This window comes from Gorilla gorilla, chromosome 4, assembly GCF_029281585.2.
Source record: "Gorilla gorilla gorilla isolate KB3781 chromosome 4, NHGRI_mGorGor1-v2.1_pri, whole genome shotgun sequence".
Taxonomy (NCBI): Eukaryota; Metazoa; Chordata; class Mammalia; order Primates; family Hominidae; genus Gorilla; species Gorilla gorilla.
In genome coordinates this window covers 15464738-15708530 of record NC_073228.2, presented here as the reverse complement: position 1 = coordinate 15708530, position 243793 = coordinate 15464738, and the positions used below count along the sequence as shown (strand labels likewise).

The window sequence follows — 243793 nt, the reverse complement described above, 5'->3', positions numbered from 1 at the left end:
AGGGCCCTCGGCCAATCAGCAGGCACTCCGGGTTTTCAAGTTGAGTTCAAACAGGACCACCGGAGGCCAATCAGAGTGCGCGGCCCCGCCCCGAACGCCCGGCCGTGACCAACCACGAGGCCGGATGAGCCAAAACACAGCGGCCGGCCAATGCTGGGGAGCCCCACGGCGCCGAGCTCCGCCAATGGGCGCGGCCGGGCGAAAAGAGAAACAGTGAGGGCCCCACAGGCCGCAGGATTCGAATCGAACGTCCTTACGGGAGCCGGGCGCTGGCGGAGCGGCGCCCCGGCCAATCAGCGGCGGTCCCCGAACGTTGGGCCGGCCCAGCCCCGCCCCGCGCTGTTGTTTGTGGTGTCGGCCGGGCCGCGGGAGTCGAACCACAACATTCGCCGGGCGGGCGGCGGCGGAGCGGACGGCGGAGCGGCGGCAGCAGCGGTGAGCGCGAGCCCCGGAGCCCCGGGCGGCCGGCCTCCCGCGCCCGCGCAGCCCCGCGTCTGCGTCCGGCCGGAGACGCCGGGCCCCGCGCCGCGCCATGTCGGTGAACATGGACGAGCTGCGGCACCAGGTCATGATCAACCAGTTCGTGCTGGCCGCGGGCTGCGCGGCCGACCAGGCGAAGCAGCTGCTGCAGGCGGCCCACTGGCAGTTCGAGGTGCGAACCTGGCCGCCGCGGGGCCGGGCCGCGGGGGTCGGGGACGCCGGGCGGCGGCGGGGGCGGGGAGCGCTCCTGTTGTCGGCCCGGAAGGCGATCGGCGCCCGCGAGCGGGTCTTATGCGGGACCGGGGCCGGGACCGGCTCCCCCCTGCACGTGGGGCAGCCGAGGGTCGGGGGCCGCGGGCCGGGCGCGGAGGCGGGGAGAGCCGGTGGGGGGCCCGGCCGCTGCGTTTCCTCACTCCGCCTGGCCCGCCGTGTCACTGCCCTGTTTGTCCGCAGACCGCGCTGAGCACGTTCTTCCAAGAAACCAACATTCCCAACAGCCACCACCACCACCAGATGGTAAGCGGCGGCGGGCAGGGGCGCGGGCCGGGGCCGCTGTCAGCGCGGCGGTGACAGCCATGTTGCCGGGGAGCGCCGCGCCGCGAATGTAAACAAAGAGCCAAAATGTCTTCCAGGAAAGAGCGGCTCCCGGGCCGGCGCTGGCGCCTCCAACTTTGAGGCCCGCCTCCCGGGCTGCTGCTGCTTGGCCTCGGGACTGGTGCCCGGCACTGGTCCCTGGGGGGAAGCGGCGCCAAAGTTGGGGGGAGGGGGAGAGGGCCGGGGGCCTGGCGCGGGGCTCAGGAGCTGGGGGACCCCAGAGCCAGGGGATGGGGAGGGGGCTCGGGTGATGCCCGGACGTCTGGGACACTGGGAAGCCCGCGCGAAGGGCCCAGGGAGGGCGCTGGGGGTGCTTGTGTTTATGGGGACCCCCTCGTGCTGTTGAGTGGTTCCCCCCTCCCCCTCCACACACACACACACCCAGCGCTACAGGGAACAGGAAAGGCATGAATCCACCCTGGCTCAGGAAGCCGGGCTCTACCCACAAAGATCTGTTCAACCTTCCGAAACCCAAGGGGACTGGGAAGTTGGAAGGACATACATCCCCCAAGCCAGGAGGACACACAGATTTTGACCCAAGATAAGGCCAGGAATGTGTCTTTAATCTCTGTGTTGAGCTCCACCAGCCCAGCACACAGAGAAGTGGTCCGGGGTCTGGATTTGCTTTCTTTTTCATTCTGGCCCAGGCCCAAGCTTTTGCCCTCCTGGCCATGGGGTACTCTGCTTTCTTGAGGCCCAGGACATCCCTCCTGTACCCTACCCCCCTAGTTACCTATTAGCCCTGCTGGGGGAGGAGGGGCAGGGCTCAGCGATAGGGATCTTAAAACATTGTTCCCCAGGAGAGCTGTTGTGGACTCTAGGTGCATTTTTGGGATTTTTAACACTTGGTGCCCTTGCCTTTGGCTCTCTGTTTTCATCTAGTCACAGAGGACAGGTAGAGGGTCTGTCTTGACCTTTTTAGCTAGTTTTCCTCAGAATGGCTGATGCTGTATATAAATCAAGCCAAAATGGCATTTGAGTATGATGGGAGCATGGTGCTGGCCACAGGGCTCTTAGAAACCCAAGAGGGTTTCATCTCCAGGAGACACCGTCCCCTGCACTTGACCAGGAGAAATGGCCAGCGCCCGCCTATGCTTGAGTCTCGAAGCTTCCTGCCATCTCCTGTCAGAGGATCCTTGAGATTTCCTCCCACCAGCTGTGGCCATCCCAAAAAGCTCAGAACTTCCAGATACTACAGCCATTCTGAGGGGCTGAGAACAGGGAGGCTCCCCAGGAAGAGCTGGTCTGGCATCCTGTTTAGTTCCTATTGCCCCTCCTCTGCAAATCCCAAAGAGATGCTAAATCTCTTTTGAAGCTTCCCTCAAGGAAGGCAGCAGTTTTGTAACACACGTAACCAGTGTGTCCATCAGTGCCCAAGTCTGAGTGCCTTAGCAGCACAGTGGAGGACACCATCCCTGCTCTCAAAAAGTTCGTGGTTTGTTTTTTTTTTTTTTCTAATTTTATTTTTGAGAAAGGCTGGGGCAGGGGGAGTCTCTGTGTGGCCCAGGCTGGTCTTGAACTCCTGGCCTCAAGCTGTCCTCCCGCCTCAGCCTCCCGAAGTGCTGGGATTATAGGTGTGAGCCACTGCACCCAGCTGGCAATTTCTTTTCTTTTCTTTTTTTTTTTTTTGAGACAGAGTTTCACTCATTGCCTAGGCGGAGTGCAATGGTGTGATCTTGGCTCACCGCAACCTTCACCTCCTGGGTTCAAATGATTCTCCTGCCTCATGGGATTACAGGCACGTGCCACCTGTAATCCCACACCTGGCTAATTTTGTATTTTTAGTAGAGACGGGGTTTCTCCATGTTGATCAGGCTGGTCTCGAACTCCCAACCTCAGGTGGTCCGCCTGCCTCGGCCTCCCAAAGTTCAGGGATTACAGGTGTGAGCCACTACACCCGGCCTGGCAATTTATTTTAGACAAAGTAAGTCAAAGGAAAAAGATCAAAAAACAAAACACTAGAGACCAGTAACAGCAAAATGGCAAAACCAGAAGTCATGAGTAACTGATAAATGGTTGTCCCGTACATTACTGTAGATTCCCATAGTTGGAAGCTTCCCAGTTGATAAGGAGGGCTTCCCAGTTGGAAGTGGAGAAAGGCACTACAGACTTGAAGTGGGAGGACAAGGGTACAGGGGACAATGGGTTTTCTTGAGAACTGGCCGAGGGGGCATATCTGGTTCAAAACCCTCATTTTACAAAAGCAGAGAGAAGCTCCAGAGAGGTTCAGGAACTTGCCCAAGCTCACACAGGCAGGCCACCATAGGCCTGCCAGCCATCCTCCCTGCTGTTCTCTGGCGGCTGTTTGAGGAGACAGGCCTCGCTGGCTGGCGGGGAACTGGGGAAGTCGGTCACGATGCTGTGATGCAATTGGCCTCCACCCCCACCCTTCATTCATTGTTTCCTGCTGCCGAGAAGTCATCCCCAGAGGGGGGGGAGGGCAGGGAGTAGTGGCAGGAGGAGGGGAAAGGTCTGGGTGGGGCCAGGCCTCTGCATTGAGTCCTTTGGCCTCCCACTGAGGACCCCTAGAAAGGCAAGGGTCACAGCTCCCTTGGTGCCCTGGGTGCTGACATGGTGTGGGGCTCAATGGACAGGGTGTGCTAGTGTCCCCCTTCCATGTATGTTTCACACCCCCTACACAACCTCCAGTTTCTAGCTGTGAAAGCTCCCTCTGTTTTTTTTTTTTTGAGACGGAGTTTTGCTCTGCCACCCAGGCTGGAGTGCAGTGACACGATCTCAGCTCACTACAACCTCCACCTCCCGGGTTCAAGTGATTCTCCGGCCTCAACCTCCCAAGTAGCTGGGATTATAGATGCCCATCACCACACCCAGCTAATTTTTGTATTTTTTAATAGAGACAGGGTTTCACCATGTTGGTCAGGCTGGTCTCGAACTCCTAACCTCAGGTGATCCACCCGCCTCGGCCTCCCAAAGTGCTGGGATTACAGACGTGAGCCACTGCGCCCTGCCAAAGCTCCCTCTTTCAAGGTGAAGAGCCCTCAAGTCTTGTTCCCCCAACTCCTGCGCCTGGGGGAGGGGCCAGTGTTGCTAAAATTAGGAGAAATTCAAAGAAGGACTCCTGTGGCTTCCTGGGAAAGGGAGAAAGCAGCTTTGAGGTCCCAGCCAGTTTTGTGTGGTCTTGTTCTCTGTGTTGCCTCTTGCCCATGCTGCTGACGAGGTGCTCCTGGATGGCACTCCAGCCCCTGCCCCCAGGGTAGTGACAGAAGACAGCAGATGGGGGACTGTAGCTACCCCCAGGAAGAGGACTGAGGGGCTGGACAGACTGAGAAACTGCCAGCCTGCAGCCAAGGGCAGGCCAGCTGTGTGTGCGGCCTGACGCTACAGACACAGGACATTGAAATCCCTGGTTTGTGTCCTCAAGGGGCCCAGATATAAAGGGGCTCTTGACTCTGTCTGTGCAGCGTGGCCCAGTAGATGTTAAGAGCTTGGGCCTGCAGACTTGGGAGCTGGGGAGGTCCGTCTTCTCAACTTGCCCTCTGCTGTGGGTGCATTTTCGGGCAAGTGACTTGACTTCTGGGCCTCAGTTTCCTCATTTGTCATAAAGAGAGGATAATTGAAGCCACTAAGTGTCATTGTTAAGGGAGGCAAAGCCTTCAAGGCCTGGTGGCTGTCACCCTTAGTGTGGTGTGAACCCATCCACCAAGGTGGCTTAACTTTTCCAGGGTTGGCACAGGAGGCAGAGCCTCCCCGCTGGCCGCTCTCCCTTGCCTAGCAGCCTGGGAGCATCTGAGGGTGGCTGGTGGGGCAGTCAGCTGGTCTCCCTGCCCAGGGAAGGCGCGGAACAGTGGTGTCCTGGGCTGCCCCCTTGCCCTTTCACTTTAATCTGACACCTTAGCTCCTGGGTGCAATTAACCATTTACTTTGAATGCTCCTCGGGGTGTCATTTCCAGGCCTCATGAAACCCCGTTGGTTTTGATAAGGTTCTTGGGTTTTGTCCTTGTTTTCTGTTTGTATTAGCTTGGGGGAGAGGGCGCTTTTGTCCTGTGGAAGCTGCTTGTGTGAAAATGAATGAAGCTGAAAAATGGGAGTAAAGGAGCGGCTGACCTGGGTAAGCCCCATCCAGTGGCTCGGGGACCCCCGAGGCAGCCTCCCCACACCCGTGTTCTCTCCTGCAGATGTGCACTCCCAGCAACACCCCTGCCACGCCGCCCAACTTCCCCGACGCGCTGGCCATGTTCTCCAAGCTCCGCGCCTCCGAGGGCCTGCAGAGCAGCAACAGCCCCATGACAGCCGCAGCCTGCTCCCCACCTGCAAACTTCAGCCCCTTCTGGGCCTCGTCCCCGCCCAGCCACCAGACACCCTGGATCCCGCCCTCCTCCCCCACCACCTTCCACCACCTCCACCGCCCACAGCCCACGTGGCCCCCAGGAGCACAGCAGGGGGGCGCCCAGCAGAAAGCCATGGCGGCCATGGACGGCCAGAGATGAGACTGGACGCCGCCGGGCGCTGGGCTGGAGCTGGGGGCAGCCCAGGGTTGTGGGGACACAGGAGGGCCAGGGAGGGGGGAGCCGGGGAGGGCAGGGGGTTTCCCGAAGATCGCACTGGAAGATTTTATAAAAGAATTTTTGTGGGTGGGGGGGACAGTAAACTTCCTGGGCCACTTGGGTCCTTCAGGAGTTTTTCAGGCAAGTTTTCCTCTGTTTTTAATATATAACTATAATATATATGAATAGATAAATATAACTAATGTGCGTGAGAATGGGCCTGGCACACCTGGGGTGCTCGGGGGTCGGGCTGCCATGCTGCAGAGCCGATGGAGTGATGTTGCAGGCACAAGGCATCTGTCAGCTGCCTCCTTTAACAGCCATGCCTTCTGGAATCTGGAAGAGGACACCACTCCTGCAGTCACCGGGCAGCCACAGAGCAGCTGCAGGTCCCAGGAGGGCCTGAGGCCAAGGTTGTGGAAGGCCCTCTTGGTATCAGGGCTCTCTCCCCATGGCCTCTTCCCCACCTCTGATTGCTGGTTGTGGCCCCATAGCTCGTCACCCCTGTCTCCTGCTGAATGTGCAGGGCTGATGTGGCACTGAGGAGCTGACTTGGGTCAAAGGCCAGGCTCTGCCCAGCAGGGGACTTGACTGCCCTGGGCGCCCTGCCCCTCCCGCTGCGTGTCCAGGTCCAAAGTGGAGAGCCTGCCTTTGGGTTTAGTTCCCGAATCAGAATCCCATCTCACCAGGGTGAAATTTTAATTTAAAAACTTAAAAAGAGACTTTTCTAACTTCCTTGGTTTGCGGTGCTTTTATTTCCGTTGGTGGGAAAAGCGGTCACCCCAGAAGAGGGGTGGTGGGGGTCCCTTGCCACTGGGCTGGTCTGGATGTTTTTGCTGTGGGATGGTCACACCAGGGGCTCTGACAGCAAGGTCCAGGTTGGTGTGGGGAGGAGAGAGGGGCCGGGGTCCGTCCTGAGTTTCTGTGACCTTCCCTTCTTGGCCCCATCGGTGTAGCCCCCACCCACAGAGCCCTAGTGAGAAGAGCTGGAAGCCATTTTCATCTGCAGTGGGGAGAGCTTCCTTCTAGCTGGGGGCCTCCTGATGGCCCCCCCAGGCCCTCCCAGGAAGCATCTTCCAGCTGGGCTCATCTCTGATACTCCTCCCCTCAGCTTCCCAGGGCAGTATGTCCCTTTGGGTCATGGCCTGTGGAGTGGCCATGACCCAAAGTTCAGTTAAGGCTGGCGGGTCCCCAGAGGGGCCTGCTTCCCTTCCCCCTTCCCCGCAGCCCTGCAGGCGTCAGCATGGGGCGAGGTTACCAGTTCCTGACCCAGCAGCTCGTCCTCAGGTGGTCCTGCTGCGCGGGAGGTCAGCTGCGTGGGGAGCCTGTCCACCTGGCTGATGGGGGTGATGGCCGCGTGGCTGGGATTCCTCCTTCAGTCCTGCCCTTCACCGCCATACAGTCTGGACAGCCCCTTCCTGTCCCGTCCTCCTGCCTCGCCCTCTGCTGGGGTCTACGGGGCCCAAGTCCTGCTGGAACACAGGCAGGACAAGGGTTCTGGAGGTTCAGGCCGGAAGTGAAGTGAAAGTCGAGAGGGGCCGGGCCCGGCACCCACCGCATCCTGCCTCTGAGCCTCCTCAGGCCCCTCACACGGTGGGGCAGCCCCACCTCCAGTGGAGCGGAACGGTGGGCCCCGCTGCCCCTCCACCCCTGCGTGTGACACGGACGTGCTTGGAAGCTGGGTTCGTCCTTTCAGTTTTGTTTCCTGGTTGGAAACCCCTGAGACTCCTCCCCCTCCCCCCGCCCCTGCCCACCTGTGCTTTCCCAGGCTGGAAGGGGCAGCCCCTCTCAGCACGTGGGTGGTTAGGCTGTGACGTCCCCAGGCCTCCTGGGCCTGCACCGGGGTCCACCCAGGTGTGGGCCATGCCCAGGTGCGGGAATGGTGGGGGGTTGCCCTGGCCGGCTTAGGGAATGTCGCTCTGGGACCTTCTGTGGGTGTGGGGAAGGCCTGGGTGAGGAGGGCTGGGCTGCACCTCCCTGCCAAGCTGGTGAATTTGGCTTCTAGACCCGGGAAACTGAGCCACCTTCTGACATTTCACAGCCAGGGTGGGGCCGAGAGCAACAGGAGCCCAGCTGGAGCGGGGGAGGGGCGGCCCTGCCTCTGCCTCCTGCCCGGGGAGAAAGGGGCTGGGGCACAGGGGTGCCCGCCCGGGGCTCCGCTGTCTGAGCAGCTCCTCTCTTCTGTCCAGCTCTGAGCATGACATCATCACATGAAGACTCCCAGGGTCTCCGAAGAGCAGGCCAGGAGGGAGCGGCCACCCGACCCAGCCAAGCCTGCCCCGCTTTGCCCACACCAGGGTCAGGGGCCAGAAACCTGTTTCTGGGCTGTTTCTCGCCACATTTTCCTTTCCTGTGTGATTTTGTCTCCTCACACCCCAAAGCGGGCCTCTTACCCTAGACATCCCTTTCCCATGCTGGGGAGATGGGAACTGGGGGTGGGGGGAGCCCCTTTGTCAACTCTGAGCACTTCCTTTTCTCTGAGGAGGGAGCATCTGAGGCAGAAAGGCTTTGGTGACCTCAGGGCCTTATAAACCTCAGGGTGGGGGGGCCACTCTCATCTACTGGGGGACCCCTAGAATCTGGCTGGAGCCCAAGCTCAGGAGGTCAGGGGACTCCTTGGTCCCAGGAGCTTCAAGTGGGTTGCAGCAGTGATAGGGGCTCGTCTCTAGCAGTTGCTGCACTGGCCTAAGCTCAGTCTCACCTGCACTCCTCTGTCCCCTCACCTGCCAAGACCTTTAGTGAGTCCCTTGCCTGCAGGTGTTGGGGCTAGGGCAGAGGGAAGCAAATCACAAGCGACAAGCGCCAGGCTCGCACCACCTCTCCACCCACCGCCTGGATGTCTTTTTCTAGGAGGGAAATGGGGAAACTGGGTCACAGCCACAGCAGCCCCTGCTCTGTGCCTTCAGGCCCCGGCTGTCTCTGCAGCAGCCCACTCAAGGGAGAGAAGCGGAGGGCGGCAAACAGATACCTGCCCAGCCGGCTGCAGGGGTTCGCCTCCAGCCACTGGCACTGCTTCCCCGGAATCCCACGCCAGGGGTCACGAACCACCCTGAGCCAGCAGCAAGAGTGCAGCAGGCAGCTGCCACCCTCACCCCCAGAGTGCTGGACACTGATAGCACGGGCCCCAGCCCCCCAGGCTAGAAGGCAGGTCTAGAGCCAGAAGGCAGGGCACCCCCAATCTAGCTGAGGCCAGGAGAGAGCTGGTGGGGTGAGCGCCGGCCCAGCTGGTGCCGGGGCCAGGAGTCTCCCTGTCCCCAGTGCAGTGTCCAGCCCTCCGAAGCCCCGGCGCCCTTGAAGAATGGAAGCTGAGGACTCACTTTCAGGCTACAAACCAGACCCACTGTCCAAGAGAAGGTCTACCGAGTGGGCGGGCCTGGGGGTGGTCTGGAGGCACGTGGAGGGCTGCCTGGCCAGCAGCGGGTACTTCCCTCTCCCTCCATCTTCCTGAGCCAGGACTGTCAGAGAAGATTCGCCACACCTAAGCTTCCTCCTGAATGTTTATTTACACCTCCGCTCACTGAGCGGTGCTGGACCGCGGCCCCCGCGTGGGATCCTCGAGCCCCTCCCCAGGAAGCATGTCCACGTGCCTCTCCAGCCCCCTGTTTGCCACCGCGGTGGAGCTGGACGGGTGGGCTGTGTTCGGCTGGGAGAGACGGCCCTCGGAGGAAGGTCTATCTTTCTGTTGACGAGAAGAAACTGCAAGACAGGGGTGCTGAGGTTGCTCAACACACTCCCCAAGCCCACCAGGGGTCACCCCAGCCTGCCCAATGCCCAGGGAGGTTGAGAGCCGTTCTGTTCGCCATGCTGGGCTGACACAGGCTGGAGGGGAGCTGCCGGGGCCGGGGGGCACGGCACAGGCCCATCTGGGCTCCTAAGCAGTCATGAAGCACCCTTCATGATCTTGTGAATGAAAAATAAGCAAACACGTCCTTCTGCAGGAGCCAAGAGCTGCCTCTTTGGTACTGTTTCCTGTTAATACAGACACGAGGCGACATCCACACCGATAGGCACAGGAATTTTCCTGAGACTACCAGTCCCTCTCTCCTGCTTCCAGGGCATTTTCAGTGCCCTTAGAGTAGACACTGGGAGAAGGGAGCTAAGTATTCCCAAGAAAACAGAGTTCTGGGAGCCAGGGTGACAGTCATGTGCTCACTGTCCACCACTGAGACCTGCTGTTCCCAGCACAGCCTCTGGGCCAGAGGGCTTGGCTTTGAACTCCAGCTCTGCCGCTTCCTGGCTGTGTGACCTAGAGCAAGGACCTTCACCTCTCTGTGCCTCAGTTTTCTCAGCTGTAAGTGGTGCTAACGGCCCCTACCTCTGAGTGCTGGTACGTGGATTAAAAGTGGTTCGTCCGTGTAAAGCTCCTAAACTGCCTGGTCTGTGGGGGGCCCTGGATGATGGTGAGGAGCCATGAGCACCACAGCCACTTTTCTGTTGTGATTTCCTCCTCCCTCAGCGCCGGGTCCTCACTGAGGGCTGGAGTGATGCTGGAGAGCATCTAGCCGAGGGGCAGGGGAGGGTGGAGGCTCTGGTGGGGGAGGGTCCCTGAACCTCCCACAGGCATTCACAAGGAATGTGGGTGCATAATTGTTTTACAGGAGGAAGGTCGGCAGCTTTTATTAGATTCTTGGGGGGGCCTGACTCCAAGCAGCACTAACCCAGCACCCCCTTGATGACAGACGAGGAAACTGAGGTCTGGAGAGGGGAGAGCCCTTGTCAAGAGTGACCTTGCCCAGGGTCACTTGGCAGTGATCCAGCCTCCTGGCTGCAGGGCCTTGTTACCAAACCCTCCTGACCTTCAGGCCCAACTTAGCTCCTGCGGAGATCAAGGACCCAAGGGATCTTCCGGGCTGGGAGGCAGAGAGAGGTTCCTCCATGACAGGGTCGCGGCCTCTTGGGGACCCGGGCATGGCCTGTGCCCAGCAGCCACCATGCAGAGCCCAGGCGCACGAGCTCCATGACAGTGAGTGCACGTGAGCAGGGCAAGGGCATGGACCTGGAGCCAGAGATGCGTGGTGGTGACCCTGTCCCTATTTCATCTTCTGTGGAATGGGACAGTAACAGCACCTACCCACCTCCCAGAAGGGGCACAAATCACTCAGTCACTCGGGGTTCCTCTTTTCCACACCCATCCCCTCCTTCGGCTCCCAGGCCCTCCCCTCTCCAGGGAGATAAAGGCCCTACATGAGCAGGAAAGGGGGCCGGCAGGGCCAGCAGGGAGGCCTGGCAGGACGCCCCACCCAGAGGGAAGCTACCTGAGGTGTTGCCAGCCGACATCTGGGCGCTCTGTGGCCGAGAGGGCAGCTGGCCATTGCTGCCGAGGGATGGTGGCCTGTGCACGTGGGGCCTGGGCTGCTGGGACTTGCGCTTTGAGGTCCCTGAGCCTGATGGGGGGCAGGAGGGAAGGGTCAGTGCTGAGGCAGCGGTGAGAGCTCTGTGGGAACCCCTGGGGGTGGGGAGAGGGCCGCAGGGCTGCTGGTCATGGCCGGCCTCAGCTGAGTGGGGTCCTCGTCATTCTGAATTTGTGGCTATGCCCCAGAGAAGCGGTCTTCATTCATTCTCGTGGCCACCCACTCGCACAGAGTCCCTGAGGACCTGCACATGTCAGCCCTGTGCCAGGTGTGGGGTGAGTTCTGACCTGGGGTTTCCAGGGCAGGAAGGGAGGCATCTAGAAAGGCGCATACACAGCTAAATGCATGATGGGAAGTGACAAAGCGCAGGCTTCGGGCATTCGGGGGCTGAAGCGGTGGGGCTCAGCAGAGGGCACTGTGCTGAGTTTTGAAGGAGGAGGAGGCCCTGATGATGCCATGGACAGAGGCCAAGACAGGAGAACCCAGCAGTGCAGCCGGGATGGAGGCTGGCAAGAAAACACGGGGCCACCCCATCCCAGCTGATGGCTGAGGCTGGACAGCTGTCCTCCACCTGTGAACATTTACCTGGTGGCTTTTCGAGAGACCTGCACATTTGGAGTGAGGGGAATGGAGAAGGAAGACACCCAGGGTCTAGTGGCCCATAAAAGTGCCAGGCCCCACAATGGATGCACGCCCTGTGGGACCCACGTGAGGTGCCTGGGGGCCTCTGGACTCCACTCACTGTCTTTTCGGAGGATGCCTGGCAGCCTTGTGTCCATCCGTCCCTTGTAAATGTGGCCATCCAGGCCCAAGATGTCCACCTCATCATGCTGTAGAAGTGAACAGATACCGTCGCCACTGTAGCAGCCACAGCCCTCCCCTGGCCCCTTCACACGGGACTGAGGCACAGAGCACTGTGGTCTCAGAACCCTCCTGGGGGGCTCTGGGAGGCACTAGGGTGGAGCGAGAAGGTGGAGGGAGGTGAAATGGTATCTGGGCCACGGTGGGAGGCCTGGGAGGCCGGAATGCTGCTGGGCAGGCAGGTGGCCGGGATGAATCTTTCTTCCCAGAAAAGGGTAAGAATCTGAGGCTTTGACTGGGTCTGATTAAGGAATTGCCTCAAGGCAGAGGGCTGGCTGATTTCTGGTGGCTTTAGAGAATGACTCAGGAATCTGGAGCCATGTCAGGGCCTCCCTCCCTGGTGGCTCCAGGCAGGGCCCTGACCTTCATGGCAATCTGGATCTCTTCAGTGGGATACAGGCCCCGGGGAAGGTGCTGCGGGCGGCTGCGGTGGTAGGGGTAGGTGAGGGTGTGGCTGCCCCCGCAGCGCCGGGGCACAGTTGAGTAGGTGTAATCAGCCATATCTGTCACCCTGTGATGAAGACAGGATGGAGTCATTGGGAGCAGACCTCCAGGGATGTCACCTGGGACTCACCCACCCATGGGGCTGACCAGAGGGAAGGGGGGCAGCTTCTCTTCGGGGGCTGCCGGGAGGCTGAGCAGCAGGGGCCCAGGAACAGGCGGGCGGGGGCAGAGCAGCCGTGAGGCCGGGCCACCCCAGTGACTGTGCACATGGGCAGGCGTGCACACACACACCCACACACTCACACACGTACTCATACACAGTCACACACACACATACATGCACACACACGTACTTATGCACATACACACGAATATACACATACGCACATACTCATGCACATGCACACACACACACGTACTCATACACACATGTACTCATACATGCACACACATACTCAAACACCCACACACACACACGCACTCACTCCCACACTCATACACACATGCACTCATACACACACACCCTTACACACACTCATACATTGACACACCCATAGACACATGGCTTACACACATTACACACACACTAACACCCCTCACCCACACTTTCACACACACACACTCCCTTTTCTCCCCCAGCAGTGGGGCAAGGCATTTGCACGGCCGTGCACGAGCAGAAGCCAAGCCTGGTCGCTGGGTGCCTGCTCCCATGGCCTCACCCGCCTCTCCTGTACCTTTTGTAGCAGGGGGAGCCCAGGCACTGGGCGTGCAGCAGCTCGCGGATTATCTGGCTGCTGGCCTTGGTGGAGCCCCCTAAGTGGATCTGCACCTTCTCAATGTTCATCAGCATCTTGGAGTGCATGGAGCGCAGGCGCCCCACGCTCTGCTCCATCTGCGCCAGGTCACCCCGAGGGAAGGCGCTGCCCAGCTTGAGGCTGCAGGGTATGAGCAGAACAGAGGGAGGGTTGGCCCATGGCGGGGGCCTTGACCTTGTGTAAGCCAAATCCTTCAGTTCCGGGTCCCTTTTGTGCAGGACCCAGCTAGGCTGGGGGTTGCTGGGCAGCTTGACCCCTCAGCAGTAGCCCTTTCCACAGCATCTGAGGGCCAGACTTGCCGGGAAGGCTTTCCTCAGATGGGGAAGTGCAGGCCAGCCAAATGGAAGAAAGCCCTGCTGCCTGTCTGCAGCTGCGGGTGGAGGAGCTGAGGGCAGCCCCGGGCCTTCCCATCTCGGCGCACCTGGCCCCGCATACCTGGAACCCATAGGGCTCCAAGAGCAGCCTGAAGTCCTCTGAACTATGGACTCCCATCCTTAGGAGAAGGGGAGCAGCAGAGAGGTGGGCAGGAGCCGGAGGGAGCATGAGATGCCCACCGCCAGCCTCCTTCGTTGGCTGAGCCCACCCTCCGGCTGAGCTATACCGGACCCTCCCCCCACCGCTCTAATCCCGGGGTTGCTGAGACAGCCGAAGGCTGAGGAAGAGGTCGAGAAGTAGAGGAGCTCTCAGAGGCAGCTGGTGCCCTTGACGAAGTCCCACCGTAACTCCCAAAAGCAGGTGTGACTAGGTCTGCCTCCTACGCTCATGCCTCGGGAACTGCCGGGGAGCTAGTTCAGAAATCGGCCTGCGGCCCCCACTGTCCCACTCCAAGGAGGAGGCTCTCCACACTATCCCACAGCACTGCCTTCTGTCACGTTCCGCCAGGCCCTCCGGAGTCATCCCCGTCCGCTGCCTTCCCCATCCAGAGCCCTGGCCCCGGACCCATATGTCCCATATGCTGTCCCATAGCATACTTGCGGCTATGCTGCCGGACCTGCTCCAGTTCAAACACCGTGTAGGGGCGGATGGAATGGTGCCCAGGTAGGCCTGGACCCGCGGGGGTCACGGGGATGGCACTGGGCAGGGACAGAGGGAGAAGGGGCGGGTCAGAGTGGGACAAGTCCGGTCCCCCAAATCCACCTGCCTAAAGAACCTTCCCACCCGCCCCCGGCCTGGAAGGGAGCGAGGGCTGGAAGCAGACGCATGAAAGAAAGGGAGAGGACAGGTGGACACAGGTGAAGGGAGGAGACGCAGCCCTGCCGTGCGAGGCCACGTGCCGGCGGTGTGGGCACTCACTGTCCAGTCACAGGTGTCTCCAAGGGCCGGTCACATGAGAGGCAGTGGAAATGTGCCAGGAGCTGCCTGTTAGGAATGGGACGCACACGCAGGGTGAGTGCTCTGCCCGGAAGACCCAGAAGGGCTTGGGGCTCTGCAGGCCCCTGGAAGCTCAGCCCACCAGGGTGCAGATCATGTCCCTGCTCCCGGGGAATCCATCTGCTCCCACCTCTGGGCTCACATCCCAGACCTCCCTGTCCTAACCCGAAGCCAGCAGGCTTCCCATGGGCCCCTGAGGGTGCCCTGTGCAAGTCTCGGGCGCCCCCTGGTGGCCACGAATGGGAATCCTGGAATTCAAGCCTACCACGGGCCAGGTACTATGGGCCAGGCCCCCAGGAGCTGTCTCAGCTCTGGGTACTGAGGACCTCTCCCTGTCCCAAAGGCCCAGCTTAGCTCAGCCAAACCCTGAGAGCCTTAAGCCTCCCCTCCTCCCTTTCTCTGCTGTAATACGGAGGGGCTTGAGCTAGAAGAGCGTTTCAAGCTCTAAAATTCTGTCCCTCCAACCATGGGACAGTCCTGGGCAGGATCCGCTGTGTGCTGGCAGGAGCTGTTTGTCTGGAGACCCCCAGCCCCCTCTGCCCTCACCCCCTGAAGAGCGTGCCAGCCTCCTCCCCTGCCTCCCAGGCCTCACCTCCGCATGGCAGCTGCCTCGTCTGCCTGGTAGAGTGGGGGGCGCTCCCTGAGCTGCTGTCGCAGCGATTTCCACCGATCCTCCAGCAACTGCTTCACTGGGTCCAGCTCCAGGCGGTCCAGCTGTGGCGGGGAAAGAGGGGCCAGGGGCCCTCTAAGGAAGCAGGTAGGGGGCTGACCCAGGAGAAGGTGGTGCTGTCCCGATCCTGGAGGCAGGGCTGTGGGATGGAGAGCCCCGCCATGCCCCTGCCTCACCTTGTTGTCCATCTCTGCGAGCAGCTTGTCCAGCATCTTCTGCCAGTCCTGCTCCTGCCCGCTCATCTTGGCCACCAGCTCCTGCATCATGTGGTTCAGCTGCTCCGTGGTGGCATCAAACTGGACACGGCTCACTTTGGTGGCCAGAGCACTCTTGTCGGCTTTCTGCCCAGAGACAGACAGAGGTCCCCGCATCTGGGATTTGGCCATGGAGGGGCCCCATTCCCTGGGGGTGTCGACCCCTATCACCAGGCAGGTTTCTGAGAGCCCACACTCGTCTCGCCAGCTCCCCTCCACTCAGTCTCTCAAAGAACAGCCGGCGAGACCGCCCTGGGACACAGCGTGGCTCCTGGGGCCTGGCACCCACCACATCGATCTCCATCTCCAGGTGCTCCCTGTTGGCCTTTTCCTTTTCGAGCTTCTCCAGACCCTGGTACAGCATCTGGGGAGGCCAAGTGAACAGAGAAAAAAAAGAGCCAGCAGCTGCGGGGCTAGGGCACCACATTGAGCCCCGGCCCCATCCCAGCCACCCTGCAGCCGCTCACAGCAATGTCCTTCTGTTTCTGCCGATGGTCCTCGATGAGGTTGCTGGTGGTGATGTTGAGCTTCTCGCAGTCACCCTGCACCTGCAGGATGGCACTCTGCACACGGCCCAGCAGCTCCTCATCCTGCGGCAGGAGGGTTGGGAAGGCTCTCGGAGGCTGCTGGCGCGATCCCACCCCCTGCTGCCATAATATTGCTGCCCCAGGTAAGTTGGCCCTTAAAACATCTGCAAGGCTGGGAGCAGTGGTTCATGCCTGTAATTCTGGCACTTTGGGAAGCTGAGGCGAGGCGAGAGGATCACTTGAGCCCAGGAGTTCAAGAACAGCCTGGGCAACATAGGGAGACCCTGTCTCAAAAACAACAGAAAACAATTTTCCACTAACAGCGCGGGAGGCCCTCTGTCTGCCCTTTCTGGGTGTCCACCCCCACAGGACACAAGCGTCAGTCACCTACATCCCCATGGACTAGCCTTGTGACCCTGGCCTGCCGGTCAGGGGTCAGCAGAGGTGACGGAGGCTCAGGAGTGATGTGCTATCCCGGGGCGCTTGAGAGCTGGGCTGTGGGCTTTATTCTCCCCTCCTCTCCTGGCCCAAATCTGAGTTCCTCAGCCCAAGAGGCAGGACCCAGGACTTGTGGCTGTGCCCGCCCCCACCAGCAAGCCTGCCCTTTCGAGGGAAATTGAGAAGGGGTTGGAAGACTTGCGTGCCAGGGAGTCAACATCTCCTACAGTTGGGCCTGTGTCTCCAGGGCACGCGAAGGGCACTGATCTGTACTCAGCGGCCTGTGCTGTCCCACCCCATCAAGCCAGCTCTTCCCCATGGTCTCCTGTCCCCAAAGCTAGTTCTGCTGCTACCCTCGCTGTGGACCTGCAGAAAGACCAGGGACTCTTGTGGGATCTGGCTAAAGGGCTCCACCACGGAGAGCTGACCTTGAGGCCCAAACACCCGCCCCACTTCCGTGGGTCTGCAGCAGGGTGGCCCTCCCCTGTGGGGCCACGTCCAGTTGCAGCAGGAGGGAGGCGAGCAGAGCCCCACCTGTCTCTGGAGCTTGGCCTTCTTGGAGGGTCGGGAGACGGCCAGGCTGTTGACCATGTCTTGGAGTTGCTCATAGCGCCGCACCAGCGTGCTGACCTGATGGCTCACATCCAGGCTGCAGGCTGGACAGGTGGCCTCAGGGTCGATCTGGCCAGGAGCCAAGCTGTGGGCCTTGTGCGGGGCCATGCTCATGGACAGGAGCGTGGAGGAGGAGGTCAGCATGCTCTCAATGATCATCCTGAGCTTGTCCAGCTGCGTGCAGGAGAGACGGCAGCAGCAGGGCAGTGAGGCCAGTCACAGCCACGCTCTGCCCATGCTGGCACTGCCCCTAGCCTGTGTGCCTCTCCCCTGTCGTGCCCTGGGCAGTTGCTGCATCCTCAGTGCCTCCCAGAGCATGTGCCATCGTGGGCATCTATCCAGTAAACGGTGAGTAGAGAGAGTTCTCCGGGAACACAGTGTCAACACTGAACCAAGCCCTTGCCAGAAGAAGGCCTCTGGAGCTTTCTCCAGCCAGCCCACGGGCTCAGCATGAGAACATCTCTTCTTTAGCTAAATCATAAAGTGCTGCTGCCAGTTAGCCGGGCCATAAACACACAGAGGACCCTAATGATACACAGGCCCCGCCCCAGGCTCTGGGGCTGTGAGGGGTGGGCTTGCACACGCTCCTACTCACATGCCAGGGGGAACGGACATGCTCCATCCACCTAGCATGTAAATAACTCACAATACAGGAACGTGGCAGGTGCTGACACTGCTCCAGGGGCCTCTCCTAGGCTGGGCGGTGCAAACCCCTTCCAGGGCAAGTGCCTTGAAGGCTGCCCCAGTGTTCTCCTCTGCATCCCGCGGGCCCCATTCGTCACCCCAAATGAGAGTTCCCAGGTAGACAGCTGATCCAAGGGCAGCCGGTCCCTCAACTGGCCAAAGACCTGCGACATGTTGCTTGGCTCAAAAAGAGAGGCTGGGCCAACCTGGGCTCCTCTCTGGGGAGTGGGTGATGGAACAGAAAGGACTCTGCAGGGCTGGGGCAGCCACTGTGGAGCGCGAGGGAGAGCAAGGTGGATTGAGAGTGGAATAGGAGAGTGACGTGGGGGCTGAGAGGATGGGTAAGGAGAGGGACACAGGTACCCACAAAAGCAGATGCAGAGGGACAGGTGGGGTGGCCCACCTTGGCCTGCCTCCATGGCCTGGAAGTTCCCTTTTCCTCCATGCCCTACAGCTGCACATCCCCAGGGCAGCACTCTCTTGCCTGGGCTCACAGATATGCTGCCACTTACAACCAGAAGAGCCTGCCCGGAGGCAGGTACCTCTGAGGGCCCCGGATGCAGAGGGACTGGCCAGTTCTCTCTCGAAAAGAGGAAGAGGCCTCCCAGAAAAATGGGCATTTCAGTGGAGTCTTAAGACTAAGCCGCAGCTATCTGTGTAAAGAACAGCAGGAAAGAATAGGAGTGCATTCAGAGAAAGGCAGGAGGCCAAGGTGGCTAAAGATGGGACATGTGGAAGCGGGGGCCTCCAAAAAAAGCCTGCAAAAGGAGGCTAGGCCAGCCCAACAGGAAGTGGATTCTCTCTTGAGTGTGGTCCTGGGACAGCCAGACATTAGCTTGGACTGACAGGTGACTCTTAAACGCTCCCAGCTGCTCCTCAGGCAGGACTCCTGGCCCGGGGTCAGGACATGGTGCACACCACAGTTCCAGCAACTTGGGAGCCTGGAACGTGGCTCAAAGCACAAAGGGGGCCAGGCACGTGGCTCACGCCTGTAATCCCAGCACTTTGGGAGGCCAAGGTGGGTGGCTCACCTGAGGTCAGGAGTTTGAGACCAGCCTTGCCAACATGGTGAAACCCCATCTCTACTAAAAATACAAAAATTATCCAGGTGTGCTGGTGGGCGCCTGTAATCTCAGCTACTTGGGAGGCTGAGGCAGGAGAATTGCTTGAACCTGGGAGACGGAGGTTGCAGTGAGCTGAAATCATGCCATTGGACTCCAGCCTGGGCAACAAGAGCGAAACTCTGTCTCAAAAAAAAAAAAAAAAAAAAAGCGGGGTGCAGTGGCTCATGCCTATAATCCCAGCACTTTGGGAGGCAGAGGCAGGTGAATGACCTGAGGTCAGGAGTTCAAGACCGGCCTGACCAATGTGGTGAAACCCTGTATCTATTAAAAATACAAAAAAATTACCCAGGCATGGTGGTGTGCACCTGTAGTCCCAGCTACCCAGGAGTCTGAGATAGGAGAATCACTTGATCCCGGGAGGTGGAGATTGCAGTGAGCCAAGATCGTGCCATTTCCCTCCAGCCTGGATAACAAGAGCGAAACTCCATCTCCAAAAACAAAACAAAATAACAACAACAAAAAAACAACTTATTATGGCCAGGTGCAGTGGCTCACGCCTATAATCCCAGCACTTTGGGAGGCCGAGGCGGGCAGATCACAAGGTCAGGAGATTGAGACCATCCTGGCTAACACAGTGAAACCCCGTCTCTGCTAAAAATATTTTGAAAAATTAGCCGGGCGTGGTGGCAGGTGCCTGTAGTCCCAGCTACTCGGGAGGCTGAGGCAGGAGAATGGCAGGAACCCAGGAGGCAGAGCTTGCAGTGAGCTGAGATCGTGCCACCGCACTCCAGCCTGGGCGACAGAGCGAGACTCTGTCTCAAAAAAAAAAAAAAAATGTATACATGAATGTGCACAGCAGCATTATTCATAATAGACAAAGGATGGAAACAACCCAGATGTCTTTCAGCTGATGACTAGATAAACAAATTGTGGCATAGACACAGAATGGAATGCTATGAAGCCATAAAAAAGAATGGAGTATTGACACATGCTACAACATGGATGAGCCTTGAAAACATCATGCTAAGTGAAAGAAGCCAGATACAAAAGTGTATGTTGTATGATTCCATTTATATGAAATGTCCAGAATAGACAAATCCATAGTGGCAGAAAGCAGGTTTGTGGTTATCAGGGGCTGAGGGACAGAAGGGAACGGGGAGAGACTGCTAAGAGTCACAGGGTTCTTTCTGGGTGATTAAATGTTTTGGAATTAGATTGTGGTGATAGTTGCACAACTTTGTACTAAAAACTACCTTATTCAATTTAAAAGGGTGAATTTATTGATATATGAATTATATCATAAAAAAGATAGGGAAAGATCGTGATCAGCCTGGCCAACATGGTGAAACCCCGTCTCTACTAAAAATACAAAAATTAGCTGGGCGTGGTGGCACATGCCTGTAGTCCTGGCTACTCAGGAGGCTGAGGCAGGAGAATCGCTTGAACCTGGGAGGCGGAGGTTGCAGTGAGCCAAGATGGCGACACTGCACTACAGCCTGGATGACAAGAGCGAAATTCCATGTCAAAAAAAAAAAAGATAGGGAAAGATCGAATGGGAGGTAAACAGGTGTTGTAGGGGTTCCTTTCCCTTGCCACTTGTGGACTCAGAGCTGGCTTTGGATAAGGAGGGATCCGGATCCTGGACACATTCGCCACCGCCCCCCCCACACACACGATGGGAGGGACCTGGTTTTTGATGAGAGGTGGGAGGGCAGGGATCTGGATCCTGGACACATTCACCACCGCCCCCCCACTCCCTGCCCACACACCACACACACACACACACACACACACACACACACACACACACGATGGGAGGGACCTAGTTTTTGATGAGAGGTGGGAGGGCAGGGCCAAGCCAGCTCTGAGAAGGGCCCTTGGTCCCTGAAGAGTGGGGAATCCTCACCTGGTCCTGCAGGTAAAGGGAGGCTTCAGAGACAGAATTTTCCATGGCAGCCTTGCCCCTGTCTTGGCTCTCCCTCAACTCGGCCAGCTCCTTCTCTATGTCAGCCACGGTGCCTCTGGTGCACGATGAGAGACTGCCAGACTCCACACTCAGGCCAGACCCATGCAGAGCCTGGGCCATCAGGGACGCAGGGGGATGCAGACACAGCTGGAGGTCTCTCACCCTCCACCCCCCTCCACTGGATTTTGTCCAGGGAGTCCCGGGCTATGCCTCTGTCCTGGGAGGCTTCTGGGTGGTAGGACTGGGCACTGCAAAGAGAGAGCTCAGAGGGGCCGTCAGAAGTGGTCTCCTTCAGCCTCCGACTGGGGACACAGTCTAAGAAGCTTATTTTTGCTTTTCCAAGACCTGGTCCTGAGTTGTTCTGGGAACCTGGGGAACTTCTACCAGTTCCTTGAACTAGACATGGACAATGTGAAGAGCAGACACAATCCAGGCCAAAGACAGTGGTCCATTCAGGGGCATAAGGGAGCCACTGGCCGCCATCACCTCCTTGGCTGAGAATTCGTGATTCCAGGGGACCAGCTGCTCTTAGCTGGGGCATTTTACCTGAGGACACCCAGCTGCAATCTCAGCTCTCCAGCTTTCAGTTCCTTCCCTGCTTCTTGATTCCCTTCCCCTTCCAGGATCCTCTGCAGCCTTTCCACCTACAAACCCAGTGAATGAGGAGGGTCAGGCAGGCCTGAGCTCCCGCTTCCCAAGTGTGCCCCTGCATGCAGCTCATGCCAGCCCTCCCCGTTCCCTCTACTAACCCAACCCCCTCCGACAAAAGCCAGGAGCCCTTGTGGACATCCATCCGCCCATTCATCCATCCCACGGATGTAGAAAGCTGGCATTAACAGAATGACTGGGCAAGGCACGATGGCTCACGCCTGTAATCCCAGCACTTTTGAGAGGCCGAGGCGGGTGGATCACCTGAGGTCAGGAGTTCAAGACAGCCTTGCCAACAAGGGGAAACCCATCTCTACTAAAAAATACAAAAATCAGCTGGGCGTGGTGGCTGGCGCCTGTAATCCCAGCTACTCAGGAGGCTGAGACACGAGAATCATTTGAACCTAGGAGGCAGAGGTTGCAGTGAGGCGAGATTGTGCCACTGCACTCCAGCCTGGGCAACAGAGCAAGAATCAGTCTTAAAAAAAAAAAAAAAAAAAAAAGGAATGACTGGGCCGGGCGTGGTGGATCACACCTGTAATCCCAGCACTTTGGGAGGCTGAGGTGGGAGGATCACCTGAGGTCAGGAGTTCCAGACAAGCCTGACCAACATGGTGAAACCCTGTCTCTACTAAAAATACTAAAATTAGCTGGGCATGAACATGCATGCCTGTAATCCCAGCTACTTGGGAGGCTGAGGCATGAGAATAGCTTGAACCCAGGGGGCAGAGGTTGCAGTGAGCCGAGATCGCATCATTGCACTCTAGCCTGGGCAACAGAGCGAGACTCCGTCTCAATTTAAAAAAAAAAGGAGAATGTCTGAAGGGATCTGGCCGTCCCTTGCAATGACCTCTGGCCCCAGAAAATCCACAAACTGGACTCCAAGGCTGCCACAGATAATGAAAAGAGCAAGGCCGGGTGCGGTGGCTCACGCCTGTAATCCCAGCACTTTGGGAGGCCGAGGCGGGCGGATCACAAGGTCAGGAAATCGAGACCATCCTGGCTAACACGGTGAAACCCCATCTCTACTAAAAATACAAAAAATTAGCCGGGCATGGTGGCGAGCACCTGTAGTCCCAGCTACTTGGGAGGCTGAGGCAGGAAAATGGCGTGAACCCGGGAGGCGGAGCTTGCAGTGAGCCGAGATTGCGCCACTGTACTCCAGCCTTGGTGACAGAGCGAGACTCTGTCTCAAAAAAAAAAAAAAGAAAAAAAGAAAAGAGCAAAGCCCTCATTATTTGGCTCAGCTGAATCATAATAGCTTTGAGCATCAGTTTAAAACAAATTTTTTTTAGAGACAGGGTCTTGCCCTGTCACTCAGGCTAGAGTGCCGTGGCGTGATCATAGCTTACTGCAGCCTCAAACTCAGGCTCAAGTGATCCTCCTGCCTCAACCTCCCAAGTAGCTGAGACTACAGGCATGCACCACCATGTCCGGCTAATTTTTAAATTTTTTGTAGAGATAAGGCCTTGCTATGTTGCCCAGGCTGGTCTCGAGCTCCCGGGCTCAAGTGATCCTCCTGCCTTGGCCTCCCAAAGTGCTGAGATTATAGGCATGAGCCACCGTGCCCAGCCTGAGCATCAGGTTTTAGATCCGGGAAATGAACACGATGATACCCAAGGTGCAGTTCCTATCTGATAAGATTGCAAAGATCCAATTAGGTAATAATGTAAAAGAAAGGGCTATTTAATCCATAAAATACAAATGGAAAGTGCTATTATTAGCATTAAAAGACAAAGTGGGGGCTGGGCGCAGTGGCTCACGCCTGTAATCCCAGCACTTTGGGAGGCCAAGGTGGGCAGATCATCTGAGGTCGAGAGTTCAAGACCAGGCTGACCAACATGGAGAAACCCCATCTCTACTAATAATACAAATAATAATACAAAATTAGCCAGGCACGGTGGCACATGCCTGTAATCCCAGCTACTCGGGAGGCTGAGGCATGAGAATCGCTTGAACCTGGGAGGTGGAGGTTGGAGTGAGCTGAGATGGTGCCACTGCACTCCAGCCAGGGCGACAAGAGCGAAACTCCATCTCAAAAAAAAAGACAAAGTGGGTTGACTCTTCCTTACTTTTGCTTTTTCCTGCCAAACTTCTTTGGCTAGCGTCTTTACGGTCTTCAGCTGCTCCTGCAGTTCAGGAGGTATGGTCCTTTTGACTATGGAAAGCAGAGGCCTTATGATCAGAGGGGTCAGATCTCTAGTGGGCTCCCAATCTCCATTTCCAGCCCCTGCAACACTGAAGCTACCCTAGAGGACAGCAGGACCTATTACTTTATCCTGTGTCTCCTGGTGACTGGGAAAGGGAGGTGGGAAGAAGGGAGAGAGAGCTGTCCTTAGCCCATGAAATATCCACCTAATGCCTGACATCCTAAAGGGCTTTGGGACAACTGACTCCCGAATTCCAACCACTGCAAAAAATCTTAATTACTCTCTGGGCTTGGAGTTGGGAACAGGCAAATGTTAAGTTTTGTTTTGTTTGAGACAGGGTCTTGCTCTGTCACCCAGGCTGGAGTGCAGTGATCCATCACAGCTCACTGCAACCTCTGCCTCCCTGGCTCCAACAATCTTCCCATCTCAGCTTCCCAAGTAGCTGGGACTACAGGTGTGTGCCACCATGCCTGGCTAATTTTTTTTTTTTTTGGTAGAGATAGAGTTTTGCCACGTTGCCCAGGCTGGTCTCGAACTCGGCCTCAAGCTATCCACCCAGCTCTGCTTCCCAAGGTGCTGGGATTACAGGTGTGAGCCATTGCTCCCAGTCAAAATGTTAAGTTTAATTCTTCAACATTCTCTCCCGCCCACCTCCCAATGCTACTGCTCTCTATAACCAGACACTTTCCCCAGCTGCTGTGCAGAAAGCCTGACAAAGCCACAAGAACCCGCTCCACTCCTCTCCTGGGGCTTAGTTCTCTCCTTTGCCCACCCATTTTTTTGGACTCTGAAGGCTGTGGGACATGCTCTGAATGACATGCTGTTTTCAGGGACTCAGGGAGATGTGTAGCAGCCAGGAGTTGAGGCCAGGGGAAGAAAAGGATGAAACCAACTGAAAACAGAGACAGTGGTTTCTCCTCTATCGGCAAGCGGCACCCACCCATCTGTGCCAGCAGGAACTGGATCTTCTCCAAGTCGGTTTGGCCGGCCTGCTCCTCATCCAGATCCTTCATACTCTCCTTTAGCCCCACATAGAGGCTACTGAGCTCTCCCATCAGACCAAATGTCTCCACTGCCGTGGGGAAACTGGAACTCATTCTACACAGAGAATCGCGTCGCTCACTCAGGACTTCACTTGAGACTTTGCTCCCTTCTGATGAGACTCGGTCGACGGAGTCTGGACTCCTGAAAAGAGTGACATCTTGGCCTGAGGCCTTCTGGGCAGGAATTCCACGTCGGTCCGAGGCTCGTGTTCTATTTGGATCCAAACCTTCCTGGCCATGCTGATCAGCACTTAGATACCCTGGGCCACGATAACCAGGATACACTGAATCACGACTGTCAAAGAGAGAGAAAGTATGGCCATGCTGAGCTGCATCTGGGTATACCTGGTCATGCTCACCCGGGCCAGGTGATGCCAAATGCTGTTGATCTGGGTGTGTAGATCCCAAACCTGTACTCAGTGGTATTGGGCCATGCTGGTCTGTGCCAGGATGCATCAAACCTTGCTGATAAGTTTCCGGTGGTACCAAACTCCTTTGGTCTATACCAGGTGATGCCAAACCTTGACTGGCCAGGAGTGGTGACACCTGGCCGTATTGTTCTCTGCCAGGAGGTACCATACCATGTTGATATGGACGTACTGATATAAAACCTGTAGAATCTGCCTGGAATGTTGAAGAGCCACGAAGCTTTGTGCCTGGTGCTATCAAGCCTGGCTGATCCACTCCAGGTTGGACCAAACCACGCTGAACTGCACCAGGTTGCACCAAACCACGCTGAACTGCACCAGGTTGCACCAAACCAAGAGGATAGGCACCAGGTTGTACCAGGCCATGTGGATCTGCCTGAGGTTGCACCATACCTTGCTGACCTATTCCAGGCTGCACCATACCCAGTTGACCTGCACCAGGCTGGACCAAACCAGGCTGATCCGCACCAGGTTGGACCAAACCACGCTGATCCACTCCAGGTTGCACCAAACCACGCTGATCCACTCCAGGTTGCACCAAACCATGCTGATCCACTCCAGGTTGGACCAAACCACGCTGATCTGCACCAGGTTGGACCAAACCACGCTGAACTGCACCAGGTTGCACCACATCAATCTGATCTGCACCAGGTTGGACCATGCCAGGCTGATCTACACCAGGCTGTACCAAGCCACCCTGACCTGTGCCAGATTGGACCAAATCATGCTGACCTGTGCCAGGCTGTACCAAACTATGCTGATCTCTACCAGGTTGGGCCAAACCAGACTGATCCATTCCAGGCCGGATCAAACCACGCTGATCTGCACCAGGTTGGACCAAGCCAGGCTGATATGCACCAGGCTGCACCAAAGCACGCTGAAATCTGCCAGGTTGGACCATGCCAGGCTGATCTACACCAGGCTGTACCAAGACACCCTGACCTGTGCCAGGCTGGATCAAACCATGCTGATCTCTACCAGGTTGGGCCAAACCAGACTGATCCATTCCAGGCCGGACCAAACCACGCTGATCTGCACCAGGTTGGACCAAGGCAGGCTGATATGCACCACGCTGCACCAAAGCACGCTGAAATCTGCCAGACTGGATCAAATCATGCTGCTCTGTGCCAGGTTGTATGAAGCCAGTTGCTTCCAAACTGGGCTGCACAAAACCTTGCTGATCTGCACTAATTGGCATCAAACCAGGTGATACCAAACCATGCTGGTCTGTAAAAGGTAGAACCAGGCCATGTTGATCGACGACAGGCAATGTCAATCCTTGCTGGTCCATACCAGGGGGTACTAGTCCTTGCTGACCCATGCCTGATACTACAAATCCACGCTGATCCATGCCAAGTGGTTCCATACTGCATTGGTCTGTGCCGGGAAATGTCATACCATGCTGATATGCACTGACTGAAACCAGACCATGTTGGTCTGTGCTAGGTAGTTCCAATCCTTGCTGGTCTCTGCCAGGTACTGATGGTGGCAACATACGTTGCTCATCCATGACAAATGGTATCAATTCCCGATCATCCATTTCAGGTGGTGGCACACCAAGCTGACCCATGCTGAGGGGTACCACACCATATGGGTAAGTGCTAGCAGGCACTAATCCAGGCTGATTCATGCCAGTTGGTTCTAACCCACGACGATCTGGCCTTAGATGGACCTGACTCTGGCTAGCGGGCACCCTACTGGGCTGGTCTCTGGCTGAGGGTAAGTCCTGTTGAACTGGACCAGGACGTGCATCTCGTACATCTCTTCTTGGTTGTGTCGAGGCAAGCTTCTCTCTACTCCTGTGACGATCTGAGTCTGATTTGAATTGGAATGTAGAAGACTGATGGAGTCGTGGCATGCCAGCTTCATCACGGGCCCTCGGCTGCTGCTGTCTCCCAGTACCAGAGGGGACCTTGCTTTGTTCCCTACTGGAAACCCCATCAGAGGGGTGTGCTGCGCCACCAGATCCTGATGCAGTCCGATCCAGGCCAAGACCACTGGCAGAATCCAGAGCCTGCTCAATACTTGGTTGCTTGGTAGAGGCTCCGCTTAGAGTCCCTTCAGGTGATGTTAAGGAAGTGAACCCTCCGTGCTTAGAAAATCCCATAAGCGTTTCTGAGCCCTGGTTGGAGAGGAAGAAGGAAATCAATAACAGTCAAAATATTCACTATCAGAGTGGGAAGAAAGGATATCTGGAAGTTCTAACTAGGATGATTTAGGGCCCCTGGAGAAAAAAGCCCTCTGGTCCTAAAAGCTAAGCTTGACATAAAGAGACACACTGATGGGAGGCCAAGGCAGGTGGATTACTTGAGATCAGGAGTTCGAGACCAGCCTGACCAATATGGTGAAACCCCATTTCTACCAAAAATACAAAATTAGCCAGGCGTGGTGGCATGTGTCTGTAATCTCAGCTACTCAGGAAGCTGAGGCAGGAGAATTGCCTGAACCTGGGAGGCAAATTAGCTGGCTTTGGATAAGGAGGGAACTGGGTGTGGTGGCACGTGCCTGTCGTCCCAGCTACTTGGGAGGCCAAGTCACGAGAATCGCCTGAACCCAGGAGGCAGAGGTTACAGTGAGCTGAGATCGCGCCACTGCACTTCAGCCTGGGTGACAGAGCAAGACTCCGTCTCAAAAAATAAATAAATAAAATAAAATAAAATATAAAGTTTGCTCCATTGTTGACCCATTGCTGCTGATAAAAGTGTGTACTGGAAGGCATGTAAACCATATATTTAAAATGTATAGGCTGGGCACAGTGGCTCACGCCTGTCATCCCAGCATTTTGGGAGACCAAGGCAGGCGGATCATTTGAGGTCAGGAGTTCAAGACCAGCTTGGCCAACATGGTGAAACCTGGTCTCTACTAAAAATATAAAATATTAGCCAGGCGTGGTACTGCACATCTGTAATCCCAGCTACTCAGGAGAATCACTTGAACCCAAAAGGCAGAGGATGCAGTGAGCCGAGATCACGCCACTGCACTCCAGCCTGTGCAACAGAGCGAGACACCATCTCAAAAACAAATAAATAAATAAAATGTAAACATGCAAACCCATGGACCCAGAAACTCCATAGACAGGAATTTTCTCTATGAATCCTCACCAAAGGATGCCAAGCTATACATACAATGATGGGGTCTGCAACATCTTGACAAGATAGATCATCAATAAGGGACTGAGATATTTCTGGTCACCAATACAGTAGATGCTATGAATCCATGAAAAAGAAGAATGAACCACTGCCATTTCCAGCCAAGATGAAGTTAACAGGGGCTGGATTTACCCTCCTGTCTGTGACAAGAAAAAACAAAACTGAGGCTGGGCGCAGTGGCTCACGCCTGTAATCCCAGCACTTTGGGAGTCCGATGTGGGTGGATCACGAGGTCAGGAGTTCAAGACCAGCCTGACCAACATGGTGAAACCCCGTCTCTACTAAAAATACAAAAACTAGCTGGGTGTGGTGGCACATGCCTGTAATCTCAGCTACTTAGGAGGCTGAGGCAGGAGAATTGCTTGAACCCAGAAGGCGGAGGTTGCAGTGAGCCGAGATACCACCACTGCACTCCAGCCTGGGAGACAGAGTGAGACTCTGTCTCAAAAAAAAAAAAAAACAAACAAACCCAACAACAGCTATGAAACGGTGGTTTCCTACATACTGGATATCAAGTTATGAAGGACAATAATCCCCAAGCGGTGGAGAAAGGAAAACTGGGAACACTGTATCACCCTGGCTTGCTGCCTTGCTGGAGTTTCCAGACTGCAGTGCAGGGAGGGGGAATTGAGGTGGAGCCTGGCAGACTCTCTGAGTTGAGGAGACAGAAGTGAGCATTCAGGGAGATTCAGGCAACTGAAGGTCACAGGATAGAGTATCAGAAAGAAGGGAGTTATCCAGGCGTGGTGGCTCATGCCTGTAATCCCAGAACTTTCAGTGGGTGGATTACCCGAGGTTAGCAGTTTGAGACCAGCCTGGCCAACAAGGCAAAACCCCATCTCTACTAAAAATACAAAAGTTAGCCAGGCACAGTGGCACATGCTTGTAGTCGCAGCTACTTGGGAGGCTGAGGCAGGAGAATCACTTGAACCCAGGAGGCGGAGGTTGCAGTGAGCTGAGATCGCACCACTGCACTCCGGCCTGGGCAACAGAGCATGGCTCTGTCTCAAAAAAAAAAAAATTAACCAGAAAGAAGGGAGATGACAGAAAGCCCACTCCCACTCCAGAGGTCTGTGGAGGATCCCCTCCAAGTGATGAGCACGCATTTGATGAGTACATGCATGTGGGGAGACGTCCCAAGATTGGGGAAAGAACCACCTGCAGGGCTTGAAGAAGCAGTGCCCTGCCTGCCATGGGGCTGGAAATGGTGCCTGTTCTTATCAACCAGTTTGGAAAAACTCATCATTCAAGTAGCACAGAGCAGAGTGTACTCAGAAAAGTGTTGCCTCAGAAATGGAGAATAATCAGCCCTAGACTGAACACACCTATGGACCCACCTAACAAATCATAAAATCATAAAAGCAAGGCCTGAAGCAATCAAACTGTTTTTAAGTAGCTGTGTCCTGGGGGAAACAGGCTCAATAAAATGTATAAGAATACAAAAATATGGCCGGGTGTGGTGTCCCACACGTGTAATCCCAACACTTTGGGAGGCCAACGCGGGCGGATCACCTGAGTGCAGGAGTTCGGGACCAGCCTGGCCAACATGGTGAAACCCCGTCTCTACTAAAAATACAAAAATTAGCCAGGCATGGTGGCAGACACCTGTAATCCCAGCTACTCAGGAGGCTGAGGCAGGAGAATCGCTTGAACCCAGGAGGCGGAGGTTGCAGTGAGCAGAGATTGTGCCACTGCACTCCAGCCTGGGCGACACAGCAAGACTCCATCTCAAAAGAAAAAAAAAATACAAAAATATGTACCATCCAATGCAGGAAAAGTCACAATGGCTGGCACCTGATCAAAGATTGCCAGGCATACAAAGAGGCAGGAAGACATGACCCATAATGAGGAGATAACTCAACCAACTGAGACCAACTCAACACTGGCATATGTGTTAGAATTAGCAGAGATGGATATTAAAACAATTATGGCTACACACACACAAGCACACACTTTAGAGACAGGGTCTCGCTCTGTCACTCAGTCTGGAGTGCAGTGGCATGATCACAGCTCACTGCAACCTTTAACTCCTGGGCTCAAGCAATCCTCCCCCTTCAGCCTCCCAAGTAGCTAGGACTACTTAGGAATCTCACTGTTTTTTTTTTTTTTTTTTTTTTTTTGAGACAGAGTCTTGCTCTGTCACCCAGGCTGGAGTGCAGTGGCACAATCTCAGTTCACTGAAACCTCCGCCTCCAAGTTTCCAGTGCCTCAGCCTCCTGAGTAGATGGGATCACAGGCACGCACCACCATGCCCGGCTAATTTTTTGAATTTTTCAGTAAAGATGGGGTTTCACCACGTAGGCCAGGCTGGTCTTGAACTCCTGACTTCAGGTGATCCATCCACCTCAGCCTCCCAAAGTGCTGGGATTACAGGCATGAGCCACGCTGCCTGGCTTTCTGGCTAATTTTTTTTTTTTTTTTTTTGAGACGGAGTCTCACTCTGTCACCCAGGCTGGAGTGCAGTGGTGCAATCTCGGCTCACTGCAAGCTCCACCTCCCGGCGCCATTCTCCTGCCTCAGCCTCCCGAGTAGCTGGGACTACAGGCGCCCACCACCACGCCCGGCTAATTTTTTTGTATTTTTAGTAGAGACGGGGTTTCACCGTGTTAGCCAGGATGGTCTTGATCTCCTGACCTCGTGATCCGCCCGCCTCAGCCTCCCAAAGTGCTGGGATTACAGGCATGAGCCACTGCCCCCGGCCACGTGACCTTTTAAAAACTTTTTGTAGAGATGGGGTCTCAATATGTTGCCCAGGCTGGTCTCAAACTCCTGGCCTCAAGCACTTCTCCCGCCTTGACTTTAAGTACTGGAATTAAAGGCGTGAGCAACCATGTCTGACCTCTTTGTCTTTTTTTTAAGACAGAGTCTCGCTCTGTCGCCCAGGCTGGAGTTCAGTGTCGCGATCTCGGCTCACTGCAACCTCTGCCTCCCAGGTTCAAGCGATTCTCCTGCCTCAGCCTCCCGAGTAGCTGGGATTACAGGCGCGTGCCACCACGCCCGGCTAATTTTTATATTTTTAGTAGAGATGGGGCTTCACCATATTGGTCAGGCTGGTCTCAAATTCCCGACCTCAAGTGATCCGTCTGCCTTGGCTTCCCAAAGTGCTGGAATAATAGGTGTGAGCCACAGCGCCCGGCCCTGAGTGTAGTTTTTATTTGCTTTTGTAGCTTTTCAAACTTTCTTTACAGTCTGTCCTGAAATGCAGGGATCTTTCCTTATTAGTGGGCCATGGTGACAGACCCTGGAATTAAAACCTCTGTAGGGGGCACTCTGCTGGTGGCGACTTTTGCACACAGGCATGCATCTGTCTGTCTTGAGACAGTGTACAGATGACCAAATTGTTTTCCGATCCCCGACCTACTTTCATCTGATTAAAATCAAGCTGGATATATTCAAATGGCCCTCAAAGATGAGGCTTAACTTCCCTTTTGGTCTTGACATCCCTCCCGCTGGCTTTGGGCAAGTGGGTTATCAAAACAAGCAAGCCAACTTTGAGGGCCATTTGAAAATGTAGACGGAAGCAGGGTGAAGAGTAAAGCTTTTGGCGCCACCAAGTGGCCATCTTGGGGAGCGCCAAATATCTGGGTACAAAAGACAACCTGGGATCTCCAGGACCATTTTCTGATTTCAGGGCTCATTCTCAGAGGAAAGTGGCATCAGAAAGATGTTGCAAGAGGGGCCGGGCGCGGTGGCTCCAGCCTGTAATCCCAGCACTTTGGGAAGCCGAGGCGGGTGGATCACCTGAGGTCAGGAGTTCGAGCCCAGCCTGGACAACATGGTGAAACCCTGTCCCTACTAAAAATACAAAAATTAGCTGGGCGTGATGGTGGGCGCCTGTAATCTCAGCTACTCGGGAGACTGAGGCAGGAGAATCATTTGAACCCAGGAGGTGAACGTTGCAGTGAGCCAAGATTGCGCCACTGCACTCCAGCATGGGCGACGAAGCAAGACTCTGTCTCAAAAAACAAAACTAAACGATATTGCAAGAGGACCCTGAACACAAAAGGAATGGACTAGAAAAAAGTGGCCTCCACTTTCACTTTTTTAAAGCCAAACCTTTTTTTTTTTTGAGACGGAGTTTCGCTCTTGTTGCCCAGGCTGGAGTGCAGTGATGTGATCTCGGCTCACTGCAACCCCCGCCTTCCGGTGGTTTCAAGCAAGTCTCCTGCCTCAGCCTCCCGAGTAGTTGGGACTACAGGCACACACCACCACGCCCAGCTAATTTTTTGTATTTTTAGTAGAGACAGGGTTTCACCATGTTGGTCAGGATGGTCTCGATCTCTTGACCTTGTGATCTGCCTGCCTCGGCCTCCCAAAGTGCTGGAATTACAGGCATGAGCCACCGCACCTGGCCAAGCCAAATCTTTTTTGCACATGCCACTATCGTACTGTTTTTACTGAGCAGTACATCTTCTCAGGGTGATGGCGGCAGATACCGTGAGACTTACACATAAGCATAGACACCTTTAAACATTTTTACTTCTCCAGAGGTAAGAAAGCATCTGCGTTTGATTATTGCTCATAATTATGAACAACTCCAAAAGCAAATAAAGATAAATATAAATATTAAAAGATTGTTGAGAAGCAAGAGAACAAGCTCTGGTAATGGCCAGTTCAGCCCTCGCACAGACCAGGATGAAAGCAGTGGGGGAGTGCCACTAGCCCCAGGTAAGCACATACAACACACCTGAGACAAATTTGACCTGAGACCAATTTGACCTGCCTGCATGGTTGGTAGAGTCCTTTAGCATAAACGTAAAATAAAGATTTTGAAACTGGGTGTTAACGTCCATTATGGGTTTTGGCAGACAGTGGTGACTTTATGGAAATTGTGCAGTATGCCTGCATCATGAGTAGAGGGCCAGGATTGAGACTGGGTGCAGTGGCTCAATCCCAGCACTATGGGAGGCCAAGGCTGGCAGACTGCTCGAGGCCAGGAGTTTGAGACCAGCCTGGGCAACATGGCGAAAACCTTTCTACAAAATACAAAATATGACCGGGCATGGTGGCTCACGCCTGTAATCCCAGCACTTTGGGAGGCCAAGGCAGGCAAATCACCCGAGGTCAGGAGTTTAAGACCAGCCTGGCCAACACAGTGAAACCCCATCTTTACTAAAAATAGAAAAAAATTAGCCAGGCGTGGTGGTGGGCACCTGTAATCCCAGCTACTCGGGAGGCTGAGGCAGGAGAATCACTTGAGCTCGGGAGGTGGAGGTTGCAGTGAGCCAAGATCATGCCACTGCACTCCAGCCTGGGCAACAGAGCAAGACTCTGTCTCAAAAATGCAAAATGTTAGTCAGATGTGGTGGCATGCACCTGTAGTCCCAGGTACTCAGGAGGCTGAGGTGAGAGGATCACTTGAGTCCAGGAGGTCGAGGTTGCAGTAAGCCCTTATGGTACCACTGCACTCCAGCCTGGGCAGCAGAGCAAGACTGTCTCAGAAATATTTTTTCTTTAACATGCCCTAACATTACAACAAATGAGCCAAAATCTTGAACAAAATATATGATAGGCCAGGGCGGTAGCTCATGCCTGTAATCCCAGCCCTTTGGGAGGCCGAGGCGGGTGGATCACTTGAGCTCTGGAGTTTGAGACCAGCCTGGGCAACATGACAACACCTTGTCTCTACTAAAAATACAAAAATTAGCTAGGCATGGTGGTACGCACGTGTGGTCCCAACTACCGGGGAGGCTGAGGCAGGAGGATTGCTTGAGCCCCAGAGGGGAAGGGTGCAGTGAGCCGAGATCACACCACTGCACTCCAGCCTGGGTGACGACAGAGTGAGACTCTGTCTCAAAAAAAATGAAGAAGTCCATTTGGGACTCAAAATACATTCACTGATTCTAAGATGGACATCCTGCCCCGACACCCACACATACATTTTAACATCTCTGAAATCAGGATGTATCTTAGAGTTGGTGGTGTTTTATAATTTTTTTTTTTTTTTTGAGACAGGGTCTCACTCTGTCACCCAGGTTGGACTGCAGTGGTGCAATCTCGGCTCACTGCAACCTCTGCCTCCCAGGTTCTATAGATACTCCTGCCTCAGCCTCCCAAGTAGCTGGGATGACAGGCTCCTGCCACCACACCTGGCTAATTTGTGTGTGTGTGTGTGTGTGAGACAGAGTCTCACTCTGTCAGCTAGGCTGGAGTGCAGTGGCACGATCTTAGCTCACTGCAACTTCGTCTCCCGGGTTCAAATGATTTTCCTGCCTCAGCCTCCCAAGTACTTGGGATTACAGGCGTGCGCCACCACACCCGGCTAATTTTTGTATTTTTAGTAGAGATGGCATTTCACCATGTTGGCCAGGCTGGTCTCCAACTCCTGACCTCAGGTGATCCCCCACCTCAGCCTCCCAAAGTGCTGGGATTCCAGCTGTGAGCCACTGCGCCGGCCAGCACTCATTATTTCTAATTCCTGTCATCCTCAGAAATGACAGGAGTCTCATCTGATGCCCTTAATGAAAACTGTACCGACCTTTCTAGGACCCCGTTTCCCCCCTACCCCACCCCCACCTCTGTAGCTGTCATGTCCATTTGTCTAGGACTTCAAGGTGTTTGTTCTGAAAAACCATTATTTTGGTTTTAGTCGCTATGGTGTGCTGAATATAAACTCCCAAAGATATCCATGTCCCCATCCCCTGAACCTGGGAGCATTACCTTACGTGGTAAAAGGGACTTTGCAGTTACAATTAAGGATCTTGAGACAGAGGGAGTATCCCGGATTATCCGGGTGGATGCAGTGATGAAGTCACAAAGGTCCTTACAAGAAGGAGGCTGAAGCTGATATGGCCAGAACCAGGGGCTGCCAGCCACACTTAGAGGCTGAAAATGACCAGGAAATGGATTCTCCCCCCAGAGCTGCCAGAGGAAACCAGCCCTGCCAACACCTTGACTTCTGCCCAGTGAAACTGGTACTGGCCTTGTGTCCTCCCGAACTGTAAGATAACAGATCTGTGTGGTTTTAAGCCACACAGATCGGTCTCTGGTCATTTGTTGGAACAGCCACAAGAAGCGCATACTGTCCCCTTTTTCCTCCCGAGGCACTGCATGACTGACTGGTTAGTCTTTCCAGTTCACCTACTTTTGGTTTTTTTTGAGATGGAGTTCTTGCTCTTGTGGCCCAGGCTAGAGTGCAGTGGTGAGATCTCAGCTCACTGCAACCTCCGCCTCCCGAATTCAAGCGATTCTCCTGTCTCAGTCTCCTGAGTAACTGCGATTACAGGTGTGCACCACCACACCCACCTAATTTTTGTATTTTTGGTAGGGACAGGGTTTCATCATGTTGTCCAGGCTGGGCTCGAACTCCTGAACGCAAGTGATCCGCCCGCCTCGGCTTCCCAAAGTGCTGGGATTACAGGCTGGAGCCACCGCGCCCGGCCCCTCTTGCAACATCTTTCTGATGCCGCTTTCCTCTGAGAATGAGCCCTGAAATCAGAAAATGGTCCTGGAGATCCCAGGTTGTCTTTTGTACCCAGATATTTGGCGCTCCCCAAGATGGCCACTTGGTGGCGCCAAAAGCTTTACTCTTCACCCTGCTTCCGTCTACATTTTCAAATGGCCCTCAAAGTTGGCTTGCTTGTTTTGATAACCCACTTGCCCAAAGCCAGCGGGAGGGATGTCAAGACCAAAAGGGAAGTTAAGCCTCATCTTTGAGGGCCATTTGAATATATCCAGCTTGATTTTAATCAGATGAAAGTAGGTCGGGGATCGGAAAACAATTTGGTCATCTGTACACTGTCTCAAGACAGACAGATGCATGCCTGTGTGCAAAAGTCGCCACCAGCGGCCGGGCGCGGTGGCTCACGCCTGTAATCCCAGCACTTTGGGAGGCCGAGGCGGGCGGATCACGAGGTGAGGAGGTCGAGACTTTCCTGGGCAACACCGTGAAACCCCGTCTCTACTAAAAATACAAAAAGAAATTAGCCGGGCGTGGTGGTGGGCGCCTGTACTCCCAGCTACTCAGGAGGCTGAGGCAGGAGAATGGCGTGAACCCGGGAGGCGGAGCTCACAGTGAGCCGAGATCGCGCCACTGCACTCCAGCCTGGGTATTAGAGCAAAACTCTGTCTCAAAAAAAAAAAAAAAAAAAAAATTTGCCACCAGCAAAGGGCCACATACAGAGGTTTTATTTCCAGGGTCTGTCACCATGGTCCACTAATAAGGAAAGATCCCTGAATTTCAGGACAGACTGTAAAGAAAGTTTGAGAAGGTATAAAAGCAAATAAAAACTACACTCAGGTACGATTTTTCTATTGATCCAGTGGGTTGGCAAAGCTCAAAAAATTGGGTACCAACATACAGCGCTGGGGGGATGTCAGGGAACAAGCTCTCTCTCCCATTGATGGTGGGGGTCTACACTGGAACAGCAGCCATGGAAGGCAATTTATCAATGGCTAGCCAAATCACTAACACACATCCCTTTCTAGGGATGCATGTTATTCACACGTGAATGACACCTTGTTCTTAAGATTGGAAAAAGCATTTAAAACACCCATATCAATGAAACTTGCGAACTATGAATACCCATAGAACAGAATCCCGTGCAGCTGTACAAAGCGAGAAGTCCTGGGGAGCCCCACCCAAGACCACGGCCCAGGCCCCCACTGGTTCACCGCTTGTGAGGCTCTCCAGCCGTCCGTAATCGCCTGCTCCAGCTCTTCCCAGGTGACCATGGTGACTTCTTCTGCACCAGGAACCAAACTCAGCTTCCGCCTGACTAGTTCCTGATAGTGACAGAAAAGACACACACATACACGCCCTGATTAATCCCAAGCAGCTTTAGGAACAGACTTGGTCTAACAGGATCTGGGTGGGTCCTTCACAGCCCCAGCCCCAGGGAGAATTCATCACCCTTCAAGTGACCAGTGAAGGTTGGGCAGCCAGTTATCTGTCCCATGTGAGCACCCAGTAGAGCGCTGGGCAGGGCTGGGGCAGATTTCCCTCCAACCCTGGGGCAGAGACTTGAGAGGCAGAGGGCACACACTGCCTGCCCTGGATGGACAAGCCCTGGAGAGAGGGCCACACTGAGAGAGGGCCAGCCCCCTGGAGAGCCCTTTCCCATGGAACTGGCTGGTATTACCAGGAATTGCTCCCGATCTTTGAATAGCTTCTCTAGTTCATCAACCCGCTGTAAAAGTACCTGGAAGAAGAGTTCAGGAAAGGAGAATGACAGTGGCCCCTACACATGCACACTCACATGCACACACACACAGATGTGCACACACACTCTCACAGACACACACATGCATACTCGCACATTCACACACTGACTCAGTGCCAGGAGACAAGGAAAGGGGGAATTTGTGTGGCTCTTATGGAAAGGGAGGGTTTCTTCTTCTACTTGGGTTTTTTTGGTTTCCTTTTTTTATTTTTTTTGAGACAGGGTCTTGCTCTGTCACCCAAGCTGCAGTGCAGTGATGCCACCACAGCTCACTGCAGCCTCAACCTCTCAGGCTCAAGCGATCCTCCCACCTCAGCCTCCCGAGTAGCTGGGACTTCAGGCATGCACCACCACATCCAGCTAATTTTAAACATTTTTTTGTAGAGATAAGGTCTTGCAATGTTGCCCAGGCTGGTTTCGAACTCCTGGGTCCGAGCAATCCTCCAGCCTCGGCCTCTCACAGTGCTGAGATTACAGGCAGGAGCCCCTGCCTTCTACCTGGTTTTTACCTGGCCGGTCAGCCCAGGCTCCTGGGTCTTTTCCCAGCCAAGTGCAGGAAGGGAAGTGAGATGCAGTGGGGGACCTGGCTGGTAGCATGGCAGGAGTAAGTGCTGCTGCAGGGATGGGACCCTCTGGTCCTGGGATTCAGTTTGCTCCAACCCACTTGTGAAAGCCTGTAGGATGAGGCCCACCTTGCCTTACAAGGAAGGAAGGGTGCCAGGTACCTCAACAGTAGCTGAACATCTGTGCTATCTAAAGAGAAAAGCACCTCAAAAGAACCAAAGCAAATCGCTACAACATAAGGTGCTATCATATTTGGGATTAAGAAAAAATATATTAATAAACAAAAATAAAACAAGTTACTTTTTATAACTTTTGCAAACTTCTAGAATCTAAGATTACATAGAAATTAAAACAAAAGGCCAGGCGCAGTGGCTCTTGCCTGTAATCCCAACACTTTGGGAAGCCGAGGCAGGAGGATCACTTTAGGTCAGGAGTTCGAGACCAGCCTGGCCAACATGGCAAAACCCCATCTCTACTAAAAGTACAAAAGTTAGCTGGGCATGGTGGTGTGCACCTATAATCCTAGCTACTCGGGAAGCCGAGGCAGGAGAATTCCTTGAACCCAGGAGATGGAGTTGCAGTGAGCCGACAATGCACCACTGCACTCCAGCCTGGGTGACAGAGTGAGACTGTGTCTCAAAAAAAAAAAAAAAAACCCCAAAAAATTAAAACAAAAAAAAAAAAACCCCACCACACTTTAAAGTTTGAAAAGGAAAGCAGACATGCTTCCCAGAGCAAAAGTGAGTTGGTGCTGGGGTCTCGAGACCTGGGGTGATATGGCAGGAGGGCATGAGCGGCCAGGGCTCCCCTGCTGGGGCTTGGCCTCTTCTTCCTGCCTCTTCCCGGCCTCTTTTTCCCCTCCTGTCTCTCCTCTTGGCCTCCCCGTCCAGCTGCCTTCCTAGTTGCTTCTGCTTTTTCTTTCAGAACCAACCTAAGGTGGCTCTGAGACATGCACGTGTCTATTACCTCCCGGCGCTGACCTGCGTTGCTTCCTGCTATTCACTGGGCAATACTTATGCGCAATGATTATATGCATTTGTCCCTCCAAGAAAACAAAAGTCCAGTTGAAGGCAGGGCTCAGTGGCTCACGCCTGTAATGCCCAGCACTTTGGGAGGCCGAGGCGGGCAGATACTTGAGGTCAGGAGTTTGAGACCAGCCCCGCCAACATGGTGAAACTCCTTCTCTACTAAAAACACAAAAATTAGCCAGGCGGGGTGGCGCGCACCTATAATCCCAGCTACTCGGGAGGCTGAGGCAGGAGAATCGCTTGAGTCTGGGAGGCGGAAGTTGCAGTGAGCCGGAAGTTGCAGTGAGCCGAGATTGCACCACTGCACTTCAGCCTGGGTGACAGAGTGAGACTCCGTCTCAAAAAAAAAAAAGTCCAAGTGAAACTGTCCCCTGCCTGCTGTGGCTTGTGTCATGGCCATAGGAAGCTGAGGTCCAACTCTCCATCCTGACTCCCCTTCTCTGGGAGCCTTTGTCCTCAACACGTATCTCTTCATGTCTTTATTCTTTTTAAAAAGGGAATTCACTCTAAGAATCTTCTGAGAAGTTGCCGGCCCCACTCTGAGCCAGCTCTGGGTCCTTGGATGTCTGATAAGTGGTGGGCGAACCTCTCCTGTAAACAGGTGCTAGGAAGGAGGCGGGTGGGATGGGGCCACTACGCTTAGGAGGTGGGGTCCCCAGGCCCCTCCAGCTCGGGGAGGCCCTAGGCCTTTTGGTGGCGTTCTTTTAGGATTTTCACGTCTTGCAGCCCCGTGGACTGCAAGATAGAGCATGGGCCACTCTATTTAGCCAGTCGCACTGAGGTCTGGCACCTCCTCGGTCCCCATCCCCTCCGTCCCCACCACCGCTCGCCCCTCCAGGGTGGTGGGGACTCGGCTAGGCCTGGAGGGCGACCTGGAGGAGGCAGACGGCCTGCGCGTGCCTCCGTGTGCGTGCTCACCCTGGCAAAGCTGGGCTCCTCGGCGGCGTCCTTCATGATACTCCCAGTCCGCACCCTATCGAGTGCCCGCACGCCCACCTCCTGCTCCTCCGGCCACTCTAGTGCGGCCAGGTCAAGCCCGCTGGCCTGGGAGAAGTGCTGCACGTACGTGGCGATGCCCTGCACCTGGCCGTCCACGCGCTTGAGCTGTTTGCTCAGGTCCTCCACCTGGCCGCCCAGGTCCTTCACTTGGCTCTCCAGCGCTGACGAAGGCGCCTGGCCCACGCCCCTGCGCTTCTCCCGGGGCGCCCCCTTGGGCACCTCCTTGGGCGCGGGCAGGTGTGGGATGCTGAACGAGCTCCGGACGGACTGCAGCGAGCGGCTGGGCTCGGGCGACGAGGGCTGGAAGTCGATCCGGGTATTTTGGAGGTCGAGGTTCTTGAGCATGGCCACGATGAGCGTGTGCAGGGCCGTGAAGTTGACAGCGCCCACCTCTGGGGTGCCGATGGAGAGGTCCGCCAGCTCCCGGAGGGAGACCGTGGTCGCGGGCGGCATCGTGGCTGTCAGGAGCTGGGCGCCGCCGCGGGGCGCCGGCCAACCACTTCCCGCTTGCTGCACGCCGCGCCTTGGGGCCTTTCGGGGGCCCTGCGAGGTCCTCGGGGCGCCCCTGCCCCGGGTCCGGCCGCGCCGGGCGAGTCACTGGACAGAGCTCCTGCCTCCAGGGAATCTGCGCCTCCGCTCCCCGGCGGGGTCCGCGATGGCCACCCCTCCGCTGTCTGTCGCTGGCCTCGGGTCCCCGAGCTGGAGCCCTGGACTCCCAGTCCCCGCGCCGGCGGACGTTTGAAACGTGGGGGCCCCCGCGTGCCCTGAAGATTCCACGTAACAACACGCCTCGCTGCGAGCCACGGAGAGGGGGAAGCAAAGGCCACCACAAGGATCACCAGGGGAGCCTTGGCAACAGGGGCTGAGGAGGCCTCCTAAGATCCAGCTAGACTCCATCCATCCCCTTAACCTAGAAAGGCCAGGATTCACTCACTCTTCGCGGGGCCACATAAGGAAAGACTTGAGGGTTTCCTGGCAACCATGCTTTGTGTCATCAGCTGCGTCCATTCTACAGAGTGGTGGCCCCATGTTTATGGCCCCATGTCTAAGGGATGCAGTCCTGGGGCCCTGGTCCCCTCAGACAGTCCACATATTTTGTTCAATCAAAGGTGAAGCGACTTGGAAAAGACAACCCACTCACTACTCAGGCAGTTCCAATTAGCCACTAGATGACTAACTCGTGGTTAATTGTCCCTTTTCTGCACTGCCATAATTTTTTTTTTTACTTTTGAGAGGGAGTCTTGCTCTGTCGCCCAGGCTGTAGTGCAATGGCACGATCTCGGCTCACTGCAACCTCTGCCTCCCGGGTTGACGCGATTCTCCTGCCTCAGCCTCCCCAGTAGCTGGGATTACAGATGCGCGGTACCATGCCCGGCTAATTTTTTGTATTTTTAGCAGAGATGGGGTTTCACTATGTTGGCCAGGCTGGTCTTGAACTCCTGACCTCAAGTGATCGACCTGCCTCGGCCTCCCAAAGTGCTGGGATTACAGGTGTAAGCCACCGCGCCCAGCCTGCCATAAATTAATTGATCTCAAAAAAAAACGGCCAGGCTTGGTGGCTCACACCTGTAATCCCAGCACTTTGGGAGGCCGAGGTGGGTGGATCACCTGAGGTCAGGGGTTCAAGGCCAGCCTACCCAACACAGTGAAACCCCTCTGCTAAAAATACAAAAAATTAGCCGGGCATGGTACCGCGCATCTGTAATCCCAGCTACTCGGGAGGCTGAGGCAACAGAATCGCGTCAACCCGGGAGGTAGAGGTTGCAGTGAGCCGAGATCGCACCACTGCACCCCAGCCTGGGCGACAGTGCAAGACTCTGTCTCAAAAAAAAAAAAAAAAAAAAAAAAAGAAACCACTCACCTGGTCAAGCACCCGTGCTTGAGCTCATTACAAAGCAGGATTAAACAGCACGAGACAAATCTGGTGTTAACAATTGAGACATGACTTCCCCATACAAGATTCTTCCCAAAAACGTATAAATAAAACTTCCTAACAGAAGCACAGCAAGGCTACTTAAAAAGAACCTATGAATGTGTGCCATGCATGGCCAGCCTCCTCCGTGAGCTCTGCATCTGCAGATTTAACCAACCAGGACTGAACAGGTACAGATTCCTGTCATGATTCTCTAAACAATACAGCATGACCACCATCTACACAGGATATTGCAGTAGGTATTACAAGTCATCCAGGATGTGCATAGCTTATATGCAGATACTACACCATTTTCTATCAGGGACTTGCACATCCATGGGCAGGAGGTTGAGTCCTGGAACCAATCACCCATGGATTGTAAGGAATAACTGTACTATTTTAACTACTGTTCAAGTTCAGATTTTTCACTTCAGCCTGAGTGGTACTGTTTATTTAATTGAAGGATTTTCGATCATCATTATATTCCAATAACTTGGGACACAGTAGGCCTTTAAGGGGTTATCAAAATAACTAGTTCTTTGCAGTCTTTTTTTTTTTTTTTTTGAGATGGAATCTTGCTCTGTCACTTGGGCTGGAGTGCAGTGGCACAATCTCAGCTCACTGCAATCTCTGCCTCTCGGGTTCAACCAATTAATTCTCCTGCCTCAGCCTCCCGAGTAGCTGGGATTACAGGCGTGCACCCCCTCCCCCAACACCCGGCTAATTTTTGTATTTTTAGTAGGGACAGGGTTTCACCATATTGGCCAGGCTGGTCTCAAACTCCTGACCTCAAGTGATCTGCCCACCTCGGCCTCCCAAAGTGCTGGGATTACAGGCGTGAGCCATGATGCCCGGCCTCTTTGTAGTCTTTTTATGCTTTTAACTTAGCTAGGCTAATTTTTGTATTTTTAGTAGAGACGGGGTTTTGCCATGTTGGCCAGGCTGGTCTCAAACTCCTGACCTCAGGTGATCTACCTGCCGCCTCGGCCTCCCAAAGTGCAGGGATTACAGGCATAAGACACGATCCCTGGCCTGTTTTTTTTGAGACAGGGTGTTGCTCTGTCACCCAGGATGGATGGCAGTGGTACAATCATAGTTCACTGCAGCTTCAACCTCCTTGGCTCAGGCAATCCTCCCACCTCAGCCTCCCAAGGTAGCTGGAACTACAGGCACATGCTACCAATGCCTGGCTAATTTTTGTATTTTTTGTAGAGATGGGGGTTTCGCCATGTTTCCCAGGCTGGTCTCAAACTCCTGGGCTCAAGCAATCCTCCTTGCCTCAGCCTCCCAAAGTACTCAGATTATAGGCGTGAGCCACCATACCCAGACTTTTTTTTTTTTTTTTTTAAGATTTAAAATATAGTATTCAACAAGGATTTAGCTTCAACACTTAGGAAGAGGGTGGAACCTGGGAAAGTGTTTGTGTCCAGCCACAGACCTGACTGCTGTTCTGTATCCATGGTCTTCTGTCTAATGAAAAGACTAGCAAGACAACAAATTATTTTATTTGCAACTTCAGAGCCACTCAGATACCCAGAGGTGGGATGCTATTTTCTAATCTGACATCCTTGGAAGATGTAACAACATGAATGCTTCATTTTTCAATGGCTGTAGGCATAACAATTTCTGAAAGAAAAATACGATTCTCTATAAAAGACTTGAAGTTGATTTGGGAGAGGCCAACTGGATAGTAATAGGGCCACAGGCGCTCAGCTTCCCTAACCAGGTTCAACATCAATACCTCCATTTCCCTGGAGCTGAAACAACTAGATGAACATTATAGAGTTAAGACTTTATGTGCCTTTAACTCCTCTTTAGTATCAATAAGCTTTTCAGATTATTTTCAAGAAAGCAGCTAGAACTTTTGTTTAAGGAACAGGGCTGATGACAGCAGACATGTAAGGCCATGTTATGATATTTATCCATTAGCTCTGTCTTCTTCCTGACTCTTTTAATCCCTCCTCCCCATCAATCCGGGCAAAAGAGAATATCTAACTCCAGGCTGTTTCAAGTCCTCCCTTGCAAGGAAACACTGTATCATTCATGGCACTGCTTTTCCCATGTTTCCCTCAGGAGGTCCAGGGTCGAGACCCTCGTGAAAGCTAGTCATCCACAGTGATGTTTCGGAAAAGGTAGGCCATGGACTCTCCATTGTGGATTCTCCGAATGGCTTCAGAAAGAATCAAACTGATATCCACAGTCTTTATCTTGGGACACTGCAGCTTCTGAACCTCATGAGGGACAGTATTCGTCACCACCACCTAGTCACACAGTGATGGAAAACAAACGCTGTTACTGAAGTCTGTTCTCCAAACTGGTTACACAGAAAAGCTTATCTAACATTGAGTCCCCACAGCCTAAGTTCCAAACTACAAAACCTTGTTCCACCGAGTATAGTTTTTATAAACCAAAATTAACTAACTTTATGCAAAGGAAAAGTTACATGGCCTCAGAAGACAAGATGAAAATCTTAGGAATGGCATGGTCTCCACAGAGAAACACAGTGAGCCCCAGTGCTATGCAAAACTCTCAGATCATAAGGGAAGAATTCCAGCCTCAAGAGAAATGCTCCTAGGCTGTCAAATTAAAGTACCCAAGCAAACTGTTATGCAAACAGACATATACAGACCCTCAACATAACTCTCAACTTATGATAGGGTTATGTCTGGATAAACGCATCATTATAAGTTGAAAATATTTTAAGTAGAAAATGCATTTAGGCCGGGCACAGTGGCTCATGCTTGTAATCCTAGCACTTTGGGAGGCCAAGGCGGGTGGATCACCTGAGGTCAGGAGTTCGAGACGAGCCTGGCCAACATGGTGAAACCCCGTTTCTACGAAAAACACAAAAATTAGGCCTGGTGGCTGGCGCATGTAATCCCAGTTACTTGGGAGACTGAGACAGGAGAATTGCTTGAACCCGGGAGGCAGAGGTTGCAGTGAGCCAAGATTGCCACACTGCACTCCCAGCCTAGGCAACAGAGCAAGATTCCATCTCAAAAAAAAAATGCATTTAATACACCTAACCTACTAAACATCATTAACTTGGCTTAGCCCTACCTTAAACATGCCCAGAACAGTTACATTAGACTGCAGGTGGCAAAATCATCTAGGGCAAAGGATTTCATTTTATAATAAAAGCGATTATTTTAAAATAAAGTGTTGAATATCTCAAGTAATTTATCGAATACTATACATTACATCGTAATTGCAATGGTTTTGCATCATCATAAAGTCAAAAAATTCTAAGTTGAACCATGATAAGTCGTGGACTATCTGTATTCCTAAATATGTATCTGTCCCAACGAACTGCTAGCCAGCAAAAGCTAGAAAAGCTATAGACAGATTAAGCAATTTAGTATTGACTGAATCATTTTATTATTCCCAGAAAACACAGCAGTAAATCTTGGCTCAAGATTTAGAAGCAGCCTGACCTCGTCTACGGAGGACTCCTCAATCAGGCGGGGGGCCTCTGCAGACAAGATGCCGTGGGTGGCCATAACATAGATCTTATAGGCGCCTCTCTCTTTCAGGATCTCCGCGGCAGCAACAAAACTCTCCACATCGTCAATAATGTCATCCTGGGAGGAGAACAGAGTGAGTTGGTAGGAAAGAAACACCCCCTAGCCCATACTGTCAATGCACACACCACTCTACTCTCTTCTGCACTCAGTTTCAGAGGATTTCTGATGGAAAATCAGAGCTGTGTGCCTGGGTCAAAGACCGAGCATCCAGAAATGGCAACAGAAGCACCTGACGGTACCTTGTGTGTCTGTCAGAGGAGGGCGCAGTCAAGCACCTGTGACATTACGGCTGGAGCTGAGGATTGCCAACACTCATTTTCCTGTCTCACGTTTCTGGTGAATCCCACATAGCCAGCGTTCCATTTATTTTTTTTCAAATAGACCGTGACATGAGAAGAAATAAAGTGTGCTACTGCAAAGGACTTGTGACCCACTAGCCAGCAGATATTTAGAGCTGGGAAAAAAAGTATGTCAACATGCAGAACGAGTCTGCATGGGGACACCCATTCTTAGTTGTGAAAACGGAACAGCTCATCTTCAGTTCATCTTTCGGCCCTAACGCTCAAGCATGATTAGGTGAGCTGGTTTAAAGAAGCTAGAATCCACATGATGAAGGTGAAGGTGCTGAATTTTCTCACGGGAGTACTGTGCTCATTTCCTATCTGTAGGTTATACTTTAATGTGTGTTCACCTGGATACAGGTTTCTGCCACTTGGCACAAGGGAGTTTGGGTGAGAAAGGATACATGGATCCATTCGGATCATCGTTCCTAGAAATAAAGTCCCAGAGTGGACAACCTACTGACCAAGAGCCAGGAGTGCCACCTCTGCACATGGATGACACATAACCATACCACGATGATTGCGATGCGGCCTCCAACATCTCCAACTACAGTTATCGGTGGCTTCTCTTTGGCCATCATCACTAGCAAAACAAAACAAATTACAAGATCTCAGTCATTCATGTATCACTAGAGAAATGTAATCACAACCTAATTCCCTGGAAATGGTGGCAAAACCACTACACAGACAAAAAACAAACAAACCATGCAAATTCCCCCTCAATGAACCTGCAATCTCTCAGAAACAGCAGCATTGGCCAAAAGAAATAGAAGGCATGCCATATACGTTACTTTGAATTTTCTAGTAGCCACATTAAAAACAGATGAAATTAATACATTTTACTTTACGCAATTCCCAAAATATTATAATTTCAACATGTAACTGATATAAAAATGTATGTATTTATGTATGTATGTATGTATGTATGTATGTATTTTTTGAGACGGAGTTTTGCTCTTGTTGCCCAGGCTGGAGTGCAATGACGCGATCTTGGCTCACTGCAACCTCTGCCTCCCAGGTTCAAGCAATTCTGCCTCAGCCTCCCGAGTAGCTGGGATTATAGGCATGCGCCACCACACCCAGCTGAGTTTTGTATTTTTAGTAGAGATGGGGTTTCTCCACGTTGGTCAGGCTGGTCTCAAACTCCTGACCTCAGGTGATCCACCCGCCTCAGCCTCCCAAAGTGCTGGGATTACAAGCTTGAGCCACCACGCCCAGCCTGATATAAAAATTAATGAGATGTTTTTCAGAAGGGATCTTGCTATGTTGCCCAGGCTGGTCTCAAACTGGAAGCAAGCAATCCTCCTACCTCAGCCTCCCAAAGTGCTAGGATTATAGGCATGAGCCACCACACCCAGCCTTACACTTTTTTCCTATCAAGTCTTCTCTACTTGGTGTGTGTTTTATACACACAGCACTTCTCAGTTGAGACGGGCCGTGTCTCATGAGCTCAGCAGCCAGCACAGTGCACTGCACAGCACAGCTGGAAAGACAACGAACCAGCAGAGCATGGAAGATTCTGCCAACACAGAGAAGCTGCACCGCAATGCTGTGTGGATAGAAACCCCACTCTCACAGAGACCGACAGAGACATGCAGAAGGAATGCCGCTCTGCAGAAAGCGAAACAGCGAAAGGCTGCCAGATCATGAGATGGCTTTATGTTATTTTCTTCCAAAGTCACCTTATTTGGACAGTGTAACCTTACTATCAGATAACTGCACTACTGACATAATCAGAGTTTCCTCAAAATCAGGAACTTGAAGACAATAACTCCAGGCCCATCATCTTTTCCTGATTTAATTGGTGCTTAAAGTAGAGACTTTTATCTGACTGCAAAATCTGCATCTGAAGAAAGGCTATGAGTGTACAAAGGAAACTACAGGATAAAGAAAGGAAATAAGATTTTATCCTCAAAAGGAGGTTAGTAAACAGAGAAGAAAAACAAAGACTATTTCAGAAGAACAGGCTAAGTATTCTTTCTTTAAACTTTGTTATTATTCTGAAATATTTATTAGGCTAGTAGTGGGGGAAGCGAAAGAGAATAAAATTCAGGGTAACAAGAGTTTAGTGACTACCAACAAACAATTTTTGCAGATTCCCAACAGGCACTGTGTATCTCAAAGAACAGGTGTTTTTCTCTGTATACTGGCAAATCAGTTGAGCTGAAATTCAGCACTACTTTATACATTTCAACAGACATATATTTCCTGATTTCACGTCCTAGAAACAAAGACAACTTCTTGAATTTGGGCAAGACAAGAAGGCTTTGTATATAAAATCACTTACAATGGGGGGAGGGGGGTTTCAAACCACCAACATTAGGAGCAGCTTCCTGCGATTCTGTTTTTAAATTAAACCATGTAAATACGCAGTTATGTTGACCTATCCGATTTTTTTTTTTTTTTTTTTTTGAGACAGAGTCTCACTCTGTCTCCCAGGCTGGAGTGCAGTGGCACGATCTCGGCTCACTGCAACCTCTGCCTCCTGGGCTCAAGCGATTCTCCTGCTTCAGCCTCCTGAGTAGCTGGGATTACAGGCACGTGCCACCACATCTGGCTAATTTTTTGTATTTTTAGCAGAGACGGGGTTTCACCACGTTGGCCAGGCCACCTTTGAGAGGCCAAGGCAGGCGGATCACCTGAGGTCAGGAGTTCAAGACCAGCCTGGCCAACATGGTGAAACTCTGTCTCTACTAAAAATATAAAAATTAGCCAGGCATGGTGGCACACGCCTGTAATCCTAGCTACTCAGGAGACTGAAACAAGACTTGCTTGAACCCAGGAGGCAAAGGTTGCAGTGAACTGAGATCGCACCACTGCACACCAGCCTGGGCAACAGAGTGAGACTCCGTCTAAAAAAAAAAAAAAAAAAAAGATTGCAGCCAATACCTCTCATCAAATATCAATGGAAATTCAGCTCTAGTTTGATGCGGAAAACATCACAGTATATTTGTTTACTTTTTTGCAACCCGACCTCCCACAAAGAACTGCTGTTAGTTTCGCATGAAAAACCTAGGCTCTGCTAGGAGGGAGGCTAAAAAAGGCTAAAATGAAAGCCTTTCTGCCCAATATACTCATTCCCTGCTGATACTGCCTTTAGGTTCTGAATAAAAGTGAACACATAATCTGGTGGCTGCCACAAAACAGAGACAGACTTTATTATTACAGGGTAGAAAAAAATGACTAGTACCTCACAGGCCAACAGTTTTTGAATAGCTTACCCAAAAAATAAAACACTAAAAATTCCAGTTTTCATACAAGGTCAAGAATAGAGTGCTAAAACTACCCTAAATTTAGATTCTGCTCTCTCTTTCCATTTTATCAAACAAAATCTAATCCATGAATAAAATGAATTGTGCAACATTACTCGCGGCCAGAAATCACTGTGAAAACTACATCAGCTGCAGTGAAAATGTTTCCAATTCATCAAACGATTTCCAATGTTCTTATGAAGGATGTACGAAGTTGTCTTTTGCTTTTAAAGGTAGCCTTTTCCAAGTAAAATAAAGCTGCACTGACAACCCTCCTTACCTTACGCACGCTTCCATCACAAGTACAAGCACCTGCACACATGTGCACTCATTTACTCTTTCCTGGGAGCCAATTAACCAAACCTTCCTCTGCTAAAGTAAACAGCAAAAAAGAACTATGAGCAAATTCATTCCTTACCCATTTTGACCTTCGTCTATTTCTAGTTCAATGAAATGTCAAACCATATCAACAAACTGACATTAAAAAGAGATGAGTGGCTGGGCATGATGGCTCACGCCTGTGATCCCAGCACTTTGGCAGATCACCTGAGGTCAGGAGTTGAAGACCAGCCTGGCCAACATGGCAAAACCTCTTCTCTACTAAAAATACAAAAATTAGCCAGGCGTGGTGGTGCACGCCTGTAATCCCAGCTACTTGGGAGGCTGAGGCAGGAGAACTGCTTGGGCCCGGGAGGTAGAGGTTGCAGTGAACCGACATCATGCCACTGCACTCCAGCCTGGCCGACAGAGCAAGACTATCTCAAAGAAAAGAGAGAAAAAAAAAAATCAACAGTCAGGCGTGGTGGCTCACACCTGTAATCCCAGCACTATGGGAGGCTGAGCCAGGCGGATCACCCTGAGGTCAGGAGTTTGAGACTAGCCTGACTGACCAACACAGAGAAACCCCATCTCTACTAAAAATACAAAATTAGCCAGGCGTGGTGGCGAATGCCTGTAATCCCAGCTACTTGGGAGGCTGAGGTAGGAGAATCGCTTGAACCCCAAAGGCAGAAGGTTGCAGTGAGCCAAGTTTGCACCACTGCACTCCAGCCTGGACAACAGGAGCAAAACTCCATCTCAAAAAAAGAACAAAACAAAACAAATACAAAAATTAGCTAAGCGTGGTGGCTCATGCCCATAATCCCAGCTACTTGGGAGGCTGAGGCAGGAGAATTGCTTGAACCCGGGAGGTGGAGGCTGCAGTGGGCTGAGATCGCCCACTGCACTCTAGCCTGGGTGACAGAACGAGGCTCCATCTCAGAAAAATAAATAAATTAGATGAGTAAATAAAATGAGGTCTTCTGTAGAACAGAAATGAACTGATTTCAAGCTCATAACCCCTATCTGCATGCAAACAAATCAAAATTTACATTTAACATGCTCAAGAGGTGCCAATGTCTGTTTTCACTTCAGTGGTGAAAACCACATCTTCACTCGTGAAATTAAGAAGCCAGGAAAAGCGAGCCAGAAAAAGTGACCTCCTCTCACTTTTGTGATCCAAACTCTTACTTTTCACCCCCGTGGCAAATGTAGTCTTCTTCAGCAGAACCCCCAACATATAATCTTTTCAAGTTTGTTAGATGCCCTTGCCCATCATCTGTATCAAGTCTACCTATAAGATGGAAAAGATTTAAGGTTTCACTCCTTCATTCATACAACTTCTCTTTTAACAAATTACTCTAAAATGAGCTTCTCAGCCTTAGCACTACTGACATTTTGGACTGGGTGATTATCGCACTGCAGGATGCTAAGCAGCATCCTGGCCTTTACCTACAAGATGCCAGCAGCGCCCCAGCTCCCATGGTTGTGACAACCACAAACATCTCCAGACATTGCCAAATATTCACTGTGAGGCAAAACTCACCCGTGGGCAAGAAGTAGTGCTCTAAAGAATGGGTTTGGCCAGGTGCGGTGGCTCACGCCTGCAATTCCAGCACTTTGAGAGGCCAAGGCAGGTGGATCACGAGGTCAGGAGTTAGAGACCAGCCTGGCCAAGATGGTGAAACCCCGTCTCTACTAAAAATACAAAAAAATTAGCTGGGGGCGGTCTCAAGCACCTGTAATCCCAGCTACTCGGGAGGCTGAGGCAGGAGAATCGCTTGAACCTGGGAGGCAGAGGTGGCAGTGAGCTGGGATCACACCACTGCACTCTAGTCTGGGTGACAGAGCAAGACTCTATCTCAAAAAACAAGAATAGATTTGAGGAAAATAAAATAGTTCATCTTCCTAAAAAATGCAAAGATTCCAAGGTTGAATATTTATTCTGTCATAACCATTCTAAGATCTTAATCTTCTTTACCAACCAATGAACCACCGGCACACACTGGATAACGGACACACAGATGTGAAGCATATTTAATTGGGGAGGGGCAATTTATTACATATACAAGAAATAATTTTTTCAGAATTTTCTTGGCTAAGCCTATTAAAGAGAGTCACAGAAAGCAATGTGATGATAACTGTGAAAGTTGCAATGTAAACACACCAGTATGTCTAGAAGTAATGCACTCTTTTCCTATGACACACAAAGATGACTGCCGGGGAAACCATGGTTATGACCGTTAAGCAACAAAGCAACATCCTCAGAATAAATAATCTCACCACATAAAATACTCTGATAATACAACATCTATCAAAATAACCTCTGACCCAGTAATTTTATTTCTCGGTCTTTTTTTATTTTTATTTTTTTTGAGATGGAGTCTCACTCTGTCACCCAGGCTGGAGTGCAGTGGTGCGATTTCAGCTCACTGCAAGCTCCACCTCCATTCTCCTGCCTCCATGCCATTCTCCTTCCTCAGCCTCCCGGTAGCTGGGACTACAGGCGCCCACCACCACGCCCGGCTAATTTTTTGCATTTTTTTAGTAGAGACGCAGTTTCACAGTGTTAGTCAGGACGGTCTCGATCTCCTGACCTCGTGATCTGCCCGCCTCAGCCTCCCAAAGTGCTGGGATTACAGGCGTGAGCCACTGCGCCTGGCCAACTGCTAGTATTTTTTAGCAGTAAAGTATTTTTAAATTAAGGTATGTACATTGTTTCTTAGACACAATGCTATTGAGCATTTAACAGACTACAGTATAAACATAACTTTTACATGTGCTGGGACACCAAAAAATTCATGAGACTCACTTTATTATAATATTCACCTACTGCAATGGTGCAGAACTGAACCTGCAATATTTAAGGTATTCCTGTGACGACAATGAATTATAACCCACTGAATGAAATAGGCCTATGAATCCATACTGATATAAATGAAGAAATGAATAGGGAAGAAGAGAAAGCTTTCTTGCATTAGAAGGTCAACTAATAAATGTAGAAGGAATGATAGAGTTAGAAAAATGAACACTGACAACAATCACAGTCAATAATTGATTCAGGCAAGAATCATCAGTAGATGTTCATTTTGATGAGAAGCAGAATATTTACAGTTAAAACATAGTCTTAACATGAGGTAATATTAATTACAAAGAGGAAAAAAAAAAGAATAACTTTACAGTGGAGAAACCTGCCAGAGAAACCTTAACCAACTTATCAGAATGCACATCACCAGTAATGGGACACATCATGTGTTTCCTGTGATTTTCTGCCAAAAATGCATAACCTGAATCTAATCCTGAGGACACAAACAAGCCCCAATTAAGGGACAGTCTACAAAATCACTTGATCGCACTGTTCAAAAGTATCAAGGTCATAAGAAACAAAGAATAAAGCAGCCATTCCAGATTAAATGAGACTAAAAAGAAATGACAACTAAATGCAATGTGTGACCCTGGGTTAGGTCTTGAACAAGAAAACAAGTTTATTCTTTTGCTCTAAAGGACACTGCTGGGACCACTGGTGAAACCTGAGTAAGGTCTGTAGATTACAGTGTTACAGCAATGTTAGCTTCCTGAGTCTGATAATGATACTCTGGTTATATAAGAGTCTTTTGTCTTTACAAATATACACGAAGGTATTTAGGAATGAAGGGACATCACGTCTGCAACTCACCCTCAAATGGTGGGGAAAAAAAAACCCCATGTATATAAATGTTAAATTTGGGGACTCCGAGTGAAGAGCATATGCTGGAAATCTGTACTATTCTTTCAACTTTAAGTCTAAAGTCAGTTTAAAATAAAAAGCTAAAAATGTAGATTACGGGTTGGCACGGTGGCTCACACCTGTAATCCCAGCACACTGGGAGGTCGAGGCAGGCGGATGACCTAAGGTTAGCAGCTCGAGACCAGCCTGACCAACATGGTAAAACCCTGTCTTTACTAAAAATACAAAAATTAGCTGGGTGTGGTGGTGTGTGCCTGAAGTCGCAGCTACTCGGGAGGCTGAGACAGGAGAACTGCTTGAACCCAAGAGGTGGAGGCTGCAGTGAGCCAAGATCATGCCACTGCACTCCAGCCTGGGCGACAGAACGAGTTCAGTCTCAAACAAAATAAAAATAAATAAAAATAGGCCGGGCATGGTGGCTCACACCTGTAATCCCAGCACTTTGGGAGGCCAAGGCAGGCGGATCACAATGTCAAGAGATCGAGACCATCCTGGCCAACATGGTGAAACCTCATCTCTACTAAAAATACAAAAATTAGCTCAGCGTGTTGGTGCGCACCTATAGCCCCAGCCACTGGGGAGGCTGAGGCAGCAGAATTGCTTGAACCCAGGAGGAGGAGGTTGCAGTGAGCCAAGATTGCACCACTGCACTCCAGCCTGGCGACAGAGTGAGACTCCATCTCAAAATAAATAAATAAGTAAAAATAAAAGTTACCTGATCCCCAAAGCCTGGTATTTGATCAACAGCTGTCACCCAGCTTATGATAATGTAAAAGCTTAAGATTTCACACCATCACACATACTTTTTTACTGAAGCTAAAATTATCGAACACTGTCTGAATGCTGAGTGCTATGCAGAACCGTCCATACACAGTCTACAAACGTGTATAACACAACTTCCTTTTACAAAAGAGGAAATCGGGCCTGGCATGGTGGCTCATGTCTGTAATCTTATGTAATCTTGGCATTTTGGGAGACCACGACAGGAGGATTGTTTGAGCAAAGAAGTTCAAAACCAGCCTGGGCAATGCAAGGAGCCCCGTTTCTATACAAAAAGAAAAAAAAAAGGAACAGAAAACTATCCAGGCATGGTAGTGTACCCCTACAGTCCCAGCTACCCAGGAGGCGGAGGTGGGAGAATCACTTGCGCCCAGGTCAAGGCTGCAGTGAGCCATGACTGTGCCACTGTACAGAGCAACAGGGGGAGATCCTTTCTCAAAAAAAAAAAAAAAGGCGGAGGATAGCAAATACCATTCCATTATTTAAAAACAACAAGACAGCATATATCTACATAGTCGATAACTCCTAGCCATTCATACTACTTAAAACTTTCTTCAGGGCCAGGTGCAGTGGCTCATGCCTGTAATCCCAGCACTCTGGGAGGCTGAGGCGAGCAGATCACCAGGTCTGGAGCAGATCACGAGGTCTGGAGTTTGAGACCAGCCTGGCCAACATGGTGAAACCCTGTCTCTACTAAAAATACAAAAATTAGCTGGGCGTGGTGGCACAAACCTGTAATCTTAGCCACTCACGAGGCTGAGGTAGGAGAATTGCTTGAACCCAGGAGGCAGAGGTTGCAGTCAGCCAAGATCATGCCACTGCACTCTAGCCTGGGTGACAGAGTGAGACTCCATCTCAAAAACAAAACAAAACAAAACAACAACAACAACAAAACCAACAAAAAAAAACTTTCTTCAATTTACAAATAAAATAAAAACACAGAGCTCATCTTACATGGCAACTCCAGGCCTGGGTGCACGGTAGCGTTTTTGACCATAGGCGGGGAGTGACGACCATCGTCCATGTCCAGTTCTGTGCACTGAGCTTCCCCGTGGATGACGGCCAAACCCAGACGCAGTCTCTCCGCATAGGACTGGGCCCTAGAAGGACAAAGGGAAATGGTGAAACTGACAGGAAGAAATCCCACGCATCACTACTGCATCACTTTTTAACCATAAAATGAAAATATTTAACGTTTCAGGGACATACAAAGGCATTATTTATATAAATGAGAATGTGAGGCCCAGGCCAGCATTTAAATGCCTCAAAGGGCACGTGAGTTAGGGTTTGGGATTGTATCTGATTCTAGACATTTTTTTTTTTTTTTTTGAGACAAGGTCTCACTGTCACCCAGGCTGGAGTGCAGTGGCGTCAACATGGCTCACTGCAGCCTCAACCTCCTGAGGCTCAGGTGATCCTCCCACCCCAACCTCCCGACTAGCGGGGACCACAGGCATGTGTTGCCACAACTGGCTATTTTTTGTATTTTGTAGAGACGGGGTCTATGTTGCCCAGGCCGGTCTTGAACCCCTGGGCTCAAGCGATCTCCCGCTTTGGCCTCCCAAAGTGCTGGAATTACAGGCGTGAGCCACCCCGCCCGGCCCTGATTCTAGATAATTTTGATTCTATCCTTTGTCCAATATTCTGATAGTCATCTTCAGAAGAAAGAACAACGTTAAAAACCATTGCCTGGGCCGGGCACAGTGGCTCACGCCTGTAATCCCAGCACTTTGGGAGACCAAGGCAGACAGATCACTTGAGGTCAGGAGTTCAAGACTAGTCTGGTGAACATGGTGAAACCCCGTCTCTACTAAAAATACAAAAAACTAGCCAGGAGTGGTGACAGGCGCCTGTAATCCCAGCTACTGGGGAGGCTGAGGCAGGAGAGCTGCTTGAACCCAGGAGGCAGAGGTTGCAGTGAGCCGAGATCGCGCCATTGCACTCCAGCCTAGGTGACAGAATGAAACTCCATTTCAAAAAAAAAAAAAAAAAAACCATTGCCTGAAAAATGCTCATAGCCTTATTGCTTTCCTTTCTCTGAGAACTTGAAGGAACTTTGTTTTCCCAGAGGAAAGCTGAGCAACTCAGCGATCATGTGTGCTGTCTGGAGGCTGGAGATAAAGCTGTGTGTGGCATGGGACATGACAACGATGGAGGGGTTAACATGAGAGCCAGTGGGCTTTCAAGGGCCACGAATGACAGCCTCTGGATTCCAAAGCAGCTCATTCTGACTTCGGGAGCACTCAGGAGGGATCAGGACCCATGTCTAGCTTACTTACCTCTTTGCAGCATCAGGAGACTTAGCTACAATGACTGCATTTCTGTAATTTGGAATCTAGATTTGAAGGAAAAATAGAAAATACTGAAAAGTTATCAGAAAATAACACCTGGATGCTGGTATTCAAGTTTTCCCTCTTATAATGATCCAAACTAGTCATCAAATATGCTAGAATTTTAGTCCCAAGTTTTAGATTTTTCAATATTTATCAATTAACGTCACTGGAAAAAGCACTCCTACGTCAAGAATTTTTTAAAAATAATTCTTAAAACATTCATTTTAGAAAACATAAGCAAATTGCTAAAGATATGTAGGAAAAAAATCTGTTTTTAGTGTCTTTTAAAGCTATGATCCTCCACGACTAAAGCTGACCCTGTCTGCTGCCTCAGGCATTGTGACTTAAGGGAGAGCTCATTTGATGTGCCTTCCAATATCGAAATCTGATACCAGAGAAAAACTAAATAAGATCTCTTTTGAGGACAATGGGGTGTTTGCTGGTGGTTCCTCACTTCTTCCTGGATATACTGAAGCAGGAAAGGTGAGGCTCTAAGGTTGTCCACAGGAAAGCTGAAAAAGCCTTGTATTTCCTTTTGATGAAGATCCATAGTGATAATGTGAGTTAAACCTGAAATTTTAAAACAAAAAATTACAAAGTTCACCCCTACAGGTAAATGGCTACAGTGGACCTAAACTAGATGCTCAACTCCTGCTTCCTACCAGCAGACTGAAGACGGTGGTACTGTGATTAAGCACTGCAGTCACAGGCTTGATTGTTAACCTTAATAAAGCCTTAATGTAGAGAAGGCTACAACCTTCCACATGGACAAAGAACTAAAGCTGAGAAAGTGGGGATTATTGACCTTTGGCTTGGTCCGGAAAATTGAGAAAAGAATAATGTGGCAGAAGCAAAAATATGAATATGGAATTAATACCGAAGAGATGTAAAAAACAGTAAGGCCTTGATTACAGAATCTTGAAAGAAAGGATAAAGAACTGTAGCGAAGGCAAAAAGCAGGAAGAACACAAACGCAAAGTAATATACATATTAGAAGAAAAGAAACTCATATAACACAAAGATATTGAAGTTTAGAATAATTTCTGTATGTAATAAAGAATGTTTCAAGTATTCTTATAGAAAAACAATGAAGAGATACTCTTATAATCAAGAGTACTGAAGAGGAAAAGGTACATATATATAAACACATTGCAAATGGTCAAAGGTCACAGCAAAACTTCCAGGGCATAGAACCAGTATTGCTTGTTCTTTCCAGAAACATTATAGTTTTTTGGAGAGGATGAAATTCACATACAGTAGACCATCTGGATCTATGGGTTCCACGTGTGGATTCAACGAAACACAGACTGAAAAGGTAGTTAGGCCTACAATGGTTGTGTCTGTACTGAGCAGGTATGAAACTTTTTTCTCATCATTATTCCCTAAACAAGACACATAACAACAATTTATATAGTGTTTATATGGTATTAGGTATTTATAAATAATCTACAGATGACTGTGTTGGTTTTATGCAAATACTATGGCATTTTATATGGAAGACTTGAGTATCTTTGGGTTTTGGTATCTGCTGAGGAGCCGGGGAAGGGGGAGATGGGTTCCTGGAACCAATCCTATAAGGACATTGAGGGAGGACCATACATTTCTTTCCGAGGACCCAAATATACGTTAAAATTTTAGAACAGACATCAGATGAATAGAAACCCAATTGTAAAATATTACATTGATTTACAGGCCAGAAAGCGTGCCCCCGCCACACAAGGAGAATAAAGCAATGAAAATGAGCCACTATGTAGAAAAGCAAGGGTGGGGGAGAGGCAGTAAAAGAAAATCCAGCTTGAATACTATGAACAAAAATGGAATTTAGCTAACAAAGCAGATATAGAAATCTAGACCTGAAGATCAAAAGATCACATAAGAATGCCAAGACTGCCAGCTATGAATTTAGCGATGACAAGATGAAATAGAAAATATGTGACAAATGACAGAAAAGAGAAGACACTAAAGCAATGGTATTCTAAAGTAGGACAAAGCGAATAAGGGAAAAAAAAGAATTTCTAACCAAGCTCACATATCCTTAGCCAAAACTGTTCAAAAGGAAACAAACACTCAGATCCCAGATTGGATATCTGAGGTATGAGCTAAGCCCAACTAGGAAAGAGCCCTAAAGGATCATGCTGGAACCCCAGGGCCCCCGTGCACACTCACCTGCTTTCGCCAGCATGGATGCTAGCAGCTTGCACACAATGGAACCCCTCTTCCTCATCTTGCTTTGCTTGCTGTAGGGGAAGTAGGGGATGACCCCAATAATGTTCCTGGCACAGGCAGTCTTCAGTGCGTAAGCCATGATGAGCAACTCCATCACAGCTGTATTCACATCTCTGAAACAGTCAAAGTTTGTATTTGGGGATTAATTCCATGTATCAACCCTAGAAAAGATCTTGACTTTATCAACTTAACATGGGCTGCCCAGATGGGTGTTGTGGGAATTTTACCATCACGCTAGCTTACAATGGCACCTCATGAAGGCAGGGGAAGCTTTCTGACTTTTTGTAGCTGAGTAAGCCCCAGCTTTCATCTGAGGTTACTCCTATTCACAGCACAGTTAAGCCACCCTCACATTTGCCTGGGTCTCCTGTGTCATACCCCGTTACTGCAGTGGCATCTGAAGCAACTGCTGGTGACCAGAGTTACCCAATACCTGCTGGCAGCCTCCCAGGGATTTGGGCTTAGGCCAGCACGAATGCCAAGGGAAACCCAACTGCCCTTCCATTTAGCTGCCATTAACAGAAAGATTTGGTCTCTTTCCATTGAGTGTGGGGAGGTCTTGGAATATAATTTTTTTTTTTTTTTTGAGACGGAGTCTCGCTGTCGCCCAGGTTGGAGTGCAGTGGCACGATCTCAGCTCACTGCAGGCTCCGCCCCCCGAGGTTCACGCCATTCTCCTGCCTCAGCCTCCCGAGTAGCTGGGACTACAGGCGCCCGCCACCTCACCCGGCTAATATTTTGTATTTTTAGTAGAGACGGGGTTTCACCATGTTAGCCAGGATGGTCTTGATCTCCTGACCTTTTGAGATGAAGTCTCACTCTGTCGCCCAGGCTGGACTGCAGTGGTGTGATCTCAATTCACTGCAACCTCTGCCTCCCAGGTTCAGGCAATTCTCCTGTCTCATCCTCCCGAGTAACTGGGATTATAGGCGTGCACCACCACACGTGGCTAATTTTGTATTTTTAGTAGAAACGGGGTTTCTCCATGTTGGTCAGGCTGGTCTCGAACTCCCGACCTCAGGTGATCCGCCCACCTCGGCCTCCCAAAGTGCTGGGATTACAGGCATGAGCCACTATGCCCAGCTGGAACTTAATTTTCGAAAACCTCCCTGGAGGCTGGATGCAGCCCAGCCAATATGGTGAAACCTTGTCTCTACTAAAAATACAAAAATTAGCCAGGTGTGGTGGCACGTGCCTGTAGTCCCAGCTACTGGGGAGGCTGAGGCAGGAGAATCTCTTGAACCTGGGAGGCAGAGGTTGCAGTGAGCCGAGATCATGCCACTGCACTCCAGCCTGGGCAACAGAGTGAGATTCTGTCTCAAAAAACAAAACAAAACAAAACAAACAAACAAAAAAAACCTCCCTGGACCTTTCTTTCCCTGACATATAAATTCCTGACAAAGATTACCCAGAGAGACAAAAAACGAAATATGAATCTGAAAGATATTAGAAGGAAAGGCGATTTCCAATGATTATAAATTTGGATTGCTAGCTTTTGCCAAGGATAATCAAACCTAATGTAGACTCTGCATTCATTCATTCATTCTTTCACTTACTCACTCACTTATTAAGAAATGGTCTCACCCTGTCACCCAGGCTAGAGTGCAGTGGTACAATCTTAGCTCACTGCAGCCTCAAACTCCCGGGCTCAAGCGATGCTCCCGCCTCAGCCTATCAAAGCACTGGGATTACAGGCATGCACCACCATTCCCAGACAGGCTCTTCCTTTAAAAAGGGGTGAGAGCCTTGAAATCCTTCCAGGACCTCTCTCAGTATTCACTTCTCACATTAGCTTCCTCCTGCTCTTCCTGGACTATCCACGCATCCTCAAACATCCCCGTCTTGGGGTGGGGGTGGGGGTCAGGACCGTATCTCCCTTCCCTTCCCCATGTCATCAGTTCCTACCCATGGCAGCAGGTTCTTCAGGTACCAGTTCTTGAACAATTATCAGCTCTACACTGACACGTAGGTGATGCTGCCCTCATTACGGCAAAGCAGAAAGCCTGCCATACACACAGCAGAGTTAGCGTTTGCTGAATAGGTGGCTGAATGAAATACTCAGCAAGAGATGCTTTCTAGCTTGAAGGGTAATCGAGCCATTTCCTCCCAGTCTCTTCCAATTTATGTTTACACTTCTCTCTAAGGCAGAGTGCATTTGGGAGTGAGCGATTTCAAGGACATCCTTTTATTCTGACAATGTTTTCCACTTCCAGGTTCAACTCCTGGAACTTCCAATTTCACCCTTGTAATTTGGATTTTTCTTAACTATTGCAAGCATTCTATGATTAAAAAAAACAAAAACAAAAACAAAAAATTTCTCCCTGAGGAGACTGATGCAGGGCTCAACTTCAAGACAACCAAGACATTCCTTTTAGACTGCTAATCCATTCCATTATTTTCCAGTTACCTTTTATTTTTCCTGTCAATAAATTGGAGCATTTTTCTCCTTCAGACTTCCAAATTAATAATGCCAAGTCTGCCATCAAAAGGTCAGATAATCTTTGGTAGAATCAAAGCAATTATCAAACACTTTCAAGAAAGTTGGGAATTCATAATAGTCAATTTTAGTTCATCATCCATGCAACACATATTTAGGAGGCAACTTGAGTCAAGCACTGTGGTAGGTAAACAAGGCAAACCACCTCTAGAGAAAGCCAAAGGCCATCTGGGACCACTCTCGAGGTACTCATTCTTCCCAAGAAGGAGCACATCTGACTCATGGAAGAATGTGTGGTCCCCTTCCCAGAGACTTTTTTGTTTAAAAGATTTTTTTTCTTTTCTTTTCTGTTTTGTAAGAGGCAGGGTCTCACTATGTTGCCACGGCTGGTCTTGAACTCCTGGGTTCATGCAATCTTCCCATCTCAGCCTCCCAAAGTGCTGGGATTACAGGCATGAGCCACCACACCCAGGCTGGCTGTGGCTGCATAAACCAGATCCCAATATCCACAATATGTTCGGAGTCAGTTAATTTAGTAGCTTCTGTAAGCGTTATCTGTTCAAGTAGTGAGGTTTTTTTTGTTTTTTGTTTTGTTTTGGAGATGGAAATTCGTTTTTGTCACCCAGGCTGGAGTGTAATGGTGCGATCTCGGCTCACTGCAACCTCTGCCTCCTGGGTTCAAGCAATTCTCCTGCCTCAGCCTCTCAAGTAGCGGGGATTACAGGCACCCACCACCATGCCCAGCTAATTTTTCTATTTTTAGTAGAGATGGGGTTTCACCATGTTGGCCAAGCTGGTCTTAACTCCTGACCTCAGGTGATCCACCCGCCTTGGCCTCCCAAAGTGTTGGGATTACAGGCGTGAGCCACCACACCCAGGCTCAAGTAGTGGGTTTTTAGCTGGCTTTGTCATAAACAATACACAAGTGGACCAAGTGCAGTAGCTTATGCTTGTAATCCCAGCACTTTGAGAGGCCAAGGCAGGAGTATTGCTTGAAGTCAGGAGTTTGATACCAGCCTGGGCAACATAGCAAGACCTGGTCTCTAAAAATAAAATAAAATTTAAAAATCAGCCAGGCACGGTGGTGCTCACCTGTAGTCCTAGCTATTCGGGAGGCTGAGGTGGGAGGATCCCTCAAACCCATATAATGAGCTGTGACTACACCACTGCACTCCAACCTGGGCAACAGAGTGAGACCCCATCTCTCAAAAAACACACAAAAAAATAAAAACAAAATCAAGTAAAATACACAAGTGTATGACACGATGAGTTTTGGAGAACACAGCACAAGGGAGGCCCAGATAGTAAAACTTAATGAACAAGATAAACAATTTTTGAGAAGTCTTGATTTCAGGGTAACATTCCTTTCATTAATAAGCAATTTCTGGGCCGGACGCGGTGGCTCACACCTGTAAACCGAGAGGCCAAGACAGGTGGATCACCTGAGGTCAGGAGTTAGAGACCAGCCTAACCAACATGGTGAAAGCCCGTCTCTACTAAAAATTCAAAAATTAGCCGGGCATGGTTGCAGGCGCCTGTAATCCCAGCTACTTGGGAGGCTGAGGCAGAAGAATTGCTTGAACCTGGGAGGTGGAGGTTGTGGTGAGCCGAAATCATGCCATTGCACTCCAGCCTGGGCAACAACAGTGAAACTCCATCTCAAAAAAAAAAAAAAAAAAAAGAGCAATTTCCCATGAGGTTTTTATTTTCCATTTTTCCAAGGGATTCAACATCCTCCAGCCCAAGGCTAAAGAAAGCCCCATACCTCACCCCTTATTGGTCAGAAAGGTGACAAAAGGGGCTTTGTCACATTGGCTTTACCCATTCAATGAGAGATACCGGACATATTGGACACCAGGCAGTTACTCTGTGAACTAGCAGGGCGAAGAGAAATTGGCTGGCAGTCTCTGCTTTATCTGTTCCCTAAGAATGTTGCAAGTACACCCTGGCTAGCTCTTGTAGTCTTTATCTCTAAGTAGGACATTCTTAATTGTTTTACCAACTACTTTTCTTTCTTTTTTTTAGAGAAAGGTCTCACCATGTTGCCCAGCTGGTCTTGTGCTCCTGGGCTCAGGCAATCCTCCCGCCTTGGCCTCCCAAAGTGCTGGGAGTACAGCTTGAGCCATCATGCCCAGCCAACCAACTACTTTTCTTTCCCCTAAGAAAACCACATCCTATATTAAGTCCAGCCCTTACTGCTCTAGCATTTTGGACAGGCAAAAATTAACCTGAGGTGTGCTCTCTTCGGCAGCACATATACTAAAATTGGAACGATACAGAGAAGATTAGCATGGCCCCTGTGCAAGGATGACACACAAATTCGTGAAGTGTTCCATATTGGAAAACAACAACAACAACAACAACAAAAAACTAACCTGAGATGAGGAAACAGGCATGGTATACGCATTCATTAAACTAGCCAGGCTTGCAAAAGAGAAACCAACACCATAGCTGGAAGTAATGGGGGAGAATTTACCCTGCTCCCAACTGTAACAATTAATCATCTGCAGCAGCTGTAAATTTTTTGTTGTTGTTTTGAGACTGAGTCACTCTGTCACCCAGGCTGGAAGGCAAGAGTGCAGTAGCACCATCTTGGCTCACTGCAACCTCTGCCTTCCGGGTTCAATCGATTCTCCCACCTCAGCCTTCCGAATATCTGGGATTACAGGCACCTGCCACCATGCCTGGTTAATTTTTTGTATTTTTAGTAGAGATGGGGTTTCACCATGTTGGCTAGTCTGGTCTCAAACTCCTGACCAACTGATCCACCTGCCTCGGCCTCCCAAAGTGCTGGGATTACAGGTGTGAGCCACCGTGCCCAGCTGTAAATGTTATTTTAATGAGTCTTCTTACTTTACATCAACACACTAGAACTTGTACATAAACATAAAAATTATCCTTTAAAATATACTTTATAAGCTTCATATTTTACTTAGTTCCATTGCTTGGTATATCTGGAAAATCTCTGAGTATCACACAGTTCAATTACCCAAAATAATCATTTTGTTCTGAATGGCTTTTTGCCATTTCCAAAAATTAAACCTATCCTCAATGACCAAAAGGTTGCTATTATTAGAACTGTCAAAAGAAATATGCTGCAAGTTTGGAAGCAGTAGTTCCAAAGCTATTCCAAGCAAAAACAGCACCAAAAAAAGGTATCTATGTGATTTTAGAACAACAGCTCTGAAGGCAACTAAGCTTATTTTAATGTCTAAGCTTTGGTCTGTTTGCCTAAAATTAGCCTTATTACTTTAGGCAATGCCCCCTTCCTCCCAACAACAGAAAAACCTGTAAAAGATATTCCTTCATCTATGTAACTGCAGGTAATATTAAAAAATCAGGTCGGGCACAGTGGCTCATGCCTGTAATCCTAACATTCTGGGAGGCTGAGGCAGGTGAATCACCTAAGGCCAGGAGTTCGAGACCAGCCTAGGCAACATGGAGAAACCCCATCTCTACTAAAAATACAAAAATTAGCTGGGTGTGGTGGTGCGCACCTATAATCCCAGCTGCTCGGGAAGCTGAGACAGGAGAATTGCTTGAACCCAGGAGGCTGAAGTTGCAGTAAGCCAAGATTGTGCCACTGCACTCCAACCTGGGCAACACAGCAAGACTCCGTCTCAAAAAATAAATAAAATATAAAATATAAAATAAAAAATTAGGCCAGGCGTGGTGGCTCATGCCTGTAATCCCAGGACTTTGGGAGGCTGAGGTGGATGGATCACCTGAGGTCAGGGGTTCAAAACCAGCCTGGCCAACATGGTAAAACCCCATCTCTACTAAAAATACAAAATTAGCTGGGCATGGTGGTACATGCCAGTAATCCCAGCTACTCGGGAGGCTCAGGCAGGAGAATCACTTGAACCTGGAAGGTGGAGGTCGCAGTGAGCTGAGGTCGCACCACTGCACTCCAGCCTGGGCAACAAGAAAGAAACTCGTCTCAAAAAAAAAATTAAATTAAATTAAATTAGCTGTGTTCTTTAGTTGGTACTAAAGTATCCAGTACTCAAGCACTAAAAAAACTAGTTTATTGACCGGGCACGGTGGCTCACGTCTATAATCTCAGCACTTTGGGAGGCCAAGGCGGGTGGATCACCTGAGGTCAGGAGTTTGAGACCATTCTGGTCAACACTGTGAAACCCCGTCTCTACTAAAAATACAAAAATCAGCTGGCTGTGGTGGCGCATGCCTATAATCCCAGCTACTCAGGAGGCTGAGGCAGGAGAATTGCTTGAACCTGGGAGGCAGAGGTTGCAGTGAGCCGAGATCACGCCACTGCACTCCAGCCTGGGCAACACAGCAAGCCTCCGTCTCAAAAAAACAACAAAAAGAACCAGTTTATTGTGACAAACCTAATAACCTTCTTTATGGGCTGCACACCCACACAAAACAACACAACCAACCTCTGTCTTTTTTCCAAATTTTTCCTTTCTTCTTCCATCCCTATCAGCTTAAGAGACAGAGAAAATGCCAGGTGATGATATTTTTGCTTTGATGCTCTTAAACTGAACCACTGGGAAGAGACTTGCGGCTTGTATCTCAACACCAAATACACATAAAGAAACTTCACCATCTTCAAGAGACGGTTCTGGTTTTAAGAAGTACCCATTTATACCTATATGCCTTTTTCAACAGGGAAGGTGCCTTTCCATGTTGATGTATGTAAAATTGTCATTGTTATTGTACAAGACTCTGTCTTTGCCACAACTCTATGAAGTGCTTCCTACTTCTTCCTTTGGCCAAAATTTCTTTTTTCTTTTAAATAAAAGCTGGGCACAGTGCCCCATGCATGTAATCCAAGCACCTCGGGAGGCCGGGGCAAGCGGATCAGCTGAGCTCAGGAGTTCAAGACCAGCCTGGGCAACATGGCAAAACCCTGTCTCTACTAAAAATACAAAATTAGCCATGCATGGTGGCATATGCCTGTAGCCCCAGCTACTCGGGAGGGTAAGACGGTGGGTGCTGAGACAGGAGAATCACTTGAGCCTGGGAGGTGGAGGCTGCAGTGAGCCGAGATCATGCCACTGCATTCCAGCCTGTGTGACAGAGCAAGGCCTTGTCTCAAAAAAAAAAAAGAATAGAGACAGGGTCTTAGTATATTGCCCAGGCTGGTCTTGAACTCCTGGCCTCAAGTGATCCTCTCACCTTGGTCTCCCCAAGTACTAGGATTAAAGGCATGAGCCACCACACCTGACCATGGTCCAATTTCCTAATACTCAAGATACAAGTGAGAAAAACGGTAAGTGTTTCCCAATTTGCTATTAACTAAGTCATTTTTTCATGCTTCTTTTGTCCCTTCCCTGGAAGACACTTGCACACTGATGATCCTTTGTTTGTCAAGTTCAGTCTTTACTACCCCCAGCATCACTCTAGATTGCACGTGTTAAATACTTATATTGAGCACTCTTGGTTACCACGTGATATCAAAGCCAAGAATTTTATAAAATTCAACTTCTTATCACAAAGGACACTAACAATATGCTGTTTCTATGCTCGACTAGTTTGAGATAACCATGAACGGCCTGACACGGTGGCTCACGCCTGTAATGCCAGCACTTTGGGAGGCCGGGGCGGGCAGATCACTTGACGTTGGGAGTTCGAGACCAGCCTGACCAACATGGAGAAACCCCGTCACTACTAAAAATACAAAATTGGCCAGGCGTAGTGGCACATGCCTGTAATCCCAGCTACTCGGGAGGCTGAGGCAGGAGAATTGCTTGAACCTGGGAGGCGGGGGTTGTGGTGGGGTTTGCAGTGAACCAAGATCGCGCCATTGCACTCCAGCCTGGGCAACAAGAACGAAACTCCATCTCAAAAAAAAAAAGGGGTGGGGCGGGACTGCCTTTCACAAAACTGGTCCCTGGTGCCAAAAAGGTTGGAGACTGCTGGACTATCTAACAAAATGGGGTCTCTGCCGTGAGAAGGTTATAACGTCTTAGCTCCTCCCGACTCATAGATGATCCCTAAATACATGTAACAAAACAAAGATGCCAAGAGCACAGCTGCTCATGTGCCAGAGGAGAACTACTCTGATCATGCACCAACTCAGTTCAGTCTTTTCCTGGAGAAGTCCAACTCAAATTCCAGATTACAATGCAGACCAACGAATTAGTGTTAACAATTTGACTTTTTTTTGGTTTTTTTTTTTGAGATAAGATCTGGCTCTGTTGCCCAGGTTAGAGTACAGTGGTGCAATCACAGCTCACTGTAGCCTCGACCGCCCAGGCTCAAGCAATCCTCCCAACTCAACCACCCGAGTAGCTGAGACTACAGGTGCACACCACCACACCTGGCTAATTTTCAAATTTTATTTGTAGAGATGGGAGTCTCACTATGTTGCCCAGGCTGTTCTCAAGCCATCTTGGACTCAAGTGATCCTCCCGCCTCGGTGTCTCAAAGTCCTGGGATTACAGGTGTGAGTCACTGTACCTGGCCAACAAGATTTCTTAAAGATAACTCTTTACATGACAAATTCTTTTGTTATCACAAATTCAATTAGGGTAGTAAAGAGACTTCACCAATCAATCATGCTTTTAGAATTAGACCCCAATGGCTGGGCACCGTGGCTCACGCCTATAATCCCAGCACTTTGGGAGGCCAAGGCGGGCGGATCACGAAGTTAGGAGATCGAGACCATCCTGGCTAACATGGTGAAACCCCGTCTCTACTAAAAATACAAAAAATTAGCCGGGTGTGGTGGTGGACACCTGTAGTCCCAGCTACTTGGGAGGCTGAGGCAGGAGAATGGCGTGAACTCGGGAGGCGGAGCTTGCAGTGAGCCAAGATTGCGCCATTGCACTCCAGCCTGGGTGACAGAGCGAGACGCCGTCTCAAAAAAAAAAAAAAAAAAAGGCCGGGCGCAGCGGCTTATGCCTGTAATCCCAGCACTTTGGGAGGCCAAGGCAGGCGGATCACAAGGTGAGGAGATGGAGACCATCCTGGCTAACACGGTGAAACACCGTCTCTACTAAAAATACAAAAAATTAGCCAGGCGTGGTGATGGGTGCCTGTAGTCCCAGCTACTCAGGAACTGAGGCAGGAGAATGGCATGAACCCAGGAGGCGGAGCTTGCAGTGAGCCGAGATGGCGCCACTGCACTCCAGCCCGGGCGACAGTGCAAGACCCCGTCTCAAAAAAAAAAAAAAAAGAATTAGACCCCAATATTTCTCGGAGGATTAGTGACAAAGCTGGCCAACCCATGGCTACAAAGGCCATGGTCTGTTATTCCGCACCCTTCCATCAACTAGTAGAGAGCTGAGTAGTCTAAGGTGGCCAAACCATGGACCTAGGGTCACATGTGGCCCTTTCCTATGCCCTAAGGAACTCAAGAATGCAGAAAAAATAGAGATGACAAAGTAACCTTACTATTCACTACCAACAAAAACCAGGATAAGCACAGATGGCCAGGGAACAGCTATGTGGTGTGTCAAGGTGTGCCAAAAGTTCCCTTCCTACGGGCACTGTACACCTAGGCAAGCCCCTCAGGTCTTCCCCTTATTTATAAGATGGATAGTCAGGCCAGGCGCGGTGGCTCACGCCTGTAATCCCAGCACTTTGGGAGGCCAAGGCAGGTGGATCACGAGGTCAGGAGATCGAGACCATCCAGGCTAACATGGTGAAACCCTGTCTCTACTAAAAATACAAAAAATTAGCCAGATGTGGTGGCGGGCACCTGTAGTCCCAGCTACTTGGGAGGCTGAGGCAGGAGAATGGCGTGAACCCGGGAGGCGGAGCTTGCAGTGAGCCGAGATTGTGCCACTGCACTCCAGCCTGGGCGACAGAGCGAGACTCCATCTAAAAATAAAAGATGGAGAGTCAAACAAAACCACCAGGCAAAAAAGACTACAGTCACCAGGAGGCAAACAATACAAAACCAAAACTGCTGGAGAAAATGTGAATTAGTATATCCTCAATGAGGGCAACGCAGCCCCTTCCCTCAATACCACAGGGCATGGACCCTCACAACCAGAAATTTCTTAGGATCTTCCTACAGATACACCTGAAACACCGACAATATGATGTACATACGATGAGGCTCACAGCAGCCTCTATTGTATCAGCGTAAGACTAGAAACAAACTGACACACAAGAGACTGAATAAACCGATGCATCCACACAAGATGTCATGAAGCAGCAGGAAGACAACAGGAACACAGCTTCCTTCCGAGGTACCTGAATCTCATCATAGTGAAAGAGCCATCATGGTGAAACCCAAATTGAGGGACATTCGACAAAGTAATCGGTAAAATGTCAGTCTTCAAATGTGTCAAAGTTTTGAAAGTCAAGGCCGGGTGTGGTGGTTCATGTCTGTAATCCCAGCACTTTGGGAGGCTGAGGCGGGTGGATCACTTCTTAGTCCAGGAGTTCAAGACCAGCCTGGGCAACATGGCAAAACCTCATCTCTACTAAAAATACAAAAAATTAGCCCAGGATGGGGCACACACCTATGGTCCCAGCTACTAAGGAGGCTGAGGTGGGAGGATCACTTGAGTTCAGGAGCTTAAGGCTGCATTGAGCCATGATCGTGTCACTGCATTCCTGCATGAGTGACAGAGCAAGACCCTGTCTCAAATTAAAAAAAAAAAAAAAAAAAAAGAAAGTCAAATAAAGGCCGTGAGGAACTGTTCCAAACTAAAGAAGACTGAATAGAGCCAGGCGCAGGGCTCACGCCTATAATCCCAGCGCTTTGGGAGGCTGAGGCAGGCGGATCACTTGAGGCTAGGAGTTCGAGACCAGCCTGGTCAACATGGTAAAACCCCATCACTATTAAAAATACAAAAAAATTACCCGGGCATGGTGGCAGGCGCCTGTAATCCCAGATACTTGGGAGGCTGAGGTAGAATCACTTGAACCCGGGAGGTGGAGGCTGCAGTGAGCCAAGATCACACTACTGCACTCCAGCCTGGGCAACAGAGTGAGACTCCGTCTCAAAAAAACAAAACAAACAAAAATGAAACATATAAAGCATCCGGCACACTGGTGGCACTCAGTGCCATTCTTATTACTAATATGGTCTGGGGAATGTACACTGATCAGGACATGAAGGTCTGGATTTTTCAGAGACACAGATGGTGTAATGGCCCACTCCCTGTCAGGCGATGAGAAAGGAGATAGTCCCGCATAGAAGCATGGACGTTCTCACTCAAGCAGGCCAGGATTCCCCAGGTGTCAGCCCCCTGCCCTGAGGGAAGCAAGGGCGACAATCTCTGAAACAGAGATAGGCTAGAAACAGGCCACGGTGCAAGATAAAATGCAGTGCAAAAACCTCTCTTAATGGGTATGAACCAGGAGCAGTTCATGCACCACACGTAACAACTAGAAGCTTTTCAGCAGAGCTGAGCTGATGGACACTGGCCTGGGGTCAGTGCAAACCATGGGAAAACCCTTTGTCCTTGAGGAGTTTAAAGCTTGGGGAGTGGTGGCTCACGCCTGAAATCCCAAAACTTTGGGAGGCTGAGGTGGATGGATCACTTGAGGTCAGGAGGTCAAGACCAGCCTGGCCAACAGAGTGAAACCCTGTCTCTACTAAAAATACAAAAATCAACTGGGCATGGTGGTGGGCACCTGTAATCCCACCTACTAGGGAGGCTGAGGCAGGAGAATCACTTGAACCCAGGAGGTAGAGGCTGCAGTGAGCCAAGACTGTGCCACTGCACTCCAGCCAGGGTGACAGAGTGAGACTGTTCCAAAAAAAAGCCTGGAGAGAAGTAAACATGTAACAGTACAGTGTGACAAATGGTAGGAACTCCAGAAGACAGTAATTGCATTTGGGGAAGCATTTAGTTTAACATGCAAACGAATGTATAACTTTTTTTTTTTCTTTGGTGAGACAGTCTCACTCTGTCGCCCAGGCTAGAGTGCAGTGGCGCGATCTCAGCTCACCTCTGCCTCCTGGGTTCAAGCACTTCTCCTGCCTTAGCCTCTCAAACAGCTGGACTACAGGCGCATGCCACCATGCCCAGCTAATTTTTGTTTTTTATTTGTTTATTTTGTTTTTTTTTGAGATGGAGTCTTGCTCTGTAGCCCAGGCTGGAGTGCAGTGGCGCGATCTCGGCTCACTGCAAGCTCTGCCTCCCGGGTTCACGCCATTCTCCTGTCTCAGCCTCCTAAGTAGCTGGGACTCCAGGTGCCCGCCACCACGCCCGGCTAATTTTTTTGTATTTTTTAGTGGAGACGGGGTTTCACCATGTTAGCCAGGATGGTCTCGATCTCCTGACCTCATGATCCACCCGCCTCGGCCTCCCAAAGTGCTGGGATTACAGGCGCGAGCCATCGTGCCCAGCCAGCAATTTCTGTATTTTTAACAGAGACGGGGTTTCAACATATTGGTCAGGCTGGTCTTGAACTCCTGATCTCGTGATCCGCCCACTCGGCCTCCCAAAGTGCTGGCATAACAGGCGTGAGCCACACGCCCGGCCTGAATATATAACTTTTAAAAACACTAAGTTGTTGTTCATATGAAAAGATAATCAATTATATTGTTAAGGTTTTTACAGAAAAGAGATAAAGTAGTCAGTCCTCTTACCTGGGTATTGTCTGTATAATGAAAATATCTTGGCCACGAACAGATTCTTTTATTTCAACTCTTGTTTCTGAAAAATAAAAATGTTGTAAAGTTTTAAGAAAAGCTCCTATGTTAAAAAGGAGAAAAAACAAAAACAAAAGCACTTCATGCCGGGCACCGTTGGCACATGCCTGTAATACTAGCACTTTAGGAGGGCTGAGGAAAGCAGATCACTTGAGCACCAGAGTTCAAGAACAGCCTAGGCAACATGACAAAATCCTGTCTCTACAAAAAATACAAGAATTAGCTGGGCGCAGTGGCTCACGCCTGTAATCCCAGCACTTTGGGAGGCCGAGGTGGGCAGATCACGAGGTCAGGAGATCGAGACCATCCTGGCTAACACAGTGAAACCCCGTCTCTACTAAAAACACAAAAAATTAGCCGGGCGTGGTGGCGGGCGCCTGTAGTCCCAGCTACTCGGGAGACTGAGGCAGGAGAATGGCGTGAACCCGGGAGGCAGAGCTTGCAGTGAGCCAAGATCGCGCCACTGCACTCCAGTCTGGGTGACACAGCGAGATTCTATCTCAAAAAAATAATTAGCTGGACATGGTGACACGTGCCTATAGTCCCAGTGGGAGGATCACCTGAGCCAGAGAAGGTCGTGGCTGCAGTGTGAGCTGAAACTGTGCCACTGCACTTCAGCCTGGGCAACAGAGACCTTGTCTGGAGAAAAAAAAAAAAAGGCAGAAAAGCAAAGCACTCATGATGCAACAGCTAGAAACATTTGGAGGGAGTAAAGATTAATCTAAACCAACATTTTATCTGGGGCAAAAGAACAAGTCTTGGAGCAGTATGAAGAAGAGGAAGCGAGAACGACCCCCGACTGACCGCAGTCCGTGCACCGCCACTGCATCCCGCTCCCAGTGCCTACGTCCGGCTGCTTTCATTGCCACCATGCCCAAGAGAAAGGCTGAAGTGGATGCTAAGGGAGATGAGGCCAAGGTGAAAGACGAACCACAGAGAAGATCTGTGAGGCTGTCTGCTAAACCTGCTCCTCCCTCCAAAGCCAGAGCCCAGGCCTAAAAACGCCACTGCAAAGAAGGGAGAGAAGGTACCCAAGGGAAAAAGGAAAAAGCTGACACTGGCGAGGAGGGGAATGACTCTATGGGAAGTGGAGATGCCTGAACACACCAGGCACCTGCTGGAGATGCTGAGGGAAGTGTGTGCATTTTGGATAACTGTGTACTTCTGGTGACTGTACAGTTTGAAATACTATTTTTTATCAAGTTTTATAAAAACGCAGAATTTTTTTTTCTAAGCTATGTTGTTAGCACACAGAACGCTTCATTGTTGTTCTGGGGGAAGGAGCATGTCATGAATAAAATGTCTCCGAAGCTGGATTGATGTGGGGAAAGCACCTTTCCCTTCTAGTTTTGAGAGACTTCCTCTCGGCTCCCAGGAAGAGGAGCTCCCTGACTTTGACACACATGGCCACCTCATAACACAAAAGCCTTGTGCTCTGAAAAGACAAATTTGTTTCTCTGTCCTCTTCTCCCTTTCCATCTTTCAGCATGGACTTAAATCCCTTAAAGCCAGACATCTGTTGGCACCTGACCCCCCATAATTGATTACCAGTGTGGCAGGCAATCTGGACCTTCCAGTGATGCCACTGAGATGGCGCCCCTCAAAAGAGCAGTAGTTCCGTTTCTAGACTGTGGCTCTTCAGATAAACTCTGCCATTTTCATTTCACTTCCTGAAAGTCAGGGTCAGCTTGTGAAAAGTTGTTAAACAACATGCTAAATGTTCACTGGGTTTTACAGTGGCTTTCTGATTTTTGGTAGTGCACTGAAAAAGGGAGTTTGGCCGGGCGCAGTGGCTCCGCCTGTAATCCCAGAACTTTGGGAGGCCAAGGCAGGAGAATTGCTCGAACCTGGGAGGCGGAGGCTGCAGTAAGCTGAGATCGCACCACTGCACTCCAGCCCGGGCGACATCCTTATTATTTTTTCAACAAATGCTGAAGCCTCCTCCATGTCAGGAACTGTACTGGGAACCCCAAAATGCAGGACTTGGACGAAGGGACAAAGACTGACCCAGGAGAGGTGATACAACAACAAGGCCAGCAAACCCTCCAGGCCCAACATGCCAGAGATGCTAGCCATGACGAAGGAGAAAGAACAATGGGGCTGGAAAAAAGGGCCTCACTGCAATCCAGAACGAGCAGCGCAGAAGAGGGTTTGGGAACATGGGAAGATGTGGGATCCGAGTGTGCCAAGCAGAGGGGCAGGCAGTTAGTCCACTTAGAAAGCAGACAGAGTGGGCCGGGCGCGGTGGCTCATACCTGTAATCCCAACACTTTGGGAGGCCAAGACGGGTAGATCACCTGAGGTCAGGAGTTCAAGACCAGCCTGACCAATATGGCAAAACCCCCATCTCTGCTGAAAATACAAAATTAGCCAGGTTTGGTGGTGTATGCCTGTAATCCCAGCTACTTGGGAGGCTGAGGCAAGAGAATTGCTTGAACCTGGGAGGTGGAGGTTGCAGTGAGCCAAGATCATGCCACTGCACTCCAGCCTGGGTGACAGAGCAAGACTCCGTCAAAAAAAAAAAAGAAAGCAGACAGAGTGAGGGGAAAGAGAGAGACAGGAGGTCAGGGAGCCAAGGGGCTCCAGGACTTGCAGGACTCTGGATTTCATTTCTTACTCGCTAAAGAGTCTGCAATTTATTCTAGCAGTGACAGGAAAGTCACTGGAAGATTTGAGGTTGGGAAGGGTTTCATCTACTTGTTTTAAAAAGACTGCTGGCTACTGTGTGAAGAAAACCGTGGCAGGGCAGGAGTGGCCACGGGGAGGCCATGGCAGCTGTTTTGGAAGGTGTCTAGCAAGCAGCAAACGGCAGGCTGGACTGAAGTGGGAGCAGCAGAGGTTGAGAGAAGGGGTCAGATTTAAGATGTATTCCAAAGTCAGAGCACACAAGATGTGGTAATGGGTGGATCAAAGATGAGGCAGGTAAAGGGGTAGACTCTGGATTCCCAAAGGGCCCCATGTGATTGCTAAAAAGACTGGACCCCAGCCTAGAGGGTAGGAGTAAGGAAGCAGTAGTAAGAAAAAATATTTGCATTTTAGAAATAACGTGGTGGAAGCCGAGCGCGGTGGCTCACGCCTGTAATCCCAGCACTTTGGGAAGCTGAGGTGGGAAGACTGCTTGAGCTCAGAAGTTCAAGACCAGCCTGGCCAACATAGTGAGACCCCATCTTAATAAAAATAAATAAATAAATAAATAAAGGCTGGGCACAGTGGTCATGCCTGTAATCCCAGCACTTTAAGATGCCGAGGTGGGGAGATCACCTGAGGTGAGGAGTTCAAGACCAGCCTGGCCAATGTGGTGAAACCCCATCTCTACTAAAAATACAAAAATTAGCCGGGTGTGGTGGCGGGCGTCTGTAATCCCAGCTACTCAGCAGGCTGAGGCAGGAGAATTGCTTGAACCTGGGAGGCAGAGGTTGCAGTGAGCCAAGATCGTGCCACTGCACTCCAGCCTGGGCGACAGAGTAAGGCTCTGTCTCAAAAAAACTAAATAAATAAAAAATAATTAAAAAAAAAAGAAATAATTTTAACTTACCTCCATTGGTCTCTTGATATACAACAGACTTCCCCAATTCAGCACCAAGGCGCCTATAGATCAAAAAGAACAAAAAAGGGAAATTAAGATTTCTCTTTTTAAAAAAATTCCAGTTCATATGCATATGGCTGATAAAAAGACTCAAATAATTAAGCTGCCATTCTTTCCAAAAAATAATTCAGAAAATCTAATTCATTAAACTAAAATTCTGCTGTCACTCCATAAGCAGCTAGCTCACCACGTTGTAACATACTGCTTTACCAGACAGAGCTCACAACCCATGTTAATGTCTGGTGCGTTGTTCTTTGAATAGTAATTTTCTTGGAAAATCACTTCCAAATACTTGGTTACAAGCAATGATTTCAATAACACACACCAGAGATAAATGCCTCAATTATCAAAAGCATAGAGAAGGAAACAGGCTTCAGCACTCTGACCAAATGTGGTGTGGATCTTGTTTGGATCCTAATTAGAACAAGCCAAGTGTAAAAAGCCATTTTTGGCCGGGCGCGGTGGCTCATGCCTGTAATCCCAGCACTTTGGGAGGCCAAGGCGGGTGGATCACCTGAGGTCGGGAGTTTGAGACCAGCCTGACCAACATGGAGAAACCCCATCTAAAATACAAAATCAGCTGGGCGTGGTGGGGCATGCCTGTAATCTCAGCTACTAGAGAGGCTGAGGCAGGAGAATTGCTTGAACCTGGGAGGCGGAGGTTGTGGTGAGCCGAGATCGCGCCATTGCACTCCCGCCTGGGTAACAAGAGCAAAACTCCGTCTCAAAAAAAAAAAAAGCCATTTAAAAAAAAATCAGAGAAATATGGACAAAGACTAGATACTACATAATATTAAGGAATTAATAGTAGTGTGAGGTTTTAAGTCCTGATTAGTAAGCATTACTCTTTTTACAAGTGAAATGATATGATGTAAGGGAATCTATTTAAAAATATTCCAGGCCGGGTGCGGTGGCTCACGTCTGCAATCCCAGCACTTTGGGAAGCTGAGGTGGGCGGATCACCTGAGGTCAGGAGTTCGAGACTAGCCTAACTAATATAATAAAACCCTGTCTCTACTAAAAATACAAAAATTAGCTGGGTATGGTGGCGAGCGTCTATAATCCCAGCTACTCAGGAGGCTGAGACAGGAGAATTGCCAGAATCCAGGAGGCAGAGGTTGCCGTGAGCCGAGATCACACCATCGCACTCCAGCCTGGGCAACAGGAGCGAAACTCCATCTCAAAAAATAATAATAAAAAAATAAAATTAAAATCTCCAGCCAGGCTAGGTGCAGTGGTTCATGCTTGTAATCTCAGCATTTTGGGAGGCCAAGGTGGGCGGAACACTTGAGGCCAGGAGTTCGAGACCCGCCTGGGCAACATGGAAAAACCCCGTCTCTACTAAAAACACAAAAATTAGCTGGGTGTGGTGGTGGGCACCTGTAATCCCAGTTACTTGGGAGCTGAGGCACGAGAATCGCTTGAACCTGGGAGGCGGGGGCTGCAGTGAGCCAAGATTGTGCCACTGCACTCCAGCCTGGGTGACTTTATCTCAAAAAAAAAAAAAAAAAAACAACAAAACTCCAGCCAGGTATACACATACAATGGAATATTATTTGGCCTTAAAAAAAGAATAAATTCTGCGGCCAGGCGCAGTGGCTCATGCATGTAATCCCAGCACTTTGGGAGGCCGAGGCGGGCGGATCACGAGGTCAGGAGATCGAGCCCATCGTGGCTAACACGGTGAAACCCCATATCTACTAAAAATACAAAAAATTTGCCGGGCGTGGTGGAGGGCGCCTGTAGTCCCAGCTACTCGGGAGGCTGAGGCAGGGGAATGGCGTGAACCCAGTGGGCGGAGCTTGCAGTGAGCAGAGATCGCGCCACTGCACTCCAGCCTGGGCGACAGAGCGAGATTCCGTCTCAAAAAAAAAAAAAAAAGAATAAATTCTGGTATGTGCTATGACATGAGGGAGCCTTGGACAAGGTATGCTGAGGAAAATAAGCCAGACACAGACAAATGCTATGATTCTATTTGTATGAAGTCCCAAGAATAGGCAATTCATAGAGACAAAGTAGAATGGAGGCTACCAGGGAATGGGGACTTAGTATTTAATGGGTACAGAGTTTCTGTTTGGGATGATGAAAAGTTCTGGAAATGAATAGTGGTGATGGTTGTGCAACACTGTGAATGTAGTTAAAGCCACTGAAGTGTACACTTAAAAATGGTTAAAAAGGTAGGCCAGGCACAGTGGCTCATGCCTGTAAAGGCGGCACTTCGGGAGGCCAAGGTAGGTGGATCACCTGAAGTTGGGAGTTTGAGACCAGCCTGACCAACATGGAGAAACCCCATCTCTACTAAAAATACAAAATTAGCGGGGTGTGGTGGTGCAAGCCTGTAATCCCAGCTACTTGGGAGGCTGAGGCAGGAGAATCACTTGAACTCGGGAGGCGGAGGTTGTGGGTGAGCCAAGATGGCTCTATTGCACTCCAGCCTGGGCAACAAGAGCAAAACTTCGTCTCAAAAACAAACAAACAAACAAACAAAAAACAGTTAAAAAGGTAAACTTTATGTTATGTATATAACAATTTTTAAAAATACTCCAGGTGGGCCGGGCGCAGTAGCTCACGCCTATAATCCCAGATCGCCTGAGGTCAGGAGTTTGAGACCAGCCTGGCCAACATGGTGAAACCCATCTCTACTAAAAATACAAAAACTAGCCAGGTGTGGCCGGGCGCGGTGGCTCACGCCTGTAATCCCAGCACTTTGGGAGGCCGAGGCGAGTGGATCACGAGGTCAGGAGATTGAGGCCAACCTGGCTAACACAGTGAAACCCGTCTCTACTAAAAATACAAAAAATTAGCTGGGCTAGGTGGCGGGGGCCTGTAGTCCCAGCTACTCGGAAGGCTGAGGCAGGAGAATGGCGTGAACCCTGAGGGCGTAGCCTGCAGTGAGCCGGCAGTGAGCGGAGATCGCGCCACTGCACTCCAGCCTGGGCGACAGCGAGACTCCGTCTCAAAAAAAAAAACAAAAAACAAAAAACAAAAAACTAGCCAGGTGTGGTGTCGGGCATCTGTGATCCCAGCTACTTCCGAGGCTGAGGCAGGAGAATCGCTTGAACTTGGGACGTGGAGGTTGCAGTAAGCCGAGATGGCACCACTGCACTCCAGCCTGGGTGACACAAGACTGTCTCAAAATAAATAAAACAGATAAGATAAAACAAAATCTTACTGAGCGACAAGTAAAACAGGTAAGGGAAGTATTTATGAATATGTATCATTTATAGTAACTCAAAATCTTTCTGGAATTTGCCAGGAAAGAATCTAAAACAAACAAACAAAAAAAACCCTCACTGACTTTTAAAAATGTGCCCTGCTCCCCTCTGCTCTCCCTCAAGGTCAGGTAGGGTAAATCTGAACCACTAGATACACACAGAAGCTTCGTTTAAAGTCAGTGTTTTCGTTGGCCTCAGAAAGAAAGACAAACAATCAGGGGTTAGAAATAGAAACTAGGTAGTAGACTGCAAAAGGATTGATTTTGTTTTTTTAACATTCTTCCAATCTCCAAAACTCCAACTATTAAAAAAAAAAAACAGGCAGAGCTGAAAAAAAAATGACTAAAGTTTTCCCTTTCTTCTACATTTCCCCCCAGAAGTTTAAGATATATCCCTGCAATCATTTGTCAACCCTAAAAAAGTAACGAAGTAACTCTATGAAAACTGTTTAAAATGTGAAAATGGCTTTAAATATTAAAAGACGAGCTATTCATTTTATGTCTTAGATTTCTAACAAGTGTATGCGGAAAGGGCATATAAGGCTCCTCCTTTATATCAGAGCTCTGGGATTCTCCAAAAGAGCCAACTAGAAAAGAGGCCATTTCACCGGGCGTGGTGGCTGAAGCCTGTAATCCCAGCACTTTGGGAGGCCGAGGCGGGCGGATCACGAGGTCAGAAGATCGAAACCATCCTGGCTAACACGGTGAAACCCAGTCTCTACTAAAAATACAAAAAATGAGCCGGGTGTGGTGGCGGGTGCCTGTAGTCCCAGCTACTTGGGAGGCTGGGGCAGGACAATGGCGTGAACCCGGGAGGCGGAGCTTGCAGTGAGCCAAGATCGCGCCACTGCACTCCAGCCTGGGTGACAGAGCAAGACTCCGTCTCAAAAAAAAAAAAAAAAAGAAAAAGAAAAGAGGCCACTTAGTAAACAACTATTCAGAGGGCCACTATGAGCCCCTACTCTGCTAGAACCAGATACTACTTCTACATTATCCCGGTCATACAATATTCTCAATCATGCCCATTTCACAGATGAGGTTCAGGGAAATCAAGTCTCTTGCCCACTGACACAGAGCTAGTAAGTGGCAAGGCTGGGAGGGCATCTCAGAGCTGTCAGACCCCAAAGGCGACTTGAGACCAGGGGCTTGGTTGGGTTAAAGACACAAATGACTGATCTTATCCCAAGCTGATTTACAAAGCAGAGTCAGGCCTGTCATTTCTACCACCAGCTCCGGCCCATCTGCCTCCCTGGAATTGCCTTCTTCGCACTGCCAGTCCCCACACCTTTGCTCTGCGACCGCACCTGCCGCGTCGGGTCCCCCAACTCACAACCACGCCCGCGGGTCTCACTGCAGGGAGACTTGAGAGTGGCGGCGGTCAGATTCCCAGGTCAACTCCAGCCGTGGGAAAGGAAGCCAAGCCCTGAGCCCCTTTCCCCAAGACACGCACTCCGGGGGCTCCAGAAAGCTCGGCCCGCCTCGGGGTGTGGGACTGCGGAGACGAAAGGCAGGCAGGCCGCGGACCCAGTCACGGGGCGGGGGGCTGAGGTCACCGAGAGTCCGCCCCAAGCCTCCCAGCTGCAAAACCGGGGAGCGGGGGGTGGTATCCGTCACCTCCAAGCTTTGTCCGGCTGGGAAGGCCCGCGCCTCCCGCTCCAGGTGCAAGAGGTGGGGCGGGTGGAGGGGAGCGGGTCCCTCCGGGCGCGAAGGAGAGCTAGGCGCCGCCGCCCCTGGCCCGGCCCTCCCACCGCCCCCTTACTCTGTGATGCGCTTGGCCAGCTCCGTGCAGGCGGCCGTGGAGTTGGCCGAGAAGACTCGGTAGCCGGTGCGAGCGGCGTTCATGGTCGGCGGGGGAACGGGGCGGGCGCGCGGGACACGGAAAGCCGAGGACGCGGAGAGCGGGGGCAACAGCAGCAGCTTCTTTGGCATCGTCCGGCCCGCGGCGCGGTTACGACAGGCCCCGCGCGGGGCTGCACTCTGAGTGCTTCCGACTGCGAGACCCCGGTTCGGGTGGGGAAGGCGCTGAGAAACTCGGCGCAAGCGGGGAGAGCTCCGAGGTCCGTGCCCTTACGCACCCCACACCACTGACTGCAGCGGCCGAGCCCTCGCAGCGCCCCGCGCCGCCGCCTCAGAGCCAGAGGCAAGGCCACCGCCCCCTCCGGGCATCCGAAGAGCGTCGGCTAGAGCGCCCTCAGGCCGCCATCTCGGATGAGGGCAGGGAGCCTGGCGACTCTCTAAAAGCCTGTTCTTCCGAGGGTCATGTCACAGGTTCGCCCCGCCCCTGCTTTGACCGCTTCCACGGGAGCTCTTTCGGTCTCACTTTCTTGGGAGGAGCAGCCTACCTCGGTAGTGGCCCCAGGTGTTTCCAACTTTTTGGCCAGGACCCAACATGTCCGCCTCCGAGGAGGTATACGATCTAGCTCTGCATGTCTATGGTAGCACAGCGCCCGCCCCACGAGGCGCGTGCGCCGGCCGGAGATTAATTTGAAAAGTAGAGGGCGGGGGTTCTTTCCAGCTGGTTGACCGCAGTACTGAAGCGGCCAAAAGGTGGTCTTCTCCTGAGCCTGATCTTTCAGGCGTTTCCGAACAGATCCCCAACCCTGTGTCTGCGTGTAAGGCAAGGTTCCCTGAACGTGCCAAAGGCCCTCTTGCCGGTATTCGCTTTCAATCAAAAAAGCCCTCCTTCCCCTCTTTCCATATGCGCCACCCCTCCGAGACCCACTCGCGATGCGTCTGTATGCGTCTGTTCCACAATCTTTCTGGTGACCTCAACCACAGTAAGCCGCCCGGCCCGCGGGACTGTGCCACATGTAGATGCTTGCGTTTTTTAAATTTTTATTGTTGTTGTTATTGTTTTGATGTTTGCATATTTATGTACCTTTGCAAACATCTATTTTCCTAACTAGGATGTAACCCATTTTACGGCCACATCGTGAGTTCCTTTTTTTTTTTTTAATTTTATTATTATTTATTTATTTTTTGAAATAGGGTCTCGCTCTGCCGCCCAGGCTGGAGTGCAGTGGCGCGATCACGGCTCACTGCAGCCTCTACCTCCCGAGCTCAAGCCATCCTCCTACCTCAGTCATTCAAAATGCTCATTACAGGCCTCAGCCATCACGCCCCGCCAAGATCGTGTATTCCTGAGTGCTCCGTGTTACCCAGTGTATAGGGCAGTGTGTGGGCTCCAGAGGCCCGCAATCAGTACTTGTTGAAGTAGAAAGTAAAGCCCAGGGAAGCATTTGAGATCTCTAGTTATCAGCCGCACCAGAAATCGAGGGGAGGAGAGGTGCCTCTCACAGTGACAGTACCATCTTCTGAGAATGTCCTTTAGAGACTCTGCTTGTGGTGACATTGGGCTTGAGGGAGCAGTAGATTGTGACTCAGCATGTCGTGAAGGACCACAAGTCTGAAGCTACAGGATTTGGAAGTTGAGCTGCCCTGAGCCTGCAGCAGCCTGGCCCCTATTCCAATAGCTCTCTAGGAAAAAAAAAAAAAAAAAAAGGACAGTGGGTACACAGCCTAGGCCAAATTATTTAACCACTGCACACATGTCCAGCTCACGGACCCTGACAAAAACCTTGTTACCTTCTTAAAAAAAGGGGGGAATGGGATAGGTGCAGTAGCTCATGCCTGTAATCCCAGCACTTTGGGAGGCCGAGGCGGATGATAATTTGAGGTGAGGAGTTCAAGACCAGCCTGGGCAACATGGCGAAACCCAATCTCTACTAAAAATACAAAAATTAGCCAGGTGTTGGCTGAGCGTGGTGGCTCACTCCTTTAATCCCAGCACTTTGGGAGGCTGAGGTGGGTGGATCACCTGAGGTCAGGAGTTTGAGACAAGCCTGGCCAAGGTGGCAAAACACTGTCTCTACTAAAAATACAAAAAGTAGGCTGGGCACGGTGGCTCATGCCTGTAATCCCAGCACTTTGGGAGGCTATGGTGGGTGGATCACGAGGTCAGGAATTCGAGACCAGCCTGGCCAACATGGTGAAACCCCGTCTCTACTAATAATACAAAAAATTAGCCAGATGTGGCCGGGCGCAGTGGCTCACGCCTGTAATCCCAGCACTTTGAGAGGCTGAGGCGGGCGGATCACAAGGTCAGGAGATCGAGACCATCCTGGCTAACACGGTGAAACCCCGTCTCTACTAAAAATACAAAAAATTAGCCGGGCGCAGTGGCGGGCACTTGTAGTCCCAGCTACTCGGGAGGCTGAGGCAGGAGAATGGCGTGAACCTGGGAGGCGGAGCTTGCAGTGAGCTGAGATTGTGCCACTGCACTCCAGCCTGGACGACCGGGTGAGGGCGCGACTCTGTCTCAAAAAAAAAAAAAAAAATTAAAAAAAAATATTAGCCAGATGTGGTGGCGCGGTGGCACACACCTGTAATCCCACCTACTCAAGAGGCTGAGGCAGGAGAATCGCTTGAGCTCGGGAGGCGGAGGTTGCAGTGAGCTGAGATCAGGCCACTGCACTCCATCCTGGGCAACAGAGCAAGACTCCATCTCTCTCTCTCTCTCTCTCTCTCTCTCACACACACACACACACACACACATATACACACACACATACAATTAGCCAGGTGTGGTGGCAGGCAACTGTAATCCCAGTTACTTGGGAGGCTAAGGCAGGAGAATCGCTTGAACCCAGGAGGTGGAGATTTCAGTGAGCCAAGATCAAGCCACTGCACTCCAGCCTGGCAACAGAGCGAGACTCCATCTCAAAAAAAAAAAAAAAAAAAAAAAAAAATTAGCCAGATGTGGTGGCACATGCCTGTAGTCCCTTCTACTCCGGAGGCTGAGGCAGAAGAATCACTTGAACCCAGGAGGCAGAGGTTGCAGTGAGCCGAGATCGTGCCACTGCACTCTAGCCTGGGCAACAGAGTGAGTCTCTGTCTCAATAACAACAATAAAAAGTTAATCAGCCTATAGCCCCAGCTACTTGGGAGGATGAGGCAGGAGGATCCCTTGAGCCCAGAAGTCCAAGGCTGCAGTGAGCTACGATTGAGCCACTCCACTCCAGCATGGGCAACAGAGAAAGACTCTGACTCAAAAAAATTAAAAATAAATGCTTGCTGAAAAGGGGAGCGCGAAACACTTCTGAGGCAGGAGAATAGGGTCTGGAGGCAGGGTACATAAGGCCAATTCACGCTGACTTCTTAGAATGAAATAAAATGGAAATACTTCAGCTATGACAAGAAATATCCTCTCCATTTACATAGGGCATACAGGAAATAATCCTATTTACACAGGGCATACACTGAGTGAATGACTTTGTAACTTGACTTCATTCCCTTCATTTACATAGGGCATGCACCAGGTAACCAAAGGAAACCTCTAGAGGGTACTGAAACCCCAGAAAATTCTGTAACGGGGCTCTTGAGCCCCTATGCTCGGCATACTCCCACCCTGTGGGGTGTACTTTCATTTTCAATAAATCTCTGCTTTTGTTGCTTCATTCTTTCCTTGCTTTGTTTGTGCATTTTGTCTAATTCTTTGTTCAAGATGCCAAGAACGTGGACACCCTCCACCGGTAACACTTCCAGGATCCCACTCCTCAGCACAAGCATGGGCTTTGCAACAATGTGGGGACGCCCAGGGTGGCCAATGGTCATTGTTGTGGACTGAAAGTTTGTGTCCTCCCAAAATTAATATGTTGAAGTTCTTACCCCCAGTGTGATGGGACTAGGAGGTGGAATGTTTGGAGGTGAGCTGGAGTTAGATGAGCGTGGGGACCCCATGATGGGATTAGTGCCCCTAAAGGAGGAAGAGACATCAGGGCTTCTCCTCTCTCTGCCATGTAAGAACATAGGGAGAAGGTGGCCGTCTGCAGCCTAGGAGAGAGCCCTCACCAGAACCCGACCATGTGGCTCCCTGAGCTGGGACTTCCAGCCTCTAGGGCTGTGAGAAGTAAGTGTCTGCTTTTTAAGCCGCCCAGTCTATTTTGTAGCAGCCCAGACAGACTAAAGCAGGCATGCTGAGCCTGCCTAGGGTGTCACGCATCCCGTCTGACACGTAGGCCTGCCATGGTCTGGCTTGCTCTCTCCCGTGTCCTCCTCAGAAGAGGTTGATGCTCAAAGCCCTCTGCAATGCTTGTGACCCACGTTTCCCCTGCAGTCCCCCCTCCCACAGGAGCATTGCAGGGGTCTGTGTAGCTGAGGAGGGAAGTGAAGGGACAGAAACAGCTCATTGCTCAATGCCCAAAGATAGCACGTTGGGCCTCAGGAGCACCTACTCAATTTAGCCACTAAAAAATTAGAAACAACGGAAATGCCCCCAAATAACAGAATAGCTATACAAATGATGATGCCTCTGAACGATGGAATATTTGGCAACCATCAGAAAGTTTGCTTTTTTGGAGCTGGGTGTGGTGGCCCACACCTGTGGTCCCAGCTACTCAGAAGGCTAAGGCAGGAGGATCCCTTGAGCCCAGGAGTTCAAGGCTCACAAATGTGAACAGCCACTGCACTCCAGCCTGGACAGCATCATAAAACTCTATCACTTAAAAAAAAAAAAAAAAAAAAAGGCTGGAGCTGGGCACGGTGGCTCACGCCTCTAATCCCAGCACCTTGAGAGGCCAGAGTGGGCAGATCACACGGTCAGGAGTTCGAGACCAGCCTGGCCAACATAGTGAAACCCTGTCTCTACTAAAAATACAAAAAAGTAGCTGGGCGTGGTGGCGGGCGCCTGTAATCCCAGCTACTCGGGAGGCTGAGGCAGGAGAATGGCTTGAACCCAGAGGTGGAGGTTGCAGCAAGCCAAGATCACGCCATTGCACTCCAGCCTGCCCGACAGAGCGAGACTCCATCTCAAAATCAATCAATCAATCAATCAGTCAATCAAACAAGGCTGGGCACGGTGGCTCATGCCTGTAATCTCAGCATTTTGGGCGGCCGAAGCTAGTGGATTACCTGAGGTCAGGAGTTTGAGACCAGCCTGGCCAACATGGCAAAACCCATCTCTACTAAAAATAACAAAAATTAGCCAGGTGTGGTAGCAGGCACCTGTAATCCCAGTTACTCAGGAGGCTGAGGTAGGAGAATCGCTTTAACCTGGGAGGTGGAGGTTGCAGTGAGCCGAGATTGCACCACTGCACTCTAGCTTGGGCCACAGAGCGAGACCCTGTCTCTAAATAAATAAATAATAAATTAAAAAATTAAAAAAAAAGAACGTTTGCTTTGTCTGGCACAATGGCTCACGCCTACAATCCCAGCACTTCGGGAGGCCAAGGCAGGTGGATCACCTGAGATCAGGAGTTCAAGGCCAGCCTGGCCAACGTGGTGAAACCACATCTCTACTAAAAATACAAAAATTAACCAGATGTGGTGATGAGCACCTCGGATCCCAGCTACTCGGGAGCCTGAGGCATGAGAATCACTTAAACCTGGGAGGTGGAGGTTGCAGTGAGCCAAGACCACACCATTGCACTCCAGCCTGGGTGACAGAGCAAGACTGTCTCAAACGAAAAAAAAAGGTTTGCTTTTAAAAGAATCATTGATGATGGGGAAATGCTCATAAACAAAGTGGCAAAATAACCTGACTTAGACATTATCTGAGTCATATTTTCCTGCATGTCTTAAGAGAAAGAAGGCGCACAGGGACATGTTTGAGGACCTGAGACTCCCTTAAGAGGCTTTTATTATTTTTATTTATTTATTTTTTAAGAGACAGGGTCTCACTATGTTACCCAGGCTGGACTCAAACTCCTGGGTTCAAATGACGCTCCCGAGCAGCTGGAATTGAGGCTTTTATTATTGAAAGCCTAAATTCCCAAAGGCAAGAACTGAAGTGTCCCCGAGTGCCCCAGCTTTGGAGAGAGGGAGTCCTCACAAATTGAAGGGACAGTTGGACGAGGAGGTGGGGACTCCAGCAAGTACCCTGGGGACTCTCATAAAGATGAGGAAAGAATGAAGACCAGAGGCTCTCCTTGAAGCTCAGGAACTGCGGAAGGCCCTGGGGCTCTTTTATGTACCAGTCCTGGCAGAGGACTTGGAGTCAGATTTAATCTTGTTAAACAGAATTTGTGGCCCACCATGGTGGCTCACGCCTGTAATTCCAGCACTTTGGGAGGCCGAGGCGGGCGGATCACCTGAGGTCAGGAGTTCGAGACCAGCCTGACCAACATGGTGAAAGCCTGTCTCTACTAAAAATACAAAAATTAGCTGGGTGTTGTGGCATCCGCCTATATTCGCAGCTGCTAGTGAGGCTAGGGCAGGAGAATCGCTTGAACCCGGGAGGCTGAGGTTGCACTGAGCCGAGATCGCCCCATTGCACTCCAGCCTGGGCAACAGAGTGAGACTCTGTCTCAAAAAAAAAAGGAGAGAGAGACTCTGAAATAAAGCAACGTTTATTTGGGATTGGGCATGACAATGGGAATATGTGTGCCATAGTAAACTATGTGTGTATCCAACTAGGTAAAGGAGGACAAACGTTTTTAGAGGAAGGTTGAGGGGGATTACACAATTGTTTTGGGATAATTTTCCTTGGCTACAAGGATCAACAACAAGTGTGACCCAGTGCCAGGTTGTACAGGCAGTTGCTGGGCAAATGCCCTCGCAGAAGTATTTTTTGTGTAAGGTTTCAGTGGCCTTTGTGCAAGGTTGTGATTTTTGCTGAGTCTTCCGTGATAGTTTTTGTTATCTGGCATTTATGCATAAGAACCTTCTCTTTATAGCCTTTCCCAGCTCTATTTGTCAGAGTTTTTTGTTTTGTTTTAACACAAGTGACTCAATTTTGCTTCTGACAACTTTCACAGAGTCTTCATTTTTACTGATGGGTCAGGGATTTCTTTCTTTCTTTCTTTTTTTTTTTTTTTTTTTTTTTGAGACTGAGTCTTGCTCTGTCACCCAGGCTGGAGTGCAGTGGCACAATCTCGGCTCACTGCAAGTTCTGCCTCCCGGGTTCACGCCATTCTCCTGCCTCAGCCTCCTGAGTAGCTGGGACGACAGGTGCCCGCCACCACGCCCGGCTACTTTTTTGTATTTTTAGTAGAGAAGGGGTTTCACCGTGTTAGCCAGGATGGTCTCGATCTCCTGACCTTGTGATCCGCCCTCCTCGGCCTCCCAAAGTGCTGGGATTACAGGCATGAGCCACCGCGCCCGGCTGATTTTTTCTTTTTTTGAAATGAAGTTTTGCTCTTGTCACCCAGGCTGGAGTGCAACGGCACAATCTCGGCTCACCACAACCTCCGCCTCCTGGGTTCAAGCAATTCTCCTGCCTCAGCCTCCCAAGTAGCTGGGATTACAGGCATGTGTCACCACGCCTGGGTAATTTTTGTATTTTTAGTAGAGATGGGGTTTCAACCATATTGGCCAGGGTGGTCTTGAACTCCTGACCTTGTGATCCGCCCGCCTCGGCCTCCCAAAGTGCTGGGATTACAGGCGTGAGCCACCGCGCCCGGCCTTAACATGTCTTTTTTGACGTTTGAAGTGAGACTTCACTTGACCAGTTTTGTTTTTTTTACTGTTTCTCTTTATAAGACCAGGCTGACTCTTGAGGTTCCAGACCCGCTGGATACCTCCTGCCAGAACGAAGACAGCTGTGCCTCCACAAAATGACATTTTGCATCTACAACCCTATTTCAGTTTTCAAGTTTTAAAAAATGAGCTGCTTGTTAACCGGGCCAGTTTCGGCATGAATTATAGAAAGATCTCCTCTGTACTAGAAACTAGAAGACAAATGGTGGCATAAGTACAGATTTGGCATGAAATATTGTCCAGGAACAAACAGGACAAGACAAAGAGTGGTGTGTTTAGGATTGCTCAGCCCTGTCCCCAAGGGAGGAACTAATTGGAAGACAAGGTCAGTCTTTGCAAGGATAAAGAACATTTCAGGCAATAATTCAGAAGTTTTGCATCCACGTTGCGCCACTCCAACTTGAACTTTGGAAAAATATGAGGCCTTTCCCTGTTTTCATTCTCCAAACAAGCCTCAGCAAGCTGGGACTGAGTGATCTTTATTTCTAAAAATAATACCAACTTGGATCTCTAAGCTGATTCTCTCTATAGGGTACCAGAAACCATGCTGGGGGCAGGAGCAAAATACAGGCAGACAGAGCCAAGCCTGCTAGGAGTGACCCTTCCCAGCTTCAGCAAGGACAGTGGTAGGCAGCAGCTGCTGGGCTGGTCTCTGGAAAATCCGAAATGGAATCGCAAGGCACTGAGTCCTCGACCTCACCTATGCCTCAGTTTCAGTAGCTCTTGGTGGGAGTCTTTGGAGGCACTTGAGGGGGTCTGAAATGCCCGAACATCATTGAAGACTTTGGTTCAAGTGGAAACCCTCAAGGGGCTTCTAGTGCCTTCTCTCTGTGCACCGCAGAAGCTCCTGCCAAATGACATGCTTCCTTGCCCCTATGGCCAGATTCATAGCTGCACTGGCAAGATGGGGTGGAAGAGACAGAAACGGAGCAAGGAAAAAGGCCAGGGCCGTAGGGGCTGAGAAGGCAGGAGCAAACACTAAGGAGACATGATAACAACTCAGGAGGCAAATGATTCAGGAAGTCACAAGGTTCTTGGCTCAAGTGTGCCAAATTTGTCAGTTCAAGAGGGTCCAGGTCTATGAGAGCTAAAAACCCCCAAACAATGCAAATGTCCAAAGGCAGCTATGGGCTGGCCATGGAGGCTCACATTTATAATCCCAGCCTCCCTTGGGAGGCCAAGGCGGGTGGATCACCTGAGGTCAGGAGTTTGAGACCAGCCTGGCCAACATGGTGAAACCCATCTCTACTAAAAATACAAAAAACTAGCTGGGCGTGGTGGCAGATGCCTGCAATTCCAGCTAGTCAGGAGGCTGAGGCTGAGGCTGAGGCAGGAGAATTGCTTGAAGCTGGGAGGCAGAGGTTGCAGTGAGCTGAGATGGCGCCACTGTACTCCAGCCTGGGCAACAAGGGCAAAACCCTGTCTCAAAAAATAAAATAGTAAAAAAAATAAGGCTGGGCGTGGTGGCTCACGCCTGTAATCCCAGCACTTTGGGAGGCCAAAGCAGGCAGATGGCTTGAGCCTAGAATTCAAGACCAACCTGGGCAACATGGTGAAACCCTATCTCTACAAAAAACACAAAAGTTAGCTGGGCATGGTGGTTCATGTCTGTAATCCCAGCTAATTGGGAAGCTGAGGTGGGAGGATCCCTTGAGCCCAGGAGGTTGAGGATGCAGTGAGCTGTGAGACCCTGTCTCTTTAAAAAAAAAAAAAAAAGGCAATCGAAGTGAGACAGGAGAATAGGATCTGGAAGCAGGGACTGTAAGGACTTCCTAGAACTGAATCAAATGGAAACACTTCAACTATGACAGGAAATATCCTCTCCATTTACATAGGGTGTACACCAAGTGAATGACTTTGTAACTTTACTTCATCCTTTCATTTACATAGTGCGTACACCAAGTAACCAATGGAAACTTCTAGAGGGTATTTAAACCCCAAAAATTAGCCCCTATGCTCAGGCTGCTCTCACCCTGTGGAGTGTACTTTTGTTTTGTTTTTTTCTTTTTTCTTTTTTTTTTGAGACAGAGTCTTGCCCTGTCACCCAAGTTGGAATGCAGTGACACGATCTCAGGTTCAAGAAATTCTCATGTCTCAGCCTCTTGAGTAGCTGGGATTATAGGCATCGCCACCATGCCCAGATAATTTTTGTTTTGTTTTGTTTCTGAGACAGTCTTGCTCTGTTGCCCAGGGTGGAGTGCAGCGGCACGATCTCAGCTCACTGCAAACCCCGCCTCTTGGGTTCAAGCGATTTTTCTGCCTCAGCCTCCTGAGTAGCTGGAATTACAGGCACGCACCACCACGCCCAGCTAATTTTTGTATTTTTAGTAGAGATGGGATTTCACCATATTGGCCAGGCTGGTTTTGAACTCCTGATCTCGTGATCCGCCTGCCTTGGCCTCCCAAAGTGCTGGGATTACAGGCATGAGCTATCGCGCCTGGCCTAATTTTTGTATTTTTAGTAGAGTCGGGGTTTCACCATGTTGGCCAGGCTGGTCTCGAACTCCTGGCCCCAAGTAGTCCGCCTGCCTTGGCCTCCCAAAATGCTGCAGGGATTACAGGCGTGAGCCACTGCGCCCGGCCTGTACTTTTGTTTTCAATAAGTCTCTGCTTTTGTTGCTTCATTCTTTCCTTTCTTTGTTTGTGAATTTTGTACAATTATTTAAGACACCAAGAACCTGGACACCCTCCACCAGTAACAAAAGGATTTTCCCCAAAGTATATTTCTTTTTTTTAATTTTGAGATGGAGTTTCGCTCTTGTCTAGACTGGAGTGCAATGGTGCCATCTCGGCTCACTGCAACCTTGGCCTCCTACCTCAGCCTCCCAAGTAGTGGGATTACAGGTGCCCACCACCATGCCCAGCTAATTTTTGTATTTTTAGTAGATGGGGTTTCACCATGGTGGCCAGGCTGGTCTTGAATTCTTGACCTCAGGTGATCCACCAGCCACCTTGGCCTCCCAAAGTGTTGGGATTACAGGTGTGAGCCACCGTGCCTGGTCTCCCAAAATACATTTTTTTGACATATTTTGAAATGGCCCTGCAAAGCTTTCTTTTATGGGGGAAATCTGCATTCTGTAGAGAATCCCCTTCCCTTCTCAGGTCTCTCCGGAGAGACTGGCACCTGTGACATTCACATCTCTTCTCTCAGAAGCCTGCTACCTGAAGGCGTCATCTACAAGACAAGAACTTTGGCTTCCACAACCACCCACCACTTACCATAACTCAAGCTGATTTCAGCCCTTCAGGCAGAGCTTACCATTTTCAACAAATTGCCAATCAGCAAATGTTGAAATCTACCTTTGACCTGGAAACCACCCCCGCTTCAAGATGTCCCACCTTTCTGGGCTGAGCCAATGTATACCTTACCTCTGTCCATTTATGTCTTTTCCTGTAACTTCTGTCTTCCTAAAATGTATAAATCAAGCCTTAGGCCGGGCACAGTGGCTCACGCCTGTAATCCCAGCACTCTGGCTGGCCGAGGCGGGCAGATCACTTGAGGTCAGAAGTTTGAGACCAGCCTGGGCAACATGGCGAAACTCCATCTCTACTAAAAATACAAAAAATTAGCTGGGCGTGGTGGCGCGAGCCTGTAATTCCAGCTACTTGGGAGGCTGAGGCAGGAAAATTGCTTGAACCCAGGATGTGGAGGTTGCAGAGATCACACCACTTTACTCCAGCCTGGGCAACAGAGAGAGACTCTGTCTCAAAAAAAAAAAAAAAAAAAAGGCTGGGTGCAGTGGCTCATGCCTGACCCTGCCTGGAGGTTGCTGTGAGAGCTAAATGAGATGGAGAGTGGATGACAAGGAGGAGTGAGGTGCCCTGTGTGATCCTCCACGTTTTCCAGGAATTAGGAGAGCCCACCGCTGAGAATAAAATGCACCCCCAATTCTTGGTTCAGGGAACCACCCACTGAGGGGGCTGGCTGGGAGATGCCTCTCGACGCTGATGCTGTCAACACTGTGTGGAATTGAGAATTCCACTGGCTTTTGTTCCTGGTTCCTGGGAGGTAACCTGTAAATCCTCAGAATTTCCTGAGTGATAGTAGTGTCTGTGTTACTCATGATCGGGCCTCGGAGGACACCCGATCATTTATGCAAATGACTCTAGGTCCAGGAAGACCAACCGTGAGATTAGAAGGCTGTGGCTCTGGAGCCTGGGTGATGGAAGGTGATTGAGGTTACAGTGAGCTATGATCCTTCCACTGCACTCCAGCCTGGGCGACAGGGGGAGCCCTTGTCTCAAAACAAACAAACAAATAAAAAAATTTAAAAATTAGCTGGGTGTGGTGGTGCATGCTTATGGTCCCATAAGAGGGACCATAAGGGAGGATCACTTGAGCCCAGGAGTTTGAGGCTGCAGTGAGCAGTGATCACACCACTGCACTCCAGCCTGAGCAACACAGCAAGAACCTGTCTCAAAAAAAAAAAAAAAAAATAGCAGAAAGAAAAAGAAAACAAAATTAGAATGTTGGATCTTTGAGCCACTTGTTATCAGCCTGACTTCCGGGGATGGAGGGGCTGGAGCTTGAGTTTAGTGTGTGGTGTATGATTCCTCCATCATGCCTGCATATAAAACCCCAAGGACAACTCTACACAGAGGCTCGGGTGAGCTTCCCTGGTTAGTGATGCTCTGTGTATTGTCACAGATGGAGGTACCAGGAGGGTTAAGGTGTCCCTGAGGATAACAGCGCTTTGCACCGGGGACCCACCTGGCCCGGACGCAGTGCTTCTGGCTGTGGCTGGTTCTGATTCATGTTCTTTTGCTGTAATAAAACTGTAAATGAAACTTCAGCATTTACCTGAGTGCTGTGAGTCATTCTAGTGAATTAGGAATCTGAGAGGGTGGTGGGAACCCCTGAATTTGAGGCCATCTGGTCAAAAGTGAGGACCCTGAACTTGCAGCTGGTGTCTGAAGTGAGGGCTGTCCTGTGGAGGAAGGTGTCACCTGAGGCCCAACCCCAGGTAGTTGGTGTCAAATGTCATTGCATCTGCCCTGAAAGAAAGAGGGAGAGAAGTGAGGGAAGGGGCCACCTTTTGGGGAGAGCTGGTGTCTGTGAGAAAAGGCCTCAATCTTTTTTTTTTTTTTTTTTTTTTTTTTGAGATGGAGTTTCACTCTTTCGCCCAGGCTGGAAAGAAGTGGCGTGATCTCAGCTCACTGCAACCTCCAACCCCCAGGTTCAAGTGATTCTCCTGCTCATCCTCCCGGGTAGCTGGGATTATAGGCACCTGCCACCACACCTGGCTAATATTTGTATTTTTAGTAGAGACGGGGTTTCACCATGTTGGTCAGGCTGGTCTCGAACTTCTGACCTCAGGTGATCCACCCACCTTGACCTCCCAAACTGCTGGGATTACAGACGTGAGCCACCCCGCCCAGCCCCTCATTTTTCTTTTTCTCTCTCTCACCTGACCTCAGGTGATCTGCCTGCCTTGGCTTCCCAAAGTACTAGGATTTTTTCTTTTGAGACAGAGTCTCAGTCTGTCACCCAGGCTGGGGTGCAATGGCGCAATCTCGACTCACTGCAACCTCCGCCTCCCGGGTTCAAGTGATTCTCCTGCCTTAGCCTCCTGAACAGTTGGGATTACAGGTGCCTGCCACGACACCCAACTAATTTTTGTATTTTTAGTAGAGACGGGGTTTCACCATGTTGGTCAGGCTGGTCTCCAACTCCTGATCTCAAGTGATCTGTCTGCCTCGGCCTCCCAAAGTGCTGGGATTACAGGCATTAGCCACCGTGCCCGGCCAAGCCTCACTCTTTTGAGAGGACTTGACTGGTTTCTCTTGAAACCAGATGGAGGTTGTAGGGGTTGGGGACACAGTGGAATCACTGTCTGTCAAGCGTGTGGGAGGGCAGGGAAGCACACCTGTGTTCCTGCTGGCTGTCTTCTTGGCTGTGCACTGGCTGCTCTGCCCTGGGGCTCCTGGGGTTTGGAAAGCACTGAGGGCTGGGACCACCCATCCCTTCAGGAGACGTTTTTGTTTGTTTGTTTGTTTTTTGAGACCAGTCTCGCTCTGTAGCTCAGGCTGGAGTGCAGTGGCACAATCTCGGCTCACTGCAACCTCCACTGGAGGGGTTCAGTCAGGATGGTGGGAGAAATTGTAAAATAAACACAAACTTTCTTGGAAGGCCTGAAGGTTTTTGCAAAAGCCTCAAAATAGAGTTATGGCTGAAGGCAGCCTAATCCTCTTTGAGTTATAGCAAGGGTAATTAACACAGGAATGTAGAGGAGTCTATCTAAATAGCTTGTTTACCCACGTGGTCCTAAGACTAACCTTTGACCATCCATGGGTGCAAGATTGCTGTCTACCTGGGGGGTGAGCAATGGTAATTACCTTCTAGTGGTATTTACTTGAGACGTTTGTCATTTAATGTGTGCTGAACAAATGCCAGCAGGGCCAGCCAGTCGAGGTCACGGCTGCTATTCTTTACAGCACCTTCCTTGGTGTCTGTGAGGGGCCCGGACCCTTAGCTGGACTGACAAGCAGAATATCGGTGTCAGTGTAAGTTATTCATCCGTCGTTGGGTCAGGATCTGCGGGACGGACTCCCCCCACCCCCGCACTCTACCTCCCAGGTTCAAATGATTCTCCTGCCTCAGCCTCCTAAGTAGCTGGGATTACAGGTGTGGGCCACGACACGTGGCTAATTTTTGTATTTTCAGTAGAGACAGGTTTTCCATGTTGGTCAGGCTGGTCTTGAACTCCTGACCTCAAATGATCTACCCATCTCGGCCTCCCAAAGTGCTGGGATTACAGGCGTGAGCCACCGCACCTGGTCCCCTTCAGAAGATGGATGCTGAACCTAAGGGCCCAGAGTCAAGTCTAGAGTATGGTCGAGTCCAGAGTATGGGAATCCCAGTCCTGCAGATTACGGGACTGGGGGTGGGGGTACCCTCTCAGAGCAATATGGCATGAGGCCACCTCCTGGAGTCAGCAGAACGTGTCACCCAGGGGAGCCGCTTAGGAGACAGCCTCTCATCAGCAGGCCTGAGCAGCTGTCCCTTGGCCACACCAAATCAGTAGAGCCCTGGTTCTCAATCAGTGGCAAGTGTGTCCCGCAGGGGCATTTGGCAAGGTCCGGAGACATTTTTGGTTGTCACAACTTGGGGGCTGCTACTGGCATCTGGTGAGCAGAAGCCAGGGATGCTGAGGAACAGTGCACTGACAGGCCCCTGCTACAGAGAATGAGCCAGCCCCAGACATCAACAGTGCTGAGCTTGAGAAAGCCTGGTCTCTGCAACAAAGCCCCCAGCAAGGGGAAAGCAGCGCCACCACCCACCAGGCCCTGCGGGAATCACATCTGCTTTCAATTTCTCTCCTTCCTGCCGCAGCCTCACAGAATCAGCACAGGGATGGGGCGGTGGGGAAGAGACGGGTGGTGGGGGAGAGACGTGCCGTGTCCTCACCCCAGTGTTGGCGCCTGTGCTGGGAAGGGATGAGGGTCTTTTGAGACAGGATTGACTTTTTTTTTCTTTTTTCTTCTTTTTTTTTTTTTGAGATAGAGTCTCACTCTGTCGCTCAGGCTAGAGTGCAGTGGTGCGATCTTGGCTCACTGCAACCTCCATCTCTCTGGTTCAAGCGATTCTCATGCTTCAGCCTCCTGAGTAGCTGGGATTACAGGTATGCACCTCCAAACCCTGTGCTAATTTTTGTATTTTCAGTAGTGATGGGGTTTCACCATGTTGGCCAGGCTGGTCTCGAACTCCTGACTTCAAGTGATCTGCCCACCTTGGCTTCCCAAAGTGCTGGGATTACAGGCGTGAGCCACTGCGCCCGGCACTAGGCTGTCTTAATAGCAAAACATGGCTAGAAAAATGTGGAATCATACTGAGTGCCCTCGTGGGGAACCTTATGCTCAGTGGAAATGGCGACTTCGAACAGAGCTGGTGGTGTTTATCAGAGAAAATTAAACCTTTTCTTAATGTTCACTTTAACAGGACATGTGTCCCTCATGAAACTGGCTACATATGTGCATCGCTTAGCCCGGGGCCGGCACAAAACAAGAGCTGGATAAACGTTAGCCGCTTGTATTGAGAGGGAGGTGAGCCGGTAGTGGTGGTGCATGCCTGTAGTCCCAACTGCTTGGGAGGTGAGGCAGGAGGATTGCTTGAGCCCCAGGAGTTACAGGTTACGGTGAACTAAGACTGCGCCACTGCACTCTAGCCTGGGCGACACAGCATGAACTGCTCTTCAAAAGGCGGTGGGGATTCTAATTCCTGTCCCTGGAATCTGGGTTGATCTCAGTGACTTGCTTGACCAAAAAGTGGTAGAAGGGACATTCTGGGATGTCTGAGGCTCAGGCATGAAAAGCCTTGCAGCTTCGGCCTAGGTCTCCTGGACTGACTGCTCCTGGGACATTCCCTCCTGGAGCCCTGCCGCCATGTCACACGAGGGGCCACACTCTGGCCAGCAGCCCCAGCTGAGCTGACAGCTGACAGCCAGCGCCTGTTATCATCGCCATGGTAAGGAGCTGTCTCAGATGTTTAGCCCCGCTGACGCTGCAACCACCGGAGACTCCAAGTGAGGACCACCCAGCTGAGACCCATCAGCTGGCAGCCCACAGTGGGGGTTAGTAAATTACTGCTTCAGGCCACTGCACTTTAGGATGGTTCATTACTCAGAAGCAGATAATGTGAACACTTCCCCAGGGAGTCAAGTGCTTTCAGAAACATATGCTCTTTTCTTGGATGAAAAATTGTCTTTCTAGTGATTATCCAGGAAGGATTCACACAAATGGGATATCAGGGCTGGTGGAAAGACATGAGTCGGACACTGTTATGAGCCCAAGTTCCAGACTGTGCATAGAGCCAACTCCTAAGCCAGGTAGCCTTGACCTGAGAGCTTCCCAGCACCTCCTTCCCCTTCCCCACTGGCCCATGGCTTCCTCCTTCATTCTCCTCTTCTCATCATTCCTTTCCCATTCCTTCACACATTTCAAGCTGCTATTCCAAAACCACCACCATGGAAACACGGTCAGGTTCTTAGAAACCTAACCCATATTGGGAAATAACAGTGCGGCGAGAGGTGGAGGCAGCAGGAAAATTCCAGGCTAACATCCTAGCTGGTCACCAGGGTGCGGTCTCAAAGTCCTCATGGTAGGAAGGTAAGTTTATCTTCATTTTACACACCAGGGAAAATAGACTCCCTCAGTAATTAAATACCAATTAGCTCTTAAGAAAAATGCATTTTCAAAATTGTATTACTGTTCAACAGGGAAATAGGATTTAATTTAGCTTTTTTTTTTTTTTAATTCACGAGAGCGCCTGCTTTGACACCACCTAGCGGGAGCCACTGTAGGAACGGCAAAGCCAGGCCTGACCCTGCTTCTCGTAGAGCCTGGGTGGCAGCCAGTGCTGTCACTGTTCCCACATTCCCACGCCGGTGTCTGGGAGGATGTGGGGAGAGATTATAATAGTATGTGTCATTTCTGCAGTATGCCTGATTCATTTCCAGATGTGAAGCAGTCACTGGGATCACTATAGTTCCTGATGCCTTTTTTTTTCTTTTTTTGAGACAGAGTTTTGCTCTTGTCACCCAGGCTGGAGTGCAGCGGTGCGACCTCAGCTGACTGCAGCCTCCGCCTCCCGGATTCAGGCAATTCTCCTGCCTCAGCCTCCCAAATAGCAGGGATTACAGGCGCCCACCACCATGCTCGTCTAAGTTTTGTATTTTTAGTAGAGACGAGGTTTCGCCATGTTGGCCAGGCTGGTCTCGAACTCCCGATCGCAAGTGATCCGCCCGCCTCAGCCTCCCAAAGTGTTGGGATTACAGGTGTGAGCCACCGTGCACGGCCTAATGCCTTTCAAGAAGTTTTCTGTGGCAATTACACAAATCTCCCTGAGTCCTTAGTTTGTTCATCTGCTTGGAAAACAGCCTTCCCTTATACTAAGTCAGTAGTTCCCAAACTTGTCTGCACCTTAGAATCACTGGGGAACTCTGGAAAATTGCAGACCAGGCTGGGTACAGTGGCTCATGCCTATAATCCCAGTACTTTGGGAAGCTGTGGTGGGAGGATCACTTGAGCTCAAGAGTTCGAGGCCAGCCTGGGCCACATAGTGAGACTCTGTCTCTACCAAAAAAAAAAAAAAAAAAAAAAAAATTGGGCACAGTGGCATGCCCCTGTGGTCCTAGCTACTCGGGAAGCTGAGGTGGGAGGATTGCTTGAGCCCAGGAGGTTGAGGCTGTAGTGAGCTGTTTGTGCCTCTGCACTCCTGCCTGGGTGACAGAGACCCTGTCTCAAAAAAAAAAAAAAAAAAAGAAAGAAAGAAAATGAAAAATTCCAGAGCAGTGAGTGAAGTCATAGTCATTGGCAGTGGGGCACAGGCTCTGCAGGTGATTCCTACGTGCTCCCTAGTTGGAAACCTCAGTGCTAAATGACCCCGGAAGCAGATGCGGCCCTCAGCCATTCCCTAGGCAGGCACCCTTGTGTGCATCTGTTGCCTTCTCTCCAGAAAGCAGCTTTTCTTAAGGGATAGCCCGAGGCCAAACTCAGGAGTCCTCTTAGTACTTCCCACGTCTGAGCGTGGTGGCACGCGCCTGTAGTCCCAGCTACTGGGGAGGCTGAGGCAGGAAAATCACTTGAACCAGAGAGACGGAGGTTGCAGTGAGCCAAGATTCCTTTTTAAATAGCGGACATTTTAAATAATAATAATAAAAAGAAAAATAATAAATCTGCGGTGAAATTCACGTAACATCTTAAAGTGCATAATCAGTGGCATTAAGTATACTCACAATGTTGTGAAACCACTACGTCTATGTAGTTCCAAAACATCTTCATCACCCCAAAAGGAAATCCCATACCCAGTAAGCAGTTCTAATTCATTCTCCCTCTCCCCAGAGTCTCTGGCAACCACCAACCTGCCTTCTGTCTACAAATTTGCTTATTCTGGACATTTCGTAGAAATTGACTCATACAATAGGTGACCTTTTGCATCTGGACTCTCACTCTGCGTCATGTTTTCGAAGTTCATTCACATTGTAGCATGTGTCAGGACCTCATTCCCTTCTATGGACAAATAATATTCCATTGTGTGAATAGGCCACATTTTCTTTATCCAGTCATCCATCAACATTTGGGTTGCTTCCACCTCTTGACTATTGTGAATAATGCTTCTATGAACATTCCTGGACGAGTTTTTGTGTGGACATGTTTTTATCTCTCTTAGGTACAGACCAGAACTAGAAGTGGAATTACTAGGTCATATAGTAACCCTATGCTTAATTTTTTAAGGAATCTGAGTCTCTCATTCTAAAAGACATTTTTCTCAAGCGCTGGTTGGTAAATCCGGCTTAGTTTTCCACGTCTGTGAAGACCATTTTCATGGGTGACATGCCAGCCTTCCTTGAGCATATGTGACACGCAGGCTGTTGGTTTAGAACTAGAATTAGGTTCCTGCTGTTCTGCTCAGGGTCCTTGCAGATGAGAAACCCCTGCCACACTGCTCTCCTGCAGCAGCCGTCACCCAGACAGCCACCCAACCATGCTTTTTTTTTTTTTTTTCCTGAGACGGAGTCTTGCTCTGCTGCCCAGGCTGGAGTGCAGTGGCACGATCTCGGCTCACCACAAACTCCACCTTCCGGGTTCAAGCAATTCTCCTGCCTCAGCCTCCCAAGAGGCTGGGACTACAGGCGCGCACCACTATGCCCAGCTAATTTTTGTATTTTTAGTACAGACGGGGTTTCACCATGTTGGCCAGGCTGGTCTCGAACTCCTGACCTCGTCATCTGCCCGCCTTGGCCTCCCAAAGTGCTGGGATTACAGTCGCGAGCCACCGCGCCCGGCTCCAAGCATGCTTTTAAAAACTAAATTGATCAGGTGTGACTCATGCCTGTAATCCCAGCACTTTGGGAGGCCCAGGTGTGCAGATTGCTTGAGTCCAGGAGTTCGAGACTAGTCTGGGTAACAGAGTGAGACCCAGTCTCTAGAAAAAATACAAAATAAAAAAAAAAGTAGCTGGGGGTTGTCGTGCGTGACTGTAGTCCCAGCTACTCAGGAAGCTGAGGTGGAAGGATTGCTTGGGCCCAGGAGGTGGAAGTTGCAGTGAGCTGGGATAGCGCTACTGCACTCCAGCCTGGGTGACAGAGTGAGACCCCATCTGGAAAAAAAAAAAAAGATTTGAGGCGGAGGTTGCAGTGAGCTGAGATGGCGCCACTGCACTCCAGCCTGGGGTGACAGAGCAAGACCCTGTCTCAAAAAAAAAAAAAAAAAAAAAAGACTCAGGCCTCCGAGACAAGCACACTCTTCAGCGTCCTGGGCTTTGCTGTGGCTCCTGGCTCCCGCTCAGCCTTTCCCAGGCGGCATGGCTCCTATACCACTAAAGGCTGCAAATTGAGGTGACAGATCTGCTAGTGGGACTGCACATGCCTCTTCCCTCAGGAATGACACTTACGCCTGCCAAGAGCTGAAAGGAGGCAGAGCCAACCCTGAGTTTATCATCTTTTGCAGTTATTGAGTGTTTTCTTTCTTTAGAAGCTCAAAATTCTCAATCTGAGAGTCAAGTAATGGCAGATACTTGTCACACGGCAATTGGAATCGGAACTCGGTCTTTTTTTTTTTTTTTTAGGCGGAGTTTCGCTCTTGTTGCCCAGGCTGGAGTGCAGTGGCGCAACCTCAGCCCACTGCAACCTCCGCTTCCCGGGTTCAAGCAATTCTCCTGCCTCAGCCTCCTGAGTAGCTGGGATTACAGGCATGTGACACCACGCCCAGCTAATTTTGTATTTTTAGTAGAGACGGGGTTTCACCATGTTGGTCAGGCTGGTCTCAAACTCTCGACCTCAGGTGATCCGCCCGCCTCAGCCTCCCAAGATGCTGGGATTATAGGCGTGAGCCACTGAACCCAGTCTTAAATGGTTTGTGCTTGTTTGCAAATGCCGCACGTCCTGATGCTATAGATTTTTCTAGGCTATGCAGAGTCATGAAGACTGATATGTCTTTTTAACTCTGCATTGGGACCATCTGTCCCTCAAGGGACCCATCAGCCTGCTGTGCCCAGCCAGGAGGAAGTGGAGTGTTGGACGGTGCCCTTCCTGGCCCTCCATTGCTGCAATGCACCCGGCTCCCTCCCTGGGGTGCCGTGCTGCATCTGCCAGCGATTCCGATGGGAGAGGTCTGCCTGCGGGCATTGCTTGAGGATTTTTGTGTGCAGAACCTTGCTGATTATAGTTCTAGGGAAGATGCGAAAAGAGAAAAGAAAAGGTATGTCCTCCAGCCGCTTGTATGCTCCTCATTGATCTGAAAGGAGCACTCTCTGGGCCCTTTCAATTTTTTTTTTTTTTTTTTTGAGATGGAGTTTTGCTCTTGTTGCCCAGGCTGGAGTGCAATGGCGCCATCTCGGCTCACCACAACTTCCGCCTCCCGGGTTCAAGCACTTTTCCTGCCTCAGCCTCCTGAGTAGCTGGGATTACAGGCATGCGCCACCACGCCCGGTTAATTTTTTTTTATATTTAGTAGAGACGGGGTTTCTCCATGTTGGTCAGCCTGGTCTTGAACTCCCAAACTCAGGTGATCTGCCCGCCACGGCCTCCCAAAGTGTTAGGATTACAGGCGTGAGCCACTGCGCCCAGCCCCTCAATTTTGTTTTTTAAAATAATTTCAGTATTAGCCTGCATGCATTGAGGTATCAGAGACATTAAAATATCAAACTCGCGGGTCCCCTGAGGTCAGGAGTTCAAGACTAGCCTGACCAACATGGAGAAACCCTGTATCTACTAAAAATACAAAAATTAGCTGGGAGTGGTGGCAGCCGCCTGTAATCTCAGCTACTTGGGAGGCTGAGGCAGGAGAATCTCTTGAATCCAGGAGGTGGAGGTTGCAGTGAGCCAAAATTGCACCACTGCACTCCAGCCTGGGTGACAAGAGTGAGGCTCTGTCTCAAAAAAATATGTAACAAAATAAAATTAAAAAATCAAACTCTCCAGCCCTTATAAAGGTAATCACTTGGTTACCCATTCAGTTTCAAAATGGTGAGCTTCAGGGACTGCTAGGATCATCAAATGGTGCCTTGAAGGAAAAATGACATCTTAACTCATTCTCAAGATGCCAGTCACGTTGCCATGATCAGGACTTTAGGGCAATGAGCAAAGAGAACAAGGAACTCTGCTGTCTGAAACAGCTCTCCTGTCAGATCAGCCTAGCGTCACTCCTGTAGCTGCACAAAAGCTTATGGGCACCAGCCTGGAATTAGGCGTCCCTTGTCCTAAGCACCCCTCCCCAGCCCCAGCTGTCCAGCCCATCCTGTCTAATCATTACTTAAATTACCAGGGTTGTGTCTGGAAAGAATTGAAGGGTTTGACCTTCAGAAGACAAGCCTCCAGGGGAGGGGAATTTCTATTTTTTGGCATGTGGATAATGAACACGGGGGGTGGGGGGGGCAATCCCTGCTCCGGGCTCCATGTCTTTTTCCAGCTTGTCAAAATAGGACGTCCACACCCTCCTTTGCCCCCAAGTCCCCCCACTAATTGGCATCAATCGAGGAAGTCTGAGCGACTGCATGTTTAGGTAAAAGAGGAAAGGGGTGGGGTGGGGCGTAGTGGCTCATGCCTGTAATCCCAGCATTTTGGGAGGCCGAGGCGGGCAGATCACAAGGTCAGGAGTTCGAGACTAGCCTGAACAACATGGTGAAACACCGTCTCTACTAAAAATATAAAAATTAGCCGGGCATGGTGGTGAATGCCTGTAATCCCAGCTACTCAGGAGGCTGAGGCAGGAGAATTGCTTGAACCCAGGAGATGGAGGTTGCAGTGAGCCAAGATTGCGCCACTGCACTCCAGCCTGGGTGACAGAGCAAGACTCCATCTCAAAAAAAAAAAATAGAGGAAAGGAGTGAACCCCTGAGTGGCCAGCTGGGTGCCTCAACGGGGTGTCTCCAAAGGCAGCTTGTGCTTGTTTGTGACCAGGGTGACAAAGGACTTCACTGTCCCATAGCACAGATGAGGTTCCACCCTCAGGTGGGTGGAAACAGCCCAGGCCATTAGTGCAAATCCCCCGCCTGGCCCAGGGCCACGTTCAGCCCACTGTCTGTTTGCTTTGGGACCCACCCAAGGTCACATTTTAGCTTTTGAGAAATGTGAAAGTGGAAAACATTGCAAAACAAAAAGCCCCTGGAAAACTGCACACACCCATCCCCTCAGCCTGATGCTCCAGCTTGGCTGCTAGGAGATCAACGCAGCTCTGCCTTCCTGCTCCCTGTGCAGAGGTGCCGGCTCCTGCTTCCTGGTTCCCAGCTTTCCTTTTGGGAACTGCCTGAGGTGGTTTGACACACAGCTGTTGGGCTTCTCTTCCCTTGAGGTCTCTGAACCAGGGCACCCATGCAGGTAAACACAAAAGCGGAGTGGGGTGGAATGGGGGTGCTGGCTGTAGCCTCGGCAGAAGGGGACCCGCCTCTCTCCTCACCAGTATCCAGGATGTGGGATTGGGTATTGACCAGACCAGAGCCCACTTTGGGCCCACATGGGAGCTAATGTCAGCAGGGGCCTGTGGACTGTTCCCATTGAATGGCTCTTCCTGCTAGCTGTGGTTCTCAGTGTGGCTGGCCTGGTCCAGCCTGGCACAGGACAGGACCTGGGAGGGCCACACACTTCCCACCTCCATTTTGTGCCCAGGGGACCTGTGCCAGCAGCAAGCCCTTCCTGCAAAGCAGTGTGGGGAATTCTGCCAGGCTGCAGATGGATGGGCCGGTCTGCTTCCACCCCTTACTCAGGTGCAAAGTTGGGGTTTTGCGATCCTGTAATTACTATGTTTAGCAAAGTTGCCAATTTCTCCCTTTAGGGTAATTTTCAAAAATGGAAACCAATTTTCTTTATAGGGGCTTCTGCTGGATAAACCAACCACCACAAAGTCTACAGAAACATGTCTCCACCCCAGCCTCACTCCACAAATGCTTCTTTGGTGGAAGGCTGGTTCCTGGTTTGTGTTCATTTGGGTAGAGCTGGGGAGGGAGTAGGAGTCAGAAAGGAAGGTTCTGGAGCCCAAAAGCCACTGTTCCCAGACTAAGTTTGCCTAATCATCCGTGGTTGGCAAAACCCCTCAAAGATGTCCACGTCATAATCACTGGAACTTGTGAGTGCGTGTTACCCTATATGGCAAGAGGGATTTTGCAGATGTGATTACGGATTTTGAGAAGGGGAGATTGTCCTGGGTTCTCTGGGTGGGGTGAATGTCATCACAGGGTCCTTATATGAGGGAGGCAGGAAGGTCAGAGTCAGAAGAGTTGTGTCAATGGGAGCAGAGGTCACACAGAGATAGACTGAAAGATGCTATGCTGCCGGCTCTCGAGGTAAAGGAAGAGGCCCTGAGCCAAGGGATGCAGGTGGCTTCTAGAAGCCAGAAAAGGCAAGGGAACACAGCCCTGCAATTCATCTTATATTAGGTTGGTGCACGAGGAACTGTTTTTTTTTTTTTGAGATGGAGTCTCACTGTCGCCCAGGCTGGAGTGCGGTGGCGTGATCTCAGCTCACTGCAACCTCCCAGGCTGGAGTGCAGTGGCGCAATCTTGGCTCACTGCAACCTCCGCCTCCTGGGTTCAAGAGATTCTCCTGCCTCAGCTTCCCGAGTAGCTGGGACTACAGGCACACGCCACCACGCCTGGCTAATTTTTTATTTTTAGTAGAGACAGGGTTTCACTATGTTGGCCAGGCTGGTCTCAAACGCCTGACCTCGGGTGATCCACCCGCCTCAGCCTCCCAAAGTGCTGGGATTACAGGAGTGAGCCACCGCACCCGGCCTGTTTGTTTTTTGAGACAGAGTCTCACTCTGCTGCCCAGGCTGGAGTGCAGTGGCACGATCTCAGGCTCACTGCAACCTCCGCCTCCCAGGTTCAAGTGATTTTCCTGCCTCACCCTCCCGAATAGCTGGGACTGCAGGTGTGCACCACCACACCCAGCGAATTTTTGTAGTTTTTAGTAGAGAGGAGGTTTCACTACGTTGGCCAGGCTGATCTCGAACTCCCGACCTCAGGTGATCCACCCGCCTCGACCTCTCAAAGTGCTGGGATTACAGGCATGAGCCACCGCTTCTGGCCTGGGGAAATTGCGTTTTTTGGCATTAAAAGTAATGGTATTAGCAACCATTCTAATACTTCTGACCTTCTGCAAGATAAAAAATGTGTGTTGTTTTAATTGTGTGTAGCAATAGGAACCTAATACCCCATCCAACACGACACTCAGCTTTGCTCTTCCAAAGACTGGGGAAGAAACCCATCTGCTCAGGAAGCTGAGGATGCCATACGCCAAGGTGTAAGATAACATCTGAAAGTCAAGGGAGCAGGAGCACAGGAAGTCTGGCTGCCAGCATAGGCATAAACAACTCCTCCCAGTAGATCACACCTTGGCAAGGCTGGGAGGATGGAGGCCTGGCAGCCAGAAACCCCTTTCCTCCTGTACCCTTAGGAGACTACACTATCTTCTATCAAGACACCTGGTATTGTTACATCTTTTCATTCAAAACATGAAACACTGGCCAGGTGCAGTGGCTCATGCCTGTAATCCCAGGGCTTTGGGCAGCTGAGACGGGAGGATTACTTGAGCCCAGGTGTTTGAGACCAGCCTGGGCGACATAGGGAGACCACGTCTCTACAAAAAATAAAAAAACAAAATTGGCTGGGCTTGGTGGCATGCACCTGTAGTCTCAGTTACTAAAGGGGATGGAGGTGGGAGGATCACTTGAGCCCAGGAGGTCGAGGCTGCAGTGAGCTGTGTGACTGTGCCACTGCACTCCAGCTTGGGTGACAATGTAAGACCCTGTTTCAAAAAAATAAATAAATAAATAAATAAAACATGAAACACTGATTCACACTAGGGCCCTAATAACTCACTGGTTTTCCCTCCATTTGTAGCAGAAAAAGAACAGGCCCATGGGCCCTACAGAACAAGTTCCAACTCTTTCCCAGGGAGAGGGCCCTCTGAAGGTGAAGGCAGAGATGGGGACGACGCAGCAGCAAGACACGGATGACCAACGGCTGTCGGCAAACCACCAGGACACAGGCCTGGGACAGAGTCACAGCCTCAGAAGGAACTAACCCTGCCAACACCGTGATCGTAGACTTCCCAACCTCCAAAACTGTGAGACAGTCAATTTTTGTTGTCTACGCCACCAGGACACTAATACAAATGCCTATAGATGCTGGGCAGGCAGCTGAGACAAATGGAGTGGGTAGGGCTGCAGGTCGCCACCTTGAGAGGGCTCCGAAGAGAATCACCCTGAATTGCAGCCACAGTCAGCAGCCTGGAGGTGAGGGCATGTGACAGGCAGAGCCCAGAGGCCCAGAAGAGACCTGGGTCCCCAGCCTCAGCAAGGAGGACAAGGACAAGGAGACCACCCAAGGATAGAGCTAGGGTCACCCCACCACACATTTTTCATAGTAGTCAAACCACTGGGGAGAAACAGAAACTCGGGCAAAGCACACACTCCCTGCAAGCAGCCAAGAATCTCGCATGACCAGTCTGGTCCTCTGGATCTCCACATGTGGCCACGTGTGGCATGTGGCATCCCCTCCACCCCAATGCCTGGTATGGTCAACCTGGAAATGACATCTAGGAAACTGAGAATGGAAAGCCATGTGGGGGCAGCGCTAAGCTTTTTTTTTCTTTTTCTTTTTTTGAGACGGAGTCTTGCTCTGTTGCCCAGGCTGGAGTACAGTGGTGCAATCTCGGCTCCCTCTTGGGTTCAAGCAATTCTCCTGTCTCAGCCTCCTGAGTAGCTGGGACAACAGGCACCTGCCACCGCGTCCGACTAATTTTTGTATTTTTAGTAGAGATGGGGTTTCATCATCTTGGCCAGGCTGGTCTCAAATTCCTGACCTCGTGATCCACCTGCCTCAGCCTCCCAAAGTGCTGGGATTACGGGCGTGAGCCACTGCGCCCGACCAGCCCTAAGCTTTTTTTTTTTTGGAGACATAGTCTTGCTCTGTCCCCAGGCAGGAGTGCAGTGGCACCATCTCAGCTCACTGCAACCTCCGCCTCCCGGGTCCAAGCGATTCTCCTGCCTCAGCCTCCCAAGTAGCTGGGACTACAGGTATGCGCCACCACACCCGGTGTAGAGACGGGGTTTAAGACGGGTTTCTCCACGTTGGTCAGGCTGGTCTCCAACCCCTGATCTCAGGTGATCCACCCGCGTCGGCCTCCCAAAGTGCTAGGATTACAGGAGTGAGCCACTGCGCCCGGCCTGCTGCTTCCTCCTTCTCAGGGAGACTCCACAGCTCTGCGGCAAGCAATCCACCAGGCACCAGATCCCCAGATACCTGCCCTTCAGGGAGAAATAGCCTGGGATACAGAGAGGCCCAGAGGGGAGCTCTGGCTGGACTTGGCTTCTCAGCGTGGGGTCTGGGCTCACGGGTTTGCTTCTCTGCTTTGTGGGGAAGTGGTTGGAGGCTTGTGCAAGCCTCTTCACCTCTCAGGGTTTCAGCCCCCCCCCAACTCCTCCCCGCCTTGTCCTTTTTTCTTTTTTAAAAAAGGAAGTAAAGTACAGTGGGAAACGGGCCAAGCTGGCAGCTTGAGAGATCCAAGCGCCCGCCCCCCCCACCCGCAACCGTGGGAAGGGGAACCATCTTGCTCTTGGCCAATCCTGCCTCTCTGAGCAGGGATGCAGCTGGGGGAGTTTCTGGAGATAGGATCAAATTCTTTAGAAAGGGAGAAGGGGAAAGGGGTCTGGAGAAAGGCAGCCTGGGTTGGGGGAAGTGAATGACAAGAATGAGGGGGGCAAAGGCCTTGGAGGTGAGGGGGGCAGAGGGTTAGGCGCCAGGGAGGACAGAGGACCCATTGTGCGGCCTGGAACCGGGGCCAGAGGGCTTTGCCCTTCGCCTCCCTCCCGCGGGGCCTTCCAGAGCCAGGAGGGGAGCTGGGGCCCGGAGGCTGTTGGATAAAGAGCCCGTGCCCCGCCTCCCCTTGCCAACTCAGTTTGCAGTCAACCCCGTCCCCGCCCGCTCCGCGGACTCAAGGCTGGTGGTAGTGGGCCTGGAGGCGCAGGATCCGACCTTTCTGGGGCCCCAGGAGGAAAAAAAAAGGGGGGACCCTGAACCAGGTGGGCTTTATCACCACGAACTCACAGTGCTTCCCTGTGCCTCAGTTTCCCCTCTTCAGACTCTATGGCTAATGACAGAGCTTTTCAGATTTGGTAGAAATGCTCTCCGGGGCGGGGAGCAGAAGGGGAAGGCTGCCCCAGCTAATCTCCGCAGCCAGTCCCCTCGAAGGCTGAGATCTCGGGGAGTACAGCCTCCGATTCGCGTTTTCTAGGCACCAAAGTCCCTCGCTGGAGGAAGAGGAGGGGAAGAAGGCAGAAGAGAGGGGAGGGGCGGACGGATCTGGTCCTGGGCTTCCGCGCGGAGCCCCCTCCTCCCACAGCCGCCGCTCGCGTCCCCGCAGCGCATGACCGCGGCACTGCGGCTGCAGCGCTCTCTCCCCAGCCCGCGCCGGATTCCTGGAGCAAGGGGGTGGGGGGCTCGGAGGTGCAGGACCCATCATTCCGACACGCGCCGCGACGCCAGGAGTCGGGGATGACGCCCCTGCTCCCTCCCCTCGTTCCTGTTTCTCGGAGTTTTTCGACCCCTGAGCGCGTCGCTGAGTCACCTTCCCGGAACGCGCTCGGGACGCTCTGGACCCAGCGGGGACTGCCCGGGGGCCGCGCAAGGCGAAGGCGCACCCGCCGATACGCGCGCGGAGCTGCGGCCCCAGGGACCCCGCGTCCCAGCCTGTGCCCCCCGACCCGCCCGGGGACTCTCGGGTCCCGCCCGTCTGACCCCCCAAGTGTTGGGAAACGGGGCCGAGCTGCCTGGGTCCTCCGGAAGAGAAGACACCGCGGAGGCGTGCCGGAGTTCAGGGCGCCGCCCGGCTAATTGGCTGCGCGCTCCTCCTGGACCTGCCTCTTCTCGACTTTAAGAAGCGATGAGAGAGGTGTGTGGGGGCGGGTGGGGCCGGCGGGGGCGCGCGAGCCCCGCAGCCTCCCGCAGGGGCTTGGTTTCTCCTAACTCTGGCCCTACCTGGGCAGGTCACCAATGGGCCTTGGCAACTTCTTCCTCCGTCTCCGCCGTAACCCCCCAGGGATCTAACTCGAGGTGCTCGCGGACACGTTCTGTGGCTTGCCGCGATAAGTGTATCACAAACACACTGACAAACGCGTCCCCACTGGCCTCCAAAGAAGTGACAAATTCTGAGCGCGTTTCCGGCGCCCCTTCTTCACGCTGAGCCAGAGGGGGCGGGGGGCACGTACCACATGCTTGGCTTTCCAATCCCGACGGGGGCCCCCAGGCCCATCTACACTGTCAAGCCTCCTCTCCGGCTCGGAGCCCCCAGCCTGTCGCCTGCTCTACCCGGGACAGCGCGCTAGGCGGCCTCAGGCTCGGTGGCCCAGCTGCAGCGTCGGGAAGTTAAAAATAACCTCCGTGGGAGCGCGGGGGAGGAAGAAAGAGGGAAGCTGGTGGGCGGCGGGCGAGACGCCCCGGCCTGGAGAGGCGCCCGGGGTGGCGTGCGGGCCTCGAATTTCGGGTGGGCTAGGGCAGAGCGCGCAAAAGGGGCGCTGCATCCCGGTGCCGGCAGCACCCGCGGGGGCGAGGTCGTGGCGTCGAGGTGAAACCAAGGGTCCCCCGGGAGAGCGGAACCGCGCGCGCCCGGCGCTCGCTCCGACGCGAGTTCGCGCGGAGCCCGCGCCTCCGTCTGGCGCTGCGCGGTCGCTTTCGCGCGCCCCAGACACTGCGCTCGCGGCCGGGCCCGGGACTCCGCGCCTCGCGGCCTGCCGCCTCAGCTCACCCGGCCAGGTCGCGGCGCCGCCTTCTAGCCAGACGCCTAGGACGAGCGGCGGGGGCGCGCTTGCCGCTTCCTAGGCCCCGGGCGGGAACCAGCTCGTGGCCCGGCCGTGGGCGCGGGCCGTGCCGGAGGCGGCGCGCTGAGGCCGGAGGCGGGCAGAGGGCCGAGGCCGCGCCGGGCTCAGGTTCCACCCCCGGGAGCGCGGGGCGGAGCCAGGCCGGCGCCGAGGCTCAGTGCCCTCCCCGCTCCGCGGCGCCGGCTGCGAAGTTGAGCGAAAAGTTTGAGGCCGGAGGGAGCGAGGCCGGGGAGTCCGCTCCAGCGGGGCTCTCCAGTCCCTGAGACGTGGGCTGAGCTTGGGACGAGCTGCGTTCCGCCCCAGGCCACTGTAGGGAACGGCGGTGGCGCCTCCCCAGCAAACCGGACCGACTGGGTAGGGCCGCCTACCCTGCCTTCGCGCCGCTCGTGGCTCCTGTGCGGCCCGCCCTCGCGGGGCCCCGGGAACTGGGCCACTTGTCGCTTGGGCGAGAGCAGGCGGCAGCTGGTGGCCCGGTTCGGGCTTGGCACTGGCGCGACCCGGGAGCGGCTCCCACGAGCGCCGCGCGCGTCGCAACGGAGCGGGGCCCTGAGAGGCGCGCGCCGCGGCTCCCACCGCTCTGGAGCTCCGGGCAGGGGACACGGCAACCTGGATGGCTGGGGCAGGGATCCTCTCCCAGAACTTCCTGCCCGGCAATGTCCGCTCAAGTTCTGGGATTTTTACGCACACGCAGCTGGACTCCCCTCCCCCTGGCAGCCCCGAGGGGTGAGGAGCTAGTCCGTCGGAGGGAGCCACGGGGCTCTGACTCATCCGTCGGGCCGGAACCGAACCCCAAGCCCCAAGGAGAAAGCCCCGGAGCAGGCGCCCTTCTCCTCAGGGATTGTAGGCTTAGTCACACGGCGGGGGCGCCCTCGGAGGCACCGGACCTCAGCTCTCTGGACTTCCCGGGAACCTGGCTCCCCGCGCGTGGTCCCGGGATTTAGTCGGGCGCTCCCCACCTCTGGCAGCTGCAGCCCCGGACTCCGCCAGCGCTGTCTTCTCTCCCTCAGATCCAGCCGCCGCAGGGAATGACGCCGGTGCTCCTACAGCCACGGCTCCGGGCGGGGAAGGCGAGCCCCACAGCCGGCCCTGCGACGCCCGCCTGGGCAGCACCGATAAGGAGCTGAAGGCAGGAGCCGCCGCCACGGGCAGCGCCCCCACAGCGCCAGGGACCCCCTGGCAGCGGGAGCCGCGGGTCGAGGTTATGGATCCAGGTTTGTGGGGTTCCTGCTGGGAAGGGCTGTAGGGGGATTCCTGTTCCTCGCCAGGAATGATGGAACGCCCAGCTGGACGAAAGGAGCTGTGGACGATCGGGAGAAACATTATCCCTCACGAGACCAGAAGCCGGCCGAATCTGAGCCAAGGAAGGGGGTGGCAGGGGCGCCGCGTCCCCACCCCAGGTGTCCCAGCAAAGGCCGCTCCTCTGGCCAGGGTCAATTACCGGGGTGTTGCGGGCACCAAGTTCCCACACTAGTGTCCCATTGTTACCCGTGGCCCCCTAGTGGTCGGTTGCGGACGTGGCCTCTTCGGGTTTGTTTTCTCAGCGGGCGGCCCCCGGGGCGTGCTCCCGCGGCCCTGCCGCGTGCTGGTGCTGCTGAACCCGCGCGGCGGCAAGGGCAAGGCCCTGCAGCTCTTCCGGAGTCACGTGCAGCCCCTTTTGGCTGAGGCTGAAATCTCCTTCACGCTGATGCTTACTGGTGAGTACCTCTCGGAGGGGGTTTCGGGAGCATCCCCTGGCAGGGGACCCCCCAGTCCTGATAGCTGCCGGTCTCCCTGCAGAGCGGCGGAACCACGCGCGGGAGCTGGTGCTGTCGGAGGAGCTGGGCCGCTGGGACGCTCTGGTGGTCATGTCTGGAGACGGGCTGATGCACGAGGTGAGGACCGCACTGCGGGGCTAGGCCTGGGGTTTGGCGCGGTGCGTCCCAGGCTGAGGCCACGTGTGCTTCAACAGGTGGTGAACGGGCTCATGGAGCGGCCTGACTGGGAGACCGCCATCCAGAAGCCCCTGTGTAGCCTCCCAGCAGGCTCTGGCAACGCGCTGGCAGCTTCCTTGAACCATTATGCTGGGTGAGAGCCCAGGGCCAGAGTGGGCCTGTTTCCCGTCTGTGCTCCTCTACCGCGGGGGTTTTCTTGTCTAAGCTCCCATAGGCTGAGATCATTTCCATTTCCCCTTCTCCCTTAGTCCTGGGGCCCTCTCCTGGTGACCCCAGCTGACTGCTTCCATTTGCTCTATCTGTCACCTGCCAGTCCTGCCAACTCCCCAGGGACCACATGGCGCTTTGCCAGCTCCCACTCCCCGGGAGGAGGAAGGGGGGGGGATACGTGGGGGCTCCTGTCCTGCCTCATCTGACCGTTTCCCCTTGCAGCTATGAGCAGGTCACCAATGAAGACCTCCTGACCAACTGCACACTATTGCTGTGCCGCCGGCTACTGTCGCCCATGAACCTGCTGTCTCTGCACACGGCTTCGGGGCTGCGCCTCTTCTCTGTGCTTAGCCTGGCCTGGGGCTTCATTGCTGATGTGGACCTAGAGAGTGAGAAGTATCGGCGTCTGGGGGAGATGCGCTTCACTCTGGGCACCTTCCTGCGTCTGGCAGCCCTGCGCACCTACCGTGGCCGATTGGCCTACCTCCCTGTAGGAAGAGTCGGTTCCAAGACACCTGCCTCCCCCGTTGTGGTCCAGCAGGGCCCGGTAGATGCACACCTTGTGCCACTGGAGGAGCCAGTGCCCTCTCACTGGACAGTGGTGCCCGACCAGGACTTTGTGCTAGTCTTGGCACTGCTGCACTCGCACCTGGGCAGTGAGATGTTTGCTGCACCCATGGGCCGCTGTGCAGCTGGTGTCATGCATCTGTTCTACGTGCGGGCGGGCGTGTCTCGCGCCATGCTGCTGCGCCTCTTCCTGGCCATGGAGAAGGGCAGGCATATGGAGTATGAATGCCCCTACTTGGTATATGTGCCCGTGGTCGCCTTCCGCTTGGAGCCCAAGGACGGGAAAGGTGTGTTTGCAGTGGATGGGGAATTGATGGTTAGCGAGGCCGTGCAGGGCCAGGTGCACCCAAACTACTTCTGGATGGTCAGTGGTTGCGTGGAGCCCCCGCCCAGCTGGAAGCCCCAGCAGACGCCACCGCCAGAAGAGCCCTTGTGACCCCTGGGCCGCGCTGTGCCTTAGTGTCTATTTGCAGGACCCTTCCTCCTTCCCTAGGGCTGCAGGGCCTGTCCACAGCTCCTGTGGGGGTGGAGACTCCTCTGGAGAAGGGTGAGAAGGTGGAGGCTATGCTTTGGGGGGACAGGCCAGAATGAGGTCCTGGGTCAGGAGCCCAGCTGGCTGGGCCCAGCTGCCTATGTAAGGCCTTCTAGTTTGTTCTGAGACCCCCCACCCCACGAACCAAATCCAAATAAAGTGACATTCCCAGCCTGCTCGTCCTGTCCTGGTGACTGGGGAGAGAATGGGTTCTCGCTCTGGCCAGGACTATAGAATTTAATGGTAATGATGGCCAATGGTGCCCCCTGGGATGGGCAATGGATTTTACTGGCCCCAGGCATAGTCATTCTGGTGGGGAACTCAGGACCAGAGCTGGTTCAGCCTAATGGGGGGGGCCTCTACCACCCTGATAATTATAGCACCTCCAACCTGAAGCAGCCTCAGAGCTCAGCCAGCTGCCTGACCACACACAGGATGCAGCTCGGAGCTGGCATGTCTCAGCCAGGGCCACACAACCAGCTAGTCCCAGCAAATCTTATCAGAGCCCCATGTGGATTTAGCAGGAAAGGGAAAATATCTGAGTTAAGGGCATTAGAAAACTGATGGGCCAGGCGCGGTGGCTCACACCTGTAATCCCAGCACTTTGGGAGGCTGAGGTGGGTGGATCACTTGAGCCCAGAAGTTTGAGACCAGCCTGGGCAACATGGTAAAATCTCATCTCTACAAAATGTGCAAACATTAGCAGGGTGTGGTGGCGGACACCTGTAGTCCCAGCTACTTGGGAGGCTGAGGCAGGAGAAATCGCTTGAGCCCGGGAGGTTGAGGTTGCAGTGAGCCGAGATCGTGCCATTGCACCCCAGCCTGGGTGACGGAGTGTGAATGTCTCAAAAACAAAAACAATAAAAACATTGCCCCCCCGCCCCCCCCCAAAAAAAATTGGCAAGGAGCAGGAGACTTCAGAAGTAAAAAATGGCAATATCTTGCCTTTTTTTTTTTTTTTTTTTTGCTCACTGCAACCTCTACCTCCCGGGTTCAAGTGATTCTTGTGCTCAGCCTCCTGAGTAGCTGGGATTACAGGTGCATGCCACCATGCCCAGCTAATTTTTGTAGTTTTAGTAGAGACGGGGTTTCACCATGTTGGCCAGGCTGATCCCAAACCCCTGACCTCAAGTGATCTGCCTGCCTCTGCCTCCCAAAGTGCTGGGAGTACAGTCATGAGCCACCACACCTGGTATCTGACCTTTTTAAAAGAAGCCTGTCATCCCCCACAATGGTCTAGGGGTGGAGGGTTCTCCCAACCTCCCTCAGCTGCCTCCTTTCCCTACCTGTCCTTGTGGAGGAGTGCCAGGCAGGAGTGGAAAGAATGTGGCAGGGAAGGATCCATGCAAGTCTAAACTGGGCAACCATTTTGGCTTAGTGTCCAGGAGTTGTGGCATCTGTCCACCGCCAGGTGCTATGACGTTGGCTCTCCCAGAACCTGGAAGGAGCTGAACTGGTCAGTTGTAGGTCTCTGGAGACTACAGCTGCTGGAAGGCTGCTCTAAGCTGGCTCTTGAGGAGCACACCGGCCAGGAAGAGGCCAGAGAACTGCTCCAGGACAAGAAGTACAAAAGGCATGCAAGCAGATCTGGCAGGCAGAGGGCAGTGTGGGCGGGTGGGGGGTGCTGTTCACAGTGGCCCCCACCTGGCCAGGAAAGCCAGGACCCACTGCCACATGCCTTCCCTGGCAACAAGGTCTTTCCTTCCCCAGGAAGGGTGTGTGTGAGGGACACAAAGGCAACGGAGCCCAGATGAATGGCAGAGGGAGGTTTAATGGTGTCACCTTGTCTTGTTAATGAGCCAAAAAAAAAAAAAAAAAAAAAAATGCAAGTAAAAAAAGTTTAATCACACAGCACTTTATACAGATATTGTAAGCAGTAGGCATTCACATCTCCACATGTACAACGCACTGGGAAGCACAGCCCCACCAGTCACTCCGGGTGTTTCTCAAACAAGATACCGACTCGGTTCCAAATGCCACGGTGTGTGGTCCGGCTCCGTCCTCCCGCAGCTCTGCTGGCTGGGCGGTCACAGCACAGCACAGGTGTGGAGCCCACTTAAGGCTGACAAGACGCATCATGCTTTGGCTTTTTTTTTGTCTTTTTTTCTAATAAGAGTTAATATCTTTGCTTTTGAGTTTTTTTTCCAACCTTAAATATTACATACATACACCAAAAATTACATAGCTGCAATGTGCTCAACAGCATCCTCTCGGCCTGGAGCTTCACATTATCAAAAGCTTAGAAAACTTGTAAACCTCTGGGCCTGTCTCTGGGCACTAGGAGAGCCCCCGCCGGCCGTCCCCTTCGGATTGAGCCTGCAGTTTGTAAGCAAAGGGCTGACAGTAGGCCTTCTAGTCCAAGAGAGGGCTGGCTCGCTTGGAGTTCAGTGAGCTGCACGCCTGTCCCAGTGTGACCATGTAATGGGGGAGGGGCCCTAGCACTTGCCCTGGCCTTGTGCAGCTGCTCTTGCCCCCAGCAGCCTCCGACAGAAGAGCAAGGCACCTATAGCTGTTGCTTTCCCTGCAGCTCCCTGGTCCTCAACTCCATGTGCATGTGTGAAGGCCACCCACCTCTCCTGGGCGTCACCCGGAACCTAGCCTGGTCCCAACCTCTCTTAGAGAGCAAGTTCAACAGGACTGAGGGCTATAACATGGTCGACAGGCCAGGCCATGTATAGCCGGGAGTCAGTGACAGCAGCTACAACTCCCAAGGGATACTGTTGACGCTGGGGGACTAGGGAGGACCTGGGTGGTGGTGGCAGCAGGAGGGTCTGGGACACAGGGAGGCTTGAGTTGAACTAAACAGGTTGAAAGGGACCAGGTGAATTGTTGGCGCAACCCACACTTCATGCAAGGCACATGTGCTCTCCTGCGGGTCTGCAGGGAACCGGCCCAGAGAGCCCCGCGGCAGGCCCTGGAACACCCGCCTCTGACCTGAGAAGGGACAGCAAGGGAGCAAGTGCCGGACATTCTGCTGGGGTGACAAATGGAAAATCGGCAACAGGGTTCCGATTTTCTTTGCCACAGGGGACCCGCCTGTTGAAAGCTCGCTTCAGAATAGAAACGGCGGCATCTCAACACACTTCTTGCACTTCAGCATCAAACTCACCTTGGGGAGAAGAGGGCAGTGGGTTTGCAGTGGGGACAGAGGGGCATGGGAAGAGGGGTGATTCCGGGGGGGAGTGAGCAGGCGGCGGCTGGCCTCTCCCACGGTGATGCTTTCCTCTGAGCCTGGCAGCTACTTGTCCTCTGTGCACTCCGGCATGCCTGCCTCTAGCAGGGCAGCCCGGAACTGCGTCAGGACACCCCGGATGCTCTTGATGAAACCCTTGGAAAGTGGGAAGAGGGGGAAGCCGATGTCAGGGTAGCCACTCTTCTCAGGTAAGAAGCTCCGGTAGCTCTTTCTTCGCTTCTTTGGTTTCACACTGGGTGGCACCGATGCGTCTGGTGCGGTCTCCGAAGTCTGGTCTGTGTGGTCCCTGCTAGCTGAGGCCGGGCCCTGGGCACCGCCCTCTGAGTCTGAGCCCTGGGAGGCCTCTCCTGGGGCTGGCCCTCCATCCTCAGGTTCTTGTTGGCCAGAGTCTGACAGCTCGGCTACAGCTGGGGGCTCTGGCGAGCTGCTGGCCTTGGGCACCCCGTTGGGCAGCGCCTGGGCCTTCTCCAGCAGGGCATGGGTTTCCAGCCAGGACTCGATGCGGTTCACCAGCCGCCAGCCACCAGTGCTAAAGTGTTGCCTGATCTCCTGCTCAAAGACCTCAGGGGGCCGCCGCACCAGCTGCGTCATGGACTGCACCACGCGGATCAGCGCCATCTCATTGTAACAGCGACTGTTTTCATAGCCTTCCTGCAGGCCTCGGTCACTGTCGAAGCCGGCTTCATTGTAGTATGGTTCATTTACCAGGATCAGACCTGTGTGGGCGGGACACCTTCCCTCAGTGGGTGAGAGAGGCCCACAACGCAGGCCTACCCTCCACCTGCCAGGGGGACTATCAGAGTCACTTTCCTCCGCCGGCCCTCCCTTGTCCGCACCCCCGCTTCAGCCCAACTGTACCTTGGATGGAGATGAGCACCTGGAGAAGGCTGGACTTGCTTGTCCACCTCTCTGTCCCCTGAAACACACAGGGCACCATCAATTCTGTTCCCCAGGCCCCTATCCACCACTGGCTCTTCCTCCTTCTTGGCTGGGGGCCTGGCCCTATACTCACCTTTCCAATCCAGGTGCCCAGGAGGCTGACACACACCTTCCCATTGTCATACAGGTTGGGGTTCAGGCGGCCACTGCATTGGGAGAGGTAGCAGAAGTGGGGGGGCACGGCTGGGTAGATGTTGGGGAGCTGGATGTCAAACAAGTAGAGGCCATCCTCGTAGGGGGTTCGAGTGGGGCCCTTGATGAGAGCTGAGAAGAGGTCCTAGGTAGGGAGGGAGGGAGGGAGGCCAAGGTTGGCAGGGGTGGAAGGGGGTGTCCTACATGTGGCATCTGCATCTGCACCTGCTCTTTCCCAGGACACTGTGCAGATCACGCAGGAAGAGCAGCACCTGGGACTCCAGATGCCACCAGCAGTGGAGAAGCTAAGGACAAATCTCTCTCTGCAGAACAGCCTGGAATCTTTTTTTTTTGAGACAGGGTCTTGCTGTGTCCCCCAGGCTGGAGTACACTAGTGCAGTAATGGCTCACTGCAGCCTCCCAAGTAGCCGGAACTACAGTGTGGGCCACCGTGCCCAGATGATTTTTTTATTTTGTGTAGAGACAGGGTTTCACTATGTTGCCTAGGTTGGTCTCGAACTCCTGGGCTCAAGTGATCCGCCTGCCTCGGCCTCCCAAAGTGCTGAGTTTACAGCCCTGAGCCGTCACTGTGCCTGGCCCTTGCCTGGAATCATTGAACCCTGGCTAAGAGAAATACTCGAAGTGAGTTTTTATCTTATCAGGTGTTTTTCCTCATAAATCATTACTTTAAGACTGTATTCCAGCTGGGCGCGGTGGTTTGTGCCTGTAATCCCAGCACTTTGGGAGGCCGAGACATGTGGATCACTTGAGGTCAGGAGTTCAAGAGCAGTCTGGCCAACGTGGTGAAACCCCGTCTCTACTAAAAATACAAAAATTAGCCAGGCGTGGTGGTGCATGCCTGCAGTCCCAGCTACTCGGGAGGCTGAGGTGGGAGAATTGCTTCAACCCGGAGGCGGAGGTTGCAGTGAGCCAAGATTGTGCCATTGAACTCTAGCCTGGGTGACAGTGAGACGCTATCTCAAAAAAAAAAAAAAAAAAAAAAAGATTGTATTCCTCAGCCAGACGTGATGGCTCACACCTGTAATCCCAGCACTTTTGGGAGGCCAAGGTGGGAGGACTGCTTGAGGCCAGGAGGTCAAAACCAACCTGGGCAACATAGTGGGACCCTATCTCTACAAAAAATAAAAAATTAGCCGGGCATGGTGGTGCATACCTATAGTCCCAGCTACTCAAAAAGCTTAGATGGGAGGATCACTTGACTCCAGGAGGTTGAGGCTGCAGTGAGCTATGATCACACCACTGCACTCCAGCCTGGGCGACAGAGTGAGACCCTGTCTTTTATTTTTTGGCTTATATATTTTTTTTGAGATGGAGTATAGCTCTGTCACCCAGGCTGGAGTGCAATGGTGTGATCTTGGCTCACTGCAAACTCTGCCTCCCAGGTTCAAGCGATTTTCTCCTTCAGCCTCCTCACGCCCGGCTAATTTTTTGTATTTTAATAGAGACGGGGTTTCACCATGTTGGTCAGGCTGGTCTCGAACTCCTGACCTTGTGATCCGCCCACCTTGGCCTCCCAAAGTGCTGGGATTACAGGTGTGAGCCACCACGCCCAGCCAACCCTGTCTTTTTTTTTTTTTTTTTTTTTTGAGACGGAGTCTCGCTCTGTCACCCAGCCTGGAGTGCAGTGGCGCGATCTTGGCTCACTGCAAGCTCCGCCTCCCAGGTTCCCGCCATTCTCCTGCCTCAGCCTCCGGAGTAGCTGGGACTACAGGCGCCCACCACCACGCCCGGCTAATTTTTTTGTATTTTTAGTAGAGATGGGGTTTCACCATGTTAGCCAGGCTGGTCTCCATCTCCTGACCTTGTGATCCGCCCACCTTGGCCTCCCAAAGTGCTGGGATTACAGGCGTGAGCCACCACGCCCGGCCAATCCTGTCTTTTAAAAACAAAACAAAACAATTCCTCTAAACACCTGCTCCAACCCTTATCCCCAACAAGGCAAGTAGCACAAGCAGTTTCAAGCTGAAAGGCAGTTCCAGGCTGGTGAGGCCTGGGGAAGGGGGGATGGTCTCACAACCAGAAGCTGACAGTGAGGGTTTGAACTCCATGGGGGAGGTTGGGAGACCACCGCTCCACAGACATGTGGAATCTGTGCATCTATTTGCGTGCATCTGTGCACACACGCGTGTGTGTGGGATCTCAACTGACAGGGCAATGGGCGAGGTCAGTGATGAGCTGAGAAGTAGGGAAGGCAGAGCGCTAGCTGGGGCGAGGGAACCTCTGCACATGCTCTTATCGGTGCCACCCTGGGAGCCTCCAGGGAATGCACTACTTTTCTTCTCCTGAGTGAGATGTGGGGAAAACAGAACAAAACAAAAAATACTGTTTCCATCTTCCCTCAGCAGAGCTGAGACAGGCTAGAATTTTCAAAAGGAATTTTCCTACAACCCAAGAAAAAACCAAAAGCATTATTAAGAATCTCAAGCAGCACTGGGCCTTAGGACTCTGCCTAGCCCTGTTCCAGGGTTGTGGCTACTCCGGGCCCATCTCAACAGCACCCCGCTTGGCTGCTCTCAGGATCGCTTGGCTGCTCTCAGGATCCCTGCTCTTTCTTTTATTACTCCCTTCCTTCCAGGACAGGGCCAGAACTGGGGCCTCAGACTCAGATTCAGAGTCTAGCTTAGTGCTTGGCTCGATGCACAGGCCCAGTAAGGGATTGCGGAGTAAAGAAGGTGGCAGGCAAACGGGCTTGCCTGTTCCGGGAGGATGCACTCAGCGCTGCCTCAGTAAACATGACTCAGAGACACTAGGCCCCGTCCACGAACAGAGGAGTGGGAAAATGGAATGTGGTGTGGCCACATGCTGTCGTCCTATTTTGCAGGTAAAAAGGAAGAAACTAGATTATGAATCAACACATGTTGGTCTTAAGCAAATTAAGAGATGATGTGTACGACGACATATTCTGTGTGTAAACAAATCATACCAAATTCTATGTACTTATGGTGATATATGAAAATGTAAAAATATTTTTTTAGTGTATAACAATGTAAAAGTATAAAAAAAAGGTCATCCGTTTGGAAGGAGACCCACTAAACTTCCAACAGTCCTCTGGCTGTGGGAAGGGGCCTATGATTCGGGGAGAAAGGGAAGTGAGGTCTGGTCAAAGGCAACTTTAGCTCTTCCATTTCCACTCAAAGGATCTGTAATGATCTAATTTTTCAAAAAGAAAAGTAGGTTTGAGGAGTAATCATAATATAATTAATTTCAAAGTAATTTTTTTTTTTTTTTTTGAGATGAAGTCTCGCTCTGTTGCCCAGGCTGGAGTGCAGTGGTGTGATCTTGGCTCACTGCAACCTCTGCCTCCCGGGTTCAAGCGATTCTCCTGCCTCAGTCTCCCGAGTAGCTGGGATTACTGGCACCCCCCACCACATCTGGCTAATTTTTGTATTTTTAGTAGAGACAGGGTTTCACCGGGTTGGTCAGGCTGGTCTCAAACTTCTGACCTCAGGTGATCCACCTGCCTCGGCTTCCCGAAGTGCTGGGATTACAGTTGTGAGCCACCGCACCCGGCCTATTTCAAAGTAATTTTTTTTTTTTTGAGACGGAATCTCGCTCTGTCACCCAGGCTGGAGTGCAGTGGCGTTATCTCGGCTCACTGCAAGCTCCACCTCCCAGGTTCACGCCATTCTCCTGCCTCAGCCTCCAGAGTAGCTGGTACTACAGGCGCCCGCCACCATGCCTGTAGAGTTTTTTGTATTTTTTTTTTTTTTTTTAGTGGAGACGGGGTTTCACTGTGTTAGCCAGGATGGTCTCGATCTCCTGACCTCGTGATCCACCCACCTCGGCCTCCCAAAGTGCTGGGATTACAGGTGTGAGCCACTGCGCCTGGCCGAGAAAGTAATTTTTTAAAAGAGGGAGGAAAGAAAGAACCATCTGGCCTGGACACACGGCTGAGTCAGCCCTCACCTGACTGAGCCTGTGACCGCCCCTGTAAAAGGTGGGTGGGTGAGTGTCCTCGCAGGTGCCAGTCAGCCCCGGAGGTTTGGGGACCCAAGGTTGGTGGCCTCTTGGGCACTGGGTGCCCACACAGCACATCTGCACCTGCCCATGCCAAGCCTACTTGCCATTCTATCTTCAAAAGTCTTGACCATGATGCCCTCAGGCAGTGAGGTAGCCAGCAGCGCCATCTCCTTCCGCACTGTGCTGAAGAACTTCTTGGCTTCTGGAGGCTGGAACTCAATTTTCTTAAAAGAATGATTTGCTAGAGAGGGGAAGAGAATAGTCAGTCCCTCATGGAGAGGCCCTGGAGCTCCATCTGCCAACCTGGCTGGACAGGTGAGCTCACCCACAGACTTCCCACTCGCCGCTGCTGGCCTCAGCACTGTGACCACACAGGGAAATGGTTTGCCCTGGGGCAGTAGCTGGGGTCTGGCGAGGGGATTAACCACCCTGCACCCAGATCTGGTGACACAAACAGGAGCCCCGAGAAGGCGGGGGAAGGCGAAGACCAGGCAAGGGCTGACTCACAGGGTGCAAACTCCAGTACGGAGAAGACCTCGCCCTTGGCGCTGGTGAAGGTGACGCCAGGCTTGCCGCCACACTGCTGGCAGAGCACCGGGGTTTCGCTGGGCCACTCAGCCTTCACAGGTGACTGCCCCTCGGGCTTGTCCTCCTTGCGCTCTACGTCGGGCACTGCTTCCATCTTCTCCTCCTCTACAATGGCCACATTGTCCAGGGTCTTCTTGAGGTTTTCCTGTAGCTTCTTGATGTCATCCAGAAACTTCTTCTCCCGAGTTGGCTTCTCAGGCTCCACAGTCGGAGAGGTGGGCGAGCCCGTCAGCAGCTGCTCCACAGTCATGTTCTTGAGACTCTCCAGGATCTTGATGGCCTCTTTCAACTCCCGGAAGCTCTTGGGTGGCCCGTCCTTGCCAGCCTTCTCCATCAGCCCGGCCATGGGGGCAGCCATGGCCACAGCCCCCTGGACGGCAGCTGTGGCTGCCTCTTCACTGATCACCACTCCCTTGTCCTCCTCAGGGGCCACCGGCTGCTCCAGGGGTGGGATGGGGGGCTCCTCTATCTTGGGGTGCTCGTCCTCCACCAGCCCATTGTCCGTCTCCCAGCTGTCACTATCATCTTCCCATTCATCCGAGGATGCCCCGCTGGTGCTGCCTTCTACCGAATCGTAGTCTGACTCCTCAATCTCAGACTCGATGTTGTACAAGTGCTGGGGGCAGAAGGGAAGTGCCAGGGTAAGCAGACAGGAAGTCACCTCCCCACCACTAAGGAGGAGCTCTGGGGGTCCCTGATCCGCACAGCTGATGGCGACTGGGCTCATGAGGCCTTGGCAACCTCATTCCACCCTTTCCCTGACCTCTGCTCTGGCTTTGGCAGTCCCTAGGTCTCTGGGAGAGGCCCTTCACCTGTCCCACCCTCCAGCTGGACCCAAAGCCCCAGCCAGTGGTCTGTTCCAGCCTCCCCTCCTGCTCTGTGCACTTGGTCAGCATCTGTCCAAGGCATTAGGGGACCTTGGCAGGCCCAGTCCCACACCTGAAAAGCGCAGGGTCAGCTAATGATGCAGCCAAGGAGGCCTGTGTGGGGAGCTGGGAACATATGACAAGAGGGGCCATGTACCAGCCGCCCCGTCCGGGAGGTGAGGGGCGCCTCTGCCCGGCCGCCCCTGCTGGGAAGTGAGGAGCCCCTCTGCCCGGCCACCACCCCGTCTGGGAGGTGTACCCAACAGCTCATTGAGAACGAGCCATGAAGACAATGGCGGTTTTGTGGAATAGAAAGGGGGGAAAGGTGGGGAAAAGATTGAGAAATCGGATGGTTGCCGTGTCTGTGTAGAAACAGGTAGACATGGGAGACTTTTCACTTTGTTCTGTACTAAGAAAAATTCTTCTGCCTTGGGATCCTGTTGATCTGTGACCTTACCCCCAACCCTGTGCTCTCTGAAACATGTGCTGTATCCACTCAGGGTTGAATGGATTAAGGGCGGTGCAAGATGTGCTTTGTTAACCAGATGCTTGAAGGCAGCATGCTCGTTAAGAATCATCACCACTCCCTAATCTCAAGTACCCAGGGACACAAACACTGTGGAAGGCCGCAGGGTCCTCTGCCTAGGAAAACCAGAGAACTTTGTTCACTTGTTTATCTGCTGACCTTCCCTCCACTAGTGTCCTGTGACCCTGCCAAATCCCCCTCTGCGAGAAACACCCAAGAATGATCAATAAAAAAAAAAAAAAAAAAAAAAAGAGGGGCCATGTAGAAGGGCCGACATATCCTGCTGCGTTCCCTGGAATGGCCGTTAAGGTGATGGGGCAAGCCATTCCCGCCCCCACTCCTGCCCCCTGTGTGGACCAGGAGAGGAGAGCTGGGCTGTGTGGCTCCAACCAGGAGGCGAGGGAAGGAGAGCCCGTGTAGCCCTTCTGCTCAGGACCCAGCAGGTGGGGCTAGAACTGGGTCAGCTCTCTCCTTTCTCTCCTTCTCTGTTAGAGCTTTCTAGAAAGGGTGGTAGGAAAGTCTCCATCTCCTTTTAGGAGGGAACTTGCATTCTTCGTAGCATAGTGAGCTGACAATCCAGGAAAATCCTGGAGGTTTGTGAAAGTCTACATGAACCCAGAGATGGATGTGAAGAGACTGCTGGGAGAAGCGAGGCTGGTGGGCCAACTGCAGGCCTGCACCAAGGGCTGTGTGGAATGCCTGCCTTTCCCCTCACGCTTTCGCTGAGATCTCACCAGGAAGACCTGAGAGCCCATCTTCTGGCTACACGCCTGTGGCCCCCGGCCCAAGTTGCCATAGTCACAAGCTCAGCAGGGGGGTCTTGCCAGAGCCTCACCTGGGGCAGGATGATGGTCTTTGAGTTGTCAGCCCACACCACCTCCACCTTGCTGCTGACGTCCACACGGGCCACCTGGCCCACCGATGGCTGCTGGGCAAAGGGGACAAAGTCAGGGGGCCCAGCTCAAGCTCCAGCTCCCCAGCCCCTCCTGTGCTCTGCAGTGACTGACATCATGCCCACCTGGCTTGTGACAAGGAACTTAGCTCCTCTGGTAAATGTAACCAGCGGCAGCTCAAGAAGCCTGACCCCAGAAGGGAGGCAGGGAAACAAGTCCTTCTGCAGCTGCTAGCGCTGAGCGGCAGCTTGACTCTGGGGCAGCTGCCCTTCTGAGGACACTGAGCCCAGAGGACTTTCAGGTCTTGTCTCCTAGAGCCACCTGGTGGCAGCATCAGGGACTGCAGCTGGTGCACAGGGCAGTGAGCAGCCATCCAGAACTTGAATTTGAAGGCGTACCTCATCCTCCTTGTGAGGAGCCCCATCCTCAGTATTGCCGATGCGGATGACGATGTCAGTTGTACGGAACCTAAAGTCAGGGTGGTCAGCAATGTCGTAAACACTCACATCTTCCTCTTCTCCAATCAGCTGTGGCATAGGACAGGTTGTCATGAGCTAGGGGTCCTACACCCAACCCCAGAGCCCACCTGAAGCAAGCAGTAGGGGCTGCACACACCTCCACGTCGTCCCCACTCGGCCTCAGCTTGAACCACTTCACCACGCAGGTACGGCCGATGTGGTCCCCAGACTGTACCACACCGTAGACAGCAGGGTCTGGACAGCTCTGGACTAGGGAACCAGAGGAAGGGAAGTGACTAGCTAAGGGATCCCAGCTAAGGAGCCCACATCTCAAGCCAGTGCAGAGTGCAGAACCCTGACCTTCCCCTGTCTTGGAAGTGGTGAGACCCCTTCATGAGGGCAGTCCCCTTCTGGACCTCATTTTAGCTCTGACCCCAGATCCACTGCCCATTCTCCACAAGCCCCAACCCGGGCCCTCACTGGCGACCACCCTGCTGGCTGCCCTTCCAGAGCTGGCACTACCTCGCTTATCTACCACGAAGTCTCCGGGGCAGAACTCGTTGTTGTCCAGGTGGTGCACAGGGAAGAGGTCGTTGGAGCGGATGTTGCATTCCACGGAGCCATCCTGCCACATCACGTCGGCTGAGGTCATCGTGGTCACCACCTCCACTGCCACCCTGCGGGTGCAGGCCAGTCAGCAGGCCATGCAAACCCCACCCCCTCCGCGGAAAGGGCAGAGAGTCTTTCTGTCCCTTCCTGTCCCTGTGGGCTTGGTAACCTGAAACTCTGAATCCCAGGTTGGCAGGATGAGTCTCTGGTGCACAGGAAGCTCACCCAGGGTTCCAAGGCCACGCATTCTCTGACAACAGGATCCACTTGGGAGAGCTCAGGCAAATGTGGTTCCAGAAGGCCAGCTTAAGGCCACCACCATCCCACACTCTGCACCACTCCTCAGTCTCTGCTTTCCACCAGGGCCTACCCCAGGCACCTACGTTGTCTCGGGTGGGCGCCCCTGAGCCACTACAAGGCACGCAGAGGTGTGTGTGCGAGCGCCGGCACGCACACCGAGGGGACGCGCACTCTGCCTGGCTTCACGCTGACGCCGTTGGGGGGGGGGCACAACTCTTGAGTTTACCTGTCCCCTGGCTTGAAGTCTCGAGTGATTTTATTCTTCTTCCTCTTGTGTTTGCGCTTTAAGTTCTTGATGGACAAGGGGATGCTCTTTTTGCGACTCGTGCCGCTGCCGCTCTGGGAGGAAGTGGTGGAGCTGGCAGAGGAGGTCACCGAACTGGTGTCGTCCGTGTCGTCAGCAGCCTCATCATCTGCGTCCTGCTCTGCCGAGTGCAGCCTGTCATCTCTGCCTTCTTTTAGCAGGAATGGGGGCAGCTGCTCTCCTGCCTCGTGGGGCTCCTCTGCACCCTCGTCCTGCATCTCCACTGGACTGGCAGAGCCATCGGGCGTCTCCTCAGGGCTGGCGGACTCCGCTTCGCTCTTGGTTTTGGATTCCCCCTTCTTGTCTGGGTCTTCCATGGAATGGTCCCGGGAACACTGGGTGTCTGGGGAGCATGACATGATCCGCACAACCTGCTTCTTCAACAGGCGCTTCACCTGCAAGGGCGGAGCAGAGAGGACAGGGCTGTGAGGTGCACCTGGGCAGGCCTGGCCCTAGGCATCTCAGGCTGGGGGGATGACAGCTGTATACACCTGAGTAGCCGGCAAGGGTCATCAGGGCTGCCCCCCAAGGCCTAAAGCACAGACTGTCCTTCTTGGCCATGGAAATGGCTCAAGGCCAGTTCCTCAAATGCCCACCAATCCCCAACCCCAAGGACATACCTTCTTGGCCATAGAGCCCTCCCCCTGGGCGCAGTTTTTTTCTGGACATTCCCAGGCAATCTTGGCTGGCTCTACCTTGGCTGGGAAGACATACAGACAGCGCTCCCCAAGCTGCCGCTGAGCATGGTCAAAGCATCCGAGACGCTTCACCCTGGTTGGGGAAGAAGCGGGGGTGAGCTGGGCTGGACTCCTGGGAGGCCAGCAGTGTTCTTAAGCCTCCCCAGGCATGTGACCAGGGCCCAGAGCCCTGTCCCACGCATGCCCCTGGGTTGCTGGCAGTAAGGGCATGCTTACCTGCCTAGGTTTTCCTGGGTGATGACAGAGGGTGGGGGGCTGACGCTGTCCGTGCCCCCTGGACAGAAACTCTTGGTAATCCATGTAACTTTCAACTCTACAACCTGCACCTGGGGATGGCAGGTGGGACACGCCAGTCAGGGCAGGCTCTGACAGCACTCTCTTTAGCCAGCTGCCCAAAGCCCACTTGACCTCCAGAGCAGGAAACTGATCTTCCTAGTGCAGCACCAAGTACAGACACATCAGAGCAGGCCCCAACTGTAACCACGGCCCCCACCCAATGCCCAGGACCAGTGTCACTGCTCATACCAGCCAGGGGCCACTGGAACTGCCACTTGCCACCCTCCCACCTTGCTCAGCTGTACAGGCTGGGCTGGGGCACATCTGTCTTTTGGTCACTATGACCAGAGCCTGGGTTCCCTTTATCCTCAAAGCCCTTTGAGATCAACAGGGTCCAGATGCCGAGGAGCGGGGCTCAACCCTCAGAGCCGGCAGGAAAGGGGCAGCAGCTCAGCTCCAGGGTATGGAGGTCAAGGACTCCGTCTCCTACCCCTGGGCCCAGACCCACCTCTTCCACCACCACTCGGAACTTGCTCTTGGTGCTGAGCACGGGCTTGACACCTGACAGCCACTGGACGCTGGAGAAGATCTTGGCAGGGCCAATGAGCACCTGGCCTGGGTAGAAGCCATAGGAATCATCGAAGAAGAGACCCTGCGGGATGTGGGGCCAGAGGAAAGTCCCCGTGAGCGGTGTCTCCATGGGTGACCGTGCTCTCCACGCCTGTGCCCGCTGGCTGCCCACCTGCAGAAGCCCACTCACACACAGGCCCCACACGCCCTAAAACAAGTCCTGTGGCTCCACATCAGCACTTCCCAAACCCTGGGTCCGCAGAGGCCATCTGGCACCCTTGTTCAAACATAGGTGATGCATTCCATGCTCCTTGGTCAAGGGCTCATACTCTGAGGAATAAGACTCCAGAGAGCAGTGGTCCTGAAACCTGTTTGCTCACGCGCCCCCTGTATATCTACTTGTTTGCTGTGTGTGTCCATGTACTATTGTAACTAATACATCATCCTGTACTGAGAGAGACAAAGTGGAACTTTAAAGGATGAGAAAAAAAAGCTACCAAAAATGCAAATAAAAGTTCTAATACTGCCGGGCGCGGTGGCTCACGCCTGTAATCCCAGCACTTTGGGAGGCTGTGGGCAGATCACCCGAGGTTAAGAGTTCGAGACCAGCCTGGCCAACATGGTGAAACCTCATCTCCACTAAAAATACAAAAATTATAGACGGGTGTGGTGGCACACGCCTGTAATCCCAGCTACTCGGGAGGCTGAGGCCAAAGAATCACTTGAACCCGGGAGGTGGAGGTTGCAGTGAGCCGAGGTCGCACCGTTGCACTCCAGCCTGGGCGACAGAGTGAGACTCTGTCTCAAAAAAAAAAAAAAAAAAAAAAAGTTCTAATACTTTCTGCCTATACCCAAACTTTTAGACCCTCTGGCGCGCACCCGCCCCTTTTCTAGGAAACCGCTCTGTTTAGCTGGGTCCAGCTACAAGCTCTTTGCTACGAAGTCCTCCTTCCAGAGGACTGAGCAATCAGAGAAGGGTGCCGGCCTGGATGGAGCACACTACCGAGTCGCTGACATGCGGGCAGACGTCGTAGAGCTTGGCACCATCTTCCGTGTTCATGGAGCACCTAAAACAGAGAACAGAGGTTTGGTCTCCACCAGGGGACACAGTGAGTACCAAAAAGTTGCGATTCTGAGATGCCAATGCGCCCACGTGCCCTAAATAGCACAATTCGTCTTCTACCATCAACTCAGCCCGAGGTAGTACAAGAAACTCTCCCACAATGAACAAGACCCCAAGTGCCACTGGAGTGCTTGCTCAGCACCATCAGTGCCTCAAGTAAAGCATCAGCCTCTAGCAGATATCCTCAATGAAAACGTTTCTCCCCATGCCAGGACAGATCAGAAACTGAGCAACAGAATTAGGCCACGGCAGATAAGGAGAACGGTACAGGGTTAGACCCTGGATGCCTGCAACATCTGTCACTGCCCTTGATCAAACCTGTCATCACTGTCCCCAGGAGGAAACACCCTCCTCCTCCCCTCTTTCCAAGAGGCTGTCCTTCCCAAGCCGATGGCTCTCTGGTGGTGAGACTCTACCTGGCGCCGTTGGATAGCTTCAGGATGATCTGGTTCTTCAAGTCGTAGACCTTCCCCAGCCAGCAGTCATAGGCAATGTAGTCCCCATACATGAAGGGCTGCAGACCAAGGAGGCAGGGGCAGTGAGACACAGCAGACAACGTTCATGTCCAGGGCACAGATTCCTCTATGCCCCACCGAAGACAGGATGGGGGAGGATCTAGACAGCTCATTGACTGGACCGGTTGGCTACTAGCCCTAAATAGCTGCTGCAGCAGGCCCTCCCTACAAGTTCTAGGCTGCATCCCAGCTGCTCTTCCCAGTGAGGAGGAAGTGGTGGTGGTGGTGGGGCTGCCTGGAGGGAACGGGGTGGGTGATGCAGGGGCAGAGAGGCCTGATGGCATCCATGGACATGGGACATCCATGGACACAGGACACCTGGCAAGTAGGCTGTGGAGGTGGCAGGCAGAGGAGGCAGCCACACCATTGGGGGGTGGCTACATGGACAGTGCTCTGAGTAAATACGTTAACACATCAAGGATATCGAGAGCCAAGTCCCTCATTGTTGGAGAAGGTGCCCAGGTGTTTACTAACAGAAAGGGAGCAGGAAGGAGGAGAAGGAAGAGGAGTCTGAGGTGTTTAGGTGGAAGTGGATCTATCAGGATGAACTCATATATTTTATTTTACTTTATTATTATTTTTTTTAGAGACAGGGTCTTGCTCTATTGCCCAGGCTGGAGTGCAATGGTGTGATCTTGGCTTAATGCAACCTCCATCTTTGGGCTCAAGTGACTCTCCCACCTCAGTCTTCTGAGTAGCTGGGACTACAGGCATGCATCACCGTGCCTGGCCAATTTTTTTGTATATTTTGGTTGAGATGGGGTTTCGCCATGTTGCCCAAGCTGGTCTTAAACTCTTGAGCTCAAGTGATCCATCTGCCTCAGCCTCTCAAAGTGTTGGGATTACAGGGGTGAACCACTGTGCCCGTGAACTCTGCCTGAACTCATATATTTTAATATACACATAGAGCAGGTAGTGACATATTTAGATGTGTGTATACATATAATACATGTGTATTTCCTAGTGTGTCCCAAAAGAGCCAAGTAGCAATTAGCACACCTAGCATCCAGATCTTGGGTTTTAAAAATACCATTCTCTGAAAACAATGAGGCTTCTTGGAGAAATGGTTGATTCTGGGGCTGGATCACAAAAAGTACAAGATGAGCCTGGCACATCTCATGCGAGAAAGAAAGAAAGTTCTTAAAAAACCAACAGAAAGGGCCATGTGAGAAGGACATGAAAGCCAGCTTGAAGGGGTTCCCACTGGCTAAATCTGGGACCATCTAAGCAACAGAACAGATAATAGTAGTAATTAATTATAACCAATGAATAAAACAGAAATCTCTAAGTCCATACTGATAAAAAAAAAAAGAATACATAAATAGGGCAGAAGATAAAGCTCTTCTACAGAGCAGAATGCCAGCTGAAAGAAATGAGGGGAACAAGGGAGTCACAGAACCACCATTTAGCAACATCAGAGCAATGGCTGGCGCAGGGGGAACTGTGAATGGAGGCCAAAGCTGGTGGATTTCAGTTTGACAAACGACAGGTTATAGACATAATCTGGGACTACGTTCCCACAAAATACAATCACTTAAAGGGGGTAAATGGTGAGTTTACGGTGGAGAGACCTGGTGGACACCAACATGACCGGGGTAAAAGTGAACAACCCCAGCACTTTGGCTATGGGGTACCATGAACCAGGGCAGAGCTCTGCGGCGGGCCTGCCAAGAACACGTGGGCATGAGGCAACACCAGGAAGACCCAGGCTGAGGGTCAAATTACTGAATGTATCACTGTTCAGGGCATGGAAGACAAAGAAAGGCTGGGAAACGATTCCAGATTGGAGAGAAAATGAAGAGATGACAACTCAATGCAAGATGTGTTCCTGAACTGGGTCCTGGATCCGCAAAGAAGAAAAGAGTAGTGTTGGGACAACTGCATGTGGTCTGTGGACTGGACAGTAATTATCAACGTTGATTTCCCAATCTGGGGGCTATATGGTGGTTACACAGGAGGCTGTCCTCATTTTTGGAAAACACACAAGAGGTGTGTGTATTCTGGGGTGGGTGACAGGGCATCACATCTGTAGCTTGCTGTCAAATGTTTTGGGAAGAAAAAAGACCGGAGGGGGATCTCGGGGAGAAGGAGGGAGGGAAGGTGATGGAGCAAACGAAGTGAAATCTTAACAGCTGAGGAACCTGGATGAGAGGGACACAGGAATTTACAACTTTTGGTAAGTTTGAAATCATTAAAAAAATAAACTATTTCCAATAATTTATTTTTTTAAAGAAATGTTAGAGGAGAAAGGAAAACACTTAAAGATAACCACACCGGCAGCCTATGCTGGGGTTGGGGAAGGGCACGTCCTGACCTCATGTCTAAATGGCTTACTTGAAAGCAGCGAAAACAAGGCTACAGGAGCCAGCTGGCTGCTGTGCTCCACCTTCTGACCCAGGAAGGCTGTGCTTGGCAAGAGCACGGAGGAGGCTGTAGCCCAGAGGTCGTGCCGCCGAAAGAACCAGAGGGCCCAGAAAGGATGATGAGAAGACAGGGCCGGCTCACCCAGATGTGCTGCAGGTCCTTGCTGTTGACGGGATAGATGATGCAGTTGGTGCCGATGAGCTTGACGGCACAGTCGATGTTGACGTCGATCACCGTGCCACACTGACTGTCCTGGGGGAGGGAGGAGATGTGCAAGTCCCGTGGTGCAGCAGCCCTGGTCACCATGGGAGACCCAGCCCAGGCAACCCCAGCGCACCCCCTGAAGAGCTGGCCAGCTCTCCCACATGCAGAGTGCGAGGTGGGCAGGCTCAAGTCCCTAAGGTGGCTGCCCCCAGGCCCGGGGCTGGGGTGGGGACGCAGGACTCACGGTGGATCGCATGTGCCGGACCACATCTCGGGGCACCACAGAACGGTCCTCTAGTTTCAGCTGTAAAAGAAAATACAGGTGTGAGAGAATGGGCTCTGAAGCCGCCACAGAATACAGTTTTCTTCCAGCTTCTGAAGGAAAGCGTCACATCCACACTGCTAAGTGCACAAATCCTAAGCGTCTGGCTAGCAGTATCTTCACAGACCGCACACACCTCCGACCAGCACCCAGACCCACAGGCGGAGCGCGTCACGCCCATAGGCCTCCTGGGGCCCCTGTGGTCACTGTCTCGCCCACCAGAGGCACTTGGCTTGCCGGAGGTAGCCTTCCTCACACTGAACAGTGCGGCTCAATGACAGATCACATAAGGCTGCACTTTAATGAAGGATTTAACAGCCCATTCTACAGAGAGCAAAACACTTGCTTTGCGTTCAATCTTTTTTCTGCCCTCTGCAAGTGCCTGCCCTAGCTGATCAGTGCTGAGGGAGAGTGGGCTGGGGGAGGAGCAGGACACTGGGCTGCGGTGGGTCACCCTGAAGCCTGGCTATCACCGGACACCACGTTCTAATCTGGGTTATCCTCCTGACCAGCTGCGGCCTGCACCTTATCTGCTGCGCTTGGAGCCCTGCAGGCTGCTAAGTAACCCTCAGGATGGTTGGCTCTTGGAGCCAGGCCAACTGCACGAGCACCTGATTGTCCCTTTACGCACAGCTGGCAGCGGCCGCTGCCTCCTGCTGCTCCATCGCCCAAAAGCCCAGGCAGGTGATGCTCCCACCAGGCCAGCCTGTGTCTTTTTTAGCTGGTTCCTCAAACCTGGGGCAGCTCCTCTATGGTTCTTCACTGGGTCATAATCATGGATGGGTCTGTGTGTGTGTCCACCTCCGAGACCCCAAACCACATGGCTGGAGAGCTGTTTCCTCAAATAGCCAACCAGACACTCCTCCGTGGTGGCCTCTCTTGACCTGGGGGCACTGAGAGGTCACCACCAAGAAAGGAGAACTGAGTTGCCAAAAAAGGAAGATACTGGCTCAAGGTCACTTAAATGCTGGCAATGACAACTAAAACAAACTCTGCTAGTAGAAGAACGTGACTCACAAAAAAAAAGGAAAGAAAAGCAATGAACCCCACCACCAACCAGCAGTGCAGAGAGTCCCATGGGAACTCATGAGCCCAAGTTGTTTTTTTTTTTTTTTTTTGAGATGGAGTTTCGCTGTGTTGCCCAGACTGGAGTGCAATGGCGCAGTCTCGGCTCACTGCAACCTTCGCCTCCCAGATTCAAGCAATTTTCCCGTCTCAGCCTCCTGAGTAGGTGGGACTGCAGGCACGTGCCACCACGCCCGGCTAATTTTTGTATTTTTAGTAGAGATGGGGCTTCACCATGTTGGCCAGGCTGGTCTCGAACTACTGACCTCGTGATCTGCCCACCTCAGCCTCCCAAAGTGCTGGGATTACAGGCGTGAGCCACTGCATCCAGGTATGAGCCCGTTTCAAATGACAACGAGCCCAGTCCTTAAACGCAGGGTTCTTGAATCAGACACAGGAACATCAGGCAAACCACTCCTGCCGACATGTGGAAGGAGATGATGGCAGCCGTCTCAGCATGGCAGAGGTGGAGTCACCAAGGCAGCGGACCACAGGTGGCACATGGTGCACAGTACAGGGTAGGTGCTCAGCAAGGTCAGCAGCTGTGATCACTGGCCCTGTGAGCTGCAGGGTGAAGACCCCTGAAAGGTCAGGCTCTCCTTGTCTCTGCTCCAAGACCCCAGGAGGCTGGAGAGGCATGCTGGCGTGATGGTGCCACTTTTCTAAATCAAAGAATATTCTGTGCCTGTAACCCTCGGTGCCCAAATCTCCACTCTGAGATACGGTATTTTTTTGTGCTGCCCCACCCTATCTTAATCCCCTGCTCCCATTTTAGACTTCAAAAAGCCACAATTGCTCCCAGAGAAGCCAGAAGCTGCAGGACAGGAGAATCCAATGCAAGGGGGGCTACACCATGTGTGGCGGGAGGGCTGCCTCCACCACTTGGGGGTCCCTGAGAGAGCAGCCAGGAAAGGAGGCGAGAAGAATGCAGACACAGACCTAAATCAGTGCTGTCGCTGATGAAACACCCTGTTCAGCCTAACAGCACCCTTGGGAGTGCAGGGGAAACCGAGGTGTCAACTCTGAGGCTGAAGCAGAAAAAAACAGCTGGTGAAAGCTGGCATCATGGCAAGGCCAGAGGCTGGCAGGGCAGGCAGTGCCCAGTGCTCCCAGGAGAGGGAGGCTGGCAGCAAATGCCATTCTTCCCGTGGGGTCTCCAGACAACAGCAGCTCCACCCCACCAGGATGCTGCCTCCAGGGGCTCTTCTGACCTTTCTATGACAAGGAGTTACATTTCTCCAAAGACCTGATGGTGCTGGGAGCAGAGTGGGAGCAACAAGGGGCTGGGGGATGGTAACATGGTGGCTACACTCCCTTCCACTGGGAATTAGAACCCAAGACAACGGCATGTGGAAGGACTTAGGATGACCTTGGGAGGCTCTTGTGACTTTCCTTCCTAACTTCCTATACCCCACCCATACTGGGCACTGGCTTTCTCCAAATAAGCCCATACCCTCCCACCTGTGAGCCACTCCACTGAACAGTTACTTCCAAATGTCCTCCTCTCCCTGCCCCCGTATGCACAACCTGCTTCACAAAGCCTTTCAGTGCCCCCGTCAGGAAGGAACCACCGTGCTCCTGGCGAATGCAAGAGCTCTGGAGTTTTTCGCCTCATGCTAACCAGGTGCTTCCTACCTGGCAGACAGTTCTCCAAGCGCTTCACTGTCTTCGCCCATGAGGTGCTCCACAACCCATGAAGCACATCACTGCCATGCTCATTTTGCAGATACGCAAACTGAGACCAAGAGAAAATAAGCAACTCATTCAATGTCACAAGTAGTGGAGCTGGGACCTGAACGCAGGCAGTTTGGCTCCAGAGTCCATTCTCTTAACCAAATAAAAAGCTCATCTCTCCCCAGAGCTACAGAGACAGGGAAAGACTTCTGGCAGGTCTACACATTTAAAGACAGTGATTCTTCTGCTTATGAAAGAAAGAAAAACTCTCTTCATTTCTGAGGCAAGTAGAAGGCAGCAGTGGTGGCCACTGACTGCGGATGCCTGCTAGGCACAGTTTGCCCTCCACTTCCCCTTCTACCTCCAAAGAGCAAATGACAGGTGCCAGCCGGCCTGGCAGGTGAACACTAGAGGGCACTGTGCCCACTCTGGGAAAACACCAGATTTGTGAACAAAACTAAACCTTGGAATAAACCCAATCCCTACTGTTAAGGGGTGCCCTGCTTGTAGTTTAAAAAAAAATTGTTACTAGGAGGGGATCTGGGGTCGGGGGTGAAGAGATTTCAACTGTCCTCATGGGCTCTGAAATTCTAAACAACCTCAGAGTTGGTGAGCTATTTATTGTCTAACATTTCTTTTTTTTTTCGAGATGGAGTCTCACTCTCTGGCCCAGGCTGGAGTGCAGTGGCGGGATCTCGGCTCACTGCAAGCTCCGCCTCCTGGGTTCACGCCATCCTCCTGCCTCAGCCTCCTGAGTAGCTGGGACTACAGGCGCCCGCCACCACGCCCGGCTAATTTTTTGTATTTTCAGTAGAGACGGGGTTTCACCATATTAGTCACGATGCTCTCGATCTCCTGACCTCGTGATCTGCCAGCCTCGGCCTCCCAAAGTGCTGGGATTACAGGCGTGAGCCACCGCGCCCAGCCTATTGTCTATTTCTTAGAGAGTCGTAACTATCAGAGGTTTCTGAACAGAAAAAGGACAAGACAAGATGCCAAAATGCTAACAGTGTCTCTAAGCCAGAAGGGGTGGTGGCTGGTTTAAAATGAACACACACTACTTTTTTTTTTTTTTGAGACAGAGTCTCGCTTTGTCGCCCAGGTTGGAGTGCAGTGGCACGACCTCGGCTCACTGCAACCTCCGCCTCTGGGGTTCAAGTGATTCTCCTGCCTCAGCCTCCTGAGTAGTGGGATTACAGGCATGCACAACCATGCCCGGCTAATTTTTGTATTTCTAGTAGAGATGGAGTTTCACCATGTTGGTCAGGCTGGTCTCCAACTCCTGACCCCATGACCTGCCCTCCTCAGCCTCCAAAAGTGCTGGGATTACAGGCGTGAGCCACTGCCCCTGGCAAACACACACCACTTTGCACACATGTGACATGACAGTGGGGCTGCCCAGTGGAACCCAGGACCGACATCCTCTGTGCCTCCTCTGGAAACAGGAGCAGCAAACAACACAGCTGCCCTCTGAGGAGAGGGATTCTGGCACATGCTAAGCGCCCATTCTCCGGCAGGGGGGACGCAGACAGACAGACGCAGAGAAGGTGGTACCAAGTGCCATGAAGAAAAACTAGGCCACATGGGGGCCAGCAGAGGGAGAGCACAGTGAGGAATTTTAAATGTGTGGTCAGGAAAGGCCCCTCTGAGGTGATGCTGAACCAGAGATCGGGATGAGATGGGGAGTGAGCTTACCAAACAGGGAGGAGTAGCTGTCAAGGTGCTGGGCGGGGTGACCGGCACAGGCCGGCAAGGCTTCAAGAAGGCAGAAGGCGTGGCGCTGTTATTCAGGCCTTAGAGAGCCACAGGGAGGGCTTGAGATTCTATCCTGAGCAGGATGGAAGCCCCTGAAGGCCTCCACTCAGAGCCCTGCCTGATGGTGATATCCAAAACATTACCTGATTTTTGGGCAGGGAACGTGCTGAGAGAGGGAGCACGGAGGCCGGTTAGCCCAGTGGTTCTCACCTAGGGGTAATTTTGCTCCTCAAAGGACATTTGGCAATGTCTGGAGACACTTTCGGTGGTCATAAAGGGTGGTGGGGGTTCTGGTATCTAGTGGGCAGAGGCCAGAATGCTGAGCATCTAACAACGCACAGGACATCCCTCAGCGAAGAATGGCATGGCCAACGCACCCGCAGTGCCACAGCTGAGAAGCCCTGAAGGTGCTCTGGAGACGCAGGTGCTGAGACCCAAACAATGGCAGAGAAGGTGGGTCTGCGGACCAGCCTCTGGATACATCAAGTAGGAAAGCAATCAAATGGTAAGTGAGGGGTGAGGGACAATGCCAGGGCAGAGGGCAATGTGGCAGGAGGCTGGGCACTTCTGTTGTGCCCCATTTGAGCTCCCCGAAGCTATGCTGGGGGCCACTCAGAGCAGGCATTCAGGAGCCGGGGAAGCTCACTGGGGGCCTCTCCTGCCAGGAGCACTCTCCTCCACGGCTGCCTGACTCCCAAGGCACATGCTGCTTCTCTGAGCTGCAATCTTGAGGCTGACCCCCAATAACACAGCAAAAGCAACTAGCTCGTCCTGCAGCTCCTGGTCCAGACTCTCATTCATAACATTGACCTTGACTGACCAGGTGGAATCCAAATTCACTGTATAAAGTGATCCAGGAATAGAAAACACAAACTGAGCCTGATCAACATGTTGAAAATACAAAGAAGCTAAGTAAAGAAGCTACTTTTTTTTGGTGTGGTGGGGGAGGGGGTGGGTGGGAAGGACAGAGTTTCACTCTGTCGCCCAGGCTGGAGTGCAATCATGGCTCCATCTCCCAGGTAATACTCCCACCTGTCTCCTGAATAGCTGGGACTACAGGCATACGCCACCATGCTTGGCTAATTTTTGTAATTTTTTGTAGAGAAAGGGTTTTGCCATGTTACCCAGGCTGGTCTCAAATTCCTGGGCTCAAGCAATCCTCCTGCCACCAAAGTGTTGGGATTACAGGTGTGAGCCGCTACACCTGGCCAAGAAGCTACTTTCAAGTGATTTTGAATGTCATGTCCCTGTAGGAGCGGATGGCTCCTAAAGGCTGGGCTGCTCCTGGAGGCCATGCCCTTGCCCCAAGGGAAAAGGCGGCTTTGTGCCTGGCCACTAGCACCAGCATTTGAACACTAAAAGGGCTCCCAGTTCAAAAAGTGGAGCTGGAAGAAGTCCAAAAGCAGGGGCCTGCATGGAGCCTAAGCACTTACAGCTCAAGGCTGGAAGCCACCAGCCATGCCACAGTCATCTCCAGGTGTCAGACACCAGGGAAGGCCAAACAGGAGGAGACATGGGTGCTCTCTTTTAATCCCGGGTTAAAAAGCAACCCCACCGCTTCTGGAGGTTAGTGATGTAATCAATACCAGATTTTTTCTTTTTTTTCTTGAGACAGGGTCTCACTCTGCCACCCAGGTTGGAGGGCAGTGGTGCAAGCAGGGTTCACTGCAGCCTCAACCACCTGGGCTCAAGTAATCCTTCTGCCTCAGCCTCCTGAGTAGCTGGGACTATAGGCACATGCCACCACCCGGCTAATTTTATTTTTTTGTAGAGACTGGGTTTTACCATGTTGCCCAGGCTGTTCTTGAACTCCTGAGCTCAAGTGATCCTCTTGCCTCAGCCTCCCAAAGTGCTGGGATTACAGGCGCGAGCCACTGTGCCTGGCCCCAATACTAGGTTTTCAGCTCACAGCTTGCAGTAGTCTCAAACAGAAAAGGTCCAGCATCATGCCAAGTGCCCACTGAGGCTTCACAGACAGCCTGGGACCCCAAGGACAAGCGGATGACCAGCCCCACACTAGGTCCCTGGTGAGTGTGTAGACAACAGGTCAGCTTGCAATGGCTCCTGGATTTGTGTTCAAAGAGTGAGGCTTCCCTTTGTAGGACTAAGCCAGACCCTAGACCTCTGAAGGTCCAGCAGCCACACACAGGACTGAAGCTGTTGACCTAGGCCAGGACTCAAAGACCAGATTCCTAAAAGGAAGATGAGGTTAGACCAGCACTGGAAACTTCTAAATTCCAACTTGATACTTCCCAAAGAGTAAAAACAATCTGAGAAATGCCACTCCTCCACCCTCTCCCTGACCCCCCATCTCTTATTGTCTGAGCTGGGTCTGAGTCCTAGGTGTATAGAAAAAGAGTGAAATTGACAGTGGCCAACTGGGGGTGTGGGAGAGACAGAGCTTCCAATTGTGCTGGGGACCTCAGGGGCTCCTAACCAGCCTCTCTCCCTCCCCTCCTGTCCCAGCTGAGGCCTCTCTGGCTCTTTGGTTGTCCCTGAGCTTGAAGGGTCTAGCTCCACGCTGCCATGTGCCCACTCCGCTGCCAGCACAGGTGTGGCGCCACTATAGTTCAAGACAGGGGTCACGTGTGTTAGTGCATATATATTTTTCAAACTAAGAAAACCAACTTGGCCGGGCGCAGTGGCTCAAGCCTGTAATCCCAGTGCTTTGGAAGGCTGAGGCAGACAGATCACAAGGTCAGGAGTTCGAGACCAGCCTGGCCAACATGGTGAAACCCCGTCTCTATTAAAAATACAAAAATTACCTGGGCGTGGTAGTGGGCACCTGTAATCCCAGCTACTTGGGAGGCTGAGGCAGGAGAATCGTTTGAACCCGGGAGGCGGAGGTTGCAGTGAGCCAAGATTGCGCCATTGCACTCCAGCCTAGGTGACTGGAAGACAGGGCAAGACTCTGTCTCAAAAACAAAACAAAACGAAACAAAAAAACCCAACTCAGTTTTGTGGGGGTGGAAGCAGGAAACCTTGCTGAGGCCTAGGATCCCACTTTTTTTAGTGATTCCTATATATTCAAGGCTAGACAAGAATACAAACATAAAATAAGGCACACATATGGTCTTTAAAGATTTTGCAAGAATCTGACATAGGGATGGGGTGGAGGAAGTAAGGGCCAGTGACGTTCACCCCCATCCCACAATGTTAATGCAGCTTGATGGCCTGAGAAGCTACTTACACCAGATTGGAAAGTTTATCCCAGTGTGGATTTCTGAAAAAGCTGCGGAAATCTTAGAATGGCATATTCCCCAAAGCAGCACTTTTTTTCAAACCATGTGTTGTGACCCATTAGTGGGTTATAGAACCAATTTAGTGGGTCATGGTCAACACTGGAAAAAAAAAAATCTGAGTGCATTAATATACATGTGGTAAGAATAAGTACTATTAGGTTGGCAAAAAGTAACTGCGGTTAAAATATTTTGAAAAAACCCGTTCAGTTGCATATATAACATGTATGTGTCCCGGGTCATGATATAAAATGTGTATTTTACTGTGAGTGACTGCTGAGAAGCTGGAGAATCTCCACTCTACTGAATTCTCTGCCCAGCACCTGCGCCGACTCTCGGTCCTTTCTGGCCAGGCTTCAGGGCAGTTACATCAGAGGGAGGACATCCCTCTCATCAGAAGCTGGTCTTGGAACCAAAAAACATGCAAACCAACACAAAACCCAAGACCCACACAGTCACACTCAGGCACTTTTAGGGTGAGGAACTTTAACTTTCTGACCTGACTTAAAATGTTACTAAATTGGCTCAAACAGTAAAATCAGGAGAGGCAGAAAATGGGGCCTCCTGTTGGAGCTGGACTCCTCTTCCAGCTTCTTCCTAAGCCCGAGTTTCCAGTTTGGACTGGATTTGAGGATGTGACTGGTCAGTAATTCCGGCTGGTGCCAGTGTAAGGACTTTCTCAGAGCAGTTGACCACCATGTGGCTGAGCCCTGATAACCCGGCAATCAGCTCACTGCCCACCTGAGGACAGAAGGTTTTACCAGCAAAGCACAAATGGCCAGGGGGCCTCACATGCCCGGGGGAGGGGAGGGAGAACCTCTGGAAATGGCTGGAAGTAAAAGAAATGTTGGTGCCCCTAGCTGGAAAATTCTGTCAATCATGAGCTATGGAAGCCATTCAACAGAGAAGCTGTGCTAAGACTGAGGTCAACTGATCGAATAGTTTTTGAGTGTTTTCCATAGACTTACGACAAGACAAGAATACAAATATATAATTAAGAATGGGAATTAGCTTTCTAGAACTTACACTGAGATGAGGGAGGTAAGATGAAATTACACCTGAAAACAGTTATACACAAGTAAATAGAGCACTAAGCTGGGTGGGGAGACCAGAAACTGAGTCCTGTTTCTGGATGGCGGTGGGGGAAGGCAGGAGGACCGGGGTTGCAGGGGAACTGCACACCAGGGACAGCCCCCACGCCCTCACCCCTGACACCCTCTCTGATCTCACAACGCAGACTCTCAGGCTGGGCAATACAGTGCTGCTGCATCACCGCCTGGAAACTCGGCTGCAGCTCGCCAGCTTGCTGGAATGGCCTGGAGGCACAGCCTGCCCGAGGGACAGAGAAAGGGGACTGAGTCCAACTGCCTGCTAAGTGAGGGGGAAGGACTGCAGAGCTTGGCCTGGCAGGGGGCCAGCGGGCTGGTCTCTGCAGATGCTGCGGTGTTTGATATGCAATATGTGCACTTGGCGGCAGGAGCTGGGAGCCGAGGAGCCCAGCCCTGCACCCCTCTGTCTTGGCTCTGGGCTTGTCAACCTGGCTTAAAAAAAGACAAGAACAGCCCAGGCCTGGCTCCTGCATTTGAAGGGAGTGGACAGATGGGCATCCTTAGGAGAAGGCAGCCTCCTTCCTCAAAAGTATAAGTAAAAGGCAGAAAAGTGATCAGCATGATTTCATGTTCTGTTCTTGTCAGGTCTGACTGGGATATCACTACCTAACCAGTGGCCCTGGACTGCTCCATTTCAGATGCGACAGGCTGCGGTCCTGTGGCTGCTGGGCATCCCTGAGAACAAGAAGGGAGTCGGCCAGCTGGCCAGGCACAGAGCAAGTTCACAGCCTCAACAACCCCTCAGTGTCTGATGCCATGTTAGTTCACGGAATGAGGACCCAGGCTGCTAATCACACAAACTGATCCTGACGGAGCCTGCCAGGAAAGAACCCCACGTGCACTGCCTCTCCCAACCCTATGACCCCCACGAAGGAGGCACCACTCTTGCTCTCATTCCACAGGAGACTGGGTGGCTTGGAGAGATAAGTGAGCTGCTTAAGGTCACCCAAGTGCCAGGACTCCAGAGCCTTTGTTTTGCTCACCTGCCCTTCCTCATTTGACCTGTCTGGTCTCCAAGCATGGCCCTTGCTACCCCTGGACCAATTGGAACCATGTTGCCATTCAAGTGTGGCCCTGGGCCTGGCGAGGTGGCTCACACCTGTAATCCCAGCACTTTGAGAGGGCAAGGTGGTTGGATCACTTGAGGTCAGGAGTTGGAGACCAGCCTGGCCAACATGGTGAAACCTGGTCTCTACTAAAAATACAAAAATCAGCTGGGTGTGGTGGTGCGCACCTGTAATCCCAGCTACTTAGGAGGCCGAGGCCGGAGAATTGCTTGGACCCAGGAGGTGGAGGTTGAGTGAGCTGAGATCACGCCACTGCACTCCAGCTTGGGCAACAGAGCGAGACTCTCTCTGTGTGTGTATACACATATATGTGTGTACATATATATACATATATGTATATGTGTATGTGTACATATATACATATATGTATATGTGTATGTGTGTACACATATACATATATGTATGTATATAAACGTGTGTGTATATACATACATATATGTGTGTATATATATATAAAGCATGGCTTTATATACACATACGTGTGTGTGTGTATGTGTGTGTGTGTGTGTGTGTGTGTGTATATATATATATAAAGCATGGCCCTGGACTGGCAGCCCAGCATCTTCCCTGAGCTTGCTGGAAACGCAGACTCTCAGGCCCCATCCCAGACCTGCTGCCTGGGAATCATTTGAAAAAGTTCCCCAAATGATTCTGATGCACACCCCCCAGAGAAACAGCTAAAAGGGACTGCATCCCTCTGAGCTGCTTCTGGGAAAATTTGGGGGAAACAGCGGTGTTCCCCTGTAGCTATGCTCCCCAGGAGAATAGGAGCCCTGGAGGGGCTGTGTCCAAGAAGTGGGGCAGGGCCTGCTCTCAGCCATGACAGACCTCACGTGGAAGAGACACAACCTCCCTGAGCCCACACCAACCTCCCCGCGCTTCTCAAACACCTGCAGTTACTATTTCAAGGCAGATGAAATGAATACCATCCCGGGATGCTGGCATCACTGGGACACCAGCTGGCCTGGAGAGTGGGAGTTGACCAAAATGTCACTTCTTGGCTGCATCATTAGGTCCTAAGACCCTCAACTGCCCACCTTTGCACCTCCATCTCTCCCAAGGCACAACAACAACAAGCAGCTCATCTCAGGACAGCGAGCCAGGACTCAAATACTAACTAGAACAGCACCATCATGGAGACTGGGAGGAGTTTCTGCCCAATTCTGCAGGTGCAGTGAGACAAAGCTGCGGCTGGTCACATGGAGGCTACACGCTGCAGGGGACAGAGATGTGGAGTATAAGCTTCAGGGCACAGGGACCAGGTCCTGCAGGGGCCACAGAGTTGCCACTCCCCAGCTGTGTGTGCTGGAGTCATGTCACCTCTCTGGGCACCAGATGCCTCATCAGGGGGTTGGGCAACACTGAGCTGAATGAGCTCCAGGCCCTTCCGGCTATGGCTCCAGAGCTTGTCCCCTAAACACCTCCTGGGGCCCTGATTTCCACCTGCCTGGCACCTCTCCCTGACTCAGAGGCAGGCTTCTGCTCTTCACATGTGGGCACCCCCACTGACCATCAGAGCAGGCCAGCCGAAAGTCAACGACATCCCTGGGCAGCATGGCCCAAGGAGGCCCCCATGGCTGGGGCACCAGGGCAGGTCTCTAGACGAGGACCTCTTCCCTGCAGAAGACAATAACATTTACAAAGAACAGAACACAATGCAAAATTTCATGTATGGGCACATCAGGATTTAAATGTATTATTAAAGTGAGGGGATTTTAGATACACCAGGAGAGCTATCTGAAGAGAACCAACAGGAAATCTTAGAGTATTAACCACCTCCTTGTTAATATGGTCAAAATTCTCTACCCCCTCCTTTTTATGAGTGTGGACACACCCACCACCAGTGATAAGAGGACATGGATGGAGGCCAAATGAGAGTGCACTGAGTGGCTGAACTGAGCTGGGTCTTTAGAAGCCATCACTAAAACCACCTGGCAGAGAGCACCACGAAGGGCCTTCGACTGCAGGAGGAAAGAATGCTGAGCATGTCCAGGGGCAGGAAACAGCTATTGCAGGCCCAGGTGAGACAGGAGGAAGGGAAGAGGAGCAGGTGTTTGATGCTGCGTGGATGCATCAGACGTCCGCGAAGAGACGTCTGGGTGAAGAGATGAATGTCTCACTGCACCTGCAGAATTGGGCAGAAACTCCTCCCAGTCTCCATGATGGTGCTGTTTCCGTTGGTATTTGAGTCCTGGCTCACTGCATTTAGATGAGCTGCTTGCTGCTGTTGTGCCTTGGGAGAAGTGGAGGTGGAGAAGTGGGCAGATGAGGTTCAATGCTCTTCACCACCTCAGGAGGAAGGCGCAGGGGAAGTCACAGAGCTGGGACGCGTGGAGTGGGCCTACACCCAGTCCCACCCTGGGGTCTGGGATAGCTGCCCCACACTGCCCTGGGACGCCCTGAAGAAGGGATAATAGAGAACAGACACCAACATGTGAGACCTGGAACCTCAGCCTTCTGACAATTTTTTCTATACTATTAGGCATAAAACTTCCCTCTTCTAGGAGCCCACAGTCTCCCGGAGGGCTCTCCAGGCCTCACGCAAAAACTCATTTTATCACAGTCCTGAAGGAGGTACACAATTCCTGAAAGTAACAGACTAAACTGTACTTGGACTATAGGACACCCTCTTCCAGGAGCCATGCCTTACAACCAGCAACTGCGAGGCGCCATTTGGCTGTCTGCACCCTGTGCTGGCCTCTGAAGGGCAATGGTGGAAGCCAACAGTTGGAGGAAGTCTAGATATTCAATTCAGCACTGCTGAAAGCAAAAGACCATGAAGCTGTGGAAAATGGAGCAGCCTCCCCAGGTCCCTTGGAAGGAGGAACAGGTTTTTTTTTTTTTTTTTTTTTTTTTTTTTGAGATGGAGTCTCGCTCTGTCACCCAGGCTGGAGTGCAGTGGCGCAATCTCGGCTCACTGCAAGCTCCACCTCCTGGGTTCACGCCATTCTCCTGCCTCAGCCTCCTGAGTAGCTGGGACTACAGGCACCCACCACCACGCCCGGCTAACTTTTTGTATTTTTAGTAGAGACAGGGTTTCACCGTGTTGGCCAGGATGGTCTTGATCTCTTGACCTCGTGATCCACACGCGTTGGCCTCCCAAAGTGCTGGGATTACAGGTGTGAGCCACCGCACCCGGCCAGAACAGATTTTAAGGCAGTTGTTTATCAGCTTGAAAAACACGGATTTTTCAACCCAAACCCATTGAATGAATTTCTGGGTGGAGAGATTAATGTTCCCTAGGTGAATCTGATAGTTAAAACAGTTCAACTTCTGACTGCCACGGTGACTTGTGCTGTAATACCAGTACTTTGAAAGGCTAAGCTTTGAGAATCACTTAAGCCCAGAAGTTCGAGAACCAGCCTGGGCAACCTAGTGAGACCCTATCTCTACAGAATTTTTTTTTTTTTTTTAATTAGGCCTGGTGGCTCATGCTCATGGTCTCAGCTACTTGGGGGGCTCTGGTGAGAGGATCACTTGAGCCCAGGGGGTCAAGGCTGCAGTGAGCCACGATCGCACCACTGCACTCTGACCTGGGTGACAGAGTAAGACCCTATCTCAAAAAAAAAAAAAAAAAAAAATCCCTTTCTCCTAAAACAAAATATACTCTGACTACTTAGGAATATTTGTTTTTAATTTAAAAAAAAGTTTTTAAGTTTACTGCTGATATGGGGGTGTAATGAAGAAAAAAATAGAAAAAACATTTTAAGTTAAGTCCAGGGATCAAGGCGTAAAAGCAAGGTGACTGAAAATAACTAAGAAAGTGAGAGTTGACTGATGCCCACCCTTCAGCACTCCCTGACACACCCTTCCTGTGGTCCAGCCCTTGGGAAAGACACAGAGGCACCAGGTCCTCAAACTGATATGGCCCCAACCTTGACCCACCTCTGCTCAGGTGGTCCAGATCCCAGCCTGGGCCAGTTTCCATGCTGACAAGAACAAGGCCCCGGGCCAGTTGCTGTCACAGTGGCAAAGAGCAGATTCCGCCAGCACGCATCCTTGGGAACCTGGGGGACATGGTTTCGCCACCTTGAAGACTTCCAGGCAGGAAGGCCATGCTGTGGCCCTGAGAACCCGATGCTCAGAGCTGTGACTAGAAGGGAGCGAGCTGGTGTGAAAGCGTGGCTCTACCCACGCGGAAACCTCAGAGTCTGAGAAAGAAGCATGCCGGCAGAAGGAGGCATGCCTGCTTGGCCCCATTCCTTGGCCATGGCCCTCGGGACCCTGGTGCTCCCCGCCCCTCCTTCATCACCTCCCTGCAACTGCGAATGCACAGAAGCATGACATAACCTTGGGGCAGCAGAAAGCTGCTGCCTCACTCCTGCCACAGCTCATGATCCGGAGCCTCACCCCTACCCAGCGCAGCAGTGGCCCCCTTCGCGCCACACTCCCCCAAATGCCAAGCCTTGGCTGCTAATCAACAGCCACACTCTGAAAATGCACCGTACCTTCCTAGGCAGACTCATGCTGAAAAGGAGCCACTCAGCAGTGCTATTTTTAAAAATGCAAATATGGTAGGAAAAGGCAGTAAAAATAACACACAAGAGCCCTGATCCAAGGCCAGTTGTTTCCCCGGGGGCCAGGTTCCCACTGAAGTGGGAGCAGAGGGCTATGGAGGAGCAGGGGGCTATGGAAGTGCAGGGGGGCCTATCTTCCCACAGTGGTCCTGGCTTCCTGCATCGTTTTGTTTTCCTAATACCTGTGATTTCAGATCAATCCCAGTGGCCAGAAATGTTACAGACTCGCCCACATCTTTACCCAAACACACCACCGAGCAACCCCACATGCAGGCCAGGAGAACCTACACCAGAGGCACTGGCAGGTTTCATGACCCACCCTGGAATGACTATGTCAAAACAATGCTGATTGTCCACTCCTTACAACTCTGTAACTACATCTTTGCGAGACAAACTGGGCTGGGGCGCTGCAGACATTTCTTTTTCACAGAGAAGCAGGAGCTTGATAAAGGCATGGGAAGCCAAGGAGGAAGAGACACAAGACCCCTGGGATCAAGTGCAAGCTGGGGTATTGCACCACCAGGTGTTGGTCCTGCCAGCATTCAAAATTGGCCTGCCACACACTGTTTATGTCTGTGGCCACAGAAAGCCCGAGACAGGCTGACCCCAGTGGGTTGGCAGGGACGGCCTTGTCACTCACCCCCCTGGACTTCCAAATGCTAACCTTGACAGTAGGAGTCCTCCCTTTCTTCAGCCCCCCACTTCCCTGCAATTAGGTCAGGATAGGATCAGGTAATCTGCTTTCTAAGCCAAGATTTCCAACAAAAATAAATACAAACACATAGCAGCATGTATTTGGGCTGAGTTCCTGGTAAAAGGCATGGATGGGAAAGTGAACAGGACTCAGCACCACCCATTTGCTAAGTGGGTGCAGTCCATCAGTACTGCAGACTTCGCTCCAACAGGCCGTTGCTCCTCTGACAGGAAATGGGAAACTCACAGCTACAGTGAGCTCCCTAGAGCTGAGCCCAACCGTAGGGAAATACTGCAGAAAGAAGTGACGGCCTGCTGTCAGCGCTCATGGCTGAAACCACATGGTCACCATTCTTCCAGACACTGAAACACTGGAGTCACCCACATTAAAGCCACTGGAGCATGGAACATAATTTGAGTGACTATTTTCTTTTGTCTTTTTTTTTTGAGATGGAGTTTCGCTCTTGTTGCCCAGGCTGGAGTGCAATGGCGTGATCTCGGCTCACCACAGCCTGCTTCCCCGGTTCAAGCGATTGTCCTGCCTCAGCCTCACAAGTAGCTGGGATTACAGGCATGTGCCACCAGGCCCAACTAATTTTGTATTTTTAGTAGAGATGGGGTTTCTCCATGTTGGTCAGGCTGGTCTTGAACTTCCGACCTCAGGTGATGCGCCCGCCTTGGCCTCCCAAGGTGCTAGGATTACAGGCGTGAGCCACCACGCCCGGCCCCGAGTGACTATTTTCTATTTTCCCAGGGATGGAGTAATTAGCACCATTTGAGATCCATTACAACTGGTAACTGATGCCTTGGGACTGCTGGCTGAGAAGGGCTCGTGGCCTTTCTTTCATGGAGTAAATGCCACGTGCTTCCCATTTCTCCCATCCTGGCTGGCTCTATTTCCCTCAGTCCCTGGGTCCCAGGAGGAAGTCAACAAGTCGATGGCCAGGAGTCTGGAAAAGACAAGAAGACGCCACCAGACTGCATCTGAGGACCCATCCCCTCTCCAATGGATCTGCATCCAGAGTGCTCAAGGACCACAAATCCCAGGTGGAGGAAAATGGGAAGATGGAGATGTCTCAAAGGATCTGCTGTGTCCTTCCTTTAAGGGACAACCAAGCCACAGGAGGGTCAGGCAAGCCTGTGGTGATGTTTTTGAGACCTCTATGTGTGACAAGTAATGGGACGTATGCTAAGTAAGCCCAAAATGCTAGTTCTCGTGGCCTCTCTCTCCGGCTTTTCCTCAATGGCTCCCAACTATTTCAGTCACTCCACTCATTCACAGCCTGAGTGGTCCTGAAAGGGAAGATGATGTGTGGACGCACGACCTAAAGGAACAACACGGGGACAGGGCGTGGGCGAAGGGCGGCTCACTTTAACCTGGCTTTTCCCAGGCTGAGCTCAAGTCCCATCTCTCCTCCAGCAAGGGCTTGACACAGACACAACCTGCTCTGTCATAAGGTCTGGGCCCCCAGTGGCCTCTTCCTCCCGTTCATCATATGCTGTAGACCATCCATTCAGTTGTTCCCTCGCTCATTCAGCAAACTGAATAACCACTGGGTGGGCAGACGCTGTGCCAGATGCCAATGAAACATCTGGAACACGAGACAGTCCTGCAGGTGTCCGAGCAGGACGGAGGTTCCATCTGCAATGAAGCAGAGGCACGCCAGGCTTGGGGAGCTGTGGCCACCACAGGGAATAGCCATGGCTCAAATGTTCCCCCAGATAGCTGCACCCAAGTTTCTGCTCAGATGTCACCTCCTCAGAAGGGCTTTTCTGGCCACCCTGTCTGGAATTGCTCCTCCTCATTCTCTATCCACCTGCTTTATTTTTCTTCACAGCACTTACTGTTCCCACACCTGCAGTCTGTGTGCCCCATGGGGGTTAGAATGTGAACCACACAAGGGCAGGCACTGGGCACCAGTGCACCCCAGCAAGTGCCTGGAACACAGAAGGGTGCCTCTGAGGAGTCACTAGAGACAGCTGAAGGAAAGGCCATGGGAATTGGGAACAAGTGTCAAGAAAGGAGTGGCTAGCAATGCCTGATGCTGCTGAGAGATCCAGTGCCACGGGGAAGTGTCCCTGCTGACCTGGGCTCAGCGGTCCCAATGGGTGGCGTGGGCAGAATCCCCAATGGCGGGGCCTGGAGAACATCTGGCAATGCAGGAAACAGGAATCACAGCATGGAGCTCACTCAGGAACTACGGCTGAAGAGCAGGAAAAGGAGGAAGAGGTAGGTGAGGGGGTGGATGTGGGCTGAGGAAGGGTCTCTTTTCAAGACATTAAAAATGGGGTCAAGCTGGGCACGGTGGTACGCACCTGGAGCCCCAGCTACTCAAGAGGCTGAGGTGGGAGGACTGCTTAAGCCCAGGAATTCGACGCTGCAGTGAGCCCTGATTGTGCCAATGCACAACGCCTGGGTGACAGAGTAAGACCCTATCTCTAAAAAATAAATACAGTAAAAATAAAAATGAGGGCCCGGCGTGGTGGCTCATGCCTGTAATCCCAGCACTTTGGGAGGCCGAGGTGGGGGGATCATGAGGTCAGAAGATCAAGACCATCCTGGCTAACATGGTGAAACCCAGTCTCTACTAAAAATACAAAAAATTAGCCCGGCGTGGTGGCACGTACCTATAGTCCCAGCTACTTGGGAGGCTGAGGCAGGAAAATCGCTTGAACCTGGGAGGCGGAGCTTGCAGTGAGCCGAGATCACAACACTGCACTCTAGCCTGGGTGACAGAGGGAGACTCCATCTCAAAATAAATAAATAAATAAATAGGGTCAGGCAGGAAGCTGCCAAGGGAGAGCCTGAAGATTCAGGCCCAGGACATAATTGATAGAGGTGGCCTACGGCACAGTGTCCGCAAAGGAACCAGAACACAGGAGAGGAGACCTCCTCTCTTCACACCAGGTGGCTCTCAGCTACTTCCAGGTTGGGTTTTTTTTTTTTTTTTGAGACGGAGTCTCGCTCTGTCACCCAGGCTGTAGTGCTAGTGCAGCGGCGTGATCTTGGCTCACTGCAAGCTCCACCTCCCAAGTTCACGCCATTCTCCTGCCTCGGCCTCCTGAGTAGCTGGGACTACAGGCCCCCGCCACCATGCCCAGCTAATTTTTTTGTATTTTTAGTAGAGACGGGGTTTCACCATGTTAGCCAGGATGGTCTCGATCTCCTGACCTTGTGATCCGCCCGTCTCGGCCTCCCAAAGTGCTGGGATTACAGGCATGAGCCACCGCGCCCGGCCTTTTTTTTTTTTTGAGACAGAATTTCACTCTTGTTGCCCAGGCTGGAGTGCAATGGCACGACTTAGGCTCGCTGCAACCTCTGTCTCCCAGGTTCAAGCGTTTCTCCTGTCTCAGCCTCCCCAGTAGCTGGGATTACAAGTGTGAGCCACCACACTCTGCTAATTTTTTGTATTTTTGTAGAGACAGGGTTTCACCATATTGGCCAGGCTGGTCTCGAACTCCTGACCTCACGTGATCCATCCACCTCAGCCTCCCAAAGTGCTGGGATTACAGGCATGAGCCACCGTGCCCAGCCCACTAGCATTTTTTATATTTGTTACATTCTGAAATGGTATCTTGGATATATACTGAGTTAAATAAAACATTAAAATTAATTTCTGGCTGAGTGAGGTGGCTCATGTCTGTAATTCCAGCACTTTGGGAAGCCAAGGTGGGAGGATTGCTTGAAGCCAGGAGTTCAAGACCAGCCTGGGCAACAGAGTAAGACCCTATCTCTACATAAAAAAATGGCAGCAGGATCCCTTAAGCTAGGTGTTTGAGGTTACAATGAGCTATGATCGAGCCACTGCACTCCAGCCCGGGCAACAGAGCAAGACTCCACCCACCTCCACCTGCAAAATTAATTTCACCTTTTTCTTTCTTTTTTTTAAATTTTTTTTTTTTTTTTGAGACAGAGTCTCACCCTCGCCCTGTCACCCAGGCTGGAGTGCAGTGGCGCCATCTCAGCTCACTGCAAGCTCCGCCTCCCAGGTTCATGCCATTCTCCTGCCTCAGCCTCCCGAGTAGCTGGGACTACAGGCACCCGCCACCACACCCGGCTAACTTTTTTGTATTTTTAGTAGAGACGGGATTTGACCATGTTAGCCAGGATGGTCTCGATCTCCTGACCTCGTGATCCACCCGTCTGGGCCTCCCGAAGTGCTGGGATTACAGGCGTGAGCCACCGCGCCCGGTTCACCTATTTCTTTTAATGTTTTTAAAATGTGGTCACTTCTCAAGGTCCTTTCGACAAAAAAAAAAAAAAAGTAAAAGAAAAAATGTGGTCACTAAAAAATTTTAAAGGACCTACTTGGCTCATTTTGTATTTTTTTAAATAATAGTTTAGCTTAATTGTATCAAAACAGTGCATGCCTAAGTTAAAAAAAAAACATAGTACTAAAAGGCTTAACAAAAAAAGGCAGTCCCCCATCTTACCCTCTCAACTGTGCTCTTTTGAAGCAAATACTTTCTAATTTCTTAGCTGTTTGAATATTTACCTCCATACATATAAACAACATGCTTGCACCCTAATTCCTAACTTATTATAGACATTATCTATTGACGTCCTGTTTTGGTACCTGATGACCTAACTCTTACCCTCCCCTCTGAAGCCCTTTGCCTGTACTCCATCCTTTCAACAGTTCCACTGCATTAATTGAAAAATCTAAACGTGTTATGATGGAGGAAACAGAGCTCACAGCTGAACCAAGTGGTGTTCCGTGTCCTCACACAACTATGTACATATTGATACTTTTGTCAAATACCTATCCATAACTTTTCTAAATATCTTCAAATCACCTACAAATTATCAATCAGGTATCTTTGGGCTTTGTGTCTTTTTCTTGTCGATCTCTCTCCCTCCTGCAGAATTCCATCCTGTCTCTCTAACTCAGACTTTCCTCTGCTGCTCACCTGTGTCAGATCCCGTTTCCTGAATCCTGGGAAAAGTCCCTGGTTTTGGTGAAGAACGACTCCTTCTATCTCCTCCCCACAAGAGGTTCACGGGAGGCACTTTTTTTCCAGCCCTTACATGCCTAAAAGGAGGGTCTCACTCTGTCACCTAGGCTGGAGTGTAGTGGTGTGATCATGGTTCACTGCAGCCTCAACCTCCTGGGCTCAAATGATCCTCTTACTTCAGCCTCCCGAGTAGCTGGGACTACAGACGCACAACACCACACTTGGCTAATTTTTGTATTTTTTTGTAGAGACAGGGTTTTGCCATGTTTCCCAGGCTGGTCTCGAATGGGGCTCAAGCGATCCTCCTGTCTTGGCTTCCCAAAGTGCTGGGATTACAGGCATGAACCACCATGCCCAGCCAAAAGAACTTTTTTCTACTCTACTTGACGTAGTTGGGCTGGATACGGAATTCTCTCAGAATGTTGCAGGATTTGCTCTGCTGTCTTCCAGTCTGAGTACCTGTCTTAACTGGCACATATAATCGTTTACTTTCATTGTGATCCGTGTGGATTTATTTCTACTACCTTTAGGGCTTTCTGGCTACCATATTTTTTCTTTGCTCTCTTTCTTTTAGACAAATGACCTAGTTTTAAAATTCCATATTTTTACCCTCTGTGAGTTTGAAAGCTTTAAACACTATTTCTATTCTTTTGGTGGTTACCCTTAAAATTGGAACATGTCTACTTGACTCAGAAAGTTTGAAGTCAATCAATATCCCTCCTACACTTCCCAAACAGTTCAAAGAACTTAAGAGTGTGTTCATTCAAATCACCCCCTCACTGATTTCCATTTTTTGTTGGGATTTTGGTTTTTAATCCTCTCCAAATTAGTGATGATCACTTTCACAAGCGAATGCTTATTCAGATTTACCTGCACTTCCCAACGCCTCTGGATACCATTACTGTCCGCATCTCTCCTTTCTCCTTACTTCCTTCTTCCCGAAGCACAGCGAAGGTCTCTTAGTAAATACAGCTTTTTTTTTTTTCTGTGAAAATGTCCTTATCTGTTCCCATTATTGAACGATAATTTAAGCTGGTTGCTGAAAACTAAGCCAACAACTGATTTTCCTTAGCACACTGAAGATTTTACTTCCTTATGGCCTCTACTGTTGCTACTTGGCATTTGGAGTTTCACTGTTGAACCTGGGGAGTAATCTGCCTTTCTTCTCAAGCTGCCTTTAGGATGCTATTTTTCCCACTGGGCCCTCATACCACCATCCATGTTTGTAATGTCTCTTCCTCACAAGCATCTCTTTTATCTCTGCAGAATTCTAACTAACTTCTGCAGATCTATTTTCCAGTTCCCATAGTTCTCTCTTGAGAATTTATGCTATTTGCTGTTTAACATTTCCACTGGGGTTTTAACTCAATGTTTTCACTCTAGAGGCTTTATTTGATTCTTTAAAAAATAATCCCTTTTAAGATGTATTCTGTCTTATTCTTTCCTTTGACATCTATTTCTTCTTTTAGCCCTTCAATCACTTTAGACATTTCTATTATAATCTCTTCTATTATTTGAATTCTCATGTTGAGAATCTTGTGTTTGTTGTGATCGCTGACTCATGTTCTGATTTCTACATGCTTGGTAATTTCCTAGAACAAGCTCATCATCTGTGGGCATCCTAGGATTCCAAAAGGCCTGTACTGTGTAAGGGTCACTCTAGAAAAGTTCTGCCTTTGTTCTGCAAGCAAGAAGCTTCAGGGGTATCGCCAGTCTGCTGGCTAGTCTGGTGCCAGCTCGGGCATTCCTGCAACATGTAGATGTTATAAACACAGACTTAGAACTTGGATGTTTTCCACTGTTCACAGAAGACTTCCTCCAACACAATCCAGAGTGTGGGGCAATGATCACCTCCCTTGACATTTCTCTGATCCCATGGGGGAAATTTTCTTGCATCCCTTTTACCTGGGAATGGCTCTTTTGAGGGGATTTCTGTTTCAACTCCATGCTTTATGTGTTCATGCAAATCCAAACCTCTATTATTGTTAGGGTCGATTTCAGGGTCCAATGAACCCACCCTGCCCCTCCCCAGAGCTGCCTACTCTGCTCTGGCTTTATATTCCTGCTTTGCTTTCGGTTCTCTGTTTTTCTTTCTTATTCTGTTGTTATAGCTTATATAGCATTTTAAGTGATTGTAATGGGAGCGGTTCTAACTTTAGCTCGAGCTACCATGTCACTGAAACAGGAAATCCACCCCATTGTCTTCTGGCTTCCAATGAGGTTGAAAAATCCAATCCATCTTCATTCCCAGTCTTTTGTATGTGACCTGTTTTTGCTCTTTGGAAGCTTTATGCCCAGTGCTCTGGAATCACACAATGTGCCACAGGACATTTTCCATTTACCATTTTTGAAACTTATGACTGTCCATTCTGAAATAATTCTTGTTTCTCTGATACATTATGGTCCTTAATTTTCCCTTTCTCTCTTTATAGACTTCCTAGATGTCAGACGTTTTTAATCTGTTTCCTGGGAACCTTCGTCAACTTCAAAGAAAAAGTAATGGTTTTAATTTCCGAGAACTCTTTCTTGTTCTGATTTTTATAGTAACTTTTTATTTCATGGATAAAATATTGGCTCTTCTGAGTATATTCGCCATGTGCTTTAAGGCTTTCTCCTGCCTGAATCAGCTCTGATTCCTCGGAGATACATTTTTCTCTTTGCTTTCTCTGGCCTCTACCTTCCATGCTGGAAGCTTTCTGAATATATCCAGTTATTCTTGGCATCCATTCCTATTTAAAAGTGAGGCAATAAGAGATCTTTGTGGTGATGGAAGAGTTGTGTATCTTGATTGCTGTTACATGTGGTTACATGAATCCACACATGTGATAAAGGGTGTGAAACTGTATGCACATATTGTGTACCCATGTCAATTCCCTGATTTTGATATTGTCTGTGATTATATAAGACATGACCATCAAGGGAAACTGCATGAAGGGTAGAGGGGACCCCTCTACTATTTTTTTTTTTTTGAGATGGAGTCTTGCTCTGTTGCCCAGGCTGGAGTGCAGTGGCATGATCTTGGTTCACTGCAACCTCTGCCTCCTGGGTTCAAGCAATTCTCCTGCCTCAGCCTCCCGAGTAGCTGGGATTACGGGCGCATGCCACCATGCCCGGCTAATTTTTGTATTTTTAGTAGAGACGGGGTTTAACCATGTTGGCCAGGCTAGTCTTGAACTCCTGGCCTCGTGATCTGCCTGCCTCGGCCTCCCAAAGTGCTGGGATTACAGGCATGAGCCACCGTGTCCAGCCAGCCCTCTACTATGTTTGCAACTCCCTATGAATCTAGAATTATTTCAAAATAAAAAGTTAGGCTGGGCATGGTGGCTCATGCCTGTAATCCCAGCACTTTGTGAGGCTGAGGTGGGCAGATCACTTGAGCTCAGGAGTTTGAAACCTGCCTAGGCAACATGGCAAAACCCCATCTTGACAAAAAATACACAAATTAGCCAGGAGTGGTGGCGCATGGCTGTAATCCCAGCTACTTGGGAGGCTGAGGTGGGAGAAGTGCTTCAGCCTGGGAGGCAGAGGTTGCAGTGAGCCAAGATTACACCACTGTACTCCAGCCTGGGTGACAGAGTGAGACTCTGTCTCAAAAAAAAAAAAAAAAGTTAAAAAAGTTGAGGCGATAAAAAGATGATAGAAACCTTGTGAACATGAGCAAGGCTCTGGACAGGTGAGGACCACATTAGGTGGAGTAGAAAGCTGGCCACTGCTGTGAGGAGCCACTACATACTGGCAATGGCAGGTCTTGTTGCTGACATGCTCATTTTTTCCAGACTGGAATCCAATGCCATGCCTCATGCCTGGCCTCAGCACTCCAGGAGCAGGCAGGGGCATGGCTGGGATTTGCTCTTTTAGTGTGCAGACGTTCATGAATCCCTCTTTCAGTCCAGCGATACCCTGCCCCTTGCTCTGCCCAAGGTACCTCAATCTGGTGCATAAGCCTCTGCTCTCTCACTCGCCAGCAAAGGGGATTGAGTATTTTCCGGGTTGCAGAATTCAAAGAGATGACTTGGGAAGTTTCATCCCTCCCTATACAGACTGTCAACTAATCATAATCCCTCTGCGTTTAGGCCCAAACCTTATTCCCACCTTGAGTGCCACCAATTGCCTCCAATTCCTGATGCTTTCTAAAGTGCTTTTCCTTGGTGTTTTTCCGCAGGTACCAACATTTCAGCCTCTGCTCTGCTCAGTCTTCTGTTTGCCTTCCACCTTCTAGAAATTGGAGATCTTTTGTCTGTTATTGTTTTCTCTCCCATTCTGTGTCCTTGTGTGTTTATACATTTAAAAACAATTATTTTGCTGTTATTTTAGCAGAGTTTCTAGGGGAAGTAGATTTAAATGAATATGTTCAATCTACCATGTTTACCTAAAGTATGCTAACCGAAGATTTTTTTTTTTCAATTTGAGAGCAGGTACTATTTATTAACTGACCAGACTAGAAAAATAATCATGGTAGACACCGCAGTTCATTCTTCTAAGAAGCCTGTGGATTTGGCCCTCCCTGTTGGCAGCAACTCCATCTTCTACAAAATGGGTGGTCTTTTTCTTCATTCCACTTTGTGGAGAGGATAACTTGAAGGGCCACAGGAAGTTGTTTGCTTCTTTGAAGCATTTTCCAACAGTATAGAGCTCATGAATCAGATCCTCTATGCAGATGATGCCATACTGACCATGAGACTGATCGATCAAAGTGTTATCTGTCAAAGCAATTCGCTTCTTATTGATTTTGCCACAGCCATGCTTGTAGATTAGTTTATTTACTGACTTCAGATTTGGGTTCCCCCTTGTAATAGATGGTTTCACAATCCCCAGCATGTTAACTGAAGGTCTGCTGAACTTCACAAAGGTTCCATTAAAGATCTGACAAAGGCAAAGCAGCTGCAACATCTTTTGGCCCTTTGGGCTCACACCACTGATACCTCTGACCCTGATGACAAATGCCAATTCGGGTTCTGCAGGCACAAAGAAGTTGCCAGCTTTTCTTGCCATCCTAGCCTTTCAAATTTCAGTTCTGTACATCTGCCTAGATTCCTTGTGGAAGTGCTTCACTTCTTCATGCATAAGTTTCCTCCCTGCCTTTTGAAGCATCTTTTGGGCAAACTTCTTACTCAGGTGCTTGATCTTTAGTTCTGTGAAATTCCTTTGCTTTTTCCTAAGGGTTTCTGGCACAACAGGAAGCTGCTTCTTCTCTTCGACACCCTCCATGGTTCCAGCCAAAAAAGAGCCAACCAGAGGTTTTTAATCTTTGTTTTGCAAAGTACTTATATACAACTAGATCTGAAGATGAAGGAGAAGTAATAAGTCAACAAAAGCCGGCCACGGTGGCTCATGTCTGTAATCCCAGCACTTTGGGAGGCTGAGGCGGGTAGATCACTTGCAGTCAGGAGCTCAAGAGCAGCCTGGCCAACATGGTGAAATCCCGCCTCTACTAAAGATACAAAAAAAAAAATTAGCTGGGCGTGCTGGTGCACGCCTGTAATCCCAGCTACTTGGGAGGCTGAGGCAGGAGAATTGCTTGAATCCGGGAGGCAGAGGTTGCAGTGAGCCGAGATCGCACTCCAGCCTGGGCGACAGGGCACTCTGTCTCAAAAAAAAAGTCAACAAAACCCAGGAAATCACAAATTCAAAAATTAGCCATCCTTAGTTCAGACATTCACCTACTCACCAATTCATTTTGATGGACTCTCCTCGTGTCGCTATTCTGAGATGTGAAATAGTGGGTAGGGAAAAGAAAGACTAACTATTAAGGCCAGACACTGTGGCTCACACCTGTAATCCCAGGAGCTGGGAAGCCCAGCGGGGGGGACTGCTTGAAACCAGGAGTTTGGGACCAGCCTGGGCCAAGACTCCATCTCTATGAAAAAGTAAAACTAAGAATAAAAAATTTTAAAAAGAACAGCTCCATTAGAAACTCCCCCAGACACCTGAAAGGGCCACACATCTGCTCCTACAAATGGCTTTTTGTTTCAGATGTTAAAGAAAGTTTAAGTCCCATGGATTGCTGTGATCTAACCATGACAGTCAGAACTGATCCAGGCTTAGGGTGGAAGACACTCACTGTCAGTGTCACGCAGCAGGCATGGATAAATCAACACTTTACACACTCACAAAATTAGATTAGATTCTTAAAAGGCTAAACTAAAAACAATCACTGAGAAAGTCACCAAACATAAATAGCAGCACATGTGCCCCTCAGCAGACAGCCACACAGCATGGAGAATCTGTGAGGCAGCAGCAGCCAAGAGCCTTTGGAAACTCAAGGCCCCCTATCGCCAGGCACACACACCAGACACTCTCATACACATTTCGGCACAACCATGTCTTAGACCCGTCAAACTGCTACGGAAAGGACTCAGTTATCAAAGTACGTTCCTGTCAATCAACAAATATTTCATCATCCCACTGTGTAAGAAGTACTATAATTGTACTATGAGAGAGACTCAAAAGAAATAGATTGTATGGTCTCCGCCTTAGAAAGACTTATACCCAGCATGCCACGGTACATGTGACTGGTAAATATTTGAAAGCTTGCCCACTGTCCAAGAAAACCTATTTAGCAACCCCTTTCTCATCCTAGGATGCTTGTGGAGCCCCAGATGTAAAACAATTACAACTCTGTTCCTGGAAAGACTTAGGACTTAAAGCCCTTTCAGTTTCTAAGGGTCTTAAGCATACTTAAATAGGAAAGGGGGTTAAATCCCAACACAATGCAAAATGGCTAGCACAGATCCCAATGACACTGACAGGCACCTGCCACAAGAGGTGGCCCACCTGCGAGACTCCATGGGAGAGAGGGAAGATCCAAATGCAGGGTGTAATAAGCAGACCAACAGAAAACTCAGTTCAAAAATAAGCACAGGACTTATTTGAATAAACATTTATCTAAAGAAGATATACACATGGCCAATAAGCACATGAAAAGATGCTCAGCATCACTCATCACTAGGAACGCATGCCAAATCACAATGCAATACCCATGCATGCCCACTAGGATGGCTATAAACAAAGTGACAGTCACAAGCATTGGTGAGCATGTGGAGAAACTGGAACTCACTAACATTGCTGGTGGGTATGTAAAATGGTGCAGTCGCTTCAGAAAGCAGTTTGGCAGTTGCTCAAAATGCTAAACATAGATTTACCTACCATACGACCCAACAACTCCTCTCCTGGGTATAATATCCAAGAGAACTGAAAATACGCATTCACACAAAAACGTGGACTTGAATGCTTATAGCAGCATTATTCAGAATAGCCAAAAGGTGAAAATGACACAACAACAAATGTCCATCAACTAATGAATGGATACACAAAATGTGATCTATCCATATGATAGAATATTATTCAACAATAAAAACAAATGAAGTACTGATACATGCTACAACATGGATGAACCTTGAAAAACATCACATTAAATAAATCAGTCACGAAGGCCACATCTAGTATGCTTCCATTTATATGAAATGTCCAAAATAGGCAAACCCACAGAGACAGATCATGGTTTCCAGGAGTTGGGAGGGGTGCAGGGAAATATGGTATGACTCCTAACGGGCATGAGGTTTCTTTTCAGGGTGATGAAAATGTTCTAAAATTAGATAGTGGTGATGACCGTACAACTGTTTGAGTATACTAAAAACCACTTGAACTGCACACTTTAAAAGGGTGAATTTTATGGTATGTGAATTGTCTCAATAAACCTTTTTTTTTTAAGAGATGGGGTCTCGATCGCTTGAACCCAGGAGGTGGAGTGAGTATTGCGCCACCGCATTCCAGCCTGGGTGACAGAGCGAGACTCCATCTCAGAAAAAAAAAAAGAGAGAGAAAGAGATGGGGTTTCGGCCAGTGCGGTGGCCTGTAATCCCAGCACTTTGGGAAGCCAAGGTAGGAGGATCGCTTGAGGAAAGGAGTTTGAGACCAGCCTGGGCAACATAGTGAGATGGTGACTCTACAAAAAACTTAAAAAGAAATGAAAATTAGCCAGGCGTGGCGGTGCACACCTACAGGCCCAGCTACAGTGTTTCCTGTAAATCCTGTGCTATCAATTCTATTTTTCAAGTCAAATACCAGAACTCGTCTCAAACTATACTCACCAGAAGACAAAAACGAGCCCTCCTAACATCTTCTACTCTTAGAAATTAGATGAGTGTCCTCCTATGGACTTTTATTTCCTAAGAAAAAAGTCTGTTTTCTTTGTCTGTGGCTTCCATCAATCTTACTTAACCACTTAAGCCTCTCTGGGCCTGACTATAAAATAAGGGGCTCCAGCGAAATGACCCCGAGGATCCCTTCCAGTCCTACCACTATAGACCTAGACATACATGGAAACCCAGCACACAGTCCTATCTCAGAGGTTCAGATGAAGACCCCACCTGCAATAAGCACACGGTGGCTGAAAACTCCTTCTTATTCTGATGTTCCCAGCACAGAAAAGGAAAGTGAGAGGGGGCAAGGGTCTATTGGAGAAACGGAGAGGAAGGAAACCCCAACGTATAGGAAACACAGTCCTACCCTGGAAATCACAGGGCACGTTTGTCTTCCTGGAAACTGTAAAGGACACGCCAATAGTCCTGCCATGAACTGTGTTACCTGAGATATGTCTCACAGGAATCACATGAAGAAAAAAGGATTCCAAGCATGAATTAGGGTGACTCCTCGTCCTGGGGAAAGGCAACAGAACCCACCTTATATGGCCGTGGTTTGCTTTTGGGTTGTGGAGAGTCCTTTTAAGAGTCTTGCCTTGGCTTCTGCAAGGAGCTCAGAGTGGTTCCACACTGCTAACACAAACTAAGCAATTCTGACATGGCAAAGGTCAGGAGTGAAGTCGAAAGGCACCTGGGATGTTCTGGAAATGCTTTTTCACTTAAGCTTTTTTAAAAACAAAAAACAAAAACAAAAAAAACCCAACTTTGTCTCTGCCCTCACAAAGGTCTTTTGGGTCAAATACCTCTGTTATAGTCCTTCCACCTCCATCGGTGGTACCTCTGGCTACTGAGAAAACCCTGCCCTAATAGAGGGGCTCGGGCGCACCCATCCAGGGATCATGGATTCCTACACTATCCCCAAAATGGCAGAGCTGGGCTCTCCCTGCAGTGACACACTAGGCTGGATTTAGCCCAACAGCCTGGCACAAAGGACAACAATGAGGAGAGGAAAGTGGAGGTGACGCACCTGGCAAGGCACTAAGGGATGAGATGCACCAAGCCAGCTGTGAGTCACCATGAAGCAAACGGGAAGGTCAGGATCCAGATCCAGGTTTGTCTGAATCCAAAGCTCTGACCTGCCAAATACAGAGCAGTTGTACAGAAAGCTACTATTTATGTAAAAAGCTAAAATATAAAAAAGGTATACTCACACACATAGAGTTTGGTCACAGTGGCTATCCCCGGAGAGTGAAAATGGTAGGAGGGAGACAAACATTTCACTACATATTTGTTTAAACCTTTTGAATGTTGTGATATTTGCATATATTATCTGTTTAAATATACAGATACACACACACACACACACACACACACAAAGATTAAGATTTAGTTTTCAGGTCGGCCTTACGAGGCAGACAAGCTAATTCACAATATTCCCCCCATGTTTACTGCATGGGCTTCGAAACAACAGGGAAACAGACGCAGAGCTAAACTATCCCCCAGCAGCAGTGACCACTGGTCAGGTGCTGTGCTGAGCCCTCTCGAAGGTGATCTCGTGCAATCCCCGGTAACTCTACAAGATTCTGTCTTTTCTAGTCATGGACACTAAGCAATCACAGGTCTACATGCCCTCTCTAAGCCCTGTGTCTGAGGCCTTCTCTGGCTCACCTAACGCCTCTCAGTCCAGCCCTATGCTCGGGAGCCACATTCCCTGAGCTGAAGGCACAACAGACCAGCCTGTCCCGCAAAGCTCAGGGACACCCCAGCACAGAGGGGACAGAAAACAGTTAGCAAAAGGCCCAGTCAGCTGGCCAGAGTTCTAGCCCTCTAGATGCTGCTGACTAGCTGGGGATCCTGCAGATGTCACATCAAATTCTCATCATTGTTAGGCCCGGTGCGGTGGCTCACGCCTGTAATCCTAGCACTTTGGGAGGCTGAGACGGGCGGATCACCTGAGCTCAGGAGTTCGAGACTAGCCTGGGCAACATGGTGAAAGCCTGTCTCTACTAAAATACAAAACATTAGCCAGGCATGGCGGTGTGCACCTGTAATCCCAGCTACTCAGGAGGCTGAGGCAGGAGAATTGCTTGAACCTGGGAGGCGGAGGTTACAGTGAGCCGAGATAGCACCATTGCACTCCAGCCTGGGCAACAAGAGCAAACTCCATCTCAAAAATTAATTAATTAATTAATTAACAAATAAAAGACTAGAACAGCCATCCACTGAAATAATAAAGAGAAGTTATCCCTGAGTGGTAGAATTATGGATGACTTTTTTTTACCCACCTTTCCTATGTCCTTGCACTTTTGTATTAAGTATATAAATAACTTAATAGACCAATCAGGAATAAAACTATAAATCTAAGGCAAATAAGAGGATGACCCCAGCAATTTTTCTTTGGTGCTGGATTGTTAGAGACTGAAGAACAGACTATTAAACCTGGGACTTTCCCTCCTTGCTGGACCCTGAATCCCCGAGAGCCTAGACGATGCCTCCAGGCCCCTGCCCTGCACGCTGTCCCTCGCCTGCTGCTGCTCTGGTGTCCAGCCACCACCTCTCTACTCAAAAGTGCTATCCAAGGTTCCTCACAACTCCCAAACTGCCTCTCTTTACAAAGCATCCTACTTGACCCCTTGCCCTGACATGAAAAGCCACTGGCCAGCACCCTCCTTCTGAACAAAATTCAAAAAAGGTAACACCTCTTAGGACAGAGTATAAAATGGGGATTAGTGAAAGATCAACGAGGAGCATTTATTTCAACATTTAAAAGGCAATTATGCTAGGCTGGGTGCAGTGGCTCATGCCTTTGGGAGGTCAAGGTGGGCAGATCACTTGAGGTCAGCAGTTCCAGACCAGCCTGGCCAACATGGTGAAACCATTTCTACTAAAAATGCAAAACAAAAAACAACAACAACAAAAAACAATTAGCTGGCACGGTGGTGGGCACCCATAATCCTACCTGCTCAGGAGGCTGAGGCAGGAGACTCGCCTGAACCTAGGAGGTAGAGGTTGCAGTGAGCTGAGATCCCACCACTGTACTCCAGCCTGGGCAACAAAGTGAGATTCCGTCTTTAAAAAAAAAAAAGGTGGCCGGGCACAGTGGCTCACTCCGCTAATCCCAGCACTTTCGGAGGCCAAGGCAGGCGGATCACGAGGTCAGGAGATCGAGACCATCCTGGCTAACACGGTGAAACCCCGTCTCTACTAAAAATACACAAAATTAGCCCGGCGTGGTGGTGGGCACCTGTAGTCCCAGCTACTCGGGAGCCTGAGGCAGGAGAATGGCGTGAACCTGGGAGGCGGAGCTTGCAGTGAGCCAAGATCATGCCACTGCACTCCAGCCTGGGCGACAGAGCGAGATTCCGTCTCAAAAAAAGAAAAAAAAGGCAATTATGTTAAATGCAATGTAGTATCCTGGATTGGATCCTGGAAGAGAAAACTAATCCAAATAAAAGTGTATGGTTTAGATAACAGTATGTGGCTGATGTTAATATCTTTTTTGCGAGATGCAGTCTCACCACAATGCCCAGGTTGGCCTCGAACTCCTGGACCCAAGCGATCCTCCCTCTGGCCTCAACCTCCTGAGTAGCTTGGATTACAGGCACGTGCCACTGTGCCTGGCTCAATGTTAATTTTTTTACTTTCGACAAATATATATCATGATATGTAAGATGTGAACATTAGGGAAAACTGGGTGAAGGGGATACGAGGACTTTCTGTATGATCTTTGAAACTGTTCTATAAATCTAAAAAATGTTTGTTTAGAAACTGCAATTATGAGGTTATGAAATAGGACAGCAATAAGAATTAAAGGAAGATGGGGGACAGGCTAAATACACGCTTCGAAGGGAGGTGTCTCTCGTTGCCTGGATGCCTCCAGGCATCTAATTCGCAATGTGTTCAAAACGGAATCTCCCTCCCCACTCCTCTGTCCACACTGCTATTACCAGCAGGACCAGCCACCTGGCCATGCTCATGAGAAGCTTGAGTCTCTGCCACGCTTCCCTCTTCTTACTGCCTTTTGGTAGGTGACCACATGTCTACATCCACTGCTTTTAGAAAAGGTTTTTCTAAAAGCTATAAAACTTAATGGTTTGAGGAGTTATTATTTAATTGAGACAGAGTTTCAGTGGGGAATGATGAAAAGTTCTGGGGGTGGATGGTGGGGATGGTTGCACAACAATGGGAATGTACTTAATGGCACTGAACTGTTTATTTAAAAATGGTTAAAATGGTAAATTTTGTTATGCATATTTTACTACAATTAAAAAAGAAAAACTTAAAGGCTCCTCGTCGCTCTTCTGATCACCTCAAAGCCCTGGCACACTAATGTCCCTACTCCTGCTCAGTCTCCCACCTCCCCCAATACACCCCGGCTCAGCTGCACGTGCAAGGCTGTGAAACACATGCTTTACCTGTTATTCCTCAAACGTCCTTCACACCTTTGCGCCCCATCTGAGAAACCTTCTCCAACCACCTCACCTTTCTCTCTACCTCACTACTCTAATAATTGAAAGCTTTATTACTGTTCTCTTAGGTTCGATAGATTTCAGATTTTACTGGGGGGTTAGGTACTAAGTCAAATTGAACATCATTAAAATTATCCTTGAAAAATCCCTTAAATCCATCAGTAAGACCAACACAACCAGTGTTTCCTCTTGCACTGGAACAGATCACTGCTTCTTCCACTGAATACGGAATGAAGATGTTTGTTCACACTTACGGATCATTTTGTGTGAGAAGTCAGCACCTCTAGCACTCCACGCCATGCATGCATAGGTGACGCCATGCACACTGAGGGCACAGAGGACACAACTCATCTGTCCCATAAAATCCTCCTAACTGGCTTCCAGGCTTCCTAGCTCCCCACATTCCACCTTGTAAACTGCCGCCAAATCACCCATTGTAAACTCTGATGTAAGTCCTCTTTATGTAAAAAACAAATCCCAACTCCTGAGTCAGTCATCCAAAGACCTGCACACACACAGCAAGCATGACACCAGTGGCCTTTCCAGGGGCAGCTGACGGCGTGGTTGGGAGGCGCTTGCCCGGCTTTAGCCCAAGCCTTTCTGCTCACTGCCTTAACCTCTCCTCCTCTGTGAAGTAAGAACACCTACTTCACGGGGTTCTCCAGTGACTGTGCCTAGAACGCGGCAGGTGCCAACAAACCTTTGTTGTTATCGTTATTTACAGTCCTGTGCAGCCTCGCCTGCCAGCACTCTCTCACCTGACTTCTTCCACCCCACCTCTAGCTCAGTGGTCCTCAAAATATGGCCCAGGGATCCCTGAAAACCTTTCAGGAGGTCCAAAGTCAAAAATTTTCTATAACAAGACCAAGACGTTATTTGCCTTTTTTCCTCTCATCCTCTTCAAAGTCTGCAGTGGAATTTTCCAGAGGCTACATGATGTGTGATGATGTCACTGCTCTGATGGCCAATAGAATGTATGCCCAGGTATTCTTGGTTTTTAAGTTTGTTTTCTTAAAAGGTAGACATTAATAGAAACAACCCATATAAATAAAAGCTCACAAAGCTAAAAAATTATTGGGGTCCTCAATAATTTTTAAGTTAAAGGAGTTCTGAGGCCTAAGTCTGAAACCACTGAAATGAACTTCCTGCCTCTCTCGCCTTTATGCGCGCTGGACTTCCCGCCCAGGACGCCCTGCCCTCCACTGCTGCTATTCCAAGCTCTTATCTTTCAAGAGTGAACTCAAAAGGCACCTCCATGACAGCATCTCCTAATGCTCCCCACCACATCCTTCAGCATCTCAACTGTGTCCTGCAGGTGGAACTAGGCTCTCGCTCCCTTATGTGCATCAGTCATTCACCCACTAATTCCACTCATTCGCATGTGTGCAATCTGCCATTTCCCAAGTGCTCACTAAACAAATCTCTCCTAGCACCTACTTTGGGCCAGTCACTGAGGATATAGCAGTGACAGAGATGCTTCTGTGCTTCTCTTACCTTCTGGCTGGGGACAGTAAACAGGACATGAAGTAGTATAATCTCAGGTAATGCTAGGTGCTATGAGGGAAAAAAGCTGAGTAGGAGATCAGAGCGATGGTTCTCTCTCCTATCTAAGTCTCTGAAGCAGTGCTACCCAATCCAGTAGCCACTATGGTAAAAAGAACGCACAGTCTCTCATTAGTACTTATCATATGAGTTATATGTTGATATAATATTTTGAATACATTGGGTTAAGTAAAATATATTAAAATTAATTTCATCTGTCTCTTTCTTTTTTTTACTTTGAGACAGGGTCTTGCTCTGTTGCCCAGGCTTAAGGGCAATGGGTCGCACGATCACGGCCCATTGCCACCTCGACCTCCAGGACTCAAGCGATCCTCTCACCTTACACCTGGCACTACAGGCGTAAGCTGCCACGCTAAGATAATTTCTGTACTTTTTGAAGAGATGGGGTTTCACCATGTTGCCCAGGCTGGTCTCGAACTCCTGGCCTCAAGTGATCCGCCTGGCTTGGCCTCCCAAAGTGTTGGGATTATAGCCATGAGCCACCATGCCTGGCCTCTATTTACTTTTTTCAGCTGTGGCTCACATTGTATCTCTATTTTTCAGGATCCTTCCAGAGCAGAGGTGGGAAAACTACAGCCTGCAGGTCATATCCAGCCTACTGCCTGTTTCTTAAAATTTTATTGGAACATGGCCATGCCCATTCATTTGCTTACTGCCTCTGAATGCTTTTGTGCTATAATGGCAAAGCTGAGTCGTTATGAAGGAGACAGTATAGCCTGCAACACTAGGACATTTTATCATCTGGCCCTTTACAGAAAGTTTGGCTGGCCCCTTATCTAGAGGGCAGGGCCTGTGTGGGGGTATCTCTCTCCCCACAGCACCCAGCACAGTGCAGGGGGCACCCGTGTAGTCAGTGAAGAGAACCTGCACTCGGGCAGCACAAACTGGCCTAAGTTTGAATTTGGGTTGGCCTCTCACTTGCTATGTGGCCTTGGTGAGTTATAAGCTTTCTCTGGGTTTCAGTATTTCCTTTTCTAAAATGGGGCACTGGCCACTTTAAGGGAAGTGAGATGACACAGGTAAAGTGTGAGTTAACATGCCTGGCTCACAGCAGGAATCCATCGACACTGGCTGGATAAAAGACAGCAATTTCATTAAAATGCTGAATAATCATTCTCCTCTTGGATTGGGTGTGTTATACTCAAAACAACTATCATATTTGCATCCTAAAACGAAATGAAATCAAATGAAACTTCTTAGCAACAGCAGTGCATTAATAATAACCACCAGCAAGCAATGGGGAGGAAGAAAGAGGCAAGCCTTTCTAACACTAAAACACTGGCGGATGATGAGGCCGCCTCATCCCTTTCCTGCCCCTCCTGCAGCCCACCTTTGGACAATTCCCGGTTCATTAACACTGGCACTAGAAGAATAAGCAGAGGGGAGAGAAAAAGCCTCAAACCAAAGACGTACTAAAACTGAACCCATTGACATCAACGAGGTTTGGGAGGGCCCATATCAGTGCAATTCAAAGGACAGTCCCAGCCAGCAGCATCAATGTCACTGGGAGTTTGTTAGACACCCAGATTCTTCAGCTCAATGGAATTAGGACAATTTGCATTAGGAGACCCTAGGTGATGGCATGCGGCATTCACCTTGAAAAAGTGCTGGATTAGAATCCATTTATTCGTGCTCTCTTCACTTCCCCCTCCCCCTCCACTGATAAACAGGGGTGGTTATATCTACTTTCAGTAGATGGTTCCTGACTCCTTCAAAGTAATAGGCCTGGCGTAGCCACTGCAACTCCAGGCCCCGCCCCCAAGGGTCTTGGTGCAGGCAGAGTGCATAGCCTAAGCTGCGTTCCTGATTCATTTGCAGTCGGGTGGAGCATTCTTTTTCCAATAGAGAGCCTCGTTCGTACTTAGCCATCCTCCTAAGGTGAGGACTGGGTGCTGATAACCATTCAGGAAACCCACGTGTGTGGAATCTGCCATTTGTCAAGTACTTTAGGCGGGGTTCTTACAGGGGAAATGCAGCTAGAAGCAGCTTCATTTCGACCACAGGTGACACCAGCTCTAGCTAGCTCTAGCCCAGTCCACAATGCACGTAGTCTGCCTGGGGAGCCTGCGACGGAAGTTGCCAAAGTAGTAACTACAATATGGTGTATTCTGATTAATCTGCTCTTCCTAGTATTAGGATGCCCATATGTCCCAGTCCTGGAGTAATTATTCATAGTACTCTCAAAAGAACCCAACTTGGGCAATAAATTACTGTACACGGTCAACACACCTAGTACGGGGGGTGGGAGACAGAGTGGTCTAGTAAGGGGCCCATACAGCTCCAGCACAGACCACAGGGCATCTGGAAGAAGACTAAGAATACTATTTGTAGTAAGTGGGAGGGAGCAAACTGGTCATTCATGAAGATGTTTCCCAAGAATCTGCATGTGCGTGATAGCACACAAGCTTTAGGATTTGCTGTCTCTGTTTCTCAAGGAGCTTCCCATCCAGGAGAGAATGTGGGTGTGCCATGGGGCATGAGAGGAAGGGAACGGCACAATTGAGTTGGGGAAAAGCAGTCAGATTGGCTGGAATCAACTGAAGAGGCAGGAGATAGAGCAGGAAGTGTAGGTGAGGGGCCCTGAATGACAACCAAGGCATGATCAGAGGCTGGGTCCTGACACAATCCAGGCGATCACTTGGGAGGTCAGCCCTTTGGAGGTCAGTTGGCGGCAGCGCTGTTCACCGGCTGAAGGAGGGACTAGAGGCAGGGAGACCAGGGAGAAGGCTACACAGTGCAGGCATGAGGCAAGCAGAGAGAAAACCAGGGTTGTGAAAGGGAAATGCAGGCACAGGATGCAAAAGGCCTCTCAAAGAATTGATGACAAGTTAGAATGAGAGCCAAAGAAGGTAAATTAAAAATGACCCCAAATGCTCTAATTTTGAGAAGATTCAAGCTTAGGTATTTAGGGGTGAAGTGCTATCATGTCTGCCACTAACTTAGCAGGAGTTAGTACCAGACATAATTCAGGAGGAAATATATTTACATAAGCATACAGATAAGGCAAATATGGCAGGATGTTAACAACTGCTGACTCACAATGGTTGGGAGTTAGCAATTACTGGCTTTCAACATTTTGGTATGGTCAATATTTTTTCCTATTAAAAAGTTGGGTCTTGGGTTCAGAACCAAAAACAAAAAAAGTTGGGGAATATATATATATATATTTTTTTCCTCGAGAAAGAGTCTCGCTCTATCGCCCAGGCTGGAGTGCCAGGGCACGATTTCGGCTCACTGCAACCTCTGCCTCCTGGGTTCAAGCAATTCTCCTGCCCCAGCCTCCCGAGTAGCTGGGATCACAGGCACCCACCACCACGCATGGCTAATTTTTGTATTTTTAGTAGAGATGGGGTTTCACCATGTTGGCCAGGCTGGTCTCGAACTCCTGACCTCAAGTGATCCACCCACCTCGGCCTCCCAAAATGCTGGGATTACAGGCGTGAGCCACCGTGCCCAGTCAGAACATTTTTTTTTTGTTTAAGTCCACAGACTTGGGGATGGGAAGGGCAGTCACAATCACAAGATTTTATACCCACAAAGTCTACATGGCACAATGGAGCTATCAAGTAAGCAGCTGGGCATGTGATGTCACTGTGGAAGTCACCTAAATACAGGTACCAGATGCAGCTACAGGCAGGGAGGTCACTCCAAAAAACTGGGGAGGAAGAGATAAAGAAAAGAGAGGTCTTTGGAAAAGCTGCACATCTACGGGTAAGAGGAAGAAGACAAAAGGCAAAAAAGAGAAACACTTGGTATAGTCTGGTATAATAGAACCCCAAGGAAGGAAATACCGTTAAGAGGGCATGGTCGGCCAGGCGCGGTAGCTCATGCCTGTAATCCCAGCACTTTGGGAGGCTGAGGCGGATGGATCACCTGAGGTCAGGAGTTCGAGACCAGCCTGACCAATATGGTGAAACCCCGTCTCTGCTAAAAAGACAAATATTACTTGGACGTGGTGGCGGGAGCCTGTAATCCCAGCTACTTGGGAGGCTGAGGCAGGAGAATCGCTAGAACCCAGAAGGCAGAGGTTGCAGTGAGCCAAGGTTGCACCACTGCACTCCAGCCTGGGTGACAGAGTGAGACTCCATCTCACAAACAAAACAAAACAAAACAAAGAGGGTGTGGTCGGCTAGGCACCGTGGCTCACGCCTGTAATCCCAACACTTTGGGAAGCTGAAGTGGGAGGATCACTTGGGGTCAGGAGTTCGAGACCAGCCTGGCCAATACCATGGTGAGACCCTGTTTCTACAAAAACATTTTAAAAAGCTGAGTGTGTAGTTCCAGCTGCACAGGAGGCTGAGGTGGGAGCATTGCTTGAGCCCAGGAGGTGGAGGCTGCAGTAAGGTGTGATCACGCCACTGCATTCCGGCCTGGGTGACAGAGCATAAGGCTGATGAATCAAAACAAGGACAAGGACTGAGAAAATGTCAGCAAATGCAGTGATCAGAAATACAGTAGTCATTTGTGACCTTCAGGGGAGCCGTCACACTCAGTGGTGCGAGAGGTCAGACAGAAAATGACTGAAGGCAAGAGCAGGTCATGAGGAAATGGAGGCAGACATCCATTTCCCCCAGTACAGTGCTGGGATGACCCAAAAGCACACTGGGGGACCAGAGAAATGCTTTCTTCCTTGGCTTGAAGATGATGTCATCAACCTTCAGGGCCCTCAGAATCCCTTAAATAATAAAACAGTCAGAGCACATGAATACCGGGATGCTTTCAGCACTGCATATGTCAAGCCCTGATGCTCCCAGAGTCCCTGGAGACGTATTTGTGTGTCTACACTTCCCACCTGCACTAGGGGTGACCACACACACAGTCCGCTGAATCTGCCGGTCAAGGTATCTATCTTCAACTGCCCTCTTCCAGAGGGAGCTCCCACAAAAAGGACCAGAATTAAAAGGAGGAGGAAGAACATCATCGGAGCTGCTGAGTGTGAAAAGACCAGCTCTCTTGCAGGATGCAAATGAAGGCCTCTCTTTTTAAGGGTGCCTGCAGGAAATCTCTCTGTCAGTGCTAGCTGGGAATATTCATGTCATTGTTGGGTAGGACTGACTGCCTTTTTTTTTTCTTTTTCCAAGCATGACTCAGTGTTTTAATTTTTTTTTTACTTTCAATTATCATAGTCAGACTGTTTCCCAGGTATAGTTATGCTATCAATTTAAACCAAAAGTGACCTGAAAAATGTCTTACTCCTTAGACTTAGCTGCAGAATATTATATATTGCTGTGGCCTCTCTAAAAATGCAAACCAACTCAAAATCCCCCAACCAAAGAACCAGATTAAACCCAAAAAGGACATTCATTCCAATCCCTATTGCCCACTGAATACTTCTGAGTGGTATGTCAACTGACTACAATGTTTAAACCATAAAAATGTGCTTTTCACAATACTGCTTCAGGAGAACACAGCCTACCTGTGTCTAGGGGTGACCTGGACAAAGCTGACCCAAGGATCCATCCAATACAGTCAGCCTGGGTTGAAGGACATTAAATCCTCAACCACAGAGTATAGCTAACGAATGAAACAAAGGCAAATAACTTGGAGTAGATAAATCCAGAGGGTTATCCAGTAACACAATTCAATTTTATTCTCAACTACAGCAAATTCCAATAAGCATTTTGCTCTTCCCTGGCTATAACTGCACACGTCAAGTGGCTCCTGACAGAGTCCCCCTGCGGCTGGCTGGAATGTCAGAAGATGAAGCAATTCCAAACGGGCACTCTTGCTCAGTAAGAGCTGCAAATGTGGATGGGCAGCATTTAGACCATGACCTTCTCCAGGACTGGCACCCATTCATGGGCAAGTGGAGCCTCAGGAAGGAGCTACAGTTAAAAATACCGAGATCCTATTAAGTGAGATAAGTGATAGCCTCTTGTAAACTGGAAAGCACATTATAGACGTTCCTGATTGTAACTTGCCCCTTTTGATTGTCATTTTAAATCAGCAACTCCCCATCGCCATCCAGAAGCAGGCTAAGCCTTGGGCAAGGAAACTCCAAAAGCTTCCATCAGAATAGGAGCACAGATCACGTCCTCCTGGGTGAAAACCCACATGTCACAGAAAACCACCCTGACTCCAACTCTGAGGGCACCGACCACCAGGGGCAGCTGACACTGATCACGTGCCCAGGACTGTTGTGCTGGCAATTCATGTTATACACGACAATTGCACCCTTTTAAAAAGTGCTGGCCCCGAACAGGTTCCATTGGATTCCATGAGCCCCAGTGGTGGGTTAAGTAGTAAAAAATAGAAAAAGTTCCTCTTAGTATAACAGGAAAATGAAAAAAAAACAACAACCAAACAAAACAGAGAGAAACAGGGATAAAAGTGAAGTAGAGATGGGGAAGGTGCAAAGAGGCCTCTAATGTCCTAAGGCAAAAACACACGGAAACTGAAGGGAACAGAAACTGAAATTGAGGCGGAACTCAGCCTATCCAAGGAATCCTTCCTGAACCTGTCTCATGACTCAGCATTCCCAGCCGGGGGATGACAGCAGCAGAGCGGACAGGAGGTCAAGTTGGAGCTCCTAATGGAGCTGACCACTTCTGAGACAACACAGAAACGCCAGTTACATGGAGTGTCTGCACACTTGTTTTGCTCTAGGAGGTGGAGTTGGGGAATAAAACTGAACTGCAGTTCAGTGTTGGAATGAATCAGACTACAGAGGTTGCTTCATTCAACATTGAGGGGCAGTCAAAGGTTCTCTAGAAATGCGATGTGTTTTTGACAGTTATTTTGAGAATGACTGAGGGGTCAGGGAATGAAAAGAGTGGAATCTGCAGAAGCACACCGCCAGTGCGAATGCAGTGTTCCTCCCATCCTGCTCCCTACCCATCATCTCCCTCCCTCCTGCCTGCCCACTGGCACAACTTCCACCCATCCCAACATCCTTCGCCTCTCTCCCTCCTCACTTGTAGTACCTCCTATTACACTAAGACTTTCAACTGTTTAAAGAAGGGATGATTAATGCCAACCACAAGGCTTGTGATTCATGTTGGATCAGGGCACTCGGTCACGTATAGTAATGATCTCTGAATCCTGAACTTAAGTATTCTCAGGTGAGAACAAAGTACATTTAGTTCAATTTGTATTCAGAGTCCTCCACTTAGAAGTGTGACACTGGGCAATTTACTTAACCTCTCTGTTCCTCAGCTTCCTTCTCTGGAATATGGGGCTAATAATAGCACCACAGGGTTGTTGTGAGCGTGAAGTAAAACATCTAAAGCACTAAGAGTGCCTGGCACACAGTAACAGTATCCTGTATCATGACTGCTCCTATTACCTTAAAATATAAAGCAATACTCTATCATCTTTGTAATTTATAATCTCATTACCAGTCTTGGGAATTTCAAAAGAGACCTTTCAGACTCTGGAAACATACATACAGATTCATTCCATCCCCCTCCTGGAGGATGGCCGGGGTTACTTTAAATGTGCATTACTGAATTTCTTACAAAATAACAGAGGTAGGAAGTTCATGAGTATTTCTAGAAGAGGTTTAATAAAGTCAAACCTATAATCCATCTGGTCACTAGCAACATGAGCCATTAGGAATTCCTATGCCCCTGAAACAACCACTTTCCCCACAACCCGCCTCGTGCACCTTTTGCTTCCCAAGGTGCCTCTTTGGTGCAGCATCACCCTCTTTCTCATGGAAGTGATCTTCTGAAGGCACAGGGCTGGCTCTCTCTGACAGACATCAGAATGCTGTCTGCTAATAACCAAGTGGCCATCCTAGGCTCGACCCAGCTGCACTTCTGGTTATTCCATCCGTGCAGGATCATATCGGGGTTAGGAAGATAGACCTCTTATCTCATTGCAGAGGGAGAAAATGAGGCAGTGACTTGGTCAAGGTCATTCAGAGTAGGTGACAGCCAGGAAGAGCACCCAAGGGTTTTGGCTTCCAATCACAGTACAAAACACACACCCTTCATCTGGGGAAAGTACCCTTGAGTCAGGCAGCAGCCAGACAGAAGCACCATCAGGGGATTGAGGCCCGAGGGCTAGAAGGGGAAAAATCAAGGGACAAAGAATAAAATCACAGAACAGCTGTTAAGAGTCTACAAGTGCTGTGATCCTATCTGAATAAAATGCAATTTACATTCACTTAGTCCTGCATCTTGGTTAACCTTATGTAACTTCTTCATATTACATCACTAAGAACAATTGCTTTTAATGGGCCCAGCACCCAGACAAGTGAGACAAACTTCACGTGCCATGATGCTACACCTAAATAGCTTTCCCCATGGAAATGCTGGCCAGCGTAGGAGCCAAAAATAAACTGCAAAGCCAATTCCCGAGGGACCTGTCATCAGGGATGTTTCACACACACAGCTTCATAAAAGCAGGGTGATCACAGACAGCCCTAATTTAGAGGCCCTATATCTCAAACCTGGTGAAACCCTGAATGTCATGGCAACTTAAAACAAAAGACAATGCAAAAGAGATGAAAAAGCACAAGAAAGCTAAAGCATAAATGCTTTGCCTCCGAAACGAAGGCTGAACTTGAACTGACAGACAGCAGTCCTGCTCCCTTACCTCGCAGGGGGCTGTTCTGCCCAACCATGACAGGTGGAGAGCAGAAGGACCCACCACGTCTAGCCAGTGCTCATGAACGTTTAAGTGGCTGCTGGCGTTTGGCTTTATTACAAAATTTTATTCAAAGGATGACTGGTGATGGGGAAGGGGCAAGCCTCCTCTAAGGAGATCCATGGCCAGATGGACAGTTTCAAGTGGCTACCTCGCTGAACAGGTCAGAAGACTGGAGAAAGGAAGAAGCGTATAAGAGACACTGGCCACTAGCTCCTTTTGAGTCCTTAAGAGGCTTAATTTTGCTGGCTGTAAGCCTCAGGAACACGACAATAAATTCCATAGCTTCATGGAAGAACTTACTTTGTTTCTGTTGCTATTTTCATGAAGGCAGCAGGGAAAGGACATGACTTGCTGCCCAGTCTCTTCATCTCTCTTTGTAAATTTGTTCACTAAAAACTTGAGACTAAGATTCAGCCTTTACTCATTGCCCTCCAATTTACAGAGAAAACTACAAAAATACGCCACACCCTATGAAACACTCCACATTAAATAGATACCACTAAAAAATTTCAGTAGGGCAAGGCACTGTGGCTTATGCCTGTAATTCCAGCACTTGGGGAGGCTGAGGCCGGTGAATCACTTGAGGCCAGAAGTTCAAGACCAGCCTGGCCAAAATGGCAAACTGCCGTCTCTACTAAAAATACAAAAATTAGCTGGGTGTGATGGCGCATGCCCATAATCCCAGCTATGCGGGAGGCTGAGGCACAAGAATCACTTGAACCCGCGAAGTTGAGGTTGTAATGAGCTGAGATCGTGCCACTGCACTCCAGCCTGGGTGACAGAGAGAGACTCTGTTTAAAAAAGAAACTCACACACAAAAATTTTCAATAGGTAGCAGCTTATTAAAAAAAATAAGTTTCGGGCGGGCGCAGTGGCTCCCGCCTGTAATCCCAGCACTTTGGGAGGCCGAGGCGGGCGGATCACCTGAGGTCGGGAGTTCAAGAACAGCCTGGCCACCACGGAGAAACCCCGTCTCTACTAAAAATACAAAAAATTAGCCGGGCGTGATGGCGTATGCCTGTAATCCCAGCTACTCGGGAGGCTGAGGTAGGAGAATTGCTTGAACCCGGGAGGCAGAGGTTGCGGTGAGCCGAGCTGGCGCCATTGCACTCCAGCCTGGGCAACAAGAGCAAAACTCTGTCTCAAAAACATAAATAAATAAAAAATAAGTTTCTCAAAACCATCACTACTGTAGTCCCAGCTACCTGGGAGGCTGAGGCAGGAGGATTGTGTGAGACCAGGAATTCAAGGCCACCTGAGTAACAGTGAGACCCCATCCCAAAAATAATAAACAAACCATTAACTTAAAAAAAAAAATCTGCCACTACATTATTTTGTCAATAATTGGGTTCTCAAATCTCATAACTAGATTAGTCAATCTTGGTCTAATGGTCTTTCCTTTACGGCATACTATCACCTTGATGGAATTCATAAGGAGCAGGAGGTGAGAAGAAAAATCATCCTAAGCCACAGTTCTGCAAGGTCCCAGGACCCCACCCTACCACCCTGCTTGGTGGTCAGTAACAGACCAGGAGACATTCAGCTAATCAGTCACCTGTATCTATAGCTCATGGTAACAGAGCTACCTATCAGGTATAAACTCCACCCTCCAAAACAAACCTATTCTAAATCCTAAAAGAACTATATCTTGCCACCCATAAATGGGCATCCCATTCCACCACTTCCTTGGAATTTCTGCGTCCCTTGGCTTTTGCTAAACCCAGATGCTACAATGACAAAATACCACCACCGAGCCACAAAACGGATTTCAACAAATTCAAAGCAAGTCACAGGAGGCCAGCTGCAAAATCTATCCAAAGTGGTGCCTCAAAGTTGTTGTTTTTTCTTCTTTTCTTTCGAGACAGAGTTTAACTCTTGCTGCCCAGGTTGGAGTGCAATGGTGCCATCTCAGCTCACCGCAACCTCCGCCTCCCTGGTTCAAGCAATTCTCCTGCCTCAGCCTCCCGAGTAGCTCAGGTTACAGGCATGCGCCACCAAGCCCAGCTAATTTTGTATTTTTAGTAGAGACGGGGTTTCTCCATGTTGGTCAGGCTGGTCTCGAACTCCTGACCTCAGGTGATCCGCCCGCCTCGGCCTCCCAAAGTGGTGGGATTACAGGCATGAGCTACCACGCCCGGCCGTTGTTTTCTATTTAACTCCAAAATAGGTATTTCAAGTCAAACTCTGTATAATTACACATAGTGCAGGAGGCAGACGGAGCATAACTGTAAACAAAGTTAACCACCAAAGTCAAGACGGACGGGAACAACAACTGATAAACATGGCGGCTCCCAGTAGTGAGCTGGGCCTACCTCCCTGAGTCCTAGGGCAGGAGGCCACAACACAGAGGACGCTGCAGTCAAATGAGTTGCGTTCCAAAAATCACGAATCTCTCTAATAGATGGGTGGTGAAAAACATTCTTAAAAACTCACAGAAAGACACTAGTAATCATCTGGTGTCACACAGTATACAGCAATAACCCTCTTTTCCTGACACAATACTGGGTAATTTTTAACAAGCATTCTGTTGTACAAAAGTAATATTTTCCAAATACTCTTGTAAATGGACTGATAATTTTCCTTCCAAGTCTCAGAGCTGTTGCCTGATTCACATTTCTCTGAGGGGAAGCAGGGTCCTGTGTGTGGATTTGTGTCTGTGGATGTATGTGCATCCCCAACAAAAAGACCCCGCTGGTATCAGCAGTCACTTCTGCCTCTAGGAAACGGATCACGGGCTCTTCTCTGGAGTGGGGCCTTTTTCCTTCTCAAGCCGTTGTCACAGACCCCCCTTTGTAGTTTGACATGAAACCCCGTTCCTCTGTAGTCTTTGTCTCCCACTGTGTGAGAAAACCAGATCAACTTCCAAAGTGCCCTCCCCTGAAATCAGACCTCTCAGCCTCCCAAGGACCTAAAACAGCGTAGGCCTGATTCCTGCTTAGAAATGTTTTCTTGAAGGGGAGGGGAAGTAGGAGACGAAGAAGGGGTGTGAGATACGGGTGTGTGTGTGTGTCAATTACTGATAGGAATTCACATTCTGGAAAACAAGCCACCAAACCAACCCGGGTTCAAGGTTTCGGGTTTATGATGACAAGCCTCTTTGTTTTGTAAAACTGCTATACTCACTAGCATCACCCCAAAAACCATACGGGAGTCAGATGCCTGCTTAACAGCTTCAGGAAGTCAAGAAAAACCCTTCGGGTTTCCAAATTGGTGACTCCCCTCTACCCAGGGTTCTGGAATATTTTTTTCAAGGAGTCCATATGCACTTAGGAGTCATCAATCCCGGTCGCAGCTGTCAGAATCCTCCCCCCCAAGTACTATTCATACCGGGGCTCTGATTGCTAATGATTTTACTCACAAAGTTCCCTGCAGCAATTAAAAGGAGGCAGCAGGGTAAAACAAAAAGAGGCTGGGTGGCTTCACCATAATGCAGCCTGTAAGCTAGTGAACTTCTTGGGATCGGCTGGGATTTTCACCTCTATCTTTGTTTTGGAATGCCCACAACCCCTCCCTGCACGGACCCGGCACGGCCTTCATTTCTGGATGCACAATGCAGTACCGAGCTCCTTGGGGGTCAGCAAAACGCCGCACTGGTGTAATGCCGAACGCGCCCCAGAACCTGAGTCCCCACGGGAGTCGGTCCACGTCTCTAAATCTCGAGGCCGACACCACAGCATAGCATGTCTTAGAAGTCCCCTCAAGTCGGGAAGCCCAGGGCCCTCCCGGTCCCGGGGCAGCAGTGCCTGGCTGGCGTGTGCGCCCAGGGCTGCTGCAATGACTTTGCATGGAGTGTACCCTCCAACGGGGCTGTCCTCACGCCTCGGCCACTGCAGTGGCACCGCTCCGGGCAGGGCCCTGCACGCCGTCCTTCCCTGGCCTCGGCCCGGCCGCCGACCCCCTACCGCCCGCGCCGCCCAGCCCCCGCCCGCCGCACCTTGGTCTCCTTCACATGCTGCTTGACGCCCTCCGGGTACCACTGGACGCGCACGTAGCCGCGGCGCAGCGGGCTGGCCCGGCCCTCCTCGTGGCCCGCGCCCCCAGCCTCGGAGCACCCCGAGCTCCCGCGGCCCTCCTCCTCGCCCTCCGAGTCCGAGTCCTCGCCGTGGATGAGGCGCACCAGCCCGAAGTGCACGGAGCCACGGTAACGGCCCGACACCAGGTCGTGAGAAAACAGCAGGCGCTGCGAGCCGGCTTCTGGGCCGGAGTCCGAGGACGGCCCGGAGGCCGAGTCCGAGGCGGGGGCCGGCGCCGGGACGGGGGCTGCGGCTGGGGCCGGGACTGCCTCCGGGGCTGGAGCCGGGGCCTGAGCGGGAGCGGGAGCTGCGGGCGTGGGGGCTGCGGGATCCGCCATAACTGCTCTGCGCGAGTCTCGGGCGGCGGCGGCAACAGCGGCGGCGAACGAGGCGCGGGGAGGCGGGACCAGCGGGCGCCGGGGGCGGGGCCATGGCGCGCTGACGTGTCCCTGGCGTGGCGCCGTCGTCAGGGAGCCGGGATGCAGTTGCTAGGAGCCACCGCCTCGTCGCTAGGGGACGCTGAAGATGCCGCGGGGGGCGGGGGCAGGATGGAATCCACTAAGAAGGGGCGAGACCAGTGAGGATTCAACTAAAGGGAGCGAGAAGGGGCGGGGACCCGGGAGGAGGAAGTGGAGTGGCCACCGAGGAAGAGGGGAGTGGTCGGGGTGGGGCACAGGATGGTGGAGAGAGAGACTGTCAACAACTTTTAATGAGCTCCCTTGGCGTCCTAGCCTAGCCCCCAGGCACTGGGAGCATTGCAGAAAGAGAAAGATACTGTCCCTGTCCTCTAGGTGTTTCCAGTCTAGTTGGGGAGACAAAACAAATACACATTAAATAGATAACAAACAACTCCAACTTGTAAGGCTATAATATGTGTAGAGCATATGTATAATGCACTGTATTCAGGAATTCCAAGCAGTTCGGAACGTCATGACCCCTCAGAAGTTGACCCAGAAGCTGGTGAAGGAGGCCCAGAGAAAGGTAACAAAAGGATCAGTGGTCCCAATGGTTTGGCTATAAATCCATGCAGATAAATTCAAAGCTCCCTGAAGCCAAGAATGAATGGCAAGAGGTAGTATAGTAAGGTAGCTAAGAGTGGGGACCACGGATTCCAATTTTTGGCACTGCCACTTACTAATCTATAAAAATAGGCACACTGATTAACTTATTTTCATCTTAATTTGCTCATCTGTGAAATAGGGATGATAATAGCAATACTCATCTCACTGGGCAATTGGAGGATTAAGTGAAGTAGAACAGTGCCTGGCATTTAGCTCCTTCGATAAGCTTAACCATTGTTGTACTATTTCCAAACTCCCTGCCTAGACTAAATTCCAGACTGGCAGAACTGTTATGGTCTGCTCCATATTGTCATTTTAAAATATAAAAAGTAGGCCGGGCGCGGCAGCTCACACCTGTCATCCCAGTACTTTGGGAGGCTGAGGTGGGCGGATCACGAGGTCAAGAGATTGAGACCATCCTGGCCAACATGGCGAAACCCCATTTCTACTAAAAATACGAAAAAAAAAAATAGCTGGGCATGGTGGCACATGGCTGTAGTCCCAGCTACTCAGGAGGCTGAGGCAGGCAAATCGCTTGAACCTGGGAGGCTGAGGTTGCAGTGAGCCCAGATCGCGCCACTGCACTCCACCCTGGGCAACAGAGCGAGACTCTGTCTCAAAAATAAATAAATAAATAAATAAATAAAATATAAAAAGTAACTCTAGGGCCGGGCGCGGTGGCTCATGCCTGTAATCCCAGCACTTTGGGAGGCAGAAGCAGATGGATCACCTGATCACCTGAGGTCAGGAGTTCAAGACCGTCCTGGCCAACATGGCGAAATCCCTTCTCTACTAAAAGTACAAAAATTAGCTGGGCGTGGTGGCGTGCACCTGTAGTCCCAGCTACTTGGGAGGCTGAGACAGGAGAATTGCTTGAATCTGGGAGGCAGAAGTTGCAGTGAGCCGAGATCATGCCACTACGCTCCAGCCTAGGCGACAGAGCAGGACTCTGTCTCAAAAAAAAAAAAAAAACAAAAAAAAGGCTGGATGCGGTGGCTCTTGCCTGTAATCCCAGCACTTTGGGAGACCGAGGTGGGTGGGAGACCCGAGGTCAGGAGTTCAAGACCAGCCTGGCCAAGATGGTGAAACCCTGTCTCTACTAAAAATACAAAAATTAGCCGGGCGCGGTGGCAGCCGCCTGTAATCCCAGCTACTCGGAAGGCTGAGGCAGGAGAATCACTTGAACCTGGGGAGCGGAGGTTGTAGTGAGCCTAGATCACGCCGCTGCACTCCAGCCTGGGCGACAGAGTGAGATTCTGCCTCAAAAAAAAGTAACTCTAGGCCGGGCACAGTGGCTCACGCCTGAAATCCCAACACTTTGACTGCGCCTGAAATCCCAACACTTTGGGATGCCGAGGTGGGTGCATCAGTTGAGGTCAGGAGTTCAAAACTAGCCTGGCCAACATGGCAAAACCCCATGTCTACTAAAAATCCAAAATTAGCTGGGCAAGGTGGCAGGCGCCTGTAATTCCAGCTACTTGGGAGGCTGAGACATGAGAACCACTTGAACCTGGGGGTTGGAGGTTGCAGTGAGCCTAGATCACACCACTGCACTCCAGCCTGGGTGACAGAGTGAGACTCTATCTCAAAAGAAAAAAACTAACTCTAATTTAATGTGTCACCTAAGTTTCAAAGGGTTTCGATACATTCTCAGAGGACAGATTTAAATAGATTGTTAAGGAAAACAAGATCTGGCCCTAACCTTTCTCAGTCAACATCATTTTTTCCACATTTTTCTACACGATCATCAACGAAAGACTAGTAAGTTGGATTGATATTACAGTATTTAGGTTCTTCAAAGAAGGCAGAATCCCAGCTCTTTGTGTTGTTTACAGGATCCTGAAGATACAGAACTATGTTCATAGAAAAGTTGGTTGGGTGTGGTGGCTCACATCTGTAATCCCAGCACTTTGGGAGGCCAAGGCAGATGGATCATTTGAGGTCAAGAGTTCAAGAGCACCCTGGCCAACATGGTGAAACCCCGTCTCTGCTAAAAACACAAAATTAGCCAGGCGTAGTGGCGCATGCTTGTAGTCCCAGCTACTCGGGAGGCTGAGGCAGGAGAATTGCTTGAACCCGGGAGCAGGAGGTTACAGTGAGCCAAGAACACATCACTGCACTCCAGCCTGGGCGACAGAGCGAGACTGCGTCTCAAAAAAAAAGAGAGAAAAGTTAAAAGAACATGCACAAGGTCGGGCACGGTGGCTCACGCCTGTAATCCCAGCACTTTGGGAGGCTGAGGCAGGCGGATCACTTGAGGTGAGGAGTTCAAGACCAGCCTAACCAACATGGAGAAACCCCATCTCTACTAAAAATACAAAATTAGCCAGGCATGGTAGCCCATGCCTGTAATCCCAGCTACTCAGGAGGCTGAGGCAGGAGAATCACTTGAACCCGGGAGGCGGAGGTTGTGGTGAGCCAAGATCGAGCCATTGAACTCCAGCATGGGCAACAAGAGCAAAACTCCATCTCAGGAAAAAAAAAAAAAAAAAAAAGAACATGCACAAAACAGATGGCAGCCTAAGTACTTAAGATGTCTTACGCCAAGTACTAATAGAGTATTGATGTAATATTGGGATCAGGGTGGTTGTCAATGGACCCAAATCTTAGAAAATTTATGTACTAAGATATAGAACAAATGGGCTGAATCAGCTGAAGGGGAGTTAGGATATGATTTTGGGGCAAGGCTGGGTTCTCAAACCATGGCCTTCCCATCCCAGAACACAATGCCAAATGACCATCTGGAATCACTGCTGTAAGGACGCAGGTCCCTACTCCCTCTCCTGTAGAGACCTGGGAGATTAAACAGCAGTAACATAGTAGCTTCTGTTCTGCCTCCCATGACCCTTTCAGCCCTGTTTTCTTGCCCCCTGATAACATAGCATTTATTAAGCACATATTATTGACCAGGCATTGTACCAGGTACTTCCAAGCACATTATCTTGTCTGTTATCACAATCTTGGATATAGAGAGTTTTTAACCTCATTTTACCAATGAAGAAATAGGGCCCAAGGAATTTGGCGCCTAAGGTAACAGGTATTAACCTGAGGAGTTTCCCCACTCTAAGGGCAGGGGCTTTTCTAGTTATGCTGTTTCTTTAGGCTTCCCTCAGAAGAACTCCTGATTGCACAGGGGAGTCCATGTGTCTATGTGTCCCACGGCAGGATAAGGCAGTGCAGACCTCAAATCTGCTTTTTGTTTCATGGCAGGGTCTCACTCTGTCACCCATGCTGGAGTGCAGTAGCGTGATCTTGACTCACTGCAACCTCCGTCTCCCAGGTTCCAGCGATTCTCCTGCCTCAGCCTCCTGAGTAGCTGGGATTACAGGCGCCCGCCACCACGCCTGGCTAATTTTTGTATTTTTAGTAGAGACGGGGTTTACCATGTTGGCCAGGCTGGTCTCGAACTCCTGACCTCAAATGATCCACCCGCCTTGCCCTCCCAAAGTGTTGGGATTACAGGCGTAAGCCACCGCACCTGGCCTCAAATCTGCTTTTGTTGTCAAAAAATCAAGTGAGTTTTGCATTGTACTCCAGAGTATGCCTATGTTTGTTGTTTTAATGTAAAAACTAATGCCCTTTCCTCCCTAATCATTGAGTAATATTGGCACTCCTGGAAGACGTGTTGTGTTTATTCTGCAGCTTCTTGTAATAATGGCTAATAATAGCTATCATTTATTGAGCTGTAACTTCATGCCAGATACTCTACTAAGTGCTTTACATAGATTATCAGGAAACTGCCAGGTTGGAGGTAAAACTCCTTGATTTTACATGCTGATCTCTCCCTCACTAGACTAAACCCTTAAGCATGTGGACCATGTCATATTTGTGTGTGTAACCCTGGTGCCTAGGACAGTACCTGGCATAGGGATGGAGCTCAATAATGTGTCGTATTAGGCTAGGCCCATGCAGTGGCTCACGCCTGTAATCCCAGCATTTTGGGAGGCCAAGGTGGGTGGATCACCTGAGGTCAGGAGCTTGAGACCTGGCCAACATGGCAAAACCATATCTCTACTAAATATACAAAAATTAGCCAGGCTTGGTGGCGGGCGCCTGAAATCCCAGCTACTCAGGAGGCTGAGGCTGGAGAATCACTTGAACCCGGGAGGCGGAGGCTGCAGTGAGCTGAGATTGTGCCACTGCACTTCAGCCTGGGAGATAGAGCAAGACTCTGTCTTGAAAAAGAAAAAAAGAAAATTATCATGTTAGTGGGTGTCAAAGGCCTGAGAACCTGTACCTCCATTCTGTCAGTTTCCTATCCTTTTTTCCAACACCCAAAAGTTGAAGAAGCTGGGACAGAGCTGCCCTCTTTGGCTGCTCCAAATCCTTTCAAGTGCCCCCAGTTTCAACTGCATCTGAGCTGCTTTAGAGAATGAGACTCAGTAAATTCCTACCCATCCGATGGTGTCTTTCATTGACCTCACTCAGACCCAAGATGCTCTGGATAAGGTTTGAGGCTTGACTCCTTCCCAGACCCTGAGCCCCCAGCCACAGTCTCCATACACTCAGGCTGGCTAGCAGGGTAAGTGTGGATGGAAGCCGCTGCTTAGTTTTTATTTTCGTCATTGTTGAGGTGTAGGAAGGAGGAAAAAACTTGATTCCCTAATGAAGAAACCCTCTCTTATCATGGCCCCATCTCCCAGCCTTTCGTGGGGAATAGAGCTATTTCTTGGGAGGATTTCACTTATTTATAAATGTGCTTCCAGAAACTGAGCTGGTCTGGCCTCTCCCCTTGCTAAGTGGGGTGGGTGGTGTGCAGGAGGCGGCAGAGCCAGCAGCAGAGTAAACTGATCTCAGGGAAGCAGGCCCTGTCTCATCCCTATCTTAACCAGCCACTGGAGCACCTCTCTGGACCCACAAAGTATGCTCAGGCCCAACACCGCCCTCTGCGGGAGCCTGCTTGGCCTCTCCATTGCTGTGCAAGCGATTTCAGCCTGGCCCAAAGAGCTCCTTCCACCCTGGAGCAGGTGTTTGGGAAGGCTAGGGTGCCTTAGGCACTGGGGACTTCAGCTGGGGGGTGGGGTGGGAGGTGAGCTGCCTTGGGAAGTCCCCCACACCCTCATGTGGCTGGCTGAAGAAATGCCTCCGAGGCTCCAGCTGAATGCTGCTCAAGGCTTTTGGAGTTAAAACGGCCCTTCTCATTCCTGGAGCCTCACCTGCTCCTTGCACAGGTGCCCTGAGAAAACTGTGGGACTTGCCCAAGGTCACTCTGCAGTACAGTCAGGATCAGGACCCAGCCCAGCTGGCCCTTGGCCATTCTGACTCCTGCTGTGAGGGTGGGTTGCAATCCACTGGGCAAAACACTTTATGCTGGGGCAACAGTGAAAAGTTTGAGCAATAGTGACAGCACAGGATCACCAGGTTTGTCCTGTTTCCCTCCTTCCTGAAGATATAGGGTGAGGCACAGTGAATCTGCTGGACCAGCTTCAAGAACAATATGTCAGCCTATCCACTGCCACCTCCCACAGCTCCAGACTCGTGGGTGCTTCCTGGATGTGACCAGCCATAGGTACAAAGTAGACTCATCATCTTTTCCTCAAATAGTTTCTTCTCCCAGAGTTCTCATCCTGATTGATGGCAGTATCACTTACCTGGGTACTGAGCTGGCCACCTGAGGGTCAGCCCTCACTCTTAAGCTCCACATGCAATCAAAGCCTGGGTCTTGGCCCCTCCACTGCCTTTTCACACCCTTCCTGTCCAGAGCTGCCCCACCAGGGGGGCAGATCCATGGAGATGTGGGGAGGTGGGAGGTACAGTGGCTGAGAGTGAGCTTCCGGAGTCACAGGGACCTGGGTTTGAAGCTTGTGCTGCTGCTGGTCACTATGTGACCTTGGGCAAGTTATTTTACTCTCTAAGCCTCGTTTCCTTTCTGTAAGGTGGGAATAATAATAATACCTACTTCATAGGACTGTGGAGACTGTAACTGACCAACTGAATATAACGTGCTTTGCCCAGTGAGTGCACGATGGCAGGCCTGATAACGTTAGCTTTTGTTAGGAATTCATTTCCATCTCTTGCCTAGACCTCGGCTGTAAGCCCCTCACCAGGCCCCAGGCCATCTAATCTGTCTGCTGCCTTGTTCCCAGGGTGACTGAAAATGCAAGCACCATCACTGGACTCTTGGCTTTATATCTTTCTGTGGCTCCCCAGGGTCCACCCAAGAAGGTGCATGTGGCCTTTCATAAACTGATCTGATCCTTCCAACCCCCCTTCCCCCTCTGCATCCAGCATGGAGTGCTCTGTGCTCCAGCCTCAGTCACCTACTTCAGGAATTTTTTTTTTTTTTTGAGACAGAGTCTCTCTCTCTGTTGCTCAGGCTGGAGTGTCCTGGCAGGACCTCGGCTCACTGCAACCTCCGCATCCCGGGTTCAAGAGATTCTCGTGCCTCAGCCTTCTGAGTAGCTGGGATTACAAATGCCCACCACCACACCTGGGTAATTTTTTTGTATTTTTAGTAGAGATGGGCTTTTGCCATGTTGGCCAGGCTGGTCTCAAACTCCTGACCTCAGGTGATCCACCTGCCTTGGCCTCCCAAAGTGCTGGGATTACAGGCATGAGCCACCAAGCCTGGCCTGTTTTTTATTTTTTTATTAAAAAAAAAATAGAGAGAAGGTCTCACTATATTGGCCGGACTGGTCTTGAACTCCTTGGGCTCAAGCGATCCTCCTGCCTTGGCCTCCCAAAGTGCCAGGATTATAGGCGTGAGCCACCGTGCCCAGCCTCTTTTGGCTTTTTAAAATGTGGCTACTAGAACATTTAAAATCACATGTGGGGCTCACACAATCTTACTATTGGGCAGTTTGGCTCCATTACTTGGGGAGCCGTAGGTCCCTTCTTTGTCCAGGAGGTGGCAATCCCTCCCTGCCTTTGATGCTTCCATTCCAGAATGGTCTGGAAGGTTCCTGAGGTAAGTGCCTATCTAATACGGCGATATTGAGCCCCAAATAAGGCAGGGTCCCACTCAGCCCTGCCTTTGAGTCACCCACCTCAACGGAAGACTCTGGGCCGGGTGTGGTGGCTCATGCCTATAATCCCAGCAATTTGGGAAGCTGAGGGGGGCAGATTGTTTGAGGTCAGGAGTTTGAGACTGGCCTGGCCAACATGGTGAAACCCCATCTCTACTAAAAATACAAAAAATAGCCAGGCGTGGCGGCATGCGCCTGTAATCTCAGCTACTCAGGAGGCTGAGGCAGGAGAATTGCTTGAACGCGGGAGGCAGGGGTTTCAGTGAGCCGAAATCGCGCCACTGCACTCCAGCCTGGGCGACAGAGTGAGATTCCGTCTTAAAACAAAAACAAAAACAAAAACAAAAAAACAGAAGACTGTGCCTCTAGCTGATAGGCACCTGCTCTGTGGGTGGCACAATGCCACACTCTCAACCCAGCCTCTGTTTTCCAGGAGTGCATAAGCCTCTTGGGGGGACAGGTGTGTAGTGGATGCTGTGGTGCACCTCCCCATCACATCCCTCTCCAAACACTGCCCTTGGCTAAAAGAAGATGCCTCCCCCAACCACTGACTGTCTGTAAGGGGCACAAAGCCTGGCCAACATGGTGAAACCCCGTCTCTATTACAAATGCAAAATTTGCCGGGTATGGTGGTGGGCACCTGTAATCCCAGCTACTTGGGAGGCTGAGGCAGGAGAATTACTTGAACCTGGGAAGTGGAGGTTGGTGAACTGAGATTGTGCCACTGCACTCCAGCCTGGGTGACAGAGTGAGCCTCCACCAAAAAAAAAAAAAAAAAAAAAGGAAGGAAGGAAGAAATCAATCAATCAATCAGTCAGTGGTGGGTGCAACATCTCAGGTGTCTGAGAGGTACAGGGATGGAGTAAGTGTAAGGACCGTGGGGCTGGATGGCTGTTGGGGCAGTCAGTGCAGGGGAGAAAGGCAGTCAGAGGCTGGGGGTGAAGAATCACTGCTTGAAGGCAAAGTGGAAAAGCCAGAGGGCCTCCTTGGCAGCATGTAAAGAAACTCACCTCCTGAAGTTAAGGAACAGAGAGAAGTCAGCATGGCAGAGCCTGAGAGCAGGTTGAATTCCCAACCTTAATGAGTCAGCGATACAGAGGAGGCCCCTGGGGAGAAGCGGGAGACATCCAGGGACAGAGGTTACTGCCCCTCCTTCCTTGGGGACAATGCCTCTTCCTTAAGAGACATGTACTACCCCCTCCCCAACCCTGAGTATATACTGCACCTCCTCTTCTTGCACTGGGCCAGTAACTAGGGCTAAACCGCAACCTCACCTACTGGTGAAGTGCTGGGTTGGCTAAGGGAGGAAGGAGGCTCTGTCCTGAAGGAGCTGCAGGTCCCAGCCAGAGCCAGGAGAGTGGGGACTGGAATCAGAGGATGCTGGCTGGGCCAAGGGGGTCAGAGCATAAAGTTGGATAAGGAACATGTGTTGGTATGGGAGCTCTTTTCCCTGTTACAGAATTTATCACCCTGGCAAGGACCCTGGTACTTGGAAGCTTGGAGAGAGTGATTCAGGGCTCTTACCCGCAGTGGGCAGGACTGCTGACGGCTCCCAGCTGGATTTTCCTGCAACTGCCCTCAATGAAGCAAGCTGTTCCACCCAAGGTTGATGCAGGACAAAGAGGTGGGTCCAGAAGGGCTTCCCAAGTCTGAAGCTCCTCAGGGGATGCGCCAAGGCCTCGGTTACAGCTGCACCATCACGGCTCAGCTTCCACTGTCCAGCCCTCTGCCCTGCTCCATGGTAGGGGTCGCTCACGAGACCTCTCCCCAGTAAACTTGCCGCACACAGTTCTCCATCTCTCATCCCCCGGGGAGCCTGCCACGTGGTAGTACTCAGGCTGGAAAGGTAAAGACGATAACGCAAGATGTGCTCAGTGCCAGGTCTGTGGGGCAGACCTTAAGTGCAGGGGAGGAGTTGAGAGAGAAAGTGACCATCGAAACCACCAAAAAAATGCAGCCATTGCACAAGAGCCTGAAGAGAGGGCTATGCTTCCTGCACGCCGGGCCTCTCAACTGCTCTGCATGGAAAACCGGCGTCTCAGAGGCATCGTCAAGGTGTCCCTGGGACATGGCCATGGAGCCCACTCCTTGGTCTGCCCCAAATGGGCTCCCTTCAGTCTGGGTGTGAAACTGGGCAGCTGACACACGGAGGGGAGGGGGTGTGTCCCCATGCGGGAAGCTCCCAGATTCCAGGTCCAGGGCTTCTGCACTGGGCCCGGCAGGGATGCTCACTGCCCCTGCACCAGGCTCTCCGGGTGTATCAGCAGCTGCGGCAGGCTTGGTGCCCGGGATGGGGTGGGGGCCGTGGGGAGGTCTTCTCCAACCCCCAGCCGTGGCAGCGGGTCAGTGTGCCTTTAATCAACGGCCTCTGCACTCCATCTCTCACTGTCACCATTAAGGCCATTCCTCTGCATCTGGCCTCTCCACCCATTTCTCCCTTCTGGAAGGATTCCTTTTTTTTTTTTTTCTTTGAGATACAGTCTTGCTCTGTGGCCCAGGTTGGAGTGCAGTGGTGCAATCTTGGCTCACTGCAACCTCTGCTTCCTGGGTTCCAGCAATTCTCCTGCCTCAGCCTCCCGAGTACCTGGGATTACAGGCACCCACCACCATGCCCAGATCATTTTTGTATTTTTAGTAGAGACGGGGTTTCACCATGTTAGCCAGACTGGTATTGAACTCCTGACCTCGAGCTATCCACCCACCTCAGCCTCCTAAAGTGCTGGGATTACAGGTGTGAGCCACCGTGCCCGGCCTTTTCTGGAAGGATTCTTAAAGGTCATTGGAGCCTCCCTGTTGGCAGAATCTGAGATCTGTTCTCCATTCTTTGTGGCATTTCAGGCTCTATCTGCCCCATTTCTTGGACATTCTCCCCTGTGTTCTTCCCTTCTTGTGGCTTCACCTGTGTTCCTGTTAATAACTCCTTTCCCTGCTAACAGTGGACATCCCGAAAGCTTGGTTCTCAGCTTTTGTGTGGTGATACACATCCTCTCAGAACCTTCTTTTACTGTCATGACATCAGTTATCCGCTCAATAACTGTCGTCATCATCCTCACCACATCTGATTAGCAGTGGGATGGGGGCTCTGATGGGTCAGAGGTGAGGCTCTACCAGGGCAGGTGGGGAGTTAGGTAGCATGGTCCCTGGCAGTTCTCTGTGTGCCCTGGACAACCCCTCTCCAAACTGCTATAGAATATTCTGGAGTCCTGCCTGGGCGCGGTGGCTCATGCCTGTAATCCCAACACTTTAGGAGGCTGAGGCAGGTGGATCACCTGAGGTCAGGAGTTTGAGACCAGCCTGACCAATATGGCAAAAGCCCATCTCTAGGAAAAATAAAAAAAATTAGCCAGGCATGGTGGTGTGTGCCCGTAATCCCAGCTACTTGGGAGGCTAAGGCAGGAGAATTGCTTGAACCTGGGAGGCGGAGGTTGCAGTGAGCCGAGATTGTGCCATTGCACTCCAGCCTGGGCCACAGAGCAAGACTCTGTCTTAAAAAAAAAAAAAGAATATTCTGGAGTCTCGAAGTGGGAGCCCAGTCACAGACCATGATTTTCATGGGACTGAAGAGCCTTTTGGGAGAAAACTGAACCCCATCTGGCATTTGAAATGTGTAAATCTGTCTGGGAGATCGAAAGAGGCCAGGCTGGGCGGAGAGACAGAGGGACCCCTGAGGGGAGCCATCATGGGTGAGGCAGGGTGGCATGGTACACACTGGGCAGGGAGTCGGGGTGGGTGAGTTGTGGATACAGGACTTTCAAGGGAGCTGCTGCTGGAGGGAGAGGCTGGGAACAAAGAGCCTCGGCCTCCCAAAGTGCTGGGATTATAGGCATGAGCCATGACGTCAAGCCATTTCTGTGGTTTAGAGTCATCCAGTTTGTGTATCATCTGTTACAGCACCCCTGGGAAACATACAGATGCCATCTTCTCCCTGTCTGTATCTACATTTTTTTTTTTTTGAGATAGCAGTTTCACTCTTTTTGCCCAGGCTGGAGTGCAATGGCACGATCTTGGCTCACTGCAACCTCTGCTTCCTGGGTTCAAGCAATTCTCCTGCCTCAGCCTCCCAAGTGGCTGGGATTACAAGCGCCCACCACCACACCTGGCTGATTTTTTGTATTTTTAGTAGAGACGGAGTTTCACCATATTGGCCAGGCTGGTCTCGAACTCTTGACCTCAGGTGATCCACCCGCCTCAGCCTCCCAAAGTGCTGGGATTACAGGCATGAGCCACCGTGCCCGGCCTTGCCCATCAGGTTAGGTGTTTATCAGCTGTCTAGAGTGACTGAACAGGTACGACTTGGGGGGCAAAGGACACATTCTCCCCCCCATCCCCAAGATCCACCTGAGAGGCAGTCACCAGAGGCGTTGCCAGCACTCTTAACTGCAATACCAGGACAAGACTGGGCATCTGATAAACAGTGCAATCGGTGTCCCTGGTGTGAGGATGATCTCGGAGGTGCTTCTTTTTTAGAGCCCACCTGAGGTCAGGATTTTTTTTTTTTTTTTTTGAGACAACATCTTGCTCAGTTACCCAGGCTGGAGTGCAGTGGCTCATCACTGCAGCCTGAACCACCTAGGCTCAGGTGATCTTCCCACCTCAGCCTCCCAAGTAGCTGGGGCTACAGGTGTGTGCCACCATGCTTGGCTGATTTTTAAATTTTTTGTAGAGACAGGGGTCTTGCTATGTTGCCCGGGCTGGTCTCAAACTCCTGGGCTCAAGTGATCCTCCTGCCTTGACCTCCCAAAGTGCTGGGATTACAGGTGTGAGCCACTATGCCCAGCCCCAGGGATCTCCTTCTCTCTGTACCCCTCACCCTCCTTATTTTCCTTCTCATTGGTGGTGGTGTGTGGTTTTCTTCCTGTTGACCAGGACAAAGGTCCCAGCGATCACCCTGCCCTCCCCTGTCTCCTCTCCTGTCCCACAAGGGTTTGAACTTCCCAGTTTCACCATGTTTAACATACCGCCTCATCTTTAAAAACAATTTATTTTTATTTGTACTTTTTTGAGACAGGGTCTCGCTCTGTCGCCCAGGCTGGAGTGCAGTGGCACAGTCTTGGCTCACTACAGCCTCGACCTCTCCGGCTCAAGCCATCCTCCCACCTCTGTCTCCCAAAGTGCTGGGATTACAGGGGTGAGCCACTGTGCCTGGCTTACTGCCTCATCCTGTTCCCTGAGGTTCTAGACCTCTAGGGTGTTGTCCGGAAAGAACAGGGCCATGTGGAAGTCAGCAAAGAGAGAGGCCGATTGAACAGCAGGCTCTTCTCAGGCATCGCCAAGTGACTGATTAGGATTGGCCACCAGGGGGTGCCATGGAGCCACAGAGTCTATGAAGGGACAGAAGAGGCCTTTTGGGGGACCCTGGAGGTTGAAGGTGGGGATGCCCAGCTGAGGTCTTGGACATGACCACCCCGCCAACCAAGCCCAAGGAGGTCTCTGGTCGGTCCTGAGAGGTCTGTTGAGGGTCCCTTCTAGCAGGCAGGTGGGCCTCAGAGTGCAGAGGGGCCCTGGGAGAAGGGGACCCAGAGACAGGAGGAATGCATGTGGTGGGTGGGTGGGGGCATCGGGACGGGGTCACTCCACGGTCAGGGGCTGTGTCCCAAACCGTATGGGTAGGAACAGGAGCTTCCTCTGCGGGGGGTCGAAAGAGTGCACCTGTGAGGACACTGAAACCCAGCAGGAGAATCATGAAGACAGGAACCAGGAGTCTCATTGTGAGGTGAGTGGGTCCCACCAGCGCAGCCGTGGCAGGTGCATGTCAGGAGGCTGACCCGGCTTTGCCCCTCCCCCTTCACTTGTTGGATGGCTCTGAGCAGGTTACTGAACCTGTCTGTGCCTCGGTTTCCTTCTCTATAACGTGGTTAATACTCATTTGGCCGGGCTTCCGTGTGGATTAAAGGAGACGCGTATCCAGGGCCCGGCACATAGCAAGTGCTGTAAGCAGTGGCACTCACAGGCTGCCCAGGACAGGAAGGACCCTCAGAGGTCCGTCCCAGGCTGTGTGGGTAGGAGCAGAAGCTTCCTCTGCAGGGGGTCAAAAGAGTGCACCTGTGAAACCCAACCTCCAGGACCCCCAGGAGCCCGAGATGGACACAGGATCTGCACTGCTGGGTGGGGCGGAGAGGCAGGTGCTGGCGAGAGAAGAGCTAAGGGGTGCAGGATGGGGTGTGAGCTGGAGGGCAGGGGGTAGTCAGGGCCTACAGGGAGAGGGGCCTGCATCCCGAGGGAATGCCAGCACCAAGTGCCAAGGCCTGGGCAGCCCTGGGAATGGGTGGAGCCAAGGTCAATAGCAGTCAGAGAGCTTTGTAGTTGAGATGTTTGGTAGGGCAACCTCCTGAATATTTAAATATTTAATTAAATTAAATATTTAAATAAACTTGAAGTAGAACGTACTTAAAGTGCACAAATTGGTAGCTTGAATTCCCATCCCCTCCCCCACATAAGAGGTGGGCTTGTCCAAGACTCCGAGGGACAGAGGGAGAATCGCTGGTGCCCAGCCAGTCGGTGACAGAGCAGGGATTAGAGATGGACCCCTGAGGCTTAGCCCCACGCTCTCTTCCCCAAACCCTGGGGCCTCAGTCAGCCTCTGGTAATCCCTTCTGTGCCCAGGGCACCAGAGCTGACGTTTCCCTTCAGCAAGGCAGGGGCCGAGGCTGCCAGAGCCCTGCTGGCGTCATCCTGCCTGGGATAGCTCGAGAGGTGGGGTGGGGGGATTACAAACCTCTAAGAGCACCACAGGCTGCCCGGGGAACATCTGCTACTACAGCCTTGCAGCCCGGAGTCCCGGATTTTACTGGTTCCTGTGCCTGCGGACAGGCCCCCAGGGCTAGCGGCTTTGTGGAGGGAACACTGGGTATCCTCTCCACAGTCCAGGTAGGTGGGACCCCCACTCCTGGCTCTCAGCCTTTAGGAACAGGAGCTTCTCTACTTGGAGCTTCTAGACATGGAGGGAAACATGGAAGCCATGGAGTTTATTAAGTGTCTTGGAAGGTGGAGGGAGGGATGGCCTCCTCTAAGAACTGCAAATCTGCAGGGTGTCTTGGGAGACAAGAGTGCCCAGAGGGGAATGTCCGATGAGCTGGATGTGTGGGGCAGGGGGTGTCCTATGCACTCTCCTTGCCTGCTCCTCCCCATCCCCCAGGCCCTTTGCAGCCCCCGGCTCTCTCTAACCTCCCCACCCCCCACCACAAATCCTGCATGCGTGTGGCCCAGTCTGAGGCCATCTGGATAGAAGTAGAGGCTCCCTAAGGGCCCACTTGGATTAAGGGGCTCTCTAGGACCAAGGGCTGAGGCTACCTAAAAAGCTCTCCGCCACAGGATCTTGCACCCAAAGGACCAGAAGCCTCCCTCTGGGGAGGTAAGATAAACCACATGAATGGTGGTGTGGGGGAACCGGGCGCCCACCCACTGCACAGTTGCATTAGACGTGGTCAGTGGAGGGTCACGAGTCCTGCCTCTCCTCCCACCGTGGGCAGCAGGGTTGGGGTGCCCCAGGCTCCACTGAGCCCTGCTCATCCCTGCCACCATCTCTGGGGCTCAGAAGCACCCAGACGGCACCCTGAGACCAATGTCTGCAGCCCTGCAAGGTGGCAAACCTCCAGGGATCCTTCTGGCTGAGAGGGAAAGGTGGGGAGACAGTGCCAATGTTTGCAATGCCTGGTAACAGCCTCGGGGACCAGGTACCTGGGGAATGTGCCCATTGATTTAGGGGCTGTCTCCACCCCAGTTCCTGCTACAAAAGAGGCCAGATACATACTCTGGGGCCTGCCTCCCTGGAGATGAGGATGAGACCCCTGTCCCTTGCTGTTCTCCAACAGGTGCTGGGAGGCCCTCCTTGGCTTAGGAGGACACTTCCAAAGCTGGGGCGCCCCAAGGAGGCACCAGTGGCCAGGATGTCCACGCAGAGCACCCACCCCCCGAAACCTGAGGCCCCACGTCTGCCACCTGGGATCCCCGAGTCCCTGAGCTGTCAGCGGCGCCACACACTCCCCGCCAGCGAGTTTCGCTGCCTCACCCCGGAGGACGCTGTCAGCGCCTTTGAGATCGAGCGTGAAGGTGAGTGGCCCCGCACAGGGTCAGAGGGATGCTCCACTCTGGTCCAGTTATCCTGTGGGGAGGAGACCCTTAGTCTCCTGTCCTTGGAGGTCGGGTCCCAGAGTATCAGACCATGTGTGTGCTCAAGAAAGTGGGGGAAACAGCAGCCCTAAACCCCATTTTCCTGTGGGGAACGGGGCATCTGAGTGGACACTCGGGGTGCAGCAGACAGTGGACGCGAGGCACAGCGACTACCAGTCACCCACCTGAGCCTCCTGCCACAGCCTTCATCTCTGTCTTGGGCGTCTGCCCCCTGTACCTGGATGAGATCCGGCACTTCCTGACCCTATGTCCAGAGCTGTCCCTGGGCTGGTTCGAAGAGGGCTGCCTTGTGGCCTTCATCATCGGCTCGCTCTGGGACAAAGAGAGACTCATGCAGGTGAGGACAGGGCTGTGACACCCAGCTCCAGGGAGGCCTCTGAAGACACAGGTCAGCCAGATGGCGGGGAGGGGAGCCCAGGGGCTGGGATTTCTTCCTCCAGAACTGGAGAGATGAGTACAGGCCACAGGCCCCTCCCAGAGCACGACCTTCTGGGTCTTCAAGTTTTCTCCATGGGGTTGGGGGTATGGCTCCCAATTTGGGGCCCTCCTTGGCTGGGGTGGGAGCCCTGACCACAGGCACCCAGGGGACACCTGCTCCCTGCCTGGGTTGGTGGTCGGGGGGGAGCACGTGTCAGCAGAAGTGACCTGGGATCTCATCCCTTGCTCGCTCCCAGGAGTCACTGACGCTGCACAGGTCTGGGGGCCACATAGCCCACCTGCACGTGCTGGCCGTGCACCGCGCCTTCCGGCAGCAGGGCAGGGGCCCCATCCTGCTGTGGCGCTACCTGCACCACCTGGGCAGCCAGCCGGCCGTGCGCCGGGCCGCGCTCATGTGCGAGGACGCGCTGGTACCCTTCTATGAGAGGTTCAGCTTCCACGCCGTGGGCCCCTGCGCCATCACCGTGGGCTCCCTCACCTTCACGGAGCTCCACTGCTCCCTGCGGGGCCACCCCTTCCTGCGCAGGAACAGCGGCTGCTGAACTGGGCTGCCCACCTGGCTGCCAATGTGATCCCTGTCTCTGCCCTGGGCTCCTCTTAGCTCAGCTGAGCATGGAGACAGCAGTTTCCAGAGAGTGGAGAGAGCAGGGCTAAATAAAGAGGAGATAAGGTGGCTTCTCACGGCCTGAGCTGGAGTGGTGTGTCTTGTCTGTCCCCATGAGGCCTCTGGACCTCATGTGTTCTGAACTCTGTACCTGAGACCGGGCTGGGTTGGTAAGCGGGGACAATGGAAGGTGCTGTGGGGTTCCTGGATCCTTTCTTCCTGGCAGGTGGGCAAAGGCACCAAGGCGGCATCCTCACAGTAGCCCATTGCTCGGTGGGGGGAGGGGGGTGTCCTTATTCTCCCCAGCCTCATGGATGCCGCTTCCCACCCTTAGCCCCTAGGGTGGGGGATAGTGGGGAGCAGCAGGATGGGGCAGAGGCGGGAGGCCTGTGCTGTGGAGGCAGCTTGGGGCAGGGAAGCTGGTGCAGGGCCCTCTGCCCATGGTAATCAAGTGGTCATACCCGGTGGCTCACTGGCCGTCCTCAGTGTGGTGGGTGAGGCACCGGCACAGGGAGTGGACTCGTCCCCGGGTGGGGTGACAGGTCCCCTCAGTGCCATCCCCATCAGGGCAGGCCACCCTGGGCCCAGGCAGCCCCTTCCCTGCTCTGGAGCCAAGGCAGAACAGGTAGGGGTGGGAACCCCAGGGCCCTAAGGATTCAACCCAGCCCTCCCAAGTGGACCCCTGGAGTCTCCCACGTGACCCCAATCTGCTTTCTGGCCCAACTAATTCCCCAAGATGCTCCACAAGTTTTCTGCTGTCCACCAGGCCAAACTGCTGTCTCTGAGCGGCTGATGGCTGACCCCTCACCTCACCCCCAAATCCCAGTTTCATGCTACCTGAGGTCTCCGTTAGAGACAATGTACTGCCATAAAGAATATTATTTAATCCATGAGACATCGTCCGTACAAAGTTAGCGTTACTTTTAAAAATGAAGACCGTGATATAAACTGGTAAAAAACGGGCCTGATGCGCCTCGAGCACCCCCTGGGAGCAGGCCCTGGGGTGGCTCCGCCCAGTCTCGTTCTACCTGAGGTCTGCATGTGTCTCCCCCCTTGTTCTCTGCCCCCAGACCATGGCCAAAGCCTTTCCCACAATGTCCCATCTGAGAGCCTTATGGATGGGCTCACAGGGCAGAGGTAGGAGGAGAAAGAGGAAGGGGCATGGTAGGCACCCAGCCCTGGGGGCAACTGAGGGCACAGCCACGTCCCCAGCAAGGGCACGCTCCAGTAGTAGTGGGGGAGAAGGCACCAGCAGAGGCAGCGCTGAGGACCCTGGGAAGAAAAGGACCCTGCCCCAGGAGATGGTCTCAGCAAGGAGCAGGATATTAGGAACTGAGACCCAAGGCTCAGACGGGCAGGTGCCTTGGGTGTGCCTGAGCTTGGGTCAGGATCACACAGGCCTCACGCCCCAGAAAAACCCCACCTTAACCAACCATCTCACGCGGAGTCAGCCTCGCCTGGCAGGGGGGGACCCAGGTCCAGAGCCCGGGCCCTGTCTTGGGTCTCTGGCTGTCTGGCACACAGAGAGCGCTCTGCAGAGCCCTCGCAGGCAGACCCTGTTCCAGCAGGGCTGAGGGGCAGCCGCGTGGCCCGGCGGTCAGTGCAGCACCTGGTCCAGCTCATACTTCTCGCAGAAGCGGCTGGTGAAGGGGAAGCAGGTGAGGTGCTCGATCCAGGGCCAGTTAATGGGGTAGATGTACAGCCACAGCACGAGGGCGGCGAAGAGGCCGGCAAAGGCCAGCAGTGACACCAGGATGAGTGCCCGCTTGCGGTACTTGTCGCTGGTGCCGAAGGTGATGTAGGGCAGGAAGGCGAAGGCCAGCAGCAGGCCACTGAGGAAGCCGAAGATGTGGGCGATGTTGTCGATCCAGGGCAGGAGGCCGCAGATGAACAGGAAGAGCACGATGGCCGAGAGGTTGAGGAAGGCCTTCCAGGGCCTCTCCAGCAGCGGCCAGCTCTGGAAGAGCTCCACGAAGAGGCAGGCAAGGAGGCCGAACTGTGAGCCGGCCGGGCCCACCTGGGGCGGGGCAGGGGAGACGTGGCTTCAGGCATCAGGTGGGTGGCCTGGGCCGGGCCTGCACCCTGGGTCATCCCATCGATCAGCTCCTCCCTGGCAGGCAGGGGGACCCCTGAGGCTGAGGGGCAGGGGGTGGGCTGGAGCTGCTGGACCAAAGCTGGGCCTGCTCCGCCCATTCTTTCAGCAAACACTGAGTGCCTACTGTGTACGTGCCTGGTGTGGGTCCGTAGCAATAAGCAAGACAGACAAGCCTGTTCCAGGCTGCACATGGTGGGGAGAGGACGGACACTGAACAAACTAGATCAGTCAGGTGGAACTGATCAGACTGCCGACGGTGCACAGAGGCCATTTCCTACCGCTCGACCTGCAGATACCTAGCATACTGTCAGGCAGTGGGCACGGTTAGGAAGATAAATGAGGCAGTGGAGGGACAGGGTGACTCAAAAGCATCACTGTTCCCTCTCACTGGGATTAAGAGACCAGTCAGTAAGCCCCCAGATTAGCTGTCCCTCCGCTGTGGAGCCCAGTACAGGAGGGGCCCCGTGTCCCTCTGGCAGATCCCAGGTGGGTGGAATAGGAGCAGCAGGGCTGGCCCCCTATGTGCAGAAGGCGTCCCATCCTCCACATCCTTACCTCTGCCCGGTATGGGAGAAAGATGGCACTGGCGAGGTTGCCTGTGATGCCACTGAGGATGAAGATGATGGCGATACGGTGCCAGCCGGCCAGCTTCTCGAGGTCCCTCAGGATGGTCATTTGAAAGACCACAGACACGAGGCAGTGCACCACGCTGGGGGAGGGACACACCAGGCAGCGGCCTTCAGCCAGGCACTTCAGGAGCAGTAGGCTTCGGCAGGTTGGGCCGGCCATGCCCTGGCCCAGGAACCTTTCCCCAGGGGTCCGGCTGGGTGGCCATCACAGGGGTCGGGTTCAGGGGCAGTGAGGAGCCTCTTACCCAGCGTGTAGGAAGAGAGACAGCCAGAGCCTGTAGAACTGATCTGGGACCTCAGGGTTGAGGAAGGGCAGCAGCCCACACACCTTGTCCAAGCAGTGCACCTGGGAGTGGGCGTATGGTGCTCAGCGCCCCAGAAGCAGGCTGAGTCTGAGGCTCCGACATGGGAGGGAGTGTGTGAGCCCCGGCCCCAGCAGGCTGCCATGCCCAGCATCCTCTCCTCCACTACCCCAGGCCTGCCTCGCCTCACCTGGGAGCAGAGTGTTGCTTCCTCATGGAAATAGCCGTGCATGAACTCACAGTACTCCCGGGTGGTGATCTCACAGCTAACGGGGTGGTGAGGCAAGAGGGGACATCAGGGCGCCGAATAACCACTGCTCACCTTTGCCCAGAGCCCAGCACCTGGCTACAGCAGGCATCGCTGGCAGGAAGGGGGATGCCGCATCCAGAGCCTTCGACTCTGGAGCAAGCTTCCTTCCTCCAGCTCGCACCATGGGTAGCCCCAGAGCAGGGGAGCAAAGGACAGTTATTGGAGGGCATCGGCCCAGCGGCTGTGGGTGGTGACGGTGGAGGAGCAGAGGGCCCACAGGAAGCCGCAGCTCAGGGGGGCAGTGGGATGGTTGAGGCCAGGGCCCAGGTCGCTCACCTGCCCTTGGTGCCAATGCAGCAGGGGCGGCCCTTGATCTCGCAGTCCATGTGCAGGAAGCCTGTGTGGTTGCTCCTGGCCTGCTCTGTGCAGATCTGCCAGGAGGGGGCACCGGCAGGGAAGTGGGCTGTGCAGCAGGCAGGTCCCCCATCCCTGACCTTCCCAGACCACTCCCCGCCGGGGATACTCACCGGCCACTTAGTGATGTCATTGGGCCAGATGTGGGCACCGCTGGAGGCTGGCTCCTCGCAGGTCCTGGAGACAGGGTTCAGATTGGGCTGTGGCACACCCAGCCTGCCACGTCCACCTACCCACGTCCCTGTGGGTGGCTCAGATGGCATGGCTATGCCTGACCCTGAGGCCCAGCAGAGGCTCCAGGCCCTACCTGGGGTCCTGGTGGCAGACAGCCCCCGAAGTCCGCTTCTGGCCCAGATCAGACTTGTCCATGGGGGGCCCAGTGTCATCCTGCCACTTGACAAAAGTGGCCAAAGTCTCCTGGAGGGCAGAAGAAGGCTGGTGGGTCATGCCGGGGCCGGGTCACCCCCACTGGAGTGGGCAAGGACAGAGGCTTTTCCCATCTCCCCAGGGCTCAGTCTCATCTACGGGGGTCTGGGAAGGGTGGGGCGGGGAGGAGGGAACGTGGTCACTGCCCTTGAAGGACAGGGCAAGTGGTCCAGGACCAGGGTCTGGCAGGGGTAGGAGGGAGGGCCTGCCCCCACCGAGCAGTCCTTCCGCTGGGTCTGGATGCATCCGGAGTGGTCATTCTGGACACAGCAGCCTGAGTCCCGCTCCAGGTCTCGCTCCCGCAGCACCAGCTGCTCGATCTGCCGGTCCTTCCGGATGCAGGGTGAGAACTTGGCCCCCAGGTGGATCAGGTCAATCTGGGGAAGGGAAAGGGAGGGGAGAGAGTGAGTTTGAGCCCCAGACCTGGGAGGGGTCCATCACTCCACCTCTGCCCCGCAGAGTTTCCCCTGATGAGGGGCCTGCGGGTGGGTGAGGAGCCCACCTGCCCAGCTGGGAGTGACAGGGCACAGGGACTCCTGGCTCAGATGATGTCCCCCAGCCTGGGCCCTCACCGAGCTGGGGCCAACCCAGAAGTTCTCCTGCTGGATGTACTTCACGCTCTCGTACACACCTTTGTTCCGCAGCACCTGTTGTGGAGGTAGCGCAGAGGAGGGCGTCAGAACAGTGTGGACCCTGGGCATGGGGGGCTGGGGCAGCTGTCCCCAGGATAGAGCCTCCAGGAAGGGGCCAGGCTATGGTGAGCACCACCCTGCTGGGGCCAGATTGTTGTGGTGGGAGGGATTAGGTACCCACGACGCTGAGGCCTCCTAGGGGAGGCTGGGACCCCCAGCATGGAGCCTGACCCGACTCACCAGCTGGGTGGTGACGTGCTGGGCAAAGCCCACGGGTGCGATGCCATACGTGCAAATCACCAGCAGCGTGATGATGACATGGACGAAGGTCAGCCAGTAGGTGAAGTAGGGCCTGTGCAGAGACACCTCGGGTCAGCTGAGCTGAGCTCCTATCCCAACCCCCAGTCCCGGCCACAGGGCCACCCTGGCCTGGTCACATGGCTCGCCTGGGCTCCCTGCTCTGCCCCATCAACTCATCTCAAACCAGAGGAACTTTTAAGATGAGCCTCCAAGCATCTCTCTCCTAGCTTAAAACCCTTCGATAGCTTTCCACTGGCCTTGGGACAAATTCCAGAATCACTCTCTCTTGCTGGCTGCAAAGCTTTGCCTGACCGACCACCTCTCTGGCCTCTTTGCCTGCGTTTCCTGGGATGTACTTTGCCCTTCCAGCCCCAGGGCCTTTGCACATGACATCACAGTTTGTCCTGACTGCACCCCTCCCCACCAGCTGTTCACTCTCCCTCTCTATCCTCCTCCGGGACACCCACCACACCTATCATTGCTTGTTCTTTTCTTTTCTTTTTTTTTTTTTCGAGACAGAGTCTCGCTCTGTCACCTAGGCTGGAATGCAGTTGTGCGATCTCAGCTCACTGCAACCTTCGCCCCCAGGTTCAAGCGATTCTCCTGCCTCGGCCTCCCTCGTAGCTGGGATTACAAGCACCCACCATACCTGCCTAATTTTGTTTGTCTTTTTAGCAGAGACCAGTTTTCACTGTGTTGGCCAGGCTGGTCTCGAACTCCTGACCTCAGGTGATCTGCCCACCTAGGCCTCCCAAAGTGCTGGGATTACAGGTGTGAGCCACCGGGCCTGGCCTTTGCTTGTTATTTTCTTTTTCTTTTCTTTCTTTTTTTTTTTTTTTTTGAGATGGAATTTCGCTCTTGTTGCCCAGGCTGGAGTACAATGGTACGATCCTGGCTCACTGCAACCTCTGCCTCCCAGGTTCAAGTGATTCTCCTGCCTCAAGCCTCCCGAGTAGCTGGGATTACAGGCATGCACCACCACGCCCGGCTAATTTTTTGTATTTTTAGTAGAGATGGGGTTTCACCATGTTGGCCAGGCTAGTCTTGAACTCCTGACCTCAGGTGATCCGCCTGCCTCGGCCTCAGAAAGTGCTGGGATTACAGGCGTGAGCCACCACGCCCTGCCTGCTTGTTATTTTCTAATTTGGGCCCAGTGTTTATTGGGCTGCTGCAAATCAGATGCCCTGTTCTTCCCCAAGGGCTCTGCATAGCCTCTCCCAGAGTCCCCTCCCTCCCAGCCCCAGCTTCTTCTTTTAAAGTAGAGGTAGGGTCTCACTATGTTGCCCAGGCTGGTCTCAAACTCCTAGGCTCAAGCAATCCTTCTGACTCAGCCTCCCGAAGTGCTATAATTACAAGTGTGAGCCACGGCGCCCAGCCCTGGCCCCAGCTTCTAACTGTCCTCTGACCGACCCTGCCCTCCCTGCTCCACCCTCTGGGGGTTCCATTTTAGGGCCTGCAGGCAGTGACACTCATTGAACATTTGTTGACTGACTGCTGTCTGGGAGCAAGGCTGGGGACCAGGCTCAGAAAGCATGGGGTGGAGGAGAGGCAGCAAGCACCCCTGGCCCTTCCCAGGTCATATGCACAACCCTTGGGACAGGGTGTGCCTTCGAGCTTGTTACTACACTCCTGATCCGCAGGAGATGCTCATGAAACACTTGCTGAATGAGTAACGGGGCGCTTCAGGAGAGCCCAGAGGAATTTAGAACCTTCCAGGCCCTCCTGGGGGCTCCAGGGCGACACCTCACCGGTGGCTGTCGAAGCTCTCCAGCTGCCGCTGCACAGTGCTGCTGATGCTGCGGCGGTAGCTGCGGTTCAGCCAGTTGCCCACCACGCCGAGGCCGTAGTGCCGCTTCTTCCGATCAAAGGCAAAGTGCTTCACCTTGGAGGCGATGCGCTTGCCACGCCGGGGCCCGGGGACTGGGGCTTGGCCATACTCCTTCCTGGTGGGGATGGTGGCTTTCAGCCTGAATCCCCCACCAAAATACTCCCAGACCCCACCAGGGTGCTCAGAAGGGGCTTGGGGGCCAGGGTGAGGTCTGGGGATGCCCCCAGGCTGGTGGCTGGCCTGGAGGAGGGACTCTGCCCCAGCACTCACAGAGGGATTTGCACCCCATCGGGGGAGACAGGGGAGGCTGAGTGTGGGATCCCTCGGAAGTAGCTTGCAGAGAGTGGGGGGGACTCAAAGACATCATCAGGCATGGAGCTCATTTCTTCCTGGGGTGGGGGACACGAAAATACAGTGTAAGGAGTCTGTCCCAAACACTGCCCCCCAGCACCTCAATTCAAGGGCAGGTCACAGCTGAACAGACGGGCTCTTCACAATGAAGTGGGAAGCCACATGCCCGTCAGCCCCAATGGTGACTTTCCCAGGTGGCACTGTGCCCCACCGCAGGTCTTCACCCTACCCAACAGAAAGATGGGGGCTCAGCAGCTCCACATAGGACCATGCCACATCCCAGCAGTGGGCCTCTGGGTCGCTCAGGGGTTCCTGAACATGATCAAGGCCAAGGTCACCTCACCCAGCTCCCAAGCCACCCCACCCAACTCCTGCTATCCCACACCCCATGCTTGCCTTACTAAAAAACGAGGAGTCAAACGTGTCTGCCCCATCGACCACATCCTCCTCCAGGAAGCTCGGGAAGGCAAAGCTGCACTTGACCACCCGGCACCGCTGTCCGGTGGCATCCAGCACTGAGCGCCCCTGTGCACGGGCAGAGGCACAGCCATCAGGACCAGAGCCTGGCCACCTAGGCCCCCAGCCCCAACACCGAAGGAATCATCAAGCCCATCCGCCTGCAGGCAGCGACTTGGGAGGAGGGATCCTGCCCAAAGTGTGGAGATTCTGCAAGCTGAACGGGCAAGAGGAGCTCCTGAGACTGGAAGGCCAGGAAATGAGGCACCAGCTTCCGTTGGCACACCACTCTTGGCACAGTTTGGAGTCACCTTTCCCTTGGTCCCTGCTGCCCCTCTGCCTTGGGCTGCTGGTACCCTAACACTCAAAGCAACCCACATTCTATACCCTCACTCCCGAGGCTTGGGCCATGTCTCCCTGTCCGTTTCTTGGCACGGAATACCAGGTCCCTGCCCACCTTTCTGACCCCATCTCCTGCCACAGCTCCTATAACCACCCCTCACTAAAACCACATCAAACCGCCTGCTGCTCCCTCAAAGCACTGTACTTCCTCTGGGCTCCTGGCCCTTGCATAGGCCATTCCCTCTGCTGAGAATGCTGTTCCCTTCCTTCCCTAGTGAACGTCTCCTTGTGTCTTCTGGGCTTAACTCGATGTCTTCCCTGATAACAGCCGCTCTCCTAAACTGACCATCCTGAATGGTGACCCTCACCCTGGGCTGCGAGCTCAGCCAGGATGGCGATGGCTCTGCACGCAGTGCCCAGCACGTAACAGGGACTCGGAAAACCCGGGTGGATGAGGAGCAAGTATGCATCTCACTTCCCACTTCCCCAGCTTAAGAGTCAGCGCAGAGACCAAGTTCCAAAACTTGGCAGGGGGTCACACGAGATTTAAGACAGAAGGATGGACGCCTGGGTGCTGGGCTTCGGGGTCCCTCTTTGCCCAGGGATCCCAGCATATCCACTGTCCTTGGCACCGTAGGCAGATGCCCAGGTGAGCTTTAGGGGATGCTACTATGAGGAGTGGAAGGGAGGGGCAAGGAAGGGAGGCCGGGCAGAGGTGGGGGCCCTGCAGGAGGGAGCCCGGCACCTTGAGGAGGGCAGCGGCAGCTTGCAAGCTCATGTGGGCCACAGACATTCTCTTGCGGCGCGGCAGGTGGGAGTAGCCAGAACGGACACTGGTGAAGGAGGTGAGGGACAGGACTCCGGGGGTCAGCGGTGGGTGCGGGGCGTGGGGCCTGTCCATCTCCTCCGGGTGGCGGAAGGCCCGGCCCCGGGCCAGCGGATCCACAATCTGGAAGGGAGGGGGGCGGTAAGCAGAGCCATTAGGGTCCCCACCCCTGCCTCCTTTCCCCATGGATCCCACCTTGGGCATCTTGCAGGGCTTTGGGGACTCAGTGCCCTGGAAGGATGGTGCCTCCTGGCTGGGGAGCTCCAGGTCACGCTGGCACGAGGCCTTCAGGCGGCCGTAGCGCATGCTGCAGTGGTGCAGGCTGCGGCGCTGCCAGTGCTGCCGCTGCCCCTCCCAGTCGCCGCTGACTCCAAACCACTGGGCTGCACCCCTGCGGAAGCAGACAAGGGACAGGTGGGCATACGCTTGTCTACGCCTGTGCACCTGAGTGTGTGGAAGGGGTGATGGCACGTGTGTGCCCGCGTGCCTGCAGGGAGGTGGGGGGCGGATCTGCCTGTGAGGCCCCTGGCTGGAGCCCAGTGACCAGATGAGCAGAAGCAGGGGATGACGGGAGCGTGAGGAGCCAGGCTAGAGCGCCAGGCACCCCCACACTGATCCACCCAGCTCCTCGAAGCCCCCCAGCCTCCACACCGTGATATTCCGCAAAGCACATACCCGTTTCCCCATCTATACCATGATAATAGGCCACAGGGAGACATTGCTCATTAATGCCGGCCTCCTCCTTCCAGAGAGGGGACGCAGGGACCAGGCCCAATCATGTCCAGGCCCCGAGAATCCACAGGTTGCTGGGTGGGGGGGTGCTGGGCTTGGGTGTAGGGGGGCTCACTTGCGGATGCTCTGGGACAGTGAGGCCTGGCGGCGGAAGCCAGGACGCTTCTCTGAACTCTCCTGCCATCGGCTGCGTGGCTCCTGGAGGCTGACGCTCTTCAAGTAGGCTGGGTTCTTCCTCTTGGGGAGGAAGGAGGGAGGGCAGGCGGTGGTGTGTGCAGCCCAGGTCCTGGGCTGGCTTTTCTTTAGCCTCCTATTCTGAAAACCCTGAGAACAAACCTCAACCCTGATTTATGCCCCAATTTGCTTTCATTTGGAAATATATATATGTGTGTGTGTGTGTGTGTGTGTGTGTGTGTGTTTGTATATGTGTGTATATATATATATACATATTTTTTTTTTTGAGATGGAGTCTCACTGTATTGTCCAGGCTGGAGTGCAGTGGTGTGGTCTCGACTCACTGACACCTCCGCCTCCCAGGTTCAAGCGATTCTTCTGCCTCAGCCTCCTGAGTAGCTGGGACTATAGGCATGTGCCACCACACCTGGCTAATTTTTGTATTTTTAGTAGAGACGGGGTTTCACCATGTTGGCCAGGCTGGTCTCGAACTCCTGCCTGACCTCAAGTGATCTGCCCGCCTCGGCCTCCCAAAGTGCTGGGATTACAGGCATGAGCTACCATGCCCGGCCTATATATATTTTTTTTGGGACAGAGTCTTGCTCTGTTGCCCAGGTTGGAGGGCAGTGGCACCATCATAGCTCACTGGAGCCTCAACCTCCCAGGCTCAAGCAAGCCTTCTACCTCAGTGTCCTAAGTAGCTGGGATTACAGGCATGTGCCACCACACCCAGCTCCTTTTTAATTTTTTTTGCAGAGACAGAGTCTTGCTATGATGTCTAGTCTGGTCTCGAACTCCTGGGCTCAAGTGATCTGGCTGCCTCAGCCTCCCAAAGTGATGAGATTACGGGCATGAGGCGACCGCGCCCAGCCTCATTCTGAATTTAAAATCGCCATTGTCTAACTTTTCTCCGTCAAGGCCAGCGTGTGTTTTCCTAACTCCTCATCCAGTCCCTCCCCTCTGCACCATGACGCTCCTGCCTGCTGCTGTATCTTCTGCAGAGCTCTCGGGTGAACGGGGGGCATTAACATCGCTTCCCTTTATACTCCAGACTATGCAGGAAGCCCACGCTGCCACAAGCCCGTTTTCAATGAGCTCTTTATGGGGCACTAGACCAGACTGTCAGAAACACTGATTCGTTCTCGTCCTCCCAAAGGAAGCGGACACTGCCTAGGCGGGCTGCTGATGCCAGGGAGACACTGTCCCCTGCTCACCCATGTCAAAGAAAGCCCCCAGCCCTCAGAAGAGAGACTGAGAGTCCAGGCCTAGGGGGTGCAATGAAAACAGCCAGGGCCCCAGGGTTACCAGCAAGCACTTTCTTGGGGCTGGCCCTTCCTGTGGGCCCCTGACCACGATGAGAGTGAGCCCAGTTCCTGGCTTTACTCCCCGTGATATTTCGGGCCCAGGAAGGAGGGGGTAGGGCCCGAGTCAAGGGCTGCACAGGCAGCAGCTGTGGCTCAGGAAGGAGCCCCTCTGGGAAGTGAAACTGACCAGAAAGTGTCACGTGGGCACATCTGTTGCCTACGGCAGAACAGTGAGCCCCCAGGCCAGCCCCCTTACCTCAGGCAGCATGCTGTCCTGCTCGCCAGGGGCCTGGGTCTCTTTCTCGGGTGGTGGGATGGTGATGGAGAGGTTGGGTGGCTTCCGGCTCTGCAGGCGGCTGCTGGACACAGAGGACACGCTCCCGCCATTCTTGTCAGCAGAGGCCATTGTGGGCAGGAGGCGGGAGGGCTGGAATGGAGACCGGGAGAGCAGCGGTGGGCGGTGCGGGGTGGTGCAGTGTCAGGACCCTGACGCAAGGGACGCAGCCCAGACCAAGAACCAACTCGCCTAAAGTTGGTTCAAACATCTCTGGGCGGCTGGGCGCGGTGGCTCACGCCTGTAATCCCAGCACTTTGGGAGGCCGAGGTGGGGGGATCACGAGGTCAGGAGATCGAGACCATCCTGGCCAACATGGTGAAACTCCATCTCTACTAAAAATACAAAAAATTAGCTAGGCATGGTGGTGCGTGCCTGTAATCCCAGCTACTCGGGAGGCTGAGGCAGGATGGCTTGAACCCAGGAGGCAGAGGTTATAGTGAGCCGAGATCGTGCCACTGCACTCCAGCCTGGCGACAGAGCAAGACTCTGTCTGAAAACACACACACACACACACAAAACCAAAAACAAACCATCCCTGGGGACTAAACCCAGCCTGAACCAGGCTGAACCTCAGGCCCAGTGGTTGGAGTGAGGTCTATTTCTGACCATCATTTGCATCCCGGACCATATGGGTCTGGGAGGTCCTCAACTTACTACCTCATTCAATTTCTGATCTCTCCGCTTGAGGCAAGAACCAAACCCTGAAAAGAGCATGAAGATGCAGGCCAGGGACGGTGGCTCACACCGGTAATACCAGCACTTTGGGAGGCCGAGGTTGGCCGAGAGATGAGAAATCTACTGTGCTGGTCCCTGTCCCCCAAGGCCACCCAGTTTATTTTTCTTGTCTTTTTTCTGTAGAGGTGGGGGTCTCTCCATGTTAGCCAGGCTGGTCTGGAACTCCTGGGCTTAAGCCATCTGCCTGCCTTGGCCTCCCAAGTGCTGGGATTACAGGTGCAAGCTCACTGTGCCCAGCCCCAGTTCATTTTTCAAAGATAACTAAAACTGGCTGGGTGCGTGGCTCATGCCTGTAATCCCAGCACTTTGGGAGGCCGAGGTAGGTGGATCACCTGAGGTCAGGAGTTTGAGACCAGCCTGGCCAACATGGTAAAACCCTGTCTCTACTAAAAATACAAAATTAGCCAGGTGTGGTGGCGCATGCCTATAATCCCAGCTACTTGGGAGGCTGAGGCACGAGAATTGCTTGAACCCAGGAGGCAGAGGTTGCAGTGAGCCAAGATCATGCCACTGCGCTCCAGCCTGGGCGACAGAGTGAGAAAATGTTTCAAAAAAAAAAAAAAAAAAAGATAACTGAAACTGCCACCTGTCTGGCACTTTTTTCCCCCATAGTGAGAACACTGTTTAACAATAAAAGTGGCAAATGCTCATTGAAAAAAAAAAAAAAATCACACAGCCGTGTGTGGTGGCTTACACCTACAATCCCAACACTTTGGGAGGCCAAGGTGGACGGATCACTTGAGGCCAGGAGTTCGAGACTAGCCTGGCCAACACAGTGAAACACCATCTCTACTAAAATACAAAAATTAGCCAGGCATAGTGCCTCATTCCTGTAGTTCCAGCTACTCGGGAGGCTGAGGCAGGAGAATCACTTGAACCCGAGGGGAAGAGATTGCTGTGAGCCAATCTCATTGCACCCTCCACCTCCCAGGTTCAAGCAATTCTCTTGCCTCAGCCTCCCAAGTAGCTGGGGTTACGGGCGTGAGCCACCAAGCCCGGCCCACACTCTATCATTTTACCTGCATTGTAGACATCTTTCCCTGTCAACACATACAGACAGACCTACTTTTTTTCTTTTTTTTTTTCTTTTGTGATGGGGTCTCATTCTGTCACCCAGATTGGAGTGCAGTGGCGCGATCTCGGCTCACCGCAACCTCCACCTCCCAGGTTCAAGTGATTCTCCTGCCTCAGCCTCCCGAGAAGCTCAGATTACGGGCATGCGCCACCACGCCCAGCTAATTTTGTATTTTTAGTAGAGATGGGGTTTCTCCATGTTGGTCAGGCTGGTCTCGAACTCCTGACCTCAGGTGATCCACCTGCCTTGGCCTCCCAAAGTGCTGGGATTACAGGTTTCAGCCACCACACCTGACCCCAGGCCTCTTGTCTTTTTTGATGAATGCAAAGATTTCATAAGTGGAATGCACCAAGATTTACTTAAGTCCAGACTGCTGGTTATTTAGGATGTTTCCGGAATTTGAGACATGGGTCTGATGTTGCAACTAACACCCTTGCATACACCGCGTGTGCTTGTTTAACTATTACAAGACCAAGTTCTGGAAGCAGAATGGCTGGGTTGAAGAGTAAGTACATCCCGAATTTCAGTGGCTGTTGCCCAGTACCCCATCTGGGGCTTTCCTGTGCGTGTGCCACCAGTCCCCAGTTCCCCTCTGACTCCACCAGAATTAACACCCTCTGCCTGTTTCATTCTCTTCGTTTTGTCTCTTGCTCTGCCCCATGACCGTCTTCTTGTTAAAACCCCCAGCTGTGGCCGGGCGCGGTGGCTCATGCCTGTACTCCCAGCACTTTGGGAGGCCAAGGTGGGCAGATCACCTGAGGTCACGAGTTCGAGACCAGCCTGACCAACATGGAGAAACCCCGTCTCTACTAAAAATACAAAAAATTAGCCGGGTGTGGTGGCGCATGCCTGTAATCTCAGCTACTTGGGAGGCTGAGGTAGGACAATTGCTTGAACCCGGGAGGCAGAGGTTGCAGTGAGCCGAGATTGCACCATTGCACTCCAGCCTGGGCAACAAGAGCGAAACTTCGTCTCAAAAATGAAAATAAAAATAAAAATAAACCCCCCCAGCTGTTTCCTCTCCTTCACATCCCAAGGTTCCTGGGCAAGTTTTGTTTTTCCTCTCCTTGTATGAAGCCAGGGACTCCATACCCATCTCCCTGGGAGCCCTTCAGCCAAGGGCGTGTGTGGGCTGAGGCGTGGCATGCATGGGTCGGCGAGACAGCAGCCATCTGAACCTGTCCTCCTCCTCCATCTCTACCTCACCTCTGCCATCTCCTCACCTGGAGGCTCACTCCACTCTCTCAATTCCTCTACCTGCTGCCTCAAGCCCCCTGAGACTGATCATTCTCCGCACCGCAGCTGGGGTCACCTCCCAAAAGCACAGATCACACCTGTCGCTTCCCTGCTCAACTCTCTCCTGGGATTTCCTGTTCTCACCCAAAGTCCAAACGTCTCACTGGGACTTCCAGGCCCTCTCTTCGTCTCTTCCTGTGCCCTTGCTTACCCGTGACCCAGCTTTCCTGGGCCCCTCATTGTCTCAAACTGGCCAAGCTCTGCCGGGGGTGGGGTTCATGATCAAAAGCAATGGAGCCGGCAGCGCATACTGGGCCCACGGTCTTGCATTTGCTGTCGGGTGAGTCACCTGACAACTCATCACCCAAGTCCTGACCTGCACAAGGGGGAGAGTAACGGTTCCTCCCCAGAGAAGCGTCTGGAGGAGCAAATGAAGTGGATGATGTCACCGGGCACAGTGGCTCACGCCTGTAATCTCAGCATTTTGGGAGGCTGAGGTGGGCGGATCACCTAAGGCCAGGAGTTCAAGACCAGCCTGGCCAACATGGTGAAACCCCATCTCTACTAAAAATACAAAAATTAGGCTGGGCGCGGTGGCTCATGCCTGTAATCCCAGCACTTTGGGAGGCCGAGGTGGGCGGATCACCTGAGGTCGGGAGTTCGAGACCAGCCTGACCAACATGGAGAAAGCCTATCTCTACTAAAAATACAAAAAACATTAGCCAGGCATGGTGGTGCATCCCTGTAATCCCAGCTACTTGGGAGGCTGAGGCAGGAGAATCGCTTGAACCTGGAAGGTGGAGTTAGCGGTGAGCCGAAATCTCGCCATTGCACTCCAGCCTGGGCAACAACAGCAAAACTCTGTCTCAAAAAAAAAAAAAAAAAAACAGCTGGGTGTGTTGGTGGGCACCTGTAGTCCCAGCTATTTGGGAGACTGAGGCAGGAGAATCACTTGAACCCAGGACGGGGGGTGTGGTTACAGTGAGCCGAGATCTCGCCACCGCACTCCAGCCTGGGCGAAAGAGTGAGACTCCGTCTCAAACAACAACAAAAAATGTGCAGATGGCTTCACACACTGAAGCACTGTGTCCACACAGAAACCTGGACAGGAAGTGCCCGGCAGCACGGCTGTGCAGAGCCGGAGGAGGAAAACAGCACAAGCGCCCGTCAGCAGATGAAGGCACAAATATAAAATGTGGTTGAGCCACACAATGGAGCATCCTTCAGCCACAAAAGGAAGGAAGTCCTAACAAAGCTACAACGTGGACGAGCTTTGAGAACATTGTGTCCAGGGACAGGAGCCAGTCACGATGGCCACCTCTGCATGAGTCCATTCATATGAAAGCTCGGAATAGAATAGGGAAATCTATAGACAGAAGCAGGGTAGTGGTTCTTAGGACTGGGAAGGTGGGGACTGGGCGGGGGGTGACAGCTAAAGGGTGCAGGCTTTCTTTAGGGGGTGATGAAAGCAATCTAAAACTGTGGTGATGGTGGCACAATTCTGTGAATACGTATATATATGTACACACACACACACACACATATAGTTTTTGAGACAGAGTCTTGCTCTGTCACCCAGGCTAGAGTGCAGTGGTGCGATTTTGGCTCACTGCCAACCTCCGCTTCCCAGGTTCAAGCGATTCTCCTGCCTCAGTCTCCCGAGTAGCTGGGACTATAGGCGCAAGCCACCATGCCTGGGTAATGTTTGTATCTTTAGTAGAGATGGGGTTTCACCATGTTGGCCAGGCTAGTCTCGAACTCCTGACCTCAAGTTTGCTTCGGCCTCTCAGAAAGTGCTGAGATTACAGGTGTGAGCCACCGTGCCCAGCCTCTGTGAATGTATCAAAATCACTGAAGGTTGGGAGCGGTGGTTCATGCCTGTAATCCCAGCAATTTGAGAGATTGAGGCAGGAAGATCACTTGAGCCCAGGAGTTCAAGACCAGCCTGAGCAACATAGTGAGATCCCATCTGTATAAAAAAATTAAAAAATTAGCCAGATATGGTGGTGCGTGCGTATAGTCCCAGCTACTCAGGAGGCTGAGGCAGAAGGATGGCTTGAGCTAGGAAGGTCGAGGCTGCAGTGAACCGTGATCGCGCCACTGCACTCCAGCCTGGGTAACAGAGTGAGACCCTGTCTCAAAATATAAATAAATAAATAAATAAATAAATAAATAAATAAATAAAAACACTGACGGTACACTTTAAATGGGTGAATCGACTGGTGTGTGAATTCTCTCTCAATGAAGCAGGTGCTCCATAATGTTGGGTCTCTGTCCGAGCCAGTCACTCTGTCCCAGACCATCACACAGAGGAGGGGCTGGCTCTTCTCAGCCTCCTGGTTGCGGTTCAAGTGCCCTCCTGCCCCACCTTGAGCAGTGCCGGTCCCACCTCACTTCCTGCCTTTTTTTTTTTTTTTTTTGAGACGGAGTTTCGTTCTTGTTGCCCAGGCTGGACTGCAGTGGCACGATCTCAGCTCACTGCAGCCTCCGCCTCCTGGGTTCAAGCAATTCTCCTGCCTCAGCCTCCCGAGTAGTTAGGATTACAGGCATGCACCACCATGCCCAGCTAATTTTGTATTTTTTAGTAGAGACTGGGTTTCTCCATGTTGGTCAGGCTGGTCTCAAACTCCTGACCTCCACCCGCCTTGGCCTCCCAAAGTGCTTGGATTACAGGCGTGAGCCAGCATGCCTGGCAAATTTTTTTTTTTTTTTGAGATGGAGTCTCACTCTGCAGCCCAGGCTGGAGTGCAGTGGCATGATCTTGGCTCACTGCAACCTCTGCCTCCCAGGTTCGAGCGATTCTCCTGCCTCAACCTCCCAAGTAGCTGGGATTACAGGCGCACACCACCACGCCCGGCTAAATTTTTTGTATTTTTAGTAGAGATGGGGTTTTGCCATGTTGGCCAGGCCAGTCTCGAACTCCTGACCTCAGGTGATCCACTCACCTCGGCCTCCCAAAATGCTGGGATTACAGGCGTGAGCCACCGCGCCAGTCCCTTCCCTGCCCTTATTCCTCCCTCTCGCTCCCTGAATTGACTTTCTTCATTCACTGTCCACCGCTGTTCCGACAGAGAGCGTGGGCCCCGCAGGAGGTATCTGGACGTGGGCACAGCAGCCAGCGCCCTGGGTCCAGCCACCCGGCCGCCCAGCTTCCTACCTTCGAGTCTGAGTTTGCCCGCGGCTTCCTGGGTCTTGCTGTGAAGGGCTTTAGAGCATGTTCTTGTCTTCTCCTTGCTCTGTACAGATGCTCCGGCGTCAAGCCTCAGTCTGTGGAAGGGTGGCTGGACAGACAGGTGGCTGGAAGGACAGATAGACGGCTCCAGGCCACACGGTGCAGCTTCCTGGGTACTCACAGCTGGAAGAAAGGAGGGCCGGCTCCAGGGGGCATGCCCACCACTGAGTGCTTTAACCTTCCTCACCTCAGTCTCCCCATCTGTAAAATGGGGCCAATTCCACCTGCCTCACTGGTAAGGGATTAAAGGTGCTAATCAGGCATCTCCGAGTGCCAAGCAGCGAGGGACACTGGCCTCAGGGCGTTCACAGCCAATCACCTAACAACAGTCCTCTGGTCTGGGAACCTGATTGGAGCAGAACATTAGAGTCAAGATGGCCCCTGTTATTTTTCTCAATATTGCTTGAACAGAACAGAAACATTTAACTTTCGGCCAGGGGCAGTAGCTCACACCTGTAATCCCAGCACTTTGGGAGGCTGAGGCAGGTGGATCACCTGAGGTAAGGAGTTCGAGATCAGCCTGGCCAACATGGTAAAAACCCATCTCTACTAAAAATACAAAAGTTAGCTGGGTATGGTGGTGCACGCCTTTAGTCCCAGCTACTCGGGAGGTTGAGGCAGGAGAATTGCTTGAACCTGGGAGGCGGAGGTTGCAGTGAGCCGAGATTGTGCCATTACACTCCAGCCTGGGCGACAGAGGGAGACTCTGTCTCAAAAAACAAACAAACAAAACCACATATTTTTGGGCCGGGTGCAGGGGCTCACGCCTGTAATCCCAGCACTTTGGGAGGCTGAGGAGGGTGGATCATGAGGTCAGGAGTTCGAGACCAGTCTGGCCAACATAGTGAAACCCCATCTCTACTAAAAATACAAAAAAGTAGCCGGGTGTGGTGGCGGGCGCCTGTAATCCCAGCTACTCAGGAGGCTGAGGCAGGAGAATCACTTAAACATGGGAGGCGGAGGTTGCAGTGAGCCGAGATCGCGCCGTTGTACTCCAGCCCAGATGACAGCGCGAGACTCTGTCTCAAAACCAAAACCAAAACCAAAAACAACAAAATAATTAGCTGGGTGTGGTGGCACATGCCTGTAATCCCAGCTACTCGGGAGGCTGAGGCAGGAGAATTACTTGAACCCGGGAGATGGAGGTTGCAGTGAGCTGAGATCGTGCCACTGCACTCCAGCCTGGGTGACAGAGCAAGACTCTGTCTCGAAACAAAACAAAACAAAACAAAAGAACCCCACATTTAACGTTCAAAGTCCAGGAATTACTAGCTGCCTTCTGATACTTAAGGCAAAGTTCAAATGATCTGGAAGTGTTTTGTTGCTTTGATTGGTAATTTATTGAACTTAAAAGTCACACAACATAAAATCAACCATTTTAAAGCACGAAACCCAGGGGCATTCCTGTTTTTTTGTTGTTGTTGTTGTTTTTTTTTTTTTTGAGATGGAGTCTTGCTCTGTAGCCCAGGCTGGAGTGCAGTGGCATGATCTCAGCTCACTTCAAGCACCGCCTCCCGGGTTCACGCCATTCTCCTGCCTCAGCCTCCGGAGGAGCTGGGACTACAGGCGCCCGCCACCACGCCCGGCTAATTTTTTATACTTTTAGTAGAGACGGGGTTTCACCATGTTAGCCAGGATGGTCTCGATCCCCTGACCTCGTGATCCGCCTGCCTCGGCCTCCCAAAGCGCTGGGATTACAGGCGTGAGCCACCGCGCCCAGCCGCCTGTTTGTTTTTAAGAAGTCCTACCCAGGCCCTCCTTTGAGGGGAACCCCAAGATGCCGGAAGCCCTCCCGAGGTCGGGCAGGATTAAGTCCTTAACTGTGCCAGGCCTTGTTTGGCCCTTTACACACATTACCCTTCAAAACACCTTCCAGGGTGACATTAGTGTCTCTTCCATTCTGTAGATGGTGAATGGAGGCTCAGAGGGGTTCGGTAACTTGCCCAAGCTCACACAGCCAGGAAAGGGTGTAGCTAGGACGCCCGATGTCTGGCTCCAGGGCCTGGGGGCTCCTAGGGGACGGGCTCCCTCTTGCCCTAAGACTGAGGCTAGAAGGCCCCCCTCTCAGAGAGCCAGAGAGGGAACTTGGTCGAGCATTCCAGCGCTTTCCAAACCAAGCTCCTCAGAGGCCTGGGGGTCCCCAGAGGTGCCCAAGGGGCTGCTATGGGGCAAACCAGAGGCTGGGGAGTAGCCCACGCTCCCCATTGATTCCACTGAGCAATGTTCCTTGACCCCCTGCATATTTGGGACATTTGGGGAGCAGAATGCTGGGTGCAGAGGAGAAATCTTGAGGCGGAGCTAGGATGTCTCCCGCTTCTTTAAGGCTAGTCCAGCAGCGCTGGCTTCACCTCCTTCCATCCCGAAGTGCTGGGGAGTCCTGACCCCACCTCCCAGGGCAGACTGCCCGGCCGAGTATGACGAGGTCCTCAGAGATCAACCCACTGGGCTGGGTTGGTGCCAAGGAGCCCTGGCAGCCACACCGGGACCCCACTCAGTTGAAGCTGTGGCTAGGTCCCCTCGTCCTGAGCCTGCTCTGGGGACAGCTCCAGAACAACAGCCTCACCTGGGACCTCTGCAAGAAAAGTTCATAGCTTGGCCTCCTTTGGGACCAGGGTACACCAAGAGGGCATGGGGAGGGCACTGCCCTGGGGAACTGGCACTGGGGGATGGGAGGCAAGCAGTGGAAGCAGCTGGGTGCAAGGGTGGGGCCTCCAGACTCCAGCTCAGTTAAGGTCGCCAAGCAGGTAGGATCTTTCTGGAACCCAGATCTGATCACACCTCCCTGGAGGTCCCTTCAGGCCTGCCCTCCCTGCCACACCCTCACCAGACAAACCACATCCCTGTGCCATCCCCAAGCTCTCACCTCCTCTCATCTGAAGCGCTGTGCCTGGCACACCAGGCTCCACCTTGCCTGCCTGGCCAAGCCCTACTAGGAAAGTAAAATGTCACCTCCAGAGAGAATCAACCACTTTATTGCCTGCTCTCTCCAGCATCTCGCAGATTTACCTACGTGTAGGAGTCCCCTACCCAACCCCAGGCAGCCCAGGATCCTGCACCCAGTGAGCCCTCATCAACGGCTAACTGAATGGGAAGCTAGTGAGAGGGTGGGGCTAGGGGTGGTCAGCCCATGTCAGCCCTGGACAGAAGTGGTCTCCCCCATCCTGCAGCTGGTCCAGGAAGCAGCCCCCTTTGGAGGGCTCCACTGAGAGCTCCTGCCCTGCTGGCTCTGCACCCACAGCAGGGCCAGGATGGAGGACGCTGCATGCTGTGCCAGGACGAGTGTCCAGTGGACCTCCCCACTAGACTCCCCACCTAGCTCCCTAGCCCACCACAGGCACCGCTTTTGGTTCTAGGGTTCTGCCCAGCCAGCCTCCCTGTCCCAAGGCCAGGCCATCCCAGCTGAGACCCCCGCCCAGGACCCGCTGCATGGCTGGCATCTGTGCCAACCTCCTGAGAGGCTCCCAAAACCCAACACTGAGGGAGAGGAGAGCCTGGTCAGCCCCAGGGCAATCAGTTGGGGGGAGGGTCCCGAAGAGAGGTGGCCTGACACCAGACAGCAGAGACAGGGCCAGGGCGGGTGGGCACGTCTTCCTGGGCAGGAGCCTGGCATCGGGAGTGCCGTCTGAACCGCAGAGCACAAGAGGCCTGGGCAGCGGCCTGAGAGCAGCTCCACCCTCTGGCCTCAGTTCCCTTCTCTGAGGGAATGGGACAAGGTCACGGCCCAGCTTTGACACCCCTGAAGCCTAAACATGGAGTATGGAAACATGACTTTGCACCAGCCACTTTCCACCATTGAGATCAACTGCCTCCAACTCGTGCAGAAGTTGGGGTGGGGGTGCAAAAGCCCAGCCCCTTCCTTGGGGCTCAGCGGGGAAAGGAGTGGGGACTGTCAGACCCACTCTGGCCTTCCTCATGGCTCAAGTCCAGATGGCAGGAACCAGACAGAAAAAAGCGCTGGAGAGCTGGAGCTACCCCACCCAGCACTTATCTCCGAGCCCTAGAAATGCTTGCTCACTGCAGGGGAAATGGTGACATCCTGGGACCAGGCTTCCTCCTGGCCCGCAGTCACATCCGCCGCTCTCTCTCTAAGACCCCCAGGCCCGCCTCCGCACCCAGCCCACAGGCGGAACACTGCCACCTGCCCAGCCAGATCCTGGCCTCACTGTGGCCAACCCCAGAGAAGGGCCTTCAACCCCAGCCCAGCTGGGAGATGCCAAAGAGACCTGGGGAGAGGGACTGGGGCTTAGGGTGGGACAGACTCTATTTCCTCCTCCTTTAGGGTGGGGCGGGGGAAATCCTGAAAAAAAGTGAAGTGCAGAGTTCAGATCACCCCCAGGTCCCATGGGTTGAGGCCTCTGTACCCTCTCCTGCCCAGGCTCAGGGCCTCCCCCACTGCAGATAGCTTTGGAGATAGCATAACCCAGCTAGCAGCAGCGGACCTCAGACACATCCAACGAAACGCAGACTCAGACACCATTTACCACTGCTGCCCAGAGAATCTGGTTTCCCCACAAAGGGTGGGGCCAGGCACTCCCAACCAAGCCTGTTCCGCACAGCTGGGTAAGCAAGGCCACCCCCAGGGAGGTCCCCAACGGAGCTCTACCAGCCAGTCCAGGCAGGGTACAAGGGTCCCCCCGCCATGCGGACTGTACAAGCCACACTCCTCCACGCGGGCCCAGCCCACTGCCCCTCCCAACTCCCCCAGGTGCAGTTCCCTCTCTCCACCTGGTGCCACCAATCTCCCTGCACTCCCCACCCCCACACAAGTGGGTTTCTAGAAGCTCTGAGTCTTGCTAATGAAGGGTGCAGTCCCCACAAGCCCTGGGCTCTATGGGCTTTATGGGGCAGGGCAGGGAGAGCGTGACAGGTGCAGCCCAGAGGAAAACAGGCAGAGGCTTGATGCAAGGGCTGAGCCTGCGTGTAGCCAGAAATGGGGACACAGGGGTGGGACGGGACAGGCCCTTGGATAAGAAGTAAGCAGCCCCCTCCCCTCCAGACAGGAAAGAGGGAGACCATTATTATCCACTGGATATGACCAGGAAGTTTAGGGGGCTCAAGCCATCTGAAGACAGGATGTGGGGAAACCACCCCCTGGGCGGGAAGCTGCTTCCAGCCTGGCTCCGGAGCCGCGGGTGGGTGAGGCGAGTCACCTGGTGTCCCTGGGAGCGGGCAGTCAGGACAGAAGGAGGGCGGTGGGAGGCTTGGGGCCACGTCTTCGCGGCTGAATCACAGGATGCTAGGGGGAGGGCTGGGGACAAGGAAACTGCTTCTCTCCCCAGCTTCCCTGCCACAGAAACTGAAACTCATTTTCCCTGCCTGTGGCCCTGCTGGGAACCAGGGCATTTTTAGAAAGCTGCAAAGAGGAAGCTGGGCCTCACCCACTGTGCAATCCCCAGCAAAACCCATGGTACTGCTGACCCCGGGGTTTCTCCAGCCCCAGAGGCCCGGAAGGACAGCTCATGGCACAGCTGTTCTTACACCTCCCCATGCATCCCCAAGCTGGGCCTCACGTAGCCAGTGACGCTGCCCTGGCAAGAGGTAGAAGGGGCAAGAGTAAAGGGCAGGAAAGTGGCAAGAAGGCTGGCTGGGGGCCTGGGGGCAGAATTTGGGGAGAGTCATGAGAGGCAAAACAGAAGGGCAGGGGTGGCATGAGCTGCGGCGTGAGCTCCACCGGCAGAGTTAGCAGAGGGGAGAGGGGGCTGGGGACTCTGAGGGTGGGACACCCAGCTGTCTGTCTCCAGGAGCCAAACAGGAGCCACTCTCCCTCCCTCTCAGCACCACCTCCCCAGAGGCCGGAGCTGGTGGCAAGTGGGCGCAGACACGATCTCAACCCACTCCACCGGTACACGCTTCAGCCCACAGCCGCTGATGGAGAGAAACAAAACGGCCTGTGGGTTCACACAGCTCCCCAGACATCCCACGAACAGCGGGTCCTGGCCCAGAGAGCTGTTTCTTTCTCCTCCTCGCCCCTCCAGGGCTTGCCTCAAACTCAGTTCAGAAGATCAAGAACCCCCAGGGGCAGCTTCAGGGGACTGACCATCCCCTGACTTCTCTGGGCTTTTTCCTATCAGGCCCCAGGCTCTGGGCTCCCCTTAACCCGGTTAGAGTGGCTGGGGTGTCATAAGCCAACCACAGACACGGGAAGCGGGCGCTGTGCTCCAGGGAGCCGCCAAGATCAGGGGTGTGAGGTGTGAACCTGCGTGTGTGTGTTGCGGGGGGCTGGGGGGTGACATGTCATGTTCTTAGGGTGGTGCAGCCCCTGACGCCCCCTCTGCACCAACCATCTGGGCTTTCTCAGGACCAGTTGCCAGCAGGGATGGCAGAGATACAAATGCCCCCTCCTCGGCTGGGGTTCCTGGTCCAGGAAGCAGGCTGAGCTGGGGGTGCTGGAGTCCTGCATCCCCGAAGCCCAAGGTGCAGCCGTTGCTGGCAAGACACAGGGGTGGGCACCAAAGGAGGTGGCAGTGCAGCCAGGCCTCGAGCTGGACACAGCGCTGGGCTCCACCCACCACAGTGCCCTCCCCTGGAAATTTCTGGATTTCAAAAGCTGCTGGTGGAGGCTGGGCACAGTGGCTCACACCTGTAATCCCAGCACTTTGGGAGGCTGAGGTGGGCAGATCACCCGAGGTCAGGAGTTCTAGACTAGCCTGGCCAACATGGTAAAACCCCATCTCTACTAAAAATACAAAAATTAGCCAGGCATGGTGGCAGGTGCCTGTAATCCCAGCTACTGAGGAGGCTGAGGCAGAAGAATCGCTTGAACCTGGGAGGCGGAGGTTGAAGTGAGCCGAGATCACGCCACTGCACTCCAGCCTGGGCGACAGAGCAAGACTCCATCTCAAAAAACACACAAACAAAATAAAACAAAGCTGCTGGTGGAGGCAGGCAAGTGGCAGCAGCTGGGCAGGGATGCAGGTGCCTTCCACATCCCAGGGAAGAGGCAGCAGCTCCCGAGCCTGGGGCTGGACTGCAGGCTTTGGGGCAATGAAGGGAAGGGGGCACGCACAGCAGCCGGACCCCAGTTCTCCTGCTCCCTCAGCATTGTTGTGAAGGGGAGGAGTCAGAAGTGGCCCCTGGGGGCCAAAAGGCCCTGTCCATTTGGGGTCAGACACCAGGACACTGGAGGGTTTCCGGGGTGGGGTGTGCACCACACAATGCCACAGCAACACAGGCTCGGTGGGAACTGCCCTTTGCTGCAAACGTTCACGAAAGTCTGCCTCTCTGCGTCCCGGCAGCCGGGTTTTCACGGGTCCTTGGAAGCAGTGGTGGTCCAGCAGAAGCCCAGTGGTTGGGGCAGGATGAGATGCAGCCTGGGGTCTGTGTGAGAGGTCCGTTTCACTCCTGCTGGAGGCTCCTTGACACTAAGGTGTGACCAGGCCATTTCCGTTTGTGACTGTCCCATGTACACAGACAGGGCACTGTCCTGTGCTTACAAAGTAGGAGCCCACCCGATTTCCACCTGCCTCCAGACAGTGAAAATCTGTCCTGATGGCAGAAGACAGGGTCATAGGCCCATCTCTAACCACTGTGCGATCTTGGGCAAGCCACTTAACATCTCTGAGCCTCAGTTTGTGTATGCATAAGATGCTAGTATCCTCCCAGGGTCTAAGATCTATGTGACTTTGTCACCATGAACGAGGGCTCACCCCAGGAACAACTCAGCTGAGGTACAAGGTCTCACCTATTGTACAGAGAGGTAAGCACCTTGCCCAGTGCCACCCAGCCAGAAATAGGCCTGGACTGGCTGGGTGTGAGCATGCAGAGCCCAGGGAGCTGACGGCATCCCTGGGCCCTCACCTCGACACACTCAGAGCGCTTCTGCAGGCCCAGTTCTGCCTCTGGCTGCATGGAGCCCCTCAGCAGGGAGGGAAAATGCCAGGCAGACACTTCTGAGCTTGTAAACAGTCATTAAGGAACTAATAAACCTGATTTCCCAGAACTTTGCCCTGGGGCTCCCTGCTTCCCAGGGAAGAGGCTGGCCCTAGCCCCAGTGGCTGCCAGGGTTTCAGGACACTTGGACACCAGCCCACCAGGTTGCTTGTCCCAAGCAGGCCTGCAAAGCCACCTGCTCATGGCCCGCACCTTGCTTTGGGGCACCGTGGAGCTCTCTTGCTGAGGAATGAGGAGGAATAAGGGGCCAGAGATGGGACTCAAACCTGCCTGGGCCACCTACCTGCTGGGAGACTTTGGGCAAGTGGGTGCTGCAGAGCCTGCCTCCTCTGCTGTGAGATGGGGTGACGCCCCACCACAGAGGGAGCCAGGGAACATGACAGCAGATATGAATGTACAGTGCCTGGCACACACCCAACGCCCAGTTGGAAGTTTCTTTTATTCCTGGCTGAGCTCTGCCACCATCGCTCACTTAGTCTCTATCTGAGCCATGAGCCCCATAGGGGACAGATCTCTATTCGACAGGTGGGGAAACTGAGGCTCAGAGAGATGAAGTCACCTGTCCAAGGTCCCACAGTTAGGGAGTGGTGGGGCTACAACCCCAGCCAGGGTCCCGCGCTCTTAACCTCTACACTCTGCAGCCTCCTGCCACCTTGGAACTGGTGAGGGGCAGGAGAAAAAGAACGGGTGAGGACTCTGAGTGTTTGGGGTGCTGGAGTGAGTCCCGCATGCAAAGGCCTTTGGTTCATGAAGAAGGGACAGCACCTAACTGCCTGGGCAGCACTGCTCGGCTTGCAAAGGACTTTTACAGACATGATCTCATTTAGTTGAGGCTGAGGGTGAGAGGCGGCTGTCATCATCCTCACGGGCTGGCAAGGTCAAAAGGGGCTTAGGCCAGGGTTCAAAGTCCTGTTCCCACTCCAAACCCCACAGCAGATCCTCAACCCTCCTCTTCCAGATCTCTTTTTTTTTCTTTTTTTTTTTTTGAGACGGAGTCTCGCTCTGCTGCCCAGGCTGGAGTGCAGTGGTGTGATCTCGGCTCACTGTAAGCTCTGCCTTCTGGGTTCAAGCGATTCTCCTGCCTCAGCCTCCTGAGTAGCTGGGACTACAGGTGCATGCCACCACACCTGGCTAATTTTTTTGTATTTTTAGTAGAGATAGGGTTTCACCGTATTAGCCAGGATGGTCCCGATCTCCTGACCTTGTGACCGCCTGCTTCAGCCTCCCAAAGTGCTGGGATTACAGGCGTGAGCCACCGCGCCTGGCCCCAGATCTTCTTATGGCTACATGGAGCTGACAACCTGGGGAGACCCACTGGGAGAGGGAAAAGGGTTTCTTGCCAGAGACCGGGGCAGGAAGCCATCCCCGCACCACCTGCTGGCACAGGGTTGGGGGCCACATGGGGGAGGCAGAGGAGAAAACCAAGACTTGAGGCAGCTTTACCCTGCTCCCAGCCCCAGGAACCTACGCCAGGGAAAGCACAGCTGAGGGGCACCAACTCCATGAGCTGCCCCCCACCCCACTGTCAGTGACACACACACACTGGCAGGCCAGGAAAACTCCTGGGCAGAGGTCAGCAGTTCATGCCCAGATGGAAACCCACCCTCACTTCCCTGGGCCAGCAAGGCACTGAGGTCCCCCTACCCCAGACACAGCCACTCCTACAGAATAACAATAACAATAGCAACAGCGCCACTGCTCCATATGCGTGTTCCCATCTAGTCCTTGACAGCCCACGAGGCAGGGCCTCGGCCATCTCCCAAGTCTGTGCCATGGACTGGCAGCCACGCCCCTACCTGAAGCCACCCTAACACCATTATCACGATGGCTCCCCTCACTGCTCCTGCCATGGCCAGGCACTGCACTGAAGGCTGCACACCTTCACCACGGGAGTCCTCACCTCACACAACCCTCCAGGTAGATTACTGTTAGTGACCCCACTGTGCAGCTGGGGAAACTGAGGCACAGACTAATTAAGTGAACTCATCCTACTGAGCACACACATGGACAACTGTGCCCGGCAGCCCCTGGAGCGTGGCCCAGCTCCTGAAGTTTGGAATCCTCCTCCATCCTTTTCTGCTGGTCACAAGGTTCCCCTCACACTCCAAACAGTGTCTCTGGCCCACCTCCTGCACTGCCCACTTGGCTGAAACCACTTTCCTGCAGGAGCCGGGCACTGGGGCTGGAACTGCCTTCCAGTAGCTTTTGGACCACAAACAACTCCCAGCTGGGCGCCCGGATACATTTGCTGAAGGAGGGGCCGTGGACACGATGGCGCTTTGTACTTCCCCGAAGATGTGTTTTTCTTTACACCCATCCTAGGTCTCCTGGGAGGCAAAACGACGTTCCGGGCAGACTTGGTTTCCCTGTGAAGCCGCCCGTGCCCTGAGAGCTGTCCCTGCCTAGCCACCACCACCGCCGAGGTCAGCCTGTACTTGGGCAGGCGCAGACGTCCCCGCCACTCCTCCCCCAGCCTGGCTCAGCTGGATAGGAAACTGGGAGCCGCTTCCGACAGCCAGTGCTTCCACAGCCGGTGCAGATGCCTGAGCTCACTCTGGAAACCCCCTGGGGCAGACGGGGCAGCGCCGAGGCCTGCTCCAGAGTGCGAGGCACAGAGATCTGAGGAGAGTGTGGAGGGGGAGAGGCAGCCAGGAGGGCACATGTCTTCCCTGTGCTGTGCCAGCGGCAGGCAGGGGCCAGGCCCAAAGGGAAGCACCAGGCGGCTGAGCCATGCCACTCGCGCACTCACAGGCAGGCGCGCACAGCTCCTTGACTTCTGCTGTCATCTGTCACCTTGTCTGGGGCAGAGTTTACACAGCAAGGAGGACAGAAACCTTGGTGGAGAGGCCACCACAGTATCCAGAGCTGAGGCCACAGGAAAAACAGCACCACTGACCCCAGAGCAGGACTCGGGCCCCAAGTGCATCACCCAAAGCATTTGTAGTGTGATTTATTCCTCCTCTTATAGGAACAAAAGTCCCCCTCCTGGGCTGGAGAGAAAGAGAGTGTGTGTGTGTTTGTGTGTGTGTGAGTCTGCGTGTGTCTGTGTGTTTGTGCGTGTGTCTGCGTGTGTGTCTGTGTGTGTGTGTCTGTGTGGCTATGGCTGTGTGTGTCTGTGTGGGTGTGTGTCTGTGTGTGTGTGTGTGGTTACACCGGGTATAGATAGGTAGGAGTCACTGAGGGTTTGTTAGTGGGGCTCTTGGGCGGGGCCTGAGGGTGGGCAACTGGGTTCACACCCGAGCTCCACTGCCAACTTCCTGAACAACTTTGTACAAGCCTGGGTGCTCAGCCCTGTCCCTTGAGAGGCTCACAGCAATGGAGGCCACTTTTGTTTTTTGTGCAAATGAAAAGGTGGGAGTTTCACTTCGGCCTTTTACAGTCAAGAGACCAAAAATACAAAAACAAAAACAAAACAAAACAAAAAAAACAAAAGCCACCAACACCAACAAAAAGAACCCAAGCTCGAAACCTCCACCAGGGTTCCCAGGCAAGAAGGCTGGGTCCAGAAGTGAACAGGATGGGTATAATGGCTACTGCAAGAAAACGGGGAGGGAGAGCAGCGAGGTGGCCCCAGCTCCTGGGCACGGACGTGGCTGCTTCATCCGATCCTCTCCCACCGTGCCAGCCACCCCTCCTTGTTGCCAGAAAATTGGAAGTACATTCCTCCAGCCCAATACAAACAACTCTGAGTCATCCCTACTGGGGGGCCGCCTGGCCTGTGCTTTGATGTCTCCCATCTCTCACCTCTGCTCAGCTAACACCATGGGCAGGGGTGCCTCCACCCCGTCAGCAGCTGGGCCCACTCCAGGGCTCGTCAGCTAACCCAGGGTGCCCTCTTTATTGCAGGACAAAAGCAGCCTGGGGAGCCCCCAGGAATTAGGAGCCCTGATACTCCTTGGATGTCACTTTCAAAAGGTGTACATAATTGGAGGAGTTAGGTGTGAGTTCAGAAGGGAAAATTCCAGCAGGTCACATGGTATCAGGCAATCATGCCAGCCCCAGCAATCCAGCTTTGGGAAAATCTATGGGAAGAGAGCTCACCCTCTGCCCACCCTCCCAGCCCAGGGATATTTGAGCTCAAGGGCTGCCTCGGCCCAGCCTTCCTGGGAGATTGCCCTGGGGTTAAGCACCCCAGGCCTGGGCTGCAAGGGGGTCCCCTGTTCCCAACCTCTCCCCCACAGCACCTAGACCAGCTTCCTGCAGGGCCAGTGGAGACTGGGAAAGACGGTGTCTCATGGCACCAAAGGAAGACTCTTGTGAGGGGAATAAGTGCCCTCACACTGCCTTACCCCTCATCTCATTCAGGTTTATTCCGAGTTCCTCCCCTAACCTCTCTGGAAGACTGAGGTAGTTTCCCCAGTGAGGGAGCATCATTGAGAAGGAACCTGATGGACCAGCTGCTGCGCAGGGTTTCTCAGCCTCAGCACAGCCCAACACCTTGGGCTGGATAATTCCTCGTTATGTGGGCTGTTCTGTGCCCTGAAGATGTCTGGTAGCGTCCCTGGACTCTACCCACTACCTGCCAGTAACAACAGCACTCACTTCCCCTCCCAGGTGTGTGACACCCAAAATGACTCCAACATTGCCAAATATCCCATGGCAGGCAAAGTCGCCCCTGGTTGAGAACCACAGCTCTAAAACACGCCTCCCTTTCCACTGCCTGCCCTACGGACAGTGAGGGTCGAATAAGGCAGATGCTGGTCTCATTATATTACCAGCAAATGGCACACACTGGGGGCCTGATGCCAGCCGCCCAGGCAACAGCAGCCTCTCCCCAAGTGGGGTCAGCTCCCCCCCGCCTTCTGCTCCTCAGACACACCCGCTGCCACCCTCTCAGTAGCTCCAACCCTAGAGCCCCCTCCGTTAATCTTTCATGGAATGGGGCAGGGCCAAAACCTAGGCTTCCTTTGCGCCCTGGCGTGGGAGTGGGGCGGGGTCTGTACCCTAGGGAACTTATCCGTCTCTATCCCAATGCCCTGGGGGAACATCCGAGGGGCCAAACAGGTAAAAGGCAAGCCCAGGGCCAACCTTCCCCAGCCCCTCCATCCAGAAGTCAGGACTCCTGGGTCCAATTTCTGAGCTCCGGTCCAGCCCTGCTGTGAGTCCGGCTCCCTCATCCCCACCCCCGCACCTGTTTCCACCTTGGCTGGCTCAACCAACAAACTTCGGCCCCGGTCCGCCCGGTGCTCACCCGGGAGAAAGTGGAGGGGAGAGAAGGGTCTGAACTGCAGGCACTTCTGGGACGCAGGCGGGACTGCCCTGCGCAGTCTCCTCTCTTCCTCCGGAGGTTTAAATCTCTGCCCAATCGTCTTGCCCCTACATCTGGCGCCCCGTCTCCCAGGGACCCCTTAGGCGTCCTGTCCGAGCCGAGCCCTAGGGGCCAGCAGACCGGGTCCAGCGGCCCCGCCGGCGCCGTCCGAGCCAGCCCGGGCCTCCAGCCGAGCCCACGTGGGACCCAGGCGCTCCGCAGGGCGGGCACCGGGCACTGGGCACCCTTCCTGGCCGCGCACCACCGCTCCAGGGCAGGCTCGGGCACAACCTCGGGACCCTTCCGGCGCCTGCGGCTGGGCGGCCGTGAGCCCTGCCCCGCTCGTCGCCCCGCGCTCACCTCCCTGCGGCCCCAAGTCCCCGGGACGCAACTCCGTGCGGCGCCTGCGAGCGGCTGGGCGGTGGCTCCTCGGGGGCGGGGCGGCGGCGCTCCGCCTCTTCCCTACCTGCGCGCGGGCGGTCGGGAGGCGGGGCTGGGCCCCGGGGGGCGTGGCCGGGCTCAGGGGGGCGGGGCCTGGACGCAGCTCTGCTCGGTCTGCTTCCTGGGTTCCTGCCTCCGCCCTCCACCCAGCTGGGTCCCCGCCTGGGCAGAGCCCTGTTTTCGCCTGAGCTGGTCTCTTCAGGGCGCCGTCCTTTCCCTCTTGGCGTCCACACTCCACCCCAGACCAAACCCGTCATCTAGGCCTTGATTGCCGTCTTCAAGTCGCCCCTCCCCATCAAGAAAAAGCACCCAATCTCCCATCCCCTTCTTCCAGCGCCCTCATCCTCAGGCCAAGTGGGCCTGTTCCCTTGACGCTTTTAGTCTGTAGTCACACTCTATCCGGGAAGCTGGGCCTGAACACCTCATCTCCCTCCTGGACCCTGAGGCCTCTCTCCTAGCTCTGCTGTGCCCTTGGGTTGGGAACAGGCACTCCGTGGAGGTCCTATCTGCATTTGCCCTGCAGCTAAGGCCAACATTTGTGACTCCTGCCACCCCCTACACACCCCGTAGAAGCATTGACAGAACCCACCCAGCTCTGGCCCTTCCAGCTGCCATGCGGGCCAGAGCCAGACTGGAGATTGGGGACGCTGGCGACACCTGGCCCCTTGGCTTGGGTCTGTCTGCCCAGGTGGTTCCTTCTCTCTTCCCTGGACTCCAAGGGCCTGCCTCTTGGGACTAGACAAACAAAACCTTGGCCAGGGCAGCTAGGACCGAACTCCAAGGTCTGGATGCCCCGTTCTCAGCCCCAGCGCTTATCATCTCGCCGTCCCTCTCCAGGAGGCCTGGCTAGGCCAGGAGGAGCAGAGTTTGAAGAGACTCAGGCTTGGAGGGGTGGGGGTGGGGTTGTCAGGGCCAAGGCAAAACCTCTGGCCCTTAGAGAGCTCCTGAGCCACCCTGCCCCCCAACCCAAGGACTCTGGTGTTTATTGCTGACCTGGGTGGAGGTGGGGAGCACCTGGCTGCTGGAGATTATCCTGAGAGATGCATCTCTCCTCCCCAGCTCTGGGGCCATGAGGAGGGCACAGGCTGGAAGGAGGGGGAGTGGGCCAAAGCTGGGGTGGGGGTTGCTCCTAGTAACAAATGTAAGGGACCATTTATTGTGCAACCAGCACATTCTGGGGTTATGTGCAGAGAGGAACAAAACCAGGGTCTGCCCACAAAGCGCCAGCATTCTACAGGGAGACGTTGGAACTCAATACTGTAACAGGAAGGGTGAGAGCAGCTAGCCATTCCAAAGTGCTTTAGTCTGTATAATCCACAGTACAGGTCTATGAAGTGGGTACCATTATGATCATCCCCATTTTAGGGATGAGAAAACTGAGGCAGAGGGAGATGTGAGGGGAGCAGCTGGGGTTTAAACTCGGTCATGATCTGACTTTAGACTCTAACAAACACTGCTGCAAATGCCTGAGCTGGGTCCTCTCTCCTGGAGCTCTACTGGAAGCTCTGCAGGAGTCCCCAGGAGGGGAGGGATTCATGGTGGTGCTTAAGCTGGTGTCAGGGATTTGTCCCATGCAAACATGGCATGCTGCCCGGCCACATAGGTGCAGCGATGCTGATTACAGCCTTGGCTGCAGCAACACGCACCTGTGAGGCCAGAGAGGGAAGAATGTTAAATAGGCCAGGGGTATAATTTGTGATAATGTCACACAGCTGTTAAAAGCAACGAGGCAGCTATCCATGTACTGATAAAGGAATTATCTCCAACTTATAGTAAGTTAAAAAAAAAAGCAAGCTGCATGTTTAGTATAATCCCATTTACCTAAATTTAAATAGAACAGACATATATATGTTGGTAGATCCATACAAACTTTCTGGAAGGATATTTGTGGAGTAACCCTGCCGGGGTTTAGGGGGAGAGAGGCACTTGCATTTCATTTTGTATCATGTGCATATATTACTTACATAACTTAAAGAGAAACACTGTCTAAACTCTTTCTTTTTGTTTTGAGACAGGGTTTTGGTGTCACGCAGGCTGGAGTACAGTATACTCGTGGCTTATTGCAGCCTCGACCTCTGGGGCTCAAGTGATCCTCCCACTTCAGCCTCCTGAGTAGCTGGGACTATAGGTGCACGCCATCCTTTCTGGCTAATTAAATTTTTTTTGTAGAGATGGTGGTGGGCAGAGGGGGTGCCTCACTACGTTGCTCAGGCTGGCCTCAAACTCCTGGATTCAAGTGATCCTGCTTTGGCCTCCCAAATTGGTGGGATTACACTTTACATATTTTACTTTTATAACTTAAAGAAAAACACTGTTGGCCGGGAGCAGTGGCTCACTCCTGTAATACCAGCATTTTGGGAGGCCAAGGCGGGCAGATCACCTGAGGTCGGGAGTTTGAGACCAGCCTGGCCAACATGGAGAAACCCCATCTCTACTAAAAATACAAAATTAGCCAGGTGTGGTGGCGCATGCCTGTAATCCCAGCTACTCGGGAGGCTGAGGCAGGAGAATCGCTTGAACCCAGGAGGCAGAGGTTGCAGTGAGCTGAGATTGCACCATTGCACTCCAGCCTAAGCAACAAGAGGGAAACTCTGTCTCAAAAAAAAAAAAAAAAAAAGGAAAAGAAAAAGAAAGAATAAATGAAAAACACCATCTAAGCTTTTTTATTTTTATGGACCTACAGGTGTAGGGAAGATCTTCACAGATTGGGATAAGGAAAGGGATTTCTAGTGGGAAGAACAAGAATGAAGACATAGCCGGGAAACTGGCTGTAGTGGGGAAGCTTCTGGTGCTATGGCTTGGCTACATCGCAGGCTATGTGAGGAGGAGGACAGGAGAAGCCTGGAGAGGCAGGGGGGCCTCAGGGTGGAGGCTGCTGTGTGTCTGGATAAGGGTTTTTACTTTATTCTGTAAGCAAGGGGGAGCCATGAGACATTCTTCAACTAGGAAATTGCACCCTCATATTTTCTGCTTGTGTCGCCTCCTTTAAAACATGCTTTCACAGACACTATTCATTTATTATTATTATTTATTTATTTTTGAACCAGAGTCTCGCTCTGTCGCCAGGCTGGAGTGCAGTGGTGCAATCTCCACTCACTGCAACCTCGGCCTTCTGGGTTCAAGTGGTTCTCGTGTCTCAGTTTCCCGAGCAGCTGGGATCACAGGCATGCGCCACCACACCCAGCTAATTTTTTTTTTTTTTTTGAGACAGAGTTTCTCTTGTTGCCCAGGCTGGAGTGCAATGGCGCAATCTCGGCTCACCACAACCTCCACCTCTCGGGTTCAAGCGATTCTCCTGCCTCAGCCTCCCAAGTAGCTGGGATTACAGGCATGCGCCACCACACCTGGCTAATTTTGTATATTTTTAGTAGAGATGGGGTTTCCCCATGTTGGTCAGGCTGGTCTCGAACTCCCAACCTCAGGTGATCCTCCTGCCTCTGTCTCCCAAAGTGCTGGGATTACAAGTGTGAGCCACTGTGCCTGGCCTTTTTTTTTTGTATTTTTGGTAGAGATGGGGTTTCACCATATTGGCCAGGATGGTCTCGATCTCCTGACCTCGTGATCTGCCCACTTCAGCCTCCCAAAGCACTGGGATTACAGGTGTGAGCCACTGTGCCCGGCCTATTATTATTTTTTGAGGCAGTTATCTTGCTCTGTCATCCAGGCTGAAGTGCAGTGGTACAATGGGAATCACTGTAGCCTCGACCTCCTGGGCTCAAGTGATCCTCCCACCTCAACCTCCTGAGTAGCTGGGACTACAGGCCACCACACTCAGCTAATTTTGCTTTATTGTTTGTAGAGATGGAGGTCTCACAATGTTGCCCAGGCTGGTCTTGAACTCCTGGACTCAAGCGATCTTCCCGCCTCGGCCTCCCACAGTGCTGGGTTTACAGGCATGAGCCACTGCGCCCAGCCTATTTTATTTTTTAAATCTTGACAACAATTCTGCAGATAGGCAGGTCAGGCTTTACAGATGAGGACACTGAGGCTGCTGTGGAATTAAGACCAGCGACAGAGTTTGACATTGAGAAGCGTTGGTCCTCAGTGAGTACTGCCTTAGAGGAAGGCAGGAGAACGTGCCCCAGAGAGGGACCCACCCTGGGAACTGCACACCCTGAGACCCCCTCAAGACTCACTTTGTGATCCTCGGAAGAAAAGGGCAGAGGGTCTTGAAGCCATGAGTTAGCAAACTCAGAAAAGCTCCGACAACACACCTTTGAAGGACGCCCTGGTATTTGTCCACGGGAGTAAAATATTAGGGGTCTATGTTTAGCTTTTTTCATTTTTAGAACGTGAGCGGCCGGGTGTGGTGGCTCACACCTGTAATCCCAGCACTTTGGGAGGCCAAGCCGGTGGATCACTTGAGGTCAGGAATTCGAGACCCAGCTGGACAACATGGTGGAACCCCCATCTCTACTAAAAATACAAAAATTAGCCAGGCATGATCGCACATGCCTGTAATCCCAGCTACTGGGAGGCTGAGGCAGGAGAATCGCTTGAACCTGGGAGGTGGAGGCTGCAGTGAGCTGAGATCGTGCCTCTGCACTCCACCCTGGGCGACAGAGTGAGACTCCATCTCAAAAAAAAAAAAAAAAAAAAGGAACAGTGAATCTTTTGAATGAGAGGATGCTGGATGCTGACTTCCTTGTCAAGGTTCAGAGAAGTGTAGGACTGTGCCCAAGAACGCACAGGTGGTGAGAGAGAGCAGGGCTGGGTGCTGGGCCCCACACCCATACTCTTTCCAGCCATTCCGGTGGACCATTCCCATCTTTTGGAAGGGCCATTCTGGCTGTGCTTAGGACAGATGGGTTTGGGCAAAGGTGGGGAGGCCAGGTCAGAGGGAGCAGGGGAGTGGCTGGGGGAGCAGAGTAGAGGTAGGGATGAGAAGGGCATCCCCTCTCTTCGGAATTTAGCTGACACAAGCCCCCAGACTTCCTCTCCATATATGCTCTGGATTTACCTCCCCTTACCCCCAGGCCTCCAGCAGGGAGAGTCGGCAGCGAGAGTGGGCCCAGGTGGGAGCCCCAGAGAAAGGAACCACAGGATCTTGCCCGCCTGGCCGCAGAGATTGATGATGCGGGATCGCCATCTGGTGGCGAGAAGAGGTACCGCGCCAAGTAATCCACGTGGTCAGGGGAACCCGGGGAAGCCGCAGTCTTAGTGCTCCCTGCCACCTGCTTTCTCACCAGATACCCTGGCAGTCCAGCCTGAAGGTTAAGGGCACAGAGGCACAGGCTCGCTCTCAACAGGACTCGTCAGTGGTTAGCAAGATGCCAACGCCTCTGTAACGACTCTCCTTGCCACCTTGCCTGCCTTTACGACATGCCGGGGAGGGCACCAGTGAGTGACCTCTCTCCAGGGGTTCATGGGCCACCAGACCCTTAGGCACCTTGGGAGCTGCCTGCCACCAGGGGAGAAGCCAGGGTGCCTGGCATTCCCGGGTGCTGGGGAGGAGGCGGATGTGGTCAGACTCCTTAGGCCCAGAGATACTTTTCAGCTATCTCCTCCTGGTGCTATTCCTTCCCCCCTGTTGCCCTTGAAATCCATCTCCACCTCCCTCCCAGCAGGCTGCTCCTCACCAGTGTTCTCACCCCACTGTCAGCCCTCCACTGGGTCATCCTAGTCTCAGCCAGGGCTTGGTCATGGTCATTCCCATTAGCCCTTGGGAATGGACTTTGAAAGCTATTCCAGAGCCCCTGTCACCTGCTCAGCCCAGCTGTGCTCATTTTTCAGGCGCCCATCACTGCTGTATCTTCCCTCCCCAACCTTGGAGGCCTCAGTCACCCTGGGAGGAGAGTGAGGCCTGGGGGAAGGGCGCTGGCCTCGGGGGCACGCAAATGTTCAGGTACACCCAACTCATCACTAATTAGCTTGTGAGATTAAGCAAGTTACTTAACTTTGGAATACTGAGGCCACCCTAGAAAGACATGCCACCCAGAAGCCATAAACCAGAAGATTGACAGATTGACATAAATGCCACCAATTTCTGTGCCACAAAAGGCACTGTAGACAAAGTTAAAAGCCAAACAGCTGGGCAAGGTGGCCAACATCTATAATCCCAGCATTTTGGAAGGCTGAGGCAGGAGGATCACTTGAGTCCAGGAGTTTGAGCTCAGCCTGGGCAACGTGGCCAGATGCCATCTCTACAAAAAAATAAAACCCGTCTAATTTTTATATTTTTGTAGAGATGGGGTTTTGCTATGTTGCCCAGGCTGGTCTTGAACTATTAGGCTCAAGTGATCCACCTGCCTTGGCCTCCCAAAGTGCTGGGATTACAGGTGTGAGCCGCTGCGTCTGACAGTTTTAACTTCTTGATCATAGGTCCTCTCTGCCCCTGCCCCACAGCAACCAGCTACAGTCCTACCGGCCCATCCACACATCTCCTTCCGTTTCTTCCGCTGCCCTGGTTGCTTCAGGCCTAAGCCCGGGGTGGCCTCCCTGCCTTCCCCAGTCCACCCTGCACAGGCCGCCAGCTCTGTGGCCACCACTGCTCCTGTTCCAGGATCTCCAGTGGCTCTAGGTCACCTCCCAAAGACAGTCTGAGCTCCTCAGCCATCGAGAGCCCCATGACCAGGTGCCAACATACTTCCCTGGTCTTACCTGGCATGTTCTCCATCACAGATTTGGCTTTCTGTAGCTCCCAGTCTCTGCTCACTTGCCTCAAGGGTCTCCACCGCTGATGTGGTCTCCCTTCCTCACGGAGCCTTGAGCTGCTCTGCGCCTCTTTCCCAGAACTTTCCTTGACGCCCCTTCTGGACGAGCCCCCTCCTCTGTGGTGTCCACGCCCGTGTACACAACCTCCCTCTTCTCTCATGGAGAGATTTGAGACGAGAAACAGGACCTCATTTAGTCTCTCTTTTTTTTTTTTTTTTTTGAGACAGGGTCTTGCTGTGTCGTCCAGCCTGGAGTGCAATGGCACGATCCCGGCTCACTGCAAGCTCTGCCTCCCCAGTTCACACCATTCTCCTGCCTCAGCCTCCTGAGTATCTGGGGCTACAGGTACCCACCACCATGCCCAGCTAATTTTTTGTATTTTTAGTAGAGACGGGGTTTCACTGTGTTAGCCAGGATGGTCTCGATCTCCTGACCTCGTGATCCGCCCACCTCAGCCTCCTAAAGTGCTGGGATTACAGGCGTGAGCCACCGTGCCCGGCCCTAGTCTCTTTTAAAAAAAGTAATAGTGATGGGGTCTCATTATGTTGCCCAGGCTGGCCTCAAACTCCTGGGCTTAAACAATCCTCCTGCCTCCACCTCTCTAGTAGCTGGGAATACAAGCTCAAGCCATCGCGCCCTGTTTAACGTGATTTACTGATGGATGGGATGTGAGGGGTGAAAGAGAGGACAGTTGAGGGGGACTCCAGGGCTTCTGGCCTGTTTAACTTGGCAAATAGAGTCTCCACTTTCGAGGGGGAAATAGCCAGGGGAGAGGAGACTTTGGCAGGGGTTCCGCTTCGTCCACATGAAGCATGAGGGACCAGGAAGCAACTGGAGGCTCCAGCCTGAATCAGGACAGAGACGTCAGGGCTGGGATTTAAATTTGGGGTTGGATGAGCTCACTGAGAAAAGAGTGTGGGAAGAAAAGAGGGGCGAGGACAGAGCCCTGGAGCCATCAGCCCTGAGTCCGGAATAAAGGGACCAGGGAGAGGGAGGATCGGGAGAGGGAGGATTAGGAAGGGGGAGGTGGCATTGAGCTGAGATCGAGCCACTGCATTACAGCCTGGGCTACTAAGCAAGACCATGTCTCAAAAAATAAAATAAAATAAAAATAAAAATTACAAAATAAGGCCGGGTGTGGTGGCTCACGCCTATAATCCCAGCACTTTGGGAGGCCGAGACAGGTGGATCACCTGAGGTCAGGAGTTCAAGACCAGCCTAGCCAACATGGTGAAATCGTGTCTCTACTAAAAATACAAAAAAAAAAAAAAATAGCCGAGTGTGGTGGTGGGTGCCTGTAATCCCAGCTACTCGGGAGGCTGAGGCAGGAGAATCACTTGAACCCAGGAGGCAGAGGTTGCAGTGAGCTGAGATCACGCCATTGCATTTAGCCTGGGCAATAAGAGCGAAACTCCGTCTCAAAAAAAAAAAAAAAAAAAATACAAAAAAATCTAATAGAAATTTGGTAGAAAGGATAAGAACAATTCACAGAAGAATAAATAAAAATGGTCAATGAATATAGAAGATATCCAACCTCACTAGTAATTTGGGAGATGTAAATCAAATCTGTGATGATCCCTAGCAACCACATCTCCATGTCTGAATGGCAGGTGCCACTCAAGGAACCCTGGGGAAGTGGCTGGCTCCAGGGCCAGGGCCAGGGCCAGGGCCGGGCAAGAGCATGAGGAGCCTGGCACATGTTGTTTGCAGCAGAAAGCAAGGAAGCTTTAAAAGATTAATGGGGCCATGTCAAAAGGACACAGGAGCCAGCTGGAAGGGACTCCTACTGGCCAAGTTGTAACAATTTGAACATCAGAAAGAAAAATGATTGGCCGGGTGCAGTGACTCACGCCTGTAATCCCAGCACTTTGGGATTCTGAGGTGGGTGGATCACGAGGTCAGGAGATCAAGACCCTCCTGGCTAACATGGTGAAACCCCGCCTCTACTAAAAATACAAAAAAATTAGCTGGGCGTGGTGGCAGGTGCCTGTAGTCCCAGCTCCTCAGGAGGCTGAGGCAGGAGAATGACATGAACCTAGGAGGCGGATCTTGCAGTGAGCCAAGATTGCGCCACTGCACTCCAGCCTGGGCGACAGAGGGAGACTCCGTCTTAAAAAAAAAAAAAAAAAAAAGTCATTTGTTTATTAGACACTCAAACGGGGGAAATCCAGAAAAACTCTTGGGACCCCACCAAAGCATTTATTCAACCAAACTCTTGGCCAGGCCCAGTGGCAGGTAATCTCAGCACTCAGGGAGGCTGAGGTGGGAGGATCACTTGTGCTTAGGAGTTCGAGACCAGCCTGGGCAACATAGCAAGACTCAGTTTCTGAAAAAAGAAAGAAAGAAAGAAAGAAAAATAAATTAGCCGAAGGTGGCGGCATGCACCCGTTGTCCTAAGCTACTCAGGAGGCTGAGGCAGGAGGATTGCTTGAGCCCAGGAGTTTGAGGCTGCAGCGAGCCATGATTGTGCCACTGCATTCTAGCCCAAGCCAGAGAGCAAGATCCTACCTCTTAAAAAAAAAAAAAAATATATATATATATATATATATATATATATATATATATATATATATATATATCAGGCCCAGAGAGGCAAAAAAATCAAGCATCTATCCTGCCTTTCCAGTAGAAACTGTATTTCAAAGCAGCCAAATAGTTGTCCGGTTTGAGGAAGGAATGCTTTGCTTTACAGAAGAATGCCAGCTGTATTAGGTATTTCTGGCTGCAAAACAATTTATCCCAAAACTTAGCTGCTTGAAACAGCACACGTTTATTATCACTCAGTTCCTGTGGGTCCAGGAATCTGGGCATGGCTTAGCTGGTTCCTTGGGCTCAGGGTCTCTCATAGGGTGTCAACGAGAAGCTACAGTCATCTCGAGACTTGACTGGGGGACAATCCACTTCGAAGCTCACTCCCACAGTGACAGGATTCAATGTCTGTCTGGCTGTTGGATTGAGGCTTTCTTTCCCCACTGGCAGTTGTCCAGAGACAGGGACGCTACACAGGAGTGTCAGCTGGGCAGTAGCACAGGACTCCGGGCTCAGAAGCCTCTGTGCTTCGTTTAACGCTCTGCTGTCCCCACATTGGAACGCGTAATCATTTTTTCTTTGAACTTGTGTCTTATAGTGAAGTCCAGCTGGACAGTGGAGCATGCACCCTATCCACAGCCGACATCCACTGGACTCGCATACAACGTTCTCCATGTCCATGGCACAGTGGTCTGGCGGATCCATGTTGGGTGGGAGTCTAGCAAGATTCAACGTGAATACAAGGTAAGTGAGTTAAGGAAGCCACTGGCTTCCCCGGAGTGTTGGGAGAATCAAGAAGTGAAATAAAGGTGGGGTGCGGTGGCTCATGCCTGTAATCCCAGCACTTTGGGAGGCCAAGGTGGGCAGATCACCTGAGGTCAGGAGTTCGAGACCAGCCTGGCCAACATGGCGATACCGTCTCCACTAAAAATACAAAAACTAGCCGGGTGTGGTGGTGGGCACCTGTAGCCCCAGCTACTCGGGAGGCTCAGGCAGGAGAATCGCTTGAACTCGGGAGGCGGAGGTTACGGTGAGCCGAGATTGTGTCACTGCACTCCAGCCTAGGCGATAGAGTGAGACTCCGTCTCAAAAACAAAAACAAAAACAGAAGTGAAATAAAAACAGGTGAGTTAGTTTTGTGCAGTGTTTCCACTGCTGTGGTAAGAACAACACACACCACAGATGCATGTAGGAACTATGAAATACCAATTGTGTAATTCTGCTGATTCTGCATTATGAATTCAATGCTCTTCTATTTGTGTGTAAAAACTGGCATTGCACAATATAAAGATGGACAGTAAAATTCATGCTGACAATTTAAATTTGTATTTTAAAATAAATGACATTGTCATCCCAGCTACTCGGAAAGCTGAGGCAGGAGGATTACTTGAACCCAGGAGTTCAAGACCAGCCTAGGCAACAGCCTGGGTAGGGGGTGCTGGCCCCCCTGGGCTTTCTGTTCCCTGGGACCCTCATCCTAACTCCTAGGGAGTCGTGCATGGGGCCACTGGGTTCAGCAGAAGGAACAGCAGGTAACCCAAAGCCAGCAGGTAACCAAGCTTTCACAGAGAGGGTGAGAGGCTGGCTCGTGGTTGCACAGCAAGTCCAGGGAGATTGGAGCCCGTCTGGGTCTCTCGGGACCAATCTAAAACCAAGCAGCCTCAGACACTGCTTTGCTGGCTCCACGGTCACCAAGGAGAAATAGAAGAGGCTCTTCCAAGGAGCTCTTCTCTCCCAAGGCCCCCAGAGGGTAGGAGAGGCAGAGGCTGGGTCCCATCTCACCTCCCGAGCTGCCACCAACGCCTGGGTCCTCCCTTTCTCCCTTGGCCCAGATGTCACTCCGGGGTAAGAAGCTGGGAGCAAAAGTCTCTGGTCACTGGTCCCCCTAGATCACACCCCTGTGCTCTTCCCGCCTCAGATCCCGGCTGCCCTCACCACCCTCATCATCCTTCCCCGTCAGCTGCTGCTGGTGTGGGGCCGTCGGAAGGTTTGAGCAGGGGCCGACGAGGTCAATTTTCCTGAAGAGAGCTTTGCTGGATGGAGCCTGGACTGTAGGAGGTGACCTTAGAGACCACCGGGGAGGCTGTGGGGAGCCCGGGCCAGGGCGATGTCTTCCTGTCCTGCTGTGTCCTCTCTGCTTCTCTCTAATGGTGGGGACTGTGGGAGAGGCTGGGACTTTGGGGTCAGCCTGTGGCTCCTGCCTTGCCCCGTGGCCGTGGGCGGCTTGTTGATGAGCCCAGCTCTTTGGCTGTAAGATGGGGTCATGAGGTGCATCTCTGAGGGTGATGGAGGGGAACAGATGAGGCCCATCCAGAAGAGACCCTCCCTACCTCGGGGACCCCGTCCTTGCTCATCTGAACTCACCCCGCTGTTCACATGTTTGCTTACTATGCTCTTTGTCCTTGGGGATGGATGCTTCCTCGGGCAGGCCCTGCCTGTCTGCTCTGGCACCCGGATCAGAAGGGCCCAGCTCCCAAAGGGCTCAAGAGGAGGAGGAGGAAGAGACTCTGGGTGGCAGATCCCTGCCTCTTCCCTGGCTCCTTCCTCCTGGTCCACGAGGGTAGTGGGCTAGATGGTGGCCCCCAGAGATATGAGCCCCAAGAACCTGTGCATGTGAACTTTTTGGAAAAGGGTTGTTGCAGATGTCACTAAGCTGAGGATCTCAAGATGAGATCATCCCAGATTTAGGGTGAGCCCTAAATCCAGTGACACGTGTCCTTAGAAGAGAAACACAGAGAGAGACTTGAGACAAGAGCAACACAGAGAGAAGGCCACGTGACTGCAGAGGCAGAGGCTGGAGTGACGCTGGCCTGGCCCAAGAACTCCTGGGGCCACCAAAGGCTGACAGAGGTGAGGAAGGATCCTTCCCAGAGGCTTCAGAGGGAGTGTGGCCCTGGCCCCCACCTTGACTTGAGACCTGTGGCCTCCAGCACCCTAAGAGAATCGATTTCTGCTGTTTTTTGTTTTTTGCTTTTTTTTTTTTGAGATGGAGTCTTGCTCTGTCGCCCAGGCTGCAGTGCAGTGGGATAATCTCAGCTCACTGCAACCTCTGCCTCTCGGGTTCAAGCAATTCTCCTGCCTCAGCCTCCCAAGTAGCTGAGATTACAGGCACCCATCACCACACACAGCTAATTTTTGTATTTTTAGTGGAGATGGGGTTTTGCCATGTTGGGCAGGCTGGTCTCAAACGCCTGACCTCAGGTGATCCACCTGCCTCAGCCACCCAAAGGCTGGGATTACAGTCGTGAGGAACTGCGCCCGGCCGATTTCTGCTGTTTTAAGCCACCCAGTTCGTGGTCATTTGTTACAGCAGCCAGGGAAACCAACGTTATGGGTGATTCCCTTTCCCTAACGGGCTTTTCTGGCCTGCACTCCCGGCTCTCCTGGAGGCAGAACCGCCAGGTCCCTGCCCTGTCATGGGGCTCCCAGCTGGTCTCTTCCTTCACTGCTTCCAGGACCTGCTAGCCAGGCAGGGGAAGGGGGCTCCTCAGCACCCCAGCCTGGCCCCCAGGTAGGAGGTCTCATCGAGCTGTCTCTGTGAGCCACCCCGCTTGCTTCTTGCTCTTTGCCTCCGCCCGACTAATGTTCAGTTTCTTCCCCTGCTCTTCTAATTCATTCAGCCATATTTCCCAAGTGTGGGTTGTGGGCAGGAGGGCCGGACAGTGAGGATAGAGGGACCGGGAAAACGGATCCTCATTGTATTTAAAATGTTGGCATTTTCTTCATCATGGATTTGGGGAGGGGGGAGGTATTTTTTGTTGTTGTTTGTTTTGTTTTTTGAGAGAGAGTCTTGCTATGTTGCCCAGGCTGGTCTCAAATTCCTGATTTCAAGTGATCCTCCCACCTCGGCCTCCCAAGTAGCTGGGGCTATGCGTGCGAGCCACTGTACCTGGCTAATTTTGGTTTTAAGAGCTACTGTTGCTGGGCGTGGTGGCTCACATCTGTAATCCCAGCACTTTGGGAGGCCAAGGCGGGTGGATCACTTGAGGTCAGGAGTTCAAGACCAGCCTGGCCAACACAGTGAAACCCCGTCTCTACTAAAAATACAAAAATTAGCCGGGCATGGTGGCGGGTGCCTGTAATCCCAGCTACTTGGGCAGCTGAGGCAGCAGAATTGCTTGAGCCTGGGAGGTGGAGGTTGCAATGAGCCAAGATCATACCACTGCACTCCAGCCTGGGTGACAGAGCAAGACTCTGTCTTAAAAAAAAAAAAAAAAAAAGAGAGAGAGAGAGATGGCCGGGTGCGGTGGCTCACACCTGTAATCCCAGCACTTTGGGAGGCCGAGGTGGGCGGATCACCTGAGGTCAGGAGTTTGAGACCAGCCTGACCAACATGAAGAAACCCTGTCTCTGCTAAAAATGCAAAAAAAGTTAGCCAGGCATGGTGGCACATGCCTGTAATCCCAGCTACTCGGGAGGCTGAGGCAGGAGACTTGCTTGAACCTGGGAGGCGGAGGTTGTGGTGAGCCGAGATCGCGCCATTGCACTCCAGCCTGGGCAACAAGAGCAAAAATTCCGTCTCAAAAAAAAAAAAGAGAGAGAGAGAGAGATACTGCATTAGGCCGGGCACAGTGGCTCACACCTGTAATCCCAGCATTTTGGGAGGCTGAGGTGGGTGGATCACTGGAGGTCAGGAGTTCAAGACCAGCCTGACCAACATGGTGAAACCCCGTTTCTACTATAAATACAAAAATTAGCTGGGTGTGGTGGCTCGCCCTGTAGTCCCAGCTACTCAGGAGGCTGAGGCAGGAAAATCACTTGAACCTGGGAGGCAGAGTGCAGTGAGCTGAGATCATGCCACTGCACTCCAGCCTGGGCTATAAAGTGAGACTCTGTCTCACACACACACACACACACAAAGAAGGCGAGAAGGGGAGCCGGGGGAGAAATGAGCCTGGAAAGATGGCGCGGGCCAAATCAGGCGGGCTGGGGAGCCAGGCCAGGACTCTGCTTTCTGTTTGGCTGTGACTTCAGTAAGCTAGGCAGGGTTTTGATGGGCCAGGGAGGAGTCCATGCGATCTGATTCACACGATAAAAGCATTTCCTGGGCCCTGAGTGGAGACCACAACGTGGGAGGGCAGAGCGGAGGCCGACGACTGGGAGGAGGCTTTGCAGTCGCCGGGAGAGACGATGGCTTTCTTTCCTGGCTCTTTTCACACTAAACTGAGGACCAGCCAGAAAGCCTTGGGAACTTGTCAGACCCACATGCGCTGCCACTGAGTCAACTGCTACTATCATCCCTGTGTGACCTGAACCGAAACCCACTCACTTGCGAAACTGCTGGAGGCTTCTTCACTAAAACCAATATGCATGCTAAGATCCTGGCGTAACATAAAATGTCATGTGCGTGTGCCGCGTAAAATGTGCGCGTGCACAGGAAAACCACTGCCAGTATTTACAGCAAAACACTCACAGTGACTCTCGGGTGGAGGGACCACAGGGGACTTTTATTGTCACAGCCCTGACTTCTGTCCTGCTTCAGACCAGACTCTCCAACCACTTCCTGGACACCTCCCTCTGTGCTTTTCTTTCCCCCTCAAATTTCCTGCAACGTTTTTTTTTTTTTTTTTTTTTTTTTTTCCGAGACAGAGTCTTGCTCTGTCACCCAGGCTGGAGTGCAGTGGTGTGATCTCGGCTCACTGCAACCTTCGCCCCTGGGTTTTTAAGTAATTCTCCTACCTCAGTCTCCTGAGTAGCTGGGATTACTGGCGCCTGCCACCACGCCCAGCTAATTTTTGTATTTTTAGTAGAGATGGGGTTTCACCATGTTGGCCAGGCTGGTCTCGAACTCCTGACCTTGTGATCCGCCCACCTTGCCCTCCCGAAGTGCTGGGATTACAGGCCTGAGCCACCGCGCCCGGCTGCCTTTGTTTTTGTTGTTGTTGTTGTTGTTTGAGACGGAGTCTCGCTCTGTTACCCACGCCGGAGTGCGGTGGTGCGATCTCGGCTCACTGCAACCTCCACCTCCTGGGTTCAAGCGATTCTCCTGCCTCAGCCTCCTGAGTAGCTGGGACTATAGCCACTTGCCACCACACCCAGCTAATTTTTGTATTTTTAGTAGAGACAGGGTTTCACCATATTGGCCAGGCTGGTCTCGACCCCCCGACCTCAGGTGATCCGCCCGCCTCGGCCTCCCAAAGTGCTGGGATTACAGGCGTGAGCCACTGCACCTGGTCTGTTGTTTTTTTTTTATCTTCTTTTTTTCACTCTCACTGTCATCTTATACATATTGCCTTTGTAATCATATAGAATCCCCAGGAATGCTACTTCAAAAACTATGTATAAGGCCAGGCACCGTGGTGTATGTACGCCTGTAGTCTCAGCTACTCAGGAGGCTGAGGTGGAAGGATGGCTGAGCCCTGGAGGTCAAGGCTGCAGTGGGCCCTGATTGCACCACTGCACTCCAGCCTGGGCGACAGAGTGAGAACCTGTCTCTAAAACAAAAACAAAAACAAAAAACTTTGTTAAAGAATTTTTTGGCCAGGCGCAGTGGCTTATGCCTGTAATCCCAGCACTTCGGGAAGTTAAGTCGGGCAGATCACAAGGTCAGGAGTTCGAGACCAGCCTGGCCAACATGGTGAAACCCCATCTCTACTAAAAATACAAAAATTAGCCAGGCGTGGTGGCTGGTGCCTGTAATCCCAGCTACTCGGGAGGCTGAGGCAGGAGAATCACTTGAACCTGGGAGGCGGAGGTTGCAGTGAGCCTAAATTGTGCCACTGTACTCCAGCCTAGGCTACAGAGCCAGACTCTGTCTCGGGAAAAAAAAAGGTTTTTGTTTGTTTGTTTGTTTGTTTTTTAAGATGGGGTCTCTCTGTGTCGCCCAAGCTGGACAGCAGTGTTTAAATTTTTTTTTTTTTAAGATGGGGTCTTGCTCTGTCACCCAGGCTGGAGTACAGTGGCACGATCATGACTCACTGTAGCCTCGACCTCTTGGGCTCAGGAGATCCTCCCACCTCAGCCTCCTGAGTAGCTGAGACTACCGGTGCACACTACCATGCCCAGCTAATTTTTGTAAAAGAAAAATTTTTTAAACAGAAAATTATTGTTATTGTTTTGGACAATGAACAGTATTTACTTTCTGTTTTTGGACTTAGACAAAGTCAAAGACTCACTTATCTCTCCCCCCCCCCCCACCCCTCCTACCCCTACTACAGAAAAGGCTCAGGGGAGGCAGGGATGGGTGTGGGTCCTTCAGGTCCCTGTTTGGGATTGGGCCTGTTTTTCCCCAGAGGAATGGCCACTGAAGTTGGGCAAGGAGACTGATGCACTCATAGTAGCTGGATGGCGCTGTGGGCGGTGAGCGTATCATCCCACCCACATGACCTATGAACTCACCCACCTTGTGAGGCCCAGTAATTCAGGACACCCCGGTCTTGCAGGAACTTTCTGTGCTCTGAAGGAGAAAGTCACCCGGCAGCGGCTGCTCTTGCTTCCAGTTCATGGTGCACGGCTCATTAATCACATGCCATTCCCTGGCCAGTCCACCACTGTCCACAGCAAACCCAGTCCTGCCTGCTCTTAGACTGCTGGTGTGCCCTTCTCTCCTCAGACCTCCCCAGGTACCCCACAGCCCCGGCCTCTCAGGTCAGGAGCTGTCTCACGGCATTGAGAAGCACCAGCTGGGGCGGCCACCATCGACCCTCGTCCCTTGTTGCATGTCTTCCAGCTGTGGCAGAGCCCATCTCCCCCTTCCCAGGCAGGCCCTTTAAGGTCATCCCCCTGCTAGAGTCTGAAGTCTGTGTCCCCCAGAAATTCACATGTTGCAATTAACCCCCAGGTGATGGTGTTAGGAGGTGGGATTTTTGGAAGGGAGTTAGGTCATTAGGGTGTCCTCATGAATGGGATTAGTGCCCTTACAAAAGAGGCCCTC

General features: G+C 52.1%; 7 protein-coding genes and 1 non-coding gene across 27 annotated transcripts; 4 read left to right on the top strand and 4 right to left on the bottom strand.

The window, feature by feature from the left end:
• Positions 1–241: 241 nt before the first annotated feature.
• On the top strand, positions 242–6310 carry UBALD2 (UBA like domain containing 2). The gene is made up of 3 exons (XM_004041049.4): positions 242–652; positions 934–996; positions 5211–6310. Exons 1-3 carry the CDS (start codon positions 533–535, stop codon positions 5520–5522), a joined length of 495 nt encoding a protein of 164 aa, XP_004041097.2. The 5' UTR covers positions 242–532; the 3' UTR covers positions 5523–6310.
• QRICH2 (glutamine rich 2) lies at positions 6080–41105 on the bottom strand. 5 transcript variants are annotated; one of them, XM_063706072.1, is made up of 20 exons: positions 39726–41105; positions 37135–37194; positions 36668–36778; positions 24375–27027; positions 23357–23442; positions 21183–21280; positions 20577–20691; positions 16845–17096; positions 15813–15935; positions 15635–15709; positions 15268–15432; positions 15014–15135; positions 14344–14409; positions 14022–14123; positions 12970–13170; positions 12155–12302; positions 11673–11760; positions 10835–10963; positions 6849–7048; positions 6080–6582 (listed from the first exon to the last, which is right to left on the bottom strand). In XM_063706072.1, the coding sequence occupies exons 1-19, from the start codon at positions 40257–40259 to the stop codon at positions 6888–6890; spliced, it is 5289 nt and encodes a 1762-aa protein (XP_063562142.1). In that variant the 5' UTR covers positions 40260–41105; the 3' UTR covers positions 6080–6582; positions 6849–6887. The 5 variants fall into 5 exon arrangements, with proteins under 5 accessions (XP_063562142.1, XP_063562141.1, XP_018883727.3 ...); XM_063706071.1 differs by having other exon boundaries at positions 6080–7048; XM_019028182.4 differs by lacking the exons at positions 6080–6582; positions 6849–7048 and adding an exon at positions 9064–10575.
• A 2102-nt stretch (positions 41106–43207) lies between these two features.
• PRPSAP1 (phosphoribosyl pyrophosphate synthetase associated protein 1) lies at positions 43208–109401 on the bottom strand. Of its 6 annotated transcripts, none has more exons than XM_019027491.4 (10): positions 108719–109401; positions 74779–74831; positions 71181–71247; positions 58159–58331; positions 56447–56562; positions 55939–55994; positions 54614–54759; positions 46096–46166; positions 45153–45299; positions 43208–43979 (listed from the first exon to the last, which is right to left on the bottom strand). In XM_019027491.4, the coding sequence occupies exons 1-10, from the start codon at positions 108760–108762 to the stop codon at positions 43821–43823; spliced, it is 1032 nt and encodes a 343-aa protein (XP_018883036.1). In that variant the 5' UTR covers positions 108763–109401; the 3' UTR covers positions 43208–43820. The 6 variants fall into 6 exon arrangements, with proteins under 6 accessions (XP_018883036.1, XP_018883034.1, XP_055244837.1 ...); XM_019027489.3 differs by lacking the exon at positions 108719–109401 and adding an exon at positions 79803–80464; XM_055388862.2 differs by lacking the exon at positions 108719–109401 and adding an exon at positions 80386–80439.
• LOC115934717 (U6 spliceosomal RNA) lies at positions 62891–62997 on the top strand. Its single transcript, XR_004070481.1, has one exon. It is a non-coding gene; the product is annotated as a U6 spliceosomal RNA (small nuclear RNA).
• Positions 108135–112738, top strand: SPHK1 (sphingosine kinase 1). Of its 3 annotated transcripts, none has more exons than XM_055388860.2 (6): positions 108135–108402; positions 110335–110538; positions 110869–111021; positions 111104–111198; positions 111276–111391; positions 111691–112738. In XM_055388860.2, exons 2-6 carry the CDS (start codon positions 110529–110531, stop codon positions 112469–112471), a joined length of 1155 nt encoding a protein of 384 aa, XP_055244835.1. In that variant the 5' UTR covers positions 108135–108402; positions 110335–110528; the 3' UTR covers positions 112472–112738. The 3 variants fall into 3 exon arrangements, with proteins under 3 accessions (XP_055244835.1, XP_004040940.2, XP_063562138.1); XM_004040892.5 differs by lacking the exon at positions 108135–108402 and adding an exon at positions 109340–110050; XM_063706068.1 differs by lacking the exon at positions 108135–108402 and adding an exon at positions 109452–109681.
• A 1653-nt stretch (positions 112739–114391) lies between these two features.
• UBE2O (ubiquitin conjugating enzyme E2 O) lies at positions 114392–178702 on the bottom strand. Of its 4 annotated transcripts, none has more exons than XM_019027487.3 (18): positions 178206–178702; positions 131351–131410; positions 131044–131154; positions 128440–128537; positions 127904–127967; positions 126839–126982; positions 126271–126380; positions 125977–126127; positions 125279–125751; positions 124666–124820; positions 124301–124413; positions 124084–124212; positions 123628–123720; positions 121320–122016; positions 120917–121053; positions 116773–116976; positions 116619–116676; positions 114392–116476 (listed from the first exon to the last, which is right to left on the bottom strand). In XM_019027487.3, the coding sequence occupies exons 1-18, from the start codon at positions 178620–178622 to the stop codon at positions 115806–115808; spliced, it is 3885 nt and encodes a 1294-aa protein (XP_018883032.2). In that variant the 5' UTR covers positions 178623–178702; the 3' UTR covers positions 114392–115805. The 4 variants fall into 4 exon arrangements, with proteins under 4 accessions (XP_018883032.2, XP_018883033.2, XP_055244831.2 ...); XM_019027488.3 differs by having other exon boundaries at positions 126052–126127; XM_055388856.2 differs by having other exon boundaries at positions 123628–123717; positions 126052–126127.
• A 200-nt stretch (positions 178703–178902) lies between these two features.
• Positions 178903–195567, top strand: AANAT (aralkylamine N-acetyltransferase). 3 transcript variants are annotated; one of them, XM_055388859.2, is made up of 6 exons: positions 178903–179265; positions 184735–184854; positions 187770–187934; positions 194122–194359; positions 194623–194777; positions 195115–195567. In XM_055388859.2, the coding sequence occupies exons 3-6, from the start codon at positions 187920–187922 to the stop codon at positions 195418–195420; spliced, it is 714 nt and encodes a 237-aa protein (XP_055244834.1). In that variant the 5' UTR covers positions 178903–179265; positions 184735–184854; positions 187770–187919; the 3' UTR covers positions 195421–195567. The 3 variants fall into 3 exon arrangements, with proteins under 3 accessions (XP_055244834.1, XP_004040946.1, XP_055244832.2); XM_004040898.4 differs by lacking the exons at positions 178903–179265; positions 184735–184854; positions 187770–187934 and adding an exon at positions 192886–193177; XM_055388857.2 differs by lacking the exons at positions 178903–179265; positions 184735–184854; positions 187770–187934 and having other exon boundaries at positions 193189–194359.
• A 776-nt stretch (positions 195568–196343) lies between these two features.
• RHBDF2 (rhomboid 5 homolog 2) lies at positions 196344–226805 on the bottom strand. 4 transcript variants are annotated; one of them, XM_063706066.1, is made up of 20 exons: positions 226657–226805; positions 213084–213281; positions 206800–206970; positions 205181–205302; positions 204529–204724; positions 204253–204456; positions 203111–203234; positions 202939–203021; positions 202629–202747; positions 202279–202473; positions 200471–200582; positions 200171–200245; positions 199814–199975; positions 199480–199589; positions 199286–199349; positions 199095–199189; positions 198699–198774; positions 198452–198552; positions 198133–198286; positions 196344–197499 (listed from the first exon to the last, which is right to left on the bottom strand). In XM_063706066.1, exons 3-20 carry the CDS (start codon positions 206947–206949, stop codon positions 197080–197082), a joined length of 2562 nt encoding a protein of 853 aa, XP_063562136.1. In that variant the 5' UTR covers positions 206950–206970; positions 213084–213281; positions 226657–226805; the 3' UTR covers positions 196344–197079. The 4 variants fall into 4 exon arrangements, with proteins under 4 accessions (XP_063562136.1, XP_063562137.1, XP_018883029.2 ...); XM_063706067.1 differs by lacking the exon at positions 226657–226805 and adding an exon at positions 226180–226635; XM_019027484.3 differs by lacking the exon at positions 202939–203021 and having other exon boundaries at positions 203106–203234.
• Positions 226806–243793: the final 16988 nt, after the last annotated feature.

What these genes read in the sequence shown, in the direction of transcription:
- RHBDF2 (XM_063706066.1), bottom strand. Translation starts at nt 206,949, where the DNA reads ATGGCCTCTGCTGACAAGAATGGCGGGAGCGTGTCCTCTGTGTCCAGC. An exon ending in AAGCAACACTCTGCTCCCAG is followed by an intron (nt 198,553 to 198,698) that starts GTGAGGCGAGGC and finishes GCCCACTCCCAG; the next exon opens with GTGCACTGCTTGGACAAGGT. An exon ending in TCTCTCTTCCTACACGCTGG is followed by an intron (nt 198,287 to 198,451) that starts GTAAGAGGCTCC and finishes TCCCTCCCCCAG; the next exon opens with CGTGGTGCACTGCCTCGTGT.
- QRICH2 (XM_019028182.4), bottom strand. Translation starts at nt 40,259, where the DNA reads ATGCCGCCCGCGACCACGGTCTCCCTCCGGGAGCTGGCGGACCTCTCC. An exon ending in CCCTTTACCTGCAGGACCAG is followed by an intron (nt 17,097 to 20,576) that starts GTGAGGATTCCC and finishes TCCTGCACGCAG; the next exon opens with CTGGACAAGCTCAGGATGAT. An exon ending in GAGGCAGCTGCCATGCGGAG is followed by an intron (nt 14,410 to 15,013) that starts GTGAGGCCTGGG and finishes CATTCCTAACAG; the next exon opens with GCAGCTCCTGGCACATTTCC.
- PRPSAP1 (XM_019027489.3), bottom strand. Translation starts at nt 79,972, where the DNA reads ATGCCAAAGAAGCTGCTGCTGTTGCCCCCGCTCTCCGCGTCCTCGGCT. An exon ending in TCTCCTGATGCTGCAAAGAG is followed by an intron (nt 54,760 to 55,938) that starts GTAAGTAAGCTA and finishes TTGTCCTTCTAG; the next exon opens with GGCCCAGTCCTATGCGGAGA. An exon ending in CCCAGGCCTGGAGTTGCCAT is followed by an intron (nt 46,167 to 54,613) that starts GTAAGATGAGCT and finishes TTGTTTTGCTAG; the next exon opens with TGATGATGGCCAAAGAGAAG.
- UBALD2 (XM_004041049.4), top strand. Translation starts at nt 533, where the DNA reads ATGTCGGTGAACATGGACGAGCTGCGGCACCAGGTCATGATCAACCAG. An exon ending in CGGCCCACTGGCAGTTCGAG is followed by an intron (nt 653 to 933) that starts GTGCGAACCTGG and finishes GTTTGTCCGCAG; the next exon opens with ACCGCGCTGAGCACGTTCTT. An exon ending in GCCACCACCACCACCAGATG is followed by an intron (nt 997 to 5,210) that starts GTAAGCGGCGGC and finishes TCTCTCCTGCAG; the next exon opens with ATGTGCACTCCCAGCAACAC.
- SPHK1 (XM_004040892.5), top strand. Translation starts at nt 109,981, where the DNA reads ATGTCCGCTCAAGTTCTGGGATTTTTACGCACACGCAGCTGGACTCCC. An exon ending in CCCCCTGGCAGCCCCGAGGG is followed by an intron (nt 110,051 to 110,334) that starts GTGAGGAGCTAG and finishes TCTCTCCCTCAG; the next exon opens with ATCCAGCCGCCGCAGGGAAT. An exon ending in CTTCACGCTGATGCTTACTG is followed by an intron (nt 111,022 to 111,103) that starts GTGAGTACCTCT and finishes GTCTCCCTGCAG; the next exon opens with AGCGGCGGAACCACGCGCGG.
- UBE2O (XM_019027487.3), bottom strand. Translation starts at nt 178,622, where the DNA reads ATGGCGGATCCCGCAGCCCCCACGCCCGCAGCTCCCGCTCCCGCTCAG. An exon ending in GACTTCAAGCCAGGGGACAG is followed by an intron (nt 124,821 to 125,278) that starts GTAAACTCAAGA and finishes CTGCACCCGCAG; the next exon opens with GGTGGCAGTGGAGGTGGTGA. An exon ending in CGTACTGGAGTTTGCACCCT is followed by an intron (nt 121,054 to 121,319) that starts GTGAGTCAGCCC and finishes TCCCCTCTCTAG; the next exon opens with CAAATCATTCTTTTAAGAAA.
- AANAT (XM_055388857.2), top strand. Translation starts at nt 194,083, where the DNA reads ATGAGGATGAGACCCCTGTCCCTTGCTGTTCTCCAACAGGTGCTGGGA. An exon ending in CTTTGAGATCGAGCGTGAAG is followed by an intron (nt 194,360 to 194,622) that starts GTGAGTGGCCCC and finishes CTCCTGCCACAG; the next exon opens with CCTTCATCTCTGTCTTGGGC. An exon ending in ACAAAGAGAGACTCATGCAG is followed by an intron (nt 194,778 to 195,114) that starts GTGAGGACAGGG and finishes GCTCGCTCCCAG; the next exon opens with GAGTCACTGACGCTGCACAG.